This window comes from Corvus moneduloides, chromosome 4 (genome assembly GCF_009650955.1).
Source record: "Corvus moneduloides isolate bCorMon1 chromosome 4, bCorMon1.pri, whole genome shotgun sequence".
Taxonomy (NCBI): Eukaryota; Metazoa; Chordata; class Aves; order Passeriformes; family Corvidae; genus Corvus; species Corvus moneduloides.
In genome coordinates, this window is record NC_045479.1 from 41930764 (window position 1) to 42139542 (window position 208779).

Below are 208779 nucleotides of genomic sequence, written 5' to 3' on the forward strand. Positions count from 1 at the left end.
ATCATGCTAAACGTGTAGTGAAAGCATCCTTACACCGGAACATGACCTCTGAGTTAATGTGCCATCAGAATGAAAGGTGCCATTTAAGGAGCAACCAAGCACTGACAATTTCTCATTTTTGCAATCAAAAGGAAGAATCTTATTAGCCTGCTTACTTGAACTAATAAGATGGCACAAGGAGCAAATGGAAGATGCTCCTAAATGATTCCTGTTTGGGTGACATCTGTGTCCTTCTGATGACACCACTCATGGGAAGGCAAAGTTTGGCCTCCTATCTCATGACAAAAGATCACAACGGGCCTGAGGAGCGGTTTACCACTTGTAGGCATTTTACTCACTGCAATTACTTCTCAAATGTTTTATCCATTCTGATAATGAAATGTTTGACAGACTTGCCACTCTTGAAACACATTTTCACTCTTCAGAGACTAACCACAAACTTGAGCCTGGCACGACACCTCTGAGCTCTAGTCACGCACTTCTCGCCAGTGGGCAGTTCGTGGAAATGCTGACATCTGACAGCTTGGAAAAACAGCATCAATAGCAGAATTCACATTTTAGCAAAAATTATTTGAGCAGCCAAGAACTACTTCCCAAAAAGTGTGAATGGCGAGGATGTGGCCCAAAACACAGTGCTGTAAAAAGGCATCTAGAAATTCAGCAAGATACAGTTTAATTTCAAACTGATCATTCCCATCTATTAAGAGCTACATCTTAGAGAAGAAAAAACACTGTGGTATAAATCCTTTTTATCTAGAAATATTGGATTTGGGATCCAGAAAGGATTTGTATTTTTTCACACAGATTTTTGTGCTTGTTTGTGTCTGGAGGCAGCAGCTTTAACTCTCTGCCTCCGCAGGTGCTGCTGGGAGGTAAGACAAGGATGGCAGTGGTGCTAAATTACAGGTGGTGCTCACCTGCATCAGCTGTGCCTGCAGCAAGTGGTGTTCTGCCATCTGCTCCCTGCCATGGTCACTCTGATATCCCTGCTGTTGCTGTAAATGAGGATGAAGAAAGGTGGTCCTGTTTTAGCTTTAACTTTAGTGGACCAAAGAAATTACTTAATTCTTGTAGCCTTGAGCATGAGAGTTTAACTATGGCATGTTGAGGCAATAGCAATACCATAGTGAAAATCCTATTTTCTCATTAAAATAAGGAAGATGCATCTTCCCCTGTGTAAGAAAATCTCTCCAGCTGCTTTTCTGTACTAAGTGGAACTGTTTAGAAGGTTAAATACCAAATTCTAACCCAGCAGGAATTTGCTGGTCTCTGTATTAAATGATTCCTTGCTTCTTAATGTTGTACTTTAACAATCTTTAGGAACAAGATTCCAAATCTGAGTTGATTTTACCTATTTCCCAATGCTAATCAGCTATTCAGAGCCTTGAGCTAATGGCCTCAATCCTGCAAGCATTTGCCACACTTAGTTGGCACTATGGCAAGTCCAAACAGTTCAGAATTAGTAGTCACAAAATTCATTTTCGAATAACAGGATAAAAAAACCAGACAAATCAAAGCTCTTACAGTTTGCTGTTTTGTTGCTGAAATAATTGCTTGGTTTTTAATAAAATTTTGGAATCTCACATAATTTGAGATTTTCAGAAACAGGGTCAAAGAGAAAAAGTGTTCAATACTTTGCAAGTTGGAATGAAATTCAGAGTTGATAATAAGAACAGCTTTGTTCTCACCTATGACTTCCAGGGTATTTAGTAGATTATTTTTTAGTAAGAGTAATTCTACACATTGCCATTTGTCTAGACTCAGGCAAGAAGTAGGCATCATTTCAGCATTAATTTTTGGCTTTGGATAATTTGTGTTTAGACATTCTGCTGAATCAGGGACATGGAAGTGTCCCCTGTTATAAAAATAGTAAAGTGACGTGACCATTGGCAAGAAACCACTCTTGTGTTGATGAAAGCTGGGAGGGTACAGTGCAGTTATGGTGTTATTGTGTTGTATTTTAATAAGATACTTCAGCACCATGCATGTAGTTATCCAGGCTCAGCCTTGCTACCAAGTGAATAATCACCACTAGTAACAATTGAGGAGAATCTCCTTTGTTAGTTTAAGATGTGCAAAACTGGGAGCCTGCCAAGGAAGGAGGATGAAGGTGACAGAGATGTCTGCTTGCAGATCTAACCTGACATCCCAGAAGGGACAGTGTATGTTGAGAGCCCAGTAGAAAACCTCTCCCATTAAACGAGCCCCTGGGAAAGCTGTGAGTGAGCTCTTTGCTGTGGGTATTGGGAAGGAGGGGTAAGGTTTGCTCTCCCCAGCACCTCCATCTGAGGGCAAAGGCTGGGGCAGAAATCAGCATCTGGAGAGGATGGGGTGGCCAGGAGACAGGACTTGGCAATGACTGCAGCTTCCCACTGAGGAGGCAGTAATACTTGAAGAAAAAGAGTACATCTCACACAGAGAAGTGAGAATGTTATCAGGCACAGCCTGAGCCAACTAGTAAAGAGGCGGATACTGCATGTTCTGAAAACAGAGCACTAAACCCTCCTGGGAATGAAAAGGGACAAGAAAGAAAGGAGTGGGATGACTACCTTGGAGGTCTGTATGCTAATATAAGAAACATGAAAAACTAATTGAAGAAAAATTTAATTCACAATCAGAATTACTTCTTAACTGATTTGATAAGTGAAAAGACATGATACATTTATGATTTATTCTGGGTAAGTGGAGAGAGAGAGGCACGTTTCTGAGGTGTGTATGTGGTTGCGTCTGTCTGCTATGAGCACCATTAGTCTTTGAGCGTAAAAAGGAGGGGAAACAGCCCTGCTGCAATGGAGATTGTTATCTGTTTCTCCAAAAATGAAAGGCTCCTTTGGATCTTTTTTCTGCCGAGAGAAGAGGGGTTGGTCCAGAGGCTGAAGGGAGAAGGCAAGCCCTGTGACCGGGATCATAAAGAATGGTATTCCTGACATTGAGCATGAGAATAAATGAAAAGCAGTAAAATAAAAATAAAGGATTTGAGGAAATAGAGCATCAGTCAACTTGAGACTTGAGAGAGAAGAAACACCGGAGGAAAAAGGAAGTTTAAAGGAAGCTCTTGAAAAGGTAGCTTCAAAAAGACAAGCACAGATTATTTCCTACAAAGGAGATAGAGGAGGTGTAGTAGTAAGAAGCCTCTTCTGCTAACTGAGGAGTTTTTCAGTGACCTGAAAATTATTTGACATTGAAAGTAGGTCAAGTTACTAGGAAGATATATGTAAGAGTAGCACAAACCTACAAGGACAAAATCAGAAAGGCCAAGGCGTAGAATACGATAGAGTTAACACAGAAGGTAGCACAAAAAAGAACAGAAAAAATATTTGGAAAGAACATTTGCTAGAACATGAGGACAAAGAAAAACACAGTACACTGCTGTGAGCAATAGTAGTAGCTTTCTGTATATTGGCTGTACCACTGCTTTTGTCTTTGCTTCCCAAGGGAGTCTTATAAGCACATTAAGGAAAAAGTTTTACTGAAAACACTATGAAATTGTTGTACAAGTGACTGGAAAACTACATTTCTAGAGAAAAGGATGAGTAAATCTGTGCTAGAGTTTCTCCTGAGTCTGGTATTATTCAATATTTAATGGTTTGGACATTAGACAATGGAGCTCTCTTGTACAGGACACAAGCTGGAGGATGCAACAGGAATGCTAAATTATTTTGAAAAACTGAAGTAGTCTGAAATAGATAATTTAGGTATCAAAAATACAAGATGGGAAATTATGGAGCAGACAACTGCTTTTTGTTAAAGGCTCTGGGTGTGGATGACCTGGGTCGATGCTGTTGCACTGCCATGACAATGTATCTTCACAGCAGGATGCACAAAGGAGTTGTATGGAAGACACATTCTGCCTTTTCTGTGACCGGTAACATCTCAAAGCTGTGCTTTAAGAAAGATGGGACTAGGGCAGAAGCAGAAAGATAAGAGCAAGGGTCCACAGTCTCAGGGGCAAGACAGAGAACACTGGAGCTCTGAGGCAAGAGAAAGCTGAGGAGAAGTGTGATAAAAGCTTCGGCATTTGTAGAACTGTTCTGCAGACCATGGATCACAGGATGAGAAGAAGTGGTCTCAAAAAAGTGCCAGATGGAGTGCTTATGTTAAACAATAGATTTCAAATAACCTAACACCATGGCTGTCTGTGTTCCAGGGAAGCTGTAAGCTGTGGGGATGGCAGGCACAGACAGGGGGGTATCTCAGAGGCAGATTAGACCAACCTCTGCCAGGGATAACTTGGCAGAGCTGAGCCTGCCCTGGGGCATGGGGTGGACTACGTGACCCCTCAAATACCCTGCCAGCACTGGTTTCCATATTTCTACAATGATTTTAAACATTCCCTGCAATGAAAATGGTTGTCACAGAGAAATTTCATGATTGACATTTTCTCTGTGAAATTCATAACTGCATTAGTAACAGGAGTGACCAGAATACCTAGTGACTCATCCAGACAAAAATATCTTAAGGAGCTGAAAAATGAGAGCACTTAACATCATCTGCTTCAGTCTTGAGGGGACACAGGAACAGATTAAATTTCCAAATGTGCCACATGTTAAAATGGTACATTTCAGACACAAACAGTATTTCTGTTACACTGATATTTCAAAGATGAGAAAATATTTATCATTCTGAATTGAAAGTATTGGATTATCAGGGATCATTCCAGTTAAATACAGGTAATAATTAGAAAATACTATTGTCTAAGTATCTACTCTATGTGGCTTTTAGATCTGTAATGATCTAAAAGTGGGGATCCTGATTCTGCTGCACCAAACCCACCTCAAAACAGTGCTGCCTTCAAGCTCTGAGACAGGCCTGTCTCCCATTTAGGACTAGGTGGAATGGTGGTGGGCAAGTACCGATAATGAGCTAGTTGGTTTTGTGCTTTGATTTAGACCAAAATCTTATTTGATTCTCACATGAAAACTTGGTTTAAGCAAGAAATTTGTTCTGATGTCCTGTTTACTCTCTATGTGAGAAAAATATCCCCTCTTCCCCTTTGCAGTTATGTACATATGCACATAGTGGCACTTAAATGCTAACACAACACATTTTGATAACTCTCTGTAATAAAGATCCCCCTGAGTGTGGAGAAGGCAGGCAACCGAATTGACAAATCAGTAGACTAAAGCTGAAAATACATCTTGGACTTTGATTATGTGAGCAGCTCCTATCTGAAAGAATGGATTTAAAAAACAAACAAAAAACCCCCAAGCTGAGACAGACAGAAATCATGCCCCTGCCTTACTGCAGCATTTTACTACAGGGAAATATTATTATCACGATTATCTATACCAAAGCCAAACGCAATAGCTTATGTAGTTGCAACAACTCAGACAGATTCTCTCATTAGGAAATTATCTGGAGAGTTGGTTTAGGAAATGAAAACCATTGTATTCACCACCTATTCACATTCTCTTTTCCTCTTGTCAGCTGTGTAGATGGATAAATTCAAAGATAATCTGTTAAACTCTATCTGCTACAAGCCCAGATCTGATAAAAGCAGGGTGCATTTGTAAGTTTAGGCACAGCAGGTATTCCCTTTGATTTCAGCAGACTGCCTGGTATATAAGGATAAGTGTAATACAACTCCTGGTACAGTTAGGTCCTCGTCTTTACTGGAATGGAGAATAAAGCCTTTTCTTCCCAAAGAAAGATTTATCACTGATCGTAAACAACAAGCTAGCCTTTTATTACCTTGTATATTCCCTGGCAAAAAAGATGATCAAAGGCTAGCAGAGGGCCAGGATCACTAGCTATAGCCATGCACTTTATTTACAAGGTACAATGTGAGTAACCTAACAAGAAATCCCCCACACACACTAAGGGGAGAATCACTGGTTTTTACTGAAACTCTGGTTGGGAAATTATTCCCATCAAATAGCTCTTCAACACGGAAAAAGGGCATACTTCCTTCTAAAACAGACTCTTGCCTTGATGCTTGGCTAGGAGCAACCTCAGGATAACCTTCATTTCTCAGATGTGGAGGATGTGTAATATGTAATATGGGGCCAGCTGCTCAAGGAGCTGAGACACACATGGCAAAGACCTGATCACCTTGGTGTGGGGGGTCCTGCCTCAGGGGGGCAGGAAACTCTGTGACACCCAGGGCCCTTCCAGCATACATTTCTGTCATCTTGTGATGAACGCTGGAGCAAGAAAGTTAGTTTGAATCAGATCCACGAAGGAATTAGCTTTTGTACTTGCTAAAGGTTTGTGTGTAGGGCCTCTTAACAAGGTTATGAACTTCCCAGGATGATGGTGCATGTATCTGCACTTTGAATAAATGCCCTGGGACTATTAGTCTATTCCCTGAACTAGAAGAAAACATTTGCTGATTGTTGTGCAGATCCTAAGGGCTTTGGACAGCAGGACACATTTCAATGATTGTTTGCTGTTGGATTACTTGTGGTGCTGCCAGCATCATTGCTCGGTGGCGTCCAACATCTTGCCAGGTAGTCAGCAGGAGAGGATAAAGAAATGTACAGTGTTATCTTGGCCTCTTGAACCATTTGCAAAGAAAAGGAGTAATACTCAGCCAAGAAAGTTTGGCTATCTTTTAAGCCTGATAAAATCCTGATGAAACACGGGTATTAATTATTAATACAAATGGCATCAGATAGCAAAAATTCATGCATATAAAATTGACTTATATTTACATTTGAAATGTTTTTCTTTTCTCCAGTATAAAAGTTTGTCTTTAATGGCCTATTAGTGCTTAGTTAATGCTGCATTAGCTTATTTTTAATGTACTGAACTACCAACAAAGAAATCACAATCCAGACATTACCTCAAGAAGCAAACACCGAAGAAATCATGCATGGCAAAGAGGTGCTTACTTTTTTCCTTTTCACAGTCTGTCTCACCAAACAAAATTAATTAGAATATTAGAAATTCAGTCTATACAATAATGGTCATCACATTAGCGAAGATCATGTCAAAGATAATTTTGTAGTGCAATAGCAAGGGAATTAAACCAGCTATTCACATTAACAATAACAAGTATTCAACAGCTAATCACCTATGTATCATCTGAGATTCTTCCTCTGAATGAACATTTGAATGTGTCACCCCTTTTTTCTAATGGGTTTTCCTACTCAAGAGAAAAAAGTAATTGTAATGAAGTTCTAATGCAGTACCTGTAGCTTTATTTGCAATTTTGCATACAATCTTTAAAATTAATTATTCAAGAGAGCTACACATAGTTGATATAGACACAATAAACATTTATTTAGTTGGTGGATAGCTGATAGCCTCTAGATTGAACTATATAGGTCTCCATAGAGATGGTTACATTAAGGTTATGTGACTTAACTGCCTAGACTGATGTAACTTGTGCTAGTAGGAACTTGAATAAATGAAATCTCTAAGTGGCAAGTAATGTCAGAGACAATAGGTATGAAATAGTTTTCCTCCACAAAGCCTAGAAGTAGCCATATCAAAAATTAACAATCCAGGTAAACTAGTGTGTGGGCTGAGGCAGGGAGGCCAGAGAGGTGCTGCAGAGCAGGAACACCACACCTCCTCCACAATGATACCCTGGATGGGCAGCTTCCAGTCAGTGACTAAGCAAACCAAGAAAGCATAATCCAGTGGAAGTAAGATGGTTTTCTGCCATACTAAACAACTGTATATGAGTAATGTAGATATATGTATGCTTTACTCCTTATTTGCATGCTTTACTCTTTATTTATTTAATGAGCTGTATGCTCAAGATTTTATAAACAGACTTTTAAGTATATTAGTTCTTAATGTTTGTTTCTCAGGGGAAAGATCCTTTATTTCTCCTCATTTATATTTTACATTTAATTTTTCCTGTATATCTGTGCTACGTCTTAAATTATTCCCATTAAAACACAACCTTTGCTCATGAAAGGTAGGATGCCTGTGACTTAGCTTTAGACTCATAGATTTCAGTATCTTGCCCGGTGTCTGTGTTCCCTCCATTATCAGCAGAGAGGCCTCTCCCAGGGGCAACTCTTTTGATTTATCTCAGATGCCTTCTTCAGATCGCAATGAATCCCTCTGTCATGGGAGGGCTTATAGCTCTCTGCTTTGATTTTAGAGAATGCTTGTCGACCTCTTGTATACCCAGTGCCTGGTTTTTAGAGGACTGAAGTCAGGAGAGCTGGATTTAATCTCTTCCTGCAATAATGATGTTCCTCTACAGAAGTGGTAGCTTTAGAGGATCTTCCCATGCAGTTGCTGAAATAAGCTATTGCTTAGCATATTTGAAATAAGCGTATTTGCTCAGAAGGTGACATGCAGCTAATTTGCCCTCCTTGGTTTTCCCTGGCAGATTTGGCTTGATAGAATCTGTGTGGTGGTCAAAACCCTACCATGGCAGGGCTCAGATCCTACTTGAAGATTTCTTCATTGCCCTGACTACTAATGTCTCCAAACAAACAGCCTCATGCTGATACAACACAATGTGCAAAGCTTCCAGTAAGTTATTTCTGTAGCAAGCACTTCTCACTGGAGGAGCTGGCTGGGATCTCCCTCAATCCAGAGCTTTTCCAAATGCTTCATTTTCATCACTGTGCCACATGCACTGTAACAAACCTCATGGCCTTTTTCAGAGGGGGAGATGATAATTAAAATTATAACCTAACCCATGTAATGAATGGGCTCCCCTGGCTGGTAAACAGTGATTTCTGCCTGGCAATAGCAAAGTTCTTTACAGGCTTCAGGGCAAAATTAATTTTGTGCAAAGGTGCAATATAGGGTCTATAGACGCCTTAATTTCCACTCTTGCTAGTTATATAACATTTAAGGAGCGCTTCGAATGTGCAAAGCTCCTGATCTGGCCTTTTGACTTTCACTGACTAATTTAGGTTCAACATACTAAATTTTAAGGTCATTGCAAAATACAAAGAAAATCCAAGAATAGAAGTCAGTTCCTCTCAGTTTCTAAACCCCAAGGCCTTATGTGTCCTTATATATAAAGATATTCACTTCCTGTGTTGAAACTGTTCAACATCTTCTGTAGAAGCTTTTCAGATCTTTTTTTAAAGGCACTTCTACAGATTTCAGAAGGTTCTTAATATCTTAGCATTTTTCAAATTGATTTCTGATTACTTTCTCCCTAATTATATATTCCACAGCTGCAGTCTTGACAAGGCAAACAGCAGGAATCTGCTCATCTTTGGGGTCCCTTTACTCTCAGAAGGTGCATTTCATTCATATAGAGATGTAATTAACAACCTTCTGGCTTCTCCATGCACAGCTTCTAACTGATCATTACCAGAAACAACAGGTTGTTCTCTTTAACAACAATTTCATTTGCACTTAATTATGCTCTATTAGGTGACATTGAAGGTGACGCTAGGAAAGGTGAAATAGTTCTGTATTGATTTAGTTCAGTTGTTTCTAAGGAGGTGGATTGTGCTACTGGATGTTTCCAAAGACGTATGTAATGCCTCTCCTAAGAAATGGGAAGCTGTGTGGTGTTTGCTTTCACTGTAACCAGAATGTTCTAAACTTTCTTGTTTGCAGGGATTTACTCCAATTACCTTCCTCTAATTCCAGGTGGGATATTTTTTCCAGCCTCTTATTTTCCTAAGCAAACATTACTGTATAACTCCATTGGAAAGGGTCTTCATGCTAACTTCCAGCTGATGATAACTTTCTTCAGTAAAGATGTAGCTAGTAGAGATGTAAGCTACAAAACAAGGTTTCCTTTAGAGCAGTTTCTGTCTTACTTTCCCTTAATTATAAGTAATCCCACATCTCTTGGAACATTATCCAAAATGCTAAAGTCAGTGTCTTCCCATCAATGTCAGTGGCCTTTCTCCCTCTCAGCTAGTGACTCAGTCACTTAGTACCTAAAAATACCTGTGAAATAATAGAATTTGTATCAGCATGACATGCCTATCATTTGCTTGTTACAGCATCAAAGACTTAGAGAGCCTGGGGTGGTGCAGAAGCATCCCATTGGGCTACTGGAGTCTGCCTGCTTTGCAACAGGAGCAGTCCCTTGCCACTGCTCTCTCTTCAGCTCCAGCAGGACTTACTTTCCTGAGGTACATTTGCCCCACCAAAGCCACAGATTTTGCTATTGATCTTTGATGTCATTCACACACTGTACGGTGTGTGTTTAGTGGAAGGAGAAGCCGAACTGCACTCAAAGGTGTACAAGCATCAAATGCAGCTGCCGAGGTACAGGATCTACTCTTATCTTCTGGTTCTGAAACACTACTTGTTATGTGTTAGTCCCCATTCCCAAAGATAAATAAAATGGCAAACCACTTTAAAAAGTAGTTACACTGAATATTACTGTTGCAAGAATAATTTTTAAAATGTATCAGAAGTGTTTGGACAGACAAAAGAATCAATATTTTTAATGATGTGCATGTGAATGAGAACTCGGGAACAGAGCAGACTTGTACTGGGAATAGTCATGCTGGAAAACCCAGTATAATGAGTGAAACAGGAAATATTTTCCCATATGAAACAAAGAAGAATTCTTTCAGAGTTTATAATCCATCTCTTTTTACTGAAGTCCTTTATCAAGTGCAGGACTGACTATTGCTCTGTGCATCAGCTTTTACATTTCTTCATACTATTTTCAGAATAACCAGGAGTTAATAAGTTAAAAAAATAAAAATCTGTTATCCTTTTTCTTTTTGTGAGCTGTGGTAGCTCAACAAAGGAATCAGGAACAAATTCAGAGGCTTCTTTCACACAATGTAAGTAGAAGCGTTATTCCAGCTAGTTCTCATCTGACATTTACTTCAAGTACTTATCTCTGGGAGCATAACAGGAAGGAAACTATAAAAATACATTTGAGGATCTTACCAAGTTAAAAGTGGTCAACAAAGAATAAGCCTCTGCTGATACTTCAGTGCATTCCATAAACTCACCCTGTCGGTGAGTTGTGTTTTCCCCATACCAAAATCAGACACTGTTCTTGAATTTAAGCTTTAAATTTATAGGTCAATTCTCCCTGTTACTTTCCTATCACTCTACTTTTCTGTAAGGTTCAGAGTGATAACTCCTCCATGTATTTCAAGGGAAGAAAATCCATCTAGTTCATTCGTAGTAAATACGTGTTGAACTCCAGTAGACCCGGCATATGTGCACAGAAGAAGCAGAGTTTCACAGTGCAAGAAGTCAAATCAATTGAGACCCTGTTTCAGAATTAGAAAACAAAGATTTAACTCATATAAAATTCAGTTCTAGTGGCATTTGTAGAAAGGAAATGGAAATTATTAGACCGCTTTAATGACAACAATCTTTGTATGGCACAATCACATGTACGTGCTTATATTTGTATACTCCCACTTCTTGCTCACTTATCTTATTCTTTGTGTGGAAAGAGAACAACCCACACTGTAACTGTGCACTGCAATAGCATTGTGTGAAGGGCTAAAATCTGTGGTCTAGTAACCACTCTGTGGCATGTGGCTGGAAAGCTGTGAGTCAGTCTTGGTGAATCTAGAAGACTTAAGGGAGATGGGACATGGGTTCTGCACCTTCCACACTGACTTCCTACCCTCTGGCCAGATGCAGCCTAGCTCTGACATTTGGGAGAGAGGTTCTACACAGCTTTTAAAGAGTCTGACAGTGAAATGAGAAAACATGATTCAAGCACATAGGTGTCCAGTTTAGGGTGACTGAATTGCTCTGTGCCCTCTCTCCTCTGCACTAGTAAATATCCACTGACTTCAATGGAAATTTACATACCCACAGATTGATTCAGTTGACAAACAGAGGCATACAATGCAACTCATGTAAGATGCACTAGCTTGGAACAGACTTACCTACCTTTGCCTCAATTGTGCCTAGGGAAGTGCCAGAGTGCTGTTAACTGATGATGAGTTTTCTTTTCAGTGCAGAGCTAGGTACGGAGGTTTCAATGCAAACCAGATGTAGGTGCCACACGAATTTCTGGCATGACTGCTGAGCTTTGTAGATAATGTTTTTTACTCATTTTATAGAGTAGAATGGATATGACATGATATTTTACAGTGACTTAGAGACAAATCCCTGCCCCAAGAAGCTTAACTGATATAAGGAGTTTAAAATATATTAATTTCCATTGCTTGTGGGAACCTTAAGATGTATAGCTTTTGCTTCATTTTCTACCCAACAAATCCTTATTTTTGTCTAAAAGCTGACACATAATGTGCTACCAGTTCCTGGAGAGCAGAAGCTAGTTGCAGCCTGCATTGTTGCAATGCACTGTGTAGATCTATCTGTCTTTTAAACACAAGTCAGGTGGTGGAAAGTTGTGGGAAAAGAAGTAAAGCAAAAGCTGGACCTTTAGTGAAAAAAAATCATGAAAGTGACTGCAGAACTACAGACAGGAGCTCTCACAAGCTCGTGCAGGCTGCAGTTCAATCCATTCCTGTCCTGAGCCAACAATCCTCTGCAGTGTCTGCAACATTCATTACGTACAGTTTAACATGTGCAGAGCCATAGGAGGAAAGTGCTCTTTATTCACCTGAACAGCTAGAGGGGGACTCATCATGCAGCATGTTACTCTAAGGTCTGGGTAGCAGTTAGTTTTTTAAAGAACTCCATAAATAGACCTCCTCTTCAAAGCCATGAACAAAGTACATTGTGGAGGTACAGAACCCATAGAGGTTCAATTCAGATACACAGCAGAAGGCTTCAGCCAGCAGCAGCCTGTCACAGAACATTTCTCATGTTTGTCAAAATCACAAGAGTATTGTAACTAAAATGTGAATTTTCAACTTTGTCATACTCATAATTTGACCCAAGGAATATTTACCTCTTCCTCACAGCAACTTTCCTCTGTCGTCTCCTTCTTAAAGCAAAAGTAGACAAAATATTTCCTGTTCAAGTACCCAAGCATTCAAATTACTTTAAAAGTTAACACCTATTTTAAGCCACTTGCAGTTCAAGAACCCAGGGTTTTATCCCACAAAATGCTAATTTAAGGTGAATTGAAAGTTTTCATGCTTCAATAGAAACAGAAAGCAAGTTTTAGGAGACCAGCAAACTTCACAAGCTTCTGACTCCATTATTCTGGACTGGAAACTGCCTACAGTCACTTTCACCTTCACAATAACCTTGAGAGAAATTTTCAAGCTGATGATGACTGTATTTTCAGAATGTTTTATACAGAGAAATTGACCTTTCACCAAAGCACAAGGCAATCACAACGTAAGCTGTAGGACACCCCCACTGAGACTATGAGTACATACCCTATTACCTTTTTGTGTAAGTTGGTATAAGAAATTAAAATCTGATAAGTAAATAAAAGGAATCTGACAGCTATCTTCTTTATTTCATAAGTTAGTCTTAGAAAGACTCTTTCATCTAGTCAGGACTTAAGGGAAAATATTCTAAATTTTTTTGTGTCTCACTAAACTCTTATACTCTGAGCAAAACTGCATTGATAATTGTTAGCATCTTCTGACAACAAAATAGAGAAAATATGATGTGCCTTCATCTACCTACACAAAAAAGTAATGGCCATAGAAGTGCAGTACTGCATACCAAATGCTCACATGAAATTGCTCATAATCATTCTCCCAGAATCATTAACATTTTGAATAATTAATAAATTCAAGAAAATTACAATCTGTTCAAAGACAATCCATGAAAAAAGCCTAAGACTGCCAAACAAGTTATTCTTCATAAATTAATGCTCTGCTGGTGCAGTTACATTACATAAAATGAAGCAGTCAACCCTTTAAGAACCAAATGTTTCACTACCCTTCCTAATGGGTGGCAAACGGGTGAAATGAAGCACACAGAGAGAACTAACAAAGGAGAAACCTTGCAGTGACAGGAGATTATCCTCAACATATATCACATTTCCTATATTGGGAGTGCTGCAGTTCTTTCGAAGTAGAATAACAAAAAAATAATAAAATAAGGTAACACCAGAGCAAGAGGGATGCTGAGACCTGAGTGAGTGTCAGTATGAATTTTCATTAGGCACAGCTGGAAGGTCTGAGAATGTGTTGTGTAACCAAGTCTATGAAAATTAAACAGTGTGAAAACTGCTGACACAACAACTGAGCTGCTTATACCAAAGGCAGCCCCACAGCTGGTGTACAACAGCACACATCCCTGCACAGACCAGTGGACACCAGTTGATTCAGAGGTCATCCAAGACATTTTTTTAAAGAACCTTCAGAGACTGAAAAATGGGCAGAGTTTAAAATTGCCATAAAAATTGCAGGTTTATAAACTGCTGCCAAATCCTTTCTTGTGTATGAATGATAGGCTTTAATGAAATGTGGCATTTTCTTCCACAATATACTATAAAAAATATCTGGTGAAATAAAGGTAATATCTGAGAAGCTTTCATCCTCCTGGTCTTTTGTTAATAAAACACAGACACTAATCAGATGTTGCCTTTTAAGTATAAATCAGAGCAGAGATCCACATTCTTAAGGGTATTTTTACAGTGCTTTGTCCTACTGTCAGATATTAAATGTGTGCAATCTGTAAATGAGTAACCGAATATGCCCTGGGACAATTTCAGTGTGTTCCTATTTTTCAGATTTCTACATCATTTCTGTAATTCAGATTTAGATTCCAGATTCCAGATGCACCTAGCTATCATCCCTGCACTGGCTTTATGCATCAGAAAAGTAGGTATTTGCAGAGGGGATCGGTGTGTTTGGACTGGCCAAAGAGCCTTGTCATCTCTTCACTGCCTTGTGAAGCTACATCTCTGTAAAGCTCATCTGGCTTCTACTGCTTAGAGAGGGATGGATGGGGTAGAGAGGTGTTGAAGTGGCTGCCGCCCCCGTTCCTTACATCTCTTCAGCGGCAGCAAACACATTTCCCAAAGGCCGTTCCCCCTAATCTGGTTCACTTTCCATGTGAAGTTTGTCCTGAGACTTGACAATCCTTCTCCACTGGGAAATGTCCTGGCCCACACTCAGATCACCACTCCTCTATTGTGCCTGTTTTGCTGAGAAGTCATCAGGGCTCTGTGCTGTTTGACAAGCTCACAGAACAGAGTTAGGAGAAGTTCTTAGGACTCTGGTTCTGCTTCCGAATCTTTAAATAAAGTAAATTGACATCTACTTTTCATTCCCAAAACATACAAAATCATTTTTGTAGTGGACTTTACCCTTTACTAATAAGATTCCACCTAAAGTTATTTCACCAGAACAGCATCAAATGCAGAAAATCCAAGAAAGATCCCTGGCTTTTTTCCCATCAAATATCAGTAGTTAATGATTTTATAAATTTTTGCATAGTTGTAAGATAAATGGTTGATTCTTCCAAGAGAAGAGAGCTTGCAAGTGTTATGCCTCCAGGTGAATGGAAACTTAAGTCACATCTTGGTGATCTTCATTCCTAATAGCCATGTCTGCACTATGTGGACCTGCTGCAGAGGATCTGCTGCCACACATCATGGCTGTCTCCATGCTTGTGCGACCAGATTTCTTTCCAAAAGCAACCACTGGGCACAAAGGGATGGTGCACACCAATGCAGGATGCCACCCTACAGGCCAGATGTTGTCCATATGTGTACCTCAGCAGATTACTGAGGATCACACTGTGCAGCAAGAGGGACAAACCCAATGTACCTGTCCTTCATCTGGAAGCAGCAGTCATATAAGAAAGCACAGAGAGATAAAGGTGTACTTTAGAAGTTACCAAGTCAAAGATTCAAAGAGCTCCAGCAACCAGCTTGGGCACTGAAGAAAGTACCACAAACCCAGCAGTGCTTTAACGTGGGCACTAGTTAATAAATTAATTAAGTTAATATTACCTGAATTTAAGAATTACCTTACTAATTATCTGAATGAAGGCTGAGGGAGTTGGTGTTTTCAGCCTGGAGAAGGGAAGGATGCAGGCAGACATTATAGCAGCCTTCCAGTACCTAAAAGGGCCCTGCAAGGCAGATGGAGAGGGACTTATTACAAGGGCCTGTAGTGATAGGACAAGGGGCAGTGGCTTCAAACTGCGTAAGAGTAGGTTTAGATTAGACATAAGGAAGGAATTCTTGACTGTGAGGATGCTGAGACACTGGCACGGGTTGCCCAGAGAAGCTGTGGATGTCCCATACCTGGAACTGTTTGGGTGTGGTTGGATGGGGCTTTGAACAACATAGTCTAGTGGAAGGTGTCCCTGCCCATGGCAGCAGGGTGAAACTAGATGAAGGATGTCCCTTCCTACCCAAACCATTCTGTAATTCCACAATTCTGTGGCTATCCATATAAAGGAATCATCTTTACCTCATAGCATTCTTTATGTTAGTAGCTTTCCTCAGCACCTATCATCAGCAGATAGTTGGTGCCTCCATGGCCCAGAGACAGCCCATTGCTGTTGCTGGAGGCTCCAAGCCTAAATGCTTCCTGTCTGCACTTCTCACTGAAAGGGATTTTCCACTCTCCACTCACCCCAACCATTTAGCACAGAGATGATAAGTACAAATAACCTTGAGGTGGTCAAGTGTTTCCTCACATAAATACTTTTGTGGATTTGAATTTATAAGGAAGCCGTTTACCAGTTTGTGGTAAAGGAGGTATTGGCCTGTTGAAAACAAGCAAATAATCAGGGTAAGAAACATTTTGTTCTGCTGTACATCTCTCTCTTCATACATTGCCAGGAGATGGTAATGAGCAGTGAGTCATGAGCAGAGTTTCACTGGAATGAAAAACGGCAGAAATAGAACAGGAAGTACACCCTATCCTTTCAAGATCTCCCATCTCATAAACACCAGAACTTCATTAATTAGGATTTGAATGTAAATTATTGTGATTATTGCAAATTAATGCTGGGAACCAATCCAACAGAGTTGTCCAATAGATGTCATTGAGAATACCAAGGCACATGTATATACTTTTCCCCATATTGCCACTGGGATCCTCATCTCCATCCATGTCTCCCCAGTATGTGCAGGCTCCTGGGGAGGCATTTAGCATCATGCCTCCAGTAGCTGTGAGGTAAGGCATTGAAAGAATGAGGTGCAGCAATATTTAGGTTTATTCCAAATGTAGCAGACACATTTCTAATTGTTCTTAGATAAAAGTATCCAATAGGTGTTCCGGGAGAACTCCAGGTTAACTGGAAGTATCATCACCCGAAGTTATTCTCATTATTTGTGCTAAGATAGCAACAAGAGACCAGTGATTCAGGATGTCAGAGACTGTCGGAATAAACAGACAGTCCCTTCTCTTAGCTCTCCTTTCTGCAAAAAATAAACTGTACTGGGGTCATTGTATGAAGGTCATGTTCTGTCTGCAAGGCCCGAGGAGACTGGGAAGCCCTATAAGACAGCCTTCTGCTTGTAAAGCCCATGATGTTAGAGCAGATCATCCTGGTTTGGAAGTAGGCATCCCTGCTTCTAGAGATCAGGTATTTTCTTGAAAGTGTCACACTGATCCTTAACAGCCAGTCACATCTGAAGTGTTCCTTGGGGCAGCAGAAAAACAGGCTCTTTCCCTTTCCCTCTTCTCTGCCTTCTTTATGTGAACTTTTTTTAGCAGCAAGTTTTATTCTGTCCATGACAATCCCTCTATTGCCAGAAAAACTTGACCTGTGGTTATCACCTGATTTAAAAGGAATGAACAAAATCTCCAACTTCCTTATGCTGTCATATGCATGTATTTTTGTTCAAATACATCACTGACAGGACAGTGAAGTAGCCTGAGTTTTCTGCAACACATCTTCCAAGTATGCTCATCACCCTGCAAGGCATCCTTCTATTGCAAGTGCCTACGAAAGCTTCCCAAACTAAATTTGTCAGTGTCAGGTTCCCCAACTACTTATATGGCATTTTATTCGGTCTTGTCAGGACTCAACCCCACATCACTATCTACTTCACCCACTCTTCCCAATCTCTTGCACCTCAATGCCCCCACCTAAACTCTGTATTTTTTCATTCCTCCTCCTTTAGCTATGCTTCCACCAACCAGGACCCTGTCCCTTTTCATTCATGCAAGGCAGGCTGCTAGTTCTCAAACCATAGTCCTGTCCTCATCCTGATCCAGACCACATCTGGCATCCTGGACTAGAAGCACAATTACAGGCTTCAAAGTGATGTATGTGTGAGGCAAGCACAGCCACCACGGCAGCTCAGAGCTCTGGCTGTGCTGGCTTGCCAGTGGATGGAAGTGCCTGCGTCATGTCTCCTTAAAAGCCCATATGCAGTGAGCTGGGAGAGGTTGTGGCCACTGCTTCCCATTCAAACATTTCATGTAACACTTGAGCAAGGTCTAGAGTGATAGTTGGAAGAGCCACCAGCATGTAGTCTGTATTTCCTTGCCTGCAATGAACATCTGGATGTGATCTGAGAGGAACCTCTGCTTCTTAACTCTAGGTTGTGATTACTCCCACCTCTGAAGAGGTAGGCTGAGAAATCCTACTCTGCAGCTGACCTACTGCTCACCAGCATGAGCAATCTTATGAGCTCATAACACATAGCCAATGACAAAACACAACAAATTTCATGAAGCTTTACGAGAAGCCGGTAGGATCAGTTCAACATCTGGTGGTTGGTCCTTTGAGCAAGACATAGTGTGACTTACGGCAGGTGCAGCAGCAGAACTGTGTAACCTCTGGCTCACATCTCACTGGGGCTGCCAACCCAGGCTGTGAGAGCAGGGCTTGATCCCAGTGCCACACTATAACCAGGAATATTCTTCAGCCATCCTGAATAGGCATCTTTGGATCTTGGATTTCCAGCCAAGATGCTGTTTGCAGACACAACTGAGAAAAACTAATAACTGAGGTAGCAGAGAAAGTCCAGTTATCTTAATTTTGGTCTTTTCATACATTTTACCTGCAAGACTTGCATCTTGGATTCATGATTTTTGGGGAGGTTCAGTCCAAAAATTTTTGCAGAACTGTTTAGAAATTCACTAAAACCCGGAAAGAGAAACAAGCTGGTTAAATGGCACACTCCAAAAATCACTCATTTGTTGTGACATAACAGATGCAGATTCTTTCAAACTTGAGTTTGAAAGGATTTGCATGTCTTCATCAATGGCATCACCATTTTGATCCTACAATTATCATTATTTTAGTGTTACTAGGATGATAAAAATTATAAGCATGGCATGATGTGCTGTTAGTGTGATCCAGACAGCCATTAGCTGGTTCATTGTTCTAGTTCTCAGTTTCAGTGTTTCTAATAGTTTGATTATAGTCATGGATTACAATAGCATGCACACATCTACACAGCAATCAGAATTACAATAAATTTGAAATAAGCCTTTAACTACACTATTTCAGACAGCTGTTTTTTTACTTTATATTTTGCTTCAGAAGAAATCATTAATATCTTTCATATAGGCACACTCTCTGTGCTGTTATAATGCTGTTATCCAAAACAGATTACAGAAGCAGGCTCATCAGCTGAACAATCTTGGTCTCATAATATCTTTTCCAGTATTGGAGAAAATTGTCTGGTTTATTAATGGCTGCTGTTCACCTAGAGTTTTTCTTCAGAAACAAAATAATGCAGCTCTATTGCTATCCCTGTGTCAATATGAAGTATATTTTCACGGAGAGATTAAAGAAAAAATAGTGTTCCTTATCATTTATTGTATGTCCATTATCAAGTCCCAGATGAAGTAAGGACCTCAGTGTACTGGACTGCAATCATGCAATAATATTTGTCTCCCGTGTATTTTAATTACCTGCCATGCATTTTCCCTCTTGGAATATATATTGAAAGAGCAGAAAATGAGGGTGCATTCAGTACCGCTATTCAAAAGGGAGATGTTGTTATTTATTTCAAAGGGATAAAAATGAGTTTGCATCAAAGATGCTTCTTGTTTCCTTTGTTATCATGTTACTTAGGCAGAGGCAATAGTTTCTAGTAGTTTTTATAGTTAACATTGGAAAAACGTCTATTTTGGTGTGAAATGTACATTTGAAAGTAGCATTTACTAACATACCATAGTGACCAAAAAGAATTTTAAGTACTTCAAGAAAATGTATTTTATTTCCAAATAATCACTGAAAGGTGATGGTCAGATTTTACCAGGCTACCTTCAGTTCAGTTGAAGATAAAGATCAGTTCAGGTCATTTTTATAGTCCTTTTGTATAAATATAGCATTTTCCAACAGAAATTAAAATGGATTTAGAAAAAATTTAAACAACATTGTAAATAGACACTGATGTTTCCTTCAACTGGCTAAGTCGTGGTTGTCCTGCTGCTATTTCTCTTTCTCCTAATTTTGTTTACAGTTTCGTTCTATAGGTATTTGCAGGAACGAGATCTTAGAAAACAACATTTGCACTATGGGGTGTTTCAGATATTTTCATATTTGTACTAAATCAGATTGGGACCAATTTTTATGAGAATAAAACACAAAAAAAATCAGTTGAGAAATGCAGAAATGTTTGCTGAGTGCGCAGTCATGTAACAATCAGGATTTTTTATAGGATATTGGAGGAGGAATGCCCTGGGGCATGGTAACAAGGAAATTTATTCCAAGGGTTTGAAGCACTGAGGTTGTAGTTGAGATTAAGCAAAACCAAGGCAACCTAATTTATTTCCTTCTGTAGTGCAACAAGTCTGTAAATGTAATATTTTTTTGTGGGGTTTTGTCATCTTGCAGGATTAATGGTTAAAATCCTGCTTTTCTGGGAAAATGCCTAATTGGGTCCAAAAGAAACTGAATCTTAAAGTCACACATTGGCACATTCAAGGAAAATTAAGTTTTAAATAAACCCAAGCAGGTTAAGTACACACTTGTCTAGGAAAGGACTAGTAACTGTGACTTGCCCCAGCAATGTCAGCTGCATGTGTGAGAAAATAAAGTTTCAACCTGAGAACTCTTGTCAGTCAACATATAGGAGAAGGCAGATTGCTAAATAAAACAATCCGAGACGCTTCACTAAACGGATTTGACGAAATCATGATATGCTCATGGGGGAAGAGAAAGGCTTTATCTGTCACAAAATACATAGCTGCTATTCCTTCTATTGCCTTGGAAGTTAAATAGTTTCATTTACAAGATATCAACGATATCATTATACTTCCTTTCAGAACAGAAGTTGCTCTTCTTCAGCTCATTTGACTGTTTTTGTACTATAATTTAGGAATTCCAACATAAATATTTAACCATAAGGAAATGTTGCAAGCAAAATATGATTTGTGTACAAAAATGCTTCAATTTAAAATAGAAACAGTCCTCCTTTGACAAGGTTAAATGCAACTTTTAACACTCTAAGGATGCCAGCAGATAAAACACAGAAATAAAAAGCAGAGAGCCAAAAGACACATATGGAGTTAACAATGCTCTTTAAAAACTCAGCAGAGGGGGCTGGCATTCTCACACATGGGAAAGCCTTTAGCGAGCCCTGCAGGGAATGGATCTACAGCTCAGGCTTCTAGAATGGGAAACAGCAGCTGCTTTGCCCTGCTGTCTTGGTTTTGCCTGGGACTGGGTTAGTTTTTTTCCTAGTAGCTGGTACAGTGCCGTGTTTTGGATGTAGTATGAGAATAATGTTGATAACACACTTTGTTGCTAAGTAGTGCTTACTTAAGTCCAGCACTTTTCAGCTTTCCATGCTCTGCCAACAAAGAGGTGCACATGAAACTGTGAGGAAGCACGGCCAGGATGGACAACCTGGACTGGCCAAAGGGTGATTCCATACCACAGAACATCAAGACCAGTATGTGAGAGGAATTGGCTGGGAAGGCTAATCACTGTACAGGAATGGGCTGTCAATGACCATCAGTCAATGGTGGTGAGCAATTGGATTGTGCATCCCTTGTTTCTCTTGGCTTTTATTATTTTCTTTTTCTTATCTGCTTTTTTATTGCTGTTGTTATTGGAATTATTGTTATTATATTTTACTTAAATTATTAAACTGCTCTTATTTCCACTAATGGATTTTACCTTCTTCTGATTCTCATTCCCATCCCACCAGGGATAAGGAAGGAGAGATATGGCTCACTGTATTTTGGCCAGAACTCCCTAGACAGTACTCTGACCTCTGCTCTTCACCTTTCAAGTTATTTGCATCTCAGCAGGACATGGTTTAGCATTCAGTTGGCTGACTTAGTTTGAAGTCTAAACACAGTTGCAAGACACTGTTGACACCTTTTGATCTCAAAAGTCTTCTTTGTAATCGCAGCTAAGTTGTCTCCTTTCCATTCTGGGGGGATGCAAGCATATCTGTAACTTTGAATTGCAAAGGAAGAAGATGGATAGGGACTACAAGGAACTGGGAGTGGAACTGGTCTTTTCCACAATGCAGCAGCTGATTTTTGTGAGAGCCACACTTGTGGTAATTTCCCCTGTGAAATCACACTGCCTCGCTGGCAACAACACCAGGGGAAATCAGAAAAGTGCTCCTGAATCTGACCTGCTTATACTTGTGCGCCCACACAGCAACCTATATGCACTGGTGGATGTAAACCACTTCCAGTTAGAGGTGAACTGGGGCGCTTATTGAGGAGCAAGCTCTCCCCCAGACAACGTGTGCACCAGAACAGTGCCTGGGCTGCTTCAATTCCTTGGACACTGAACCGGCATCTCGGTGCCATGTGGCAAGAGGCTGCACAGGGGTGCAGCCCTGTCCCTGCCCGGAGCCACAGGGGCCACAGGCAGCCTGGTGGGCAGTGTGGATGTGCAGGGGCAGGGTGTGTGTGCACAGGATCACCCCTGCACACCAGGACAGACTCAGTCATCCTGCCCAGACCGGAAACCTCTCTCACTTGAGCTCAGGTGTATTATAGTGTCATATACCACCCACAAAAGCATGAGGTATTTTATATTAACTGTGTATGCAGGCACATAAATGGATGTGCATAATACAGCTCTTCTAAGTTTCCTATAGAGATAATTCTTTCCTTGTACAGGATAAGCAGAAACCTTGGGGCAGCTTTGTTTTCCCTTATACATTGAAACATTGATATTCAGATTGACTTTTAGTGTGAATCACACTATCATGTCGCTGCTTCAGAATATAAGTGCAGAACTCCCTTTTGGCTTTAATGGCATTTATGAAAGAAATCAGAAGAACTTGTTCAAATTTAAAATATGGTCATATATTACCTTCTAGCTATTTTAAAAATATTTATTTTAATTCTGCAAAAGGAAAAGAAAAAGCAGTCTGAAGAGATTTACATAAAAAATATCAAAAGATCCACCACCCTCGAGGAAATTCTCCCATAAAGTTTCTCTGTGTTATAAAGGCAACAGTTTCCTGCATAGATGATGTTGTTGTTGTCATCGTCGTTGTTGTTGTTATGGAATTAATCTCTATTTTATTGAGAGCATTCTGAGCTTATACACACTTTTTATTATACGAGATGTGCAGCTACTGTGATAATGGCTAGAAGTGATATGCAGAAACACTGAGAACTTGTTTGGGAAGAGACTGAAGAGGAAGGACACATATGACTCATACAAAAATGTATTGAGCATTGTGTTTCTACAAAAGATAACTGTTTACAAGCCTGAGAAGCACAAGCTGCTGTGATCTCATGTTCTCTTTCATAGAGACCCCATGCTGGCTTTGCATCTGGGTGGTGTGGAAGAAAGCAAAGGTCACCCTGGTCTTCAAAAAGGGCAAGAAGGAGGACCCAGGGAACTACCGGCCAGTCAGCCTCACCTCAGTCCCTGGAAAGGTTATGGAGTCCCTTATTCTGAAGGCCATCTGTATCCACAGGAATGACAAGAAAGTGATCAGGAGTAGTCAGCATGGATTTACTCAAGGTAAATCATGCTTGACCAGCCCGATGACCTTCTACGATGAAACAACTACCTGAATGGATGAGGGGAGAGCAGTGAGTATTGCCCACCTCAACTTCAGCAAGGCTTTTGACAGTGTCTCTCAAAATATCCTTATAGGCAAACTCAGGAAGTGTGGACTGGATGAGTGGACAGTGAGGTGGACTGAGAACTCGCTGAACAGCAGCTGCCAGGCCTAGTGAGGCCACATCTGGAGTATTCTGTCCAGTTTTGTGCTCCTCAGTACAAGTGAGACGTGGAGCTCCCGGAGCAGGTCAAGTGGAGAGCTACAAAGGTGATTAAGGGACTGGAGCATCTCTCTTATGAGGACAGGCTCAGGGAACTGGGCCTGTTCAGCCTTGAGAAGAGACAACTGAGAAGGGACCTCATCAATGTCTGTAATTATCTGAAGGGAGCATGTCAAGAGGATGGAGCCGGGCTCTTCCTGGTGATACCCAGCAACAGGACAAGAGGCAATGGGCAGAGACTGACGCATAGAAGTTCCACCTGAATATGAGGAAGAACTTCTTTACTGCGTGGGTGACCATGCACTGGAACAGGTTGTCCAGAGAGCTTGTGGAATCTCCCTCGCTGGAGATATTCAAGAACTGTCTGAATGCAATCCTGTGCAATGTGCTCTGGGATTACCCTGCTTGAGCAAGGAGGGTGGGCCAGATGATCCACTGTGGTTCCTTCCAACTTTTCCCTTTCTGTGATTTTGTGACTTCATTGAAGTAGCCCTGGCTGAGTTTAACTGGGGAGAAGCAATGGGCTTCAGCGCAGATTGTAAGGAGATTATAAAAAAAACCACTGGATTCTTCCTCTGGAAACTCTGTTGTGCTAACACCTGCGTTATTTCATTTCACTGTGACCGTGGCTATTGCCCAAGCCATCAGAACTAAAACCACAAGCATGGCAGATCCCCTTTACTGCTATCTGTGGTATAATGATTATTGCCAAAAAAAAGACAGAAAATACGGTTATGTGCTAATCCTGCCAGTGTTGGCACAATATGGTTATGTGTTAATCTGCCAATGTTGGCACATCACTAATTTTGCATGGGTGAGCAATTCTGGCAAGTTATCATATAAAAATTTATTTAGACTTATGAATTCTTGCAGTAATACTATTATGATAGAGTAAGTTTATTTTTCTGAATCTGTGTTCAAGATACAATTGTTTACGTGTATGTTAGGAAACAAAAGGAAAAGATGAGTGTTGAAGGCAGCAATATGAGCCCCTAGTTTTGATGAATTTTAATCACCAGGATTTATAAAAAAAATACTATTTAATCAGAAATTCAGAGTCAAGTGCTTAAATCCAGATCCAAAATACAGCCATGGGTACCTGATAGAAATGCACTGTTTTTCAAGAGCTGCTAAGCACACAATTTTGCTGAAGCTAAAATCTGGCTGAAGCCAAGTGGAAGAACTTTCTAAAAATCAGGTTTACTTTCATTGGCAGCTTCAGAAGCAGTTGGAAACAAATTCTAACCCTTTAGTATCTGTGGAGCTCTTATGGCTGTGTTTTGCAGAATAACAACATCAAGGTGGCTTAAATGGCTATGAATTTCCTACATCAAGATCTTCATAATAGTGTTTGATATATGGCTCTAAAATTACAGGCAATGTTGTTTAAATCATTAGTATTTACTGAAACCTACCAAATCACCCTTTATTCATCAAATCAGTAGTTCCCAAACTTCTTTTTCACCAAGAACTGCAGTCCTTGCTGAAACCTTATTATGAAACAAATAAGGGCATTATTATGATAATAGTCTAAAATGATCACAATCTGTATTACTGAATCAATACCTTTATAATTGCTGGATGCCTTTTCCACTTCAACCTTCTGCTGAGCCATCTTAAAATCTCTACCATTTTTCCCTGTGTGGTAGCTGCTATCCCCCACAAACCACTTCTCACCATGTCTTGAGCATCTAATTTCTTTCCCAGGAGAAGCAGAGACCTGTTTTCTGTTTCCATCCTTGGGAGGATTTCTGGTCTTTTGCAAGTTTGTGCTCAGGGAGAGACTCAGAGACTCTGCATTGAGACAAGCCCCTCTGGGCAGACGTATCACATAAAAATGCTGGGGCATGGTCACTGCTCTGCTTGGGTGAGCCCCCTCTGCACTCATAGAGAGGGACAGCAAGCTCAGCACACTGCAGTGCCAAACGCCAGTTTCAATCCCTTGTTAAAAAAAATATCTGGATGTGGACTCTCACTGGATGGCTTTAGGGCATCTAGAATAAAACAATAATTGTAAGTATGACCTACAATCCTGTGTCACAACATCCCTTGTGAGGAGCATATGAGAACAACATGGGAAACATGGGAAACAGAACAGTGGTGTCACTGTTTTCCTTAAACATGCTTGTTTAAACTCAGGGCGTGACGGGGTTTGACTGAAAGCACTAACAGATCAAACTTTCCTGAGAAACTTCTCTCAAAGAACCTCATCCTTGAAAACCTGCTACATTAGTGTATCTGCCAACAGGGTCGGAGTGATACCTGCTTATCAGAATTTTAAAGTGCTTCCTATGCACTTTATACCAGTCTTTCGACCAGCTTTGAATTTCAGGCTTCATCACATTTAACGGAACATCGTGGCTGTCTTTGTGGTGTCAACACTTTTCTGTGGTCTGCTCTTGAGCTGCAGACTCTGTCCCTGCTATCATGACGGGGAACTCTTTCACCCCGACTTTCAGGCCCGCATCTCCCCCTAACTGCAGCTGAAACAGAGCTCTGCCCAGCAGGGCTATTTTGAGCACTGTTAAGGGAAGTATCTCACAGTGCCTCTCACCAACATAAACCCTTTATTATTAAATAAATAATGCATAAATATAGACAATACATTTGCAGATTTTTCTTAATCATGGGTCTTTTATGGAACTGTAGATTCCTGTAGTTCAGTTAAGTCCTTTAGTAAAATTGCAAATGGAGATTAAATGAAATCCATGGATGAAATACCCTTTTGGTTTGGGATAGCAAAAAGACAGGCACAAAGGACCAAGGACAAGAGTGTAGCTGTGACCATGGTTCCTATTTTTTGGCTTGGGATGGATTTGTGAAAGCTGGAGCTTGTAAACCTGGGCTGAGCAGTCCCCAGAAGTTCCCCATCACGTCCACTGCCAGCCCCACACTGTACTCGGCAGAAGAAGGCAGCAAGCAGCAGTAGAGTTACTTTACTCATGTCTTCAGGGAGACCAGAGTCAGTTTTGCTGAGGCTGGTGACAAGTTTTGGACTAGCCATGGGGTACCATGACTGCACCGCATCCTCGGAGGCTGAGGCATTGTGGCAGCCATGGGCAGCGAGCCCTTGGCATCTCCCTGCTTCAGGCAGGGCTTTAGAAAAGAACTCAAGTGGAGGGTAAAGGAGTGTGAAAACACAGGACAAAAGGAACTGCCCTGCAGCACAGTGAGAACTGTTTTCAGTGGCTAAGCTGAAAAACAATTGGCAACAACCAGCATTAGGTGATGGCATGCTAATTATTCACTCTCACTACTTGAATGTATTTGAGGTGCATGTATCACTATCAAAAGAAGCTCCAGTTCCATAGAAATAATTAAATATTTTTAAAAAATACTTTAAATTAGAAAAAAATACCACTGTAGACACAGATGTGCAATCACAAATAATTATTTTTCCAGAAGGTCAGCATGTTTATTCTATGTCAGCTATCTGGTGGAAGACCATGATTCTTGCTTTATTGCTTTAAATCTGTTAAAAAGCATCTTTTCTATTGGGTTTCTTAGGTTGTTACACACAATAGTTGAAAGACCATGACCCATAAAAGCCAGAGGTTAATGTGATTTTCAGATATGTCAGCTGCAGTAAGCAGAAGGTCGTGCAGATTGCCTATTGTTGTGGCATTGTGTTTGCTTAGGACATTTCCCGTGGCTGCCTTGGCCGCGGAAGCAGAGATGTTCAGACAGTCCCGTTTGAACTTTTTTCCCCATCAGCTCATTCCAGAACTGAACTGACTTCCCCTGATGCAACCTTTCCAGTGCCTTTTTTTTTTTTTTTTTTTTTTGAGAGCATCTGAAGAAGCCTGGTTTCTGTGATCTTGGAAGATCCTTTAAGTTAGCCTGATTCCTGCATTACAGCACAACTGAAATGGGTCCAGTTCTCAACCAATGAAGCTCCTGAGTGTTGCTATACTCAGGATGGCCACTACTGGCACATTGATAATGCTCTCACATGTCCCTCCCTTGACTGGCAGCACTGTACTACTGAATTAAATCCTGATTTTTCACCACTAAATCAGTCCCAATTGGGAGAAATTAAGCAGATATAACAGTTACATTTTTGTGCCTTTAGGAAGAATCATGAAGGGAATTATTCCATTACTATTACTACAATTACTACTACTACCACTACTACTACTACAACAACTACTACTACTACTACTACTTTTTTTAAAACTCACTCTGCAGGAGATTTTCAAAAGATATAGCTTCTAATCCATTAAAAAAAGAAGTCAAGAAAAAAGAAATCAAGCCCCAAACCCCTCAATAAATAAAATATGGTGAGGAATAATTAATTTAAATAAAACTGTCATGAGCATTAATAAGAGAGACCACTCAAGTTATAAAACAAGAGCAAGGTAGAAAGAGAGAGATGTGCTTGCCCAGGCTTAAATGCTTTAGGTCCCACACTAGTGACACAGGGTTTTGCAGAAAAAGAAGCAGATAGTATAACAAGAGAACTTTGAAGGATGCTGTAGAAGAATAGATAAAATTTATAGTATCTTTTTTCACAACTAAACCAGAAGAGCTTTTTTTTTTTTACTCTAACACAACTCAATAAATATTTATATACTCACTTTTACCTCTTCATCAAACTTTTGGAAGTAACAACAAACTCTAAATACTTGCTTTTGTCTTTTTTTTTCCTTTTTATTGTCTGTTGACAAGATTCCATATATTAGTTGTACCGGTCTGAATGACAGCATATTAATATCAGAATGTCATGTATTTGCGAAAGTAGATAATCAGACTGACTATACAGGGACACAGACACATCAGAAGCAATGCTGGACAGAAAATAAAAAAGGAATGAGGAAAACAGTTTCCATATTCCTGCTTACAGAAGATGTGCATAAATCTAAGAGCTAAATGCAAAAGTAATATAATTTCTTTAACTTTGTCTGCCATCATTCACTATAGCTGTGACTGTGATTTATGAAAACATAAAACATCTGGTAAATTCAGCCTGAAGTCTAGGACCCTGGAGTTTTGACAACTTGCTCAAATATCCTACCTCCTTCCTTGGCAAAACTATGAGAATGAGGACCACATAAGGCACCTGGGATTTCATATGTCCAAGCTGATATTCAAATCTTGACGTTCAGCCAGAACTGTTCATTTAATTAAAAAAGAAATATTTTTGAAAGCATTGCCTAACTCTAAGCATGATGGTTAAGGCTGTCAACAAGACCATGGCTGACATGCATTTGAAAGCCAGTGCCTGGCTGGCCTGAACTGCAGGAAAGCTTGTGCAGCAGAAGCCGCAGCCCAAATGTAGGGGCAGAATCTTTATTCATGTTCACCATCTGCTCCTAAGCCACCATCAGCAGACAAGAAGCCCTTCACCCACCCATCCTGCTTAATCTTGAGACAGCCCCATGTAAGGAGTGTCTGCAGTGAAGGCAGCTGGCAGGTTACTCAAAAATTCCCCTCCATGTGGTACATACAAATCACTTCCCTCCGTGTTTAACCCGTGTTTAACCCAGGCACCAGTCAAGACTATCTTGTATTCTGAAACATGCTCCTACTCAATTGGAAATGTTGAGGTAGTTGAAACACATGTACCTGTACTGAGTCAAGCTTTTAATACTGTCCCTCACCCCTACAAATACCTACATGTCCTTTAACCTGCTTATTTTCCTGTTGTCTCTGCATTGCAAACTATTTGACTAGTTTCATCTTTTTTTGCTGAGACTGTCAGCAAAAGTGTTGCCACTGCTGACATTTTGAAGCCTCTCACAACATCATCAAGGCAAGATGTTCTTTCACAAGAGCCAGGGCAAAGGAGCCCCAGAGAGAATATAATCATTTTTCTCCACCTCCCCTATGAAAAGCTGCCAACAGAAGCACATAAACAAACTAATCCCTACTCCATCCCATTATTAGCAGATTTAGCTACAGGCATTCAAAAGGAGCAGATAATGGGAAGTAAGAAGAGACTGTAGAAGCAAAATCATAATGATGATGCTTATTGTGAAATTAGAAAATTATTTTCAGGATATTCGCAGATAGATTCTTGTAGAAAAAGTCATTCTGTAGCCTTTGGCAAATGTGACACTCTGGCAGGCTTATGGGCAGCTTATGTTGAAGTATTTATTTTTATTTATATAGATTGGAAGAAGTGTTATGATTTTGTAACATCTTTTGCTGTGATTGCTAGTCAGTTAAGATCCCTCCTCAGAGCCTTTTTTCTGCCTAGGTATGTAACTGAAGGCTGCTTTCATGCAGCTCATAACGTGGCATTTATTAGTCCTTCACTGTGAGAAGGGATATGAACCCACTTTTCTGGCATGAATACTTTCACCACTCAGCTGTACAGCGAATTTTTGAGTAAGGACAGGGCTGCGACAGGGCTTCGCTTTGTATCGCCTCCGAAATATTTCTGGGAAGGTGCAGAAAGAATGCGTCTGCAAAAGCAGGAGGGGGAGGCTCTCTTGGGAAATGGGACACCAGGGCTCCAGCCCCCGCTTTGTTAAAGCCATCCTGATTCAGTACAACACTGCTCTGAAATACCTTCTCTGCCCTGCTGGTGAGAGAATTTTTTTAATTCCTAAAAGTACAGGGTTTTAGCCATTCAGCATGACCAAGAACAAAGGTAATTCTCCACATGCATGGAGTTAGGAGTGGAGCAGACAACTTTGGGCTCCTGTTCCTGCCTGCCATCCTAGGTCTCCTGATGAGTCCATGTTGTATAGTAACATGAAACCCACGTGTACAACTAGTTTCACACTAGCCTAAAAGAAACTTTGTATATTTGCTTGCCCTTCCCATGCCCCCAACTCACACTGCGCTTCAGCAGGTCTCTGATACATGCAATACTCAGAGGAGGACCTGCAGATGAAAAGCATTGGGCCATGAAAGGTGAATCCAGGTATAGCCACTGTAGCCTAACAAAGAAAAAATACTTACAGGTTTTGGTCACCTTGTGGTTAGGACAGCGGTAGAAAAAGAACATTTCACCCTAAATTTCATTCTGGAGAATAAAATATATGAGGGCTTGGCCTTGATACCATTTTGTGGACTGACACTTTGGGTAGCAGCCTTCATTGGGACTATCCAGCTCATTCTCTGTGGGGGACTGGATTGGACCACAAAGCCTAGGGACCATCACACTAACCATGCTCTAATGGAGATGCTCTCTCTGAGCTTCAGTTGCGGAAGTCTCTCAAAAGGAAATCCGCGTGTGAAATTAATATTGACTAGAGGATTGTGCAGTAGAAATCAGGTATAGCAGAGGAAAGATACCACTTCAAGTATTGCTAACATTTATTTATTTTTAAGTTTAATTGGTGCTTCTGCATGCAAACTGGCAAGAGCACCAACAGCTTCCATCTCATCAGCTCTTATAAGCCTAGAAATGCTGGGGGTTGCTGCAGGCAGACAGAGATTGGGTATTGCGGGAAGTAGGATTGATGTCTTAATAAGAGGCATTTTGTCTGCACGTCACTATGATGCTTCAGGCACTGTGCTTCTGAAGGGCCTTTCTCTGGAGATAAAGAGCTTCCTCATGCTAATTAAAGGTTGCACCGTCCTTTTGAAAAGGTAAGAATAACTTCATTGATCACCACATGACATGGTAATCTTCCTAAGTAGAATCATATGCAAAAATAAGGCTTTAAGTGTTTTTTGTATGGGGAATTAACAGAGAAGTGCAACCAATTCTTCTGTCACAGCTTTTTTCCCCCTGCATATACAGATTCATCCCATAATGTCAAGCACCTATTCTGACACGCTCTCCGAATTCGTTCAGCAGCTCAGTTCACACCTGTGGATATTGACTACATCTGTGATAACATGACCCAGAAGTTCAAACCTGCAGAAATGGTGCATTCGTCTCACATTGGACCTACTTCTTCTCTCACCAAAGTCTTAGGGAGCTTCTCCATTGCTTTTATTCAGAGCATGAAAAGCACAGGAAAAAAACCTTCCGGTAAGCAAGCCACATAAGGTATAAACAAAGTACAAAAGCTAGTGAGAGTTACACTGTTGAAATAAATTCCACATTCCTATGAGGCAGAGCCCCAAGTATTGCCATATTATGCAAGAGAAACAAAAAAGGGCCTGCACCAGAAATAATTTCTTTTATCAGAAAAAACTTAAACATGTCAAGTCAATGCACTTTCACTGGATACACTTCCAGCTAGTCCACATAATATATTTTCTGCTCAAGTACTCACAAGCTAGAACCAGAATCCTTACAGCCAAGCGGATATTTCATTTTACAAGCTTTTCCTTTATTTAACGTGAATTTTCTTACAGTTCTCTAAAAAGTAGCTACAAAGGCAAAAATAAGACACAAGGAAATGGAATGAAGCTGCATCAAGGTAAGGTCAGATTGGACATTAGGACAAGTTCTCACTGAGAGTGTGTCTGGTCACTGTGATAGGCTCTCCAGGGAATTGGTCATGGCATCAAGCATGTCAGAGGTCAAGGAGCATCTGGACAATGCTCTTAGCCACGTGGTTTAGCTTTAGGTAGTACTGCAAGGAGCAGGCAGTTAGATCCCATGATCCTTATGGGTCCTGTCCAATTTTGAGATATTCTGTGGTTCTATATAAAAATAATACCTACAGAGATGTTATGACAGCCCTACGAATTTTTTTGCTGTCTGTATTTGTCTCGTTTCCCCCTGGTTGTGTGGAATAAGTCGATAGCTGGAGGGCAGGGCTACAACTCAGAGGCATCTCAGCAGCCTGGAGAAATGGGCTGACAGGAGCTTTCTGGAGTTCATCAAGAACATGTGCAAAGTCCTGCAACTGGGATGGGGAAAACCCATGCAGAGGACTGATGGTAAAGAAGGCATCTTCACAGGAAAAGGCCTGAGGATCCTGGCAGGCAATAAAGTGAGTATCAATCACCAGTGTGCCTTTGCAGTGATGAAGGGTAAACACACATTGGGGTGTATTAGCAATGGGAAGTGATCATGCCCCTTTGAATGGCACTTGTGAGAGTATTCTGTCCAGTTTGGGGCTCCCCAGATGACCTACTGCAGTGAGGCCAGCAGTGGGCCACCAAGGTTCTGCAAGAAGATGCTGAGATAAATGGATTTGTTCAGCTTTTAGAAGGCAAGGCTAAGAGGAAGAAACCTTACTGCTGCCTTCAACTACCTAATAAGAGAGTATAGAGAAGAAAGAATTGTATTTTCAAAGGTGAATGGTGATAAGAGGCAACAGACACAAACTGCAACAACAGAAATCCCAAATAGATGTCAGGGAAAAAAAAAAAAAGAATGGATGGTGGAATACTGGAACTGGTGCCCAGAGAGGCTGTGGTATCTCCATTGTGGAAAATCTATCCTTGGAAATACTGAAAACTTGACTGGACAAGTTTCTGGACAATATAACAAAACTTTAAAGTTGGCCCTGCTTTGAAAAGGAGCTGGAGGACATGATCTTCAGAAGTCATCTCCAATCAGAATTATTTTATGCATGAAAGTTTAGAGTGTTCTTTGTGTGAATCTGTTTTCATTATGATTAAAATTATTGAATTTGTTGAATGCTGAATACAATGCATGACAAGGTGGCATAATTCAGATGCTTCAAAGAGCTCATATGAATGTGTTTCTGGCCCACATGTAGCTTCACTCCCTGGCATGGTTAGCCATTCAGAGAGAAAAGTAGATTTACCCCAATGTCTCAAATAAGTTAACATTTTAAAAAACCTGTCATCTTTCCTTTGCATTAGTCATGGGATTGCAGAAGGACAGAGAGTCAATTTTCAAATATTTGCATAGAGAATTCAGCCTCAAAATTTTATTTGAACTCAATATCCAAACGTTTAAAGTTCTATCCACCACCAAAGAAAAATGTCTGGCTTGGACCAGCCAGACCATAGGCTAGGAGATATGGGGAACTTGCTGAGCCCTGCAGGGACTGACTATTACTTCCTTTGAGAAGTGAGGCTTCACTTCTGAGTCAAAAGGGAACATGATCCTCTTTCCCAGAGAACTGAAATCAAGGCATCTCTGTACTTTTCAGTATGAAGAGGCCATAACACACCTGTTATACTGTTGTATCATTACAGCATTCTTGTACCAGAGGTAAGCATCCACAGAATCTGAAACAGTGCGCAGATCTGTTTTGAGTGGTGAGCTGCTAAGCTGTCTCCCCATATGTCTGATCTGAGCTTTTCCTTGTCATCTAGCAGAGATAATAATTTAAACTCTAACAAGCCCACACATATTCCTTCATATTTCTCCCTCATGTTTTGTGCAGAATAGTGACTGCAGCATGGGGCCAGAGAACAAACACTGAATTCTCTCTGAGTTTTAGTCAATGATATTTTTCAAAGCCTTTGGGTCCAATAAACTGCAAAGTCTAGTACATTGGCACAGCTTCTCCAGAAGTACAGTTGATAACCTGTGAGGGATAGAGGGATACATGTCAACTTCTGCTCATGTCCCTCTTCTCATTACTGTCTTGTCTCAGTGGCTGGTCCTATAAGCATTAGTGAGGGAAATGAGTGCTGGAGTACCTGTCGGATGAAAAAACAGAGGCCGTCCAGCAGACAACAGATAGTATAAAGAGATTGTCTTGGGTGGAAGAAACTGGGAATTAACTAAGAGAGGTTTACTGTTCCTCAAAATACTTGTAATATCAACCCTGGAAATAAGTAAACAAGAGATAGGAAAAATAAACACCTCGTCCTAAAGGAAGTGTATCTGTAATGCTTAATTAGGAGTAGATACATTTCCAATTCTACTTTAGAAGGCACTTAACATGCTCTTAGCACCTCTGTTCTCCAATATACTATTGGTTCTCTAGACATTATTAATAGACAACTTTATCATAAAAACTGGTGAGTGTAACAACAGCTTTACATTTCTTATGTCTGTATGTAAGGAACCTGTAGCAAACACAGGCATTGTTTGAACTCAGTTCTCAGGATGTTATTTAATAATAAGAAACTGAACAAGCTCACAGGACTCATTCTTCAAACCTTTGTGTGTTGAGTTTTATTCCAGCTGGTTTCTAGTATGAGCCAGCAAGATGATGGCAAATCTTCCCCACTATATGTATGCCATGTATGACGACTAACCAGCTTTCTCCTGCAAAGTTCCAGTACTGCACTACTCTCATGGTTTGCCGTACCTACCTGCTCCATTTCGCACTGCCTTTCAGTGAGACTTACAGCTCTCAGGAGTGCTGCAGAATCACAGGGCACCGACAGAGCCTTGCTTCAGAGAACAGACTTCCGACATGCTCCTGCTCCATTCCTACATTTTCTCAAAGCTTGGCACACCCAAATCTGCAACCGTTCCACAGATTTGGGTGACCACTACATGGAACAGACCTCCCAGTTTGTCTATTTCTTTTTTTTTTTTTTAATTGTAGAAGAGTATGACATGGTCAAAATTACACAAGAAGAGAAGAAAGGGTTAAAACATCTATGTCCTCAAATTTGAAGATGTTTGGCCCCGTTCTTTCACTTTCGCTCCATGACAGCATCCTAAACGTCCGGCGGTGCGCGGAGGAGCCCGGGGGCTGCCACTCCGTCACCGCTGACCGGCGGGAGGGCACGTCCCCGGCCTCCCCCGGCAGGCAGGGGGAACCCACGGCAGGCCGGCAGCAGGGCTCGCTTTCGGCCACGGTCCCCAGTTCTCTTTTCTAACAAACGGCTCTGTGGGGAAAATATCCTTGGTGTGTTTAAGCAGGAGAAGGCAAGTAAACCCTCCAAGCGCGAGTCTTGTTCCGCAGGATCAGCGGGCTCTGCCGGGGCTGGGACGGCGTTGGCTCAGCCCACGGGTAGCAGGGACAGCGCACTGCGGGCGGCGATGTCCAGCCCCCGCTAATGGAACCCCGAGCGACTAGGCGGGAGACGCCTCCCGGGCAGCTCATCCCGGAGGCGGCCGCGGGCACGACCGCGGGTCGCGGCCGCATCGCTGCGGGCAGCCGGGGGCGGCCCCGCCGGGCCCAGGCTCCGCCCGCCGCGCACCTGCCGCGGGCCGCCCCCCGACGCGGGTAGGCGGGCGGGGGCGGGGGCCGGGGCCGCCCGTGCCCGGCGTGTGCCAGGAGCCCGCCGGTGCCGCAGGAGGAGCAGGAAGCGCCAGGGCGAATCCAGCCGCGCTATCACATGACTCAGCAGCCGCTGCCGCCGGGCTGAGTTCACCCAGCGCCGCGCCGGGAGGGGGAAACCTGCAATGAGGCCTCGGCCCCGCGGCTGCCCCTGAGCCCACCGTCCTCTCGCCCGGCTCCGCGCGGCCCGGCGCCCCCATTGCGGGAGCGCGGCGGAGGTGCCGGAGCCGCCTCCGCAGCGCTGCCCGCCGGCGCGCCCCGCTCCCCGCCCTGCGCGGCGGCCCCGGCGCTGCCGCCGCCGCCGGCGGGGGTACTATGCTCACGCGGGTGAAGTCCGCCGTGGCCAATTTCATGGGCGGCATCATGGCTGGCAGCGCGGGCGCCGACCACGGCAGCGGCGCGGACTTGCCCCTCCGCTTCCCCTACGGGAGACCCGAGTTCCTGGGACTGTCCCCGGACGAGGTGGAGTGCTCCGCCGACCACATCGCCCGCCCCATCCTCATCCTCAGCAAGGACACCCGGCGCCTGCCCTGGACCACGGGCTACGCGGAGTGAGTACGGAGCACGGCCGCCGCGGCGAGCAGGTGGAGCGCGGCCGAGCCGCTGCCCGCGCTCCCGGGCGCACCGGCGGCGAAAGGCGGCGATGCCGAGGGAGCCCCCGGCGGGGGCCGGCGCTGCCGGAGGCGGGGGGAGCGCAGCCCCGGGCCTGCGCGGCGCCGCGGGCAGCGGGAGCGGCGGGGGGAAGATGCAGAGGGGGGGAGCGGCATCCCCGGCGCCGTGTGTCCGGCCCTGGCCGTGGCTCTGTACCTGGGTGGCTCCTTCCCGGGAGCCCGAGGATGCAAACGGCCAGCTGCCCTTGAAGGTCCCTGTGGGAGTGGCCGGTACCCGGATCGGCGAAGGATGGCAAGGGGCAGCACCGGGCTCCCCTACCCGTAGTGACGGCTCCGGGGCCGCAGGGGCCAAGGATGGGGTACCCGCCGGTGAGCAGCAGTCTCGGTCCTTGACCCTGGAATAAGAAGGGCTTTTGGTAGGGAACCCAGTTTGGTTTGTGCGCGTGTAAATACTTCCCGCTGCCCAGGAATAGTGAAACGTGTGGGGTTTGGGACACTTTCCTGTGGACCTGACAGCCGTTGTGCTCGCTGGTGGTGACTGGTCACATATCTCCCAAAGTCTTTCTATTTTGGGGGGACGCTTGAGGACCACAGGCTCCAAACTGAAAGAAAAAAAAATCCGTTGGCTAGCCCTTAAACTGGGCTTTCCAAATGGTTTGTTGCCCTGACTCACTCATATAATGGTATTTACTTTAGAGGGTGTCTGATCAGGACCTGGTTGTAGCCTTGCCAGCCAGATAAAAGGCAGTGTGCCTTTGGATGCATCCAGCTGGCAGTGGGAGTAGCTGCGGAGGCAAGGCATGTCCTTGCACTTGATTCCTTTATCGGTAGGCACATCGTTTTCCTTGAGGATTCTGGGTGCAGGATTCAGTATTTGGTTTCTTTCTGTTACTGCTTCTAAGTCTTGAGCGTGTCTGGCGATCCATGTTGCTACCAACTCAGAGATTACAGAAGTTGCTAAGATAGCCCTTCCAGACTACAAGCTGTTTTGCTATAGTCTCTTCAGATATACATGAATTCCCCAAAAAACTATTGCAAAAACTACAGTGAAGACTTCATCTTGTTAATGAGCAATCACTAGCTTTATTTAAAAGGTTGTTACATCATTGGGGATGCTGAAATGGGAGATTTAAAGAGAGATTTTAATGACAGATTTAAAGAATTTTAAATTGGATTGTTCTCCTTAGATTATTACTAAAGAATTGAATAGATTACTGAGCAAATTCCCCATGAACTGTAAGTTTAAATATTTAAAAGTAAGCTCTAATTGTTCTGCCACTATAATAGTCCCTTGAAAAGCAGTTCTTTACCAAAATAAGTACATGCTGCTATCTTCATCTTAGGTGATGTTCTGTGGCTTTCAGCAAGTAACTGTAATTGCAAGTTGGTGGCAAAGTGGAGGGGAGGTTCTCTGGATCCCAGGTGTGTGCATCCGATGAGCGTCACCTGAGACTGCTGGGGCAGAAAAATGTGCGTGCTGGAAAGTGAAGGTTCAGGTCAACCCTGTTGATAAAACCTGGTGTGAGAGTTTGGAGACAAAATAAATGGCTCTGGTGGTCATGAAAGCAGAACATACCAGGATTGTTTTCATATACTTGTTGCTCTTCCTTCTTGAGCTTTGAGCAGCTTGGTTAATTGGGAGGTGTAAAAAAGTCACTAGCTTTCTCAGTTCCCGTTGTTATCTATGTGAAAAGAGGTTGCCTTTTTGTTTTTTCTCTGGTGGTTTTTTTGTTGTTGTTTTGTTTGTTTTTGGTTTTTTGTCTCATCCCCTTCCCTTGCAATTACTGGCTCTAGTACTGGTGGAGCAGATCTAAGGGAAAGGTGGTACTTTTTAGAGAGAACTAGTGAATGTGTCTCTACCCTCTTCCCAGAAGCATGTATATGATGTTCCAAAATTTGGGTTCATTGTAACCAGAAGATACCAAAATGCTCGCTGTGGAGAAGCTGACAGGAAAGCAGTGCCACCACAACTGCATTGTTTTCCAAAGGCAAAGCATTAATAAAGAAGAAGAAGAAGAAAATATGGACAAACTCAGATATACTAAATATGACCTTTTTTTTTGTTTGTTTTACTCATACTGAGCTACTACTAGGCTTTCTGAAAATAATTGCAAGACTTGCTGGGAGATGTGTTGAAACTATGTTTTTCTTTTGAAACAGGTTTGAGTTATATAGAGAAAGGAAATGGAAAAAGTACCAGGAAGATGAAATTACTATTATACATATTCTGAAGTTTGTTGGCTTGGGGAAAGCAGGGGATAAAGTACTTTTATGCTATTATTTGGCATTTTGTTAGTGTCGATATTAAGGAAACCATCAGAACAATGTTTGCCTTTTGTTACAATACAAGCGAGCCCTTACAAGAATGTTAGGAGGAAGTTTGGTGTCCTCACAAGCAGCTTGTGATGTAACACAAAGGTCAGCTATTTAACTCACATTTTGCTAGTTTGCTTTGGTATGAAGATGTGAGAGAAGACAGGCCATACCTGCAGTGTGCTGAGGTCAGCTTCCCTGAGCTATTGCCTTTTCTGCGTTTTCATGTTTTAGCAAACCAGCAAAAGTGATTTCAGTGTTCTGTTGGTTGGGATGCCTGTGGACACAGGGAGTTTTACTTCCTGAAGCTAATGAGAGGTTTGTTGTAGACTTAGTAGGTGGGGAGTTGGCCCAGAAGGTGTAAGGAGAGTGTGTGCCACCTCTACTTTGTCTGCCCTGATGTTGTGAGCCATTGCACAGCGGGGTTTGAGTCAGTGGATTTATGTTCCACACCCAGCACCAGCATCTGTCTCACTATCTTCAGGAAGAAAATTTGGCTCTGAGAATAGGTCACATGGAGGCTTAGTTTCAGGAAAGCATTTGTAGTGTTTGTGTTCTTTAGTTGTAAAACATGTCAGTTTACAGATGATACTGGAGTTCCTTGATGTCGTCATGTTGGTATTTCATCCAAGCTGGAGAAGGCATTTTGGGGTTAGACCTGGTTCCCATGCAGGACTGAAGCAGTTTGTATGTACAAAATAAGCATTTTTTTGTAGGGGATTCCTCTTGTTTCTTTGATCCCTGAGGATTATTGTTTCTTACTAAACAACATATTGACAAAGTATCTCACCCTGTTGACTATTTCTTTTCCCTAGTATCTGTGTGGTATGTGCCTGTTCATCTGACTTATTCCCCTGGAACAAGCACTTCTCCTCCGCTCCACTTTCTTGCTCCTCTTGTAATGAACATTTTTTGTAACAGGTATTTTTGCAATATTGCTCATTCATGTCATATATTTTAACATATTTTTTAAATTACCTACTTAGTTCTGCGATATTATGTAGTGAAATGTAAATTAGCCTTTATTTTTTTATTATTAACTCTCCCTCTTTTAATGCTGTGATCGTTATGAAAAACATTTGCCTGTAGGCAGGCAAATGAAATCTTCAGAAACCTATTTGGTGCTGGGATAAAATATCATTGCTTCCTGAAATTTTGGTGAGAATCCCATAGGGACTCAGCTTCCCTTAGTAAGCAGCCTAAAAGTTGTCTTCTGAAGTGACTGGTGTGCATATGTCCCTTCCTTGCATGGGAGACCTGAGACCTTGAATTTTGTAGTACAGGATGGCAAAAGGCCAGCTGATGTTTCAAAGAGATACTCTTATACTAGAGACACTTGTCTAATGGTCATCAGGCTCCATAGAAGCAAAATTAAAATTGTATCCCACATCCAGTAAGCTTTTTAATTGTCTTTAAAGGTATCGTTTTATTTAGAAATAAACTCTTCATTTTTTAATCAAGGGTGTCTTTAACATAGTCTTCTGCATGCGGTTAGCCGGCATGCATCAGGAATGTCCCTGGGAGAGGGTAGTCTGTTAACAAACATTCTTTTAAGTCTGCCTTTAATCCAGAGGAGTAAGGAGATTTGCTGCTCTCTGAAAAGTTAAGTGATTTATTTGAATAAGGGAGGGTGGGAGGGATCCTGCCTCACACTTTATTTACTCACTGCCCTCCCTCTCCTCTGCAAGCAGCTGCACTTCCAAGGCCATGGGGATCTCTTCTAGAGTTTTCCTTGTCTGAGCCACGAGCTGGCTTCTGAGCTTCTGCTTGGATTGCCCTGTTACTGGGAGGGAAGTTTCTTCTTTGGTCCCTTCCTGTGCTGTTTTCAGTTGTGACCTCTTCCCTGCAGTGCTGCTGATAAGCAGCCCCAGTGTTCAACTCTGAAAGTAACTCGCAAAGTAAAGGCAGTAGCATAGAGTATGTAATGTGAAATGATTCAGATGATATTCACTGCATCTGAACTCTACCCAGAACATTATTTTTCACTGTTTCCTCTTCTGCTTTGTCTTCTTCCCTCTGTGAAGGTAGAGGATGAACTGGGTGGAACAGAGCCCTTCTCTCCTGGTTGAATTCTCTTGACTACATATGGCAGTAAAATAAATGCTACATTTGCAAATGACGAAGAACTAGCCTGCTGCTCATGCTGGTGGAGTTGCAGAGAAACTGCAACTGAGTAGCGTTTTGTGATAGAAAAAGAAGATTAGTCATTTTCCATCCATTTAAAATGTATATTCCTACAGACCAGAATGCAGTACTGTAATTGCTCTTCTAAACTATATGAATCCTGGGGATGGGACTGTAGCTGGTTGTTTCTGTGTGCTCTGTGTTCCTCTCTTTGCTCTTGCTTTTCTGCCATCTCTTTGGAGAACTTCAGAAGGTACTGTTAAATACACTTAAGGGACAGGGGGAAAGATTCAATTGCATGTTGTCTGTGTCCTCATGCAAAAGAGAATTTTGCCCGCCTTTTTAATTTGCTTTTTGAAAAATTCTAAATGACACTTCAGATACCTTTGCAGTTCCGAGTTACAATAGGTTTCCAGAAACTTGACTTTACTGGTATGTGTGTTTCTTGGCTTAAAAAGTCAATTTATTATCCCAGCAGTGACTTTTGTTTGATGGGACAAAGTCCGGGCTGTTTTTCCGTACTGTTACATTTCAGAGATACTGTGGTTTCTCTGCTCTGCAGGCCTGCAGTAGAAATTACATTTTCTCTGTGGTGTTGGTGGCTAGTGACCCATAATGAACGCAGCGTTGTAGGTGAAGCATGATGACCATCTCCTTCTACAGCATTATTACAGTGGCAGGTTGTTACAGTTCACAATGAAGAGGGGGAGCAGTTAATTGATTTTTTTTTTTTCTTCTCAATGTACTGGATTTTTTTAAGGCTGATGATATTGCATCATGTTTTCTCATGCTGTTACTTAGCTTGTAATGAATGTACGTGAGAATTGACTGGAGGTTTTTATTAAAATATTTTCCAGCATTTCTCAGTGATCGTAAATATTTTGGGGAGTTAAGATAACACAGAAGTATTTGTCTACCTTTTGTGTTCTGTCTAGACCAAACTACTTATACAGATGCTAAGCATTTTAATAACAATATGAAGCAGGTGAAACCTTAACATGTCTGTGAGCTGAGGTAAGGCAAAACACAGCAAATGAGAAAATATTCCTGAGTTGAATATTATGATGTTGGAGGATAGCATAGGGCTTGCAACTACTGATTGCTTATTCTAATCCCCGTTGCTTCTTATTAACAGAAGATAACAACACCACAGTCCTGCTCCTGTGAATTGGAAGTGATAGTCTTTCTAACCCTCACCTGGGAGCATGACTCATACCCCATCGGTAAACACATTTCTTGTGTGTGTTCTGTTTGGTACAAATTTCAGGAGGATGATACTCCTGGGGAAAGGAATACTTTTTTTCATCTTGTTCTGTTTGGCTGTCTTTTCCGGTTGTGTACACAGAAATAATGAATTACTTTCCTTTTTAAACTTTAAAAAAAATTGTTTGCAATTCTCTTTGTCTAGATGAAAATATTTTTATTCTTTTTGTAGTTCAGAACATAAGACTGAGTAGGACCTGAAGAATGAACTAAAAACTCAAGTCCCATACATGTAGCTAAAGACAACTGAACAGTCTTCCTCTGTATGAATTATTCTTCTGTGCACATTATAATGTTAACTTTAATGTATATTGCCTGGCTCTTGTTTAAACCTGGGTTCAGCCTACAGAAATCTCATGATAATTTTAAGAGCTTCAGAAATCCCTTTCCTTGTGCAAGAGCTTATGCTATAGCATCTAATATTTATGTAATGCCCTAATCTGCCAAGTGCATTGTAAATAATATTTTCAGAATAAACTTGGAGAAAAATGTACATGTGTAAATGGACCGGTTCTTCCAAGTGAAAAAAATGCAGCAGCGAGGATAAGTTTTGGCAAGAGATTTGATATGAATGTGGGGAATGAATCTCAAGTTTTAGGTTCTGTGTTTTGATGACACAGTTATTTTTCCTGCTGTTGTGTACTTGGCTTTTCCTATGTGGCCTCTGATTTCTTAGAACTTACAGGGATAAAAGGAGAAAAATAGAAAAAGGATAAAAAAGGTAAACGATGCTCAGGTATTTTTAATACTGTCTAAGTTGCACAAGCATGATTTCTAATGAGACAAGTATGAAATTCATGCCTCTAAGCTAGTCCCTCTATTGCTACTCCCTCAGAGGCTTAAGACTAGTACTGTCTCACATGTTTCTGAAAGGCTTCCTTGAGCATGGTCCTAGCTTCTGACACCAGAGGGTGACTGTGTCCTCCCAGGTAGCCTTCCTTTGGACCCTTCTGCCTTGTCATAGGTGGCAGTCAGCAGATGTTACTGGCAAACACTCCAGCTTTGTTCATTTGTCTCTGTTGCAGCTGCATCACTTGGGGTAGGTGTAAGTGGGAATGGCTTGGCACGGTTATCATCACGACATAAAGTAAACTGACAGGGCTGTGGCCCTCGGGGTGAATGGCTTTGAGCCTGTGAATGTGATCAAATGAAACATGCTCAATTTGACCTTGAAAGGAAGCAGTGCTGCAAAGCACAGGTCATTCCTGTGATGGGATCTGTGTGCCGCTTGAGAAAGAAAGATGGTTTGTGGGTTTAAGGATGGGTTAAGTCAGCTTCGTGAGCTGAATCCCAAATAAGACTTGGAGTGGGGGAGCGCTGTTAATGAGTGCAGGGAGATAATTTAGGCAGGGAAGACATAGCTACTTTGCTGTGGCATGGGGCTGCAGTAGGTGCTGTATCTGTGATGGAGCAGCATTTGCAAGGAAGATAGAGACTCCTGAATCACATCTAACCTGGATCTTTATCCACTACCCCTTGGATTTCTGTTCTGATTGAATTTGCAGTTCTAAAATGCAAGAGGTCCTATTGGACAGCAGCACCTTTGTATTAACTGTGCCTTTTGTTGTCTCTGTCTAATGATTTTTTTTCTTCCTTCTTGTTAAACAGAAAGAGAAAGGTGACTTCTCAGAATTGGTTCCCATTGGGTCAGGCACAATACTTGGTAAATACTTGGTAGGGTATGTTTGGGATGGCCAGCTACAAGACGTGTATTATCCAGAGTGGTTTTGTGATCAGAGGTCAGGTGGAGTGGGTCACCGTTTCAAATGCTTGGGGCACAAAACAGTGAGCAGGGCTGGTGAGAGAAATCCCAGCTTGTGTCAAGCCAGTCTGCCCCTCAAATCCAACAGATGTGGGATGGAAGTTTTATTGCATGGTAATTACAGAGGGTCCAGCACGTAGGAGATGGCCAGCAGGTCCGTTGAAGCCATCTGGCTTCCCCACTGCTATCTCCCCAATCCAGCAGCACACTTGCTGTCTAGTAGATGCTGCCAGCTGTACTTCGGGCTGTAAGTGGCAGGGTGCTAAGTGGTTGATGATGCATGAGCTGTTCAGTAGGTGAAGCTCATAAAATGGCTGGAGGCAGGTGTGATTCCTCCTCCCAATACTGTATGTAAGGCAAGTGTTTGTCTGAAGAGTTTAACGTTCTCCAAGTAAATACTGCACACAGTATTTCATCAGGGGGAAGCAGTGCTAGGGTAAAGCCAGCCAAAGGGATGTCTGTGGTTCTTGATCACAGCATGGTTTAATTGCTGAAGTCTGAGTGGGGGAAGGAGATATGTAACACCAAGCTGAGGCAGTCAGCATTACCAAGTGCAGTGGGTAGTGCAGGAGGGGATGTGGGCAATGCGTAGTTGGGGAATGCCAAAATATGGACCCTGTACATAACTTAGCAATCACACTGATTTAAGAAAGAAACTCAGATAAGAAGAGGTTTTAGTGGGTTGTAGCCAGCAGGCAACTTTCTGACACGAAGTAGAGTGGCAAATCTACAGCTTCGCCCATTGTTTGGGATCTATATTCAACACAGTGAGGCTTAAGGGGAAGAGAATCTGCTGAGGGAGTCTAGAGCTGCTTGAGGTACAGGGATATGGGCAGTGCTGTGTCTGCAGAGAGCCTCTGGCTTGACAGAACTGAAAATCTTGTGTGGCCTACATGGGGACCTAAATGCACCTTCTCTAAGACAAGCAGGAGTTGAGTGGGTCTGGTCCCCCAAGATCATGTCAGCCTCTCCCTCCTCTGGTATGGGGAGATCTGTCTGTCCATTGCGGTCACGTGTCATAATGCCAGCTTGTTTTCAACTCTAATGAACGATGTCAGACCCTGTAGGCTCTGTACCTTTCCCTCTTATGAAAGCAGATCTGAGGTCTTGGTGGTGACTGTGGCTTAAAGGTGAATAACCATTTCCAGTATCTTTTTTTTCCCCTTCCTCTTTCTTCTTTTTAAAGTGCTACCCTAAGGTGTAGTCAATCTTGACTGATTGTTTTTGATGCTGTTCAGGCTCTTTTGCAAGCAAAAATAATGACACTGAAACTGTGATTTGAGGCAGCCAGCTTTGCGTGATTTCAGGGAGAAGCGGGGGGGGGGGGGGAAGATTAGGAGACTGTGCCATGGCCTTTATGCTTTCCATGGTGGTATTCTGCTACAATAAGGGAAGGAATACACTGAGCTTTGATTGCATCTGATATCCTGCATACCACTGCTCCAGAAATCCTGCGGCAAAGTGTCCTTGGACTGGCATTAGAGGTCTGTGAGATTGTCCCTTTATAGGCATAGCTCTGTTTCCAAAGTCTTTGCAGTTAATTTCTTCTTTTATTTAATCTGCTGGTCCCATATCTAAGTGCCTTTTGTGCTGTCCTGTCTGTGTATCTACCCCGTTGCGTAAAGGTACAGACAAGAGGTGAGTTCTTTCCTCTTCTCTGCTCCCCACTGTGAGCCCTTCTGGGTTTCCCTGATTTATTTCTCTGTCCTTTGTGTCCTGTTATGATAATTTCTGCTTTCCAAACTCCCTGCAAGGAGCAAAAAAGATCCAGCTTCAGCCAAGTTCTGCAGCAGATCCTTTTTTTTTTTCCTGCCAACATTGATTCATTCAGGCCAAGTATGATTTTTCTATCTTTAGGTATGTGTTAGAGACCTCCTCAGAAACAGATGATGCGTAGTGCATGTTTGTAGTGCTGTAAAATACCTGTCAGTCATAACTAACAATCTGGTCCTTGGTGGAGTTTGACATTGAAGGTGGGACTGAGGACATGTCTCCAGCTCTTATAACTTGAGCAGTGCTCCATTTTGTGCAGAAGGCTTGCAAAGAGACAAAATAAGTAACCTTGCTGTTCATCAGAGATCCCTGTGTTTTCCAGCTGAGGCAGGTCACCATGTGAACCCATGGGGTTTGTTAGGTTTTGAAACAGTTTGAGTGAAAGATGGATTTGGGCAACATTTCCCCCCACCCCTCCAACTAAGTGCCACTAATATTTAAAAAAAATTTTTTTTCTCTTCTCTCTTGAGGGGAGTTGTTATTTTATTGTTGGTTGTGGACCTTTTTCCTTTTTGATTCATTATCTCTGCTGCCTGTCTGGGGAGGAGAGAGCAAGAAGCTGTCAAACTTAATAAAAGGCAGCAACCTTTTCTTTTTGGTTGTGAAGAGCACTCCTTAAATTGCTTCAGGCCCAAGCATTGTAACTGAGAGCAGGGTCCTCTTCAGCAGGTTCAGGGCTGCATTGGATGATCAGTTTCAAAGGCAAGAACCCCTTTGTTAAACTCCTGTCCGTGCCTTGCTGACCAGGCTCATGAAGCAGCTGAGCAGCTCTGCTCCTACCCTGGGGCGCAAAGGGTTGCACCTCCCTTGGCTCCCGTGGCCGCGGGAGGGAGCTTAGTGCCTCTTCCTTTGTCCCCTTGCATCTCTCCCACTGTTAATTCCATTGGCTCCATGTCTGTGCAGGTGGCTTGGCAGACTGAGTGAGGGTCTTGGATTTTTTATTTGTTCAGCAGTACGTGATGCTTTGCAGAAGCCTGTGCTTTAAGCGTCTTTAAATTGCTGGTTGTGTTTTTTAAAACAGCATTTTGAAGAAAGTGCCTTTTCTTCTGAATTTGTATTAAGAATCTTTGTTTCATGAATGAATGCTGAAGTTTGGAATTGAAACTAGATATATCTGAACTAGTTTTTGTTTCTCTTTGCTGAGTTTATTTTTAGGTGTCTTGACTGAGAAAGATCAAATCCTTGAAAAGAAATGGGGAAAAAAGGAAACTTCTAATTTCCTAGGCTCAAATTTGCAATGTTTATCCTTTAGAAAGTCTAAGAGTTGTACAGTGAAACCTACATTGTATTTGTGGTGCCATGGGGGGTGGAGTATGCCTTTAGATTTTGGTATTTGGAAATGGAAAATAGTAATTATAAAGGTATCCTCAGTGATTATTGCTGCTTGTGTCATGATAAAGGTCAAAGTTTTATGTATGTATGGTTGGTTTGATATGAGTGACTTACATTTTGCAGGATGTAAACAGAAATTTTTCTCCCCTTCTTCATCTTCCCGTTTGAACAGAAAAATTAATAGTTTTTCAGCTATTTTCGTGTGTCATTTGACGATTAGAACTTGGCCATACATGCTCTCAACCATAATGCAGGAATTGATAAGGTATTAAAATGTACACTGATCTCTTTAAACAAAGGTGCATCAGCATCACTCTTGGAGGGCAATTCCTTGTCCCTTACCTTGTCACTCCTCTCATTAATCACATCTCCAGACCTGGGCTTTCAGTTCATTTTGTTTTTCTTCTCAATATAGTTCAAGATCAGCGTCTCCATAGTGTTACAAAATCTAGATTGCAACTTCTTCAGGCCGGGGCTCCCTCTGGGGTACTTCTCAATGTCATTTTAAGGTCTCTTTATCCCTTCCTGGTAGTGCAAAGCTAGGAATTACAGTCCACTTAGTTCCTTTGGCAATCTCTGCAGAGTAATCCCTGAAAATCCTAGGTCTGTGGATGGTAATTCTATTAGCTGTTCAGCAAGCTGAGTCTGGAAAAATGCAGCTGGTGTGTGGGAATGTGGGAAGTTCCCCATCTCTGCCTTTAATCCTGCTTTTAGAGGGGAAAAAAGTTATAGGCTAATGTGATTAGGTGTAATTCCATTCTTGCTTGGTTTTAGAAAAGTGTCTGATTCTAAATCACAAGCTAGTTCTGTGAAGTGCTTTCACAGAGGGGAGAGGGAACTATTTTGGTAACTTGGCTCATCTGTCTTTGAAAAAGCACTGGAATCAAGAGAAGAAGAAACTCTCATCGCCAGCAGTAAGTTTCTAGTTCTTGCTGCACAGCATAATTTAGAAATCTGAAACTAAGAGCATGTAAATGGAAACAGAACATAATCCTTTCAGGTGTTTGGGGGGGGTGTGTGTGTATAAACATGGGCATGGAACAACTTAGCACACTGCAGATCACTCTTCAGGGCTTTGCAGGCCCAGAGGTTTACGTTGGGATTGTGTTATCGGCTGATACGTGACGGCTGCTGCTGCTGGCACTGGTGGCGTGGCTGGTTTAACGCAGACCAGGGATAGAGCTGTCTCTAATAAAAGCTGTGGCTTCTGCCTGAAGTGAATGATCTGGAGACCTTTTTTCCCCCTTAAGGCACGTGTTTTTCTTTTTAGTGCTGAGGGAATGAGAGGATGGACTTCTGTGTGAGCACTGGTGTGAAGTGTTAGAAACGCTGCTGGGCCCTGGAGAGGGGCAGAGGCAGGAGCCCCTGTGACAAGAGTGGAGCACGCTGTGGCCTGTGTGAGCATGGACAGCACTCTGCTGTGGGGACACAGGGCAGCGTCCCCTTGTGTGAAAGGCAGAATGCAACCTGACCAGATTAGTTGTGCTCAAATGTTCCATGCTCCCTGTGGCCATCGTATGGGGAGAAGAAAGTGTTGCCCTCACCAGCTCAGCCTGTTTTCTTTTTGCATGAGAAAGGAGGGAGAAGGCAGGGAAATACCTTGTTCGTGTCTGGTCTGTTGGAGAAATTGGAAATGAGTGTGCCTAGTCTTGGAGTCAAACACTGCCTGAACCCTCTGTAGTGAAGAGCTCTGGAGAGGATGAGGTCAAAGGACTGAACTTGTTGCGTTTTTTGTTCAAGCAGCAAATTTGAGATACTTCAGTTTGGAGAAATTGGATGAATTGAGGCTTTTCCTTGACTTCCTGACAACTTCTCCCTCCTCTCATATCCTTTCTTGCCAATGTGGTGGCAGTGACACTGGGGCAGGGAGGTCCTGGTGGTGGCTGCCCCCAGAGTCCCAGGGAAGAGAGGGAGTGTGCAGGCACTGCTGGAAGGGTGTCTGGCCAAGCAGTAACACAGCTGCTTGGTTCAGTTTCTAAACGATCGCAAGGTAGGAGCAAATTCAGTGAAAAGGAGTATTATTTACTTCTGTCTCCTGTGTTGAGTTGCCTTAAGTGTTGGTCCTGTTACAATAGTTCAAATGCTTGGAAGAGATGATGCTGTAGCAATAAAATGTTGCAATACTAATCCTATAAATTTATAGGCTTAGTCAGGCTGGTGCTTTGAGAGGTTGTGTGGAACTGCCTTGTTTACAAGCAAAAACTATCACTTTGAAAGTGGTGTAAGGTACACTGCCTCTCTTGCACTTACAATCTTGGTGGTTTGGTATTTGTGGTTTAACTGCTGTGCTCTCTCACAGCTTTCTCTAAGGGCAGAAAACCTCTTTTAGTTATCAATAACTGAGTGCCTTTCACACAACAGCAGCAAAAAAAGCCTCAAAGCTCCTCCCACTATCAAATAAAGGGCGAATTTCTGTTCTTTTCCCTTTGAAACTGCTTCATACTCCCTGGAGAACATGAAACCACTCGAAGAGTAGATGAATTTAATCTTGGAGAAATTTAGTGGTGTTTGGCAAGGATAATCTGAAGTAGTGTTACACAGGTACCTGTTTTGAAAATATAGTTACCCCTCTAGTATCGTTTCAGAGAGCACGTGTACGATCAAAGTAGGATGTGATAGTAGAAAATGGGTTGCCTCTGAAAAGTCTACTTTTAAAGCACTGTTAAGACTGTGTTCACCCTTAATTATGGGCAGCGCTAAAGACGAGTAATGACTATGGAAAAAAAACTAGTAGGAAACATAGAGGAGTTGAAAGAGGGCAACAAAAATGAAGCGTAAAAAGGCAGGAGAGAGCACACGAAGGCAGGGTAAATATTTTTATACTGGCGGAAAGGTTTGACGGGAATAGAAGCCCCTATGACAAAAAATGAAGGGCTGTAAACAGCAATAGAGATAATGCTTCCCTGTGTAACTTTAGAGTATATAGGCAGAATTCTTTGCAAGAGAACATACCAAAGAAGTCTGTTACAGATGTAGGTCAGAGTCTCCTGTTTCAGGAAGCCATGAGACTGTGGATTTAAAGGTATTTAAAGACAGGTATCTTGAAAACCTAAAATCTTCCCCCACTCCCCTTTTTTCTTTGAAAGAGAGTAGTTTTCATGTTTGCTGCATGACAGGTGTCTACTGGGCATTAAGGGGATTTTGCTGCCATGGTTGGGTTAATTCCTGAATTAACCTGTTATTTCTCCCACTTCCACCTGTGCAGCAGAAAGCAGTGCAAACCCCCCTCCCCTTCCTTCTTCTTGCACCCAATTTTTATTGCCAGCATGATGCCATATGGTATGGAATATCCCTTTGGTCAGTTGGAGTCAGCTGTCCTGGTTCTCCTCCTTTCCAATTCCTTGTGCACCCCCAGCCCATTCACTTGTGGAATGGGGTGAGAAAGCAAAAAGGTTCCTTTGATGCTTTGTAAGGCCTACTCTGCAATAATGAAAGCATCTCTGTATTTCTGACCCTGTTTCCAGCACAGATCCAAAACAGAGCCCCACAAAAGCTAGTAGGAAGAAATCTAACTCTATCCCAGTACACAGAGGAAATACCAAAAGGTAGGAGAAGGCCCCTCCTTTCTATTGCAGGATACTGCAATAGAAAACGGAAGTGGCAGCACAAACTACCAAAAAGTGGTGTGTAGTTTTTCTGCATGGAGAGAAATTCCTTTAAAAAAGAAAAAACCTCTTTTAATGGTGGGTAGCGTTTTCATTTTAGGAGCGTATATTTAAACATTGCAGAAGGCAAATTTTTTTGTTCAAAGATGAATGTGCTTATTTTATGATATTCCAGAGTAAGAGTTTTTCCCCAGAAAAGAATTGAGGAAGACTACTTCACCAAGAAGAAAAATAATTACTGCTGGGTATTGCCATCATGTAACATCTTATTCTTTGTTCTTCAGTTCTTGTGTAATATTTTAACTCATGTTTCACAAGCAAAAAGGCAGAAGAAATTTGTCCAGATACCTATTTTTTTTTTCCTCTTCTCCTGTTGAGAGCCACAGCTCCTCAGAAGCATCACAGTCTTGTGGGGATCTTATACAGCTTTCCCCAGCGTTGCAAAATTACTGTTTGAAAAAGACTTCACAAAGTCAAGTGAACATCCTACTACAGTAAACATCCTACTACAGTAAAAGCCAACATCATTACAGGCAGGTTAGAAGGCATGAAAGATCTGTGACTAGTGAATGGATTAGTCATAAAGAATCATTGAACAAATAGCTCAGTCTGGGCGAACAGCAAGGTGGTGTTGACTTTGAAAATAAGAATGAAATCTGTAAACTCTTTCCCATGTGAGGCCTTTAACAAGACCTGGAGGAACTAAAGTATTGACAGGGAAGTAGTCATACTCTCAAGGAATTAGAACAGGTGGGTTTGTTTTCTATGCAGAGAAAGGCACTTGCAGTACAAAAGCACTTGGTGCTCGCAGTAGCATGCTGCAGCGCAGTGGGACCTAAGTCAAATGTGGAGCTATTGTAGCATTTTGCTGGAGATCTTATCTTAACCAAAGTCAAAAGCATGTTTGGAATTTTTAGAAAGAGATGAGGGTTTTCGTATATGAAGCACAAAGTAAGCTTGTTTGGGAATGCTCCTGCTAGAACATCTTCCTAAGCTATTATTCTCCTGTATCTGAAACAGTGAAAAACTCATTATGCATATCTGCAGATAAGCACTCATCCAGTATTCGTCAGCAAAGTAAACCTGGTAAGCTGTGCAAATTTAGCTATTGTGAGGCTATGGGAGGAAGTGTGATTGGAGGCTCAAAAATGAAGGTGAAAGAGTTACAACTTGTTGTTATAGGAAACAACATGAAATCTGAATAATAATTTGAAGTGTTAGAAATAATATACTTCCAGGTAGCTGTGTAAGCTGTGTATACCCTTGATCAACTTTGGGTGGGTAGTAGGAAAGGTCCTCCCTGTTGCCTGTGTCTGTTCACCTTATGCTCTGCTGCCCAGAGATGCAGAGCTATAAAAGCTTTCATTTTGCAATGGTTATGTTGCTTTTTTTGGACAAGGAAGCCAGTGGTAGCATGGCTATGGAGTGGGACTAGATCTGTCTGTGGTGGTCAGCAGCTGATAGGAAGGACTCGCTATAGGAAGCATTGACTTGTCACAGTCTCTCCGTGTGCTGTGTAGCAGGTCTGCAGATCTCCTTCTGAAGAAGGAGGTGAAGGGGGTGGTGTGACCGCAAAGTTGATTTCTATCCCTCTTGTCCTCCATATTTCATGCATGCAGTTCCTATTACAAAAGAGTGAAATATGTCCATTGAATGGCAGAGTAGTCTGACAACGTAGTTAAGGAAATGTTTCCACTTAACCAGCTGTGAATAGGAATTTGGTCTAGAAATCTGAACACAAGAATCTGACCATTTATTGAAGTCTAGGACTGTTAATAGTGTTGCCTTGTTGCAAATAGGGGCTTCCTGTGTGAGCAGCTGCCTCAGCTGGTGTGAGCAGCTGAGGAACGTGAACCACAGCTGAGAGTACAAATTTCATCTGTATGTGTTGGTAATGACCTATTAGATGATGTTTTGAAAAAAGCCATTTTAGACAGGTTTTTAGAGAAAAGAAACCCATGACCTTTCTCTGAAGCAAAGCCTTTCCGTATTCAGTGTGCCCAGCAGGCTGCCATACTGGGAGGTAGTTGTGTTCTTTAAAGTGTTTTGTTTTCTTTATCTTATTACTTTCCTTTGGCCCTTCCCATGAAATTGCTCCTGTGAAGTTCCCTGTTGTTTGTTTGTAACAGCTGGATAAAATGGAAAACTTACAATTATATCTGGGAGTGCTGCCACTTGACTTGAGTACAGTTTGAGATAAAAAAGCCATGTTGCTCTATTTTTCAGCTGGTCTAATCTTGCAGTGTGACAGATATATTTTGTGAATTATGTTGATCATTATTCCTTTTAATTGTGTGGCAAATCGACATGAAACAGAAGAGTTCTGTCTAAAGAGAGCCAGTATTTTCCTCAACTAGCTTGTAGACTGTGATGTCCTGTGTGGCTGTGCTGTCCATTTGACCTGTGGAGTGTTAGGGGACAAGAATTCTACTTGTTGTCATGCTTTGATTTCTTAGACCTTGTCAAACTGCTGAGGTTTGACCACAGACCGAGAAACCCTGATCCCCAACACTAGCAGGCATCTGAAACAGTGGCAGTGTTATATGCAACTCGTGTTGGCACTTACCTTAACTCACATTCCTCTTCTACCCTTACTTCTTGAGCCTTCAGAATAACCATCAGTCTTACCAAAATCTTTGGAAGGAACAAACTCGCAATGCACTAAAACAAAACCAAAACCAACAAAAGAAAAGTAACACCCACCTCCCCCCTCCCCCCCCAACAACAACCAAACAAAACAAAAAAGAAATCTGAAACTGAGCTATGCCGGAATAGAACCAGAGAATCATGGAATGGTTTGTGTTGGAAGAGACCTTAAATATCATCCAGTTTCAACCCCCTGCCTTGTGCAGGGACAACACTGTTTCTAGTAAATGCTTTGGTGGGCAGAGCTGTAGGAACTTTGAAATTTACATATGCTTTGAATACAGTAGACTCTGTCCAGAACAGTAGGAATTGTGTGGGTGACTCTACACCCAGACACTTTGCTCCAGACAGTTGGTGAAGGATTGGAACACTATTTTTGTCTTTCATATTTTCCCATCATCTTCCTGGCCATGATTTTTCTGAGATATTTTAAAACAAACCCCCCAAAAATCCAGAACAAAACAAAGAAAAATCTTTTTTAAAATGGGCCTGAGAAATCAAATGTACTGTAACTCTCCTGAATATGCATAATGGAAAAAGCTATACATATGCATAATGGTAGGGATATCCCTAGATATGTGTAAGGGCTTTATGGCCTGACTTGTCCTCTGCTCTCCTTCTTTGCCCCCCTTCATTCCTAGTCTGCCCTTTCTTGCATCATCTCACCAGCTAGTGCTCATCTTGTCTGATGAGGTGCCCTATGTTCTATCAGCAGTTTGTTTCTTTATGATTTATCTGCATGTAGTTAGAAGTTTTCTCCATTTGTTCATTTCTGAAGAAGTTTCTGCATACTTCAGGGCAAGTATCAGGCAAAGTTTGAGCTCTGTCAGCTATTCTCATAAAAGATGCTGTTGCTCTCTGGAGACCTGATCTCCCTAATATTATTTTGATAGTGGGCTATTTTAAGCCACATGCAAAAACAAAATAACCCCCAAATTTGATTTTTAAAAGAAAGACATGCCACAGACTTACAGTAAGTCTCTTGGAAAAAAGCCAGTAAGATTAATTGCTGTCTGTGAACTCCCAGATGGTGAAGCTAGCAAAAGATTACACTTAAAGATTGTGTGAAACCCTCTTAGTCACTGAGAAATAGTTATAATATGTGGGATGCCTGAAAAATATTAAAACAATTATTTGCATAACACTGACTTCCATCCTCAAATGTAATTGTCACATCTTAAAGTTTTAATAATCCTCATTTTTCTGCACCTTTTAGATCCTATTAAAACCATCAAGATTTCCTAATTTCAGAATATGGTGGTATTTGTTGACAGTCAAATACTAATGTGGCTTTTATAGGTTCTGCTACAAAAAGAAAATGGCTATTTTCCTCTCTTATTTCAATTTCAGAGTCTGTTTCCAACCATTGCTACTGTGCCTTCTGTTTTAATCAGGATCTGGCAGAGGGATGGGAAGTGTAGGAGGACAGGCAATTGATGTTTAATCCTTCATATGATTTCTAATTTATACTAGGGCTGATTATACATGCATCTAGAGCAAATAGGCACACATGAATGTGCTAAATAGAGACACATTACGGTTTTCTTGCTACAAACAGTATATCATCTTCCACAGCCTCCGTGGTTTCGGCCTGATAAAATTCCTTATTACGTATTTTCACTTCTTCACTGTTCTTGCAGATGGGAAAACCTTGATAAAGATTCGGTGCTTGAGAAGTCTTGTTTCTTAGGAGATTTTCTCAAACTGTCACTTCTTAGATCAAAATTGGGCCTTTTTTGTTCTGAGTAATTAAAAATGCTGTATAAACTACAGAATTCCCTTAAGTGGTTGTGATAACTGAGTGGATGTGATAATTGAGTGGTTGAGTGATCATTTTATATGAAGGTTGCAATGTATCTAATGCTTTGTTTAAAAACTAAATATAAACCCTTGTAGTGTTTGAAGGCCAAGAGCGTTTCTGCTGCTTTGTTACAGGGCCGAATTTGGCCCTTTTATCTCTTTGGTCCACATTGGCAAGGTATCTGTTTTGCATAATTGCCCATTATTCCAGGACTGAAAGCTTGGACAAGTCTGATAGCTGCCCCCAAAGGGTGCTTTGGAGGCTCCCTGATAGCCTGGTGGCATTTTTTAGCAGGGGGGAGTGCAGTGGGGAGAGTTTCATGCAGTTCTTTTGTTTGGGGTATAGGCTTCTTGTTTCTCTGTTTGGTACATAAAGGAAAGGGTTAAAAGAAATCTCTCTATCTTCACATCATACTGTGTATCTGTAATGACAATGAAGTATTTCTGTATTATTGAGCGTTTCCTGCTCTGGTAATTACTGGTGTGTAGCATGCTGCCAAATGGTTTTATAAATCTGCAGAGACTGCAGCTAGCACGGGAAGTCTTTAAAAATAACACAGACTTGATTTACCGGGTTTGTCTCCAGTTTTGAAATTTCCGTGCTGCAGAGTACAGACACAGTGCTTACAACTTAGTACTGTATTTTGAAGTCACCTTGACAAAATTTGAGGTGGCTATCACACTTCTTGGCATGAGATGGGAAAGCTACAGGGACACACCCAATGGGAGTAGATGCAGGACAAGGCAAGTCACTTCCAGTGGAGACTTTCCACTCTCTCAAAGCATGAGGTTAACAAGCGGGTGTGCTTTGAAAGAGGAGAGAGCAGAAGAGAGAATGCAGAAGGTTTTAGCGGTTAATCACTCCTTGGCATAAGTGGGCAGAGCTGAAGCCTTTGGGGTTTTGATAGCTTGAGCCTTGCTTTTAAGCTGTCTATGAAAAGACACACTGTGCTTTCCAGGTAATCTGGCCATATCTCTCTGATGTATCTCTAACATGCCCCAGAACTGCAGGATGAATAAGATTTTACCTCTGCATATCACATTGCATGGGCACTGGGTGATGTTTTGGTGTCAGTATTCTTTAAAGAATGTTAGAAAAGCTGCAGGGTGAGGAAGGGGGCTGTGGAAGTTAGACTAAAAAAGCACTTTAGAGCAGGAGACTTGGATGTAACCTACCTGGTTGAAAAAAGAAAAGGTTGAGAAATGAACTGATTAGATTTATGAAAATATTCATGGAAAAAAGGAACTCTTGTATCTAGTGAAGAAAAGCAGAAAAATAACTGAGGCCTGGTTAATTCAAATAGAAAATTAAGCACAAATCTTCCATGGCATGGTGGGTAATTCAGTGCTCCATCAGGGAAATGAGTGAAGCTCCTGTCTTGTGCTCCTAACTTTCATGTGAACACTCCAGAGACACCAAATACTTCTAGAAACACAAATGAGTGCTGTTGATATTGAGATATTTCAGTCACACATCAGGATCTGTGGTACCTCAGAGGTCTGAGCAGATAATTAACTTTTCTGGCTCCAGAACGTATAAGTATACATTTTAGAATACTTGTACTGTCATAGCTGTTGGCTATATTGGTTATAGCACTTGCCTGCAGTCTTCCACGTTTAACTACTTGATGGTGCTTACACCACCTAATCAGACTGTGACAGCCTTATTAGTAGCTGTGGAGATGCTCTGCACTTTCACCCATTTAGAAAACATTATCTTGGCTGGGGTTGTAATTAAGCAGGTAGCCAATTAGCTGAGCAGTGGCTGAACTCCCAGATGCCACGTGTGTGCATACAAAATAGGTGTGCTAGGCAGTGCTCGTACCTGGTGACGGAGCTGCAAAAGCCGGCGGTAGGACAGCCCGGGGAGCAGCGGGGAGTGATGTGGTGACAGTGATGTTTGCAGTGCTGCCCCTTGCAAAGGGACAGCCTTCTCACTTCCGAGGAGCAGCAGCCCACGGCTTCAAACTAACAAGGCTGAAATTTAAAAGTGGATCTTGAAGATAGTTTTTCACAGCTGCTCTATAAAATACCCAAAAAGGATTCTGCGAAAGCCCATCTTTGGCAGTTTACAGTCTTGGAAAAACCTCATTTTCTTTAGGGGGTGCCTGTACTTGGAGCATTTGTATTTCTGCTGGGCTATTTACTATATCGTCATATTTACCCTAGTGCTGCTTTGACTACTAGAAGATGACTTACTTTTATTTTGATTAATTCTGTTTAATTAAAGGCGAGCATTTACGTCACCACATTTCCTTTTCCCTTTGATTTAATTTTATTCAGCCCCCAAGGAGTTATAAAATATCTATGAGCTTTCTGCAGTATCTACATAAATACTTAATTGTGAGGTGACTGTATTAATAGAATTTATTGTTCCTTATTTGAGTTTAATGTTTACATGCCATTTCATAACACAAGCAATGAAAAGAGAAGCCTGCTAAATTTCACGTATACAGAAAGTAACGACTCCTTGTCAGAAACAGTGTAGGGATTTCTGTGTGTCTGTCTCCTTCTCTCTAAATATAAATGTAAGTATTAGAATATATTTATAGATATATAAAATATATCTGTGTTTGTAAATATTTTTATATGGGTATATGTTTTAGAACAAGCTTCCAACAATATATGACAGGCCATGTGAATCAACTCTTTAAGACCTCACATGTGCAGAAATCATTCAGGATAGCTGGTTCAAGGCAGGGTTGGCATTTTAACTTGCCTGCTCTGCTTGGTCTTATCTTACCTTTGTGCTGTAATTGTAAAAAGTAGTATTTTCATTACGAGTCTCTTTCTTTTCATTATCTTATTCTAGATTACTGGAGTTGGAAATACCATAATTGGGGTAAAAAGATCAGTGTATTATCCTTTGCCTGATTCAAAATATGTATTAAAGGAAAACTGATTTTACAGAACAAACAGAAACCCCCACATAACTCTGTGGACAAAGTAAGTCAAAATTGAAGGACAGATGCACACTTGTTTATCACATCTCTCAGGGGTAGATCCATAGCTTGAAGTTTGCAGCGGAAAATTTCCAAGCCAAACTTATCCAAGGAGTAAGGCTCCAAGGTGAATACTTTCAGACTTCTTGAAAATATCTTGATTTATCTGTTCTCTTTGGCCAGGCCTGGTTGTCAGTCAGAGTGGGTGTATTGGCCAGTGGGTTAGCAGATTCTTAGCTGGGGGATTGGGCATTACACAAGCTGACTCTTCTCCTGAAAGGAAGGATGTGCAGGAGCAGCTGGAAATAATAAGAAAAGGGGAGAACACAGGAACTATGGTGATATCAGGGACAGAGACAAGCATGGTGTTGTGGTGCTTCAAGGGGCACAAGGATGAGAGAAACCGAGTTTCATCATCTCTGCTGCTATCATTCCAGTCTTCTGAAATGAAGAGGAGACAATGAAGCTCTCTATTGACCTTCATGAGGGCATCAGTGGCCTGGTTCCTAATTATTAATGTGCTAAAGCAAGGGCCAGTTGGTACTGCAGAGCAAAAATAAAACTTACCAGAAATAAGTGGGATTTTTTTAGCATTGTGTTGAAGTATAATCAATTCTTAACGGAAATCTTTTTAGAACTTCTTAGACTGGGCATTTAAAAATATTGATTATAGGACTAGTGGTTTTAAGTGAAAAGATGCTTTACATGCCACAACATAAGGGGGGAAGAGAGCTCAGTTTGGGTCCTAGTTTATGGTGTTAAGGAAATGCAGAGATTGCTGTCTCCCTCCTCTTCAGGGTAAAAAATTAGAAATGAAGTTATAAAAGTGCAAGAAAAGCCAAAAAACCCTGTAATGCACAGAAATAAAAAGTTAGTGATTATTTTTTGTAATTATTTCTGTTAAAGTACTTTATGTTCCAGAATGCAATTTGGACCATTTACTTCTGAACTCAGGCATCAGCTAACTAGAAGCCTAAACAATTTTGCTAAGAGTGTTTTTTCTTTTTAGTTGTAGTACTCATTTCTTGTGGAGCATGTAGAAGAATTACAACACTGATGTTTCAGTTGGTTTCAAAAGCAAATGTTCCATGGAGCACTCAGAACTGTTAGATTTTAAAAATAACCTGACAAAATATACAATAAAATCCATACTGTATGTTCTAGTCCTTTTATCAAAATTAACCAGAGGTGATGACATCCATCATCTAATACAACGTAGTAGCAAGGATCTGAGAGTTTAATTCTGCCAAACTTCCTTTGAAGTCTGGACAGCAGGGGTATTGAAATCTGATCTTTGTCAGGAAGATTTGACATTCATGGGACCACTAAATTCCAGAAAAGCTACAAGTCTAACCTTGCCTTTTAAAAATTTGGTTACACCAGTATAGTTAAGTTGGTATATACAATCTAAGACACAGATATTGCTGTACTTTTCTATGCTGTCTCGCTATTCTTTGCCTCCACACAAAAGAGCTGGGATGTGACTTTATGGGGGTTGGAGGACTAGCCTTTTTTTTGTAGTAAACTATTGAGGTATCTCAGCTTGCAGTCCGTGTGAAAAATTGATTGTTCATATGAATTATTACCTTAGGGTTTAATTCTACATCTGCTGAAGTCAGTTAAGTGGCTTCTCTTTGGATTTAATTGTTTGAAAATGTGAGTCTTTGGAAATACATATGACTTGGAGCTAGAGGTTCTGAAGAAATAAGTCTCTTCTATGTGCATATCATTAGTCTCGTACAAAGGTGGTTTGACTTTCAAATAGGAGAAAATAATTCTCCAGATACGTATTTATCACTTTGACCTGTGCAAGTAAAAATTTTACTAAGATGGAAACCTGGGAAATAATTATTTTATACCTGAATTACCTGGAAAATCAGCTTAGAAAAAAGGAATATTTTGCACATGTGGTACCATCTGTTCCAGGCACTGTACATTAAACCTCAGTGGGGGGTTTTTGTTGGTTTTATTTTTCTTCCTAATGTATTGCTATTATGTAGTGTTTAATCATGAGTTTGGAGGATGTATGTGACCTCATGTTAAAGTCCCAAAGCTATACAGGAATGTAATGTTGATTGCTCCCTAAGTGGTGTTCTGTCTGCTCTCACTGGTGTGGCTCATGTGAGGCAGCTCATGTTCTTTAGGGACCTTCCCTGTTCTTGGGGTGCTGAATCTTCCAGTGTGGACTTGAAACTGGTTGGCTGGGCATAGTGTGGTAGCACAGTGTTACATTTGGTGTGTGAACATGGGGTGTGTTGCAGTGCTGGAGGACTAATCACAATTGTCTTTAAAAACTCAAAAGCCACCCCTTTTTTTGTTTTGTCATTGGATCTCTTGTTTTAGTAAAAGTGATTGGAAGAATCTCTTGAGTTGTGACCAAAAGAGCCACAACTGACTTGAAAAGGACAGTGTAAGGAAAGTAGTGCTGGGAGGTGTTTAGGAGGGTGGGGGTGACATTGGTGGCTGAGGACTTGACTTGTGGTCATCGGTGGCTGGAAACCATCTCAGTATCTGCATGTGTTGTGTACAGATGTTTTCCCTCTCACTGCTTTGTCCTTAACACTGGAATGAGTGCTACCCTGATATCAGTGTTTATCCTGGGGATTGGAGAAGGTAGAAGGCCCTGCCCAGCCCAAGAGTTGTGCCCTGCTTATGCTCAATTGAAGAACTGATGAGAGGAAAAAACTGTTGGCACCAGCGACCAGGAAAGGCCCGTGGGTGAGACTAACGCTGTGGCTGCTGACAGATGGGTGCAAGTGTGGCAAGCAGCTGTTATGGGGGGGTCATCCACAAGCTGGGTTGATAGCTGGTGATTGCTGGATTGATTTGCTAATCTCTGGTTTGGTTCAGTTCGTGCAGGAAAACTCTTCCAGAGCTGTTGCAACCTGTCATTTTTAAAGGCAAACGAACTGGTTTGTCTCTTAAAGCTTCCTCAGCAGTACCTTTCAGGTGCTGCACCAGCTGAAAGGAGATGTTTTGCTGCAAAGAAGTTGCATCTGTTTATCCCACCTCACTTTTAAGGGTGGAGGGCTTGTCCCTCAAACTGCAATGCACAAGTTAAGCACTTTGCCTGGCAACAGACATGTGATGAGATAGCAAAAGCAGAAAGACACAGAGGAACAGTACAATGCAGAGCTATAGGAGCAAAATTAGAAATGAGCTGAGATGAAGTGCTAAAAACTGTGTTCTGTTAATGCTGTTGCAAGCCTGCGAGGCAGGCTGGATGGAGGAGGAGACTGGAGTTGCTGTCATTAAACACAGGAGAGAAGAGGAAGCAAGTGGATGCAGAACAGGGAAAGAATGAGTGGCCATGTGGTATGCATTAAAATAACTTTAAGGTGATGCACCCAAACAGGAAGGCAGCCCGGTGACTTGCAGGCACAAGGCTCTTGCTGTAGGCAGTTTGTGCTGCCGAGTGGTGCCTTGGCATGGGCTTCAAGCCAAATGCCACAGTTGTTTGGACTGACTGAGGGGTTTGGGCCATGGTGTTTGGTGCTCTCAGGCAATGCTCTGGTGCAGTTCTCCAAGTCTCTTCAAGGCTGTTAAAGAACATCACTACAAGAGCTGCCGATCCTGCCGTGCTTTGAGACTTGCCTTTTTCTGGGTTTAGTTTAGAAAGGCCATATCCTCCTCGTGATGCCTCGTTCTTGCCTTGAGATCCCAAGAAACCCTGAAAGCTTTGAGCTCGGAACAACTGCTATAATACCATTCCTAGATGACTGGGGTAGTGCTGGCAAATTGGTTAATAGACTCAAAAGTCTATTCTGGTCTCTCATGAAGTGGGGGTGAAATGTATCTTTCATACCTTAGAAGTCCAGAACCCATTAGGATTTATCATTTTGATATTGCAGAGACCTGGGACAGGATTTTCAGATTCATGTAGTGTGTACAGCCACTTGATCTCAGCCTGGTTTAGAAATTATTTTAAAAAGATGTCTTTACTCATTCAAGATACTGGGAATAATATTTTCAAATTCTTTTTAAGAAAAATACATGCCACAGAGAAACATTCATCAAGATATGACTTAATTGTTTTTTGTGTAAGTTTGATAAATATTTCAGTGAAGTGACCTGAACACTTTTCTGGCTGTTCCTAGAACTCAAAAATGTACCTGGTCTGTGAAAGCAGGACTAGACTTACAGTATGCCACAGGAAGTAAATTCATGAGTCAGGACTGCTTATTATGGAGAGGCTTCTATTAGATTACATGACTTGCAAATATCTGTAATAACTATTTAAAAGAAAAACGTTCTGCTTAAACTTGAACATTCTTATAGTTGAGACTGAATCCTTATCTGAGAGTTCAATTTGTCCAAAAGGGTTATTTGTCTGTTCTCCAACTGAAGAATTTAGGAGGCATCCTTATGTCTTCAAAATGTTAATTTCTTGTTAATTTCTTCAAATTGTTGTTAGTGTAAATAGTATGAAACAAAGAACTAAAACAGCCTTTTAGTGTCATGAAGCAAAATAATTATGAAAATAAGTTGTAAACACTGCTAAAGACATCGAAATCTTGGGTGAACCCCGTTCTTGGGTCTGTCTAATGCATTGCAGGGCTCATGACTTCCCTTTGCATTAACCATGTAGACACAGCTCTCTGCAACAGTCAGGGACTTGTCCCAGGATCATCAGTTGCTGTTCGCCAGCAGCTTTCACTGCTGGTTTTTCTCTTAAGGCTTCCTCAGCAGTACCTTTCAGGTGCTGCACCAGCTGAAAGGAGATGTTTCCTGAAGGTATTTAATTAGTACTGGTAGGTTTTTTTTTTTGACTAGGGTTTCTGTGCTTTTCTCTACAAAAAGAGTTTTTCAGTTGTGGAGTTAAAGGAAGCTTTGCCATTTGTTTCAGTGGAAGCAGGGTACAGCCAAGACTAGCTGTGCATGTCCAGAATGTCAGTCTGCACATGCAGTTACTGCATCTGAAGGTCAATTTATGTAGTCAGCTGAAAATATAACTTAATTATATGGTTCAGTGAGAGACTGTGTAGTACAGCTGTAGCTAGCGAAATCCAGTGTGAAAGAAACATACAATTTTAAAACAGAATCATCATCTGTAAACCCAGAGAAAAAGGAGCTAAGTGAGGATTTTGGTTTTCTGGAAAAACATGAATACAATGATACAGCACTTCAAACATGGTCTCTGCATACATGTTGTGGGGTTTTTTGTCAGTGGGGATTTTTTTGTTAGTTTTTTTGTTGGTTGTTGTGGGGTTTTTTCCCCTAAATAGAAGTGGCTGGCTTGTGGGTGCTGTCCCTTAGCAGGAAAAATTCTGGTCCAGTATTTCATTTTGAGTGTAGCATTGCAGGGAGTCAAACCCCAGAAACCTGTGCTTTGGGAGCCTGGGTATAGGGCCTTACAGGAACTCTGTTTTCCAGCTGTTCAGACAGTATTGAAGAGGAGATACATGAATGTTCTCTCGTTTTGGTGATCTGGAGAACATTGGCTTTGCCTATGGGTATGTCCTGGGAAAATCTTTGTGGGATCAGTGTTTCTGTGCAGAAATTGTGGAAAAACTGATATGTCTCTAGGAAATAGGTGCCTTGTTAGATACATTTTCACCTTAAGATGTGACGTCTTTTGGAATCTCTTCAGTAAATGTTTTTTTGTAAAGCTCCTTCTATTGGACCAGTGGTTTCCGAAATGGGGTGTACAAGATGATCCCTTGGGGTACAGGAAGGAAAAGAGTAGAAAATGTATATAATATAAAAATAAATTTTTAATTAAGAATTATAAATATTTTATGAATAAATATACATATGTTGTGGGTACATGGTCAAATTTCAATTTTATTGATGGGATGCATAATGAGGTGGAGTCACTGCATGGGACACTAATGTATTGTCTCAAATAAAACCACAGAAATTACAAAACTCAAGTCCTGTTAAAGAGTTTGTTTCATTTAAAAATATTTTTCTTTTTATTTCCTTGTCCTGACAGGGTCTCTTCTTCCCTTTTATCCCTCAGGGTGTGCTGCCTGTGCAGGCAGTCTTCCTTGCATGGACAGAGTATCTCAACTGCTTCAGGTGGCTGTCACTTCTACACACATTTACGTTCCAACGCAAGACCTTAGTAAAGCCTTACATTATGTTTTGACATGCTGTTAACAAAAAATTGAAGTTATGCTTTCTCTGTCAAGGATGAATCATCCTGACTACCTTTCTGTTGTACCAATTTAGGCTGTCTTCACATTAGGGCCACTCTGTTTCCTATTTGCTCCAGCCTGGACCTTCCTCTTCTCAGGAATGGCAGATGTGGAGAGAAGGAGCCCAGGATTGAAAGCATTTTCTCATTCACCCATCGTCCTTTGGAAAAGCAGGTGGATGAACCAAATCCTTTCTCTTCTAAAGTTCCTTTGTGATGTGAGGGAATGTTGTAAATGTTCTGATCACAGTTGGCAATCCAGATACAACTGAAATTTGCTTGGTTTTGAGTGCTGGTATTTAATGAAAAGTCCTATTTCTTGCTTTTTGTTATTTATAGTGTTATCTCCTTTACAAAATCATTACTTTCATAGTAAACAGTTCATGATCTAGGTTTTGTGCAAAGAATTTGAGTGCATCACAGAGAAGGACATTACTTCAAAGCGGGTGCATCTTTTTGCTTCTGAATATTTTTTAGGGGTGTGAGAATCATCCATTTTCATAGCCCTTTCTCAGGATAGATGCTTACTTTATGTAATGCACTTTTTTTCTTTGATGCTGCTCCATCTCTCCTTGCCCACAGCCTCACGCACCCAATGGTTGCAGCCAGCCTCCATCCTTGCTGGTATGGGAAGTCACAGGCAGTGAGCTCTGCTGCACTGTCCTGGGCTGTGTTCGTGATACTCAAGATATCATTCTTGGTAGTGTAATGTTTGGTCTCTTTTGCTTAGGAGTTTATAATAATATTTAATTACACTGCTTTTTCAGATCTCTAGTCTGTATATTACTTTTCTCCATATTCTGGAGAGTGATTTTAATAGCACTGTTTGTAGGCCTCCCTGCTCAATTAGTGTTTGATGCTGATTATAGAAATCTTGATCTGGGGGTTCTGAAACTATTAGAAAGGTGTTTTTTTATCTGGAATTTGTATGCTAGCAGATGTTAATACTGACCACAGGACTGTGGCAGTAGATCTTTCTTTTCTGTGTTTTCTGGGGAATACCATGTCGTGTCAGATTATTTCAGAAATTATTACATTTCCTAGGGAGAATTCTGTTGCCATCACCAAGATCCCCTAGGTCATTTAAGAAAACAACAAAAAAGGAATTGCTACAAACAAATGTATGCCTACTTTTGAAATACCTATTTTAAAAGCCAATAAAAACCCAGGAATTATGAAAGGAAACTTCACATTTTTATCTAAGGAACTTTTCTTAATAGCTGGCTGACTGAGTACGTACACTGTAACCCAGCTTTTGTACTGGATGTTTGACCTGATTATTTAGTATTTTGTTTTGTTTAATTCTACAAAGTTGCATCCCTGCCAACTCTCTGCTGACTTCACTAATGACATTCCTCTTTTGCTCTCATTTGTTGTGAAGTCTAGATAAGTGATCTCTGGAAAAAAAGTAGGCTCTAAATTCCAGTTGTGACTGTCACTGACCTTGCTGAAATAATTTTGCAGGCTTTACCCTGGACATGATTGTCTTGTACTACCACAGCACTCTGGAGTTAATGGACAGGTACCAGCTCAAAAAAATGGGGTAATGGTAAAGACTGAGTTTAAACTGCACAGCTACCAATGGTAGTGTTTTTATGGGGTGGCACTGGCAGGTCAGGTTTGGGGATTTTTAATACAAATGCATCTTTCACTTATATCTTTTACTGGCTTGAACCTGTTTAACTGCATGGTAAGGCACCCACCAGAGGAATCTGAAAGCTTTGTTCTGAGTGTCTCTGGCAGATTGAATATGCTGAGCTGGGACCAGCCAGACTGAAACACGGGCCACTTATACCTAGAGTTGTTGACCAGCTTTTCTGCAGGAATCAGAATTTTGCTGCTGCTTGTTTGACTGTTAGTGCTCTTCTTGACTAACTGATGTGTAGTAGTCTTCATTGTTGCTGTTTTCTTTGTTGATCACTAGCAATGATACGAAATTAAAAAAGAGAGAGAGAAAGAAAGAGAGAAAAAGAGAAACCTTCATTTTCAGTAGGAAATTTGTAGATATCCTCCAGGACAGCTCTTCCCTAATGTAGGAGCCAATCCATGCAAAGCATGGATGTTGCCTCTTCTGTTTGGCATGAGGTCCTGCTTATAGCCAGCTCCAGGCTTCCTGAGCTGGAGTGAAATTCAAAGGGAATTAGGAGGCATAATGACAGATCCAGATCATGTCAGCCCTGGAGACGTGTCCTCCTGAGTCTGTATTTGAGCCCAGTTGGCAGAACTAACATCTTGTGACTGGGCATCTCCAGTGAGTGAATAAAATAAGCTGATTCTGTTGTTCGGCTGGGCATGGAGAGGACAGAAATTCTGTGTAGAACAAACTTACTCTTTTAAGTTCCATGTATCCATTTTTACGTGGCTAATGCTGTTGGCTCCCTTACTGGTCATTCTCACCTGCAGCTGGGAATGTGTAGGATTTGGTATTTTTACACTAGGACTCAGATTTTGTTGTATGCCTCTGCAGGAATGCTGATGGTGATGGGTGAAGTACTTGAGTGTCAGCCGCTGGCTACTCTAGTGTGCGTCTGTGTCACAAGCAAGAATTGTTACACTGCAGTTGATACATTTGCAAAGGGCATTTTCAACCAATTTTACGTATTCAGAGTTGGAATGTATCCCAGCAGGAAGAAGTAATCATGATGAAGGAAGCTTTTGGCAGTGCTGCACTTGCATTGCTCCCAGGTCCGTGCTTGGGATGGAGAGGCAATGCCGTGGCAGTGTCACATCTTTGCACGCACAACTCGTGGACTGGCCCAGGAGCTTGCAGCTACTCTGTTCTTCTTCCCCAGCAGATACAGAAGGGGTCCTAAAACCTAGCTCTGCAGTTCTTGGCTTGGAAGGAAAGAAGGAATGCTGCTCTAATTAAATTTGATTTATTTTCGTGCTTTGTTTTTACTTCTGATTTGCCTGCTCCCCTTGAAGGTGGAAACAGTCCTAAAATTTTTTTGCTTTACTATATGTAACTACTGTGTGGGTGTTGCTGGGAGAGATGGAAACAAGGGGCTGAGAAATGATCCCCATTTTTTTAAATTAAAAGTGGTGTGTATTATTTGCCTGGTTTGGAGGACAGATAATGAGTATGTGTGATTTTTTTTTTTTTTTCCCAGTGTATCATTTCTACCCTGATTGCTTTCAGCCTATCATACATAATTTAATTCTTGAAACATCTTGCCTAGCATTGTTATTTGAGCAATATGAAAGATAAAGTTCCCAGTTCAAGTCCTTATTCATGACTTATTACCTAAGCATTTACACGTAAGTGTGTGGCGTGTGTGTGTTGAGGGTTAGGGGAGAAGAACCTTGCCTGCTTCCCTGACAAGAATATGCCTGCAAGTGCTTCTCCACCAGAGCTCAGAGAATCGCAGTGAAAGCATTGCTTGTGCATCATGTGGAAGGGAGCGGGTGTTCCTACAATTACTGAGGTACGCTTACACTCAGTAAGAAGGGGCTGTGTGGGCAGCTTCCATCAATTCTGCTCAAATTAATCAAATCCTTCACAGAGGGCCTATTGATATTTGAGCATTAAGTAAGAGCTAAAAGGCCTCTGTTCATTAATTTTTAACAGCTCAAATGGCTTCCAGGCTTTTGATTTTTTTTTTTTTTAAGACAAATTATAAAACAGTAATTCACATGGGAAAAAATTTGTCACATTTAAACAGCAGCAGAATCTTGTGGGACTTTTCCGAGGAACACATGTCCTGATGTTTGATGACTTTAAAAAATCAGTAGTAGGAGGCCTGGTTTTCACTCTCACACTGCATACACCTGGGACACCTTCGTCATCAGATGTGTTTAAAAATTGGAAAGGGCTTTATATCATACCAGATACAATGCAGCAGTGTAAAATGATACGCCTGTACTTCAAATATTTGTAAAGCTGTAATTTTTCAGGGAAAAAATATTTTAGTTTTTGACTGGACTGATTAGCTAGATGGCTTTGTGAAATAAGTGTTCTGTTAGGTGAAGCTTTGATGGTATAACCTCAGTTTGCTTTCTAGCCCTCTAATATTTTTCCAGAAGTAACCCTGGGACTGTGAAACCCAAATTCTATGGGACAGTGCAAAGAAATAGAGCCAGCTGCAGGATAATGATGCTGGATCTTGGACATGAACACTGGAGTTTAACTGCTAGGACATGTCAAATCTCTACTGAATGTTTTATATTCAGCAATATCCTTAAGCTAATAACTAACATATGTTGCATAATCCAGTGTTCAATGTTGTTGGATTTGTATTCCTTCCTAATTTCTTACATGGTTACTTAGTACCAGCAAAGAATGGTTTGAATTTTGTGCTTGTTTGTAACTTTAAGATGAGGCCTTTCACCTTCTCTGTAGATTTCCATAATTGTTAAGATTATTTTCATGATTTTAACAAATCTGGATTTAAAGTCAGAGAGCTTTGTTTTGAATTTTATTCGCTCTTTGAATGTAAAGAGAGGAGAAAAATTGAAATTGAGACATGGTATGTAGTTGAGTGATGGAAAGCAGGAGGGGTTGATAACTTTTAAAATAATTGCTTCAATAACTTTGAATCTTTAAAATCAAATGTATATAATCAAATGTATATAATCAGACAACTCAGCAGTTAAGACAAAGAAAGTAAAAATGATAACCATTGAATCATGAAGTATGCTCATTTGGTACTTTACAACTTTTAAAAGTTAATCTAGGTGATTAGAGCAGGCTCCTTCACCTGCTGAAGTATGGTAAACAGGAGTGGAGGCTTCTTACTGTTTCAGGTGTAGGATGCTTACATTTGGCTCTTTGGTTCAGCATAGATCTGGGCTGAATGTTTAAAACAGAAACATAATCTAAAGGTATGGAAAGTGACCTCCAAAAGAAGGTGAATTTCTTAATTTCACTTTTCTGCTATCAACAGAGCTAACCCCAATCTCTTGAACTCAAATTTTCTTGCTTTACAGCCAAACCCTCTGAGATGATTTTGCAAAGCCATTTGCTTGTTGCTCTGCTCTCTTTCATTGCATTTTCAAGCAGTGGGTACTAAACATACTTCTCCCCTAAAAAAAAAAAAAAAAAAAAAATTAAAAATCGAAGGGCAGATAAAATTGGGGAAAGGACTTCCCATTTCATGCAAGACTTAAAGGTTTTCTTGCATGACCTCAGGTATTGTGTATTGGTCATCTGCAGGCCTGAGACTGGAGTGTCAGTGGGGCTGTATTTGGTTGTCTTTTAATATTTTACCATGAAAAGGCCTTTTTGCTGACAGAAGTGTCATATGTTGTCTTATACTGGATTTCATGGAAGCTTGTCAAATTATTTTTGCTGCATGTTGTAGGAGCAGATCCTGCTTTCTGGGAGCATTGAATATTGATCCAATTTGTTTACTGTTTTTAAGTAGATGCATCCTACTAACAACAGTGTCATTTAATACTTCCACTTATCATTAAATTCACATTTGATTTACTCTCTATTTTACCAGTCTTATACATTTTGGAGCTGCACTGTACTTCTTGAAATACCAGATTTGGGCTGTGACTCATGATAAATCTGCTTGCATATGTCTCATCTTCATCCTCTGGAAAAGGCTGTCTTCTCATTCTGGAAGTGGAGATGGCTCTTCTGTATTTCTTCAGGAAGAGGTGCATCCAACTACAGACAACATTAACCCTCTAATGGTCCGAGTCTGCCAAATAACAAATTAAGTATATTTATTTTAAAACAGCTTGCAATGGAGAACAGAGGTGATGCAAACCAAAGTCCTAAAATTTGAACTTATCAGAAGTTCAGAGGAGCTTTTGTCTCCATGCTGTTTCCTGTGTTTCCTCTGCTAGCATCTGCTGCCAGTCCTACCGGGCTGGGTCTGAGGTGGGACGCAGTGAAAGATGCCTGCTGTACTTGGTGCTAGCAGTGAGAGGTTTTTGTGCAAATTAATGTCTTTGTTTTTTTCTGGCCCTGGCAGTTTGCTTTATTTGATTTAAATAGGGAACAGGAGGAGGAGAAAGGTAAAGGAGCAGTTGTAAATTAAAGTGGCACCCTTGTGGATTTGGGCTTAGTTGCAATCAGTTTCCAAAAGCTCATGTTAGAAAAAAGTTGTGTTTAAAGTAAGTTTTTCTCATGTTTGGATCACAGTGATAGTTTTGCCTCTTGTGTTCTTCACTGTAGGTGAGAAAAAAGCAAACATTAGCATCCAGGATAGCAGCATGCTTCAACACTGTCAGTTCAATGCTGTGAATTCTTGCCTGGGAGGATGCGGTTCTGAACGTTTGGCGGGTAGATGACTATGTATCACCTTCAAAAGTCCTGAGATTTTTAGCTTCTTGAAAAACTACTCCATCAAGGCTTCACTTAACAGTGATAATAATTTCCCCTGTCTGTCTGGCAGGGGGCTGTTTGTTTTAATGTGATCTCATCAGTATTATTAAAGGAGTTGGAACACTGCAACCTTTTTTCCCTTTTATTCCAATGCCAAATATATTTATGTGTTTTTAAGGTGGAGAGTATGCATTAGAATTATGATGCAGTATAAATAGCAAATGCTTCTCAGATGGCGAGTGAAAATAATTTTAGTTTATATTCTGCACCATGCAGTGTTTTAATGATTTGAGGCATCTTATTTTTACAGGACAGATTTCAGATATAGGTGACTGAAGCATTATGGCAAGTTCTGTCACTGTCCAAACAAAACCTTGGTTTAAAAGATACATATCTTGCTTTATGATTACTCCCTAATTTTAAGTGTTACTCCATTTATGTATGTTACTATGCATAATTTGTGTATTAATAATTCTGTTGAACAAAGCAATTAAGCCAAGAAATAGGGAAAACTGACAGCAAGATTGTACACTTGCATAAAAAGTTTTCCAGTCACAACATAAGAAAATCACCAATGTAGAAGAATTAGGTACTCAAAAAAATCCCAAGTTTTATTTGTTCTTTTTCCCTGGGTTTTCTGTGCCTTCTCTTATGACTGTTTTCCTTAATGGGGCATGACCTGTCTGTTCTCAGGTGCCTTGGTATTGCATGTGGGACTCTGTAGACCAGGCCTTTGATAAGAATTAAACTACAACTTTATGGTGTTATCTCTGTGGGAATTTGTAGCAGTCAGGTACTTCAGTTGTCTCAGGGATTTTTCTTTGCGCTGGTTATTATGCTGGGTTCTTCCTATGCTTCTACACACTGCAAAAATCTTGAAGACTGCTTTTATCTTTGCCCAGGACTTGATTCAATGATGACCCTATTGATTTTGTTTGCTTTTGTTGTGGGGTGTTTTTTTCCTGAGGAATGGCAAATGGTCAACTTCTCATTCGTCTCTTTTGATGAGCAATGTGTTCTTTTTTGATCTTTGTTCTTTATCCAACATGTATTGTTCTAACTCCAGGTTTTATAATTTCAAATTATAATAGTTTTCAAGGTCATTGGGACAAGTCTTTCCCCGCATCAAGGGGAAGAGTTTTGACTAGCAGTGGGGGAATCATCTAGGGGAGGGGTAGTAACTCCTGACCAGCTGGGATGTGAATCTGCTGTTGGAAACTAAGCACTGCTCATGGGTAGTGAGTGTGTTAACGGGTTTGCTCTTTGCCAGGCATGTGATATGAATACCAAGAACAGGATAATTTGGATATTTTCCTCTCCTGGCAGATTAAACAGTACACTGTGCTCCACCAGTCTACACAGAGTCCTTGAACATTTGATGCCAACACCTGTTAAATTCCTCTAGAAAGTGTATTAAGTGTTACAGGGAGGAAAATTGTATGTCCTTATTTATGTACCCCAGAAAGGAACTTGGTGCTAAAGACAAACGTTGATCCAAATGATCAGTAAAAAAACTACTTGGAGGCAGGGGTAGGAAATCTTCCCTTGATTTTTTTTCTGCTGTTGCAATTGCTGTGTCATTCCCCTCAGGAAGCAATGTTAAACAAGATTCAATATGACTGGAGAAAGACATATCTGCATTTATCTCATCAGCGTACACTGATGTACACTAAATTCATGTTTCTGGGATAATTTTTTTGCTACAATCCAAATGTTACCTTGAAATAAAAATTTTCCCTTTTTGCTTTTAATTTTTTTTCTAAATTGACCATCATTTCTGGACTGTGGCAGTAACCCACTGGAAACATAAAGCTCTTCATGGTAAAAAAGATGTAAATCTTGGTCAAAAGTACAGTATGACTTTCTATGGTAGCCAAAATAAAATGGCATCTCTGTCAGCTCAAATCAGTCTGTAGCTGAATTTAAAAGCTTCTTCTGCCCTGTGTTTTGATGACTCATATGCCATCTTCATGTTCACTGCAGAATTCCTTGAGGACTCTTAAAGTTTGGGCATGCTTAGAATAAACTGCTGAGTACCAAGGAGGTAGCCTGCCCAAGGTTTGTCACACAAACACCTTCTTCACCTGGAGCCCTGCAATGACCCATGCAATTCCTGCATGACCCATACAGTTTAGTAAATGATTGTGCTGTTATCCTCTAAAAACCCTTGAACTCAACTGGGAGTTGAGCATCACAAGAACACTTCATGTCCTTGGTGGTGCAGTACCTTTTGTGTACCAGATGTCCTGAGGCCAGGTTGGTTCAAAGTAAAGGTTTAGGGCTAAAAATACAGTTTCTTTTCAAAGTTGTAAAAAGATGACACATCAAAATGTATTTTTAGAGTTATGCTTAGTTGGGTTTTCTCTTTGTTGTATGTTTGGATTTTTCTGTCCTAAGATTCTTTCTTACCTACTTTATCAGGTTAAATAGCTTGTGATAATGGCTAATGAGCCCCACAGCTGGGCCGACATGTCCCAAAGAGTCACTAAAGCTACGTGTTCCTTCTGTATCCTTTCAGGTAACGTGTCCTTCTGAAGGCAGTTTTGCTGGAGCTGCTCAGAACAGCTGCTCTGAGTTATTTTCCTCTCCCTGCCTAAAACATGAGGAATGTCCTGACTTTTCGAGCCTCATTTCTTCCACTAGACACTGGCCTATTATCTTGTGGGAGATGAAGCAATTTTTCTGTGTCCTCAGACTCTTGATTAAAGTTTCTGTTGAGTATCTCACCTCGCATATGTCCCATTGTGGCCCTCAGATGCTTACAAGGCACATTGTGCATTTAATGTTGTCATCACTTTAATTTTAATAGTATGGAATGAAAAACAGTATAGTAGAGGTAGAGAAAGATTATGTATTTAATCTAAACGGAATATATGAAATTCAGTTTACTATGCCTGTAGCTCTTTTCTTTTATCGTATAAAACCAAACGTGTTACTGTAGAGCTGAATTTGAGACTGAGCATTGAGTAATTTCATCTTCCTGTCATGTGCAGTGTTAGTTTTGAAAAGAGGAAGAGGATATTCTAAGATACTCTCTTAAGAGTATTTTAAAAAATTGATGGTGTGAAAGAAGTGTAGAACTCTCAGGCAATTTTTATTTAATGAGTTGTGCAAATGTTTTTTCAGTTGGGCAGTCTATTTAATTGAGGTACAAGATAAAGTTTGTACTTGTTTAGAAGTGTGTCACATCATGCTGAATTTGTTGTAGCACTGGTCGTGTGGACATCAGATTTCTGATTAAAACCTTTTTAAGCTTCCAGTAAAGCTGAAAGTAAAGCATGGAAACCTTGTGTTTTGGGCATTATGTCTGTTATGCTGCATTGGAATTAGGGTGCAGTTTTACATGATTCTTCATTCTGTAGTTATCTACTGGGTAAAACCTCAAGGTTTCCCCTAGTTCTTAAAAGCAAACAAACAGAACTCCCTAAAACTCACCACAAAGAAACCAACTTGTCATTCCTGTTGAGCTCTATAGTCTGGTCTGTAATAACTGCACTTCTTTTATTTAATCTTTTTCATTATTCTGGTCAATTATTTACTCTGTTTTCTATGGAGACAAGATCTGTGCATATGTTCTGTGCACACCTCCTTACTTGGCTGAAAATAGTCAATAGGTTTCAAACTAAATTTTACATTTATTACATTTTTTGTGGAAATATTGACTGTAGGGAGTGCTTATTGGTCTAATACTCAGCAGGTATTAAATGCTGGAGATGTCGCATCTTTCAATTCTGGGCTTTTCAGGGCCCTTGAGGTTTTGGGGTTTCATCAGTACAGCCTTTTGGGGGAGAGACTGTTACTTGGGCTCTGTTGATGAAACACAGCTCCAGGTTTAGTTTGATGAATTGTTCAAATTCATTAGCTTGCAAAATGGCAAAGCCACTAGCCATGTCCCCTTGCCTCAGTCACCTCTCCTGGAAATTGTAAAGTACCCTCTGAAATAAGCTGCTGCTTAAAGTGAGGACCAGGAAGCTAAAAAGACTCTCTAATCACTTCAGTGTCTTCTCTCTCCAATTTGCTTCTTCCTACAGGTATTGAAAAGTTTTCCCTTAAAATAACTTGAGAATCAATTGATATGAAAATTGCACACAAGAAATCTTGTATGGCATAGGACAGCTTTTTTATAACCATGTCTGCTTTCACTATTGCTGCAGAGTTCAACTTTCAACCTGTGTTTTGCTGAGTGGAGAAGCCACTTCAAGGTACGTGTCAATCACGTGCAGAGTGTGGCTGGCAGAAAGCTAACCTGGTAAATGCTTTGTGGCCAGGGCAGCGTGAAGCTTTAGTGCAAGCTGAAAAACCTGCCTGCAAAGCCAGGACAAAGCTGTTGACTTGAACGAACCATCTACACCGAGCTGAGGTACTAGCATGTGCAACATATTTTGTGGACTGTAAACTGGGACATGGGATAGCATTTGGGACAAGGGCGTAATAAATCTGAGCCTTAAGTTTCAGCCTAAAAAATAAACAACAAAAAAATCCACAACCCAAATCTGGAGCTTTCTTTTCTTTTGTATCATCTTTAATTTCTGTTTCTTCATGCACTTTTCTCTGCTCTTGGAGTCTTTGATCAGTACTGAGTTCACGTTATTGATAGTCTAGTTCACCTTCTCTCGTCCTGAGATCTCACCAGAACACCACAGGTGTTTTCTGTTACTGAATGCAGCTGTAGAGAAGGAACTTTAGAGACAATACACGGAAGTTGTAGTTTCACCTCCCCAAACCAGGTTAGGGCAGTACTCCAAGGAGGAACAACAGTTTTAAACCACTTCTTCCTTAATTCCCTCTTCCTGTGGTACACGAAAACATTACTGTACAAAAAGAGAAAGACAGCAAACTGTTATGTTATCCTAGCATGAATTTTCAGGCAATGGAAAGGAGGCTTTTGTATTTGGTCTGATGACACTTTTGCTTAAAAGTCTTAAGAATCCTTACTGGAAGCAGGACTTGTCTTGTGACTGGCTAATCTGGAGGCTCCTGATGCAGTTTTTGCCCATTTTTGCCAAGACTATAAACTAGACATTTGTCATAACTGGAAGTAACTTTCTCAGAACCTCACAACCAATGTATGAGGGATTTGGGAACAGTTACAGCCCAGTGTAGCATCATACTTGCATTGATGCTTTGTGCCTTGATGAGAGAGGGAGAAGTTTTCAAGTATCCCCCCTAGAAAAACTGGTGTTATCCAGGTAATGTTGTTTTAAGACAGCCTGTTTTCAGCTGCCTGCCTGTGTTCTCCACCAGATGAACTCTTTTGTAACATCCATCCAGGATAGTGTGGTGTCTGTGGCTCGGCCCTGTCAGCTGTTGATTTGGTGTTGGTCACTGGAGGTTGGTTTGGCTGTGAATGGGTAGGTGGGGGGCTGGAGGCAGCTTGTGGAGAGTCGACAGGCACAGTAAATTCTATTGGGGAAGATGGCTAAGACACCTGGAGGGTGATCAAGCCTCAGCTGCCTGTTTGCTTGGCTGATGCGTCAGGTTCACAAGAGCCTTTATGAGGGCTTATTGCCTGAGCTGAATCCTGAGCCTTTGATTTTGACATAGCTTTTTCTTGATTTGCTAGAAAGATAAAAGAGTGACATATGGGCTTTTATTGGCCAAAAAATTATAGTTATCTGATTCAATACCTGAGTTATTTCTTCTGCTGAGGCAAAAAACGCAGTTGCCCAAGGCAACCAATATGTTCGGTGTGATTTTAGGTTGTGATTGGTAAACCTCTGTGGGCCTGACTGATATGACATAAAAAAAATGGTGTTGCCTTTTTTCAGTGCAGTGTTGGTTGCAAATACATATTAATTTTGCTGATTTTATCCTTTGTTAGCAATGTTTGTTAGGAACATCTGTCATCTAATAAATGAGATGCCAGGTAGGAGCCAGCTTTTCCTTTTTTAAAAATAGTGCTGATATTGGTGTTAAGTGCATTAGGATCTGTCCTGAGTACGCAGATAGAGCTGGATGATGAAAAAATTTACTGTAATCCTTTCTTCCCTTGGCTTACCCAGAGGTGAAGAGGGTGAGGGGGTTGAGAAGAAGCACTGTATAAAATTAACCATGTGTAATTCTTGGGGTGCAGAGTGCGAACTCCCTGTTTGGAGAGATGGGGGAAACAGTTAACTCAGTTAACATCTGGGGGATGTGGAACTGTAGCCAGGAAAAGCACTTGCTTTTCCAGGGTTACTCTAAGCTGGTCTTTCAGTTTCTTGCAAAAATAAGTCCAGCTGGGCACTAGGGAATCTTGGGAGGCCAGTTGTTGATTCTGTCAGTCCTTTGCCTAGGGGTGATCTTTTTTGAGGTGATGAACTGTCCCTATAAAATGGGATTGTTTGAACCTGCTGTTTATGTTTGATGTTGTAATTATTTTTAGTTACGGCTGGGAGAAAGGAAACTTGTAAGTGGCTAAGTAACTGTATATGAAGGAACAAAAATTCTTTTTCTTGGTTACTTGTAGGAAAAATACTTTGAATGTAGGCCTAAGTATCCCATGTCCCTTTCTTTGCTGCTTTTGAGACTGCTGAAGATTTAACCTACAGTCCTCAGTAGTTTCAGCTGCAGAATCACCCTTAATGCTCAGTTGTGGAACTGGTTTTCCTGGTCTTGAAAGTAGCAAACCCTGTGTTTGGTATTTGGGAAACTGCTGTTGAATGAGTATCAGCACCTTGTCACTGGCTGAGAAATGTCATTGCTCAGCCTGGGGACACCAACTTATGACACCAGAGGGTGTGGGTGCCTAAGCCGCTGGGAAGCAAACCTCCCAGTTACGCCCTCTAACTCTTCTCCCAGCTTGACTTCATCAACAAACCCGCTGGGAATAGGAGCAGCCAGTGGTCATCTAGCTCAGAAGATACATCTATACAGAAGAATATATTTGCTAAACTGCTTGTCTGGAGGTCTTGGAACAGGTGAAAGAACCTCCATGGACTATAAAGCAGCCTTGCTAGCTTTGTACGAGGTCAGAAGGGAGAAGAAGTGGAGTGGTTGGATTTAGAATAAAGGCATACTTTTCTGTCTCTTGACCTGGGCTATGTAACCTTGGTGTAGGTGAACAAGGCTGTTTCTTAGTTTGAAAAAAATAGTTTTTTTACTGTTCTGTCTTATCCAAGAGATGTGAAGAAAGGAATTACATTCTGATTAATGATACGTATTTGAAAAGTAACAGACATACCTGTTGTCAAATACAAAATTCAGATTTAGAGATGTACTTCTAAATCACAAACTGTGATTAAACACTTGAAGGACTATACTTATTAATTGCTGGGGTGCTGATAGATGGCTCCAGTCTATAGAACTTACTTTTCACTTCAAGACAACTGTTGAACACGCAGGGGAAAAAAGTAATGTAATTTCCTCTCCTTACACTTAATGTAATATCAGATCCATTCATCTGTCACTTTCCTCTCCCCAGACTAGCATTCCTCATGCTGTTTTTCGTCCTTACTGTGCAAGGATTATGTCAGAAAGCTTGATTTAAAGGTTGATTTTACTACAGCAAAATGGGTTTGCATATGCTGTGCTGCATTTTATCTGACTGGGAAGATCTTGTTACCGTGCATGTTACCAAGCACTACTGCACTTCCCAGTGGAAATCCCTGTAGATGTGTCTTCAGTAAAGCTCATCTGAGGTGCAGGAACAAAGCTGGTGGGGGACTGACCCCAGGCTGCAACATGAGCTCCTACAGGAGCCTCACACAGTCACAAATAGTCTTGGAATTGTCTGTGCATGCCAGCTGTGTCCTCTGGTGTTCACCACCTTCTCTCAGCAGCGAATATAAAACAAAGCTGCACAAAGCTGATTTTATATGTGAGAGGTAGTTGAAATATATTCTGAAATCAGGAATAAATTGGCGTATTCTAATGAGCAGCAGTTCTGCCTGTGGCACTGCATCTTGCATTCGTCAAAGCACCAGGAATATATTATAGACTATAGGCCTGCATGACTTGGAGGTAGATACAAATAAGCTACAGTAGGAGAAGGGAAACATTTCATTTCTGGTTTTGTTTACATAGTATTCTATGCATCTGCTCATTTACAGAATTGCCCATGCTAGTTTATGGATTTTTGTTATTTTTATTTAGCTCCCAAAGGCTTGGAAACTTCATTTTTCTTGTAATCTGCCAAAGCTGGAAAGAAAAGCTGCTTGTTCCATTAGGCTGTTTCAGGCTTCTGTGCAGTTTTTGACTTGCTTTTAAAGTTGCAAAAAGCTATGAGTATCAGGCTGCCTGAAAGGTGAAGAATAAGTGCAAGATAGAGATGTCTCAAGCTCTGTTCATATCTCTGAGCTGTTGCTTGTTTCCATTAACTTCTGACCGAAGTGATAGTGCTTAAAAGCATGCCCGCCTCTTTACTTGACAAGATGGATAGTCTGGATAGTCTCATTCCTCATGTGGTGACAAAAATAGTACTTTCTCTGATTAAACAGGCATTATCAAATATATTGAAAGCAAAGGTGGTCTCCTTATTTTTGAAAGAGCAATTCTTCAGGTAGATAAGCTTAGTAGAGTTCCAGTGTTTTTTGGAGACCCAATATAGACGGGGTTGAGGAGTGTTCAGCTTGTGGCATGCACCTAAATGATATGCAAAACAGCCCCACAATCTGAATATTAATTTGACTGTATTATCCATTGAGTCTTATAAATGCCTACAGAGTGGTGGTGATGCAAGGAATATTCTTAGAGCAAACAAGCTGATCCCCTTCTCTCACTGCTTTCTTGGGCTGTTAATGAAGTGATGCTGCCTTTGTTACAGAAGATAACCCTCTTCTTTTGAAGACACTTTGTAAAGGACAAAGCCTGAGATGATTTAAACAGTGGGGAGTATTGTTCCCATGTCCAAACAATGGATTTCTTTGTTAATATGTAGTAAAAATGATCAGTCTTACCTTAATCAAGACAATTTTGAAAGTCTGTGTACTATTGAGAACTAACTATAACAGTGTTTTTGTTTAACTTCTTTATTGTGATATTTAAAGCCCAGTTGAAGGCCACTGTGGAGTCATAGGCAGATAAAGATGCTGGAAGCACAGAAGTCTAATGGATAAGATTATCATTGTAGCACTCTTTGCACTATTTACTGAGGCTATTCAAAATGTAATTGGACACAAAGTTCCATCTCTAGAGAAAAAAAAAATCTACTAAATGTTTGGGTCATGTGCAAAATATACCGTATCCTAAGAGAGTATTAGTTGGTATACTTCACAGCACATTGTACCATTATCTGTTAGCTGATGAAGGGAATGGCAAAAAAAAAAGAAGGTATACAGTGTTGCCAGCTACCAACTAGAAAATCAGAGGAGTAAAAGTGAGAAAAGCCACAGGCTGAGACAAAGACAGCTTAACAAGAAGAGCAAAAGCTGTGCATGCAGGCAAAGCAAAACACAGAATTAAAGGACTGCTTGCCATGGGCAGGCTGGTGCTCAGCCATCTCCAGGAGAGCAGGGCCCCATCACATGTAATGGTTACTGGGGAAGACAAATGACACCACTTCAGACATCCCACACCTTCTTTTCCTCAATTTATATACTGAGCATGATATCATATGATCTGGAACATCCCTTTGGCCAGTTTGGGTCATCTGTCCCGGTTGTGTCTCCTCCCAGGCACCACCAGTCTCTTCCCCAGCGTGGCAGTACAAAAAGCAGAAAAGGCCTTGGCTCCATGTAAACACCTCTCAGCAATAACAACAACAAAAAAATCTCTATTATCATCACTGTATTCAGCACAAATCCAAAACATAGCCCCATACTAGGGGCTATGGGAAGCAAATTATCTCTTTCCCCCTCAAAACCATCATAATTAGACATTTAGATTTTTTTTTTTTTCTTTCCTTGTAGCTGTTTGTGCTGGTAGGCAGGAGATAAATCAGGGCGGAGGAAGTACTGTTGTCATAGAGGTAACAAAATAGAGTGCAGTGAAGTTTTTGTATGCATATATAAATGGGAAAGATGGGATACTTACTGCTTAGTCCTCTGGCCTCCCATTGATGTCTTTATGGCAGAAATTCATTTTATATTCAATGGCTAGTTATGGTTTAGAAAGTAGAGTAAATCCAGAAGACTGGGCAAAGTTTCATGCATGTGGAAGTAAGAGGATTAAGCAATTTTAGTAATTTTTTTGTGGTAATTAAAAGAAACGTGCCTTCTTAAGCAGACATACTGCTTGCAAAACAAAACAAAAGACATGCAATTTTCCTTCAGCATCCAACCTCCTGGAAAAGCCTCTTTTTTTCAAAAAAGGGAAAAGAAGCACCAGCCAGAATAACTTTCACAAGAAGGGAAGGAATCACACGTGGAGAGACATATTTGTCTAAGCTCAAGTGATAAAATGTGATTAACTGAGATTGGAGCAACCATTGAGGTTGGAACAGCCACCACGTACACTAGAAGACCATCAAGCAGGAAGTGGACCATTCTTTTGGCATTTACTTGAAGGTGTCTGCTCCCAGTAGTATGGCAGGAGAGTAACATTCCTTTGAAAAATGCTCAGTAAAGTATGTAAATAGCTCTGTTTGCTGTCTGCTGTCTACTCTAAAATGCTACCTTGGAGTTCTGACACGTCAGGGACTGTACAGCTGTGCTAAGGCTGTTCTGAAGATGCCTCAGGAAATTATTTCTTTTTGTTCCAGTTTATGAATGGAAGCAGATTGTGAGGACTATGGACTGTCAGATTGGCAGGTTGGAAGGCTGGCTTCTTTCTTTCCTGTTGGCACCACCATCCCCCAGTGGGTAGGGGAGCAGAAAGACATAGTTGCTGCCATTGTCTGCTGCAGGCTGGTTTCTCCACAGACCTAAAGGGGCAACTTGCTCACCCCTGAGTGTGTAATCCTGCTCTGGAGGATCTCAGTCAGTGTGCCTTCACTCAGGTGCCCTTCTTTCTCTTGTTTGATCCTGTGAGGCCACACAGTTTGTAATTTATGTGTTAAAGGAGAGAGGTGTGTAACAGCAGGAAGTGTGGCAGGAGACACCTTTGCCCCTGCTGCAACCACTCTTCATTCTGTGGAAGAACCTATTTCTTCTGTTCAGAAATCCAAATCATTTCTTTGTAAGACTGAATTTTGTGCTTACTGATATAGTCAATATTTCAGAGGAATTGGAATTTTTTTGCTTGCTTTTTTATCTTTTTTCCTTTCTCTTCCCAGTAGGGGAAGACTTCTCTGTGTTTCAAATTTCTTTTCTAGTTGCTGGGCTGATTACTCCTGTATTCTGTGGAGCATTTTATTTCAACACTCTGAGATAGTATTTCTTAATCTTTGCATAGTAAATAAAATATGTCCTAATCAAATAAGTTTATCCCTCTTTAAAATATACATGTGGGAGATATATATATATATATAAACATATATATGTGTGTGTGTGTATGTCTCCAAAGCATAAAGGAAGTATGGTGATTGAACTGGTTCAGGATTGAACTGGTTCTAGGTGGTGTGATCATATTTTGTGACTATTTGAGTGTGTGGAGTAAAGAATCTCCTTCTCAATTGATGAATTGCCCCTACCCTTGAAACATGCACTCTGATGAGAAAAGATGGGTATTCTGAGCCGGTTGATGGGTAAAAGGAAGGAAAATTATGTTGATGTCAGTTAAAAGTGAGAAATCCAGTGTAAAGATGGAAGAGTCCAGATGTTTCATTAGCTATTTTGAAAATATTTTTTTGTGTGTGTGTATCTGTATAGATTTGTGTGTAAAATAAAATACAACTTATTGGTTGTACATACATGCAGTATTATATAGACGTTATTTGTGATTAGGCTGTTGTTTCTCACGCTTAAAGTATTTTCTTTATTTTTATTCTCTTACTTTGTAGGTGTTTCCAAGGGCTTTTTGCTCTGTATGTAAAAGCTGCTTGATGTTATTCTACTGTATTGTGCAATGCATTAAGGAATTTGAAGGCAAGGCATAATATATATTAAGCTGCTGTATTTATTGCCTTATATTAGGAGACAATCTTGTAGAGCTGGAGGATAATCTTGAAAATCAGTTATGTGTATATTGGTTTGCTGTGAAGTTTCTGTTTGTTGCTGGTTATAAAACTTAGATGATTGGGAGTTTTCATTTTTCTTTCTTTTAGTGGCAGTATCTTTGGGCAGTGCTGACTTATAGTAAGAAATACTTCCTTCAGCTTGCTTTCAAGGAGGGTGGTGCAGGACTATGGAGTTCCTAGCAATGAGAAAAAAGAAACAAGTCTTTTGGTGGTGGGACAAGAACCAGCTAGAGAAGGTTGAAGAACTGGGTCAGAAAGCTTGATAACATCCTGAGGATTGGGGGAAGGGATGTAGCCTCACTATAGCATATCCCTTTAACCAAGGGGTCTGGCAGGAGGAACCTGAGACAGAGTAAGTTTAAAGAAAAAAAAGAGGAAAAAACCAAAAAATACTTCACATAATATTGCAGTTGTATTTAGTGGTGAGGAGAGCTTAGGAAGAATGTGCTTGAACTCTGAGAAACTTGCCAGGGGACTGGAGACTGTGATAGGAGGCAAGGTTAGGCTTTATCAGGTCTGGCCTTTAGGCTGCATCGCTAGTTCTGTGGATACCTTAGTGCCGCATGCTCCTGAAGAGGAACTTGGGCACAGTGCTGGGAGCATGTTCATGCTGAGCTGAGCAGCAGCTAGGAAAACACCTGCCAGTGCTGAGTTGGCAACAACCATGACTCAGAGATGTCCAGGATCAAAAGGTCGTTCAAGCATCCTTTCCAGTGTCTTTGTGATCCAATAGGGTGGTGCTCAGACAGGAATGGCTCTCACCCTGCTGTTGCCACAACACTGCAATGCTGATGCTGTGCTTGTTTTCTCAACACAGAGTTGGGATTTGCCAAATGACCATCCTTTTTAAGTTCCTGGCACTCATCTTTACCAACATCCCAGTTAGTTCAAAAACTATGTGGGCTTTTCTGCAGAACCCTCTTTGGTATTGGTAAATTTTCTTGCTGCAGAAGAGTGGTTAACCTCATTTTTCCTTGAGTGCATAAGTAGTCTTTCCCGTGAATAATGTAACACACTTGAAGGTTCGGAGAAAGGTCTTTTGAAGATGAATTATTTTTAATTATGGTGTTCATGGTGCAAAACAGCAGCTATCTGTACTCATCTTTTATGGCAAAATTATATTTCAGGGGCATCATATGGTAAAATAAGAGGGGTTTGTTTTCCTTTTCAAGAGACAGTGTGTAGAAAAAAAAAAATTTGTTTTTGTTTCTCTGAGTTTCCTGAGAAATTGTCAAGTAGAAAGGCGTAACCATCTGACAGTGTCCAGCACTAGAGACCTTATAGGACTGTGTGGGAATTCCTGAGCCTGCAGGCTGGGATAAACTGCCCTTCATTGTAGGTCCTGTTCTGACTGCCAGAGCAACATTCGTACTAGGAAATACTGCTGAAGCAAGTGTTGGCTTCAGTGTTTGTCATGCGTTTATGGGTGTATTTCTAGTGTGTGCCCAGCATAGCTGTAGCCTGTGCAATCTGGCAGTTTTTCAGATGGTACCCAGGAGCAGCCTGGGCAGCGTTGGGCAGTTTAGATGCAGACACTCAGCTCTGGGAGAAGATGAAGAGTAGCCCATGCCCTTGGCTCCTGGGCTGGATAAGGGCTAGTTGTATGTGGTAATACAGATGTAGCCAGGAGCAGGCTTGTGCAGTGGAGCAGGTTGCAGAGTTTGCTCCTGCCTGTCTGGGGCAGCCATGGTGCTTCCCTTTCAGCAGGCTCAAGGTCTCCAGCCTTCTGCTGGCCTGACAGCTTGTGAAACCATCAGGAAATGGATCTGAAAATTTTAATTATGTTTTGGGGGAGAAGGGGTAGTATTTGTCTGGTGGGTGAAAGTGCAAAAAATGAAGGTAATGGGCCTGATGCAGGGAAAAGGGAAAAACCTTTAGGCAGAGGATGGGACCAAACATGCCAACAAGCTGCCCATGGAGTCTTTTGCAGCATTGCTAGATGGAGAGGGAGCTTTGATCCACCTTTCAGCCTATAGGTAGGGGAAGTCTGCATTTCCAGCAGGCTGTTCTGTTAGAGACCTAAACAGATTTTTATTCTTTAAAGTCCAGATTTAACTTTTAAATTTTTTTTAAAATGCTGTCCCTAAAGGAGGGGCTGAAGGCTGCACTCAGACTTGCCAAGCAAGAGACTTTTGGTCATAACCCCACATTGTGTCCCAGCCTCAGTCTGGGTTTTGAAGTTTTTTAGTCAGGAGACAGGCATTTTCTCAGATGGGTTAGAAGGATTTTTTTCCTGCTATCTTGAAACCAGATTTCTTGTATGCTGCCTTTAGTGCCCCATCCCAGCTAGATGAACTCAAGTCTCCTTGGGACACTTTATGAATGGGGGGCAGCCTGTGCACTGCTTTGAAGATCATGCACCCGCTCTGTGGCTTTTCCCAGTCTAACAGCCATGACTTAAAGCTGCTGGAGGTTTTAGTCCTTGGCAAATGATTTGCAAATCCTTTCCTGCCACTTGTTGATTATTTTGAATTGAGAGCAGATTAATGATTGTTTCTCTACTGGCAGTGTTGGCCTTTTTAATAACAGCTATCCAGCTTTCTGTGCCTGTCTAAATATCCTGTGCTCAATGACTCCAAAGGTATGTATCTGGGTACTGTGCAAATGTCTAAATATAGCAATAATAATCTCTAGCTTTCTTCTTTTCAGTCACCAGAAGAAATTGCTGGATCCATTTCCATGTGTGTGGAATATGGACTGAGATAAGGCTATGTTGACGTCTGTTTTGATATTAATTTCTGACATCTCGTTGGTACTTTTAGAAGACGAGAAATTGTTTTTATGAAAAAGTGCCTGAACTTGTCTTTGGTTCCTGGCTGTGGGTTGGGCTTTTTCCCTATTATGCTGGAGAATACGCAGTTCTCAGCCCCTTTCCGAGCCACCAACTTTCTGTTCCACTGAAGTTACTTCTGGCCCCAGTCCCAGTATTTGTGGGGAACAATAGATCCTATTTTAGCTTATACAGATTTAATTGCTGTGAATGAGATTGGCAATTATCTCCTTTTGTGTCTAAAAATCCCACCAGCTGTTTTAGATGCGTTTAAATAGTTACACCATGTTAAACTCGCATATTGCATCAGGAGCTATAATGCCAATATGTCCCTGGCCTTTATTTTAAAATAATTTTTGCTGCATTTATTTCTGTTTCTTCTGCTTCCCTTTAAACCCTAATTCTCTGCCCTGAGTGGCATTATTAGTCATACCATACATACCAAAGATGCATTTTGAGGAAAATGCATTTCAAATAGCAAAAAACCAGAAAGAAGTTGATGGGCTTTTTTGTTGTTGTTTTTTGTTTGTTTGCTCCCTCCACCCTCATAAGCTCAAGCATGTAAGTGGGAATCATCTGACCACATGCTGACAACCTGCTGTGTCAGTGTCTAGGCTCAGCTTTATCACCCACGAAGAGGAAGACACGTTTCATGCTAAGTAAACAACTAAAATAGGTCAGATGAATCATGCCCCTAGATGTCTTCTTTCTCTTTGAGCTAATCACCCAGACTTTATAAGCAGACTTAGCTGTCTGCACAGTAGACATCTGACTAGATCTCACCTCTGGGGACCATACTTGTAGCAGCAGTCACATGTGGGTGACTAGACACATGTAGACGCGTAAGAAGATTAAAAGTACTTGGCTTCTTGAGGCAAAACCACTGCCAGTGCCAAGGTGAAGGTGCTCTGGGATCATCTTCTTGAAAGCAAAGACAAACCTGAGTGGATTTTCCCAGAAAAGAGACACATCAGTATTTGATGTTCACAGTTACATACTGCTAAACTGGGGTGCACCATTTCTTTCTCATTACTAGCTTCCTAGACTCCTAAGATACAATTTCATAGCTTTCTTTTTCAGAAATGTTAGACAGGACTTCTCCCTATCATCTGCTATTTCTTCCTCCATATTGTCTCTTCAGTCTTGTTGTGGAAATATATTGATTTGGATTAAAAAAAAAATCGTATCATTGCACGGGTGTCCCTGTGGGGTAGCACACTGGCATATGAAGGTGGAGGGTGCTTATATTGGGAAAGCCAAGAGAGGGCTTGAAGGACTTTACTTGAAGTTTGCCTTTCATCCTTTGCCTGAGTATTTGCCTCTCTTGCTAATTTTACAGATTGTTCAGCTGCTGAATTCTGTGGGGTTTTCTTTTCAGTCTGAATACATTGTTTAATATTTATTTAGAATCTTGTCAAGGGGTTTATAAATTCAAGCTTCCAGTTTCACTCTTTGCCTTTGTGCATTTGTGCAACTTATAATGTCTGGAAGTGAGTTGTTCCTTGGTGTAGCAGGATGCAGGGACACTCTAATACTTTATTATTTCCTGAATACATATTTTTACAGATCTTGACACAATTTTAATTTCCCAGTGGTCTGAGAGGCGTGGAGAGGTTTACATGGAAGTTACAGTAGTCAATTGGTTCTGGTGTTGACTTTGTTCTTGTTGAGGCCTCTCTGGCATTGCGTGTGCCTTTGGTCACACTGTGCAGGATCTACCCCATAGGGGCTGCTTAAGTTTGTACCAGGCTATGCCATCTCCTCTAGGCCTCTTTGGACACGAGTGATTCTCCTTAGTTATAGTGCTTTCTTAAATATTCAGTGTTGGCCCTGCTTACTGTGTTTGTGCTAAGTATTTGCCACTCTGTAGGCTTTCCGAATGTGCCTGTTGCATGTACAAGTGAAAACTTGGATTGAGGTTTTTTGGGTGCTTGTGCTATTGACTTTGGAAGGGGTAAGGTTCATGGTGGAGGCAGATGCATGCACAAGTAGGGGAGATGGTAGTGCTTGGGAGGTGTGACCTTTCAGACTTCACAGGGTGTCTGTGAGCTGCTCCTGCTCAGGGCCAGTTCCTGTGCACACATCAGGTAAGACATGTCTCTTGCTTTGTGCTTTCCTCCCTCTGCATTCCCATATGGACAAGGTCCTGAGCAACCTGTTGTAGGTGACCCTGCTTGAGCAGGGGGTTTGGACCAGATGACCTCCAAAGGACACTTCCAAGCTCAGCTGTTCTGTGATTCTCTGGTTTTGCACCTTTGAAAACTGCGTAACTTTGTTGAGCCTCCTCTGCTCTTGGGTGGGAACATATCTTTTCATCCTACCCCCTGCAAGGACAAGCAGGAGCCCCTAGGGATAATTTACCCTGAGGTTGTGGCATACCATGTTAATAGGTGTTGTGCAGACCCCAGAGCTTCGGTACCTTCCCTCTTGATAAAGGTAGCAGATGGGGCTGGAAAGGACGCCCTTGTCTCCAAGCTGTGTGCACACACAGAGACTCTCATTTGCTCACTGCTATTTGCCTGCTCTTGGGTAGAAATTCTGCATTTGGCTCTCATTCTTCTTTTACTGGCACTGGTTTTACCAGGGTTTCTATGTTGACTTTCACTCTAAATTATCATTGCACTTGAAAATTTTCATCTGTGATGGCTGAACCACTGAGCAAATATGTTAAGCACTTTGACCTATATTACATGAAAGATAAGTGTTTTCAATGACATTTAACTGAATTTTGTATGACTTGCATGAGAAACATCACAGGTTTTTGTTTAGGGGAGGGGGGGTGTGTGTTTATGCATGTGTATATAAAATATATGTAAAAGTACTCAAAAATTTTCTTAATGCTCTTTTGCATTAATTACGGTGACTTTTTTATACTTTGAATTTAGGAAAGCTAATTTCAGAATTTATTGTTAGCCCCAAGAGGAATAAATGAATGATTGCTGCAAATGTTTTGATGAATCATGATCTCTGAAGATTAAGGGAGCTGCCATTTTTCTGTAATCTTTTTTTTTTTCCAGGCTCAGGATTGCTGATATTTCATTGGTTTGCATTTAGCTTCTATTTTAGCAGCTTCAAAGATGAGGTCTAGGAATGCAATTTTGGTAACAGAAGTAACAGACTGGGTTTTGAGACATGTTTCTATGGCAAAGAGTCATTGGAGTGTTTTTTTGCACATGGCCCCTTCCTGCAGATCTGCCAGCTAATGTCCTCCCAGAGGAAAAGTGATGGATGTAAAACTCCAGCACTAGGGTGTAGTTTTTCTTTAATTATTAAAAATTACCAGCATATGAGTGGCTTTGAATTAATTTCCTACTTGTGGATTTTTGGTAATAAAGCGGTACGTAATGTTTTCTCTGTTTTCTTTTTCCTCCCCCTTGCCTTGCATATGTGTGCTTCCATACATACACAGTTTCTATTATGACTTTTAAAAATAAATTAGCTGACTGACTTCTTTCAGGTTGTGGGGGCTTCAAGTACCTGCTGCAGTAGAGGGATATTGTGAATAAGGCATTAGTGCATATCTGTGGATATGTGTACCTTCTCTGTCACACTTGCAGAGATTATCTTGGGGCTAATTTCAGTTGACAGCTGTATAAAAGGGATTAGTACTGTCGCCACTCACCTCTTGGGGTTAACTTTCACACATGCTAAATATGAGAGATCATTTTTTGTTGTTGTTGAAAGCTTGGACCAGTTTTGCATAAGCCATTTATCTTGATTTCTCTTAACCCTGAAGCTGAGACTGCGGTCTACAGCATCATAATCTAAAGATGTGGGATTTACTGCATTACTTTAAACACACAACTTGCTTCACTGTAAGCATAAGGAGAACTTTTATTTGCATGTAATTGGCATTTCTGTAAGGAAGAAAGGGTTTATTTTAGATGTGCTTTCAAAAGTAGAACTTTGGGAAGGAAACTGGGGAGGAGGGGGAAGTAGTCTTTTGTTTTCTTCATGCATCCTTGTCATGTGCAGACACTCATTTAAAAGTCTAGAAGAAAACAAAAATATTTTAATTCAAATTAAGCTTTTGGTTGGGGTTTTGCATAGTAGTAGTAGTTGGTGGTGTAGTAGTAATGGTAGTGTTGAGCTTGTAGACAGAGTGAATATTTCTGAGGCCCAGATGCCCCTTGCTGTAGTGATTAGGGGCAGGTTGATTTTCCCTGCCTTTTCATCATTTTAACTAGAGTGATTCTGTATTTCTATCACATAACTCTGTGGGGACAACTGAACCTCATAGGCAACCATTTTAACAGACTGTGTCTCAACTGTGGTACCCTCCTTATGAGGGAAGCTCATGGTCAAGACTATATTCGGCCTCACAGGCAGAAGGTGGTGTACAGCTCATGGGAACAACCAAGTGGCTACTTTTCCTTTGCGTTAGAGGGAAAGGAGTGGCAGAACTTTGGTTCCCATCTTGAATGTGAGTTTTAGGAGAGATCCAGAGATGCTTTTCATCAAAAAAGCAGCTCATAACTACTGTCCAGTGATATGTTTCTTGGTGTGCAGTCAAAAATCAAGTATTGCTCATCTGAACTTTCAGGATCACCCTTAAAGGTTATGACAGCGAAATCACATGTGATAAAATGACTGTGAACAAAATAAAGAAGTTACTGTCAGGATGTGATTTCTTTAGACTGAACCAGGTGCCTCAATTTCAAGAGTTGCCAGTCCTAATGTGCAAAGTCACAGGCACTATTCACACATGGCTAATGAGACATGGTAAAGGATATTCCTGTAGAAAGGGTCCATTTCTTTTCACTACAGTTTAGGGTTTTCTTAATGCTTTCTGCTTCAATTTGAAGCTGAAAACTTACCACACCAGCCAAAACTACTAAGCATTATCAACAACATAATAACGTTATAACATAATAACGTAATGAGGGAACATACTATAACATAGTAACGTAAGGTAAGGTTTATCAACAACAAAAATCTAGAAAAATCTAATAATGCATAAAAATCTCAATGTTTTTGTGTGAATATCATCATCTGCAGGCTGACTTCACCAGATTGAATGTGCCCTATTCATATAAGAAGCATAATTTGAAGAACTTTCAAGGCAACTTCTTCCTGAATACCGTGGAAAAAAGTTCAGGCCCATTTTCTGCAGATTAGCAGGGTTTGAGAACTTAACTGTTGGAGAGAAGAAGAAAAAGGTCTAAGTTAGTGAAAACTGGACTAGAAGGACACTGGCCAACACAAAGTTGTTTATTCTTATTGTCTTTTGGATCTCTTGCTTATACTTCAGCAAGCGTTGAACAGCCAGGCTGTTACTCTAGTTAGAGTTACTCAAAGTTAATCTAAATATGCATGGTGAACAGTCTGACCTGGCATTCTCTGCAATTTCACTGTGCTTTGTGGGAAATAAATGGTGGTTCTCTTACAGTGTCAAATTAATCTTTGCTTTTGCAACCTCTTCATACCCCATTCTGATAGCTAGTACAGAAGGAGTGAGGAAGAAGAATCTGGCAAGTAGTATTGCCAGCTGTGGCTGAGGTTGCTCAGCTCTGAAGTGAGATCATGCTTAACCACCTTTGTATCCCACTGGTCTGGCTCAGCATCTGCTTGGGGATCACTGTCCCTTGGTTTTCTTCTGCAGTACCTGCATGCTAATTATCAAAAAGAGCTTTTTCTCCCTGTGTGGTGGTCATAGAGCTTTCTCATTCCTGCAGTAACCTACAACTATTTTGTTCCTTGTAGTCGCTTAGTATTTAATCTTTTTTTGGAAAGGGTAGCTGGATGATGTGCTGCACTGTAGCATTTTGGGAAGTCCATACAAATAACATCAGAGTAGACCCTTCCAAGATGTCATTGACTTCAGTCCAAAGACAAGCTGTGTTACCAGGTTATGATCATTTGCACTGTCCTTGTGGTAAATTTCCGGCATAAGTGGTATTCTACTTTTATACTTTGCCTATTTTCATCCCATATTTAGTCGTTACTATCTTGATGAGTGTCACAGCTTCTAGCTGGGCCTTAAAGTGAACTTGGCCTAGTATACCAGTGTAATTGCTGGTAGGAGAAACCATATTTTCACAGGACATCATTGCAAGATTTTATGGCTAAATATTCACTTCTTCCTTGGTTAATAAAATGAAAGTTTTATTTAGCCCCATAGATTTAGAGAACCGATTCAGGGCTGGCTTCAATTTCTGCCCACAGTGGACAATACTAGTGAGTGCTTTGGTTTTGACGTGCACAATGTGACAGTTACAATAATGAATGAATGGAACTGTTTAGGCTGCTTGAAAAGCTGCCTTTCATCTGAGGGAGGAGGTGAACAGCTAGAAGGAAATCTCTTTCAAGTTGATTCCCAGTGCAGAAATAAATCTTATGTGGGTGAAAGGGAGGAAACAGACACCTACCTGGAAATCTAAGACTGTAAGTGAGATGTCACAGAAAAAAGCAGTGGCATCTACTTACATGCTAATCCATTGGGGGAAGTGGGAGGGGAAAGTAAAGCCAGCAACACTTATGTGAAAGTTGGTTTTTTATGGGATCTTTAATCTTCATTCTAAGACTGTTGAAATTATAACACAAAACTGTTAGGAACATGTTGTCTATAGGTATGGTATTCATTTGTCTGGGTTACTTCTGTGTTATTTGGGTTGGATGCAAGCTCTTGCCATGCAGTTGTGGAGGGGCGTGTGTGCGCCACAGCTGGAAAGAGGAGAGGCTGGCTGTAGCTCCTGTGATCGGGGGAGAGAAGGGCTTTGTGCTTCCTGATGAATTGATTAATTCAGAGTCAAAACAACTACAGGTGTCCACTGCTAGTCTGAAACCCCAGAGGAGGGTAGAATTGAAAATTGCAGCGTACAACAAGCTGCCTATGGATATATCCTCTTTTTTTCTAGCTCCGCTTTTCTTTCTAACCTGTAGGGAGGGGACACAGAACTTTTGCATTTGTATGGGATTAATATTTGTGGAGCAAATGAGCACAGGTTCCCCAAGTAAAGACATCATGTAGGGCACTTTACAAGCAATGTTCCTTTACTGCAGCTTGTAGACTGTTTGAAGCTTTTGTTGTGGGCTATATTTTGCTCCAGGCAGGTAAGGCAACTTCATTGAGGTTTTTTTTTGGTGGGTAAAACTTTCCTGCTACAACACAGCTTGGAATTTTGGCTGATTACAACTTAATGTAATATCAAAGAGCGTGGTATAGGAAGGACTAAAACACCCAAAGAGTTTATGTATTGGTATTGATGAAAAAAACCTAGAGGGATAAATAGAGATACTTCAAAAGATTGAAGCCATCTTTTTTGTTTGTGGGTTTTTGTTTGCTTGTGGTTTGTTTTGGGTTGTTTTGGGGTTTTTTTTGAAACTACTATCAAAGCCTGTTTTGGATTTGTTCACCAGGCCTGTTCTGGTTCTCTTAAGATAAACTTAGGATTTTGCAATCAGTGATCTTGTCACAGGACTTTAAGCTCTGCTTGTGGAATGAAGAATAGAAGAACAGTGTGACCTGCATTTCCATTCAGTCAGATGGGCTTTGGGGTCTCCTGAGATACCAGCAGAATGCTAACTGTGAGCCAGACAAACTAGCTGGCTCCTGTCTGGTGGATTTGCTTTTAGCTGAGGACATGTTTCAGATTAAGCCCCATAAAATACAGAAGTGTCCATAAATGTTGATGCAGATACTTCAACTGTGACCAAACCCCACCATCTGACTGTGCAGGCTTCAGGAAGCTCCTGTTTGGGAAGTGGGATAGGTTTTTATTAGCACCACTATACCTCGAACTAAACCTTAGGATTACTTATTACTGAGAAATGCATTTGACACAGTAGAGACAATGAATTCTGTAGAAAGAGGGGCTTCTGATCCAAATTAGGTACATTATTTAAGTTGAGCATTGCAAAAGATTGGATAGGAGATATATAGATATTGGAGGAGAGGAGGGAAAGGATGGAAAGCAATTGATCATCAATAGGTTTAATCAGTGTCTTGAAAAATTTGGAGAGAACAAAAGGAGGAATTCACTTGAAAATGTGTGTCTAAGTAAGCTAGAGAATTATGTAGGCCTCAGTTGTCTTTTAATTAATTTTAAACTATTTTCTTCTCTGCATTAGTATTAATATTAATGGTAAAATGGAATTGAAATGATCAGAGGTGTTTTATCTCATTTTGGTCACTTTACTGGTGGATAACTTATAACTTAAATTAGACAGAAAAAGATATGAAGGGGCAATCTTTGGAAGCTGAGGCACTTCATCTGTGGAAGTAAGGGCAGATTTTTCCATAAAAAATTCCAGAGGTCTAATTAAGAGTTACCTTTTAGAGATATTCATATCTTGTTAGTTCTGCTTTGTTATTTGTATAAGCAGCTTAGATGTGATTTTTGTTCTGATGAGTTGCAGTCTGGGAGAACAAGGAGGAAAGACAGCAGTGAAATCAGCATTGGAAAGCTGGTTGAAAGAATTGCCTGGAGGAGGGATTTGGGAAATTGCAGAAAGAAAAGCATCTCAAAAGTCAGCAAAGACAGAGCTGTTTGAAGCTGAGTAGATGTTACCAGCTTCTGTGCTTGGCATCAGGCACCAACGCATAGTTCAGGCTTTGAGATTAAAAATCACAGGGCTTCACTGCAGCCGTTTTCCAGGGTTTGCCTATGAGATGGGATGTGAGAGTAGAAGAGTGCCTGTGTCAGGCTAGGGGGCAGCTTTTGGTATCTAGACCCTGTATTACCTGGTAGGATCCGTAAGCACCATTTTTACATTATGACAAATCCAGGCCTTCACAGAGAATAAAATATGCTTAATCCTCTGATGAAGAAAGAAAAACTGGAATTCTGGGAGAGACAGTTGATTTCTCGGATGAAATGCATTGTTCAGAGCCCCACTCCTCCCTCCTCAATACACTGACATCCCAACTCCCATGTCTACTCAGTATTCAGTCTTGCCAGGTTCCTTTTGATCGCATCCTCTTCTAGCAAGGTGCTTGGTATGCAATTTCAGCTCCAGGTGTTACGTGATAGCTGAATGTCAAGCCAGCCTGTTGGGTCACTTTGTTCTCATAGTCTTTCTAATGTATTCATGCCTTGACAAATTTTCTTGGTAAGAGCTTTATAAAATGGTAATATTGTACATAACTTGACATGTCATTAAACATCAGAACATCTTCCACCACACAAGTCCTGAAGTCCATCACTAAGCTCAGAAACCGGAGCTACTCCAAGAGTTCAATGACTTTCATAAGGAACAGTAAGTGGCAGGAAAGTAGTGATTTTTGTAAGGAGTAACTTTTGTCTCTCACTTGTCTTTTTTAAAATGGGATTGAAAACAGCAGCATCAGTAAGGAGACTGGTTGGCTAAACTGAATATTGATTAGTTCCTGATATGTTAAAACTACACTTTCTCTGCTGCTGCAGTATTTTAATCATGTTTGTGGCATTTCAAACTGAAAGCTGATTTAATTGCTTTGGTATTTCTGGTTTTGTCATGTGTGTTGTGTGTTCTTCCCCCCCCATTTCTGAATATATACTTCTAGTTTTCCTAATGTCAAGAAAATGAGAGTTTTCAGACTCTGCATCTCAGTATTTCATCTGCAATTGCCCAAAGGTTAAGCACTACAGGGGATGAGTGGTTAAACTGCTCACAAGGGCCTTGCAACTAATTCCTCTCTCATCTCTGCTCTGTGTGTTTTGCAAAATAATTTTATCCACAATTAATGTTTAGTTACAAGACATACTTGCAAACAAATAGTGGTATTGTGCATACAGATAGACTGCAATGTGTGGCATTTAGCACTGTAAGGAAGCTTCCCATTTCTGAAAGCAGATAATTGCAGGGGATGTACATTTTCTTTTTTAAAAAGACTGTTTTTTCTGTTCAAAGGCAGGAATACTCATTTGCGTGTCACAGCATCATATTGCTCCTTGAAAGTCAAAAGAATGTATTATCTTCAAGCAAGTATCATCTGATACAGACTTGACATTTCAGCAAGAGCAGGCAAGCTGGGGTCCCCTTCTAGCCTTCCTTTTGTTTTTGTTTTCATTTCAACAACCTTTAGCAAGTATTTTCCTATTGTGTAAAGTTTTACTGTAATGAAAACATTAGAGATCAAGAAGTCAAGTATGTCTTAAACTTGCCATCAGGACTATGATGTGCCTTCAAGCTGTTTTAGTTTCTGGGGAGGCAGCAGTTATTTCTAAAGACACTGTGTGCCTGATGTGAAACTCTGTGTTTGTCCAGTAGTGGAAATACTGTCTCTGAGTATCGGTCAACTTGTTGACCCAAACCTTGCAGTAGAAAGGAGTGGGTGGATAGTGTTTGTGCAAGAACGCATGCTTGCATCCAAGTCATGGTGTCTTTGCTTGGTTGGAACAAGACATCATCCCAGCTTGCACAGGTTTTCCCCATGTGAACCCAGGACTGTCGGTTGATGCAAAATTGGTCAGTTTGTGATAAGATTCTCATGTAGAAGGTGGAAAATGTGTTTGAGCTTGACTGTTCTGAGATTGATGATAGTAACCACAGTATTTTGGATAACACAGACTTCTGATTAAGATTTTAAAAACTTGTTGGTGGAATAGCTGTTATTTCAGCCTCATCACTGATCAAAGGAAGGAAGCTGTGGTACAAGTCTCAGGATACCTTTGGCTGTTTAAAGCTTGTACTGAGCTCTTAGTGCTGGTTTTTGCATGCCTGCAGCTCAGTGCAAATCTTCTGTTTTCTACAGGGCAGATGGGACAGATGGTTTGAGGTAGGCTTCTGGGGGCAGGGGGTTACGTTGTGCGGTACTAGAGGGATGTATTTAGTATGCATCGCTGTATCACTGTGGTACAAGCAAGCTTGACTTGCCTGTCAGAGACAAAGTCTTTCCTTCATATTTGTGTCATAGCATTTCTAATATATGCCATTTGAACAGACTGCCTTTAGCAGTAACGGCTTTGTAGTTTTATAGCAGGTATTTTGTTTGTGCAAAGACTTGGAACTTGACAGAATGCACACTCTTAGCCAGCAGATTCATTATTTATAGCAGAGGGTGACAAGTAGAAAAGCAAATGGGGGTCTCATGTTTCAGCTGGGAGGCATATGTGTTATCAACTTCATCCATAAAGTAGTCTCTTGTAAGAAAAGGTATGGTATGCCTAGGGGTGAAATATGCTCATGGCACCCTTGGTTCTTATTCACATAGTTCTGCAGAAAATGCTTGTTATGTCGTGTGTGTGTACGGAAATAAGCAAGTATGCCCGTGTGTATGTTTGTATCTGTGTAAGGCAGTCAGGTATTTTAATTCAGTCAGGACTTGCAACACTGCTGGTCTCTGGTTCCCTACATCTCGAGTCACATTATGAGATACAGATGGGGGCTTCTGTGCTTTGCTAATCTGGTCTTTGTTTTCTTTGTTTTGTTTTGCTTTTTTCTTAGGGTAATAAATGCAGGGAAGAGCACGCACAATGAAGATCAAGCCAGCTGTGAAGTCCTCTTTGTCAAGAAAAAAGCTGGAGGCAGTAATTCTACACCAAACAAGAACTCTTCAACAAAACGGAGGTCATCACTGCCCAATGGAGAAGGTCTCCAGCTGAAAGACAATTCAGTAAGCAAATTTCTGTATCTTGTCAGTGGAGAAATACAAAATAAATACAAAAGGATTGTGAGAATATGGCACTAAAGGGTGTTTTCTGAATATTTCATATATTTTCTTTACCTCTTACTAATTATCCCTGTTTAAATGCAGAACACTTCACTGTATTTTTCTTAGCTCTGATATTTAATTTTTTGCATTGAAAAATGCTCCTTGCATCTAAGATATTTTAGTTTAAAGATGGGCAAGGGGATGCTCCTGGATTTTTCTTTTTGTTTCATTTCTGAAATATAATGTTGAGAAATTTGAAGATGATGAAAGGGCTGGAGCACAGCACAGCCTGTGAAGACAGGCTGTGAGTTGGGGTTGTTCAGCCTGAAGAAGAGAGGCCTCCAAGGAGCCATTGGACTAGTGATCCAGTACCTAAAGGGAGTTGGAGAGGGACTTTTTTCAAGGGCCTGTAGTGACAGGACAAGGAGTAAGGACTTCAAACTAATAGAGGATTTAGATTAGATATTAGGCAGAAATTCTTCGCTGTGAAGGTGGTGAGGCATTTAAACCATTTGCCCAGAGAAGTTTGGCCAGGTTGGATGAGGCTTTGAGCAGCTTACACCTAGTGCAAGGTGTTCCTGCCAATGGCAGAGGGGTTGGAACTAGATCATCTTTAAGGTATCTTTGATCCCAAACCATTCTATGGTTTTATAATTTACACAGATGCCTCATGGTGCCACAAAAACACAGGTCAACCTCCATCTGCTCTTTCTAAGTTTCTGCACTGTCTTGTAGGCACACTTCTGCTACATGGAGCTCTGTGGACACTGCGTTAGGAGCTTTTTTCCCCTGTGCCTACAACAGGGCTCCGATAAAGACCTATATGAACCATATAGTCTGTTAAAATGGGTCTTATATCTAAGCCACTAAACCACATCTTCAGCCAATGTTGGAAAGATACCTGTGTTCTCTAATTTAATGAACTACTAAAGCAGGAAAATCTTTTGGTTTATGCAGGTAGGGCAAGGTCATCCAGCACACAGAATTCAGTGATTTTTGCAGACTATAGCTTCTCTCATTTGTGTGAAGTCTGACGTATGTCATACACTTGTTACTGGCAATCATCTGCTATTCTTCATCTGTCTTGTTTCCTGACTGGCTAATTACTTCATCTGCTCTTTAAGCATGAGCTCAGCCTCCAGCAGTGATTGATAGTGTATGTTCAATTCCAGCATTTCACCATGTAATACTAAATGCCCTGTCTGAATATTTGAGTCAGACAATGTGGACATGCTGCATTCCTGCTGCTGGAGAAGATACGTTGTCCCTAAGCAATAATTAATTTTTCAGTGGACTGTAAGTAGCCTTTCTTGGTGGTTTGAGGTTTTTTGTTGGTTGGTGTGTATGTCTGTTTTAAATCACATGGTGATTAGCAGCCTGCTTTGGTCTCTCTCCCAGAATTCCATGGCTTAGTACACCTGATGGCTGCAGGGTTCATTGGGGTCCTGAGGAACAAGCATTCCTCTTGTACTGTGTCCCTCCCCACCTCTTGTTCCTCCAGTTCTGTTTCATACTTCATTATTGTTGCAACATTTTCAAACTGACAGATTCTCAGGGTTTGGAAATGTCCCTGTTCTTTCCTCTTCAAAACCTTTTTTTAAATCACATTTCAGTTTCTGTGTGCTGGTATTCCTCATTGTATTCAGACAGTCATGATTTCTTTTTTCAAGTACATTTTTGCAAACTCCTGGATAAAGAATAATGCCCCAAACTTGCTGGGACTAAGCGTTCTGCATACAGTCATGCAAGGCAAAACAGAATTTGTTTTAATAAGCTGTGGTTTTAAAAGTCTTTTCTACGAAGTCCATGCAACTGCCTGCTGTTGGTTCAGGAAGGTGCTTGGTTTCAGGAGTGTATTTAACTTTTGTATGTATTAATTATGTTTAATGAAGCCACATTTGGCCACAGTACTTGTTTGTATATAGAAAACACAACAAGATAAGCACCAGTGTCCTTGGTCCAGGTGATGGGTTTGTTTGACACTAAGACTATCACTGTGCCATGCACACAGGCACACTGCAAAGACCTTCGTGCACACACCAGCCTGGGTACACACATCTTGATGCCGTGCGGAGATACGAGGTTTGGTCTCACGCCACGGTTAAGTTCCAGACTTAATGTGTGAGATACGTGGTCAAGTGCCTCTGTGTCTGGGATGTGGGTGAATGTAACTGGGCTAAATTTGCCTGCTTTTGTGTATTTTGGGGGCTTGCATGGGACATAAAAATCTTTGTAGCATTGTTTCACAAAGCCCAATTAACTTCCAGTATCAAAAGCTTCTCAGGAGCAAAAGCCATGCACTGCATGGTTAATCAACTTCCTCAGAAGGAACTCTTTTCCAACTCTTGCATAGTTAATAAGATTAGATTGCATTAAAATACAGGGATCTAAAATAGTTTTGTTACTGGAAAGGCATCTTACCTAACCTTGATGTTATCCATTGTTACAGTTGTAGTACTGTTATAGCAATGTAGTGGTAGAGTTAGTTGTTTAGAGCTGTTTTTAAAAGCGGTTCTTTTTATCCATTTGAAATTTCATGATTGTCGGTAAATACCTCCTCAGTAAATATCTGCTTACACAATGTTTATGAGAAGTCTCATGGAATGTTCTAATTTTTCTTTCTCTCTTCACTAGTGTATTTCCTAGTTTGATTCTGCATCTTTCATCTTGATTTTGAAACAGCCACTCCCTTTCAAGTTTCTTGAGAGAAACAATTTTGTTTCAAATCTTCTGTTCTTGATTCTATTTCTGACATATTTTGACCAGAAAGGAGGATAACATCTAAAGTCAGGAGCCAGCTGTTCCATATAATAGAGTATACTGTTTTCTAGTTATTTGTTGTCTTGTTCTTTATATGTTCTCTTCTTATCGACAGATTTACTTCTGTTTTCTACATGGCACTGGCATAAGTGCTGTCACACTCATTATTTAGTTGTGGAAAACCTATGTTATTAGACCACAGCTTGTGTATTTAAATTTGTAGTATATTTTCCCAAAACAGGCATCCTGGAGAAAGTTTTCTACTAGAGGGCAGTCTTACACTAGCAGTTAGTAGGATTTTTTTCCTTGCTACATCTTTTGTTGGTTGAATATATCTAAAAAGGCAGGGGGGGAAAGCTCATTTCTATGATGTGTCATATTTTGTTTTCATATTTTTATACTGTGAGGTATAATACCCCTCAAATAACACTGTTGGCAAATATTTTTTAAGGAGTGTATGAATTTTGTGTTAAATGTGATGAGGGTGCAACTTAATTTGTGTGAATAAAATTTAGAAATACTGACTTTAGGCACTACAGTGAACGATAGACTATCATCCCAGGAAATACTTAGTAAGAAAGCCAGAGATTAAATACTGTAAATGCCTCATAGGGAAATCCCACTGTAACACACAATCTGAAATTGTCTCTATGTGGTGAACCACTTTTGCAGAAATACTGAAGGAAAAAGAAATGAGGGAAGTTTATGGAAAGGAAAGAGTTCTGTTCTTGTTCTGTTTTTCAAAGTGTGGAGCACAAGGGAAATAGGTACTGAAACTGTCTCTTCATTTAAGAGTCCTTTTCATCATCCTCAGATTTTTCTTTTTTTCCACAGAACCTTTGAGAGTGCCACATACCATCTTTGTTTTATCCTGCTTTTTGGGAAGTTTATGAAACATCAGCTACATCTGAGACTGTGTGATTATTTTTGTTTAATGCTAACCATCAATCCAGCCCTGTGCTTTGCCAAAGTAGCATAGGGGAGCTGGAGATCCATGTGTTGTCCACTATCATGGACTCTCCAGAGCTTCCAGAGGTGGAAAGGAGGGGGTGGTAGGCCAGAAATGCCAAAGCGAACATTTCTTTAACGCCAACACACAAACAAATCCCAGGATCTCTATTAAATAGCATAAACATGGTTTTCTTCTTGAAAGGGTGGGTAATAAAATCAGCAGAGCAGTGAAAGGAAAGAATCTTTAAATTCAACCCTAATTAAGTAATTCTCTCCCCTTCTCCCCCACCCCACTCCACTGCTGCTTGATTAATCGTATCTGCTGTCGGTCCCCATTCAAGAACATTCATGTTAAATTGCACATCTTTTTCACTGTTTTTAAATGCCTTTAACTATGGTGTACCTTCATGATGAATGCCAAAAACCATCAGCAAGCAAAATGGAAATCCTGTGCCAGGATATTGTCATAGTGACGATCAGGCTAAAGGACTTAATGTGATGCATTATTAATTGTCATTGTAATGTGAGGATATATAATTACTAATTCTGTAGTTTTCTGTGCCACAAATCTGGGATGGTCTATATGTTTTGTGTGACACAAGGCTGGTAGCCTACCACAGGCAGCTGAACATATCGCTGGTAACATGAGGAGGCTTTTCTCTTAGGATTAGGGTGGCAATTGCTGGCCCAGTTCAGATTTTATGAGAACTCAAGTTGCTCTCTTATGTGTTTCGAGAGTGTAGTTCATATCTGGAACAATAATAGTCAGGGTAGGTTGTAGTTTCCAGAATAAATCTTTAGTGGCAACATGATTTATTTGCCTGTTTGGAAGTTGCTCCGTAACAACAGTCTGAAGGTTTGCAATGTAAGACTACTGTCTAGCTTACCTGAAAAGCATGTCCCAAATTGATCACTAGGTATTGCTAAGGTTTTTCCTTTTTTTTTTTTTCTTCATATCATTGAGCTCAAACTATGTGTGTATATATATATGCAATTTCTCTCATGATTTCTCGTCGGTTGCTTGACCCAAAACTTTGCATGTCTTAATTATATTTTACAATTGCAAAACCCAGGAGACTGCTGAACCTTCCTGAAAGCTAGGTCAGCAGTTGAGGAGCCTGAAGCTTATTAAATTTCCTAGTACATTCTGGGAATTAATTGTAAGGTCAGTGCAGTGAAGGATTTGTTTTCTCTTCATGTTTCTGTTAGCTATTCAGCCTGTTGTTAGGTTGGAATCTTTTGAATGAAAATCTAAAATAAATCACTGTGGTGACTGACCACAGTCCTATTTGAGGACTCTGCCCAGTTAAAAGAAGAAATGAAGATTGGTATTTGAAAGACAACTTTTGGCAGAATACTGCCAGTGCTAATAAAAATAGATGTCTTGTTCTCAGAGTTTGCAGAATGTCAGTTCTTTTCAGGAAGAAGTTCAAGCTCCCAAATGTAAAAGAGAGAGAACAGCAATGCATATGCACACCAAAATAGGTAATTGGTTGGTGGCTGCAAAGGTCGTCTCAACTGTGAGAGGAAAAGCAAGGACCTTTCTGTGCATTTTGCCTCATCTGCATGCCCTGACTGCTGGCCCTTGTTTGTTCTCTGAGTCATTGCTTTAATTACATCATATTTTTAATTCTCATTGAATTGGTGTGGTTTTGGGGAATTAATTTCTTTCAAATAGAGGAGCTGGTTTTATTCTTAGGGTGGGGAAAACGAGTTTGTTTTTTTCTTCGTTTTTTTTAGACAGCTAATAGGTTGTCTGTGGTTTTCCTCTTTGCTAGGTGAAAAGTAAATGAAGCTTTGTAGGAATACACAGAAGTTTTTCAAGACTAATATTTAGGTTACAGTAATGCCTGCAGATCCCAGCTGAAGTCAAGGCCCTAGAGCATCTCACACAGAATGTGTGTATGAGAGCAGCATTATGGTAGTCATCTCCCCTGAGTGCTTAGAATACAGACTTTCCAGTTATCTAGGGTGCTTCTGCTGTTGCTAGGGAGAAATAAATCTACTTTGGAATGAGATGAGCATAGTCTGAAAATGCAGGAGTTTTTCTGTCTGCCCAACATAAGGGCAATTTAGAGAACTATCCTGGAGGTGGGTAGTGTAGATGTCTGAACTTAGCTGAACTGGTAGCAACGTCCTCTTTGTACAAGAATTACAAGTCCAAAAAGCGCAAGATTAGTGAACCACCACAGCTGATGTGACCATGCCACAGTGACATGTGTCAGTGACAGTCTGAGAATACAGCTCTGGCCCATGTGAACTTCTTTGTCCAAATTTGTGCCACCCATTGGCTTAGAGGAAATAGGTGGTAACATCTCAGTTTCAGGTTTTGTCATGGGCTATTGTTCATTTATTGCTTTAAAGTGTCCCAGTCTCCTCTTTATTTAACTCCCAGACTTACATGAGGCTTGTTCAGTGTAGGACATATCCGGAGTTGAGATCATAATTATGAGAGTAAATTGTGTTAATAACTGTTCTCCTTTATCTTCTGAAAAGCTGTAACACAGACTTTTCCGGGGGTTTGCTTTGGAGAACTTAAGAAAATGGAGTGTGGGTCAAGCTTGTTCTCAATTGTAAGTTTCTGTTCCAGTTTGGGGGCAGGGGGAGAACAATGATAAAGTATCTTCTTCCTTTTGGTGGAAGGTAAAATATTTCAATCTCAATCAGAGTTGAAATGCCTTGGGGTTTTTTTCCCCCAAAGACAGCACATTTCCAAAGGAGTAGCAACTTTAAAGGACATGAGGACAAAAACTGTGGAAGCATTATACATGGTGCATCATAACATGGAGTTTGGCCAGGGAGACAAACTCTTAAGAAAAGAATGGGAGCAGAAGTGGTTTGATACACAATTCCCAGGAGGCACAGTGTTGTCATTTTGAATAGTTTCAGTTTTGAGCTGAAATACTTTCACTTTGGAAAACTTGCTTCTGTTGGCAAAATACTTTACATTTTACATGAATAGCAATCTATTTATACAAGCAGGTTTTTAAATTGCTAATCCTGTTAGCCATTAAAAATTACTTATGCAGAATTTTACAGCCAACTGTTGTAAGAACTTGGAGAGATTCTGAGCCCAGAGCAAGGTAGTACAACTGCCAATCCTGCCTTCAGGGGGAAGTTTCACAACAGGTTTTTTTACGAATTTACCAGGCTGGATAAGTGGGGGGAAGAGAGGAATGGGGCGGGGGGGGAGGGGGTGTCTGGCTAAGGAGCTGTGTTCAGAAATGTGGACACTTGTTGGTTTTTCCAGGAACCACTAGGATGTATCCTGTGTGATCCTTACTGTGGTAAGTAAACAGTACTTTAGGACAATACTCCCTTATCACAGCATTTCAGTAATGAAGTGAAGAATGCGTGAGAGACTGATGAATTCCTCCTCTTGGAGGAGCTCTCTGCTGTATGGATGACTATGCTGTTGATGCATTGGTTAAGAATATGTTTGAACTTTACCACATCAGCAATGCTGTATGCAAAAAAAAACCACCTCGACTTTTATCCAATTTTATGATCATGGCACCTTAGTGGAGCAGCTGGAACAGCAGAAAGAGATTCTGAGCCCAGTGGAGCAGCTGGAACAGCAGCCCTGAGATTCTGAGTAAAAGGAGTTGCAGTTCACAGCCCTGTCCATAAATTTGGAATAGGCAGTGCTTTGGGCGTGAGGTGCTGAGATGTACGTGGTACCTAGACTTTATGCTGCTGATCTGTAGTGTAAAGGAGCAGTGTTCAGGTGAACAAAACAAATCATGTCTGTCATCCTAAATTAGACCACAGTCAGTGCGACATGCATATGTAATTTTGAGGTTCTTTGACTGCAGTGAGATCTAGGTTATGCTTTCTTATTACGAGGTATTTTACGATATTATAGCCTCGTTCCTGTCCCTTGCAAAATTGTTTCTTTCTAAATCTGTATTAGTCCACCCACATCTGACTTGCAAGGCAGCCCCACTAACAGCTGTTTCTCCATAGCCGGGAGAAGGTGCAGGATTAAAAGAAATGGAGGGGAAACAAGAGACAGGAAAGACTCTTTCCCCATGCTGCTGCCTGATATGCTGTCATGCAAAGATGGGTATCATCACGCCTTAAATGCTTACCCGAGGATTGCTAGGTGAACTTCTCTTCCCCAAAAAAGTTGAGGTTATTAAGATTATGGCTTCTTGGTATCTTCCAGGCATATTGGAGCTTGTGATGCCCAGAGCTACTTTGCTTCCAGCCCTGGGTTAATGCCCTAAGTGATAGGTACCCCACCATCTCCAGTACTATACAGGAAACTTTTTAGGGGAGTGTGAAGAACTAGGCAGTCAACATAGAGGCTAGAACAAAATGAAGTGCAGCTGATCCCACCTGTGTCTGTCATCCTCGAGGACCTCTGTGCAGGTGCTGTTTCCTGGGCTGGCACGGGCAGGGAAAGCCTGAGTCGTCCCATCTGCCAGCATGGATGGACCTTATCTACCAGTTGTGGAAGTAGGGTTCACATCTTGTTGCTGGATGCCAAACTGAGGTCCTTTGTCTCATGCCTAGTAAAAAAAAAGAAGGTCTGTCACAAAAGTATCAGGTGCTGTTTTGTGTAGAATTCTGGTCTTTTGTGGTGGTAGGTCTATCATATATTCAAATGCTATTCTACAACCTATGATGGCTGTAAGATAAGAAAGATTTTAAGTTCAACCTTTTTTTTTATTGGACTTTTTTTTTAAGAGGTTAAGGAAAAGAAAAAAACATGGTGGGGATGTGTGGTAAAAATACGCATTTCTTCTTTCTACCGGAGTTGTACTGACACTGGGTATTTCTGCATTTCAGAAAGAATGTAGCCTCTGGGAAAGTTACCTGTGTTTCACCTGCTGCCTCTGTGCTACCAGTCACCCTGCTCACAACTGTGTGATAGTGACTATTTCTTTTCCTTCCTTTTCTCCCCTCTTGCTTCTCCAGGACACAGATGGGATCAACCTGTACTACTGGTCCCTGTTTGATGGACACGCTGGGTCAGGGGCAGCTGTGGTCGCTTCCAAACTGCTGCAGCACCATATCCTGGGGCAGCTGCAGGAGATTGTGGACATCCTGAGGAACACAGCCGTCCTCCCGCCCACCTGCCTGGGAGAGGAGCCTGACAACCCATCCACCAACAGCAGGACACTGACACGGGCGGCCTCTCTGCGCGGTGGTGTGGGAGCCCCAGGCTCGCCCAGCACCCCTCCAACACGTTTCTTCACTGAGAAGAAGATCCCACATGAGTGCCTGGTTATTGGGGCCATAGAAAGTGCATTCAAAGAAATGGTATGTATGTCTCAGGGCTATGAAGTCCTTGTTGTTTACATTGAGTCACATGACCTGGAGAAGATGAAGATTTAGATTTTTTTCTTTTCTTTTTTTTTTTCCTTTCATTGCTTTAACACCATCTGAGTGTGAACAGAACTGTTTAAGAGCCTCCACAGCTTACCAGGTACCCTGTGAGGCAGGAGCTGCATCTTAACTCCCAGGCAGCATTGTGGCAATGTTTATTAATTACTTGGCATTTAGATGTATGACACTCTTATTTTTAATTTTCTTCTCCCCCTTCTTTAATGAGATAAAGATCAGTATTGCCTTACAGTGCAGATTTCAGCATGGGCAGTTATTATCAGGCTGAATATATGGGCATGCGCTTTACAAAGCCTCGCTGCCCTACCAGAGCAGCAGCAAAGGCTCCCTGTCCAATGACCCATAGTTCACATTGGTGTTGGAGTAGTCACTGTAGAGTGTCTGCAGCTCTTCAGTGAGGCAGGTTTTGTGGGTGAGTGGGGCATGAAGTACATTCCTACCACCCACTTGTGTATAGCATGAGCAACTGTCAGGAAATCACAACCCTATGGAAACGGAATATCCATCTATTTCCCTATGGAAGCTGATTTTTTTCTCTTCTGTAATTGATGTAGCTCCTCCACATCTTCCCCCTTCACTTCTCCACGTTATTAAAAGTCATTCTTTTCAGGCAGAGCAAAGGTTTGGCCTGCCAGCGAGTACGTGTGGATCAGGTCTTGGGAGGTCTGATACTGTTCTTGTTTTCTTTTTTAAAATTTTGTTGATGTAGTTTTCAGAAAAGCCTCTTATTTGAAAAGAAGGACTGTGAACTATTCAGTGTTTCCCAGTGGTTTTATTTGTTGTCTGAAAAGAAGTATCTGATCATTGTTTTTCCTGATGTATGTGAATTTTGTTCAGTACATGCATTTAATTAGAGACTGCAGTTGTTGTTACAAGTAGTACTTCACTTTGAGTTCTGAATAACAATTATCTTTTGCTGGATTGTTCTTTCTTCCCAAGGATGTGCAGGCAAGCAGATCCACCAACTGGGTTTGGACTTGCAAGTGGGCAGGTGCAGGAGCAGCATTCATGGCCATGGCTTAGGCATACTTCAGTAGGGGGTGTGCGGGCAGATTTATTCACTATGGGTAGTAGGCTCAATTTCTGCTAGATGAAAAGAAAGAGGAGGATGTAGGAAAATCCATCAGTTTAGCACACCTTTTCAGAAAGAGAGGACTAGATTGTTCCCTTCTTTGTTGAGAAATGAGGGAGGAGATGACCATGCCCATCCACTGCACCCTAGTGGGTTCAAAGCATGCTTAAGAGGAACACCAATTTCATGCGTCAGTTGGTGTAATTTTGAGGCCAGAAGAGCGCCAGGCTCTGAGAGCGTGACATGATTCTCTCCTGTTGAAACTGTCTCCAGGTGCAGGAGATGAGAAGTGGAGTTTCATGAGACTGGGCAGTGAAGGTAACAGAGCATAGAAGGTCTGTATCAAGTACTCTACCTCTCCTGTGAGAGCAGCATGTGTGGTACCTGTTGCTGCCTTCCTGCATGTGTCTGAGTGATTAGGGCTGTTATTGCCCTGCTTTGTTTTGACTTCACATCTCTGGTAGGTATTCACACAGACGACCATCTCAGCTTATGTTCAGAGATCTGACTGGTTGTGAGGGCTTTTGTGGCTAGAGTATGACACATGCAGAAACCCTGGGTAACTCACTCCAGTTACAGTGTTTAGGTATTCCTTGTATAGCTCATACTAATCTGTTCTCTCTGTTTCTAAACTGAACTAAACAGAACATCTTCCTCCATGTGTCTTTGTTCATTTGCTACAGATCCAATATCTTCATTCCCACTTGCTTTATATTAGAGGGTTGAAGTTCATCATCTGTCTTTGATAAACAAATGAGCACCACAATGCAATGTAATTTCAGCATTAAATTTTACAAGAAATCTTATAAAAATGGTCCAATTAAGGAAAGCAATAGAGAATTGAATTGTATCTACTTTAAGCTCTGGGGTGAATCTTGCCCTTTTAATTGGTTTAGGCGAAAGAGTGTTTTCTTTCATCTGTGTAAGGGAGCAATTCATAAAATCAACACTTCTGTGTCTCATCTGTGCTTGCAATATTTCATCTTCCTCCTGCCTCTGTTTAACTTCCTGATAGCTTATACTCCTTTTAGTCTTTGCATGAAGACTTTGGGCCTCTTCCACAGCACATTGTTTAATCAGCCCTTGTTTGTACTGGAACTGGATGTTGTTGAGTTAGGTCAGTGCAGTCGAGATGTGCAGTGTGTATAAGGGTTTTGTGCCAGCAGAGTGTATCGGTTTACCTGGCACGTGGTGAAAGCTCAAGCTTCCTGGACACATTGGCAAACTTCTTGGTGTTTTTTCCTGAAATACCCATTGCTGCAAAGGAGTCTTATGAACCAAGTGAAAATAATGAGTAGATGAAGATACCTTTTTTTAAAGAATCCAACCTGACAGGTTTATCTAATGATGGCTTTGTCCCCTTTTCCTGGGAGCATTTAGTATACCCTTATTTTTTTCCCCAACTTTCTTTTGAATTCTAGTTAAGATCTCCCTGGTTTTGCCTCAAGTCTCAAATAAAATGCAATTCATGGCTTTCAAAAGGCTTTTAAAAATTATTTTTCCTTCTTTTGGTGTGGTTTTCTTTGGACAGTTCTTGTCTAACAGCTACATGCAGGAAAACCCTGTGGAAAGCTGATACAGATCAAGTCAGTGCCTAACTTAGATATTTAACAATCAAACTGTCCCCATTTTGAAGTACATCTATATGGTGTTTTCTGTGTTGAAACTGTGATTAGCAAGTTTGTGCTGTGTTTTCAGATAATTTAGTGCCCTGTCTAAAAAACAGTAAATGTCAGTAATTGCCAGTATCACAATTGTTCCAGTTAAAAAGAAATAACTAAGCTCAAGTTCTGAAGGTGTCATAAGTCAAATCCTCTCATTTTCATCTGTTGAGTTTTAAAATGTGCATTTATAGATTCAGTTCAAAGGAGCCAGGAGGAATGCTTCCAAGTGTAGTTCCATACTGGACAGAAATATCAAATTATAGTCGTTTCCCTGTATTTAACCTTGTTATACATGTGTGATGTATGTATTTGCAAGAAAGTTTAAGGGGAGAGAGCACCTGTTGTACACTGAACCCCATTTAATTTTAGATGGGAAAAAATGGCACAGAGCTAGTCTGTGTGATTTATTGGAAGGTATAAATTTGCATTCGTTGTATGATGATTTTCTTCTTTATTGAGATTTTTTGACTTAGAAAAAATCTAGACAGATGCTTTTTCTAGATTGGTGCCATTTTAATCAATTGAACAGTCTTGAGAGAGCGGCATGTGTTGTAACGATTCTCTTTTTTAAAAGTTTCTACTCATATAACCAGTAGAAGTGAGAGTTTAAACCGAATTACAAGCATTTGATATAAAGCATGCCAGGAAGTTAATTTTGTGTGTATGCCTTCTGAAAAGTTTTTTTTTTTAAGCAGATACCTAATACTGTTAACGCTGCTTTCTGTCATAGCAAGATTGAGATCCTGGAGGAAAAGCCCCTGCTCTGAGGATAAATATAGATGAAAAGAGTGGGGGAAGAGTGTGGCCAGCAGGTTGAGGGAGGTGATCCTCCCCCTCTACTCGGCCCTAGTGAGGCCACATCTGAAGTGCTGTGTCCAGTTCTGGGCTCCTCAGTAGAAGAAAGAGAAAGGTTACTGGAGAGGGTCCAGCGGAGGGCAGCAAAGATGATTGAGGGGCTGGAGCATCTCTCTTACAAGGAGAGGCTGAGGGAGCTGGGCCTGTTTAGTCTGGAGAAGACTGAGAGGGGATCTCATTACTGCACATAAGTATCTCAAAGGCGGGTGTCAAGACAATGGTGCCAGGCTCTTTTCAGTGCTGCCCAGCAACAGGATGAGGAGCAGCGGCCATAAACTAAACCACAGTAAGCTTCCCCTCAACCCGAGGAAGAACTACTTCACACGGAGGGTGGCAGAGCCCTGGAACAGACTGCCCATGGAGGTCATGGAGTCTCCCTCTCTGGAGACATTGCAAATCCACCTGGTTCCTGTAGGTGACGCTGCTTTGGCAGGGGCTCGAGTAGATGGATGATCTCCAGCGGTGCCCGGTGGCGGGGAGCGGCGGCCGCTGCGCGCAGCGTCCGCCAGGTGGCAGGAGCCGCCCGTGCCGGGGCCAGGCCGGGGCCGGGCCGGGGCCGGGGCCGGGGCTGTGGCCGGGCCGGTCCCGCCGTGGCTCCGAGAGACGGTCACCTCTTGTGGGGACCCCGAGCGTGTGCTCCGGGAGCCCGGCCCGAGCCTCGGCCAGCCCCGCGGCTGTCCTGCCGCCCCGCCGCTGCCGGGCTCGGTGCAGAAAGCCGCCCTGCTCGCCCTCACCTGCTCGGTCCGTCGCGGTGTCCTCTGCAGGCTGTGCTCCGCCCTCCCGCATCCAGCACCAGGGAACGGGGACCACGCCTGGGGCAACCCTTGGGAGTATCTGCCACCACATGTCCCGGCGCGGAGGGTTGAGCTTCAACTAAATTGGCTGCTTCTTCGGCAAAAAAAAAAAAAGGAGCTTGCTCTGAAATAATGGAAAATGAGGAAAGCTTTGTATACACTCTGTCTAGAAGGAGCCCCTTTACACCCGTTAAGGCTTTAGAGGCATTCTGGGGCTTCTGCCCATGTTTGTACTACTTTCCCAGCACTGCTGTTGTAAAGTATTTCATTAAAAGCCGGTGTCTGTACATCAGAACGAATTGGTAGCATTGGTGAGCTTCATTTATTTTGCTTTATTTCTCCCCTCAAATCTTGTTGAGTTGTCAGAAAGCCTTGCCCTCTCTCCTTGCCGCTGAAAAAGAAAATGTCAAGCAAAGTATGTAATATCAAATTATACACGGCACTGAATGTACTCTGACAAGTCATGGTAGTAAATTGAAGTTCTAGATGGGAGAGCCCAACGACAGCAATGATTCGAGAAAACCCAGTACACAGATCTAGTTTAAATCAAAGAAATTCTGAAAAAGAGCCCCTAAGGATTATCCATCTTCCCTCCTATAATAGATGCTTCTGAATTCTGCTTATTGCAAGAAATAAATTTTGGTTTAGGCATTCCAGCACTTGCAAAGTGTATGTATGACAGTGCTGAAACCAGATGAGGAATTGCACATTGTTTGAAGGTCTTGGAGGATATTATGAACTGTGGAACTGAAGGGTTCTTAAAATTCCTGCCAGTGCTTGGAAAATCCACTGTAGTATTTGTAAGTTTAAATTATTTTGATGGTTGGAAATGTCAGCTTCCTTTGAACTCTTCAGCTTAATTTAAAAATATATAGAAACCGTGGGGAGGAGAATACAGCTGTATGGCAAGATGAGATAAAAAGGCCTTTATAACAGGCCCATGTCTGTGACCGAAGGTTCTGCAAGATATGATTTATATCTTGGGAGTGTTTTCCTCCTGGTCCTCACCACCATCACCACCCCCGCTTCCCCACCAAAAAGTGGGTGAGTGCAGTAGAACCCGTGTTCCTGTGGCAGCCACGTGCAGTTTCCACACACAGCTGAGGATGGCCCTCTGGGACAGCACCTTGGCACTGTGTTTGTGGCACAAATGGGATGTGCGTGCATCGGCCAGCGAGGAGTCACATTATTTGGGACCAACACTTCAGCCCACCCGCTCAGGACAGCGCCCGAGCGCTGCTGAGCATCCCTACTGCTGCTCCAGGTCACCTTCCTCCCCTGAAATTTGCAGGAGACAAAGCGTGGGACAGGGACCTCTTCAGATTTTCTATCAAATTGCAGCTGTCACGGTTTGCATTTGTTGTAGTGCTTTTCTTCAGATAAATTTAGCTCTGAAATAAAGCTCTAAATTCCATACCTCAAGGCATGAACAATTTGAGCTGTTTGTTGCTCAGTGCAAATATGAAAATGGCTGAAGTATAGGTCTGTGCATATGCACACACACAGAGGCAAACATATATTCATAATAAAAACCACATAAAAGTAGCAAGGTTTAGCTGGAAAAGATCTGCCAGTACTTGCAATGGTGACGTTAAATGATGCTCCCTGTTTGAATCCAGTGTTATAAGGACAGACCAGTTGGAAATTGGATTTAGTTCTGGACACAGGAAAGAAGGGTAATTTGTAGCATGTTATTACCTGAAACTAAACTACAGACAGCAGAATTTATTCATTGGCATACACTTCAACGTTTGTTTCAAATGTATGCATGAAAGTAGCTTATTTACTTATTTACTCTATGTTCTCCAAGTTTTCTTGAGGCACTGTATGTGTATGTGTATATGTGTGTGTTTATTTATATAATTTTTTCTTTCCAGGACTTTATTGATTGTTGGTGATAAGTATAATTTGTGTCCTCCACTTCTGTGGAGGACTTTTTAATATTTCTTGCACTCAGAATCAGTTTAGCATCCACTCATTCCCCATGTTTCTGAAGGGTAGCCTTGTGGCATGAGCGTATCTTGCTGTTGTTCCTAAAGGCGTATGCCCCACAATCCTAGCATTCCTCTAGGGGACCAGGTATTTATTCATGTTGTAGCTGGTCTCATTAATTATTTGCTGTCTATGTAAAGCACTCTCCAATTATACCACCAGGTACCTGTTGTTAAGCTTCATTTATCTTTGCCTTCACTGTGCTTTTGCCGTCGCAAATTCTCTTGCATCGCTGAGAGATGCTGTTTATTCCCTAGTACCTGATGTTTTACAGTCTCCTGACCTGATTTTCCCAAACATCTTTACAAAAAGTAATAGGTACTCCTCAACTTTCTGTTCTTCTTCTAGCTCGTGTGACCATAGCTGCAAGAAAAGACAGCCAGTGGGACATACAATTTAATAAAGACTATTGTGTTTTTATTCTTATTGTATTTTTATTATTTCATTTTCTCAAACATTATTTGCAATGCTGTCTTTATAGATCTTGTTCTCTTTTCCCACAGGATTTGCAAATAGAGCGAGAGAGGACCGTGTATAACATTTCTGGTGGCTGCACAGCCCTAGTGGTTGTGTATTTATTGGGGAAGCTTTATGTGGCAAATGCTGGTGATAGCAGGTAAGTGTGTTGTCTCTCCGTCTAATCCTTTACCCCAAACTCCCCAGGCCTGGTGTTACCGAGTTCCTTAAAAGCAGCCACTATCACAAGATTCTGTTTCTTGGCTGGACACTTAGCACTTCTCGCAGAAATGCATGCAAGTGCCAAGGATAGAGTTCCAGTATCTTGAGCAGTGGTTGCAGTCAGGGAAACTTCAGGTCCTATAGCAGTTTCTGAATGACTTGATGTTTGCAGAGAAGTGGAAAGGTGCTAAAAAGACATTGAAACAGAAGAGATGTTGGGCGTGGAGTAGAATTGTGTTGAACACTGACAAGGTGACTGCATCCAGAGCAGCTGGTAGGGCTGTATTTGTTCTATAGGAAGTCCTGTGTCTCTTGTTGCCAGGCTTAGTCTTGATAGGCCATTTGGCTTTCAGATTTTCATGTAATTGAAGGTAGTGATCAGTAAGCAAATAGCTGCTACTCTTGCGTCGGGGGCAGAGGAGAGGGAGACAGACTATCACAGTATAGGTTTTTTGCTTTTCCTCTTCCACCTCATGTACTTGTACATTTCTCATAACTGAATGCTGTTGCTCAGGAGCTGTTGCTTTGTTTTATTTTGAAGTTGGGTCCTTGAAGACTCATTATAAGCTTTTTCTTTGTCTTCTGATGCTGCTGAGGATAGGAGCATACTGGAAATCTCTCACTTGCATTCTTTCCCCATCTCTAACTCTGCCCTTACCATCATTGGAGAGAGATAATGAGGGTCTTCCTGCAAGACTTCAGACTTCACATGTTTCTTTTGGCAGTGCACTGTATAAACAGGACAGGGAGAATAGTTCCCATGTGATACGAACTGCTGTTGTATTCTGTTAACAGCCAAGTAATTAATATCTGCAAAGGTATTGAACCATGTTGTCTTTAGGTGAAGACTGCTGTGGTTATGTGTTTGTGTTTAAGGTTTGTGCACACACAGTTCGTGTTTGTAGTGTGTACACCCACGTACTTACAGAGACAACACTCAAAAGTGAAGCGTTTTGTAGTTTAAACCTAAGATTTTTATTGCCTCTTACTGATTTAAACTGTGTAGGAAGTCAGATAAATCCTTTGTGCATAAAATTCCTTTGCTTTTTACCTTGGTGATTGTTTTTAAGATGCTAAATTTGCTGTATAGGTTGCAAGTTGTGCACCCAGTTTCTATTGACAAGTGACCTATTTGAAACTCCTTTTTGCATCGTGTCAAGTGAGCCCTCACATGGTAGCTGCAACCATGTTTGAAGTGATCACCTGTCTCATCAACAGAACCACTAGCTGAATGACCTTCTATCTCTTCTACCATTAAATTAGAAATAATCATGTTTTCTTGTGCTATTGTGCTTGAAGTACAGTTGAGTCTGAGTTGGCTAATTTGCTTTATTGCCTCTTAAAAGTGCGCTGTGTAAAACTGGCCATGCGGGACTTACTTCTGAGTAGCCTAGTACTTCTAAGATCTTTGTTTCTAAATGACTGGAACTGGCTGCTTCCAGTTCCCTCAGGATTCCTCCTGTGCTCCCTGAGAGCAGCCTCAGCTCAATTGCAGCCTCTGATACCCAAGGGCAAGACAGTCCTGTTGGCAGTGATCTGCAGTGGGTGCCAGAGTATTGGTGTAACTGTAGTTAAACATACTAAGTCTTCAAGGAGTTTTGCATGTTCATTAAGTCCACCCAAAACATCTCCTCAGAAAAAAGAGGGAGAGCAGGAATCAGAAAGGAAACCATCAGCAAGATTGGGTGTTATTTGAACCAGGATTCAAATTCTCATTCCTAATAACTTGTAATAAAGTCCCTTCAGATTCAAAACAGTTTGGTTTTGCACTTTCCAAATGGACTTCACTGAAGATCTCTCTTATGCTGAGGAGAATTATCCCAAAATCTTTCATTTTCAGGTGAGTCCATTCCTAGACTTTCCTAGCTCAAAAGAAATTTTAAAGCTTTAAAGTGTAGATCAGTTGGTCTGGGTCTTTCTCCCACCAAATCCCCTTTCCCACTTACAGGGAAAAAACCAGCTATTGCAAAACATCCGACTTGCTGTCATGACAAAAAGGACGTTTTAGGACTAAACAAGCTACTGAGGTTGTCTGCCCACTGCCAGGGTGCACAGTGCATTCCTGTATTTTGAAGAGCCCAGTTATGTAGTCAAGAAATTTTACTTGTGTTAGTTGGAAAAATATGTTGCTTTTTGCTGTCTCATCCCTCATGTGGTCAACTTTGTGGTTTGTACAGATAAAAGGGAGGGTAGTGAGAAATACAATAAAGAAACTACTTCAAGAAATGTTTATCTGCTTTTTAGAAGAAGGGTCGGTTTGTTCTTTCACTTAAATAGGGGATGCCTTCTTGTTGCTGTTGGAACTAGATGCCAAAACCCTTAGTTCTTAGTTCCCTTCCTCATTTGCGCCTTTCCCCTCTCCTCATTCTCCTCCTTCCGTCTCTGCTACCCCACTGGAAAAAGCTGGCAAATAAATCAAGTTTAATTTCCCACAGATAGGAGTCAGTGAGAGAAGATTTCGTGTGGGAAATAAACATTTTGGGTTCATGTAAACCTCAGTTATACTGCCTCTCCCCAGGTGAAGGTTAGGTTTTATAATTTCAGAGAACTTCAAAACAGCAGAGGCTTTTAAAGGTGGATTTTGAAGAGCTTCTGCTGTTGGAGGACCAAGGTATGTGCAACAAACTGTTCCTATCACAATGAGACTAAGGCAACGTTAAGTGTGAGACTTGAATAATAATGTACTGTGTGGTGCCAGCTATACCTCAGACTTATGTCTGTGGTATTCAGTTTATCTACCAAAGCTTCTCAAATCTAATCATTTCATGCCATGTACCCTGGCAGTGTTGTATAGCAGCTGTCCTTTTGTAGTTGATGTGTAATTACATCATGAAAAGACTTTAATTACCATATTACTAAATTACCAGCCAGCAATCCTTTCAGGTTCAGCCCTAGCTCACTTCTGTATGGACTATTAGGCTTCTCCAAGCTGAACACTTTTGGTTGGTGTAAAAGGGAGGAAAAACTGTGCTAATTGTAGGTTTTGTTATGAACTATTATTGAGCTTGATGTTATGGCATCACTAATGTCAATGATATAATTAAACTTCTGCTAACGATGCAATCACAGTTCTGTAATAATTACATGTTAACTGCACATGATACCAGAACCCTACTAAAAATGAGGTGATGTATTCAGAGCCTGATAAAAACAACTTGGAAGGAACTGCTTTCATTCTCTAATGGCTTATGTGATCATTCTTGGACTCTGCCATAAATATATATATAAATACTTGTACAGTCAAAATTAATATCTGAATATCAGCCAAAGCTTTTTCTAATGTTTCTTTGTCTCTCTTTCTTCTTTTCAGTGATTAGCATTGTCCATGCAAGGTTATCTGATTAGGAACTGATAGTGCTATAGTCAGCTATCCAATATATAGTGCTTTTTTTGGTGAGCATTGAGGCGCTGTTTTTTGCTTACCAGCATGACATATTTACTATGAAAACTAGGCCATTGGAATAGCTGCTATTTTTTTCTTTTCTTTTTTTAATATGGAATAGTAAATCTTCTCTGGTCATTGTTTTAAATAGTGTCGTTCAATTCTATATTGCTAAAGTGACTTTTACTTCTAAACTGCCATAACACGCCTTGTTAATCTCAGTTCTTTTTAGTTTTATGCTCTTTATTAGGATGTTGTTTTATAGCTACTGATGAAGCAGTTGTAAAACAGGGACTTAATGTTTTTACTGATTACTGCCCAATTATTGTATAGCCTCATGCAACATAACATTTGTCCAATATCACTACAATGACTATAATGCAATATGATCATATTAACCATCTTTGGCACGGGCACTGTTCTGGCTTTTGTGTTGTCTGGTTAGGGAGCTGCTCGGAGCCTGCAGGCACTTCCATTTTGTGCTGTGCTTGGAGCCATGTAGGGTAGCTGTGCCTTTATCATTATACAAGAAGCAGAATATCACAAGTTGATTTGACTTTTCCATACACCCTGAAACCCTCACTAAATCTGCAAATGGCTTCATGGGCTTTTTTTGATTTATTGGCAGAACATAGCATCAAAGCAAAGAGCCTGATATTTCGAAGGCTTCACGGACTTGCAGGGTCACTGAGTTTTTTGCTTTGCTTCATCAGCTCTTTTTTATCATCTTTTTGCCTCCTTGCTTTTGCTCCCCAGTACTTATGTTTTCAGGGCATATTCACACTCTCCTTGAACGTACATCCTCATGTCCAGAATAGATTTTCTCCTCCTTTTTACAAGTGTAAAATTAATGCTAAGGCATTTGGGCTTATTAAATGGTAGGAGCTTGTTGAGTGATTATTTTTGTGATGGTTTTGTGTGGGTGCAGGTAAAGTAACTTCATTGGTACTTCAAGAGACCAGGTGTGGGAGAGTGTGTTTATAACACAGTCTTCTCCCAGTGTAATAAAATAGTGAATTGAAAATTGAATTTGTTTACCTTTTCAGTTCTTTCTGGATTTGCTGCTTGTGTTGAAGCTTACTACATTTATAGTTCCTCTTCTTTGTCATGGTGCTTGTCAGCTGCTTCCCTCATGGTTAGTTCTTGTTATAGGAAGTCAGATTTGGGGGCTTAATTTGTTTTTATGAAGTAAATGAGAGGGGCATGGAAACAGCTATGTGTCTGCTGACTGGCAGTGTAGCTTAAATAGAATTTCTGAGAAGTCAGTATTGATGATTCTGAGCCATTTTTGTGGTTCATGGTATCTGACCTCTTCCTTGAGGCAGTCCAGCAGGGTTGTTTTTGCCAGAGGCGCTAACACTGTGTAAGGATGGAAACTAAAAAGTGTTCTTATATATTGCTATTGTAAAACTAGTTTAATTTAGTCTTTGGTTTACTGTTTTTCTAGGAAGCTTTAATTTTCTGTTTTTCATAACTATTCATCTTCTAAATGGTGTGTATTTCCCCTGTTTTCTGCGAGTGGTCTGCCTAAGCCCTCTCTGTCTTCTTACATCTGTGTCTACGTAAACAACAGTAACTGTGCTTTATACTAGAGACTTAGAGGTCTCTAGGGGAAAGACTAACTCGGTTACTAAGCTTCTCCAGTCTGCAGTATTTGGAAAATACTGTATTTGGAAAAGCATTCTTTTTCATGTCTTCTCCTAAAGATGGGGCAAAGAAAGTTTCAAAACTGAGCAACACACAAAGGCCATGCAATTGGTAGGGATTTCTCTTCGTCCCCTGAAGTTCTCATTCCTCTAAATTCTCAAAAGATGCCTCCCCTGAGGCAAGAGCAACACTTACAGATTGTATGTTGGCTGATCTATGGTACATCCCCTTTTTAGGTTATTATTAATTCTGTGACAGAATCACTTGAAAATAAAAAATGTTAGATCATTTCAGGGCAACAGATAACCTAAGTCTGGTTTGCTCACAGGTCTGTGTAGTGAGGAAAGACTGAATTCAAAGCAAAGCAAGTCTCTGCCATGTACATTCTCCTTCACTGCAGTTTGATAGGTGGAGAAGTCTGATCCTGACTAGCCCAAAATGTTGGAAAAGATTAGCCACGTTCAGGAGACATGGCCATGTCCTCTCTTTCTGTTCCCTCTGTCTTTTTCCTTAGAAGCACGATTTTCAGGCCTGCAGAAAGCCCTTCTCCCCTTTTCCTGCCTGGCCTCCTTCCAGGGAGAAGCAAGAGCACAAGATTCATTGGAATGACAGCAACATCAGATACTGCAGGATTTCGTGCTGGGTAAAGCTTTTGAAGGCACTTCAAGAAACACTTAAGGCAAGGTGTGAAGAAAAGGTGTTGGATCAGAAAGAAGTTATTTCACTCAAAGGGCAGTGCTAAGGAAGAGCATTTTCTAGTTATCCAGTGGATGACAAGTTCAGGTTACTGGCATGTCATATCCAGCACTGACTTGGTAGAAATTATTCATTTGGTAGTAAATGTTTGTAGGCTTTGAAAACAAAACAAATGTCCTACTTCTTTTTCAAACTCTTGTTTTTCCTGGGAGAGCATATGCCTTAGCAATACCTGTGGCAATTAGCAGGTACTAAAGTCATTGTAAACATTTTCAGTGAGGAATACATTCAGTTAAATCATTGGTCCTTACCACACAGACATTATCTTATGCTACAGATAATGAGGAAGGAGAAAAATTTTGGCTATTCGAGTAATATCAGTAAACTGTAAAGCCACAGTTCATTGGTATTGGTTTCCAGGAATAAAGAATTCTATTAACTTTAATTCTCATGGAGTTTCAGCCTTTAAAAAAAAAAAAGAAAGGCAAAAAAAAAAAAGCCAACAAACTCCAAACAATCTATCTTTTTAATCTGTGCCTTTGTAGCTGAGCACAGAGACGTGCAAGTTCTTCATTGCAGTGTTGCAGGGCCAGGGTCAATGCATGCAAAGCAGCCTGGGCACTTGGTTCTCTAGCTCCGATCTGTACTTTGGGAGGGGGGCCAGAGGGAGCACCCCAGGCTTGCTTGGTGAATGTTTCAAAGTCTGCTGTGGTCCTTACTATGTTGAAAAGCTTTTCAAGTCACCTGAATTCAGCAAACTCAAGGCAGCCCAGGCTGTTCAGTCTCAGAAGCAGCTGTGCAATGCTGCTTGAGCCCTGCTCCTGAGACTTTAAGTAATGGCCCTGGTCACTTCTGTGTGGGTGAATGAAGCAGGACTTGGGTAAAAATTCACGGATGAAGAGCAAGCAGAGAGCGTGACTTGCAGTCTGCTTTTGCGTCTCGATCCAGCTTGTTCCAATATCCTGCAACTGGTGCTGAGTTAAGCAGAAAAGCTGAGGTCCAAGTAGATAGGACTTTAGGTGCTAGAATTCATTCTTTCTTTGTCAATGGTAAGACAGCGAAGAGCAGAGAGGTAAAAAATCCTTACTTCTTCCATCTTACATGGACAGCCATATCCCAGCCATATCACTGACAAAATAAACACTGGCTTGCACAGCAATGCCTTCATCCACTAAGCCTAGGTTTAGTTGCCATAGTAACTTGTTGTGGAGATGAATGTGATATCCTGGACAACAGGGAAAAAGACTGATTCCACAGATACCAGTCCTGAGGCTCAGAGCTGGCCACAGAGATGTGACTGCACTTCTTTGTTCATTTCCCTGGCACGGCCTGAGTAATTGGTGGCCTGGTGTTCAGCCATGATACAGAAACATGGTGGTCTGTCATCATTGCAGCCTTGTACTTAACTGTGTTCAGATGAAGAATACACTGAAATCATTGGGGCAAAATGAATCCTAAGAGGGCAGTAAATCTCCAGCCTAAGGCTATTGGAGCCAATGGTGGGCAGTTTTTGTGTGCTAGTAGTGTCACTATAAACTGGCTTGTAATAGTTCTCTAGCTGCCAGCTGAAGCCCTTTCTGAAAGATTGATGCGTTGAGATGTAAACTACCAGGAGAGTACACGCAGTTAATTACAGAGCATTTTAGTTTAGTTTATTCACATTTGGGTTAGTACTACTGGAGCTGGAGTAGACGATACTAGGAGTGTAAAGGTAAACTTACAAAGTCACTATTGATTCAATAGCAAAAGTTACTTTCCCAATTAAGCAAACAAGAACATTGCATTCAGATAGGTACTGCCATCGCATTAGTGATGGGGCAGGCATAAAAAAATATATATAATTAGCCCTAAAATGAAACCCCATTGATAAAGCCAAGTGCTAATAATAACTCCATACTTAAGATTTCATCAGCCAGGCAATACACTTCAGGACCTAAACTAGAGCAGGGAATTCACAGTAGAGTCCCATGGGAATGGAGCTGCAGCCTACTAAAGAGGCACTGACAACTAGAAGCATACCACTCCAGGGGTCAAAAATGATGGGGCAACGTGTCTTCTCCAAGCTATCTCCTCTGTGGACAGCCTGCAAGCTCAGCATTACATTTAACTTAAAACTGTACAGTAGTGATGCAGAAACAACTGAAGTCATTTAGTTCCATTTTTTGTGACAACCAGGTGCTTCTCATGGTTAGATGCAATATATAGGGCAGAGGGAGGCTGCCAGTGGTAGAAAATCCCTTTAACTGCTGCTTACTAAGTTGTTAGTGAATACATGAGATGGAATACCAGATCAGTTCTAAAAATTATGATTTCTGTTATTTTTTGATGGCAGTAAGAAAGATCCTGACTGGTTCAGGTGCTACTGTAGATGAGAAGTAAGCCCTTCCATGGAAATCTATGTTATTCTGCTTAGAGAAACAGCTTCTGTTTGCCTATTTGTGATCCTTTATTAAAAATAATACAATTAAATCAGACCGCCAGAACAGTGGCTTTAGAGTATTTCAGCAGCCTCATTGTGCCCAGAAGCCTTCTCCAAAGGAATCACTAAATAAGCACTAGAAATAGAAATATGAGTGAGTCAGGTAATTGGAAACAGCGTAAAGCTCTATACGTGTGTGCAGGAACAGCTCATGTGCTTGCAGGTGCCTCTGAAAGACAACTTTCAGGGAGGTTTGCAGGGTCTAGATTTCATAATTTCTTTCTCTGCTTCTTTTCAAAGGGAGGAGGAGGTTCTTGTCTTGCCACAGGAGAGGTATAGCATGCTTGGCTCCATGCTGCGGCAAAGACGTGAAGAAAGGACCTTGAATGAAATACTTGGGAATGCCCAGTCAGTGTCCTAGTGGAGCAAGGGCTGCACTTGGCAGTTGTGCTGCTGAGATACTAACCCTTGGAGCAGCCAGGGTGGCTGGCAGTCTGCAAAAAGCCTTAGCAGAAGTTTGGAAGTGATCTTCATTGTTCTGGCAGGAAATGCCAGAGCACGCTCCTGTAGGAAATTACTTCTGCAATACTTCACCAAGGCAAGTTCTCACACCTTTTATTGGCTTGAGGGAGCTGAAGTTCCCCCAAGCGATGAATGAAAGTGTCTGAGCAGCCTGCTATAACCCACAACGTAACATGAAACTACATTGTCCCAGGAAGAGCCACAAGCAGGGAGAGTCTGCTCCCACTTAACCTTGGCTTTGTTCGGCTGAAAGAAAAATGATTCAGTGTTTCTATCCTGTCACAAGGTTTCTGTGAACAGGCTTATGTTTGTGCTGAAGAATACAAAGAAATCAGAGTGGCAGGACTGTTGAGTGACAGTAAATGGAAAGTGAGGACAGAGACAATTTTCACTGGCTCTACTCCTTCCCTGGTTTGTTGCTTGTTTTCTTCTTGATAGTGATGCCAAGAGTTGGGGCATTATCTTAGATATTACGGGTGGGAGGCAGCCAGAGTGTTTTTTCCATTGGTGTTGCTGAGGGTTGCTGCTTCCACCTGAGTTTTATGGTGATGGATATATCATCACTGGAACCTGTTTTAATGCCAGGTAAATGTTACATAATGGTTTGTTTCACTATCTCCAGCCTACCTTAATTCATAAAATTAAGGAAATCATTTAAAGGCTTTGCACTATAGAATCATGTTGTTAGTGAACACATGGGATGGAATATGAGATCAGTTCCACAGTTACTGCCAGCACAGTGAGGTGTTTGTTCACCTGGTTTTTAAAGAAACATTGAGAAATGGGTCTGTGTGGGACTAAGTGGGAGTAATTCAGTTTTAAGTAAGTAAAACCAAGTTGCCAATGCTGCATGTATTAAAAGTTATCAGTAATCATAATGGCTGTAAGTTCCAGTACTTCATTTACAGAAGAGAAAAACATTTCTCATTTTTATAATTTTATAGTCATTGTCTTTCACTTCTTAGCAATTAAGAAAAGGTAAAGAAATTAAAAAAAAAAAAGCACAGCTGGTTTGAAGTTTATCAAACATTAACAATGATCTTTCCTGGATTGTTAAAATATATGCATTTAGTTACCAATGTAAACAAGCACCCATATAGACTGATTCTATAGTAGTTCTAGGATTTACTTTCTTTTTTCCACAACTATCTTGTGACACACCTAATTAAAATCTACTGCTTAGTTCCCCCTTGAATGTGATAAGACCCTGCCTTATTCTTTCTGTCAGTTTAATCCCTCTTTCTTTTTCATTGACACATTTCTAATACCTTTGCAGAGAGGCCAGACACTTCTGCTTCAACTGTACTGAATCCACATGCTTAACACCTTTTGACAAAATGGATACATCCTCCCTCTGGCTTGGAATTGATATACACTGTCAAAAAGGGTTTTCTGAATGGTCTTTCTCTGTCACCTTTACCAGATTTTTATCCTGTGTTGTAGAAATGTGCAGTTTAATGTTGCGTTTCAAATAATTTTTGGCTGAAAAAGTGTGTAACGGAATCAGGCTGTCCCCTGAATACTCCTAAGAGTTGGAGATGTCCCTTTGTTTTGAACACCAGAATCCCACTAGACCTGTGACAGCAGTGGAATTACACTTTTGACCTTGTTCACTAAAGTGTTGCTTTCTCTGTATGATTAAATGAGAGTAACCAACAAGAGGTTCCTCTAAAATGTATGAATTTCCTGTATTTGTTTCTCATAAGAAACATAGAAAGGATGCTGTGCAATTTTCAGCTGATTGTGTTTTCCACAAAAGATAAACAAAAAACCCCAAACCCTGCTTGATTCGAGGAGAGGTGGTAGTTGTTAGCCATATTAAAAATGCAAAAGCAGTTGATACATCAATATTTTCCTTAAACCTGTGTTGTTGCTACATCTTGAGCATCACAGCAGCAGTATAGCGCAGTGGCAGATTTTTGTCCTTTTGTTGCTTCAATCTCCATGTATTTTAAAAGCAGATGTATACTAAGGCACCAAATATGATTTCTAAGTATTGAATCTGAATATAGAAAATAACTGTATACTTAATATTCTGTGTGAATTTAGCTGATCATTCTGGACTATACTCTCATGTGAATCCAAAAGATAAATGCACTGCTTTCTGTAGATGCACATGCAGCCTTTTAAGCTCCTGGTGTTTCTTTTCATTTGCATGTGACTGAGCAGGCATAGCCGGCTGTAGGATTTGCCATGACTGCCAGTCCTGACTTGTGCATTGAGCCACTGGCACATCTCTTGCTCCCAATTTAGTTATTCAGGGTGTGGTTTCGCTGGATCAGAAGAGCTTGAGAGGCCAAAAGAGATACAAAATCAGATTCTTGTTTCTTCCATTTTAGGCTACTTCAGCTGTGTTTTGGGAAATTTTTTCCTCAATATATTCCAGTTTACTGTGAGTATCCCAGCTCTGGATTAGTGAACATACTTTCATTGTCATGCAGAGGATGTGAAATGCAATGGCAAGTACAATCCTGTAGTTCCTGTGGGTAGAGAGTTAGGGTTCAAAAGAGAGGAAAGGACTCAGGGAAATCTAGTTTGTTTTTAGAAGAGATCAGAATAAGTGACTTACTGGCCTCTGTGGCTTCAAGACTTCAGAGCAGTTTCTCGCTGTAGACAATGGTGTGTGGAGAGGGCATCAGAGCATGGAGGGCAATGCACTGAGGAGTCTGCAGATCTGTGACTCCCAATTTCCAATCCTGCCAAAAAAAGCTTTTCTTTTTAATTACTACTTCATTGGTGATATAAATTAATGATTGGTGTGGGTCTGAAGCAACCTTGTCATCAGAGAATATTTGGTTAGTGTTGACATACTTGTTCTCGGCAAACATGAATCATCCATCTGCCTTTGGCAGGCTCACCCTGTGGCTCTGCTACAATGTGTTTCACCAGTGTGGTGGAAATTAAAATGTCACTATTAAACATGGCAGAATCAGATGCTCTCTGGGAGCTGCATCTATTCAAGGAATTCTTGCTTCCTATGTAGTTATTTCTGACAGTTTAATAGGACAGCTGTATTCTGGCATAAAATATACATTCATATATCCTCAATACATGGAGAGTTTAAATGCTTTCAGAACACTACTTCCTTGCATACGTGTGTTTCATGCATGGCAGAAGCAGTAATGCTAATGTAACTGCTGCTTAGTTGCCATGTTGCTGCTTAGTCCATTAGGAAGTGCAAAGTCAAAATTAATTGTCCTGCAGGACCGTATAGAGTGGGTCTCTAAAAGCAGTTGCTGGAGCTGTTTGCAGCTGCTGCATCAGCCAGGCTCCCTCCTCGTGAGCAGTTATTGACTCTGGGCTATTGAATTCAGGGCTCTGGAGGTTGCTCGGTGGAAAAAGCCTTCAGTCGCTGGTTGGCAGCTCTGTCACTGCAAGGTCACAGAAAGGGCACTTCAGTCTCCAAACCCAATTAGGGCCTTATTCGGCACCTTTTCAATCACAGGGGAAAATCCCACCGAGCAGGGTGGCTCCCAGGCCAGGCTTTTGCACCCAGCCTCCTCAGTGAGATAGCCAACAAATGTGCCCATTCTTGTCACTTGGGCCATCAGAAATACCCTTTGCTGTCATGAAACAGCTAAGCAGTTAGTGCAGAAAGGTCCCAGTATGGGCTTATAAGCTCACCACAGTTGAATTTGGACCAGTGCCTTGTACGTGTATGTCTGTGTCCCTCCCATTACTCATATCTAGAGCTGTCTCATTCCTCAGATCAAATCATTTGACTTTATGAGCAGCTGTAACTTGCAAGTTGAATAAAGTCCAACTGGTGAAAACATTAATGAAAAACATAAAACTCTATTTTACCAGGTATCAACAGTATTACTTTAATTCCTCCCCCTCTGAAGATTTTTTTTTTGTGTATGTGTGTGTGTGCTGGGTTGTGCTTTTCATCCCAGGTGGCTGCCAATTCTGGTGAAAATAAATTGAGCTATGAAAGGTTGACCCACTCGCCTCTGAATTGCTTTTTATTTGATGTGAGTCCCTCAGGGCCAAATTCTACCCACAGAAGTGAGAATGACAGGTATCAACATATATAGAAAGTATGTCAATGTGCACAAAGAAAAAGGTGAACCCCAGACTGGTCTCAATGGTCTTTAAAATATGGATTTCCTGTGAAGTGGTGATTAAAGGGGAAGCAAAGAATAATTAGAAAATTAGCCTGATGTGCTAACGGTTATATCAACGTGTGGTTTTATATTAGCTCTTTCAGACAAGCAAAAGATCAGAAAATCCCTTATGACTCACTTAAACTAGTGTGTAAAATTTGGTTAGTGTCTGATAGCTCCTTTGATCAGTCTGGTCTAGACTGTTGCCAGAGTATATATTATGTAGTAAACCCACAGACCCCTTAAGTGGAGGCCTACTCAAGTGAATCAAATAACATATAAAAAAGTTATATAAAATGTTCACTGTCCGCGTAAATAAATCTGGTTCAAAGCTGAATACCTCAGGAACTGCAAAAATAAAAGCAAATGTGTTGTTGCAGAAGAGAGGTGGTAGAGTTCTTAATCTGTATTTAAATGACTGTCTCAGAAATGCAAAAGATTTTCAGCAAACTTTTATTATTTTTAATTGGATAGGCATTTTTGTAAGCCTGTAATGTAGTTGGATTCCCTAAAGTAGAAAAAAAATCTGTCCAAAATTATGCACAAATTTGTTTTAGGAAATTAAAGAGTTGCAGCTACCATGTCTGTCTCAAGTACATAATACTGGTTTTAATTAAGGGCCAGTGGGAACCTTCAGTGTATAGGCTGCACTCTTGCCACCTCTAATTTCTACACGGGATTATTTGCAAGGAAGTGCTGGAAGTCCAAGAGCATGAATTTTATTACCTTTCAAAGCAAATCAGTTTTCCCCTCATTGCCTGAGCTTCTTCCCACATCTCCCATTGTAGTACCATCCTGAACCTATCTGCTTTTTGCAACGTGAATCTCAGAAATGTGAACAGTTCATTTAGTCCTGGATAATGCTGCTGCCTTTTGCATGCTAGCAATAGTAGATGACAGTCTGGAGAGAGTTTTAGTCCACTGGCCTAACCACAAGACTTGGAAATCTATCCAGTGCCACTAATTTTAGAAATTCAGGTTTGTACCTGAGTTGGTTTTCTCAAGATGCCTGTGTTTTGAATTTAGAAGTTTAAGTTTTCAGTCTTTGTGTGCCTACTATATTTGTTGGTTGCTTTGCAGTGCTATCAGAACACCTGGCATAGAAGTAATGATAGCAAATCAATCAAATTATCAAGGGAAGTAAGCTAACTCATAAATAGGACGTCAGTGGGGTGAAAAGATCACAGAAATGGGACCATTTAAAACATAGAGAAACTAAAATCCAAGTGGCAAATACATTTTTAGCTACACCAAATTCTGTCTAAATTCAAGAGGGGAGCTGGTACACTGCTGCTATCCAAACACTGAATTAATCTACTGGTGGCTGAGGCAGTTCCACAACAGCCGTTGAAGTCTTTGGGATGATACATAGTTTACCAAGCTCTTCAAAAGTGCCAGGCATTGCTCTGCTTACAGAACTGCCTAAGTAATGGAAAGATAAAGGAACGTAGTTCTGTGAGTGAGTACATGAATGTAGAATGCAGAAATATTGGGTGAATTCTCCCTTCCTGTGACTTGTGTTCCAGCCAGTGGCATTACACCAGGGAAAGATTGGACCATATTTTGTGTGCAGCATAGCAGATTGTTAAGACGCAACAGGCAGGTGTTTGAGAAAATTTTCTCTCTGCCATTTGCAGAATTGTGTGTGAAATCTCCTGGCTAACCTACAATCATTCCATTACCTGCCATCTTTCAGCAGGTAACTAGTTAAATTTGTGTTAAATAGGATTTGCTTTGCTATTTCCATTTGCTGTTGGAGTAGAGATGTTCTGACATGACATATGACCAGTCAATAATTGGAAAGTGCTTACATGAGTCATTTGAAGCCAGTAGTTTAGACAGTGTCAGCCACAACTGGTATTAAAACCTGCAAAGAGTTGTTCTACAATCACTGATTCTGCAGCATCTCCTCTGGGTGTCTGCATTTCACTTAATAAGGATACCCTGTAGACATCAATTGAAATAACTCTTGCCTTTATTGCTTGGATGTTTTTGTGAGCTCTAAAATGAACTTGGTTTATACAAGTATACTTTGTTACTCAGCCTGAAGGACGCAGGGCAGGAATTACCCTGTTCTGCTGACAACCTCAGTGGAAAAGAAATGTCTTTATTTGTCATGATTCTGAAGAAAACGAGACTGCGACTGTACCCCATGGTTTTCTGGGTTTTTTTACCTTCTTTTTCTATGCTGATGATGTTTTATTACTTTTACAGGGCTATAATAATCCGAAATGGTGAAGTCATTCCAATGTCTTCAGAATTCACTCCAGAGACTGAACGCCAGCGACTTCAGTATCTGGTAAGAGACCTGAGGAGCAAATAAGGTGCTGCTGATGACAAGCATTGCCTGGTAATATCTAAGACTCAGAGAAATGATACTGAGTTGCTGTGACTCAATGAAGGATGATGTGTCCACTGAACACCAGTGACTGATCACGTATGTCTTTAAGCCATCAGCAAATGTGGAGAAAACCCTGGTGGTGCAAATCTCAATAAAAGGACTATTACCTCTTTGGCGAAGGCCATCGACTAGCATGGCTGTGCTTGTGTACCTTGTTCAGCTGCATACCCTTCAGCAGCTCATTGGTGTTGGATTTTGAGAGCTCAGACACAGAGCTAATGAGCCACAGATGTATTTCAATCCATCCCAGTGCTTGCTGTGTGACAGTATAAAGTACCACAGACTGCTCTTTGTATGTGAATGGTACTGCAGAGTTTGATTAATTTACTCTTAACGGTATGCTGGTTGTATCTCCATCAGGGGAAAGATAGCCAACTTAGAAGGGATCTCAGTGAACATTAGTAGCTGCAGGGTAGGATGGGTGATCAAAGACTAGTTTTATTTAGTGTAGCAGCACCCATAAAGCTGGGACAGGGTGACTAGCTGGGAACATGTGGGATGCTTTATAGACCAAACTGTGTTGGCTGATAAACTGCCTGAGTAATATAAGTCAAAATGTGTGGTGTTATTTTTCACACAAACCATCCTGTTACTTTTTAAGGTTTTCATTGATGGACAGGTCAGTTGGTTGAAGTCAATTAGTTGTTTGTCAAAATGCCATTCCTAACATGGCTGAGAGATTTCCTTTGTGCTTCTTCTGGTCTCCTGCTTTTTCCTTTTAGAAATTTAAGCTTCGGTCAAGGCAGGCTTCACTCTCAGCCTTGCCTGACTCAAGGTGGACAGGCCAAGGCCAGTGGTGTTCCCAGGTCTAAGGTATCTTCTATTTTCAACCTGGACCAAGCACTGTGGTTTGAAACTAAGCAAAACGCCAATGTTTGGAAGGTGGTGGTGTAAGGTTTTAAAGAAAAAATTGTGTTTCCTCAATTGTCACGTTTGATTTTTTTTCAGTCAGGTTCATCGGCTTGAAGCTGAAAATTTCAGAGGAAGTACTGTTTTGGGACTATTCATATTCAAAGAATCAAATGGAAAAGAGGCCTAATAAATATTTACATTTCAGTTACATTTAAAATAATTTGTTTGCCTCTAAAATAAAAGGTGTCTTTAGCATCTAGGGAGTCCGCTACTTCTGTAGGAAATACGAGATAAAACATTGCCTACAAGGGGTTTTTTCTTCTCTTTTGATGTGCTTTCTGGCTTATATTTGAAACCAGTAGCTGATCTGAAAAACATTTCTGCTGTTTCCTGTGGAAAATTCCTTTACCTTTGTTTGTCTATTTTAATTCTGTATGTAACAAATATGCCAGGTCTGTGGGTATCACGTTCAAAGAGAATACATGCAAGACAGCAAGAGCATGAAACAAAATTACAGATCATTTCAAACATAGCACTCCCTAAGCAAGATTTTTAGTGTTTAAAAAAAAGAAGATTACCCCAAATTTCTTGCAAGGTTGGCATAAGCATTACACTCCAAAGTTTGCATCTGTCTTGCTGATTAGATCCCAAATAATTCCTCTTACTCGCTTGTCTGTTCCCCAAGTTCTGCTATCAGTCTATTATTCTACCATCAACATCTCTCGTCTGTTGTTCCTGTCTGAAAGTTATTTACTTTGAGTGTATCTTCTTATTTGCAGTTAAAGCTGAGTTTCTTTGTTTCAAACATGGTGCATTGCTGTTCCTGCACAATAGGAAGAAAATAATTTAATCACTTTAGCATTAATATTCTACTTGGTAAGTGCAAAGATACTGCTCGCTATGAGGAAGTTACTGCACAAGCAAAGGGAGGGTATGGATTTACAGCCTGCAGGCTGTTCCCTGTGCAGCAGACGCTGTTGGTGCAGTCAGGATGAAGGAGCTTTCCTCTGCCTTTAGTGCCTGTTGATTGCTTCAGTCACACAGGATGTTCTTTTAGGCCCTCTTTTCTGTGCCTTAATTTCTGTGTGGAAAGAAATACATGGGATAATGAGTTGTTCAGGTCATGTGAGTATCTTTATATGAAGTCCTCCAATCTAGTCTTAGACAAAACTGTGCTTCAGCTAGTACTGATAGAGTAACTGAGAGGGGAGGGAAGCCAATGTTTTTCCTGTCCTGGCAGGTTTATTGACATGCATCCAAGAATGGCCTTGGCAGTAGGCCTCTGGCATGGAAACCTGAAAAGAAAAAGTTGACTATCCAGTTGTTCTGACTTTGAAGCAGCTCTGAGCATGGTCATTGCTCCATAGGAGGGCAGGCAGCATACAGCTGCAGACTTCAGGCAGGCTGTATGGCAGAGACAGACTTCTGTGTCAGGCAGCTTGTGAGAGTATTGCAGAAGGCAATCAATCCTTCAGTCAGAGAGCGCTTCTTAAGATGTAAAGTGTGAAAGCTTTGCACCAGTATTCCCTTGGTCCTTCGGCTTCTGTAGAGGTTCAGTGCACCATGGCGCTTCCCTTCCACTGGTGGGCATTCAAAAGCCTCCTTTTTCTTTGAATTTCTGTCTCTCTTTTGCTTTTAGCACTGTAGCAGGAGAGCTCCACACAGCACTTGGGAAAAGTCCTGGCTTACCATATCAGTGTATCTTGAAGGGAAAAAAAATCCAGTATTGCCTGGGAGCTGCTCTGGTACATTCAGCAGTTGTGCAGGCAATGACAGCCAGAAGCAATTTTCCTTTCATCTTCTGAGGAGACTATTAATTCAGTCATGATAGTCTAAATTGCAACAGTAAATAGGATCGATTTTGTTACTTATTCCCTTGGAAAATGTGTTTAAAATGAATGGTGAATTGAGCATACTGCAGATGGGTGTATTTCTACTAGTTACTGAAGTTGCACTTCTGAGATGTCACGTGAGGTCAGTGTGGTGTTTGTAGCATCTTCATGAGTGCAGCCAAACAGCCCCTCAAAAGTTCACCAGAAATGGTGCACCACTGCTGCCAGTGCAGGTGTCACTGCTAGTAGAGACTAGGTGGCCACCAGTGACAGTGACCACAGATTCTCTTTGTGTTTGCAACCATTCAGACAAAGGTTCATGAGCCCAGATAGTCATGGGCTCAAAGGGGATCTATTCTTACATTGTTGCTCAGGTGAGGATAAAAGTGATACTAACTCACCTGCTGAAGGATGCCTGCAGAACCTGAGCCTGAAGAGGAAATGCACCTAGATCTCCTAAATGTCCAGTCAGCACTTCAATTACAAGTCAGTCAAGATGTAATTCTCTTACTGTTTGTGGCTCCCTGTATCACCCAGAGTAGGATTGCTTCAACCATCTGACAGAGTGCATGATGCTGTGGTAAAGAAGATGTGTGGTTCTCTGGAAAGGGTCTGGGCCTTTCACAAGATAAGAGACCAATCAAGGGATGGATTTGGCTTCTATTCTTCTCCTTCCTTTTACCACCACATCCTTTAGTTTTAATCTCTCTTTGGTTTAAATGTGTCCTATGAAAATGGCTGAGTCATCTGCAAAATTTCCGGGTGCGCTGGGCTGCGCATGCTGTTGAGAGCAGTAGTCCCTTGTAGTAGAATATCCTTTTGGAGAAAAGGGCATGATATGATAAAAGTATGAAGTTGTAAGATGTAGTTCGTGTAGGGGAAAGCAGCAATTCTGAAAATAACACAGAACACAGTGAAACCACTAGTGCCAGCAACATTCCAGTGCAGTGCCTACTGAAGGAGCTGGAAAAGGCATTGGCAGGCCTTACTGAGGTACAGATGAGATACATGCAGTGTTTCCTGCCACCTAATTAACTAGTGTGCTAATGTGTAAGTCTAGGTTTATCTTAATTTCATGTTTGCTTTTCTAATCATCAGGAAACATAGCAGGAAATAAATGGCCTTTTTAAAGAACCATGACTAATATTTCCTTGAGTGGAGTCCATTTTAAATAACTAATTTTGAATGCAATGCATTCAGCCACAAAATACACCATAGAATGGCAGAGTACCAAAAACACACGATGCAGACTATGCCAGGTTTATGCGAAAAAGCTCAAATAGCTTCTGAAGGAGAAAACACAAAAAATGTTCCAGTTCCATAACACAGAATAACAATGTTGTCTGAACATACCTTTTAAGGATATAGAAATTGTTTGATAGTCACACTATTTGTTAAATTTCAGGTTCTCTGAGTGGTGTTTCTGATCTGAGGTTCTTGCAAATCGAGACTAAACAAATTAAAAAATGGAAAATATGTTGCATCATCACAGGTGAAATTTTGGTGGTCGGTTCACTTACCATTTTTGTCTCCTGTTTGATCACTTGAGGGGATTCATCATTTTATGGTGTCTGCTTGTATATCTATTTGAAAGATCTGTAGATTTTCAAAGTGTTGCTTTTTATTTACTTTCTGGTTCTGCTGCCCAGCATGGTTTTTTTGAGCTGGGGAGGAGAGCCCCCACCTTGTACATGAAGAACAGTTCTCAACAAACCCAACTGGATGTTGCAGCTGAGTTTTATAGTGGAACATTCTTCTCTGTGTAGAATTACCCGTGAAGCATCAAAAATAACTTTTTAAAAAATGGTAAAAAATATGGAAAATTAAAAAGCAAAGCACAACAAAAATCCCCATTTCTTCACATAAGAATTCAGATCACAGAACACCAGAAGCTTCCAAATTGCTCTTTTTCCTCTGTTTTACTGATGCCAAAAATATTAGAATCAAGTTAAGATCCCTGGATTATAAATCAAGCATTGAGGCTTGGCTGCGGAAGAGAAGTCTTATTTGAACATTAGCAGTCTACTGGTAACGGTGCCAGCTTTATTAATCTTATTTCAGTTGTGACCTCAGACTTTCCATCTGAGTAAATCTTTATGCAGTGCAGTCTCTCCTGATCGCTACCTTTACAATAAAGGAAATTCTTGTTTTTAAGTTAAAAATGCTAAAAACCTCTAATGTTTTTCTTCTGGACCTCTGATTCAGACTGGTGAATAATCTCACAATCTGAAGGTTAGGTAACTTCATGTTGGTATCAGGTGTGATGGTTTTTTTCTTTAAGTATGACCTTGTTTTGTAGGCAGGCAACAGTCTTTAGCTGGTACTGGTTTGTAATGTTTTAATCAAGGTAGGCTGTGCATTTTTAAAAGTGAACTGAACTGCACTTTCAAAGCAGACTGACTTAATTGTTTACAATGTCATAGACTAGAAAAAATTTTAAAAATACCAAAAAAATCCAGCTCTTTGTTGTCATACAAACAAGTGTCGTTCATATGTTGTGATACATCAAATCATTAGGAATTTTCCATCCTTTTTGCAACTGCAATGAAAATAAATAAAATAAAAAGCTTACGTGTACCTTTGAAGGAAGAAGTTCTGTAAGTATGAAAAACTTCATGTGGACTAATACTGCTGAACCTCTCAAAAGTCACTACTGCTTCTCAACCATTTCTGTAATGAGGAGAGGGATCCAATTAGAGGGTCCTTGAGAACAGTATTTGGGTGGAGAAGGGGACCTTGGCTGACTGTAGACTGCAGGAAAAAAAATGTAATTCCCTTAACTGTACACAGAGAGAATTTGATGGAGTTCCTATTCCAGGAAAGGATCACGATGTCAAGATCACGCTTGGATGCTTGAAAACCACCTCTTGAAAGCAGAATCCAATCTTGTTTGCTACACACAGCAACCTTCCTCAGTCCTGTTTCAACCAAGCTTGAGGTGTTTTCTGGAAGGATGTCTGGCGATGGGAACAGGGACAAGCCGATAGCAAGTTAGCATTGTGATGTGCTGAGCCTGATAGAGCTCCTCTTAAATTGAGTGGGAGCAGGCTCAACTCTTAAATGCAGGAAATATTTTATTGTGAACTATCTGCATGACAGATGCCAGGTAGATCAATAAGGGCTTCCAGTGCTTCCTGCTTACCGTTGATGAGCACTAGATTTATGACATACACACAAACTAAACCCCAGCTCATTTCGTCTCCCTTGATGGCAGCTGCTGCTGAAGATAAGGCAGACTTTATTGCCTCAACTGGCTGGATAAGGAAAAAGAGTTATCTGCAAAAGGTTAAGAAATGCAACTTTTTTCGGTTCCCTAGCCAATTTGACTGTCTTTCATAAGAGCTCATTCACAACGCAGCTTTGCAGACAGAGGGAGAAAGGCTTGTTTATTTGAGTACTAAAGAAAAAGGAGTGAGATTTATTTCAAAAAGAAGAAATAGAGTATGTTTAGGATTAACCTATCATGTCAAGTGCTCATGTATAAATTCAGCCCAAAAATTTATACTGTGGATGAAGAGCCTCGTGATGCTCTCGACTATGGTCAGCTTTGGAGAACATGAGCCAGAGGGACAGCTCTGGCAGAGAGGCCTCCCAGCATCTGCAGAGCAGTGCACCAGAAAGGACATGAGCAGCATTTGAACAGTACAACCATCAAAGACCTTAGTTGCAGTAATGACACAAAACTGCTGCTGCTTTTATAAAAGTCTGTTTTGCATGAAGGAAGTAGTTTTTCAAAAACAAGAAAATAAATGGCTCTGTAGCTTGTGTTTATTTGCAGTGTCGTATGATGGGGTGCATTTGTCTTGAGGTGGTGACAAAGTGTGGTAGCAATGTTAGGTTTTCTGTGTTGTTGGCATAGCTGAACTAGGAATCAAAAAGCTTGAGCTTCACTGCACACTCATCCCTCCAAGTCTCTCCATGGTTTTGTATTTGATCATTCCTTTCCCTCTTGCTGACTTACAAAAGGGCATGTGTTCTGTTTTACAAAGCTCTGCAGACTCCTTCAGGGTCAATGGATGAAGTGTGGTTTAGAGATCCCAAATCTTGAGGAGCAGGGAGAAGAAATGAAGAATTTTGAGGGCAAGAGGCCTGCTCCCTAAAAGGCTGCTGCTGGATATCAGGCACGGTCAAAAATGGTGTATGTGCATTGTTTGTTGAAATGGAGCACATAATCTTCCTTATTTAAAAAGAAGGGTAGAGGAGGGGGTGGAATTTGTGTGGGAAGGGACCAGGAAGGGATGGTAATACTGTCTCATTAAAAATAGATGATGTCTTGTTTTATGTGGTATCTGTGGTTTGATTTCTGCCCGCAGGCTTACATGCAGCCCCACTTGCTGGGAAATGAATTCACACATTTAGAGTTTCCACGGAGGGTGCAGCGCAAGGAAGTTGGGAAGAGGATGCTGTACCGTGACTTCAACATGACTGGCTGGTAAGAATGTGTCCTTCTCAGCATGGGGTCAGCCTTCTCCCCAGCAATGCCTGCTTCGTGCCTGTCTTTGATTAGTGTAAGCTGCATCAAACATGGAGGTGTACCACTGTGTACTATGAGAAAAGGCATTTCCTTTTTTCAGATGTACCTTTCTTCTAGAAGACAATCTTTTAAATTAGTTAACCTCCCTCCAGAGCCAGGACCTTGTTTCATTTTAACGTGTGAGCACTCAAAGCAGAGCAAGCATATAAAGGGGAAGATGTGCCAGGGGATCTTTCTGAAAGGTAAACAATTTTCCTATCTTGGAAGTAGCTTTTTATAAATTCTGGATCAGTGGGTCAGACATTTGTCTTTTAAACCAAGACATTGGGCCATCATACCTTCACATGCCGAGGAAAGCTTGCAGAAGGGAAGAGCTGCCTCCCTACTCCAGTGCAGCTGGCTCTTGATTTGGATATCCCTTGAGGAATTGTTTTAGACATGGGCCTATCTGAACCAGCCTAAAATGAAAAGGCTTGAATGAACAGCATGGACTTAAAGAAGCAAAGACAGAAAGAATTATGTGGATTTTTTGTTTCTGGCTAAATGTCTTCATTGTTTTTTGTTGGTTCAAGAGGCTCCTTGGAGAAGCCCTAATGTTTGCTGTTGTGAGTTTTGTGCGTGACCTATAAATTCAAAAGCCCAATATATGCAAATGGTCTTCATTTCCATGACATTTATGTTTTAGCATCCGTAGTAAATGTCCTTTCAGGAAGAGAATGAACAGAAGGGTTAAAAAATAAAGCCTGTTTTAGGTTGGGAAGCCTGGATGCTCGCATACAGCTACAGCTCTACATAACTTTTGATTTGTTCCATGCTTTATGGACCATAAACATAACGATGTTTTAATGGCAGAATAATGATCTAAGTTTAGTATAATCTGAAGTGTTTGTGCAGAACATGTAAATCTGAGAATAACCATCATTGTCTGTCATCTTGAACAGCTGCTAGTAGAATATGCAGTTTCACCCTGAGAATGATGACTTCACATTTTAAAAAGGCTACAGGCATGAGCAAAAGAATAGGAACAGAATGAGAACATTGGATCATCCGAGGACTTAGACAGCAAAACATTTGGAAGATCATGAGACACTCTCCAAGTTTCTGCAAAAGAAAGATTTTTTTGTTAAACTCCCAGATGTCTCTGGAGGCATCAGTAAAGAATGGTTTCATGTAGACTTCCAAAAGCTCTTTTTCAAGATGTGACATGCCAATTGGGAGGACAAACATGTGGGGAAGAGCTACAGAAGTATCATAGGAACTTCCTGAGAGGAGGGCAAGAACAGATTTCTGTCGTCATGGTTGGAAGGCAGAGAGAGTTTCTTCAGGTTCATGGGAGCTGTTTTGCATTTCCCTGGTTGGTTAGTGGTCTGGAAAGGAAATGAGGTTGGAATGGTTGAAGTTGTAGCATTGGCACTTGACACCACAGCTCTTTTCTTGTTAAACAAGAATGACCATGAAGTACTGCAAAAGAATTAGGTGATTAACACAAATGGGCATCACAGTGATCAAATTTGGTTTTGATAAATACAAAGTAAAGCATGAAGAGGAAAAAATAACTATTTATGCACACTAGAAGTTCCAAATGAAACGTCAAAAAAACTTAGTGGAAGTTTTGCTTACTACAGTAATTTTTCCAGTCCAAATCACCAGCAGAATGTTGAGATTTGTACAGCATTGGAAAGTTTAAAAGTTAAGTGAAGAGATAATTCTGTATATTAGTTTCTACCTCACTTGTGAATGTGTACATAGCACTTTACCTTATCCAAAATGGTTATTACATAGCTAATACTGTTTGGCATTAGAAAAAGGAACAGAAATTCTGAATGTAGAATAATGAGTAAGGTAGAAGAACTTTGATAATTCAAATTGGCAGATTTGATTCAATGTGTTGCTTTTCAGTACTGGTTTGTGAACTCTCTTAGCTCTAGCATATAGCAGAGAGGAGAAAACAGTTGTTTTCCAGTTGATTTTTCTGAATTTCCTCAAGTCTAGAACACATGTTGATCCAGTTAGAGATTCTAATATGGTCAATGCAAAAATTGTCACCAGTTCAGTACAAATAGGCTTAGCTGTAAGCAGTTGTTCTGGAATAAATGCTTGATCTATGACTTGAAAATTCAGGTCTGAATTCATCACAGTATTGTCCCAGAAAAAGATGACCTGTGCCAAGCAGAAGCATGTGGAGACTGTGATGAGGCTGCCTCTCCCTGCTGTTCCTTTTGACTTCTGGATGGAAGTGAAAAATGGGGCCTACATTTTTGTCCTAATAAAAGAATTGGAGTCTTTTATCTGCTCCATATTGCACAACTAGTGCATCAGTTACCTCTTTGTTTGGTTGCCTCGGGACAATAAAATGATGAGGAAATTGCTCTATTGCCATACATTTGTGTAAAACAGAGCCCTTCTAAATAAGGATCCATTTATTTTCACAAGGTTTTGCCCAAGGTGTTTGTTATCCATTGAATTGTGTGCAGTGATCTCCTAGGCAGAGGAGAAGCAATCAGTTTCTGTTTATCTAAGAGTCTGGGTCAATTTTAATGGTTGAGATTGTGGACAAGACATTCAATTTCCAGTTTGGTGGGCCCTCAGAGGTGACGGTTTGAGGCTGCAGAGGTTTCTTAGTGGTTGTTTTCCACTTCAAGGATTTTGCTTCTATTTTCTTTCTAATTCCTGGATTCAGCTGATGCATCAGGACACAGTGACTGAGGACATGTCTGTTTTGCATTTGTTTCTAAGGACACTATCTATCATGGAGAATAAATTAGCATATATATTCCTTTTCTTGAAAATGTCATATGGCGCTTTGGCCAGCCAGAGCTTGATACACTAAAATGCTGCTGAACTTTTATCACATACAATGCAGATGATAATTGTCTGAGTTGTTTTTTGGTCACTAACCTCACTGTGTGTTGACATTTGCACATACATGTAGAGAGGTGCAGGTGATAGTAGGAAGAAATAGCCACTCTTATACATAATTACTGAATCCTTTAGTGAGAGAATGTAGAACACTCTCGGCTTTGATGTTTCTTCAGGAACACAAACTGTTTTATTTTACAATTCAGCATACTTTTTGTGTTTTCTATTAGAAGCTGTATGACTTTTTTTTTCTTCATTTTTATCCTCCTCCTTTGCTCCGGAGCTTTTCAGATTCTCAACAATGGCTTGGCTTGCCCAGCTTGTTTGGATTACAAAAGATTATTGTCTTTGGGTCTGTTATAATGCATTTGGCCCTTTATTTTTTCTTTCTGCTTTTTCTTACTTTTTTTTTTTTTTTTAATGTGAAGTTTCCACACTGGCTTTGTCTCCACAGCCCACAGTGGTAGCACAGCTGCCAAGTTTCCCCACAGCATTAGGACAACCACTGATCCAGCAATGTGTACCGCATCACTAGTCCAAGCTGCCTGTTACTGCTTTGAGACCAGCCTTTCCCTTCTCGCTCCGCACTCCTACCCTTTCTCCTTTCTTTGCAGTGGCAATTGCAATGAGAAATAATGCTGTATTAAATGTACCTAAAATAAATCCCACACTGGTGAGAGCTGACCATGAGCTGCCCTTCCTGCACCCTTGCCCCATGTGTGTTGTGGTTGAACAACTGTTGCAAAACATGTACTGTAGCTGGCGAGGCATCTTAAGAGCAGTGTGTCCTGCTGAACAAGCTTTCAAGCTGTCTCCAGCCATAATTTGCTGGCAGATATTTGTGTTACTGACAGTCTTTCACAGCTGGGTCTCTGGGCTGGGGTTTTCAAGCCCATGGCTTGTAGAGGTTAAACTTGTATCGGAGAGAGGTGTCCTGGTGACTTTGGCAAGTCCTGGCAACAGAAGCATCAGGAAAGACTCAGGGGCCATGTAAGCAGAGAGTGGTCAGTGCTAAAAAGGGGGGCAAGTAACCTGAAATGACAGTATAGTGGGGGTAAACAGCAGGCCTGGTGATAGCTGCTCCTTTAAAGGACTACACAGAATTAGTGTTCTCTGTCTCTGCCTTTTAAAGTTAAGACACAGTTGGTCAGATTTCCCTCACTTGTACATCCACTGTGAACAATTTTGAAGGACTTTACTTCGACTATATCCTAGAACCTTCCCAAACTTGCATTTCTGACTGGCTGTGTCCTTCACTGTGGCTCCTTCCAGAGTTCCCCCCTCAGCCTTCCATGGGGCTGGAGTAGCAGTACAGCACTGTGCTTAACCAAAGACATGCAGAAGGCACTACCAATTGCCATCAACTTTGGTAGTTTCAAAATTAATTCTCTGCTCGTCCTTGGAACAAAAACAGTGGCTTTTCTACTGCTTGCTTTGAAGTGGAGTTCTTTAAAGGCTTGTTTCCAGCTCACAACTTCAGCTTTTTGACTTGATTTTAGCATGGCAAAAGAGATCTAGATAACAAGTATATTTTTTGACCTATTTGTTGGTTGCTTCCTTTGCCCTCCAGGAGAGGCAGAGCCGAACAGCAGAGCTGACCTGCACCCCATCAGAAATGGTCTGAGGCAGTGTAGTACCCACCATACACCATGGGCTGCAGCCCAAGGAGGCAGTGAGCAGGGGAATTGGGCACTGACTCTGAGTGTGCCGTCTTTGCAGCAGCAGTGGAGCCCATGCCAGCTCCGTGTCCATATGTCTGGTGAGGGGGTGCTGTGGCACACGGGGTCAGCTCCCGAGGGTCAGCCCGTGCTGGGGAATCGCCCGCCCTCATGATTTATTCCAAAGCTGGGAGGCTGGTGCCCTGAGGCAAGCGCTAAGCAAAACCCATTTTATTCTAGAGTCAATATTGTCCACTGCCTGGAAAGCTGCCAGCCTACTCTGCGCTCGCCCTTTTCTTTCCAACAGGGAATGTCTTTCAGCCTCTAAGCATCTGATTAAAAAAGCAACTTCACTTTTCAAGCCGTTTTATTTTGTTTGAGATGGATGCCTTTTGCTTTCATTGTGCAGCCTGCCTTGCCGTCTGCGGTTCAGACTCCAGCTCACAAAAACCAGGCTCTCATTAATCACTTATTGGGGATCCAGAATACCCCAGTGAGAGCCAATGTACATGTTTTGCTTGGTAATGTGTGAGCTGATTTGAACAAATATTGCCGATGCAGCCGCTATCTTATTCTTTATTGCTGGGCTCAATGTCCTTTGACAGCACATTCAGGTAGCCTGCCCAAGGAATGCCTGAGCAGATTGAGAAATGCCACAGAAATGCTTTATGGAGCTGGCGCCTGTGTTGCACCCTCCTTTAATATAAATTGATTTATTGAATCAAGCGCCGAAGCCCTGCTACAGAAACCTCAGGCTATAGTCTCTAGAGAACCACCTAATAAAACAGCCCCAACTGACACTCCTCATTAGCTTTTCCACCGATCCCAAGGCAGTATTTAAAGTGACAGTGTCCCTCTTTTTGGCCTGAATTTATCTGCTGGCTAATGCCTGAGGGTCTAATTAGCTTAGCATTATTAGTCTTATTCAGATAAGCTGCATTTCCTAACAGCTTGATTCCAACTTGTAAAAAGTAATTGGAAGTCTGCAAACCCTGTGCTCTAACCTGCTTGATTGTGCCTTTTAGCCAAAATCATGTAATTTACAAAAAATCATCCTTCCCCCATTTGTTTTAATTGAGCTTTTTTGTCTAGTGAAACATTGTGTGCTTCTTCTGCTGAAATCCTGGCTGTATTGTTGTGTTTGAGACCTCAGCCGTATCCTTTGTACAATCGCCAGGGAGAGATCAAATTTTAATTTCATAATTACTTCATGAGAAAGCAACCTTTTCCCCAGTCATGCCTGATATTAATTTCCTTCCAGCAACTTACATTTTCATAATTTAATGATTATGGGGCACCTTTGCAGCACTGGGCCTTTCTGGAGGAGAGAGAGGATATAATTTTTGCAGCAGAAACCATCATCCGCAGTCACTTGCCTTGCTTTCTGTGTCTGTGCTCTTGTGTCTCGCTGCAAGGTGGCAGGGAGCGGGAGGTGCACACTGCTAGAGCACCTTGCTGGGCTGTGCCTGGGTGTCGGGGGGCACAGCTCTGTGATGATGAATGGCTGTCTGCAATGTGCATGTTATGCATCTTTTCAAGATTTGCAGCCCTCGCTGCAGGAGCAGCGGGAGGTGAGAGCTGACCGGCTGTGTACAGCACGTCTCCTGACAGTGATGAATGGCTCTTTCCCCCAAGTGTGCACATGCCACCGGAGCTGAGCCAGTGTCTTTGGGGCAGGAGAAAGCAGAAACAGGAAAATAATACTGCTGCAACAAAAGAGAAAGCTTAAGTCTGGAGTAAAGCTCTTTGTAGACAGCCTCTATGGGGCCAAATGAGAATGATAAGCATGAGGTTGGTCTGAGTCATGTCCTGCAAGAGCATCTCCTTCTGGAAGCAGTGCATCTAAGATCTGTCCCTACATGGCTGTGCCTCTCCACTTGGGCTTTGCCTTGGTGTGGAATCAGGGGGCCACGTATGCAAGGGCAAACAAAAGGGTCCCATTCTGTTTCATCAGAAGGAAACTAAACTGGAATGAGATAATCTTCAATCTGAATACCCAAGCAAAAACAGCCCTTCTTTCTGATAAGGTGAAGTCTCTTTCCACACTCATGCTTTCTCTGGCTTCCCCATCTGCACAAATTTGACATAACTTCAGCTGGGTCCATAGAAGTTCTCTTTCTTTCCCTTGTTACCCAAGATTGATTTATGGCTCTGCTTCTGGCCGAGAGAAGGCCTCTTGCTCCTTGGAGGAGTTTGAGCACTGCTGTGGATTGGTGAGGTCTTTGCTTGCTGTCTCACTGCCTCCTCCATCCTGCACTGCAGAGATCTTTCCCAGAAGAATTTGCTTTGTCAATCTGTCTTAATATCAATTTCCTTTGCTTCCAGAGGATCCCAGCTAGCAAGTGTGGAGCAGGCACTGTGAGTTTAACACGCAGCCTTTCTCCCATCTGCCTCAAAACATCCTTTTAACAAGAAATACGGCAAAATACAGATTTACAAATGGTGTTTCCATCAGAGTGCACTCCAGTGCACTCAGCCCATAGAGCGTTAACAGCCCACTTCCCTTACCCCTCTATCTCCAGAGTAAATTGCTGACAAACCTTCCTGTTTGTCTTTTAAGAGTAGAAGAAATGAAATTTTACGAAGTGTTTAAGGCAGCAAGTTCACTGGGGCAAAAAAAGAAAGACTCGGCCTGCTGAGTCTATTGTAGAAGGTGAACCTGCTTGATGTGCAGCTGCAGTATCTGCACACAGGTTCTGTCACTCACTAGTGGAAGCTCAACAGCTCACAAGCTGTGAATGAGAGCACTTGCAATACTCTTGCTCTGTCCCTCCCAGCCTCCTGAGCACAAAAGCAGTAAGGGAGATTGCTTTTAAATATCTTCATAATTTTTTTCCCTGATTTATCCTTTTTTGGTCAAGGACTTCTCTAAATACTTGAGATGCTTGACAATCCTGTCCCTAACTTTTCTTCTACCACTTTCTTTTAATGCTCCATTAGAGGTGAATAGACTAAAAAGTCAGCCACATTCCAGGAAATGCCTGAAAAGATTCTGGTGCTTGAGTCTTTAAACTAGGCTGGCCAAGATGGATAGTTCATTTTGCTTAGGAATTACTTCCACAGGAATATATGGTGCTGGTGCTCTCTGAAGTCCACACTCCGTCTTAGGACTGTACACAGCAGTGAAGGCTCCCTGGAGGTCCAAGGCTCACAAACTAGTCTGATTTGACCAAACCAGAGATCATATATGTGTACAAGTCAAGCTGAGATACGTTATATTTTTTTGATTTGTAGATTGGTAGACAGAACTGGGATTTACGAAATGAAGCATTATATACTTTCAGGTTCATAAAAAGGTGTTTCTGAATTTTCTGGTAATAATGAGTGTTTTAAAACTTGTGTGTTTTCCTCTTTACTTGAAAGAAGGCCTGTGAGATTATCTTGGTTAGGGTAGATCTTCCCCTAGAAACAATTTTGTGCACATGTGCTTGTGCATCAGTCTTTAATTGATTTGGCTTTGCCATCATCTTTTCTCTTAACAAACACTGCTATAGTTTGTGTGCTTTAATTATCTTTGTTTATTGTAATTTTGTTTCATTAAACTGTGTGTCAGATGAGCAATAGGGGAACGATACTGAGACACTGAACTTTAGAGCTAACCTATCTAGAGGGTACTTAGTATCAGACAGTGCTGTCTGGATTTAAAGATCCTGACTCTGCAGAAGCACAAGTGTAAGGACATTTTTAAGATTATGGCTGAGTTGAGACATAAGTTGTATAATTTTCAGTGGCTCTGTGCCTAACCTGCACTGCACATCTTTTCTTCTTGATAGTAAGCATGCTCTTTACACTGGTTAGATACCTGTAGTTCAACAGACAGTACAGATGAACAGTTCCTTTTGGACTGGTGATTTAAGCTGTTACCCAAAGGGTGAGCTCCATTCCACTGATTACTTGTGTGGGAGGGAAAAAAAAGAAAGTTTTGTGTTGCTCAGATATTAATATGTGATTTTCTGTTGGTATGACCAAAGAAAGTTGAGCTTGAGAAGGAGGTTGTTTGGATATCTGGGGTAGTTTTGTTGTGAGTTGGGTTATTTTGGGTGGGGACGAGAGTAGGGGCAGGTGGAGGGTGTATGGGGATACCCTAGGTTTGGGGTTTTTTAGAGTGGTAGCAAAGCAATGCTAGAAATACACACAATCTACAGACCTGTCTCCGAGATGCCTTTAGCCTTGTACTCAGTATGAACTAGGACTTCTGTGAAGCAGTAGTACTTTCTCTTGGTTGCTGGCCAGAAGTAGGTTTATTCTATGCTTCAAGCTAAAGCCCTTTGATGATGATTTTCTTTGCTCTTCCTTAGGTTTAATTCTCAGTTTACTATTAGGTGTCACAAGCAGAGATGTGAAACACAGACAAACTTTCTAAAACCAAGTGCCATGAAAAAGCAGAACACAGTCTGGATTCCCCTGTCATGCACAAAACTGAACCTTCCAGGTCAGGGTAGAGGTAGATTGTGTTTTCAACACCATCTGTTGTGCCTGGGGATGCCAACACAATGCTTTTCATGACCAGTAACCTTACACAGTTTGCCATGAAATGAACTGGAATGTGGATTTTGGTTTTAGTCATGAACTTTTGCTCTTATGTGAATTTGAATGTGCTTTCAGAAGGCCAATTTTAAGAACAACTTCTATGGCAGGAGAACTCATAACACATGTAAGACATTATCTAGGATTTTGGCTCTTAAATTTGCATATGGGAGCTGACTGGTTTTTCAAGTTCTGACCCAGCAATATGTAGGTAACTTTGATAATCTTTTATTTAAAGAGTGCTAAAGCACTGCTAATGACCTCAGCACTGTAAGAAACTTGTTCTGTAGATTGTGTTGTGCATTTAGTAGCTCTTGGTTATTTTTTCACCGTGAATTTAGAGCAGATTCCAGTTAGCATATGAGTAACATCATGTCAGTCCTAGTTCTTTTGTTCTGACATCTCTTTTGGCTCCTGGTGCGATTTGGCCCAGTTTTCCAAAATGTTGATCCTGAGTCCAAATGTAACTTTGTGGGTGGTACATATGTCAAGGCCTAGTTCAGTATTTTTGGACAGCAGTAGCATTTCATAATTCTTTTGAAATGAAAAGAAGAAACGAAGTTAACTGAAAAAAATGCAGCCAGATCTAGCTGGGCATGAGCTTGCCTTTTCTACTTCCCACTGCTCCCCCTGTTTTTCCATTTGGAAAAATAGAGGCTTACGTGGCAAAAGTACTTAACAAGCTTTAGGCTCACTCAGATCTGGAAGCAATAGCATTGCCTTGTCTTTATAACCTTTCTTGTCATGCCCTAGTGGCCACCAAAACCTCCTGGGATGTGGACAAGGAAGACAGGAAGAGGGGAGGGTTGCAATGCTGTGTTGTTAAAACAGTGAGCTGGGCTGAATTACACAGAGGGCTGAATAAGGCCGTGCTGGCACTAAGAGAGCCAAACCACCCCCTCAAGTTCTCTGTATGTCTGTGTTTGATATACCTACTGCCATATTATATCTTTATATACAGTAGACAGAAGTATAAATGCAACTTTATTACATAAAATCAAGAGAAATAGTCCAGAAGGTTGTAGTCTGTGTGAAATAAACCCACATACAAAATACGGGAGGTTTCACAGGGCATAAATTAAAATGAACTTCATATCTTCTTTCCGTCTGCCCAGTGCAGTTGCTGAGTTGTTAGCTGAAAAGCTGTGCTTCATGCTTCTCTCGCAGCAAACCACACACTAGTATATTATTAATTCTGTTTCTCTAGTAACGCAGGATATAGGTACTTTTCTAAAGTGTCTCAGGTTGCTTTTCAGTGTGTCTGTGCTACCTCCGCTGCTGTGGTTGCAGTTCTGAGCATTGTCTTTTAAGTGCTGATAATTTTTCAGGCAATAGCTACATCAACAGTAAAAGCACATTTGAGATGAGTTTGACACCCAAGTTCTAAGCCCAAGAGGTGACAGGCTTTGAGAAACCACAAAATAAATCACTGTAGCTCTCTGGGGCTCCCTCACTTAGTTGCACGGCTTCAGGAGGTCACAGGCTAGCCAGCTGCTCTCCGTAATCTGCTGATGGAACAAGTTAGCTGTAGCCCTTGGAACATGGCCTCCCCCAATGTTCTTATACTGTGGTGTCACAGTTGAAGGCCTGAGGGACAGTGGTTTTTGTAATGGTTCCATAAAAGAAGCTGGATTCAGCAGTGGGGACCATTCTTTGGAAGGACACTGGCCTAAATTATACTTTTTTCCCTTCTTCCTAAAGCACAGTCAGTGTGAGGTGTTGTGCTGGAGAATATAAGGAGGAAGAGGAGAGAGGGAAAAAAGCTTGGTCCCTGTTTTTGTCAACTTACAGTGTAGTGTAAAGGGAGGGCTTTGGTCTTAAATATTTGCAGTTACCTTGCAGATAATATAGTCTGTGTGTAAAGAATGGGCTTGTTTTTTCCTTTAAAAATGGGGCTGCAAGTAGTTAAGTCACATCATCTTAGTTTTGTTTGCTATTTTAACAAATATGTACAACAGTGTGAACAGCCAGTACTAATGGTTGTCTTCTTAGGCTTGTGGCTTGATTAGTCATTTGACTGATGCCCACAATGGACTCAGCTGATACCCATTTTCTTGGTGTCAGAGCACAACTGGCGCTATGCAAGGCATAGCTCGGACTCCTCAGGGATGTTTTCCCAGGGCTTCCAGTACTGTAGGTCCATTTGGAAGCTGTTCACGAGTAGTCAGAAACGGTACAATTTTTGCTCTACATTCAAACCAGGATATCCAAGTTAGTGAGTGAGGCAGAGGTATTTGTTGGAAATAAAGGAAGGAACAAGAGCAAAATGCATGACTGACTCCTCCTTCCCAACTAAATGCTATTTCAGGATTTAAACATCAGGGCAGTATTATCATGCTGGCAACTTGTAGTAATTTGTGTCTTTTTGTCTGGGTTAAGAGCTAATTTATTTGCCCTCCCCAGTACAGAATGCCATTTGAATGCCTTCACTGTATTGTCTCTTAGACAGATGGCCAAATATTATGGTTATATATTCTAAGATATTCTTGACTACATGAAGGACCCTCTGTAATTTGCAAACCTCACCTAGTTTCATTTTGGGATGTCATACATAGTAATGTTTTGTAGTATGGGAGAGAAGTCCTCCACTACTGTTTCTTCTATGCATTTTGGTTGCTTTTCTCTTTTTTGTTGATACTTCCCTTACCTCCAAAGCCCTAATATGATCCCTTCCTGTGATTACTGGGAAATGTAAAGGCAGGGCTTAAATGTCTATGCAACTCTCAGTAAGTCCAAGGCTTGCCTGGGTGATGCAACATACACAGCACCATTTATTGATCCCAGGCCTGTGCCGTATTTTGGTGAAGCAGGGGGCAGTTTGATTACAATACAGGATTTCACCCTTAATTTTTAATATCCTGCTGGTTTAGGTCACAGCCTTAACATTGCTTAAACTTCATCCCATGTGACTCCCTGGAGCTCAGGCAGCCATCCCAGAGAGCTGGAGAGCTACACAGCAGGGGCTGGCAGTGGCTGGCAGGGGACCTGCCCAGCACCTTCCCTCCCCCTCCCGTTTTGTGCACTCGGGGTGCTTTTGGTATCAGCCCGAGGGCTTAGGGCATGGATGGGCCAGGAGGGAAGCACAACATGCCGGGAAAGGCTGAGGAAGGATGATTTTGTATGACAGGAAGCATGCCCCTCTGGGGCAACGTACCTTAGCCAAAAAGGTACCCCAGCACCTGAGCTCAAGCATGTATTATACAAACCACAGGACTCTACAGCTTATGAGAATGACTGTCATCTTCTGTTGTTTTTTTTTTTATTTCTCACTGGCAAAATTGCTAACCTTTTTGCCTCATCAGTGTCAACAGCTGGATGTGTAAAAGGTAGAGTATGCAGGCATGCGGTAAACAGAATCAGAGCATGAGCATTTACTTCTCTTGTCTCTTGTCCATGAGAAAGCTGCTGTGAAATGTGAAACCTCTGACAACCTTGACTGTTGCAGCCAACGTCAAGTGAGCACTAAATAGCCTAAGACTTCAGCACGTGAAGCTTGTCTTGGTTTCTGCGGTCCTGGAGGGTGAGAACAGGATCAGAAAGCTGTTTTACACCATCTGTACATGTCCTGTTGTTGCTCACGTTTCACATTAACAGTGTGAATCTAGGCATTGGTTAGTTTCTTAATGGGTTTGGGGTTGTTTTGTTTGAGTCTTTTTTATTTGGTTGAATTTGCATTTTTTTATGACACTGTATTATGGTATAGCTGGTCATATCCAACAATATCTTAACTAATTAGGATGTTATTCCAGCTCACCTCTTTCTCTGCAATCAGTTATGTTAGATATTACAGGAGCAGCCTGTCATGTTAGATATTTTCTCATCTTCACTTTTCCTTTTGGTGAAATGGATAATTATTTACAGAAAACCTTCCTGCAGGAAAAGAAATTTCCATCTTGGTTCAAAGACAGAGTCCCTAGGAAAAATAATCTTTTTTTTTTCCCCCTTTTTTGAAATCACAGCTGCTTGTTTCAGGGCACTGGGTCACTAATTGAGTGCAAGCTTCATAAATGTTGTTTGTCCTCCCCCCACAGGGCATACAAAACCATTGAGGAAGATGACTTGAAGTTTCCCCTTATATATGGAGAAGGCAAGAAGGTGGGCATGTTTGCTTTCCTCAGACCAAAGGAAGAAGGAATTCTGTGCTGTTTACCACTCAGTTTAGCCCGTGGCAGTCCAGTGTTTTCCACTCAGTATCTCTTTATTTTATCGTTTTGACAGCTTGAAAGAATATCTTGGTTCTGTCATAAATCACTCTCATGTCTGGGGGGTGGTGGGGGGAGCTCAACATACTAGAAAGCATTTTACAACAAACATAGTCATTTGTTGTTTAGTTCGCTTTTGTTTTTCTTTCATTGTAAATAGGCTACAATGAGACTGTCTGAAGTAATTTACTTTAAATGTTCCTGTTTCATTGTAAAATATAACTAGAACAAAGCAGGAAGATATTTAATAGTGCTCTGAGATGCAAAACTCTAATTTAGGAAAGGGGGGGATCAGGGCAGGATTTGTCAGGTATCTTCTTCAGTTAGTGTATGTGAACTCCCCGTTGAATTTTGCTGATGTGTGACAGCTGATAGTTGAAAGGGAGAAACACTGTTCTGTTTGGTATACTTTGTTTTCAGCTCTGTGATTAAGAACAGTGAGATCATTAGTGTTGGTCCCAGCAAGCTTAGCTGGATGCAGCAGTAGGATCAATATAAGGATGCAGTGGTGTCAGTTTGCTGATATTGGTATGCTTGCTGTGTTTCTAAATAGTGCTTTCCTGCTGCATTAGGTTCTTACCTCAATGCAAAAATAGACACTTTTCAAAATTAGTCCATGTTTTGAAGGTTCAGACCTGCAGCTTATCTGTGAATTTGGTTAGGTTTATAATTATTTGCAAAATGTTTCATGCACATCTTTTTCATTTACTTTCTTATGGCCCTATGAAGCCAGGAGTTACTGAGGCAAAATGATTCTGAGTCAGTTGCTCACTGTTTTTGATGCTGAGCTCCCTTGCTCAGAAGCTGCTGTGGCTAAGCTCGAGTTCGGGGAAAGTGATCTGCCCAGCACAGAGAGCAGGTGTCCCTGGGAGGCTGAATGCCTGGTCAGTCTTAGAGAAGCTTTAATGAAGGAGAGCCCAGAATCTCTTGGGACCCCACTCATGCCACAGAGGAAGGTGCTGGGGGAAGGACGGGGTAGACATGGGAGAACTGCAGACCTGCTGTAGAGTGACTCTCCCTAGAAGAGAGCACTGTGGTCAGTGCTGCTGTCACCTGTGTGTTCAGCAATTTAGGGTGGCCTTCGGCACTTTTCCCTGGTGAAGGGAATACACAACAATATGCCAAAAGGAAGGTGCCACAGATACCTTATGTGAGGAATTAAGCTCCTTATCCTCTTTATAAAACCTATACTAACAGTATAATTTGCTGAAGGAATGCTCTCACAGACTGGTGTGGACAGTGAGGTGACTGAGTTAGGTTTCCATAGTCCCAGTACCTTAGAGATGGTGACTGAGTAGGATGTGGATGAAAACAAAGCTTAAAATAAGGAAAAAAATGGAGATGGCACGAGTGTGAAAAGCTTTGACGTTGATTAGCTATGTTAAGTCTAGAGTTTCTGGGAGAGAAATCCCTAACTGTAGCAGTTACAGATTAAGAATGTTATCTCATTCCCTATTGACACAGTCCATGTAACAAGATTTTATCCCATTGCTTTTCTTTTTTTGCAGGCTCGGGTTATGGCAACAATTGGAGTGACCCGAGGACTGGGAGATCATGACCTGAAAGTGCACGACTCCAATATATACATCAAACCTTTCCTGTCCTCTTCTCCTGAGGTAAAACAGCCAAGGTTCAACTGTCTGATTTGTGGGAGGGAAATAAATTTACTTAGTGTGTTTATTTGTTCTTCTCAAATCATCCATTCTGATTGTGGTCCAGTCCAGGTAACATGCTGCTGTTTCCAAAGGTGCAGCACAATAGTAACATCCACATAGTAGGAACTAAGTTCATAGTAGATTCTAAATTCCCTAAGTGCATGCCCTTGCTCTGATTGCTCCACATCCCTGCAGAGCACTGATTCCTTCTCACTCCCTGTTCTATGGTTATCCTGTAGCCTTGCCATTCAGTGTGACAGATGCCCATCTCTCCTCCCACCTTCACATGCTCCAACTCCTGTCAAGGCCTAGATCATGCTGCCTTCACAGAAGACGTAAATCTGTGTACTGCAGAAGGGATGTCTCCCCAGCAGTGTAATGCCCTGCATTATACAGAGGATACCAGATCAACTCTTAAGCAGGAAAATGCCAAGAGCCATAGGAAGGGTACTTTATGCTTCCATCTGTCTGCCCCTTAACCTTCAGTTCTTAACTCTTTTGATAGTTTTGTGCAAACACCAAATAATGAGAGTGTGCATTCCCAAATGATGGTGTAACGAGGAGATTATGGGGTATTTGGGTTAAGGGTAGTTTTAAATGCCTCCTTCATTTTGAATTGCCTCATCACAAGCAGTTCCACCCAGTTTTTGACCACTGGAGACCTTGCAGTGAAGGATATCAAGCCTTCCAAAGGGATTTGAATGTATTTGTTAACAAGGAACATGCAAGCCTTGCTTTTTTTTCTCCCACTGTAACTGCATTTCTGTTACTATGTCAAGGAACAGATGTCACATATTTTCCATAAAATATTAAGCAAGGGCAAACCATCTGATGACAGCACAAAAAGAGGCAGCTTTGCTTCCATGGCCCAAATGCTGAAAACTGTCCATTGTCAACTGGATTGCCAAAGTTTTAACTATACCCAGTATTTGACCTTGAATTTATCACTTGCCATGGCAGTATGAGAGAAAACACACAAATAACATCATACTGCTAGGAAGGAACCAAATTATTAAATTAACCTTGCATGGAACATCTCTAAGGCCAATTTGTCATGAATGAGTGTTTCAGGTTTCTCAAAGAATCATCAGCAAAGGTATCAGCAAAAGCAGGTTTAATATTAAAATGAAAGCACAACAGTTTGTTGGCAGGGTTCACTCTACTACTTACTAGATGGTTGAAGCACACAGAGAAAAAATTGGACTGAAATCTAAAGTCAATCAATCTAAAACTAAAGTCAACCAAAAATTATCTATGTGGGGGCTGGGGACAAAAAAGGTTAAGGATAAGGGAAAGAGTAAGGATAAAAAGGAGTAAGGGAGACCCTTCTGTTGAGTCACAAGGTTCAGAGTAGACCCCCTTGTCAAACTTATCCCCAGACTTGACTACTTGACTAAAGGTTTTAACAACACTTAACTAATAGCTGAATTTAAACAATTTAACGAAATTGTTTAAACAAAAGATTCTATAGACTTTACTATAAGCACAGCAGTAACTGACTTATAGGCTTAACTTACTTACGAATCTAACATATTTAAGAATCTAAGACAGCAACATTCCTAGTACCTTTGCTATAGCATATTCACACTCATACATACTCAGGCCTAAAAGAGTATGTACACAGGCTGCTGTGGTCCAGGAGAGCTCAAAGGGTCTCACTTGGAACCACTGTTTATAGGGTTGCAAGAAAGTTGGCTTTAGTCACAGTAATTTACCGTTCTGGCTGCAATTTGGATTGGTAACTTTTTCTGAAAGTTTGATAACTTTGTTATAATGTTGTTCCATTTGGGTTGTTATTCAGGTAAGAATAAATTTCCAAGGCCGTTCGAAAAAACAGGAGCTCGTTAGACAGCACAGGTTCCTGGGAGCAGACGGTGTTTCTGATAAGCTCAAGAGGAGCTCAGCCCAGATGCTGTTCATCAAGGCCAAGGCCTGACAGCATTTCTGAGATCATAGTGGCCCGAGGAGGGGCAGGGAGGAAGGATGCACCACCACGACTAAAGGCAGTCTGGCTTACTCCACAGAGTGGCAGTGTGGTCTCTTCTTGCCTCTGTGCCTATAAACAGAGATATAAAATTTACATATATTTATTATATAAAAATTATGTATTAAAATTCCAATTAGAAAAATAAAAATTAAAGAAGTGCTAAGAGATTCCAGCCCTGAAGAAAAGAGGGAGCTCTACAGACAGCCCCTTCTTCACGTTTCCTTGCTCTCAATTGTGTACTTCCCCCTCTCCCCCTTTGAATGTGTGGTGTCCCTCACTTGAGACCTGCTCTTTTTCTCCTCAGCCCGGCAGGCAAGAGCTCTGCCCTCATCACTGTGATGGATTTGTTTAATGCCAGAAAAATGATGCAATTCTACCTATTTATTTTTCTTTCTGGCATGCTGAGACCCAGTGTTTCTGGGATACGTAATGGCTGCAGCACAGCATCCCAGCAGTATCATCTCTGCCAATTGCTGCTGCAGTATTTGTGTGTGTCTATAAACCAAAGCTTCTCATGGGCTTTTCTGATGTGTGGGGAATGTGTCTGTACGTGTTCAAATTCTGGAATATGACATCCAGTTCATATGCTAGCCACGTTTTGGGATCTCTTAACTGCTTTGCAAAAGGGAAGCAAAACTGGCTTTGTTTCCACATCTTCTTCACAGCTAAATTCGGCAGAAATGTATGAGGGCAGGAGGAGGAAAGACAGAGCACCAGCCACCTGAATTTAGAGATACTGGCAAAAAAACCCCTGAGTATTATTAGGAAGTAGCATATGCTCTAGCTTGCGTTCCATTGCACCTCCTCCTCTTAATCATCTCTTCCTTCTCTTCCTAGAGAGAGCCCCAGTGCTTTAACTCATGTTTTTCCCTGACTTGTTCTGTCCAAACATCGGCAGCGCACCTTGCACAGAAACCAGCATTAAGAAACAACATCTTTATTCTGCCATCTGGGAGGCTTGGCACTTGGAAGCAAAGGCAGTGGCATCAAGCAGCAGTCATATTTGGTCCCTGTGCAGCATTGGATTTTGAATTGTTTATATAGAGGTAGAGAAGCACAATGTGTGGTTTCTAGACCTGGAAAAGGGGAGGCTCAGGAAATTAAAGTGCAGAGTGGGTTGTGACAGAGGGAGGATCCAAGTCCTCTGGCTTCTCTTTCTGTGCCATAATTACCGTGTCCTTTCTCAAGTAAGGGGCAGTGTGGTGAGTTTTCAGAACAATTTACTTCCAGCGTGACAAAGCTCTTCTATGTCATATCCACCAAAATTTAGCTCAAGGAAGGTAAACATCCCTGAGACTACATCCAGAAATAGGCATATAATAGTAATTTGAGGGTGGTGTGAAATGATACTTTGATACAGTGCCAGGCTATGGGAGGAGAAGTCATGCAGCCAAGACTGACGAATGTAATCAGTATTCAGTGGCTCAGCTGTTATGAGACCAGATTTGGAGGACTTCTGCAGGTTGGTGAGCTCTAGAGATTTGAACCTCTCATAATCAACTGAAGTAGCACAAAGCAGGCAAGCCATGGCTGAGGCTCTCTGGCATGGAATTAAATATTTATTTTTCATAATGGAACAGTCAATTTGAAAGCTTTCAGCAGGAAATTCTGCTTTTCAAAGCTTAGCAAGAGCCACCTTGTTGCAGATGAAAAGCAGAATTTCATCCTGAAATTTTTTGAATGGCAGCTCAGCTATTTGGTGGGGAAAGGTGTGGATCTGATGGCAGCATTGGCCTTTGCCAGCAATGAACTAAAAGCCAGCCACCACAGCAAATGATAAGAAGGATAATGAAGAAGAATTTTTCTTGTTCCATTGTGTTAGTAAAATCTTTCTGACAACTCCACAAATATGTCCAGAGAGATCACTTTAGATTCACATCTGCCTTCTGGAGAAATCCTCAGGAATTACGCCATCGAAAGGAACGAGTAAGGCAGATACATAGAGAAGTACAGTGCGATCAAAGGGAGTCAAGGTGGCTTTAGGAAGCAAACATCACACCTTAGTGGCTTCAGGTCCTTGAGATTGTGTCTACAAGAGAATTAAAAAATAATAATAAATGCAGCAGATGCTCTTGCATGAGCACTTTGATTTCTCAGAAAACATTTGAGAAACCGTTCTGCATCACAAGTTATTAATATAAAAGATATGAAGCTACAGACTAAGTGGAAAGTTGGCACAGTCTACTGGAAACTGGCTAATGGGCAGGAAACAAAGGGTGGCAGTAAAAAGCTAAAAGGAGATTAATTGGTGAATGCTGCAGGGGACAGTGTTGGGACCCACTTTTTATTATTTACATATAAATTACTTGGAGGGTGGTATTGAAAGATCTCATCATTTGCCAGCAAAGCTGCACTGGATAACACTGCACATAAAAGGGATGATACAATTAAGAAAGGGCTTTATTTATTGAAGTAGCTGGGTTGATCAATAGTGCAGGCGAGTGAATGCAGGCTGTTGTTTAGCTGGAATTCCCCTGAGGCCTGCTGCTGAGGAGCACCTCAGGTGGCTGCAGGCTCACATGTCACTCTGTTGTGAGCGGTTTTCCAGCCACAGGGACTTTTGTTGGCTGCCTCTTAAAAACAAACCTGGTGAACAGGGCACAGCGCCTTCACAGGGCTGACGTCCTTTGCAGCAGCCAAAGGCAGGGTTTGTCCAGTGGGTAGATCTTTTTGAAATGTAAATAAAAACCAGCTCACCTGTTTGTTCATTGCTTGCCCAGAGTGGTTTTCTCAATGCTCTTGACTGCATGTAGGTAATATGTAATATGAGGCACAAATACCTGGATGAAAGACGTTAATTGACAAACTGCATAATGCACATTCAGAAAGATGTGTGACTGTGGGCTCTAGTGGTGTGTATGCCCTGTTACCTGTCAGCAGATCTGTAAGTACTAGTCAGGTTAACTAGTATTATCCTATCTATAGGATGTAAGGGTAACCCAGTGCTTATGGTCGTGGCTTCATGGCTGGCTGTGCTGCTGAGGTTCCTTGCAGTTTTTAGATTTTCTGGTTGCTAATGTCAAGTTCAGCTAGTTAACAGGTCAGCTGCTTTACATCAATAAGACATCAGCAGATGGAAGAAGCATGATGACCAAACTGGGCTCCTTTCAGGGCAGCTGTGATACTCCAGAGAGATTAATTTAAAGAGTGAGAAACACTACCTGGGCAGCACAGAAGGGGCTGGTAGGCTGGAGGGAGTTGCTGAGAAGGCTCTCAGGACAGCACGGGAGGCCGAGGACACAAGTTCTGTGGGGCACTCTCAGGATTTATGTCTGGCTGCAGAAGCAGTGATTCACAAGGGAAAGATAGAAGATCCAAGATGGCATTGTTAGGAAATTTGTTGAGGGTGCTGCACTAGTTGAGGAAACCTCTGCACTGCCGGTCATTGTCTGGCCAGCTCTCACCTGCAGGAGCAAGGTTCTGCAATGCTGCTTTACAGAGCAGCTTTGCACAAACTTGTGTTACAGACAGAATGTTCCTTAAACCTCACTGTTTACTTTCCTGAAATACAGCTACAGGAAAGAGGCAGTCATTGAGAGGGTTTACTCTGGAATTTTAAAAAATAAAACAAAATAGTCATTTTCATTGCAATCATTGAGCTGCTTTTGGTCGCATAAGATTTACAGGGCTGTAGGGTTCATTGCTGTTGCAGGCACTTAGGTAATTCCCTGCTTGTCTCCTCATATTTCAAAACTGTGGCATATCATACTCTCTCACCTTTTCTGTACAGTGTGGAGTGTGCCGTGGGTGCTGCACAGCGTGAGATGTGTGTGGGGTGGGTGTTCCGTGAGCCCTGCTGGGCTGAGCTGCTGTTCCACGTGCTTTGGTGGTGCTGCCGAGCCTGTGTGCCTCCAGGAGCTCTGCTGTCACACTGCTCCGTGTCCAGCTGAAGGCACAGGGCGCTACTGCAAGAGACCCTCATTAACCCAAGTAAGAACTACAAGAAAGCTGCTGGCAGAAAAATGAAGGGTTAGGAGCTGGTTACTTTCTGCACCTGGACAAGGTGGTGTGTGAACATAACTTCACCCTGCAATAGACTGGACAGCTCTAACTCATTTTTGTCAGCAACATATCAGGGGTACCTACAGCTGTATTTAAGAAATACAAGGCAAGACACAAAGAAAGGACTTAAGGTAACTGCGAGGCAGACAAAACTGCGTTTCAGTGAACGTTTTGTTGCATGTCCAACTAGTCCTTGTATGCAACAATCTTACCTCGAATTGCCCCAAGCTTGTCTCCTGTAACCTTGGCACTCTCTTTTCCTTAGTCTAGGGACTGGCCTAACACCCCACTGTTCTCTGCATCTCTTCTGACATCTAGTTTCTTCTCAACATATGCCTTTCTGCTGGAGGTGCCCAGTTCACAAAGCTTGACCTTTTAGGAAGTACCCTTCTTCCTAGATTACACAAAAAACCCCAGTAATTGCATTTTTTTTCTGTTCCCCTAAAACAAAACATATTCTTGGTAAAGTGATCTCTTCTTGGTGTTGCTCTTGCATTTTGACCCACGGACTGGCTGCAGGTAGCTTTGAAAAGTTTCTCATCCGTCCCAGTGCTGCTCCTCAGAGCACCAGACAAAATGGTTCATTTCAGGAGGATTCCAATCAGTGATGCATGGTTTTGCTTTCCCACCTTCTACCCCACCTCAGCTGCAAAAAAGGCCCCTATGGTATAATATGTCCTTTGCCTGGATTGGGATGTGCTTTTCCCAGCACAGATGTTTGAAGCTTGGTTAGCCCTACCAGGGGCTTGGTGCTGAGTGCATCCTTGAGCATTAACTCTGATGCTTTCTCAAGTATTTGCTGGTCCCCAAGAGATCTGACCAGAACATGTGCTGCGTATTGATGGTTGTGTTGGCTAACTTACCCTCCACACCCCAGTGATTTCTGAGTTGCAGCTCAGAAAACAGTGGGCTGTTAAGGCTGAACTAAATTCTGGAAGACAGGGACTATGACAGCTTCTGATTTCTGTGCAATGAGCTTGAGATGAGAGGTGTGCTGCATATAGGGGTCTTTTCTATATTCCCACTCAAGTCTAAATAAGCAGATACACTCTAATGAAGAGAGTATCTTCCTTTGAATTTAATCCTCTCCAAAGTCCTTATTCAGCTGCTACCTTAGATAATGAAGTGAAGGTTACATTTTACAAATGACCTTCTTGTGCTTTTGAGTGAAAGGCGAGCTGGTAAGGATTAGCATCAGGTCTAGGTGATTTTTTTAAATCTTTTTTTTCCTCTGGTACTGGTTGAAGTCCCATAAAAGCATCATTACATTAAAAGGTCTAGGCATTTTATGTGCATTGCCTGCCTGCTCCATGGCTCCTAAGGGAAGAGTGCACCATGAGGGAGAATAAAACAGCTCATATTTTCTTGTTATGCCAAGTGCTTGTCCTGACTAACTGCGCTGTTAGTGGAGTCCAAGACTGGAGCAGGGTGCATGATGAGGTGCACCGTTTCTGAATTTCAGTATAAGTGATGCTTTCCTCCTGTCTGCCTTACCATGGCTGTTACAGTTCTTTCAAGTTGTGGTTGTTGCTGTGGAAATGGAAGTTCTCTGTGGGTCCTTCCTAATGGCTCCCCATCACAACCTGGAAATTGCAGGCATTTCTCAACTGGAGTGTGCTGGAAGGGGAGTTACACCAAACTAAAGGCTTGTTTTAAAACACTTTCTATGGCCTTTGCTGGTATTCTGGCTCAGCTGATGGCCTCGCAGCAACCCCCACCATGACTGCCTCTGCCACTCCCAGCTTCTCTGGGAAGAGGGCAGAGGAAGTTGTTTTAAAGGCAGGATGTTAAGAGATGCCAGCAGTGGTCAGCCTGACTGGGGCTGCAGACAGATGAGTTGAAGCCAGTGGGTATTTTAATAGTGCAAAAAAGCTTCACTTTTGTGCAGATCTTGAATCGGTCTGTAGCTACTGAAATCCTAACAGATACATGAGACTGAGCAGTTTTTCTGCATTTCATGAAACCACTCACTTGCTCAGGCAAAACTCGTGAGTTCAGCAGCTGCCTCAGGTTTAGAAAAGTGAACGCAATTCTGGCTGTCACACAGGCATTTCCAAACATGCAATCTGGCAGACTTAAATGGATCTGGACAAATAGTGAAAACAATTATTTGTGAATATTTTATAAAATATCAAAAATTCATCAAATAAATTATTCAGCTTCCATACAGCTAGTCCTGCCAATGCTGGGGAGGAGCCTCATGCACTGAAGCCAGGCTGCCGGGTGGGGGAGGCTTCAAGTGCTTTTGGCATCAGGCAGCACAGGGCTTTAGAGCCTGGTTTCAGAATGCTTGCATCCATCCCGGCTGCAGTTAGCACCTGAGCCATGCTGAGCTGCAGCAGGAAGGATTGCTGTGTGGAGGGCTGAATTGGAGACAGACTCCAGCAATGCCATGGGAGGTATTTCAGTGCCCTGGCTGAAACCTGATAAACTCACAGCCAAACTCAGCAGTTTCATGAACAGGTCTGACAATTGCCTCCTTCATGAATGTCTCTTGGGTTTTTTTCTTTTAGGTGAGAGTCTATGATCTCCTGCAGTATGAGCATGGGCCAGATGATGTTCTGATCCTTGCTACTGATGGGCTCTGGGATGTGCTGTTAAATGAAGAAGTGGCAGAAGCTGTCACTAACTTTCTACCAAACTGTGACCCTGATGATCCCCACAGGTTCGTGCTCATCCCTGATTTTCCAGCTTCTCTATAGAAGATCACTTTCTGGTAACATATTTTTGTAGAAAGTATGATATAAATAACATTTGGGAAACATGCAACACTTACAAGAAGACATTTTTATAGGTTGGACGGAGCCTCTACAGCAAATGTGAGCAATTGGAGCAGGGGCTCTATTATAACTCAGGAATGTCCACCTTGAAAGGAATAGGTGTGGGATCACAGCATCTTGGCATGGGATTCTGTTTGCTGTATGAGGTCCTGTGAAAACTGTAGGAGGCTGGGGTCTTGGAAGACCATGGCAACAAGTCTCTCCTCTGGACAGTCTCTTAACACTAAAGATTGTTTCTCTGTAGGACATCCTCATAATCTCCCTCTCTCTCCCACTGTGTATGTATATAAATACTGCACGCTGTGGTTTCCACTCATTCCTAGTCATAGTGTGACCTTTGAACCCACCTTCCTTAGAGGATGCTCAGTGCTACCAGCTACAGGATGGGTGTAGTGACAAAATAGGTGGAAAGTCCAACTTGTGTTTCCTTTAATTAGATTATGCTTTATTTCACTATTTTAATCTACCTCATCCTCCTCATTTTTTCTATCTTTATCACCTCTTAGATCATCAGTTTCTGTCCTTAAACCATCATGCAAACAAACAAGTTCCCAAACAACCATCTAGAGGCTATCTGCCTTGAGTGAGTCCATAGGTTTGTCTGCTACTGAGTTCAGTGTCACTGTGAATTAAAACATTATGCCAGAGATCAGAAGTCTCTCGTTTGTAACCAGGACTGTGAAAGCGGAAAGAGCTTGATTTATTCTTAGGGACTGCTCAGGAAGGGAAGTGTGTGTTGCTACTGAATTTAGGCCTGTCTACCACTGTGTTCTGCCCTCACCCTGGGCTGAGAGTGGGGAAAAGAGATTTTACACATCCCCAGTTGGTCTGTGGAAAGTGGAGTTTCGGAAATAGCTAAGACCCATCCCAAAATGCTTGCTGTTTCTCGTATTTCTAAGTGGTCATCTTCACAGGGTCAGCCCTATTCTTCATCAACAAACAAGGTAACTGGGTATGGACACCTTGACAGTGACTTGGGGTTTAAAGTGAGAACACCTTCAAAATAACAGCAGTATTTTCTTGCGCTGACACTTACAAATACAGAATGCAAAAAAAAGGTCTTGCTGCAATTGTCAGGAGAATGGAGGACTGATGATTATCATAAAGCTGCAACTGCAATATTTTGACTTTGCCCATCTCCTTATGCCAAAGATAAGATATGGTATGAATGACAGCCCTGAGCCATCTCTACTTCAGCAAGACATGCAGCTGTGTCTGCCCTTTCTCCGGGAGGAGATGAGACAGGATCAGTTAAGGGCACTTCAAGGGCATCTGGCAGTGTGCTATGCAGACATGCCATTAATTTAAGGTAGGAGGAGATGAGCCATCCAACCTACTTTCAGTTATTACCTGACACCATTCAAAAATGCTATGGTGCTTTTGTTCTCATTCCTGCACCGCTGAGCCTCTTCCTGCAAAGACACCTGGTAACACACAATACCTCTGTCCTGGCCTGTCTCCATTCTCATCTAGTATTTGGGAAAGGTTGGCCCTGCCTACCATCCTCACCAGTCCCATCTGTTATGAATACAGTCAGGGTGTGTTATGTCTATCTTGTTCCTTTTGGTCTTTACTAAGCTCATGGTGATAGCCACCATGATTGCTGCAGTAGGAAGCAGGATTTTTTGAGCTTTTTGACTTGTTAGGTGAGTCATTTTTCATTCATTTAAAACACTCAGAGCAACGAGAGACACAAAGAAAATTATATTTTCTTCGTTTTGATTTAGATTTTCTTGTACTGGTTGGGTAATTGTGGGGAATTAGTCACTGTTTGTGCCAACATGAGCACCACACATTCCAGAACTGAGCCTGCTGTTTTTATAAACAGACACATTTATTGGTGTTTGAACAAACACATTTATTGGTGTTTGACCTACTGGTCTATGAATGGACATCTGAACTGAAAATAAATTTGTTCTTTTAAGCAAGTTTGTGCCAGATCATTTAGAGGCTTACAAATAGTTGTGGCAAGACATTTCTCATGCTGGCATGCAAAAGGTAATTACAGCAGTCCCTCATATAGTTTACAATGATATTTATGAAAATTACCTTTGTGAAATTGCTCTTGCTGCTTGGTTGTAAAGAATATTTAAAGGTTTTAAAGTACTGTGTGAGAGGTTTTACGTAATTATTTCACAGTGGTCTAAATGAGGTATAACTAATGAATTTACAGTAGCATTCGAGCTCAAGCTGTGGAGCTGCATTCATTCCTCTCACTAGTCAGTGACAGAAAAATCTCCTTTGCTGTATTACAAGTGTTATGTTTAAAGGAAGTGTTATCCCAGAAAATGTCAGGTTCTGTGATAGGTGTAGTGACATAATCTGTGGTGAGGTGATCAGCTGAAAATGTAGTATCTCTAGGGATGTAGAAAACTTGTTAGAATGTAAGAGCCTTGCACCCTGGGTTTGGTAGTGCTGTGGTCCTCAGGAGAACCAACCTGTGGAGCAGCCCCTGGATCCACCTGACCCAGTAGCCTACTTACTCCCTGACAGCAGTGTATTAAAAAAGAAAAGAAAAAAAAAAAACTAGAGAGGGTTTTAGAGCTGCAGAGTACTTATCTGTTACATAATTCGTTCCTTGTGGGAACAATATCCCTCCCATTTGAATTAGAAGTCACTTTATAGCCTGATGGGTAAGAGCTTAGAGCCCTCAGCAGTGCTCTTGGGACTCTCTCCTGCTGATATTTACTGTGAGTATTAGTTGCCCACATAAAAAACATCTCTGAGTTCTGTCAAACATAGCATGTGCCTGGATGTCTCCAAGCAAGGAGAGCAAAATCCCCAGGTCTCTCTTCATCCAGCCATGCAGACACAGCCTCAGGAGATTTGGGCACAGACTTGTTTAGATAACAGTTCCTGTGTGAGGACTGTGATGGAGTGAAGAGGCTGGGATGGAGCTGGATTTCTTAGCCAGCTCATTTCTTATGGGTATTGTGGCAGACAAGCATTACAGGGGCTCTGAGCGAAGAACAGGTGGCAGCACCACTGCTGCTGTCCATACATCAGCTCTCTGAAGAGGTATGAAGATGGAGAACTGTGACTGTTTGCCAACTTCCTTCAGCTGCATTTATGCACGTTTACCCCCGACCTTGGGAATCTTTTATTTCTCATCCTTCCCTTTGTCATTTCTTGTCCCCTCACTTTCCCTCTCACTCACTAGAGATTTATGAGGATGCTGAGGAGCTCCTCCACATCTGCTGAGTGTGAGGAGATAAGAAGCTGCTCAGACATCAGCATGATTCCCCCACTGTCACCACTTCCTGCAGTACTTTCACTGATCAATACAGAAAGCTTTGGCATAAGAAAAAAACCTCCATATGTTTATTCTTAAAACACAAAAGCTGTATTCCAGCAAGGCTATTCATTAGGAGGAAGTGGATACTTTACTTCAGCAGTTCTCTAATGCTGTTTCGACAGCTGAATCCCAATTCCACAGCACTGGAGAATAAAACATGCGGTAATGGACTGCTGCTGCTATTCATCTCCAGGTACGAGAGACTCACCCTGGCTCTGCCAGTGCCAAGTTGAACAGCATTGCTTCAATTCAGTTCTACACAGGAGAGGAATATGTTACTTCACTGCTACCTTCACCTGTTCCTTTTCCTTTGCTTCATTGTGCTGGTTTTCTTGAGTATTTCACCATTTGTCTACAAGAGAATTTCTTGTTTATTAAAATTCCTTTTTTTTTATCTTCCCCTCTCCAAACATTCAGCAGCAAAAGCCAAATACAATCAAAAGCAATACTCATTCCTTTGTACTCCTTAGATGTGGGGAGTCCTTGTTAATTAGAAAAAGCAGGAAGGCAAAGTTTTCTTGCAGAATGATGGGTGTTTCTTTCTTAAATTCTGACAATAGCTGAGAAATCCTTGGGAAATATGTTCTTGCCAAAATTCACTCAGCATCAGACATGCTGTGAATAAATATTTCAGTTTCTTGCTTGCCACGTGGAGTCCTTTTGTTCCTTAGCCCTGCATCTGATTTGGAAACTGAGGAGTGCAAGGGTGTATGTTTGGTTTTTTTCCCCCTAGAAAACATGATTTCATGTTGCATTAGGACAGTAAGGGCAGTGGTTCTTGTTACATCTTGATGTTTTAGCTCGAGTTTGTGGCACAGACCGATCTCAGAACATGTGGACAGTGCACGTGTGTATGCAAGCATGTGTGTTAGATTTCATGTCTTTGGGCCCTTCACTTACTGCTAAAAGGAAATAATTTGTCAAAACTAGTGAGGCCTGGAGATTTTATCACTCAGTACCATTAGGAACAGTGGGTGCATTGCAGCTGTACAACATTACTTGAATTTGGCATCAAACCTTTTGACTAGTTAAGTGTTGGTTCATTTGCATTGAAGAAATCTATCCAGTAGAGCAAATACATCTGCTCTTGGTTCAGAGGAGTCCTCTGAGTTCAAGGCATCAAGATTCTAGACACAGAACATAATTGGGTTTTTTTTTTTTCTTTTATCCCCAGAGACTGAATGAAGTCTCAGTGATAGAAATTCAAACTTAATACTGAATTCTGTGGTGAAAAGTTCTGAGGTTAGAACACTCCTGGATAATTGACAAACTTATACACAGTGCTTCTGATCAACAGAGATACTGTTCTTTCCCTTTCTACAGATGAGATCTGGGCAGATAATTTCTGGTCGAGGATCCTCCCTAGAAAAGGGGGTATTGAAATGCAAACCCTTCTTGTCCTTTCTGGTTTGGGAAACTACAGAGGTGTGCTTTAATTCTGGAGGCCTGTGTGTGTGGCTTCATAGAGCGCTTGCATCATCCTGGAGGTTGATACTTACGCTTTTAATAGAACACATGCAGACTGGTGGTTTTTTTTCTTGTCAGAGCTTTAACTATTCAGTTAATTTTAATTATCAAATCATAGAAAAGCTTGCCTCCAACCAATCAAATACAAAATATCTTGCCTATGTGTTGGGCTGATGAAGTAAAACACATGACAGTAGCTGTTCACCCATAATGAGATTTCTTTCAGAGGAAACTTCTAAGTGAGTACACAGATGCGTTGATGTAGTAGCAGCAGGTAAAGCAGTAGGGGACAACATGACAGAGCACTGTCTAAGCACCTTTTGGACTCTGACACCCTTCTGCCCCCAAGCAGCATGTGGTATTTTTTCAGGACAGAAAAATAACTCCCATAAATCCAATGCCACTCAGCCCAGCACAGGCTGGGAGTTTTGAAGTAACATGAAACTTGGTATTTCACTAAATTAAGCACTTGACCACTCACATTCATGCAGTTTTCACTGAACTCATAAAAGTGAAAGAACTGTGGGACTCTGATAATCTGACCATGTTAACTGTTCCTTTCCAGTTTCAGAATAAAAGAGCTTTAAAAATCATTTCTATGGTCAAGAAAAACAGACAAGTTAGTCTACTTTGGCTTAAAGGGAAATTTGGATTTTATTTTTCATGCTCTATTACTTGCTTTCAAATTACTTTGTTCCAGTTCATTTCTGAAACAGTTGAGCCATGTTTACCTTCAGATGTGTCAGTGAACAAGTGTGTGGTTTTCAACAAGTAGTGTTATTTGGGGTCCTCAAGTTTTCAGACTACTACTAGAAAGTCAATTTGTTAAGGCAAGTGTGTTTAATATTTTTCTGAAGACTGGTGAAGTCAGGCACTCAGAATGGCCAGTGATTTTTGATCAAGTGGTGCCTTTCAAATACTTTTACATTCTTATTCAGGAACTGTCACTGAGCTGGAAGGAGTTGCTTTGTGTATATGCCATGGCTTGTGTTTCTCCTGCCTGCTTCTAAAACACTGGGAAGCATGTCTTGGTAGGTCACAGCATTAAATCTGGCAGGCAGCAGGCTGTGAAAACCCACTTTCCTCATGGAGACAACCCTCCCTGGCTGTATTGTGCCTTTTCCACAGGTACACGCTGGCGGCGCAGGACCTGGTGATGCGAGCCAGGGGAGTGCTGAAGGACCGGGGCTGGCGGATATCCAACGACAGGCTGGGCTCTGGAGACGACATCTCTGTCTACGTCATCCCTTTGATACACGGGAACAAACAGTCGTGAGAGGAGCATCAAGAGTGGTTATAGGATGGGGAACTTTTTGGGAAGGGCCTGTAAGAGACAATATGCTTTTGGTGGTCTGACCAGGACACTTCCAATTGATGTAATCTAGTCAAAACTAATGCTGGAGGGGTATTTTTCTGCCCAAAAGGTAGGGCTCTGCACATATACTGTATATGATTAAAGATAACCCTTAAGATTCCAATTTCCCTACAGAAATGGTTTTGGTGCTTAACAGGAATGGGATTTAAATGCTGCTAGCATATTATGGATTCTGTCATCCCTCTAGGTGGGGTGGGGAATTAATTTTTTTCTCAGTTTACCATGTAGCTTGAAAGAGCCATTTCAGTTGTGAAAGTAGAAGGGGGTATCAGAAGCCAAGGAGGCTCCTGAAATCCATCCCCAAATATTCAGAAGGGGGCTTGGGTCACATCTCATTTAAGAATATATATATATACATATATGACACTCAAGAGTTTTCTTCCTTCAAAAAGTTGTATTCATGGCTTACCTATGGACAACTTCAAACTCGTGTAATCCTCTGAGCCCCCATTTTCCTCTCCTGTCTCTTCTTCAGTAGACTATACCTCCTGTATTTTAGTAGGAAAACTGAAATTGGTTTCAGTGTGACTATACCTGTTTACTGCAGCTAAAACAGTCACCTGCAAAATTGTCCAGGAGAAATAGGTCACAGTCCTGTATGGCAGAATTTATTCTGGTGTGAGGAGTTACTTGTCAAGATTTCTTGTTGTGTGTATACCATGATTATACAGAGCATGCAAACTCAGCTTTATGTGATGTTTACCTGGAGGCCGTGGTTTCTTTGGGATCAGAGATTTATATTCATTGAATGGTTCTGCCTGCTTTATCCTGTTGAAAGGATCCCTGACCATAAAATTTTTGCATCAGTTGAGATTTAGTAAATTTGTTTGGGCTCCTGAGTGTGCTTTCAGTTGGACTCCTACTTGAAGTAGTGGTATTGTTCTCATGAGCAATTTGGAAGCCCAGATCATGATCTATTTCAAAGGTGTTTCACTTCTTCCTGCCTCACTTATTATTCAAGTATACCTTCACCTGCTCGACTTCAGTGATCAGAAAGGGACAGCTTAAAACTTTGTGTCATCTTGGCATTGAGAACTGTAGTCAAAGATCACAAGATGACTTTGAAAGATACAAGCCCTTGGCTTGATTCAGCAGCTCTTTTCTTTGCAGTGAAGAAAATTTGTGTAAAACACTCTTGACGTGAAAGCAGTAGTCCAGAGAGAAACAAGTGAGCAAGTCTGCAGTGTAACCTGGCTGCCTAGTCCAGGCAGGCAGCTCTCTTACTTCATTGGCAGCAATTTAAGAGAAAACAAAATCAGGAAGTTCTAGCATACAGGCAGGTATTGGCTGGGGAGCCAACTTCCACGTCATTTGTGCCCAGAGCACATTGGTGTGGAGCTGTTCATCTGGTTTGTACTTCTTTGATAAGAAAAAAGACCAGGAGCTGACATCATTGTGGGGCACTGACTAGAGAGCTCACAAACGTTATGTCCTTCCCAAAAGAGAAAGAGATGCTGTACCCTTTGCAGACTTTCTCCTGAGCAGGTGTGGCCCAGAGAGCTTGCCAGTTCTGTGATTCATGATGTGCTCTGTAAACACGACGCAGCCTGAGTGTGGTGCAGCTACCCAGATGCTGTATTTGACTGCATCTGGAAGTACAGTTTGGTGGATTTAAACTACTCTTCTACAAATCTCTAGACCCAGAAGAGTTTCAGGATGAAAGCAGACAATGTGGAGAGTGGAACAGCTCAAACATTGCAGCAAGCTGCATGATTTTAACCTGAAAAGTGTTCCATAGGTTCCCCAGTGCCTCATGTGGTAAAGCTGCACAGAAAATGGATGGTTTATATTCTAGAGCTTCAGTATAAATCAATGGCATATCTGATTATGTGTTTTCATGCTTTCTTTCCATACTTTTTTTTCTCTTTACCTCTTTTTCTGTGTGCATCTGGGTGAAAAGAGGGGCTTGGAGTCTAGAATATTTTTCACATGGCCCTTCATATGTTTTAAAGTTTAAGCAAGAGATCTTCTCTTGCACTTTTTTTTTTTGGCCTAATAAACTGGTAAACATGCTTTTCATGCTCTGTGCAACTCCTGTTGTCTCTTCACAAATGCAGTTGTGTAGTCCTCTAGCAATTCAGATCCTCTTTCACAAAGAAATTAGTGCTGGCAGATCTGGTGAAATCATCTGAACAGGAAAGATGCTGGTGCTTGCTGGTACCAACGAAAAGCCCAAGTCAAGTATTTCAGTGCTCATGCACTGTTGGTCTTCATTTGGTAACATGGTGTCAACACACATAGCAGTCACTATAAAACCATTGAGTGCAATGTGGTGGAAATAGATTTCCAGTGTAGCATTTGCCAAAATTTGAAAGTGAAACTTCAAGGCAATGGAAAAGGCACCTTCTCATTCAGGGGTGTTTTTAAACATACCCCTGAAGGGGTGGGTTAGCCAAATGCATGACTTGGTGGGAGCAAACTGGCAGGTGGCTTCTCAGAGCATGATCTGGTGGGCTGGTGAATCGGCCTGCACAGTGTTTGTTGTTCATCTGAGGTATTGCCATCAGTCAGAGCTTCTCTGCAGTGACTTGGCCCAAGGACGAGTTACGTTCACTGTCAGCCCCTCTCCCAGAAAGGGCAGAAATACAGTATCAACAGTTAACATCAATTAGCATCAATTAATGAATTCTGAGAACTTTAATAAAAGGTTTTCTACTCAGATGTATGTGACTGAAAATATGCTGTGACGCTTTCTGTTTTGCTTTTTTGCAAAGTATCTATTACACATTTGGGTGCTTTCCTCCCTGGAGTGTCTGGCACATCTCTGATCCATGCATTAGTACTTGAGCTTTCACTTTTACCTGCTTTCAGTAGGAGCTTCTTGCATCCCTGAGCTGGGGTCGTGCTCTGCTTCAAGGCATGGTATAAATACATATACACACCTAAGGCTCACAGAAATAGCAGGCAGGAGTCATTTTTTGGGGAGGTATTGTGTGAGAAGCAAGAATAATTAAAAGGACTTCAAATTCTCTTTAAAGGCTGAATTACTTTGCATTACACAGCATTAGAAAACACTGATGGCAGGGAGGATCCCTGGTGCACAATGCCATTTTTTGGATGGGTGCAGGATGGGTATCGCCGTGTTCAGACTTGCAGCTGCTCTAGGGCTCAGTGAAGCTCCCAAGTTAGAAGCAGACAGATTGTGTCCTCAAACTGGAGCAAGTTAGGCACCAAATCCAAATTTTAGATCCCTGGCATGTCATCTTAGTTACTGCCTGATGCCAGCAGTGCTCTGGGTTTTGCCAGTCAAGTTCCCTTAGTATCCAAAATTGTTTCAGCCTCAGCAGCAGAGAACCTCAGTCCTGAGTTACATCTGCATTCATACTGCTATTGCACACAATGCTCTGCCTTGCCTATGCATAGGCACTGCTTAGAAAGTTGGGCAAATTCTTGTCCTTCCTTGAATAATGGCAAGGAAAGGCAGCAGTAATGGAGTTACCTGCAGTGTAACACTGTCTTCTCCTGCCTAGTCCCGTCCCATTTTTAGCAACTCAAAACCAAGAAGCTTTTACCATTCTCCTAGAAGTACTGTTGCAGAAAGTAGAACAGCCATTTCAGATATTTTTCTCTTGCACTACCTACAATTTTCTAACCTAAAATTTTCTTTATTTAATTTGATGAAGAAGGTGTTTAGAAATTTAATTTACAACTGATTATGTAAGGCACACAACCATCTTTTGGTGCATTAAGACAAAAATGCTTCCTTCATGAACACAAAAGTGTATTGTCTGAGAGGGCTGCTGTTCAGTGGCCTCACATTGGAGAGAGAATTTTTTTAATAAGTTCTAAAAAAACAACAGGGCTAACAGGCTAAAGGAGAAGTGGGCAGAATCTGCTGTTAATAGTAGATTTCCATTTACAATTACTTCCATGTTGAAATATGATGAGAGGTTTGTGAGGTACTGTGAACTCTGTTCCCTCCAGGATGTTTCTGAAGAACTGCTCTTGATGTTTGGGCAGATTTTGGCTCTGAACTTCTGCTAGGTTTTTAAAGAACACTACATGCTTCGAGCAAATCTGCTGTGTTTCTTCCAGCTTGGGTGTTTTCCTCTTATTTTACATTTTATGTACTAATACTTTCAGCATTTTTCTATCAAACATGAGTGGCAAACTGTGTGGAATTGTTGTTCCTCCCGGACATTTGAGGTATGTAAATAGTTTTCCTCCATGTGTCTTAGATGAAGACTCAGTGATGTGGCTGTCATAGAGAGAGTGACCAAATGATGCTGTAACTGTGCTGCTGTATTTCTACCTGTGATGTGCTTGAAGGAGGATGCCCTTCTCCACCTCCATGCTCATTCTGTTTTCTTTTTTTTTCTTTTTAATCCATTGCTGTTGGTGCTCTTTCATAGGCATCTTATTTTGATTTTTTTTAATAGCTGCCACATTTTTCTTTCCTTCAATGGGCACTTCATCTTAATATCTTAATTTGAGATCTGTACAACTGTCTGGGGTTTGTATGTCCTGAAGAAAGGAGGACCTGCTGGAGGAAGATTATTTTGGACCAATGTACTTCTGCTTTGTGACTGTGAAATGTTAATCTTTTTGTAATCTAAGAACAAAAAATGTTTAGTAAAGGGATATATTTTGTGTTTTTTGAAACTTTTCAGTGCAATGAACAAAAGAGGAGGATACTGAAGAAGTGTATGTGCAAAATTTTAAAATAAAATTTTAAATTATATATTATATATATCCATCTAGATGTATAATCGTTATTATTCTGCCTTTGTCATGAACATTCCCTGAGTCTCTTTATGTGTATTACTAATTGTGCAATGTGGACAAGTAGCACACTCTGCTTTACAAGGGAAGAGAACTGATGATTCACTGACAAAAGGTCTCACTGTTGAGTTAGTGAAGTAAATTCCTGTGAGGTGCATTAGTGTATGGGTTGATGTGGAAGAGTTCAGCTGTAGGATAGCTGTGAGAGCTTTGTGCTGCCATCAGATCATGATTCATTGCTCAGACTGCCAGTTGCCGTGTTCTGACTCAGTGAAGAGCTATGCAAAGTGATCCAGTACCAGCTCTCTGAGGCATTGGGTGTAATTCTGGAAATGACAACACAGTTGGAGTAAGTTTTCTGTCATCCTCACTTCCTTAGGAATCACTGTCTTAAATTCTGCTCTGAGTTTATATTTAAGGGTGAATTCATAGATTCCACTGAAGCTAGGTCTCATGGTTATTTAGTAACCCACAGTGCTTTTGCAGGTACTGAAGACGCAGGAACAAACACCAGCCTCGCCCTGTACCAGCACAGCCACAGACAATGCCACCTGGGTTACCAGCAAGAGAATGAAAACTGGGCACTTATCTACTCATTATATTTTGAAATATTGCATTGCAGCACAAGTGGTTCTCCTGCTTCCTATTTCACCTCATGCTTGGTAAAAGAGCAGTGAAAACATCTGTTCTAGTGCTACTCCAGTTTTTAAAGTGCTGCACGTGCCCATTGTATCCACTGAGCACAATGGAGGGTGCAGAGAGAGGTAGTGTGTTACTTTCACTCTTGCTTCACTACTCTCCCCTTAAGTCCTACAGTTTATTACTGCAGTCCAACCTCAGTGTCAAGTTTAAAATTGCTGTGCAAATAAAACTTCAGTACTGCTTTGCCTGGCTTGCTGGTGTCAGCTGAATAATAGGTGTTGGTAGCATGCAGTGACAGGGAACTGTTGCACACCAACTGAACCTAAAGGACCTTGTTCCACATCATCCTCTTGCTTTTGCATTTCCTATGCCCTAAATTCTGTAAGCTTGTAGATCAAGTAAGGCTTGTTATTTTAAATTTTTTTAGGTGATCCATACAACTCTTAAAATTTGGACATCAGTTTCTGTAATTCATGTAGGAAATAAATCAGTGCTTTGCCAAATAATCCATGCATGTATCCTACTGAATGTACTCAGTTAACTAAAGTGACATAAGAGAACAATCCCAGTTATTTATTGTATTTTGTACAGTTTCTGTAAAACCGAGGCCTGAAATTTTGTCTTCTTAATGTATCCTGGTAGAGCAATGTACTTTCACAGAAAGTTGACTTCTTTATGCTTTTACACAGTGGTTTTTACTGATTCCAGAGTTTCTCTCATGCTTTCCAGGAAGGCTTATATAAATCAAAGTTTTTGCACATCCTGTTCTAGTTAGGAGGAAGGATGAAGGGGTTTTTTTTAAATCCTCCACTTTGCAAAACAAGGGATTTTTGGGGATGTTAAAATTATTTCAGGGGAAATGGTGCTTTGAGGGCGAGATTGTTGAAAAGGAATTTGATGAAGGTAGACAGAATGTGTCTACAGGTAGATAAAGACACCCTATTTGGAGACTTAATAATTTAAGAACAATTAGTCATAAATTTGAAGCTGTAGCAATAGTCCACAGCACTCTGCCACAAAATAGTAAGGGGAGAGGGAGGTAGCTGAAGCAGAAGGAATAATTAGATCTTTACTGTAGCTAACTTAAGACTGATTATTTAGATGCATAGACATAGAAGATCTCTGAACCTTCATGAATTTGTGATCACCTAATACTAGAATTACATTGTTTTTCTTATGTGTTTTAGTCCGTAATTTCTTGGCCTCTAAAGAGTCATAGTGTCCCTCATCTTGACCACAAGCATTTATTAGCTTAAGCAACAGAAATCAATCCCTCAATGTTTTCCTCTGTCAAGATGGCACTACAACCAGCTGTAATGGTTTCGTGTTTTCCATGAGCTTCTCAGTCATCCCTGGATTTACAAGTCTGTTGGTTGGGTGTTCTGCTTGTCTGTGGTCAAGAACTTTCCCAACAGACTGTACTCCAACAGAGCGTCTTCCTGGCTTATTTATGCTATGGGGTGGTATTTTTCCTTCCTTTCCTCCCCTTACTATGCCCCTCTGATTTAAAACATTTTGGAGTAGTTAACTGCTGTTTGAGATGTGCCACTGTGTCCTTGGCAATCCACCTCCTCCCACCACTTGCTTCCTGCAGGTGCTGACAGCATCACCAGCAACGCAGGAATGCTGGTAGCTAAAAGGAAAACTCATAGAAGGGGAAATGATTTCTTCACTATCCTAACATTGCTCATTACTTCAAAATTGAAATTTATATGCCTGTAATATTTTAATTCTCCTATTTGAAAGGAGAAACTTCCATGGTTTTTAAGTTGGTTTTAGAAGGCTCAACTTTTTGAGCCATTGTTACCCCAATTCTTTGGCTCAGTAATTCTCCAGGAAAACTACTCCTTCTTGGCAAATTAAGAGCTGTCTGGAAGATCCAAAGGTTGTCACACAAGCTCAAATATAGCATTTAGCTTCTCATATGGTAGTCATTTTGTATTTCTGTAATTGCTACAACTTTTGGGGGACTAAGCAAAGAACCTGAAATTTTGCTATTTTTGCGTTAGAAAGGTAAAACTTAAGGATATGGAAATTCTGCAAGATATCCATGAGTAAAATTACAAGGAAAGATTCTGTTTTCCCATGAGAGCTACTGTGGAAGACAAACGACTAGGCAGTCACCTCATGAAACAGCACAAATTGTTCCTAAATGGAGACCATTTCTCTGCCCAGTATAATATTCAATAAAACTCAAGGATGTAAAAGCAGCTGACAGCCCTGCAGTCATTTCAGTCTGTTCAGAATTTAGACTGACCCTGCCCATCCAGATCTCTTAAATGTGCATTGGTTTAATTTTTAATCCTGCAGCCCTTTGTGGCAGATGTGGGCTGAGGCAGCTGTTTCAGGGTATGGTGCAGTATCACAGCACATACTGGGACGGGCAAGAGGAGACAGGGAGAAGCCAAACCCAGCTGCAGTTATCCAGGATCTAGAAGCAGACAAACCAGTTATTTAAAGAGGGAATTGCCAAAGAATGCACAAAGAGCAGGGAATTCCTGCAGACATGAGCGGTTTAGGCCTTAATTCTGAAAAATCCTCTTGTCCCCATGTTGTGCCTGTTTACTTTCATTCCTGGATTGGTACTACAGCTAATTGCACCAAATGTCTTATTTCTTGCCATCCGCCAGCTTTCCCTAGAGCTTTGTCTGCCAAATGTCAACTGCATCTCATCTAGCTGAGATCAAGGTACTCCACGAACAAGCTCCTAATACAAAGTTCTTATGCTGCGTTTTCTGAGGATTGTGTTCACTGTGCTCCCAATTAAAAAAATAAATTTACTTTGCTGGTCTTTGCGCCCCCCTCTTAGTGCTTGCTTTTCACCAGCACTCATGCAATTGAATTTTACATCTGGGAATTTAGAATATGTTAAAAGAGCTGGAACATCATTCTTACTCCTTGTCTGCTTGAACACCAGCATAGAAGCAGTTTAAATGAACCAGACAAGAATCAAAACACAAGTTTCAAACTCAGTTTCATGTCCAGACATATAAGTATTCTGTGAATGGGAAAAATATAAAACACAATGCTGAGACAGTAAATCTTGCTGTGGTTACATTTTTTTAAGAGGGGTGTTTTAGGGAATGTCTGTTTAGTGCCAAAAAAAAAAAAGAAAAGAGAGAAAAAAAGAAAAATATTTACTGTTATATAAAATTTCCCAGTCATTCTTTTCTGCTACTGCTCCTGCAAGGTTTCCCTGGTGCTGGCTTCATTAGGAAGGCTGGTAGCCAGGGTCTTGGGTACTCAGTCAATTAGAAAATGGGAATAAACACCCAACAAACCTGGAGTCTTGAGGTTAGCTGTACTGCACAGAGTTCTAATAAATAAGCTTTTGTAGAATATAAAAACTGAAAATACATAATTATATGTAGTTACACACACACATACATATATGTATGTATAGGAAAAATTAATAACTAACTTTGAACAGCAACAAAGAAGATACCTGTTTCTCCAGGCACCTCATACTCAATGGAGACAAAATCGAGTTTTAAACACTGAGCTAGGAACAACTCGATTTTGTTCATTCTTTGGAGGATTCAACAGCTACCTTTGTACTGAAAAGCTGCATCTCTCCACAACTACTGGGAATGCATCAAACTATGGCTGTCAGTCAGCCTGGGCCAGTGAAGCCACCTGCCCCTGACAACCAGCAGCCTCCTGGTGATGAGTTGAGCCTACACCTTGTGAGGACCTGCAAGGTTAAGCAATGGCTAAAGAGATGACATGAACATCTAAAGGATAAATCCCTCAGGATATAGGCTCCTTTCTTTTTTTGTTTTCCTTTCCTTTCTTGTTGGACTAGGGGATGAATGCTTTTATTTGCACAACACCCAAACCAAGGCTCAAGAGCATGAACACCAACCCTTGTAAACCTCTCAGTAGAGTCACTGCTCCTCCACTCAGGAAAATGGAAAATAAAATGACTCATCTCTCTTTCTGCTCTGGAAACAGGCAAAGAGAGAAAAGCATGGTTTTGCCTACAGTCAAGAACCAGCACAGCTGCTGCACTTCAGGTCATGGGCTGCCTCACAAATAGAGCTTGGTAGAGAGATTTGAGGTTTTGGGGGTCTCCTCCTTGTTGTACTGGGCTATAGTTGGCATTTAACAATGTTGGCTGTTGTCTTGCAACAGCTGAGGTGGATTTTGTTGCTATTCACCCATCCAGTATTGCTCTTAAAAACAAATGTGCTGAGGTTTCTAGAGAAATAGTTATTATTTTTTAAATGCATCTAGGGCCATAGTGTGATGATTGCATGCCAGCCTCCCCCAGACACTGGTCACACTCTCCCTGTAACATAACATGCTGTATGCAATGAGCTGCTTGCTCCAATGGAGGTGATTCATTTCCAAGAGGGATATTTGTAGGAGAAAAATGCTTTGAGGGTGTTGCTGTGGCTCTGTGTGACCTGCATTGGGGATGAAGTAGAAACCTCAACATTGCAGACATACCCAGGATCATGTTCACAAGGGTAGCAGTGGGGGAAGGATGTGAGCAGAGCATGAGCAGCTCTCTTGCGTCATGTGAAAATAAACTCTAATAGCAATTCAGGAAAAGGAGTAGGAAATTAATAAGGCAGTAAAGATTTTTCAAAATTGGTCACAAACCATTGGTTTATCCCTTGAAAAGCTTAGTTGCAAGGATTCTCTCCTCCCTTTGTCCCCCTATCTCTTTCAATAATCATCCTTCTTCATGCAAATATAGATGGAAAGGGGGGAACAGTGAAAGGTTAAAATGGAAGCAGGCTATCTTTCATCAACATGGTAATTTCGCTGCTTGGCTCAATGCCAAGCGCTTACTGCAGCCACTAGCTGCCATTCCAACATGAGTGAAAGGATCTTTAATAAGAGTGTAAATAAAAGCCAGGCTGAGAAATGAGTTTTCCATCCCAGCAATCACTGGCCTAACCTCGGCTGTAAATAGTCTCTCAGAGCAGCACAGATGGAGTACCAGCACCTGGGGATCAAGGCAATCTCTGCACAGTGCAATTTAAACAGCTGGGTACAATTGAAACACGAATTAGCAGGGATAGATGGAGGGATTCCATTTTGTGTGCTAGGTAAAAACAAATAATTCAGTCCTTTTCCCCCTTTTTAAAAAAAGGTGGTGTATGGGGGGAGAACTTTTGACATGATCTTGTGGGAGGTGCTCATTGCTGCAGCTGTGAGGTTAATTTAACCATGAGAATTTCCCACAAGGTGCTGTAAAAACAGAGCCCTAATTTATGATCATTGATTTAACAGCTCGAAAGTGATTTATCTGACCTCAGTAAAGATAGTGAGGACACCAGAAGAACGATCGGTCATCCTGGGCTTTGTGTGGCTGTGATTGGCCTTATTAATTTAGAGCAGAAGGTCTGTTTCAATGTCTTATTGAGACAGTCAAAGGCAGTTGGCAACTGAACCATTTTAAATACTTTTTTTTTTTAAGCATTACTAATGCTGCTAAGAACTAAGAGTTTATTCCACATGGAAAATATTCTCATTAGTTAAGAAATGGTAAGGCTTCATTTAGAACTATACAGAAACAGACACCTGGTCTTGGATTTGCAAGTTGTTTTTTCTTAAGTAATTTTTTTACTGTTGTTGGGAATCTAAAGCACACTGTGAAATGGAATTGTTAAGCATTACAGTAAATGAGAAATAGCTCTGCAAGAGATAAAAGAGGTTGGCACAAGGGATTGCTGGCTCTTGCTCTTTTTAAGGGTAGATTTCAGAAACACCTAAACACGTATTTTACTATTTTTATCATTCAGTCGTCTTTATGGAAGTTATAGAGCTTATTTGTTGACAAGTAAATATATCTAGGTTTCATTTCAGAAGAATATGCTTTTGGTTAAAAGGGGTGTAGCATCCACTACTGAAATGTCACAACTGAGTGATAGAATTTCTTCACAAAAATAAGAGCAGAAAGGACGAAAGGCAAAGGGAAAGGTGACTTACTCTCTCTCTCCAGAAAGAACAACTGTTTTTAAGAGGAGTGTGAAATGAAATTCAAGTGCTTTAAAAGTTTACCTGAACTAGAAAATTTGAATACAGAATAAAGTGTATTTGCACAAGTGTGTGCACCTGCACAAAAATCAGCCAGGAGGTGTGTGATTAGGAGCGCTAACCAGGAAAATGGGCTGGAAACAGTACTTACCAATTTCTCTGACCACCTGGACTGATGTGTGGTGGGGTTAAATGGCACTGATTTGTATGGCTCTGCATTTCATTCACCACTGGATCATGCCCAGCTTTAAAGCCCATCTACAAAGATCTCAGTAATTGTCTTTTCAAGGTGGGAGACAGAAATGCTGCAGGTTGGGATTTCATCCATGGGGGATGAATGCTTGCAGTCATTTTGCTGTCCTGGTGACATGCTATCTGACCTGAAACTAAGATAGTCCACTTAATCTCCATACAACAGGGGGAAAACCAGAAAACAATATTTCAGCCCTTCGAAATATGAAATAATAACAGTAATTTTCAGAAGTGAAAAGACTTGGACAATAGAATAAATTATGATGTATGTAAAGCTTCCACAAAAATCTCATACACATTGTCATGAAATTGAAGAATAAATTCACAAACAGCTATAAATCTCACTGAAAGGTTTGAGGGACCAATGGTACCTATAAAACCAACCCTCAAACCCCATACAAATAAAGCTGAAGCCCATGTTAGCGTCCTGAAGAATACAGAAAGTTTTATGCCAGCCTGAGCATCTTCTTCTACTTATTAATCAATAAGTAGCACACTAAAATATTTCCACACACTATTTTTACCTGTGACAAAGATGTCCTAAAAAATAAAATAAACCTTCAGAATACTGACCTGCATCTTTGTTCATCCCAAAATAATGCTATGTATTTCTTCCCTCTTAAATCCCATTCTGGATGGGTTCAAATCTGCTTCTGGAAAATTACAAATAAGCATCCTCAACAGCACAGGCATCACAAACACTTTGGAAGAAATCACTGCTTCTTAGCAAGTGGTTTGCATTTTTTTCCCTATCCCTTAATTGCCACAGACTTATCCTAACCCTTGACATGATGGCACACATAGATGTAAATGAATCTTACAGGTTAGTTTAAAAGCACAGTTATTTTTCATCTCAAAAACAACAACTTAAAAGACATTCCCTTTTAGGGGCTATAGTTCACATGACATCCTGGAATACTGTTCATCTCAGACTTCTCTTGTTTAATATTCTTAAGGAAGGCTTAATTGGCATCTCAGGATCTAAACTATGATGAGACTTGTTTACTGCTGAAGCACAAGCAGTACAGGACTAAAATCTAGAATATACAGATTCACTTGGTTGGGGTAGGGGTTTTTTGGGGGTTTTTTTTGGGGGGTTTTTTTGGTTTTTTTTGTTAATAAAAAAATCTCCGTTACTGCATTCACAAAAATATTCCTGCTTAACAAGAAACAGACAACGTGAGAGGACTGAACCTTTGGAAAAAATGTTAATAACTGATGAGCCCTACAAGGTGCTCTTTTACACATCGTCCTCCTTCATTTCTTTGAACTCCTAAGAACTATTTTCATGAAAAGGTGTCTTTAATTACTGCAAGAGTGATCTGCAGACAAATGTGCTCAAGTGCCAATGTGTTTACCATTAAGACATGGAAAGAGATATTCCCTTTCTTTGATTCTACTTGACCTCCTCAGCTCTGGATCAACCCACTCCCAACAACAAAGACCAGAAGCAGACTTCTCTTGGAAAACACTAGAAGGAAATCACTGACTGCCCAAGGCTGCGATTAAAGCCACTCATATAGTTGCATAAAAAACACAACAAAAACTGGTGTTGCAAGTCTCTTAAAAAGTACCCACAGGTTAGGAAAGGACACTGCTTGGGGGTTTGCTGGGCTTGGATTATGTAGCATGACCAGGAAAAGCCTGGTTCTGCCTAAGGAGTGCACAGCACAAACAGAACAGGCTTCAGGAGCACCTCAATCCTCCAGTCAAAACACCACACATCTTACTGCTAAGTATCCTGCCCACAGAAATGCATGACCTACACCTGAGAATTAAGATCACAAGCTAAAAGCACTGCATGCAGTGACATGTGGAGGAGCACAGGCACAAGGAAGCGTTTGCAGTGAGGCGGCAGCGTGCGCGCTCGGTGACACCCTCCACTGTGGGCACACGAGTCCCAGCGTGAGCCCACCCAGCACTGCAGGGCACAGGCAGAGGCACAGGCAAATGCCACCGTGGGAGACCAGCCACCACCATGGGGGCAGAGCACCGGCAGCAGAGGAGCCACAGAAACTCAAATCTGCCTGGGACAGCAGGCTGTGGGTGCACTGCTCTGCGTACAAAGGTCTACAGCTAACTCTGGCAGCTGAAGTGAATGTTGTGCTCACCTTCGCTTCAGTGCTAAGAAAACTGCTGGAAAGAAGCTCATGGAACTGAATTAGGATACCGGTGGGGTGGGGGGTTTTTTGTTTACCTTTGCAGAAGTTTTAACATTACTTGAGATCTCCTGGAGAAAGGATTGGGCCCAATAACTTCCATCCTGACTTGGTCTTCAAAAAAACCCTCTTTATTATCAGTCAGGTGTACAGCATATTGCTTATAAATGCAGAGGTAAGAGAAAGCCTCCAAGTAGTTTCAAAGCTGCAAGACCATAAGGAAAGTCCTTTGCAAAGTTCCATTTTGCTCCCACACTGGCAACTTTATTGCCATCCATAGATCTATGAGAGGAGGGGTTAGCAGAAGTTTGCTAGAGAGAGTATAAATCATCAGTTGCTTGTGTGCAAATGCACGATGCTGCAGTACACAACTGGCTGGGGATTGGAAAAGTGAGGGTTTGTGAGGTCAAAGATGTATGATCAACCTTGCTTATCTTCAGGTTAAAGATGCTGACTCCACCTCGTATGCAAAGAACTATATGCTGGATTACAGCTATTACTGACAGGTGTAAAAGTGGTACAGAATATATGTTTGAGTTATGCATAAAAACAGTCTTGTAGATGAGAAGAAGGAAGTGGAATGTATTTGTGTAACAGAAAAATGCTGAATACTGTATTGCCTGCTTTCAGCCTCCTTCCTATGGAAAGGAACTAATTGCTTATTTTCATCAGTGGTAAATACAGTCAGAGTTATTTAACTTAAATTTCAGCCTTTAGTGGAAACATATTTCATCTGTACTGTTACTATTGCTACCATCATTGCATTCATAGTAATTTCTTGTGGCTGGTGTTGGGTCACCTTCTGTCATCTGCACTGATGGGCACAGATAGACAAGTGAGCTTTCAAGAAATTGCTCAGAAGAATAAAATTTGTGAAGTCATAATGTCAAAATAATTACCCTGTGTTCTTAAAAATTGCACTTCATAAAAGAACTTCCATGAAACAGTCTTGTTCTCAACACATTCTCTTTTCTCCTAACAGCAGAATTTTCATTTTTAAAATAGGCTATTTGTATATATGTTGATCATGCACCACTGCTGAGAAACCCTATGCTAGTTTTTAGCACACTTTCTGTAGATACTTAGCTGGGGATGAGCAGTAGTCCTTTAAAACTGGGACCAAGAATGATTCATGTGTGCATGCCATTAGTTTGGCAAAGTTCTAGAGTCTCCTGTGTTTTTCTTACACTTCCATTTCCTCTGGAGTTGTGCCTATAGGACGATTTCGCCTGTGGATTTTAATGTAACCGATGAGATTGAGCTCTTACAGCCCTTCCACTAGCAGGCTCTCTTCTTTACAGAGCTCTTTAGATAAAGCCATAATTTTTTCAGAAACTTAACATTTCTAATTTTTCTTCCTGTTGGTTAAATCTGGATGAAATATGCCAATGAATTCAAGGAAAGATTAGCAGATATTAGCACAATCACATGAACCTTTTTTTCTTAAAAAGTCAGGTTAAAAGTGTTCAGCCATAGCAAAGTAATTGGTTAAAAAAGCAAGTGAAATTATGTTATAAAGCAGAACAAGCTTTTGAGTAAGAAAGAACAACAAAGAAGCATGTGACTGGATTTACTTTACCTTTCTGTTTCAAGAGACATGAGGAAGGCTGAAATGCTAAAAACTACCCAGCTGCAATGTTAAGTGTGTAACAGTGACACGACACTACAAAATGGCAGTTGACAAAAAAAAGTTGTCATAAGACAGAATCAAGAGAAACAGTTAGAGACCATCTTGATAAACATTTAAGACCATACAATAGGAAGGGGCTCTTGGAAACCCGTATTTTATTCCTCAATGGTTTTACAACTGTCTCACATAAGTCTTCTCGCGTGGGGGTTTTTTGCCTCAGCAGTCTGCCTAGGATGACTGTTGCTATAACAGCACTCTCTGTCTCTTTCTCCATGCCATACTCTGTGATGAGCCTTCACATCCTATGCCCTTCCATGTGTTCGTGTAGTCATGGTTCATACACAAATGTAGCTCTATCTCAACTTTATTGCCCACTGCATGGGTCTAAACTGAATCTCAGAAAGTATCTATACTTAGCATATCCGTTATGGAAGATTCTTTTTCTGTACTGTTCTCAATAATCCATCGATCTTAGCACCAACTCTTGAGTCATCTCTTGATCATCACACTTTTACCCTTCCTTCTTCAGGAAATGGGAAAACTCCACTGGAATTTTCTAGGAAATATGTACACTTCTGTTCACTGGGTCATTGTAAGTTTCAGATCCAAATCTTTAATTTTTGTCTTAGAAAACACGCTTCCAGATCCATTATCATGACAGCCTACCCATTTTTCTTCAGAAAGGAGCACCAGTTACATCATGTCTTGGGAACAGACACAACTAAGCTAGCTGATGCAAATTGACCAAAGAGATATTTCATACCCTATGTTAGTTCAGTTATAAAAACTGAGAAAACGAGCAGGAAGGGGGGCATTCATTATTCACAATGTTTACCTTTCGGGGCAACCTCTATGTGTGCTGAAGCCCTGGTTCCTGGGAAGGGCCAGACATTGCTTGCTGATGGGAAATAGAGAATAAAAATACATTTTTTCCTCTTTGCTTGTGTACACGCAACCTTTTGCTTTTGCTTTATTAGACTGTCAACCTACAAGCTGTTTTTCATCTTATTCTCTCCCCTGTCCAAGTGAGAAGGGGGAGTGATAGAGTGACTTGGTGAGCATCTGGCATCAGCCAAGGTTTACCCACCACAGAGAAGTAAAGAAAATAGCAATATTTAACTGCAATTACCCAGTATCTTTTCTACATAATCAGATTAGGTAAGGTCAGAGAGTTTTGAGAAAGGGCAAGTACATAAACAACTTCAAAAGGCATGTATAAGTGTTTACAGTTCAGCATTTCTTATGAAATACTAAGCTTACTGCCAGAGTTTCAAGCACCAGTAGGACAATAATTAAGTAATAATCAACTTGGTCATCAGAACCTAAGTGCAACTAACTAAACTTTCTTTGTTTGAAGGGGAAAAACTTGAGAGAGAGAAGAAAATACTGCTATTAGTATAAACTGTAAGAAGATTTAGAAATGTGTTCTACTAGAATACATTCCTACAACACACTTCTCTATGTAGTCATTAACAATTGGGGGTTGGTATAGGGAAGATGAGATTTTTACCAGCATTATTTGAAATATAAAAAAGTCTAGTCACTACAAACTCAATACCACATTGATAAACAATCACAGAATTATCTAGATTGGATGAGACCTATAACATCATCAAGTCCAACCTTTGACAGATCACCACCCTGTCAACTAAACCGTAGCACTAAGTGCCATGTCTAGTCATTTCTAGAACACTTCCAGGTATGGTGACTCAATCACTTCCCTGAGCAGTCTGTTCCAATGCTTAATGACCCTTTCCATGAAGAAATTCTTCCCAGTGTCCAACCTGAACCTCCCCTGGCACAGCTTGAGGCTATGTCCTCTCTTCCTGTCACTTGTTGCCTGGGAGAAGAGGCCGACCTCCACCTGGCTCCTGTCTGGCAGTTGTTGAATGATAAGGTCACCCCTGAGCCTCCTTTTCTCCAGGCTAAACCCCCCAGTTCTGTCAGCTGCTCCTCATCAGACTTGTGCTCCAGACCCTTCCCCTTCTCTGGACTCGCTCCAGCCCCTCCATGTCCTTCTTGTAGTGACGGGCCAGAACTGGACCCAGCACTTGAGGTGTGGCCTCACCAGTGCTGAGTACAGAGGGACAGTCACTGCCCAGGTCCAGCTGGCCATGCTATTGCTGATACAGGACAGGATGCCATTGGCCTTTTTTGCCACCTGGGCACATGGTGGCTCATGTTCAGCTGCCTGTTGACCAGCACTCCCAGGTCCTTTTCCACTGAGCAGCTTTCAGCATGTCTTCCCCAGCCTGTAGCACTGCATGGGGGTCATCTTAACAAAAGAAGTCACCCTAAATAAACAAAACATCATGAGGATGTGAAGTCTTCTTCTGATAGGAAGAAGTAACCAAATTCAGAAAAGGAGGAAGGGGTTAAATTATAAGAACATCGAATCAGGAGATATATTTTATGTTCATTACATGGTAAGATTATACTGTTCCAACAAAAATAAACCCCATATATTTTATGCAAGACAAATGAGGTCATTCGTTTATGTTTGAAACTAGTTTGATTTCAGTCACTAGGCCTAGGATTCTCTCTAGTACAGTGTATTTTTGGGAAAAGCTAATAAAAATGGTCACATGGGAATGGTCAAAATAATTAAAAAAAAAATAAAAGGAAAAGAAAGTCTGTCAGGCAAAGGTGTGAAAAAGTGCCTGAATAGATGCATTCATTTTAAGAAAATTATTTTCCACGTGTATGTAAAGATCTGTCCTTTTTTCAAACAGCTAAATCACTTGAGGGAGAATGGAAGTTACTTTTTAAATGCAAAACTGGCCAAAATGGAAACTCAATAAAGAAGTGGAATTATTGCTGGAGAAAATGATCATACTTTCATCTTAAATTTGTGCAGTTCTTAAGGATCTGCTTATTTACATATTTCTTGTTATAAAATACCATGGTCTTACATGAAGCAGCAGGCACTATCAAGTCAAAGAGTGTAAAAACTCCAATTTCTTTCCATCATTTGCAAATACCAACATAAATAAAATAATTCACCCATCCTGCATTTTGCCAAATTCAGGTTAGAGTAGATAAAAAAAAAAAGGAGGTGAGAGTGGGAGAAAATAAAAATACATGTGTTGCTTTTCAAACAGTTCCTTTTCTTTTGTAGATACCAAGAACAGGCATTTCTGATAACCTCGACATGACAGTGAGATAGAGAAGATTGTTTGCTCCTTCACCTTTTTCCTGTAGCTTTTAAGACAAGCTGAGCTTTGCAGGCTCTTACTCGAAATACAAAGGCAGCTGAACAAGTTGTACTACACAGCAACACACCTGAACTACAAACAGGAAACTATGTTCTGGGTCAGGTTTGATATCAGGTTTCAGAATACTGCCTAACAATGCAGTGAATGTGCCCGTCTGGTTTAGGTGACAATACCACCCCGGGTGGCTGCAGACTCCTCATATGAGTACATCCAGGTTTCACAGAAAAGGTTAGTCATTTTTGGCATAGCTTCAGACTACTTCCAAACCACCAGACCCATCTGTGTACCACTGTGTTTGAGTCCCTGGTCTCTCACTGCTTCCCCAAGTTCACTTTGGGCAGCTGAAAAAATCTCAATCTATGTTTCCTGAAAAATTCTGTAAATGGCTCCTTTCAAATGTTGGAAAAGGCTGAGGTTAGGTTTAGCTGGTTATCCTGTAGCAGAACACATAGGAGTGTCCTTGGAGAGGAAGAGCAATTTCTCAGCACTAACTTAAGAGAAAAATCTGTTGGCACAAACACAGACACTTAAGATTAAATGTATCATTCCTGTATAAAAGAAGGAGGAATTTAAGGAAATTTATCACAGCTTTTCTGATTTTTTTTTTTAATTGAAAAGCAGACCATTATGGAGATTGATCTAATGGCCCAGGTTAAATGATAGTTTCTTGCTGCAACAGCTGCTCAGATGCTTCCATAAATAGGGCATATGACCTGTATTACTTCAAAGGAATACTGACCATACTGGCAGTGGATCCATCAATTCCTCAGTTGCCTTCTATAGCCAAAAAAGACATACATGGAAAATCCACTGCTGAATGAAGAGCCATATTTAATAATATGGAAAACAAAACCTGCTGGAATTAAGGTGAGAACAAAGAAAAGGGAAGTGTTTGAGAAGACTAACCTTCATGAAGCAGAGAACTTGAGTTTGTTTGAGGAGGGTTTTTTTGCAGCTGTACTTGAATAAGCACCCCAAGAGAAGCAATGTGCTATTCACAATCAGAGCCAGTGATGACAGCAAAGGAAGCAAAGCTTCAGTGAAAGCAAAGGAAGTATTCTGTTACAGCCATGCCAAGACACTAAAATGATTGTAACCTACTTGCCAACGTAGTCCCACTGACAAGCTTTATCTCATAGCATAGAAATCTCCATTTCTAAGCAGCATTTTTAAATTGTAACACCAACAAGCATTTACTAGGTATTTGCCACTGATTGCTAAACACCCCCCCAAACAACAAACAACCAAAAACCCCCAAACAACAACAAAACCAACCAATCAAACTAACAAAATCAACAAGTTCCACCTACAGTCCAATCAGCAGTGCAGATTGACTTGTGGAGATTTCTGAGTAGCCTTTTTCCTTTAAGGTGACAGCATAACAGCTCCTGAGTCTGTTCATATTCCAGCATATAAAACCAGGCAAAAAGAGCTGCAGAGCTGTGAAGAAAAGCACAAGACGAGTGCCTTTCAGCATCAGCCACTGCTCCTGACTTCCCAGGTCACTACAGCAGTAGCTATGTATCCTTTTGGCTAAGTTTGCAGCAGCTGACCAAGCACGGCAGGGAGTGGGCTTCTCTCACTACCACCCTACCGTCAAAGCCTGGCTTTTTGCAACAGGAAGAGGAAAATGAATTCAGTACCTGCTCAAGGAAGGAAGAGAACATCTCTCTTTGTACAGGTTAGGATGGGCAGACACTGTTACAGCTACGAGGAAAAGAGATGTGAGGACCCTGGGCTTCTGTTGACAAAGCTATGGGCTGGGTGCCGTCCCCAGTGGGAGGGCAGAAAGATGGCCAGATGCAGGGAAGGAAGACAGGATCCAGAAGTGGGTTTGGTGGTTGGACAGCTCTGAGCACATTCCATGACCAACATACCTGTCAGATGCATTTAGATGACCATGAGAGAGCTATGTCCAGAAGGACAACACCAAAGATGACTCAAAGTCATTACAGAAAGAAGCAACTCATTCTAAAGGCTGAAAGAATGTCTCTAAGCTAGAGGTGCCTTGTGAACTATCAGGAACAGAAGTTGAAGCATGATTTCTAGGAATGCTGAAGGCAGCAGGATGTGAAGCCAAGGAAACACTAGTGACAGGCATGGAATAACTGTATTTCATAGAGGAAAAAGTGGTGTATAATACTGCAAGAGTGCATTGTTAATGACTTCCCATCCCCCCCCCCCCCCCCCCCCCCCCAGGAGGAAAAGAGAAAGGAAATCACTGACTTGAACATTCAATTAATAGCCATAGGCATTCTGCAAATTTTTATACTACAGGAAGAAGAGAAGAACTGTTGGGGAAGATGAAACAGGAAAGCCTTATAAATATGATTGCCTGACAAAAGATTTTGGGAATATGAAAACTACAGGCAACATTGAAATGAAAGCCACTTTTGAAATACCAAGTCTTAGTTACTGAACAACTAGAAAACAATGGTATGGCCGACTGAAGGTAATCCCCTCTTGATGGAACAATACCCTCTGCTTGCAAGCGGGTCCAAGGGTCAGAGCAGACCCTACCAGCTCAGCAGAAGGGGTCCAAAGAGTAGTTTTTAGAAGTTAAGATGTAACACTCTATGGTAATATAAGAACTCTTATAGGCTGTATGTAAATGCTATAGGATTTGTATCTTGTATTAGATTGGTTAGTGACAATTAGAATATTCAGTACAGAAGATGATTTATTGTATTGTAACCAGGACTTCAGACATTCCATTCCTTACTTCTATTCCTTACTACTTCTTCCACTTCTACTCTTACTCTTACTCTTGCTCTTACACTCTCTCTCTCTCTCTCACCCGTTTACTCTCTTGCTCTCTTGGGCCTGCTCAGAGCTGAGTCTGGCAGCTCTGAGCAGTGCCCCTATACCCAAGCCTTTTACAATAAACCCCATGTGTCCCAAGACCTGCCTATAGAGATCTCTCCGTCTCCATCCGTCCCGACCGAACCCGCCCGTAACCTGCAAAGAACCATTACCATAGTCATTGTCTCTTTTGGACTCAATGGAGCTGAGGACTTTAAGTATGGTAAGGATGGTAGGATTACTGCCTCCTGAAAAAGAGAAGTTCAGGGCCCAGACTGCCAAGTAGAAGGAGCTGACTGTTTGAAGACCAGGCAGAAGCTTATCCATTAAGTAGTCATGGAATCCGATGCTGAAGACAGTCCCAGATAGTGTTTTGGCCTAGTGGTACTGCTGTTGTCACTTGCTCTATACAATACCCTTGTAACTTTTTCAAATGTCAAACATCAAACATGGGTCATTGTTTAATGACACAGTTGTTAAGAGCTATAGCATGCTTCAATTCTACCACTCCTCCCAGTCAATTGTTCAAAGGTTTAATCACTCCTACAACTCAGACTGTAGAAATTAACAGCATAAGATACAGCTGCATTTTCTGTGACTCTATATATTATTAAAAGCTGCCCACAATCTTTGATATATGTAAGTGCTCTATTACCTTTCATCCTGTTCTTTGATCTGCTGACTACATATATGGCATGTATCTTGACAGTTTTTTCCCCCAAACACTTCATTTTTTGAATTCTCTCCAATAGACCCATTTTCTTTCTGAATTAAGATGATCAGTTTATCAATATACAATAATCAAGTGTTGCATACCGGGAAGACCACTTTGTTTAGCTTTCTTTCTGTACAGTGAAGCTGTGTTACATAAGCCCACTTCAAGAGGACCATGCCAGCCCCTTTTCTAAATCTTTGCTTAATGAGATATAGCCCCTGTGGTGACTACCTTGGTCCTTGTATACTGCCAAAATCCGTGCAAAGGAGTTAACACGACGCTGCCTTGCACTGCATGAAATGTTAAAGTTATGCACCTAGCAATTTCATCCTGCTTACTTCCATTGCAGACTACCATGCAAGACTATGCAAGCACTTTATAAAGAATGTGGGGGAGGCAGTACTAGTCCTACCCAGTTAAAGCATTTGAAGGGTAACCTAAATCTTCAGTTGTATCCCTTTCTCACTATATTAGATATACAAAATATAGAACAGAAATAACACTCCTGTTTTCACAGTCTTGACAAACCAAAATGTTGGTAATAGTGTTAATGGTATTTTTAGGGATGGGAAACCAATTTGAAACAGCTTAGAGATTCACAGTATGAAGCCAAAAGGGATGTATAAACATAACAAGAGAGAGAGGGAGGAAAAAAACCTGAATACTAAACAAGTGAGAAAGTGCCATTTGGTCTTACTAGGTACTCCCATACCAGCCACTATTAATGGAAAGGTGTCATCTTTCAGTCACTTCAAGCTCTACCAAAACTATTGCAACATCAAAGACACTGCTTTGTACCTGGTCAGAAGGTTGCAGAAGGCAAGTTTTTGGCTAATTAAATGGAATTTGATTAGCATAAAGGAAAAAATCAGAAGACTAGCAAAGAAAGAAAGAAAAACAAAAGCCCAAAGGGACAAAAGGAGTGAAGTCTGGTATTTTGAATAATGGCTGGGACTAGCTCAGTCAGTAAAGATGGCAAAATCACCTCAGCCCTTGCAACCTTGGCTTAGTCTGAGAACTTTGGGATTTCAAAGCATCATGACTGAACCATGAAGTGTGGTAACCCACACTGGTGTTGACTTTGAAGGTAAAATCTGCAAATCTTTTTACTTAATCAACAAATTCCAAAGGAGACGAAGAGAGGGGAAGCCCTCCTCTTCTACCCTTTAGGCTTATTTCAAAACACTGTGTCCACTGCAATAATTTTCCTGTCAAAGACTCCTATTATCCATCAGATATAATCTCAATATGTTCTTTAAACCTGCAGGAATTTTTGACTGAATTAATTCTATTTTTATCTTTTTCCTGACGTTTACAAATAATTTTATATAACAGACTGAGAGTTGCCATCTGTTACCTTAAACTACTTTTAGGTCTCCATACAACACATCCTGCAGATGTAGCCTACTTTTTTTGCTAGTATATATGGTACTTCACGGTTGACAGTGGTAAATATGTTGGACTGTGATTAAGGAAAACAATCTGGATTGCTTTGTAACAGTAAATGCTCTACGTGTAATGTCCCATCAATCATTCTGTCATCTGTAGCTGTCATTATGGATGGCATTTTGCCTTCCTGAGCACTGATAACTGGAATGAACAATACTGGCATCCATATACAGAACTGCAAATTTTAGCATTGAGTAAGCTCTGCCAGAATAAGACTGCCAGAGTAGATGGGCCTTGGGAAGCAGCCCCATGCACAGCTCGGTTCCAGTGGTTCAGTCTCTGCCGGTTGTTGACAGTTGCTGCTGGAGTTGCTGCTCCACAGCTGCCTGAACCCCCTCCTGCCACTCCAGTCAATAGGAGGCTGTGGAGGGTACCACAAAGACCTCAGAATTACCATAAAGGATTTTCTGGGCAAATGCCAAGTCCATCCTTGGCATGAGCTGACCAAAGCCATCTGGGCAGCATTACACATGATCATCATGACCAGCTGAGCCACCTGCATTAGGGCTTCCTGACACTGAAGGTCCTAATGGCACCTGAACTGTTCATGCACCGCCTTCAGATTCAGCTTCAGCTAGCTGCAGCTCATGTGGTGGCTGCTGGAGGTTGTCAGGAGTCATGAGATATCCTAAGCACTCCACCATCACACTGCTACAGCAGCAGGGCCACAGGTAGTACAAGATTGGGAAAGGGAAGGGAGAACTTATTACATAAATATTTAAGCACCTCTGCTCCCACTAGACTTGGCACTGATAATTTTGTGCTTTGATTAGCATCACTACTATTTATCTACTTTCTTTAAGCCTTGCACTTCCTTGCATTATTAGACCATTTTTACTTTTCAACTATTAAAAGGGATTGGTCCTTACCTTACCAAGCACTTGCTTCCTCTGCCATCCTCCCCTATTTTCTACTCTAGCCTATAACTACGTACTAATGTTGCAAAGGCAGCAGCTGGGTACAGGATGCATGACAGATCATGTATGACATCAGGCACTAACACAACAAGAAAGCAATCTTTCAGGTGCTGGAAAGAAGAAAGACATACATGAGGCTGGGGAGCAGTGGAAAAGTCAGTCACAAGGGAGGGAAGAATCCCAAGGGACCTGGAAAATAATGGCATCTTAGCTGGTAGACTGGCACACCTATAAACATTTAATGTGTATAGCAGTGCTAGCTCTCACTTGACACCAGTTCAGACCTCCCTTCCTCTAGCCATTCTAGCCAAACCTACATGAGGTTATACAAAAGTAACCTACTGCATCCTTGCCGACAGAAGCATTTCTTGGGTCCATATGCAGGTTTTGCAGCATGAAAGACCACCATGATACTGATGGCACCAGCAATGAGCCTAGCTCAAATGATTACTATTTCACCCCCACACTGTATCTCTAGGCTGCCAAATTTCAGCACGACTGTAATCACTGTGTAAATCAGATAGGGTTACATGACACAGAGCAGCACAAGACAGATACGGACTGTGACAATGCATGTGTGCATCCTGATAGCACTTACAATTACCACCTTGGGAAAGAAGACCTCAGAAAGCACAGATTCCACATATTCAGCACAGCCCACTGTCTATGTAGATACTGGCTCCTAATGAGGTAAGCAGGTAGGTAAGTGGAGGGAAGGAAGTGATTTATTTTCTACTTAGCCTGAGAACTGCAGAAAAAACATCACACAGTTTTTGCATCATCATGATACAACCCTCCCAGTAACAGATTCAGACATCAGATTTACCCATCATAAAGTAATTGTCCACTCCACCAGCTGACCAGAACTGGGTGCAGCAAGGCTCATGGAATCATAGAATATCCTGAGTTGGAAGGAACCTATTAGGATCATTGAGCCCAACTCTGGAGCCTGCACAGGACACCCCAAGAATCACACCATGTGTCTGAGAGCATTGTCTGAGTGCTTCTTGAATTCTGTCAGGCTTGGTGCTGTGATCACTTCCCTGGGGAACTGTTCCAGTGCCCAACCACCCTCTGGGTGAAGAACCTTTTTCTAATATCCAACCTAAACCTCCTATGATGACACCACTTCAGGTCATTTCCCTGGGTCCTGTCACTGGTCACCACAGAGATCAGTGCCCACCCTTCCCCTCACAAGGAAGTTGTAGACTGTGATGAGGTGTCACCTCAGTCTCCTCCAGGCCACTTCTCCTACAGCTTCTCTTCTAGACCCTTCGCTGTTACAGCGGGGATTACTGTAACAAGCATATATCAAACCAGGAGTCCCGTGGAAATGAAGTATATATGGACAGATTCGTGGTAGATGTTTCAGAGATGTTTATTTCTCTCGCCACATGGCCAGGGCTCTGCTCAGGAACTCTGCAGTCACGGGACCCGAGGGTCCTTGGCCACCCCGGGGAACACAAACCAACCAATGGGGAATGAGGCTGACCAGGGGCAGGGAAACCCCGTGCCTCCCCCCCAGGGCCCCTCTCCCAGGGCTACATGGCAGGGGAGGAGACCCCAACATCTCACCCGTTTTATTTTAATAAAAGGAGAATGAAAACAACTGGATAAATGTAACAAGAACAGTTTCAAGACAAAACAAGCCACCCTCCTGAGTCTTTAAATGTCCAACCAGATTATGTGGAACATAATCTTAGGGCTGACAGAAGGGAGACAGAACTCTCCGGGCATGCTTTGTGGGGAAACTGAGGCAGGAGAGGGTTTAATTTCTTCCCTCCCTCTTTTCATCCCCCCCTCGGCATCGGAGAGGAATTGTAGGGAAATGGAATTGTATAGGGAAGCCATGGGGTGAAAAACGGATTAGGAATAAACTGGGGATAGGGTAAACTTAGGAAAGGGTTCATATTGGGTATAGGGTAAAAGGGGAAAGTAGGCTGTGAGTAGGGAAATTGCTGGGATGGATATTGTTTATAATTTTGTGCATAATGGCTGCCTTCGATGGGAATACCCCCAGGCCCAGTAACATTTGCTGCTTGTAAACCCTTCTTTCCTTGCACTATATCAAATTGTACAACTTCCCCATCTCCTACACTTTGCAGGTAATTTTTAGGGTTATTCCTTTTAATGGCAGTTCTATGGATGAATAGGTCTTCCCCTGTATCATCTCATGTTATAAATCCATAGTTGTTTTTCACATTGTACCATTTCACAGTTCCTGTGATTTTCGTGGCTACAACTCCTCCTATCCCGTGCTTGCGTGTTCGTCGTGGCTGCTGGTCCCGCGTGGCCGCCGCCTCGCTGACTCCGACGTCTCGGCCGGGCCCCCGCGTTGCGGCTGCTCCGCGCTCTCCGAGTGGCGCTGCTCCAGTGCGTGTCTGGGCTCTGCGCGGCCCCGCGTTGCCATCGCCGCTGGCTCCGTGCCCTGGGAGTGGTTCCGCTCGGCCAACTCCACGCTGCTTTGACAGCGGCCCCGTTCCGGCTCGGCGCTGCGCGGCTTCTCGTGTCGCTGTGGGAACCGCCGCTTCTCCCTCCGCAGGGCTCTCCGAGCCGTGTGCTCAGAGCGGGCTGCCACGCCGATGCCCGGTTCCTGGCTGCTCGTGGCCCACGGCACCCGCGGCGCCTGCGGCAGCGCTCCCTCACTCGCGGTCGCGTGGCTGGGGACCCCGAGACAGGGATGGGGTCCGCGATAAGGCGCGGGCTCCCGAGGGGGCCGGGCGCATCCAGCACAGGCACCTCCGCCGGCACGGCTGCAGTCATGTGCCACAGGGATGGGGGCTGCACGGCCTCGGCCACAGGATAAGTATGATCTTCTGCTTTAGGGGTAATGGGACCATACAAATGCTCCTCAAGAGCTTCCCTGATTATAAGGTATGCACGGAAAGCTTCTCTTTGATCCCTTACTTTATCCCAGATCTCACCCCAGAAACACCCCTCACAAGATTCAGGAGGTTCGATATCAAAAAGTAAGTCTTGAGAAATATAGGAGAACCTTTTGAAAAGCCAGATGAAAAAATGTTCTGGATCTCCCAGTTGCATTACTTTTTTGTTTTGTTGTTCAAGGATTCCTTTTACTTCTAGATACATTTTTTTCTGTGGCTCAGAGAGCCCCATTTCCCATGATTCTTCCATAGTCCAGAGAGAATATCCAAACCAAGATGAGAAGAGAGAGGTCTAGAGTGGTTTTTTACTCACGAATTTCCTCAGGGATCAGTGTCTTGCCCGCATTCCTCCACCAGTTTGTTACAGCGGGGATTACTGTAACACGCATATATCAAACCAGGAATCCCGTGGAAATGAAGTATATATGGACAGATTCGTGGTAGCTGTTTCAGAGATGTTTATTTCTCCAGCCGCATGGCCGGGGCTCTGCTCAGGAACTCTGCAGTCACGGGGCCCGAGGGTCCTTGGCCACCCCAGGGAACACAAACCAACCAATGGGAACGAGGCTGACCAGGGACAGGGAAACCCCGTGTCTGTGCCCTCAGGGCCCCTCTCCCAGGGCTACATGGCGGGGGGGGAGACCCCAACAGTTCGCCATCTTTCTAGCCCTCCTCTGGAGTCTCCATAGAGGGTAGTTGTCCTCTTGACATGTACTGATGTAGTTGGGAAAGTGACAGCTCTTCACCTACAACCCTGAAAACAGGACTACAAAACAGCAAGGAAGCTGAGGGTACACAAGAATTTAGGAGGAGATACAGCCTGCACAAATGACCCCAAGTGACCTAAGGGATATTCTGTTCCATATGGCATATATGCTCAGTATATAAAGCTGGGGGAAGAACGAGGATGGAGCAATGGTGTTTGCCTTCTCAAGCAAACATTAGGCATGTTGGAGCCCTGCTTCTCTGGGGATGGCTGAACACCTCCCTGCATGCAGGAAGTGGTGAATAAATCCCTTGTTTTGCTTTGTTTATACATGGAGCTTTTGCTTTACCTATGAAACTGTCTTTTCTCTCAACCCACAGTTTTCACACTTTGACTCTCCTGATTGTCTCCCCACCCCACTGGGGAGAGTGAGTGAGCAGTTGCTGGTGTACAGTTGCCAGCTGGGGTTAAACCATGACAAGAAGAACCCCAGGGCTTTATGAACAAGAGTCAGACTGCACAATTTGGCCTGTGCATCTATTGCACAGACAAACCATTTCACAGAGGACTGTACTTCAGCCCTACATCTCCCTCAGCTTCTAAAACATATTCTAATTAGGAACAGAGAGAACAAAAAGAACACACAGCTACCTCCACAGCCTCATCTTCTTCCTGGCATAACTCAGGGTTCATCTACAACTCATCTAAAAATCATCCAAGGGAACACACAATAGCAGAATCTACCCCCTCAACACTGGGGTAATGGAAAAACTGATCCAGGTGATGGCTTTCTTACATGAATTAGTACCTATTACATAGATCGTTGACACAGGAATACATTTTCCAGAAGGTTCTGAAGGCCCCATGCTCCAATACTAGGAGTGGAAACACCAGAGTGGCTCACAGAAATGTTCCAGGTTTTGGGACCAGTTTTGGCTCCTCTGTGCTATTTGTTAGGCACCACCACACTTCTCCCTGCATGAAAGATGAACATGTCTGTAGTAGCTGCACAAACTGTTTGCTGCCTGATGAATCCCATGGTACTGTACAAAACCACAATGCATGTCAGGTATCATTTTTCTGGACAAAACTGATACAGCTTTCACTTACACCTACTTAAGGAAAAAAGGTGCCACTTCATATTTCAAATACTGAAATGTAATTCACTATCATGAGCAAAGCTTCTAGTAACTAAAACAGCATTTTTAGGTTTATTTTAATCTTGCAGAAGCTTCATTCTGGAAGCTCAACTGGACCAACCCCCCATTTAAGAGCATGGTGCAGAAACTCTGGCAGTGAACAAGACCCTTTTTAGACTGAAAACTAAGCTTCAGCCTGAAACACAACACCTCAGCAAAAACCACACACACAAAACACACTGATTTTTACCAGATAAACTAGAAACCAGATTTTTTAAAAAGTAGATTTCAAAGTAGCTGAAAATCTGTTGCCTTTTTTTTTTTTTAACTTGCCTTCACACCTACTATTTTTCTTTGCAGGTGGCACACAACAGATGCTCTTGCCTTTCTGGTCAAAAGCCTTGGCACCAAAGTAATGTTGCTTCTAGGAACATACACCACAGGTAATACGAGGTCACTGGGCTATCACTTGGAGTATTCCTCCTAAGGTGGTATTTCAAAAGTTAACCAACAGCAAAATTATCCCCTCTTCTCTTCCAATACACACAAACCTCCACAGAGAAGATAGGATAAACAGGACCTTGTCTCATTCAATGCCAGCATTTTCATACCCATTTCTTCATCTCATTTTTGTGGGACAAGGCTGGTTAATTTGAAGACAAAATGCTCACTTCTTGCAAAGGGTGAAATGGACAGCAAAGCATCCTTCAGAATGGGATGAGGCATACTCTGAGTTCTCATGTGAAAGGAGGAATTTGGATATATCACACTAATTTAACAACTAGATGTTTAAACCAATTTTCAGGGCAGTCAGAAGTACATAATTTTCTTTTAAAACATGAACCTTCTTTCCAGTGGCTGAAAAGAGTTGAAGTTACCATGGAGAGGGTAGAAGATAAGAATAAAGTGATCAGGGACCAGGAAGGGATCTGATAACTAGGTGTCATGGATGCTATTTTCTTAGCTGGCCTAGAATAAGAGACTTCCAGCACTTAGGAAAGAATGTGCAAGACTGGATTTCTTTTCCGTGTGTATACTGATGCACTGGGATCACTAAGTTCTGGATGTAGTTAATCCCATGCACCAACACAGTTCTTTGCTGCAGCCACTGCAACCCTTCAGCAGAAGCCTAAAACAGGCAGGCAAACTTCAAATGCTGTCACCCAAAATACAGGCAGTTTTGCTTGTGTTGCAGAGGCAAGCAGGCTACACAAACTAGTAAGGCGAGAACTTTAGGTACAAAGGAAACAGAGTAACAGCAGAAATAACAAAACTTGGAAAGAGAAACAGTAAGACCTGGTAGGAGAGCCCTTTCTGCTGGTAAAGTCTTGGACAGGGAAAAGAAACAGAAGTTCACTTCCAGTCTTCAGACTTGCATCCCAGAGCAAATACGGCAGCTTTCACTGTGATGTAGCACTTTCCATGTCCACGGAAACACTCCTGGCCTTTTTCATTAAATGCAAGCCTTTCACTTCAGGGATTCCAGTAGAATCCCAATGCAGGTAACTTTTTCTGTTGTATTTCTCCTCATGTCTAACACCTTCAGTGGCAGGACGTGCTCATTTTGGACAGAAGTTCACAAAGCCTATACAGTATTGTAGCTAAGAAGCTAAAAGACTCTTAGCTAAAAAGCTCAACTTGCTCAGATGAAAAGATTGACTACTTTCTTAAAAATAAATGTATACATTTGTAAAAATTATGACCCAAAAATATATTACAAGACTAAATTCAAAACATTCTAGACAACTGTAATCTGTGTATGTAAGACCAGTTTCCCAAACATTCACACTTTTGTTTTGAGTGACACTTCAATTTCTGCTACAGAAACTCTCTAGAGGCATATACCGTGTGTGTGTATATATATATATATATATGCGTGTATATAACAGATATAGAACTTCCTCCAGAAGCAATGTTCTAGAACTAATTTCTCTGATTTCTCTGAGTAACACTTAAGCACAGGATAGTGGAAGATGCACATAAACTATTTAAACATAAAGAATGTGGTCCACTTTCATTTGTAATTACTAAACATTTCCTTATGTTAATTTAGTACTCATGGAGAAAGTATCAAATGAAAAGCCACACATAATTTATTTAATGCACTGGGGCATTTTAAGTAAGTGCTTATGTATTTAGAGATGTAATTGTCTAGAAACTGGCATTTCCTCTTACTGTCTCAAGCTGCTTCCCAGTGTAAAGCAGGTCCCAGTCATTATTATGTGCATGGTCCAGGAAGTAATAAAGTAAATGGCCCAAGCCAGCCCCTAGTGAAGCCAAGTTCTCAAATATCAATTTTGCTAGCATGGGAACACAGCACTCTCCTTGGTGACAGAGAGGGCAACTGCACCCTGCAGGGAAGCAACTATCTTGGATCTAAGATTTTAGGTTGATGCATGCCAGTATCTTTAGAAGCAGCATTGACAGACAGTAGCTGGAGGGGTGAGCAGCTGGTGACTGCTCTTCACAAAATAGGTAAGACAATAGCGCAAAAAGACATCAAACCAGGGAATAAGAGCATCTGAAGCTTAATCGACTATGCCGTGAATCTCAATGCATTTTTATTATTCCATGAGTCAAAAGAAGTGCTTAGAAAAGCTACAGACAAACATTTCTTGCAGTACTTTCTCACCCAGCACAGCCAACAATACACAATAGGGACACTATAAACTAAATAACTTTGCAGAGAAATTCCATCAACTCAGCCATGTGCCTATTTTAATGTTTCTATAAAAAATTCACACAAAAAGTTTGAGTGAGTGAAACCCCTGAAGAATAAAGCAGAAAAAAATTTCAGAAAGCAACGATGCCATAGACAATAACGTGCCTGCAGTACTGCTTTTTAACTGGCATGATGCAATTTTTCTTTCCAAACTAATTCATCAAATCACAATAAAGAATGACTAAATTTACAAGATATGAGCTACTCTTGCCATTTCAGGTTTTCACAGTATTTTCAGAGCCTTGACTTTTACAACATCTCTAAGGTAAGGCTCTCCATTCCACTGAAGAATTAATCTTTTTGCCTCCAAGCCTGATGTTGCAGCCTTCGTATATCATACAAGTACACTAGGGAAGGTGGACAGCTAAACAGTAAGGGCTGAGACTAGGACAAAACTAAGGACGGAATCTGACTGGATTAACTTCTGTATTTTGAATGCTAGATTGAGTAGTGTTCTGAACCAAGAAATGTATGGATAGCCCTAGAGCAAAGCTAAGCATCTTGTATGCAACTCCTCAAAGAAACAATTCACATGTACTTACCTAAAACCTACTGAGTAATACACAGCCAAGACCCATGTGGACATGAGGACAAACCCCTTCATGAATTATACAGCATCTCAGCAGTCCACTACATGCATTATTTCAGTACCACTGTCTCATTTTAGTACAGGTTCTTAACATTCTCCTTAAGTCATCCACAGTACAAAGCACTACTGTTCAGATGGCAAGTGAAGTTTAAGGGAGATACTTTACACAGGAGATAAAACAACTAAGTGGTTAATGGCAGCATGGTCAAGCATATTTTCTCTCATTAATTCTTTCCCTCAAACCCAAAAAGCTACAACAGGAGCCAAGATCAGTCCTACACAAGTTGCCTGAGCATAAGGAAAAGCAACAGGGAGGACAATGTCACACGACCCACCTACAAGGCGCTTAGCTGAAGCACCTTCACAATCAACATACACAGACCGGGTCCTTGAAAGGCTAATTCAGATCAAATAATGCTAAGGCACGTGCCAGCATGGTTTGTCAGGGATATATATCTCTGCCATCTCCTTTCTGAAGAGAAAGGGACTGGTGAATAGCCAGTTAAAATAAGATGCCTAAAGGTAGATGGTGAAAACACCTATTAACTTCCAGATCAAACAAGCTCTGCTTGATATGTGCTGTTTGTTAGGACAAGAAAAGCAGGCAGCTATAGCATCCTTTTTGACCCTTCAATTAAGTTAGGAAAAAAACCCAAAGATGTTTTAAATTTGGAAACAGTCAACAGCTATGACTGCTATTTTACTTCAGAGAAAACCTACTAATAACAAAAAATAATGTGTTAGTTTATTAGTGAGCATGAGAATACCTAGCTTTTGAAAAGTTTAGTTCATGACAAAGGTTGATTTACCACAATAATGCTGTGCGCAGGGTAAAAATGAAGTATCATCAGATTAAACTTTTTCTCTATATTCTGGAAGACACTTTACAATTAGAGGAGGTACAAGAGCAACCTTTGCATGTCTTCTAAACACATAATGAGTTCAAACAATTCAAAAAGAGAGGTAGGGTTAAATACCTGAAAGTTTCTTCCCCATATTAAAAATACATTAGAACTGTAAGTTAGAAGCACTACTAAGGCACTGACTTAATTTCAAATGCTTAGCTACAGCCTTAATTTTCACTATAAACTTAACAGGCTCATAGTTAGGTCTTATAAAATTCTGACTGAAAAATTAACTCTTGTTTTTAAAAACATGAGACAGTTATGCACATTTATTGTACAGGTTTTAATATATTCCAAGTTTAAACCATTGCAATAAACGATCAATACACTAAAACTTGTATCAAAAAGATACCCTTAGCCATCACTATAAATATACCAGCAATTTTAATTAATTCACAATAGCAAAATCATGACTTTGCTTTTCACAGTAAGTCAAAATATACAGGAAAGATATCTCAGAAGTTCATCGCAAATTGTGAGCACCAAGCAGTACAATTAGTCAACTATACTGTAAAAAGACTCTCTTATCAATATAAAGTGTTAATTACATATTTTTGCTTTTGTTAGAGAAATACTCAAGATTTTTTACCATTCAGACAAAAGCACTTAATATCACACATACAAGTTTTGCATATTCAGAACACAGAAAATACAAGTCTGTCACTGATCTCCATCTTCACAAAATAGAAAATCCACCTCTTTCAAGGACGCCAGGTGAATAAAAAGGTCTAAGCATAAGAAGAAATGCAGGCACTTGCTCTTCAGCCCAAATTCAGGTACCCTCCAAACAGCATGAAACTAGTGATTTTTCATCCAGCTCTGCAAAAGAAGGAGCATCCTACTGATGGGGTCGAACCCCACTACTCGTCTCGGTGGCCAAAGCTAGATTCCTCCTGCAGAACTAGGAGAAGGAATTGTTGCCACCTCAGCAGCATGCAATCCCGAGAAAACAAAGGGGATTCCCATTGTCATTGTCTTCATCTGCAGCTGATCATCACCAGCACTAGCAAGGCAGTAGCTTGCGCAGTTATCTCCACAGCGGGCAATGTCACAACCCGACCAACAGCACAAACTACTACCTCAGCCAGGGCCCTGGTGCTCCCGACCCCTTCTGAAGGGGGAAACAAGCAGGCAGACAACACAGCAGCGACAAATAAAATTAAAGGGAAAAACAGAAGAAAGATAAAAGGGCTCTGGGGTCTTTTGATGATCCTCGTCTCCTTTATCTGCTGCAGACATCAACCAGACTCCTCTCGCCTGACTGTGAAAAGCAAAGGGAAACCCCGCCCAGCTCCCTCCCCAGTTTTGCCCTTTTCCTTGCATGACCTGGAACCGACGGGAAGAGCTTCATTTATCAGATACATTACAGACCCCAGCTGGTACAGTAAAGATCACGTTTAATTTCAAACAGCCACAGTTCCGCAAGCCTGTAACAGATGGGGCGGGGAGGGGAAGCAGGGAGGGAAGGAAGAAAGGAGAGGAACCGGGGGGGAGAAAGGGGGGAGAGAAACACAGCAGAAAGACACCCCCGCCACCACACACACACGACCCTCCGGCCACCCTCCTCGCCCCCCCCCCCCCCCACCGCGGGAACGGCGGCGGCACGGAACCTGCTCGCCGCCCCTCCCGGCAGCGCGGCCGCCCGCCGGCCTCGGGCAGCCCGCCGAGGAACGGGGTGCGGGGCGGAGAGGCGGCCGCCAGCCCGCCCTGACCTCCCGCCACCCCGGCGGGGCCGGCCCGCTCGCTCCCCGGAGAGGCGGCGATGGGCCGGGAAGCTCCGGACCCAGCCCCGCTCGCCCGAGGACGCGCCGTGTCGCCGGCAGGGGCGAAGGGGCCGCGGAAGGACCCCCGCCCCGGCCGCCCCAGCGGGGAGCCCCCGTCGCCTCTGCCGGCGGGAAGGAGGAAGCCGAGCCCTCTGGCGAGGGCGCCGGAGGGCCGGGGAGGGGAAAGCGCTCGCCTTGCCGAGGCCGCAGACAAAGGAGGCGCCGTGCGGACGCCGTGGCCCCACTCCCGCCGCGGCTCCGTCCGTCCGTCCGTCCGTCCATCCGCCCGTCCCTCGCCGCCGCCGCCCGTGTGTCCGGCTGAGCCATAGAGACCGCGCGGCGCGGGGGGAGCGCGGAGCGATCCGCGCCACGTGACCGGGCATGTCACTCACCCGGCCGCCGCCATCTTGCGGAGGGAGGGGGAGCGCTGCCCCCGGCGAGTGCCCAAGATGGCGCGGGCGGCGCGGGGCCGCTCCTCACAGACGGGGGCGCTGCGCTCGCCCGGGGGCGCCGGGCCGGGCAGGGCCGCAGCTTCCGCTCCCCATCCACCACTCCTTGGCGACCGCGGGAAACGCCGCGGCCGGAGCGGGGCCCACGGGAGGCGCTGGCGGGGCGAGCGGGAGGCAGCGGACTCGGGCTAGCCCCGGGAGCGGCGCGGCACCGGCCGGCGGGGCAGGAGACGTGCCAGCGGGCTGGCAACCGCACGGGCCGCTTGGGGCCGGGAACTTTCACCTCCTCAGCGCGAGAGGCACAGCGGGCACGGGCTTTCAGGGTACATACAGTACCTGCCTTGGCTCTGGACTTTTAATTTGGAAGCCCTTTTCTTTCTAAATGTGAATAGACTCCATGACGATTATTCCACAGAAACTGACCTCAAAGAAACAGACTGTGAACCTCATTACAGATTCACGAAAGTTATAAATACTAACATTCTTATTGTTCTGCCCTTCACCACCAACACATCTATGAACAAATCTATTGAAAAAACAGCTACCGGCACACCAGAGGGATTAGACTGGAAGAGTTAAAAAAAAAAATTAATATGTGTTACTGTGCTTAGAAAGACTGTATTAGCATCAGTGGTGCAGAATATGGAAATGGAAATACAGACAATAGACTTGAAGTTTCTAATGCAAAAGCATCTACAACATGGGTTAAGAAGGAAATGCAATGCCTTTTATGACAACTTGCAACAAATTTGCAGTTGAGAAAGTCGCACTGGAAAGGAGCCAAAACACTGCCACCTTAGAGACAAAGATAAAATGCTTTACAATTACGTAGTTCCCCCTTTCTGAAGTTGCTACCTACATGAAGCATTGGGCACAATCAGATCACTGATCACTTGTTTAAAAGACATTTAAACCAGTGACATTCTGTTGGAGAAAACATGCCAGTGTATGATGAGGTGATCCTGAAGTTCGTATGTTTTTGATAGTGCCTGGCACATTAAAGAACATTATATAGCTGAGAAAATGGAAGCATCAAGCAACTCAAGAGTCCTTTACTGCTGGTTCTGGAAGGGACAGTTTATCTCCTCCAGACCACTTTCTATCAATTCCTGTTCTCTAGGGACAGTGAGACTTAATTGTTGTACCTTTTGAGGCCAACTAAGGAGAGGCAAAGTATTACAAATACAGATGCACCAAGAAGTGTATGCTGTGTTCCTACTCAGATAAGTTGGTGTACACATAAAAACCCAGTTTTGAAAAAGAAACACAATTTAAAATTGGGAAGTTTAAGTGTTTATTAAAAAGAAAAAGCAAAAGCCAGATATTTTCATACTTTTTTTCCTATTAAATAATCAGATTTAATTATATTACAAAATATATTAGCAGTGGAAAAAAATCCTCCAAACTTAGAATATTAAAGGTTTTATTTACTTCTGGGTTAATTTTTACCTTTTTTTTTTTTAATGTGCTCCCTTCTGTTCTAAGGCCACCTCAACTATAATGTAAAGCAACTTTTACACAAGACTATCAGTATTTCACATCTCAATGACTTGTTTTCCTGAATTAAGATCTCTTTTATATTTGTTAATTAACAGACTGAAATCCATCTTAACATCATGAGAACATTTAGAAAGTTTCTTAGGCAAGGAGTTAGCAATTTGTATTTGAAGAAAATCAGCACTTCTGGGTGAAAGTAAAATGTAAATTCAAACCACATCATTTGGATAAATTTATTATAAGAAGGGGAGATAAACAACTGTAGAATACTGTTTCTTTTTGGAGTTTGGTAAGTTAAATAATTGAAATATTTGTCATTTATCATGTCTAAGCAGAAATTACTTTTAAAATTGTAATCAGGTATCAGTGCAAACTACTGGCAGATACTCACATACATCACAGTTTCTTATATGGCAAATCAGAAGACCTACACATCTTGTTTGATTTGCATTTATCTATAAAGTCCAAGATCTATTACAGCAGATCCTGGAAAGCAATGAAAAATTAACTAAAAGGTTAGGAAATAGGCAAGGCTGCAGATGGATACAGGCACCAATCTGCAAGCTTTTAGTCCCTAATGTTCGTTGGAGCCACCCACCTTGCTGATTCATGCTGTAATGCAAAGCTCTGAAAGATTTTGAGGATCAGAGCTCTTAGTTACTTTCAATAATTCAAGTTTTGTTTACTAAGAGTGTAAATGTGCACGGACTTTCAAAGAACTCATGTTTACTAGCAAATATTTTCTCATTTTCCTAAGAGATGAGAAATTCAAATGCCTAAAATAAGCATTCAGGCACCGAAGTTGTAGGTTTAAGAAGTAACTGTAACTTTGCTGACCTGAAACACTTGTGAAAAAAGCAGCAGTTAAATGTAATATATAAAACAACCAGAAAAATTCTGTGATGAGTGTACAAAAGTATAGCAGTACTAGAAATGTTTAGTTCGGTTTACTGAGTTTATGAAGACAGTAACATCATGTTCTCATCCAAACTGGGAAACTAATGGAAAACCAAGATGGATCACTAGCAGGGAGAATTTAAGGCTCAAAAAGAGCTCAGCTTTGTACACTAACTGTAGATCTCTTAACTCATGTAATTATTTAGACCAATGCCATGACTACAAGGAAGTCACAGCATATTGTCCCTTGCAGATACAGGGTACAACAGATAAACATTTGAACATGATCTCCACCCAGGAAAAAACCAGGCAAGCCTTAGAGCAGGCCCTTACAAAGGATATGTAAAAGCCCAAAAAAGCAAGCAAACAAACAAAAGCCACAAAGAAGATGCTCTTAGGTGAACTCAACACACTGCAATAGCAAAGTCAACTGCATTTTCTGTGGCTCTCTCATCTTCTCCATTTTGAGATGTCTGAAGTACACTAGAAAAACACCATGAAACACGAGATGCCTAAGGCTAAGGAAGTTGTCCTGTGCTCTGATAGCAAGAACTGTCACTTCCACATAGCAACTCACATGACCTTTTAGGATGGAATGGCTCTCCTGCCAGGCCTGCCTATTTTGTCTTCTCTGACTGCAAATGAAAGCCAGGCTAGTTAATCTTGTGGTAGACCTCAACATTTTAGTTACCTGAATCTCAGAAGAGAAAACCCAACTTGTGCATCTCAAAGCAGACACTCCATACAGCCTCTCCTAAGTTTAATTATAGGAGGAATGATTTCTGTCAAAAGTGACTTCTATTTAACAATGACTTAAATAAACAAGAAACTACATTTTAAGCTTGATTTTGTATCTGTATTCATCTCCTCTAAAAGATTATTATTTCATTAGCAATTATTTAAATGTTTGTTTGCAATTAAATATAGTCCCACTAAATCTGGTGACCTTTTAAAACTAGGGAATAAATTTTACATACCTAAGATTATATTGCTTGTTAGATGCTAAATAGTTACATTTTATCTGAAAACATCTAAATACATTTTTTGGTTATTTAATACTTCATTAGTTTGACAAGAGCTATGTTTGGATGAAAAGTACAATAATATGAAAAATGGCATTCAAAATAATTCTTAGCGTGATCTCTTTTAAATGTACTGGATACATCCACAAAATACATTTTGTTAACAAAGAGTACAGAACCAATTGTTTATGGTTGCCACTGCCTTCAGCTTTTAGAGAGAGCAGATTTTACCTTCATAGATCTATCCTGTCTATGGAAGAGGGAAAAAAAATGCAGAACCTTTTCAATTCCTAACCCATTTCCAAGTTTGACCTTAAAGTTGTTTGAATTGAATTGGTTAAAGTGATATTAAACTGCAAGAAAGAGCTACTACTATCAGACTATAGCACTTCAAAAACTTGCTTCCCACTCTTACTCTATAAAGAGGGAGGGGCTTGTGCTATTCCATTCATCAGTTCAGTGCATTCTCTTTGAGACTCTGGCAACAAAACTGCTTAAAGTTTTAAGACAGTATAGTGCATACAGCTGTAACAGACATTATTAATTTTGTATTTTGAGAGAAAATATTTAATTTAAATAACTCTGTTCTAAGATAAATGTTTACCTTTCCTCATTTGTTCTAGGGCAGTACTTTGTGTAAACTCTGGAGCTCATTTCGGTGGTAAGGTAGTACCATACAATGCTTTGCGAAGCCCAGAGGCATGAACAGATGTTCCGTAAGTAGATCTGCAAGTAACAGTCAAGATGTACTCCAGAAACCAGCTCTTTGTACATGTACATCCCAGCAGTACCATGCACTTAATACTCCTGTCCCCTTCCGTGTTTTCTCATGACAGAGGCCGATCAAAACCAGACTGCTCTCTGTGCACTCTCTGAATTGGTGGCAATCCAGTTTTGGCTGCCACTTTTCTGTGGAGCCTCTCAACCCCTCCCCTCAGTACCAGGCACTGGTCTGTGATGTGATGGGGGACAGAAGTGTGAGTCTTCTGGCAAGGAAGCCAGAAACATAAGCAATTCCTTGGCAACTTTAATTGTTCTAAATAAGAAATTGTTAACATTAAAAACATCAGACCGAGTGATATCAGGCTTCAAGTTTCCAAGCATCACACCCGCATGAGCCTCTGCAATCTTGAAGCAGCTTCAGCTTTGGAGATACCACTGGAGACTCGTGTCAAGTCTAAGGCAGATATTCTGTGCACAGAGAGCAGCAGGTATGACACCAGCTTGAAGATCAGGGTCTTCAGTAACAAAACTGTGAAGATGCCAGATACCTGACTTCCAAGGGCTTTTGTTTCTTATTTAGTTATTGCTAATCTCTTCTGAAAACAAAACAGACCAAGGGGCTGATGACTTTGAGTATGTTTCAACATCACAATATTTTTGATTGAAGAAAAATATGGTAGCTGTACTTAACTCATTCTTTCCATAAGGAACACAATTTTAGGTGAAAAGAAGACTACACTTCTGATAAATGCGATTATGAAGTTTTTAAGGCAGGAAGTGGGAATAAATGTGTTGACATGGAGAGAGAAAAAAGCTTATCAAACTGATTATAAAAGTAAGCTTATCTGAGAATTCCTCTAAACACAGCTAATGAAGTAAATTCAAGCAATGAATAGCCTCATCTCTTGCTAGTGAAATCCTGTAGTTAGCACAGTAAACATACAGGTAAATGTTACCCTTTTTATCAAAGTTGTTTCATAATTAAGACATAAATTCTTAAATAAGGAGCTTAGAAAGAAAAAGATCAGTTTTTAGCATGTTACTCTTTAACTGATAGGACACAAGGACATCACAAAGATGATCTTAAAAATACTGAAGTTACTCAAAGTAATTCTTTAAATACCAGGAAGAAATTCTTCAGGCCCAGTAAATTTGCCAACATGTAACCATTTTCTCTCCTGTTTCCCTTTTTTCTAGGCAAGCTTCTTCAATCTTTGTCACTCATATCAGTTGCACAAGCAATACACTGGCAGTAGATTTCTGATGTTTTGGATTAGCCGTCACCATAACAAACCAAAAAATTCAACACACAAACTGCAGCTCTGAAAACAGTGTAAACAGCCACACTCCTTTAGGTAGTCAGCATTTTTGTTAATACAAACCTTTTACTACTTAGGCATTTATTCTCTGTCAGCTGACAGGTGTATCTACTTTCATCCCTATCTGTTAACACTCATCTTTGGTGGTATCTAAATTTCCATCTTTCATAGGCCTCCCCTCACTGTGTTTAAAGTCGATGAAATTCCTTTAACCTGAGCTGGTCTCTTATTACAGCTTGTCTGGCACATACTTTCAGTCGTGACCTTCACATCTCCAAGAAACTGTCCTATCTCCTCAGTTCCTCTCTTACTTCAGACTTGTATTCTGTGAGATGTTATCAATTTTCTGTGGTCTGACTTCTTTAAGTCCAGTCATTTTTATTTTGAGGTTCTCCCTTCCCTCAAGAATTGTGAATATTTAATTTCACTTTCTTTCTTTCTTACGCAAGTTATCTTAAATCACCCATCCAATGCTTTGCTCACTTGCTGCTGCTGTAGTCATTCTTGATCCCAGCAATTGGTTCCTAGTGGGTGTAATGCTGTCTGTCCTAAATTAGACAGCAGTCAGGTACTTTGAGTATGACATTAATCTGAACACTAAAATTCAGCTATGAACTCTAAAGAGCATCCACTCTCCAAATGGAATCTGTGTTCTACACTGATGATTATTTTTATTGGACTTGTACTTGCCCTGATACACAAAATGCTGTCTAGACAAAGAGTCCCTGCATCCAAAAGTTACAACTGAAGCACACACAGAGAAGCACATATAGAAGATACTGTGAGAAGGTAGGGGTGAAAAATCCAGGGAGAAAATAGGCTTTTCTTGGGGAATAAAAATATAATATCAATATTTTGCTGATGGCTAAATGGTTTTCACCTACAGATGTAGACAATGTCTGTGCACGATTTTGGATTTCAATTCAAACAAAACCTACACACTAGAGCTGCCTTATTTGGAACTTTCTGACACACCCCACTCTAAACAGTCTTACTGGGCCTGTGGCAGTATCACAGTCAGAATGTGCACTGCTCACAAGGCAGCTGTGCACAGCAGTTTCTTCTCATGCTTACAGAGCCTCACCTTATTCAGGAGGACTCAAGCTGAAGGTTGCCTGCCCATACACAAAATGAGTAGCTAGCTACAAATGTGAAGTGAACGACTAGTGAAGAGACACAGAACTGAGCTGTACAGAAACAGATGAGTAGAAAATGTGCTTTCCTCCTCCCTCCCCTCAAGAACACTCCTATCCTGCGCTTCTAAATGAATTTCTGTAAAATACACTGATGACTAGTACTTGTGTTTGCCATGTGCTGAGGAAAAGAAAGGCATTAGCCTCACTAAAAATATCTTGCCTGAAGAGTTCAGGGCCAGCTATGAGAAGATTTGCTGTTTGGGAAGAAGAAACAACTCAACCTGCCTTAAAAAAAGAAGCCCATCTGCAGAATACTGTGATAACCTACTCAAGTTTCACAGACATACTCTTACTTACTCTTGTAAATAACTAACGGTGAGCATGTGTTTCATGTGTATTTTTAATGTCCAGTAACCCACAGTTCACAGTTCACCAATAAAGCAGGAGGAGAAGCAGGCTCATATACAAGGGAGCAAAACAGATGTCCAGTTAGATAACCATCTCGGATGATAAGCAAATAACTACTGTAGGTTAGTTCTAGGAATAAGACTTTCTATAAAAAGTTCCCAGCTTGAGACATCTGTTCTTTTTTCATAATCAGTTCTATGCAATCTTACATCCTCATGTACATTAAGGCAATGGTCATGGCACTGAGACATACAAGTTTTCCCAAGTAATCCAAAGTCTTGATATGAACATGCTAATAATCTAATAATTTCCTCCTTGGATTCCCATCCATGTCCGTTTTAAAGTTGTGGACAAGAAGGAAAAAGGTGAAGATTGTGGTTACATTTAATAAGCAATTAATGCTTATCTTCTAACTTCCAGCGGATGCATTTCTATTCAGTCAGCTGTACCACACTTAGAGCTGACTTCAGCGACACTGCAGACCCCATCCTGAAAATGTCCACATTTTTAAATTCTCATGACTAAGCAACCCTATAGATTTGAAAAGAACTTGGACATGGGTCTACTCAAGAGGTAATGTTGAATTAATTCAATTTCTTCTGAACAAGATTTACCTTGCTAGGAACGTGTAAAAATGTGAAATTTAAATATTCAAAAATGCTGCTGAATCAAAGATGCCCTAAGAACGCTTAGCAAAAAGTACAAATAGAAAAAAGAAACTGATATTTCAAGTTGGAGGAAATATTTGAGTGTTGGACAAGAAGGCACAGTAAAGGGAATAATTCTTGTTCACAGACAAAATTAGTCAATGAAAACATTTTCTAAGCTAAGTAGCTTTTAGTTTTCAAACTATTTATACAAAATACAAAAAAGCAGTTTTAATGTGGTCAACCTCAGACTGCATGGCCAAAACATGCCTCAAATAGCACAGATATTATTCATTTTGTAATTAAGAGAAAAGGATGGTAAGTTAGCTCATTGGTAGTTTATTTCAAAACCTTTTGAAGATTAATATTCATAGGTGTAAAGTAGTCTAAGCTCTAGAGTCAGGAAAGACTCATGCATCCCTT

The 208779-nt window shown here is 41.4% G+C and overlaps 2 protein-coding genes and 2 long non-coding RNA genes across 5 annotated transcripts; 1 reads left to right on the top strand and 3 right to left on the bottom strand.

Annotated features, from left to right (window-relative positions):
* Positions 1-36145: 36145 nt before the first annotated feature.
* Positions 36146-169934, top strand: PPM1H (protein phosphatase, Mg2+/Mn2+ dependent 1H). 2 transcript variants are annotated; one of them, XR_004239575.1, is made up of 11 exons: positions 36150-36444; positions 96592-96760; positions 105434-105778; positions 112743-112855; positions 127904-127988; positions 135088-135206; positions 148324-148387; positions 150003-150110; positions 158652-158803; positions 164619-164711; positions 164809-164900. XR_004239575.1 is itself a non-coding variant. In XM_032105532.1 (10 exons), the coding sequence occupies exons 1-10, from the start codon at positions 36209-36211 to the stop codon at positions 164954-164956; spliced, it is 1539 nt and encodes a 512-aa protein (XP_031961423.1). In that variant the 5' UTR covers positions 36146-36208; the 3' UTR covers positions 164957-169934. The 2 variants fall into 2 exon arrangements, 1 of the variants encoding a protein (XP_031961423.1); XM_032105532.1 differs by lacking the exon at positions 164619-164711 and having other exon boundaries at positions 36146-36444; positions 164809-169934.
* LOC116442489 lies at positions 89034-110287 on the bottom strand. Its single transcript, XR_004239576.1, has 3 exons — positions 110188-110287; positions 104852-105024; positions 89034-90360 (listed from the first exon to the last, which is right to left on the bottom strand). It is a non-coding gene; the product is annotated as an uncharacterized LOC116442489 (long non-coding RNA).
* LOC116442490 lies at positions 123885-124229 on the bottom strand. Its single transcript, XR_004239577.1, has 2 exons — positions 124153-124229; positions 123885-124063 (listed from the first exon to the last, which is right to left on the bottom strand). It is a non-coding gene; the product is annotated as an uncharacterized LOC116442490 (long non-coding RNA).
* A 27036-nt stretch (positions 169935-196970) lies between the features above and the next one.
* On the bottom strand, positions 196971-202815 carry LOC116443115 (translation initiation factor IF-2-like). Its single transcript, XM_032107008.1, has 2 exons — positions 202803-202815; positions 196971-200645 (listed from the first exon to the last, which is right to left on the bottom strand). Exons 1-2 carry the CDS (start codon positions 202813-202815, stop codon positions 199843-199845), a joined length of 816 nt encoding a protein of 271 aa, XP_031962899.1. The 3' UTR covers positions 196971-199842.
* Positions 202816-208779: the final 5964 nt, after the last annotated feature.

What these genes read in the sequence shown, in the direction of transcription:
- PPM1H (XM_032105532.1), top strand. Translation starts at nt 36,209, where the DNA reads ATGCTCACGCGGGTGAAGTCCGCCGTGGCCAATTTCATGGGCGGCATC. An exon ending in TCCAGCTGAAAGACAATTCA is followed by an intron (nt 96,761 to 105,433) that starts GTAAGCAAATTT and finishes TTGCTTCTCCAG; the next exon opens with GACACAGATGGGATCAACCT. An exon ending in AAAGTGCATTCAAAGAAATG is followed by an intron (nt 105,779 to 112,742) that starts GTATGTATGTCT and finishes CTTTTCCCACAG; the next exon opens with GATTTGCAAATAGAGCGAGA.